Source organism: Colius striatus, chromosome 7 (genome assembly GCF_028858725.1).
Source record: "Colius striatus isolate bColStr4 chromosome 7, bColStr4.1.hap1, whole genome shotgun sequence".
Lineage (NCBI taxonomy): Eukaryota > Metazoa > Chordata > Aves > Coliiformes > Coliidae > Colius > Colius striatus.
This window is the reverse complement of record NC_084765.1, coordinates 23,984,466-24,210,112: the sequence shown is the minus strand read 5'-3', so window position 1 is coordinate 24,210,112 and position 225,647 is coordinate 23,984,466. Positions and strand designations below refer to the sequence as shown.

Here is a 225,647-nt window from a genome sequence, read left to right as displayed (position 1 = left end):
AATAAAGTCAACTCTCTCCTAACTGAAAAAATACATTTTTATATATATATATATATTTAAGAAACTTTAACCTATATTTTCTTTTTAAAAAAAAGTTTCACTGCAATAACAACAAATTATACTACCATAGTGTCAGTTATAACACGTCAGCAGCCAGTAGAATGGTCTGCATAAAACTGAGGGGTTACAGAAAACAAGTAGTATATGAAGATCTCTGACACTTCTTGTCTTTTCTCACTTTGAAGCCCCAGGAAGGAATTGTCATGTGCTTTATGGGAACTGCTAACCAAGACCTAAAAATCAATCAAGATATGTTTGCACAATAGAACTTAGATGTGTATAATAAGGATTTCATGGGCAACTAAATTTTTAAGCTTTTCAGTTCCACTTGTGAATTAAGTACTTGTTTTGCACAACTATTACAAAAAGTATTCTGAGCAAACTAAATGAAATTAATTCAAGACTGTGAGTTCATTCTGGCCTTTGCCATGGTTTATTCCTTGCTTTCCTTTGAAAATAACAAGCACTGTTTTGTATGACTTTCAAATCCCACAACCATCAATTGTCTTAAGTGAAGAAGCTTACAGCCTAATTGTGAGTCAGCCCAGAATACATAAGGTATTTGAAATCCTCAAATACTGAGGCTACAGTGATGAAAAAGGTTCAATCTTTGGCACTCATGCAAAGCCTACTCACCTTTACTGGCGCTTAAAACACTCACAGAGATGTGTTCTTATAGATTTGATGCTATACTGATAACTAAAGTTTTCAGTTAATACTGTTTTCTTTAAGAAGAGCTTTTCCTGGTTAGACAGTGTTTTGTGACTGTAGAGGGTGCTCTTAAAATACTGGTGATAGTAGTAATGTATGGCAATCAGTTTCTCTTTCTGTAAATCTTATCAACGTTAGGATGTTTATACTTAGCAAAGAAAGTTGCTGTACAGCTACTATGTTTTATTTTGGATATGGGCAAGAGTAACTATCCACATTTATATCCAAATACATCCCTGGAAACTTTTCTGAATTTAGTTTATTTTTGCAAATATGTTTCCTCCAAACAGTGATAGTATCTTCTGAAAAAACTATTGATGCTGTCTAAAACAAGTTGAAAGAAATACTAAATATAGTGTATTCCTAGTTGCAAGGTCACTCAGAGTTGGATAAGAGCTTATTGTTCCAAAGAAGTAATTTAAATATTCACAAAAATTCTTTAGTTACATGAAATCAATGCTCCCATGTTGTGGTATCTGGAATTCTGTTGGGAAGGGTTTAACTTTATTTTACTGTAGTTTGGTTAATTGCTCCACTGTGCTCCCAAGCTATTTAGTTATTTTACTTCTCTAACTGAACTAGCAACAGGGGAAAAATCCTAGATACAATAGACTAAATCAAACTTTGTCCTGCTGTATTTTTGCCTCAGCCATACAATACATATACATTTTTAAATATAAAATTTTATTCCCCTCAGTACAGCCAGGAAACAATTGAGTTAATTCTGTACGCTTGAGAAATGTTACCTCAGAACAGAGTCTACAAACCTCAGAAAATACAAGGATTTATTTTAGTAGTCAGAGCTGCAATAAGTGTGTTCTAGAATAGTGTGAGGAGAGTTAAAATTTCTGAAGTCAGGACCTCTGAAGTGAGATCATGAGTAAGCTACAGGCTTACTGCTCTGTCAGTCCTGGATGTGATAAGGTGTGATCTTTGACTGACATTACTGTGTCAAAAAAAAAAGCCTATGCCGTAACATATACTTACAACAGCACAACTACAGTCTCTCTTGAATAGGTTGTTGCACTGGGATGACATGAAACGTGTGCTGTAGAGGCACAGTTTTCCCTGAGCTAAACTTTTCTTAACTTTTCTGCTTCTTATGCTGGAATTGCATATTTATCCTGAGAAGGTACTCTTAGTCATGAAATATTAAGACTTTCACCAATGGTCCCTCATTTGAGATCCAGACATCATATAAGATTAACGCTGTTTCAGACCAGATCCACAAAAGATATTTCTTTAATATTTGAATGTCACAAAGACAGTGACTTTGCCCCACTTCTGTTACAGCTCTACTGTAGGCCTAGTTTAGAGTCATAGCAGTTTAGTGCAGCTTGTTTTGTCTGGGGAGCCCTCTGAGCTTTTTGGCTAGTTTCAGCAGCATCTATTCTAGCAAGACTTTGCCAAGACCACTACGTTAGAAAACCTTTTAAGTGTAGACCAAGCTTAACAGATGTTTGCTGGCTTCTAATGAGATGAACTCAAACTGTTCCAATCTCCAGTTTCTGCGTGAAATTCATCACTCTATCAACTTACAGGTTAGGGCATGTCCCTTAACGTGTTTGTACATTATATCATACAGAGGGGACTTTATGTTACCTAAGACTGTGACTGTAGGCTTGCCATGTGAATTATCAGATGAAATTCTGGTTTTGTGACAGAATTTTTTAACTATCCTCATGCATAAGGCAAGTCTCTGACAGAGGAAATTACACTCCTAAGGTCCACTGGTGGAAAACATTTCTGATGCAAGTCACATAACAGAGGAACACAATGATAGACTGAAGACAAGAAATTTGTCTCAGAGGGCTTTCCTTCCTCTGGATTTAGTATTAAGTAGTAATTTGAGCAAACAGAAACCTAGGCCTCCTCCAGCTTTGATGAATACACTAACTATTAAGATAAATTGTCATGCTTAATTAATTTTCTATCACAGTATTTCTGGTGGGCAGTATTTTCACTTCCATAGGAGAAACTAGTAGTGTCTTACCTAAACATTCCCTATACTGAGGTTCTTAAAATAAGAAGTTAGAAATACAAATCTAATACTCTCAGTAAGGGTCAAGACTTGAACACAGGTTTCCTCTGATTACTAATTCTCGATTCACTGAGCTGTTAGATAAAACTAATAATACTTTTCTTCCCATTTTCTAAGAAAATGCATAAATTTCTAAATCTAAGAGAGAATTCAGAAATGTATTTTAGAGATTTTCACATCTTTACAGCTCACATTAAAGGACTAGAATATTAGAAACAGATGGAACTCCAGACCCATCACCCTTTGTCAATCTTTAATAGTGGCCAATCTGGGTGTAACCTATCAAATTCAGTCATTTCTGTGGTAGACTCTCTTTCCCCTAAGTGTGTAAAGAGCCAATGCACTTTATTCTGGGTTGGAAATTCTGCTACACAGCAAAGCATTGCAGTACCAAAGCCTCTAACTTGTAGCCACTTACAAAAATTACCCAACACGTTCTAAACTGGATATGCCATTACTGATTCGCTCTTAAAAACCCACTCTACAAATTCTAGAAAATGCTAAAAGCTTAAGAAAAAAAAATATTGCATTGTATGCTACTTGCATTTTTCAAGCAGTGAAAGCTGTAAATGATGCACATGTTGGAATGACAATAAGACAAATGGAAGCTTTCATTGGGAAAATGCAAACCAGAAGACAGATAGCTTGTTTTGCTTTAGGCAAAGCATGAATGCAAACATTTAAACTAGAGAAACTCCCCTTTCCTTCTGTGGCCCCTGTGAGCCATTACATTAATTACTTGGAACTATTTACCTACTTCCCTTCATTTAGGCACCAGGTGCAGACACTTTGGATTCTGAAAATTATTTTCATTCTTTTCACTCTAGAGTGAAAAAACAATATATGGAAACACTCATCTTTTCCTTTCTGAAATCCAGGAATATGAGGCAAGACAGCATCCTAATATAGGTATTTTGTGCTTGCCTGTTTGTTAACACCTCATAACAAAACATGAGAGTGGGGGGAGTGTCAGTGATGTTTCTTTCAGAGTACAATGAAAATATTTGTTTTGTTTTGTTGCAATAGCAGGGGCAGCTGGCAGCATTTGCACTTATGTGTCTTCTAACACCTCACTGAAGAGATACTCTTAATCTTTGAAGAAAGACAAGTAATTCATTTGGCAAATGTGCTGACCTGTGCTTACGCAGTGGCTCCTCCAACAGCCTTCTTTTGTGATCAGAATGTTATCCTGTCTTTGAAATGTGTCCTTAAAGTCTGACCAGATTCAGGCATGCATTCTTCCATCTGTGAAGTTAAAGAATTAATAGAAGCATTCAATGTTTAGAAAATAGCAATAATAATAAAAAAAAAATCACAGCAGAAGATCAAAACCTGAATTTTTTTAATTAGCAGCAAAGAGGATAGAGAGGACTCTCAATATTTACACTTCTTTTCGACAACATGATTATGTCTCAAAGTTCTTGCTTAGAGTTTCATTTCCAATTTCCCTGTGAATGGAATGAAACCTTTTCTTGCACTTTTACTGAGAGGTTCTTCTGCTGTTGATTATTTTGGAATACAAACAACAGACTGTGGGACACTGGCTATACAGATAACTTTAAATAATGATTAACAAAATCTATGGCTGTTTTCACAAAATGTGTTCAACTACTCCCTTCCCAAGAAAGACTATGTCAATCCCAGGTCATCAAGAGGTGGCTACTGAGTCTGGCTCCCCCTGTCACAGCTGCCTGGCAGCCAGCCCACCCTCAGGAACAGCCAGCTGGCTCTGCTGTGCATTTCAGCGTCCTCCAAGTTTGCATGTGAACTTGTGGAGCAGCTGAGTTTATTTTACCCAATTGGCTTATTTCTTGTCAGTCCAAAGAGTTTTCCCATTGCCTTGACTGCTGATGATGCAGTCAGTCTGCACTTGGAGTTTTCAGCATAGCATCCCTGTTCTGTCATTTTTGCTAGTCTGCATCGTCTCTTCAAAAGACTAGATTTGTTTCACAGATTTTGTTAGTTTTCAAGTTTATTCATCCTTCTCTGTTCGGATCCTATTACTTGTTCAGGTGCACAAGTTTCTTTTCTTATCCTGATAGCTTCTGGCCCTTAGCAAACTCAAGACTAGGAGAAAGACAAATCCTTCCTGTACTTTCTCTTCTATTCCAGCTGCATTCCTATGAAACTATACAAGCTACTAGGGTGACCCTTCATTTAGATCCTGTTAGAGCATAAACACCTGTGTTCATCATTAATGATATATATCAAGTTTTAGTCAGAAATATAACTCTCTTAAAACTCTGACCAGTAACAATACAAATAAATCCAGTCTGTTCAATATTCATCTTCTGATGTCAAAAGAGGAGTAGAAGAAACATCTGCCATAGAAACAAAACTGAATCCTCCGGTGTAAATCCATGCTTTCAAGGATTGTCAGAAGCAAGCTTAAGAGAAACTCACTATTAAAAGTAGAAGAGTATCCTCAGAAGAAGCAGCTATTTCCTAGAACATTTGTCATTCTTTAAATTGAAAATATGATGTATGCCAAAAGTATGCAGAAACTTCCTTTCTATTCCCAACTAATAATCAAGTGATTTTTTTTCTGGAAGAGAAAGTTATTTGGCCTAGTGAATATAGACATAAGATATTGTAATTAATTTAACTATTTAGGCCGTATTTTAATATCTTCAGATTAATTCATATTCTGTTGCATTTAGTTACCTAGATGAAGGAAATAAATATTTTGTAAACCCCTATTTTATTATCTAATCTTTTTCTATTGTATGCTGTCTTCTTATTCAAGAGGACAGCACTAAAAACATCTATAGTGATATTCATTGCTTTACGTAACCGTGTGATCTTAGTTACTTACAGTTGCAGCTCAGTAGCACGAGTCTTCACAGATCTGTCGTATAAATTGTTTTCATATAAATTATTTTAATCACTCGTGACTGCTGGACTTTTTGTGTGATTGCAGTATCCTTACTGGGATGTGAATTTGAATGAAGGGAAATGGTCCATTCACAGACTTAAGTATCCAGGGGAGATGAATTTAAGACCTTAGTATGTGTCGGTGGTAGCCTCTCTAAGATGGGTTACTAGCAAGTGCAAGAGATCATTACTCCAGTTTCAGTCATTCATCTGAGACTTAAACAATGGTATTCACAGGCATAGAAAGAGACTGTCGGCTGCTTGAACAGCTATTTCTCTTCAATTCTGAAGAAAGAGTGTCAAAAGTGTCAAATCAGGTGCAGTCATGCCTACAGTCTAGTCATGTAACAACCCCGTAGTCACACAAGCTATGGCCATCATCACATCTTCACATTGCATTCTTCCTTCTAAAGGCACTAACAAGTTTCAATCTAATGTTTTTCTAAACCACACTAGTCAACAGAGTAGTCTTATTCAGTATGAACTATCTTGTATCCAGCTGGACTCAAATTCATCTGCTTTAAGAGGTTCTTTGCCACCTTCCCAAATCTTGTTGCAACTTGTGAGAAATTTCTTCTATGAGTATAGTCCACGTCAGCAGTTAGCACATGAAAGTTTGCTGGCAAGTAAATATATCATGTCTGAAGCCTAGTCACAATGGCATGTGAGCTCATGTCCAACTTCAGTGAGTGGGCAGAATCACTCATATATTTGAAGCTGCTGATACTAGTCTTGCATAAGTACCATCTTGAAATGGGGCCTCTATCACCTATAAGGATGAGCAGCTGAGTTGAAAAAAAAAAAATTAAACAAATTGTCTGCTACAAAAATCTGGTTTACATTCGTTACTCAGTGTCAATACTCAACTAATTCTACCCATACTGCATTTACACATCCAGTTCAAATTCCTGTTAAACATGGTGTTTAAAAACTCAGAATTAGTATGGAAGTGTATAGAGTCGATAAATCTGGGAAAGATAATGCATTTTAAATTGTAATATCGTGCTTGAGAGTTAGTGATTGCTTTAAGCGTGAAACCTGTGAAATTCATGATTGTTCCTGCTATTTATTATTTTTGCTTCAAATATAATTTGACTGATTTTGAAGAATGTTAACAGAATTCTTCTATTTTTTTAGAAAGGAAGTTGGGCTTTCTGAGGGATACAAAGTGTTATCACTGTCATAGAATTGGAGGGCAGGGTGCTAAAGAGACTCAGAGATGCTGATTTCACATAAATACAGCAGTTCACGCAGGAAGACTTGGGAAGGAAACAATTCTCTCTAATTAGGAAAGTAATTTTAAGCAGAAAAAGATGTAAAAGCTTAAGGACTGTTCTTGTCAGAGAGAGATATTTCTGAGAAGAATTAGGGCAATAGAGGATTATTGTTTTGTTAAGCCTTTGATTGAGATCTCAGACTTTCATCAGTTCTGTAGCAATGCAAGCAAGAGATCTAAGGCGCAAACACATCTCCAGAAAAGAGATCTTGGAGAAGTAAAATAAAAACCCTCAACCCAGACCAAGATTTAGCTTTCAGGTATTTATAGCTCCCAGTCGAGAGCCAAGGGGAAGTTTTTCTGTCATCACCCTGTTACTTTTCAAAATAGAGGGAAAAAAATTTTGCTTTTGGTTTCTCAAAAAATAGTATTAATTATTTGAAAAATTCCAGACCAGCACATGAAAGATCCTTTAGTGGAAAACTCCAGAGATGTTGTTTAGAGGCTGCCCTGAGTATAATCAAGATTAAAGCCTTTAATGAAGGCAAAGCTTACTTATCTGATCAGATCCTAGCATAATAGTCTAGCATGTGATATTTATTCTGTATTAGTTACATAACTTTTTTTTAAATTCATGTTTTAACTTCATCAGCACAAACATTTTTAACCTATGATCCTTGAGAAATGCAAGTAGATCCTTGAAAAAAAAAGAGAATATTTGTTAACAAAAGAAAATCAAACCTTTCTGTGACTTGCTCAAGATGAAAGCAAGACAGGAAACTAATAAAGAGGATCAGAGAACCTGGAAATAAATGCTGACAGGCTTGTGCACTGGCAGTTTAAAAAAAAATCACATACTATTAAGCATTAGCTTTCTGCTTAAGTGTTTGCCCACAAGATTGTCTTTCCCTAGTAAAGGCTAGAGATTAGCCCCAACTCATTTGTGTTTACAGGTTTTCTGTGAGTATGTGTGAGTATATCCTACCATTTATCAGCCACAATGCACTGAGGTCACAAGTCCCCTGCCTCATTAAAAGACAGTGAGCCAATTGAAAAACAACTCCCTTCTCCCTTGGCGCATCAGAACATATGGTGCAGGAGGAGCTTGCTTAATTTTGAAAGAGTCAGATGTGGTAAGAACCTAAGCAAAAAGTAAGTAATAAAACTTTGGATATACAGAGTCATATAGTTTTCCTGTTTTGACAACAGCGTTGGTGGACTACAGCTTCAGGCTTTATAGAGTTTTTCACATACTGAAAAATAAATATTAAGAGTTACAGTATTAAAAGCTTTAGTGGAATAATAAAAACGGAAGCATGACCCTCCTCCAGTGTGGAAATTTCTCAGAGGTTCAGAAAATCATCTACTGAATACAGAATGCTGGTGTACCCAGCACACCATGATGTAGAGGCATTGTATCATCAGGATGTTTGTTACTGTCAGAAGACATGACAGGTGGTTGCTTGACTCCTTATATATCTAAAATAATGTAATCTGTTACATTAAATAATTGTTTTTAGGTTCCTCAGTACAGGCTTGTTACAATTGCCATTCTGCTACTTGCAGACACAGTCTGTGCAGTGGTGTTGGTTGGTGTCACCTTTTGCACTGACATGAAAATACGGTGCCAATTCGTGCAGTTCAGTGTGCTTTTTGATAAGAGAAGGTTTTTTTTTTCAAACACATAGCTGCAAGAGTTAAACTTCTCACTAATCTGTGCATCCTTTTGCACAGGGAAGCTGATTCTGTACCCTGAGAAAACTACCATTTTGTACAGCCTTTTCCAGGCTAAGGAGCTGCTGATCTTTCATTCAGCTTTAAAAAGAAAACAGGCACTAAAAACTTTACACTTGAATGTAGACTTTAGGAGTTTTGTTCAAAATGGTCCCAGAGAACACAGTGAAAACAGTATCTCTTGAGACAGCAGTGGAGCAGCTTCCATCAGCATTAACAATGAAGGTATTCATTGCTTCTGCAGCCAAGTAAATCCTTGCTATTTTGGAGCCATATATTCAATTAAACTAAAATTACTTTTGATCTTCTTCATTCCCTCCCCCGCCCAACATGTCCCATTCCCTGCTGAATATTACAATGATTCTAGTTCACTGGAAAACAGTAAAGTTAGCCAGCATGGAATGAGACTTCATTGACAAATGAAAGGGTAGTCTTCTACCACATTATGACGTAGTCTCTGACTGATGTAAATAACACAGTAGAAAGGATAGCAGCAATTTTCTGTATGTTTAATGCTATGAGTTCAAGAGTTTTGTATCAGGAAAAGGCCAAAAGAATATGTTTAAGCAGTATTCCTTAAAACTAACCGTGTCAGATACATAAGTGGTTAGTTTTTTGTTACATTCTTAAGCTGGAAAGAGGCTTCAGAAAGCTCTTCCTCCCATATTTGCATGGTGAAAGCACAATACCTTACAAGGAAGTGATTCTGCAGCTGGAAGCCAGGAGAGGGAAAAAAAAATGATAACATTGAGGTAGAATAAGTGAAACAGGTCTTTTTCTCCCTGTTCACCACCAGTACAGAGTGCTGGAATGGAAAGTCGGTGCCACATTCAGTTATTCCCTTCCACAGCACACTAAGACACAGAGTAGCTGATTTTGTTGTCCAGCTCCAGAAACAGATGCGGTTTTAATTTCTATGCACATGGGCATGAGTGCATACACAGACATAGGCAGGTATATATGTGCCTTGCTTATTTCTAGCATCTGCAAGGAAGTTGGACTAGATGATCTCTAAAGGTCCCTTCCAATCCCTACCATTCTATGAATCTGTGATTGAGCATACCTACCTCTAATTTTTTTTTATCACCCACAGACTATAAACAGTTCAAGCACAACTCCAGAGCCAGGGTTGTGCTTTGTCACCGGGAAAATCATGCATGTGATAATGTATGTGATAGCACGTGATTAGTCCACATCCCTGAGAAGCAAGACAGCTGGGACTACTAAGCCTGGCATCACTGGTTTGTAGTGATCAAGTTGTGCACTGAAGTAGGGAGACACCTGGAAGCCATTTCCTGCTTGTGAACTGATCTCCCTCCCCCTTCCTCTCAAAGATAAGTCTATGCAATGTGGCTTTTGGCCGCATTGAGGTTTTTTTGGATTTGTAATGTCAAGAAGGTTTGCTTTAAAGGAAAAAAATCCAGATCTTTCCTTATATATAAAACTTCAAAAGACCCATTTTTACCCCTCTTTTTTTCCCCCCCCTATCTCTTCTGACTTCCGGTTTCTCCAACTTTGAAAAAGCATTTGTGATTTCATCTTGAAACTGGCAAATAAAGTTTAACAGACTAGAGACTGCGTAGGTACTGGCCTGAGCTTTCACACTGCCCATACCAAAGTCACTGATCGTTGCTTCCCAGCCATACCTCACTAACATACAACAGGTTAAGGTTTCCACACACTCCCACTCATAAGTACTTGAAGCTTCCTTGGCTGTGCAAAGTAAGCACATATTTTGTCCATGAGAATGCCTTTGAGCAGTATCTCTTTTGTCAGTTAGGTTTCTCTTGTGCATTGTAATTCTTGCCTGGAGACATCTCCTGATTCTTGTCTCTGGAAACATTTCATTTGGCAGAATGATCTCTCTGTTTTAGCAATTGGGTGAGGTATTGGTCCCCATGAAGTCAACAGGGACCACCAAATTCTCAGATGCCAGAAATTTTTCACCTCCTATCTTCAAAGCCACTGTTGACCAAAAGCATGAAATGCTTTGTCAGTTTGAAAATGTGCCAAGCTTTTCTTGATATTTACTATGGAACTGTTGGACTTAGAAAGACTAACAGCAGAGGTGAAACATTTATAAAGTTTATAAAAACCCTCCAAATAATAAATTCCTTTTGATAAAAGAAATCTCAATTTTCATAACTGAAGTCTAGAAAATTTTGAAAACAAATTCGAAAAAGCTATATCCAAATATTAGGAGGCCAATAAAAATGGTTTTGTGCAATCTAATACAAAGTGCCCCTCATAAACAATCTTCAAGGTTTTGAGAGATACTTTTTACCTAAAGATATTTGTTTTAATGTACAATTGATTAGTATTATGTTATCATACAGTTGCAGTAGCTGTAAGATTTTAAAAGCTAATTTTCCACTCTTAACCAGGGATCTATAACTGCAAAATCTAAGTGGAGGCTTAGCCTCCAAATCTTGCTGGGGAAGGTGGGACTTTGTAGGAAACTTACATTTTCACTCTTTTGAAATACAAACGGTAACATAAAGTATAAGTGAGGGCTCACCTTATGAGTGAGAAGAAGAAGGGCTCAGAGGAGGCAGCAGAGGTTACACAAAAGTCAAAATACCAGGCAAGTTTGCAGTGACAAAGCAGGTCCAACATCAAGGCAGGCATCTGTCAGTGAGGTGAGGGTCAGTCCAGGGACAGAGCTGAGAAGCAGCTGGAAAGTCAGCCCAGCTCATTAACTGATCAGCAGGGTCCATGACCAAGCATAGGTAGACCTAAAGCATAGCTCAGGGAGGGACTAAAGGCCCAGGACTGAGCTTAAATGAAGCCTCTGGGCAGGGTAAAGGTCCCAGGTGAGGCTAGTCAGGGCAATTGAAACCTATTGGTGCAGTCAGTTTCTCTGACATAAGTTAGTAGAACATCCAGTCTCATATATTTGTGCATAAATATATGTGCATAAGCAAGAAAGGGGGAGAATTATGATTGTGGTTTGACCTGTACTGCATTTTCTGACCCCTGAGTGCCTGATTTCTCAACCATGGTATTACAATAATGCTATGTCTTCCCATAGTTTATATAAACACAGAGTATGTTAAACAACTGACTTATGATGTGATACTTTTCTTTCCACTGTATTCTAGGCCATCTGTGTACTAAAAAATTTCTGGACCTGGAAAGATGATCTGATCCAGTTCTTTTACTAGGTAGTTACAGATGCTTCTGGAATATTCTTATGTATGTACTTTGACATTTATATTTCATTCTGTTTTTTCATTGCAGTTAAGCAACTGTTGGATACCAAGGCTTGGCTGATCCTGTACTTTTGAAATGTCACCTTTGCTCATCTCAAACCTTTAAAATTATCTATTTATGTGCTGTGCAAATTATGAAAATGAATACTTTTTTTTTTCCCCAAGGCAGAGTTTCAGATCACTTGATTTCTGAGAAACAAGTCTGGTCCATGTTTAATGATAAGCAATGTGGTTTATTTTTCATCTTTCCTGGCTGACCTAATACATACTGCTATCTCATATTCTGGGACACAGTGCAGGATGTCAGCACCATTGCAAGACACAACTATGACAGGCACTCTGTGCTTCTTGGAATATCTCCTGATCAGTGCATAGAGGATGCTTTATGCATCCCAGTTGGCCCTATAACTAACAAAACACACAACTCTCCTGTTGGCAGAGAAAAGATTCAAAGTATACCAACTTCTACTAAGCGCTCACTTGGGAAATTCAGGCTGAAAGGATTCATTTCAATGCCGCACATAAAGAAATTTGCTCCCAGCAGATTGCTTCACTAGTTACTGCAGCACAGGCATTTGCTTCCCTAGATCTGGCTGGCCATGACTAGAAGCAAAAGAGAAACAACGGGTTTTGGTTCAGATGAAAAGAGTAAATATAAAAGAAGTGAGAGCACCTGTGCTGGGTCAAACCAAAAGCCCACCTAGCACAGTATCCTGTTCTGAACAGGGTCAAGGATGGTTACCTTGCAAGAAGGAAATGCTTTTCAACTTGCAGAAAATGTTTCCTCTATGCCTCTTCTTCAGAGAATCACAGTGGGCAGAACAACTGCTTAAAAGCTAATAATTCGTATTTTATGCGAGATAAACGGAATCCATATCTTCCTGATATAAACAAACAGCATTGTGGCTTTAGTGCCACTTATCTCTGCAGAGGATACTACCTGAAAATTGAACACAGAAACAATGGTCCAAACTTAGACATTACTCCAGTAGCCATATCAGACCTCATCATCTGTCTACTTTTCTAGAAGATCCCAGCACTGCAGTGTTTCTAGTCTCCCACTTTGTTTTGGTTTTTATAACCTAATATGAATTAAAATAGCAGGTGCATAGCAACACCTTTTTAGAATGAGGAACATTTCATGCTAATAAGCATGTTTAGCCAAGACTTTATTGAGCCATGGCTTTCATCTCAGGCCATACATCAATTAACTCCTTAGCTTCTGGCTAAGGGATTGTGAAGAGCACATATAGAATATCAACACAAAAATTGTAAGTTGATGAAGTTATGGGACATCATTAGGAAAAGGGGAAAGATTCTGTGTGGTTACCTGAATAATATCACTGTACTCTGAATTTTTAATAATAATGTTATCAACACTGGAAAAGCTGAACATAGTCTGACAATATAGACTGATTCATCTGAAAGAAACCAAACACTACGGAGGAATCCTGACTAACATAAAAATGAAGGAAAAACGTTGGCATAGACATAAGCAAAATGCTGTTTGCATCTAGTCGAAAATTGAGGGCTCATTGAATGAAAGAGTTAAAGAGGGGATTACAAGAATGAACTCCAGGCAGCCAGTGGATTTAATTCCCCTAGATTGTTGGGACAATGCAAAAGCTGCATATTTTTTACTCTTGTAATTACTTTGTTCATTACCCTCCTAAATCACCAAAACAAACAACAAACAAGCCAAGCCCTCCGGAAAACACTCTTTGTCTATTTCTGTGCTCTTTAACATTTTATCCTCTTATCAGGTTGAAGGTCAACAGAACTCACAAAGAAAATATTGTAGTTTGTTTCGCTAGCAAACTAATACATTACTGGAGACACATCTTGCATCTGACTGTGATAGTGCAGGCTTCATATTTAACCCAAATCCAACTCAGAATTCTGAAGAGACAGCTCTACTGGACTTGATGATCTAAAGGGTCTTCCAATCTAAAAGATTCTAGGATTCTAGTATGGGTTTCTGCTGCAACAGGTTCAGTATATCATTTAGTTTCTCTTCCAGCTTTTGGGGTAAACCCTGTACACTCCCAATTTCTCTCATGTTATTATATAGTGCAGATCTTTTTGCATTCCTCTCCAGAAGATCTTCAGCACTTTTGCTTCTCCCAGGCCACCTGTTTAACTTTTTTTTCCCCTATTCCTGTTTTTTCCCTATTCTACTTTTTGTATGCATCCACCCATCAGTTCTAACCACCAGCCATTTCAGAGTTTAGTCACCAGAAGTGTATATTAATCTAGAAAGTTCAGATGCTCTGTATGCACATTTTACATGGGCAAACCTATGTATCTGAAGTCAGCAAGCTTAAACTGTGCAGCATAATTGGAGGAAGGAGCCTCAGGTTGCTTTGACAAAACATTCTGTAATTGCTGGATTTTAGGATTATTGGATTAGAAGATTAGATGGGATGCCTGGAAATCTTAAATTGGAATGTCTAGGAAAGTAAGGCTTCTCGTGAATCAGGGTTACAAATGTACCTACAAACCTCACAGTTTGTGTAAATTGCTATGGTAATTGTTCAAATATATTTTCACGCTAGGACAATAGATACTAACTATCTTTTCTTTGCCCTGCCTTCTTTTCTAATACATTTTTTAATTTTATGGAATTTCCCTTTTTTCCATGATAATTAATTGCCAACTTGCATCTAGTGATGGGTGCTATAGTCACTCTGAGCATGGTCTGTGAATCACTAAACTTCTTTTCTCATATGTCACTAAAGGAACCTGGACGTTGAGCAGGTATTGTATGGCATTCACCTTGCAGTGTATGTTTATTAATTCATTACAGTATGCTCAGTAAGCACAGATACGTTTTTTATGGCATTCTTACATGACATACTTTCTTCTGAAAGCATTTGGTTAAACAGTCTCTGAGTCTCAAAGAATATGGTGGACTACAGGCTCTCTCTTTTTTTCTCAATGCAATAGCAGATTCACTAGCAAGTGCCCTGTCTTCACACATGGCACACAGAAGGTTGCTCCATTGTTCTAGCTTTTCTCACTTCAAGAGGAGACTTAGTACTTCACTCCTAAAAGTTTCTGTGACAGAGATTTCTCCAGCTGCTGGTACTCTCCCTGCTTGGTCCAACACATCACATACCACACATATAGTTATGAAAACCACTAGAGAGACTGTCCACACATTGTATACATGCAAGTGTACAAGTAGAGAAGTAATGGCACAATGATAAATAGATTCCCAAATAAAGAGGGAGGCTTTGGGCCCCAGTTCAAATCCGTCTCAGGAAAAAGGCTATGAAGTTGCTCTTGTCAATATTGAGCAGAAATGTCTGGTAATTCTGCTGGGGGTTCTGAACCTATGGGTTTAGAGTCCAGATGTTTCAAATGAGATAGATATTTTAATAGTACTATGTTGCTCTTTCCTGAGATGGGTTTGTAAGTATTAGGGAGATTACTTTAAATTAGTATATTAAAGAGTTTCAAAAGTTAATACTCTGTCATCAAGTTTTGTGAAACATACAGAAGAGGGATTCTGTTCACAAGCAATATGGAGACAGCTGTGCTAGCCATATTCCCAAGTTGTTAACAGAGTAGTCATCAGCACTTCAAAGCACCATATTCCCATATCACTTAGTATTTGCACTGCTAAAATGACAGCATCCAAAATAAAAGCCAAAACACTGAAGTGTCCCAGTATGATGAAGATCGTGACTGTTGGAACAGAAGGATCAATATGGGAAGGTGTAAATCGTATTCTTATTTTCTGGGGTAAAATATCCCACACTTTGGTACAATTTTGGCATCTTTTAAAATCAACTGATATTTTTGTCACTGATTTCCACGAGGCTAGAAGTGTGCTTTTTGGGTCTGACAGTCTTAGCAGGGTTTAACATACCTGGATTGGTAGAATTATATGTAGTGATAGCTTTCATATTTTCAAAATGAAACTGTAGGAATAAAAAATATAACAGTTTATCACTTCCTCCTTTGGTGACAGAACTCTATAAAATGAATGTTTTCACTAAATTCACACTATTTCAAAAACTTCTATCTGAGGTAGCACAGAACTCTTCACCTTCCTTTAAAATAGTGATCAGTGTTTGTGTTTAACCCAGGGACTGATATAAAATGGTAATACTATTGGGTAGAAAAAAGGAAGGAAATGAATAGGTTAACAGATGTTCCATGGAATACTTTTTTTTTTTTTTCCTCTCTTGTGGGTACCTGCTCACTACTGTTGAACCAAAAAAAAAGCACCTGCAAAAGTCTCTTGCATGCCTAAACTGAAAAAGCAGCCTGACTAAATCTTGGCTAAGAGTCAAACAGGGACTCTATCACTGACAAAAAAGGGAGCTCTAATGTAGGGCAGGCCTTTTGCTAGCATGGCCTCTCAACCTGGTTGCAGGGATTGCAATCTTCCCACATTTTACACTAGTGTAACTATACTGTCTTCAAAGAATATTCAGCACATACACCAATTTAAGACTAATCGGACTACAGCCTTCTTTAACAATACATCCTCCTAAAGCACTTATTTCTGTGAAACATTGCAGCAAAACCCATGTACAAAAAAACACAGAGCCTGTAAGCAGGGGCAGAAGTGGATATAAATTGCTTCCCATCCCCAGCCTGTACCCTTAATTATAACTATAAACTCAAGTCCTTGAAATCAGGAGAAATCTCTGGCCAGTTCTGAATTACTCTCACAGGTAATATCTCAAAAGAGCATGATAGCAACCACATGTGATTTGGAGGTCAGTAGAACCACTGCTAAACTTTGTGTCAGTCCATCCTTTTTGTGTGCCACTGGCTCTAAATAGAGTTGCATAGACTAAGAGCCAGTTGGCTTTTTTGGCATGTTTGCCTCTTAAAAGATACACAAGGTACAATTCTAAAGATTTTTCTAGCCACAGAGATTTACAGAAAGAGAGAAAAGTGTAGAAGGTTATAGTATAAGTGTGTGAATCTCCCTTTTTAGATTATAGAAATATTTTTGTAATAAAAAATATCCTTGCCAGAAATGGTTTCAAGTTTCTTTGGTATTTATAAATCCTTTGCTAAACAAAGTAAAAATTAATTATAAACAAAACCAAGTTTCCTTTGAGCCTGATGTTCTTGCAGCTGCACTCCACTTTTAAGAGTAACCCATTAGCAATTAATTTAGAATGACACTGGCAAGCAGTCCCCAGGCTTTAATTAATATCTTTTTGACAAGCTCATAATCTTTCTAGTTAATAAAGTCTCCCTTAAATTAGTTTAACTCTGATTTTGCTTACCATTGTAAACAATCAGCATCAAATCTAGGGTTGTTTGCAGTACTTTCTCATTTAAAATGCCTTTAAGAAGAGAATTTACAGTTACATTTTACAGAGTAAAACCAGCATTTGATGAAGGTTACCCTCAATCCAGTGGCAGAGCTGGAAAGAAAATCTAGGTTCCTAATTGCTCTTCTGTTGTTTAATTGATTAAGCAATGGTGCTGCCTTCTGTCTCAGTATCTTGCAAGCAAAAGATTAAATTTTGATTCCAAGTTGCATAATTGATTGTTTTCCTTTATGCCAGTATCAAGATCTTAGAAAGTTATAGTACAGTATTATAATGATAATATAGTGAATTATTGTCTGTCAAATTTACTTAAATAGTAAGTGTCAGTATAGGATGACTTGGGGGTCCTTTAGATGTTGTGTTCTTAATATATGTGTTTACTTTTGAAAAAATTGCCCTTAAAATTCTGTGTTAGTTTTACCCATGAGTCTCAAATACAGAACCAATCTACATTATGCAGCCACATTGTTATGCCCTGTAGAATAGGAGATAATACTATGAACTGGAAAAGATGCTGAGATTAAAATCTCCTTTGACCTCTTGATAAGTCAACAACTTTTATATAAGCATTCTGAAACATACTATGTATTATGCCTTTTGCACACATGTATTATGAGGAAAAAAAATTCTTTAGTTACCTAAACCCATTTTATTATGTATATGCTGTAATGAGCGAAGTTTTGATCTGTGAGATGGCCTCCACCTTTCTGCTTTGCCTATAAAATAGACTAAGAAGTGCATAAGTTACTGTCAGGCTTTGAGTCTGATTACACATACAAAGAAAGGAGAACTTTTAGTTTTAAAGCTCATCAATGTTTTGTGTGTAACAGACAACTGCAAGAAATTGTATCAGTCTACTGTGAGATACTGCCAGGGGAGACTGAAGTAAGTTAATTTATGAGTGAGGATGTAACAGTTTGAATTCGGTGATTGAGAGAGATGGCTTGGTTTTATTTTCATGTAAGGTGAAGAATGAGGTGAAAATGGGGTATGAAAAAACCAAGATGTGCTTACTGCTGTCCTCCATCTGAAATAAATGTGAAAGCCTAATTTTAAAATCCATCTCATTAACAAAAACTAAGATAATCCAGATGTGTGAGAAGGGTCAGGGATGCTGTGCAACTTAATAGGGAACCTGAGACCAGAAGACATCTCAGACATTCTCTAGAAATTGTGAGCTGTGTGTGTGTGAACTCCAAAAGTATTTAGCTAGGCCACGTAACACTGAAAATAACACGTGCTAAACACCCTCTAGAACAGTTTTAGTCCCAACAGTTTGTACCATGACCATGACTAACTTTGCACAAGGAGTTATTTTAGGTTGCTTCTTTGGACTTTGTTTTTTTCCTTTTCTTAAGCCAACACTAGGAAAAAAATAAAGAGAGAGAGAGAGAGAGAGAGACAGCTATTACCTAGTGAGGAAATGTGCAAAAAATGGCTTTCATGGTAGGATATTGGTAGGATATTTAATGGTAGGATATTCCTCAGCTGAACAAATTCTCCCATTTCTCTTTAAGTGCTTGCTGCCCAGGTCAGTGTCAGCATGCTGACCCAGAGGCCTTATTGCAGTGGTAATTCCTGTGTTTCTGGGGCAATGATAATTCCGTTGTGTTCTTACAATGAAGCACCAAAGGAAACACAACATGATCTTCCTTCTTTCTCATGCGTGTTTACTGTAAAAAGTTTCTTTGTCCAGAATGTGGCTCTGATTACATTTCTCTATCCAAAAATAAACATGGTGCAAAAGAAAAAGATACAGGGAGAGGAGAAAGCCTGTCAATGGGCCACCCTCAGGAAAACCTCACAAGATCTACTGTCTATCTAAGCAAGCCATGGAAGAGCTAAGGAAGTGATCCCGGCTTGGTGGTCTTATTTTTAATTAAAACAAATGAGGCTCTTTCAGCTGCTCCAGATAAATATTTAATGAAAAGAGACAAAGACAGATGTCAAAAAACTGTAGTAAATAAAGGATAAGACCAGAAGAGGAAACGTTGCAACGTTTTCTATTAAAAAAAAAAAAAAAAACCACAAGAAAAAACCAACAAAACTTTACAGATTTCTGACAAATGTCCAATTTCACTAAGATAATTTCAAAAGTGGGAAGACTAATTTTTCATATTTGTTGTGGCAAAGTAGGGTGAAAATACAGATGCATATAGATTAAATGTTCAAGTCCACTGATTGCATGTTTTGCACTAAACAAAAGAGTTAGTTCTTTGGCCATTGATGAGACAGAAGACTTCAGAGTCATTTGTATACTTCCATGAGAGTATGTTGATTTTAAATTGACTAATAGAGTTTTGCTACAAAATATATCTTAAGGATGCAGTGAGAAGGTGACTAGCAAAATGTAATAGCAACATCCCTACCGCAATAATTTGTCATAACATTTGTAAATCATGTCCCTTATGAATGGTTCATTTGAAAAGGCAAACGTGGTACCATTCAACTTCTTCCTATAGTCACTGTTGTATAGTATGCTTGGATCTAACTGCAAACTTCACCTTGCTTTCTGTGGGGATATACACCAGACCACCTCCAAAGGTCCCTTCCCACTTCAATTATTCTAGGGCTTGATGGCACTGGGTCCAGGTTTGGTTTGCCCTTTAGAAAATTCATTTGTACCATTCTATGAAAAAACTGATCAAAGGGAGTTAACTGAAAAATAGCCCATTAAAAAAAAAGAGTCATGACATAGAGGAAAAATCTCAGTAGTTGTCTCTTTCAAGATTAACATCTTGAAAGAGGGGATGGACTACATGATCTCTAAAGGTCCCTTCCAACCGCTACCATTCTGTGATTCTACGATTCTGTGATCTTCATTGTTGGCCTTTCTATTAGCATTGCCTGCTAGCTTAAGATCTGATCTTGCCTCTCCTGACTAAAATGGTTATTTCCATTGAGTCCAATGTGAATTGTAGACCTGAGTGTGAAAGAACTGACTTTATAAGTAGGGTTTCCAAACTGTACAGTGTGAACTATAAGGATTTCACTGGAAATATTTAACATGACACTAACGTTTGAAAACAGCATGGTGATTCAGGGAACCAGGAGCTAGATAAATGGGTACAATCCACATTGTGAAAATATAAATATAGAGTTATTAGTGACTGGTGTTCTGAAATATAAGCTAACTCAGAAGACAGTTAAAGAAGAGAAAGTAAAACATTGACCAGCACTGTCTCCCATAACATCCTCATCAGAAAGCTCAGGCAGTGTGGCTTGGATGAGTGGACAGTGAGGTGGATCAAGAGCTGGCTGAATGACAGAGCCCAGAGGGTGGTGATCAATGGCACAGAGTCGAGTGGAGGCCTGTGGCCAGTGGAGTTCCACAGGGATCAATTCTGGGGCCAGTCTTGTTCAACACCTTCATCAATGACCTGGATGAGGGGACACAGTGTACCCTCAGCAAGTTCCCTGATGACACCAACCTGGGAGGACTGGCTGATTCCCCAGAAGATTCTGCTGCCATTCAGTGGGATCTCGAACGGCTTGAGACTTGGGCAGAGAGGAACCTCATGAGGTTCAACAAGGACAAGTGCAGAGTCCTGCATCTGGGAAGGAGCAACCCCATGCACCAGTACAGGCTGGGAGTCGAACTGCTGAAGAGCAGCTCTGCAGAGAGAGACCTGGGAATCCTGGTTGATAATAATCTAACCATGTGCCCTCGTGGCCAAGAAGGCCAATGGCATCCTGGGATGCATCAAGAAGAGTGTGGCCAGCAGGTCAAGGTAGGTTCTTCTGCCCCTCTACTCTGCCCTGGTGAGGCCTCATCTGGAGTACTGTGTCCAGTTCTGGGCTTCTCAGCTCAAGAGGGACAGGGAACTTCTGGAGAGAGTCCAGCACAGGGCCACCAGGATGATCAGGGGACTGGAACATCTTTCATATGAGGAAAGGCTTTGGGAACTGGGGCTGTTTAGTCTAGAAAACAGGAGACGGGGGAGGGGGGGATCTTATTCACATTTACAAATATCTAAAGGGTGGGTGTCAGGAGGTTGGGACATCCCTTTTTTCTATAGTAGCTACCAATAGGACAAGGGGTAATGGGATGAAGCTGGAACACAAAAAGTTCAATTTAAATCTAAGAAAAAACTATTTCACCGTTCAGGTGAGGGAGCAGTGGCACAGGCTGCCCAGAGGGGTTGTGGAGTCTCCTTCCTTGGAATTCTTCAAGACCCACCTGGACATGTTCCTATGTAACCTGATCTAGGTGAACCTGCTTCTGCAGGGGGGTTGGACTAGATGATCTCTAAAGGTCCTTTCCAATCCCTACCATTCTATGGTTCTATGACTGGCTGCAGTCTTTAAGGGTCTACATAGGGTTATTATTTACAGAGTCCAACAACAGGTACAGGTGAGGGCAGAGCAACATCTAGTCACATAAATCTAAAGTCAGACAAGTTCAGATGAGAGGCAAGGAACAAATTTTAAACTCTAAGGAAAAGTAAACTTGGATTGCAGTGAACTTTCCATAACTGGAGGTAATGAAACAAACCTAGGATTATAATGATTCTATATTGGTTAAAGTAAGAGGTGTGGAGCTCTATAAAACCTACAGGAGGTAATTTGTAGCTTGCAGAAGGTCAAAACAAATGATAACTGTGTCTTGGCCACAGCACCTGTGAATTTGTAGAGTTCAGCATAACATTGTATCCCAAGCTTCCTGAGGTTTTCGGAAGCTCAGACAGAACTCCAAATCCATGAGTCAAGCAAAATACCTGCCCTTTCCATTGTTGTGAATTTCAGACAAAACCAGTGATAGCCTCAAGTGCAAAGCAATCAGGCAGGTAAATTTTGAGAGCAAAACATAAAGAACGCAATAGCAACCTTCCTCGACACAACTTTACTTGTGATCTGACAGAACCAATGTGAACCCAACAAGCTCCCAGAGATAGCAGTTCGTCAATTTCCCATTTCCAAGGCAGCATGATAGTTGAAAGCTTCCAGATATATCACATGGAAATCAAACTTGCAGCAAACAGTAAACTTTCTGATAAAGGCCTAAGCCTAATTCCGTTGAAGTCAATGACAAACTGCAGCAGCTTTCAGTAGAAGTTGAGTAAAGCTCAAGGTGAAAAACAACTCTGAAAACAGTTACAATCAACTCAGTCTCCAGTTAAGACAGGAAAAAAAAAGTGAGAGGATTCTTTGTGAGTGGTGCCTGGTCTGAGCATCCACCAAAGAGTGAGTTGCAAAGATCTCTTACACTCAGCCCTTTAAGGGACCCCTGCAGAAGCTGACAGCGTTTGGCAAGGTCAGCATGTCTGCAGTTAGTGTGGCATTACCATGCCCAGCGGAGAACTTACATGGAACCTGACAGCATTACCCTCTTTATTTAGCCTCTACGGGCTATCAACACAAGCCACAGCCAAACTATTGTACCTGAATGTAAACAGAGCGTGGCTGATGAAACAATAAATACGATGAGTAGGTGGGGGTGTTTTCTAAACAAGTGTAAGGACTACAAAATGTACAATGCCAAATCTATGGCATGTCCAGCACAAGACATGAGAGGGTCAGGGAATTGATATATATGCTGCCTCTGTATGTCTTGCTGGCTGCAGCTAGAATGTGATTCGGCCTCAGATCATCAATGACTACACTGGATTCACATGCACCTGTTGCAGATGCTCAAAATACATTGGTTCTAGGCTACTGGAGCTCTGTTCAAGTAGCATTGTCATTTACACAGGAAGAAATTGAGCAACTTTTCTAAGGAACTTCCATTTTTCTGAGTGCAAAACAAATTGGTAGGAGACATTTGGTGTTCCTAATCATCAATGACATCTTTTATACAGAACCACTTCTGTAAAGATCTCTGTGATGGGTAAAATATAAACAGAGGAAAAAACCCAGTTTTTTCCCAATTCCTCATTAAAAAAAGAGAATAACATTTTTTTTTTAAATCACTCCTTTCTCTCCTTTACAGATGAGGTTAAGGCAGACAGAAATGAAAGAACTCAGCAAGGTTCTGCCACACAGTCAAGATTTAAACTCAGAACTTCAACCCCACTGCCTCAGCCATTCATTTCCTTCTCTGTATTGCCCCACAGTCTTAGGCCATGTGGCCACTATTGGTGAAATGAAAAACAGGTGCAGATCCATGAACAGTTGGAAGACAAGCCCTGGCTGATCTCTGGAGGATAATATAGGGCTGTTTTCCGGCAGAAGATTCCAAAGAACCACAGAGGCAGCGCCCTTGCCCTAAAACTGAAGCTGCTCTGCCTCACACTAAATGTTATCTCCGCCAGCTCATCAAGTGAGAGTTCTGAGGCATGGTCTGTTGTCTGTCAGCAAAGGACACTGCCTTACTGACCTCTCAGATTTGCAATATTGACATGTCTGTTTTTCAGGCATGCCTGTAAAGATTGTAGAAGACTAATTGCAATTCCATTCTCTGCAGTAACTGCAGCCAATGTTTCTATGTTGCTGAAACATGAAATTTCTTCCCTCAGTAGAAAACTTTGGAATGTCTAACCCTCAAAAAATGCCGTTAGTCATATGCAGAATGTTTCTCTGGGAAAACCACTGGTGGTATGGGACAAATCAGACAGGTAAGACAAGCAATATATTTGTTCTGAATCCCCAAGGATGGATCTACTTTTGATTTCCAGTTCATGGAGAGCTGATGGCTTACTTCACAATACGTGGTTACACAGAGAACCTGGACAGCTTGCTTGTGGGAGAGTGATAGTAGATAACTTCCAGGGCAATGGTACAGAGCACTAGGATACAAAGTGCTTCCCTGCCGTGTGTGACCCACAACCATAGTCCCTGCGTGGTACATGGCACTTTTTCCCTCAACATTTCCCACCTAACGCATTGGCCAGAAGTGTTGGAGAAGGCGCGGCAACGCTCTGTGCCACAGAGCACGTAGCAAACCCAAGGGGACAGCTAAGTTTCATAGAATCACAGAATACTTGGGTTTGGAAGGGACCTTTAAAAGACATCTAGTCTGACGTCCTGCATTCAGCAAGGACATCTCCAACTAGATCAGGTTGCTCAGAGCCCCATCCAACCTGTCCTTGAATGTAATTTCCAGGGATGGGGCACCTACTTCCTCTCTGGAGAACCTGTGCCAGTGTCTCACCACCCTCACTGAAAAAAAATCGTCCTTATATCTAGTCTAAATCTGCCCTCTTTTGGTTGAAAACCATTATCCCTTATCCTACCACAAGATGCCCTAGGAACATTTCATCCTGGATATTACTGGTTCCAGGCTTCTCATACATTTCTTTTGCTTCTTGCAAAAACACTCATACAATGCTGTGTCTAAGAGAGATTAGCTGTCTTTGCTAAAGGTGCTTTTACAGCATAAATGCAAGTCCTCTTGTGCTAAGAAACTCAAATAAGACTGTTTCCCTTTGCTAAAGGTGCTTTTACAGCATAAATGCAAGTCCTCTTGCGCTAAGAAACTCAAATAAGACCTGTTTCCTTAAACTATTTAAATTCGGGGGACAAAACCTTATTTGCAGCGGTAGACAAAAACCACAGTGCCAACATACATGTGTTCTGCTCATGTGAAAGAAATGAAATTGGTTGGCACAGTCTATCTTATCCCAGTTTTATTCAGCTTTTGAAGGAAAACATTCTCCACAGATAACACAAATAGAATATAACAGTAAAGACCACCCAGGACACTGGGAACCTCAGACTGCTTAGCCTCAGTTTCTCTTTTGTTCTCAGTTTCACGTGTGCTTTCTGAGAGACAAAAAGAACATTTCCTTCATTTTGAACTTGGATTTCAGCTGAACATTCGTGAAAGCAGCTGGTCCCAGAGGTTGAATGTTCCCAAGCTCCATTTGGAGCCAAATCCGTATGGAGTCAGTCGTGTTACCGTTTCATAGAGAACAGACAATGGGGTTTGGATCCCAGCAGTACCTTTGCTCCCTGCTTATAAGTTCCCTTCCCCCATTCTTTTGGTAACATCTCAGCCTGTATTGGAAACAGAGGATGTAATTTATTTTTATCGCCTTCCCTGTCAAACTTCCCTGACTGCCGCAGGGTTCTGCTTTCAGATGTAGCAAGAGGCAGGAGAATGACAATGAAGAGCCATTCATTTCAGTGGCTCCTCCTCTGTTTCCTTATCTTATTTTGAGGCTACCTACTGTGCTATCTTATCGTTCTTTCTAATCCTGCAAAACTTCTCTGCAACTTGACCCCACGGCAGAAAGAGCTGACCTGCTTAGACATCCCTGCTTCTCTCCTCCTGCTCCCTTCCTTGCAGAGCAAGTTGTTCTTTGTTACTTTAGAAGTCTTTTTTCACTGCCTATCTTACCCTCTCGCTCCTCCTCTTGCTAGCTCATTACATTGCATTACATTTACTCGCTGATTGTACATACAGCTATGTGGCCTCCTTGGGGTACGCTTAATTTCTCACTGTCCAGCCTGCCCTTTGATGTCTGCTGAAGAAGGATACATCTTCTGTTCCATCTCATCACATGTGCCTATTAATTACTCTCTTCAGAGAGACTGTTTACTGACTATCACTCTGTTTACAGTTGAATACAGCTAAACATTTGGTCTTCACAGCTCCCCCTCTTCTACACCACCCACCCAGTTTCTTCCCAATTGTTGCAAAATAGATGTCTCCACTTTATAAAGTCACAGATGAAACGTACTTACATTCCCACACCCAACCTCCTGCTCTCAAACACCGTTTTTGCTTCACTTACAGAGAAGTAGAAGAGACAGAAATTACTTTGGTATTTTTATCTCCAGTTCTCTAATAAAATAAAAAGAAGCTGTGAGGCTTAACCATTTGACCTTTCTGCTGCACATATCCCTACCTTGGGTATTGTAGAAAACCCAGAAAGATCTGTAAGCATCAGGCTTCTGACCTGTGAAGAAATGAGTTCAGAAGTACGCCCACTGAAATGAGAGGGACTATTCCATGCATAAACTCTGCATTTGTCTTTGTGGGATCAAGGGCCCTTGGGCAGAGGGGAATTTTAGTAGGCAAGGAGGGGGAGGAATAAAAATTACTCTAGCAAGTGTACAGAAGAGAAGAATTATATAGTTACAATGCAGCAATTCAGATCTAAGATGAAAATTCCTTCAGATGTTCTTCTCATTCCATATGGAGCTTAAAATATTGCAAAATAATACAAAATAAATGTAAAACAAATGTGTGCTAAATTATGTTTTTTTCCAGTGAACACATTATTGTCAATCTTTCACCTTAAAACAGTGTTTGGGAAAAGGAAGGAAGAAAGCAGTTACTTCAAAGAGTTCAGGAATTGATTTATGACAAGGTATATGAAGCTCACTGAGTGTGAGCATGAGCAGGAAAGTGAGAGGAAGACTGACAGTAAAGTCATGCACTTGGACAGATCAGCAGCGGAACAACCCCGGTACCCCAAACCACTTTGTTTCTGTTTTAGAATGGCATCCTTGTCTGCACAATTGGAGATGGTTACATTTCCCATGGCTAAGGTTGCCTGCTACTTTCCAATTTCAGCTCCTATTTTTAGTGCTTATTACTTCACAGCTTTTAACCGTGGGAACCAAGTTTTCCATCCTGAGAATTTCAGCTGAAACATTTTCAGATTTTTTCAGCAAAAACAATCCATCCTTTCCAATAATTTAAGAACTGCTGTTTTGTGCATGTTCCTTTTTTGTTAATATCACTGAGAAATTTTGCTGCCCATAAATTTACTGTTCACAAATTAGAAGGATAACAGACTGTGATATATGTTTATAGGTCCGTGTATCAAGAATGTTCCTTTTCATTGAAAATTACCTAAAAAAGATACTGTTTAATAAGCATATGTTTAGTATAGGCTTATTAGATTTGGGTTGAATGAGACTTCTTATGTAATTACTCCTTCCAGCCCCCAAAAGTGAATACAGTGCTGCATGCTAAAATGGAGAAGACTGACTTGCACTCTGTTCTCCTGTCCCTGCTGCTCTCTTCCACATGCTGAGAAGAAACAGTCAGCTGCTGCCTTACTGAGGGGGCCTGGAGGACAATGTGCAGCAGGTTGGAAGGGAAAAGAAGGAGCAGAGCTAGAGCTGGAAGCCTGAAGGGTCAAATCCTCAAGGGTGGGCCAGAGGCCAGCAAGAAGTGGCACGGGTAAAGGCAGGCAGAAATGTCCCTGACGCTCACTTGACTTAGCATTGCTGAATCTCACCATTGCTCTTCACCGTGGGGCACTAAACTCTAACCACACCAATCATTCCATTAGTTAATTAGCAGAGACATGTACCTGGAAATTAAAAATGTTAAGTTTGTTTATAACCAATACAGGTTAAAGATCAGATCTCATGCAGCAGCAACTAAGGGTGGTATGTGGCAAGTCAGGGAAGTCTGGGAGAACTTGTGGAAGCCCATACAGCCAGCTCAGTTTATGTAGCCTCCTTGTTGAAAAGGCAACGGTTACAGAAACTAAAATTAACAAGTGTGGCTGTGGTTATTTTTCATCAGTTACCCTGGCTATGCAAAGTAGCCACATCAGAAGAACAGACAACAAAGCTTAACAGACACATATCATTTTCGGTTTGATTCACACTGCTTTCCCTGATACTCCTGTAAATGCAGGATCTGTATTTATATCCAAAAATCTTTATAATGAGAGCATTGTTGATATATGTTATACTTCTGTATAAGAGGATAATGATGACCAGCTGGCTACAGGTAATGACAGGCACTAATTTATATTGGGTTACTACCTCCATATTCTGTAGGCTGTCACTTTTTTTCTCCCCATTTTTTTGCATTATTACATTTGCATTTTATGATGCTCACATTACTATTCTTACATGCTAGGAAAGGAATGAGCATTTAAAAGCTTGACTTTTAATTACACTTTCAGGTATTAATTAGTCACATAAACAAATTAAATGGGCATTTAATTAAATGTTACCCTTTCAAAAGTGTAAACTGGAAGCAGAGCTCATCGACTTAAAACCAGTATCGTGTGCATTTATCTTAATTAGTCGGGTAGTGTTAGAGAGTAATGTACTTTAGCTGTTACCTTCATAATCAGATAGATTAGCATTTATTTTATTGAGGCATACAGAAGATCAGTGAAGATGTGAGCTCTCTTCTGCCATGCACTCTACAGCCAGAACTTGAAGTGTACCTGCAAGACCTTCTTCCTTTGTGACTTTTAAAAGGAAAAAATGTGATGCCCTCTTCAGCTTTTGCAGGTGCGAACTGACCATTCTGACGACAGTGACAGTTCAAAACATGATCCAAACATTTCCTTTACCTTATCGTTTTATATTTATATGTAGGAAGTAGCTCTCCTATAGAGTAAGTCTTCAGTGGTCATATTTGAATATAAAAGACTAACCTACAATTCCACGAGGAGTATTTATTTTACCTTTTTGCATTCTGGATAGAGAGGATGTGCATTTAATATAACATCGTGTGTCAGCACTTCCCTGAGCATAAGGATTCATTTACTTCTCTTGTATATAAATGAGCAACCTAGCAAATGAGTAAATGAGTCTGTTCTGGCATTTCCAAGAGTCTCCCTTAGACTTTAAAATACAGTGAAGGGGGACAAAAAGCTTCAGCATAAAAATAAGCAAGCAGGGCCAAAGATCCACGTTACCAAGTTAGACACCGCTGCGTTCATTTTGTACAAGAGTTTAATGTCATGTCCATTTACTTTGAATAATTTCTACCTGTATTTTTTTTAAAAGAGCTGAATTGTTGAGGTTTCCAAAAGAAACATAACTGAGTATGCTACTGAGGGATTTGATCGAAAGAAATAGCCCCAGCTCTAGGATCTGAACAGGTTTCTCCTGCTTTTCCAAAGCCCAGGACCAGCAGAGGTCTATGTCTAACATAGACTGAATTTTGAGTTATATTGAAAATTACTGTCATCCGTTGAATCAGTTGGCAGCACTTCCTGTTCTGCCCGGCAGAGTTTCTGTGTAATTCCTTTTGTCTCTGTCCATTCCTTTTGTACTCTGTTAAAAAATCCAGTGGATCTCTCCTGAAAATGGAATGCCCCTGCTATTGTTTCTCTAGTTTACCTGAAATAACCGGAATTGCAAATACTTAGCTCAGCCACTGACTTTCTAACAGATCTGCCCTCCATCAATGTTTTGAGAGAGACTTTAATCCCACCTGGTATTTGGTACAATTTTTTAAAAGACTTTTTAAAAAACCCCAGCATTTTGTATTCAACAGATGCTGTTAATTGCATCAAAACATTTGGAAAGTCGGGATTAAGAGAGAATGGAAATGGATTTTGTTTACGGCCCAGACGATTTGCAATTTCAGAGCCCAAGGTCTGGTCTGTGCAGTTTATGACCAATGCAAAGGAAGGCCGGTGACTGCAATCACACACCTGAGCTGGCTGAAGCCTGAACACACACGTGCCGTTGCTTGTGTATCAGTTGAACAGGATATTCCTCTCCCAACCAGGAAAGAAACTCCCAGTATGTTGCAATGGCATTTAGGTTGACAGTGGATTAACTTCAGAAAAACAAATGATGGTTAAACAGTACAAAACTCTCCCCTGCAAATGGCTCCCGATTTATCTGCTCTTCGACAACATGGATCTGAAGGGGAGTGAAGAAAGAACGGTAGCAGCCCCCCCGTCAGCACCATTTTCCCGCTTGCTTTGAAACTTTTCCCTGTCTGCAGGGGGCGGGTGAGCCGCAGGAAGGGGGGCGCGGGACTGGGTCCCTCTGGACTGCAGCCCTCCTGCCCTCCCTCCCCGCCTTAGGGATTCCCTGACTACAACAGCTACGGCGAGGCTCTTGGCTCCGGCCACATCTTGTCTGCACGAAGGCAGGTCGCTGTCAGCTTGCTTATTCATCCCCGTTGGGCCTCCTTGAACCCAACTCTTGAAATGCTGCCAGACTTCAAAACTGGGACAAATTGTGTCTTCCTTTTATGGGACATTTTAGTACCCACAGACTAGGTGTATTACACAGCAGGATGGCTCAGTGTCACAAACAAGAAGTTTACCAGTGTCTGGGTCGCCTTTTACAGGTTGTTGCATTGTGATTTTTTTCATGGTTTCCAGATGCTAGCGGGGAAAGTGTTAATGCTGAATAATTATCGGAGAAATATTAACTCTGTATTTATATAAAGAATCCCGAATCGTCCTTTTAACAGCATCTACTCAGGGCTGGAGGGAAAAAGATTGGAGTTCGTTTTAAGCCTTTCCCAATGCTTTAGATTTACAGGAAAGCTTTCCCACAATATTCCAAATGGTCATTCTGGCAGAAAGGTATCCCAACGTGCACATCTTCCATGCCAAACAATCCCAAAACAACAAAATAAGAGCAAAGGGAGAAAAAAAAGTAAACATAAGGGGGAAAAAAGTGCATTTGTGATCAGAAAATACATACAGCACGTGCAACCAGGGCAGCAGAAGCATGGTAAGGATGAAGATGGGGATTTCCTCTCTCTGAATAAAGTGACAAACTTGTAGTAGGTCTCATTACAGAAAGAGGAGAGGAATGATGACAGATGCTCAAAGGCTGGATTTAGAATGACAACCAAGGTAAGTTTATTAGCATTGAGAACAGTGTGCTGGGGCAGGCACTGGGGCTTCTCTTTCACAGCTGCCACTGAAGACATTCTAAAAGCCAGATTTACATGGCTGCATCTTGCCTCTCTTACTTGGCCAGCCCGTTAGAGATTTGCCTATGGTACCACTGCTGGCCTCTTCGTCTGCCTATGCACGCTGCCAAGGCTTTTTACAGTGTAAACCAGGTCTCAACATAAGCACTGGCTTTTCTAAGGTTACAAAGGTCAGTATTGAGAGTTGGAATCTGCAGCAGACAGCAGCCATACTGATGTCCAGTGCATTCTGCTAACACCCTGACTTCATAGCACCCCTTTGCTTTTGTCTTTGCTGTGCTTTTCCCACAGATATTTATTTAGAATTGGAAAAACTCAAGCTTCTACAGATTTTACTTATTACTTAAGCTTTTTGGCTTCAACAGTTGTGGACTAGGAATTGCATGAAGATTTCACCACTGTACACTTGCAGAAAGAAAAAAACGTAGAAAATGTGAAAACGTCAATGTCAAGCTTAAGCTACAGAGTTTTCATTTCCCCCTTTTCTTCACAAAACCTACTTAGATGCATCCGTCAAATCAATTCAGAAGTAACTGGGCACTGTACCGTGGCACCAAAAAGGGCTTAGAAACTCTCCTTCAGGATAGGCAAAGCAAAGGAATGAGGCATAGCAGGAGGCACATGCCTGTGGGATCAGCTTCTGCTCCCAAGCTGCCATTTGCCTGCCTGATCCCCTCTCTGTGCAGTAGCAAGCCCAGGTGAGGGAGATGCTGCTCCTCCCCGGCTGCCCGGGATGTGCTGCGCAGACTTCCCAGGGTGCAGTGACAGCATCTGTGTGTGCAGCTGCTGCTGCCCGCCTTGGGAAGGTCCACTGGGGTTTATTGGGAGGAAGATGGATGTTTTTGCTGGTGTTCTTCAAGCAACACATTACCTATGAGGAGAGAGACATTTAAAAAACTCACAGATTTACCATGTTAAAAAAAGATGGCACATTTATTGCTACATAAATGTTATATACATAGTGTTTTCTGTTACATTGACAGAAATGTTTTTGAACTTCTTGCTGCTGGTTGGAAAGGTTTATCAGCAATACCTCAAAATTTGACACAGGGTACAAATCTGCAATAAACCAACAATGGAAACTGGAGAACAAGATGAGAAGCAATTCATCTCGGACAATTAGCTCTTACAATACTCCATAGGTACTACACGGTATGCTAGAACCCTACTATGGTCTTACAATGCTATTGTAAATTTCTGATATTAATGAACAGGTTATGGTAAATAACCCTACATTTTTACTACCTAATATAGTAAAATAAAGTAAGAAACTTTTTACTGAAAACTTTTTCGATTTCAAAAATCTAGAAAGAGTAATATTTAGAATTCAAGAAATTTTCTTACAAGATTATTGTATAAAAGACTAGCTACAGTGAAAAATAAGCCAAATGTTTTTTTCTTTCTATTTTATGAAGGAAAGCTTCTGGGCATACTGCAAAGTCTAATATAGCCAAAAAGACAACAAGCTTAGAAGGAAAAAGGCCAGGCAGTGGCACGTGATCACTTTCACACGTCATAAGCAACAAATTTGTTTAGCTGATAAACACTGAAATGAAGAACAAGGCCACAGATATAATCAGGTGTTATCTGATGATATATGCAAATCAAAGTAATAGAAATGAGTCCACTAATTCCACAAACTGTTTTGTTAGGAACCATCCAAAACATGAGCTTAAATTCATTCATTTACTTTAACAACCCATCTTTTGTTCTCTCAAATTAAATGTCTCGATAGAAATTACCGGTTTGTTCCTGTTTAGTGTGTGAACCAATTGCCAGTGATGAAAGATGCACTATACAAACAGCCACTCAGACAACCTTGGCTTCGGAAATTTCCTCCCATGGTCATTGCAGTGGAAGACAGTTTCCATGGAAGTTCAAAGGGATTTTAACCATTCCAACACATCTGTGACAAAGGAATACTTATGGACACTGTTCTGGTGGAGAAACGTTTAAAGGTTCGACGCCAATATGGCTTGGGAGGGGGTCATCTGTTTGCCTCGGATTCACACTGCTTTTTGCCTCCACTGACAAGCCATACGAAAGTGACAAGATAATCAATGTATACAGTAAGGAAAAATCGGTGACCATTGCTCTTATATTCCATTAGGTAAATAAGCCCACCTTCCTGGTGGCTATAGCATCACACTACCTGCCACGGTGAATTCAGGATTTCACTATTCACCAAAATTACAGCCTGAAAAAAAACAAAATCTCCTTTGTATTTTAATGCATTTTGTGCTTACGTACAGCTAACACTTTACAGGTACTATATGTAGTACTTACTGCTCGGAAAACAAAGCAACTCTAACAAAGTAGATTCTCCCCACCCAATTTACACTTCACGTTACAAGCTTTACTATGAAGCCTAGAAGCCTAAAAAGGTTTTGTTTATAATTAGAAAAAAAAAAAACCAACCAAAAAAGTCTGAGGAAAGTCTGAGGGAAAATAAAAATCACTTTTTAAATCCAAGAAATGTTATGGCCACAGTCCTGCTCCTGCTCGCAGCCTTCGCCAGGCCTCTTATTGGCTTGAAGCATGGAGCCCAGCGTGGAAGGGTAACTGGGACCATAACTGTTCAGATTACCAGAGACCAAAAAGAACATAAAAAAAAGCTATACCAAGGAATAATTTCCTATTGCATGGAAAAGACTAGTCATATGGCAAAAGGAGAGGAAAGGACAACAAAAGACTTTTCCCTTCCTTTTTTAAGACACTAATAGGTATGCTGGGAATGCTACGGGTCAGCCGGTTGTCACTGCTTTGTTCTCTGAATGTGAACAGCTTTAGTAAATGCTGGCATCCAGCTGAAGTTTTATCAGCTTTTAACATGTTAACTTTTCCCTTTATATGTAGACCTTTACAGTTCCATAACAATAAATAAAATTTGTAGTTACAATGCATTTGTCAATTCAGTTTAGGCACAAGGCAACTTCCACAATGAGTGGAGAGATCACAACAGTCTCTGATTGTGCAGAAGCGACACACTGCTTGCAACAGAATGATATGTTCAGAGGATTTCATGGGCTGAAATTCTATCTGAAGATCTTGGATCCTCACTCCTGATGCAGGTGTTGACCAGTAGCTTTGATCATAAGATTGCATTTGGGTTTCTTGCTTCAAGTGTTTTTCTCCTGTCAGGTTTGTGTCTTCATGTTAGTTGTCTGTGTCCTTGTGAAGAAAGGTCACCTTCTGTGTATCCTACCAATAATTCTGGAATTCTAGAAAGGAATTTTGGAGAGAAAAGAAGATTAGGGAAACAATCAGCAAGCAGCGTAACACCCATGCTAGAGAACTGATTTAAATTGTTATCTCGTGGCATTTTCACTCAGTTGAGTGCAAAAGAAAATCATGTTGAGAGACCTTGAACTCCTTCCCAGAGATGTCCACAGTGAATATGACATACTGAGCAGTTTAATCCCAGGAGCGTTCTATTTGGACCCTCTGAATATAGGAGAAAGAATAACGGGATAACGAATAATCTGCAAATCTCAGACCTTTGGTTTACGTTTGACTCAAAAATAAGCAGAATGCAATACCTAATTTAATCACTGCTGTTGAAGGAGCCTGGGGAGGCTGCACAGCCTTACCCGTCTACCCCATACTTCAGTCATCTTACAAAGTTACTGCTATTAAAAGCACAAAGATTCCATTTTTCAAAGTGGCTCACTCTATTAACAGAGCAAGAACGGACTATAAAGTTTGCTGTAAATCAAGAATTATCAGACAACTTAGAAGCAGCCTATTGCTCAGGTAGCAAAGAAAACAAATTCAAAGCACCTTGTTCTCCTAAAAAAACCCCTACCCTTATTTATGAAGAAAGAAGCTGCCTGGAATGAGGAAAAAGGTCCTGACTTGAATCGGGGTTGCTGTGACTGGCAGTTTGCTGCCTTCTAAGGAACATCAGGATACTACACTGCCACAGGATACATTTTGTTAAGATGCACACCTCTACCTTAGCTCAAATAGAAACCAACCAGACTAAATACCAACAAAAAACTCCTAAAACATAACATTTAATCAAGTTACAGGCTGAAATAAGGACATTGAACCCAATCTCTTACTCTTTTACCTTGGCAAAGCTGTAAACATTACTATTTAAACCTTAACTATCTTCCCTAATGCAGACTGTGACATAAGACAGGTAGCAATGGCTGCTGGACAAACGAGGTGAGTTAGAACGAATGGCCTTATGCCAGACGGCAAATCTCTTTGGGATGAGAAGTCTTCTCAAAGTTTGTCAGCACTGGAAAACAATAGATGGATTTCTAGATGAACTAATGTGATATTTAAGCCATTAAAGATGAATAATTCATCTCTATTATGCTTGGCTTATCTAGCAAGCTGTTAACTATTCCTCTGATGTCACGCCAAGCGGGCCACCTGAGCCAAGAGATGTAGCCATGGGCAACAACTCATGGAAATGAAGAGACTTTAACACTCATTTCTTGGGGTTTTGTTTGATTCTGAAACTAAACCACTCTGCATGCTTTTGCTTATGCTCAGAGATACGCAAGTGCTCAGCGACACCACAAAGCTGGGTGCTAGTGCAGCTCAGCAATTAAGAAGAAACATCTCTAGATTTCCCCAATTCTACCCAATAAAAAGCACCAGAGCCATTCCCTTCTAGACAAGTGACGTACCTGGCTGGTGTTCACATATGACCCATAGGGTTGGTAGTTTCACTCAGGCCAGGGTGGCTTCCTGGGTGTGGTGTTGGCGGCTCTGCCGATACGGCAGAAACTTTTTCTTCTTCCCTTCTCTTAAGGCAGGCTGCTTTAGGGTTTAGGTTTCGCTCTGTAACAGAAAAATGATTCTTAAACATCCCACATGCTGCTACCAAGGGGAATACTGAGACATTAACCACTACAGGAAAAACAGATGTGCAGCTTCCCTCTGCTGTTGGAATGTCAGTGCCTACAGCCTACAGGAACCACTGCAAATCCCACCAGGCATCTCCTATACTGGTATTTAAAAAAATAAAAAGCCCCAAGGAAACTTTACTAGCTGCCTACATACACCTTCAAAAAACTTTTAAAGAGTGCCTCCCTTGTCACCAGAAGTTGAGAAGGTGCAAAATAAGAACTGTCTGTAATTTGTATGTAATAAACCAACATAGCAACAAACCCCAGAAATCTCTGAAGTCATACCAACCTCACTGACATCACACAAGTTTTAGCCATGTTACTGCTTCTTCCTTCACCTTAAGTACTAGCCTGCTGTTAGAACCAGGAAGGTCATGTGTCCCAAGGCAATAGTTCTCCTTGTACCCTCAAGTCTGTGGAATTGTCTGGTGCCTAGAACACTGTGTCAATCGCACAGACCAGAAGGATTTTTTTTTCAAGCTGTTACCTCCTCTTGCATTCAAGCCAATACTCTGTAAGACCCTGCTGTGGACTAGCTAGCAACATACTTCCTTCAGGATGCTTCCACATCCTAAAGTAGCTTCAGTAGATGTAGAGTTGCATCTAGTTTTCAAATAATGACAGTTTCTAAATGTCCATTGTTTCTGATCTCCAAAACGGCCTTCCATTAAAAATACAAAAGATGTAAGCTGCAATGGCCAGAAAGACACACAAAAAGTGTGTATTGTCTTCTACTAGAGCATGCTGAATTTAATCAGCATTTTGAGGCATTTCTGTCAGTGAATTCTGTTCTGCAGCTTAAGATTGCAGACACAATTTTAGCTGTGAGAAGACTGCCAAAATTGAACTGAGAGCACAAGCACTTCTCTTGCACTGCACTGGCACCCTTGAGAACTGCAGTTTGCTGACCCCTAAGCATTTTACAAGGGGTAGAATCTAGTCAATCTGACAGATGGACTTGCTAATTCTGCTTTCAGCCAAGTCATTACCAACAGCCTCCTACCGCACTTCCTAAGGATGAGTGCTCCCAAACCACAACTGCTAACTTCTCTTAATCAGAGTTTTCTTGGTTTAAACACGGCTTGCCTTGAAGTTTTAAAGAAGATTTAATTATATGGAAACTTTGAAAGGAAGTTAATTTTCAGCGATTTAGGAAACATAAAAATGCTTGCCTACAGTTAGGGCTTAAAATCTGAAACGTTTCATTTTGAATAGCACCAATCACAGAATGAGAAGCTTCATTACCAGCAGAGAGGCAATTGTTCGTGCAATTCTACAAGGCACTGGTGAAAGCTCCTCCGGGCACCACACAAAGCTCCGGTCACTCACTTTCAGGAACAGGTGCAAAGGAAGACAAGTGAAACAAAATGTGGAACACAGACTCTCTGAGGAGAGACACGGAATGCCTGTGACAGGCTCCTCAAATGCATAGAGGGGATGTGGGGAGGTAGAAACGTGAATAAGGAAAAGCTTCGTGTTTACCCTGCCTGTAGGATAGGTACAATTTGGCTGTAAGAACAATTGGGAAAACGTCTCTCTACCAGAGACAGAAGGTTTGGAAGCAACCTCTGACCAAGGCAACAGTGAGTTAATTCATTTTCAGAGAGTTTTCTGTGGATTACAGAATCTGTGAGAGCAGAGAGATGGACCCGTGTCTTTTAAATATTAGCAACCACACTTGATTGATGTTACTCTGACTTCCTCATCATATTCAGTGTTACCTTCCAGATTAGGGCAAGCATTTTCAGGCCAAAACAATTCCCGAGATCAAAGACTCAGAGATGCTAAAACGGGGCTTTACCATGGCACTAGCTAGTGTTTCATCTGCAGAGTAACTAGATAGCCTTGTTAGAACCAACTGAAGGCAGTGTGCTGCTGCTTAAAAAAATAGGCCAGTAAAACTCTGCCTGAAAACACAGTATCTCACCCTTAGTACAAAGTGCATCGGCTTGCGTTAAGGGATTCACTTGGTCACTTCCAATAAGCAACTGCTTTGTTCTGTGCAAAATGCAAGAAACAAATTAGGAAATGGAAGTGAACAAAAGGTACACAAAAATAAAACATTGACGTAATTGAGTGACACCAGTTATTCAAAGCTGTAGCACATGAAGGAAACAGGACCACTGGCATCATCCTCATCTGAAAAATTTTTCCAGTCACTTGATGCACCTCCATCAGCGAGACACCAAGAAAGATATTATTCACTAGTCCAAAACTGCAAAACATGTGGCCCCCCACTCATTTAAGTGTCAGCTACATAGAATAAACCACACTACTTCTGCTGGAAGGGACCTACACCAATCACTGAACCAAACTGCCTGATTGCTTCAGAACTGACCAAAGGGAAAGCAAGGTGCCTCCCAACTTTAACATGCCTTTGTCACAAGTTTAAAGGGAGACTAAACAAATCAACTGTAGCTTCACCAAGACAAAACAACAGAACAGCTGAAGAACTAAACATGACTCCTAGAGCTGGCTTTCCTTAAGAGAGTGAACTGCACAGAGAATTCTTCCCTCTGCACCTACCAATTAGGTCTATTATTTCTTTCCTGGAAAAAATTAAAGGAAGCAGGGAAATAAAATACATACAAACCCAGCCCTGATTCAACTACAGTAGAAGCAGGTTTTCTCCCTCCTCCTCCCCAGTATACATTTAATGCAAACTTCTAAGTAAATGTAGTTAAATTCACTGCATTTTAATATTTCAATTTTGTAGGGTTCATCTTAAAATATGTATTTTTGCTAAATGCTTTTGTAGTACTAAATGAGTATTTGCTACAATTTAAAGCATGACATGTCAGCATTTGAATTAAACAACTTACTTTGAAAACACAGCTGAGGATGTAGCCAATTGCACAGAGGGGAAAAAGATGTATAACCGTCATACCCACCTTCTCCACATGCCCCCCCCCTTTTTTTAAAAAAAAGTAATTCTTTTTGCTTTTCCTAAAGAACTTCCCCATGGTTACAGCACAGCCAACACACTTGTAGCAACTCGTGCATCGAGCTGTGCAGCTTTCAGTGTGCCGCTGCCCCATGAACAAAGCTACCGCGCAAACTGCCACAGTGTCACAATGGGCTACTGACCTCTCACTTGCTGCTCTAGGCTGAGGATGACTGCCACAGCCTGGTGAAGAATAAGCAGTTTCGTTTGTGGTTTTTCGCTCTTCAGATGAAGCTGACACATACGGCCAAGTTCTTTAAATGCCTCATTAATATCTCGAACACGCAAACGTTCTCTAGCATTATTTGCCATTCTCCTCTCCTTTTCTCTTTCTATTTTCTGCTCTGGGTTTAAATCCTCATCTTCATTAGTACTGCTGCAAGAAAGTATAAATGAACACAGTTGAAATATCGCTGGTATTCAAACAAGTGATCCTGCTGCTGGTTCAAAACTTTCAGTGATGAAATTAAACTACTTCTCACTTAATCCCTTTCACATTGAAGTATAATGGTAAACATTTCCAGGGACAGTGGTGGCATCACACTGACCCTTGAAGCAAAAGACTTACCCAAACTACCACTTTATTACTGAAGAATGTTCAAACAGTTGAGAGAGACCTCACACATTTTGTCAGATGAAGAATAAATCCTTTTCAACAAATAGTTTTTGCTAGTTTCCAATATGTCTGTTCATGTCAAAAGACATTAAAATAATTTCCAACTCAATCTGCCTATTAAAAGTTGTACTTCTGTTCAAGGCTTTACTGGCTAATTTTAGAACCACTTTTTTTTCTAATATCTAGCATGGAGCTAAATAGCTATATTTAGAATTCTTGCCTTATTCTAAACGATTTTATTAGGTGGAACAGTCTTTTTTAAATATAGGACTGTCCAACTCAGCCTAAAACTGTGCAAAGCCTCTGCACTATTTAATTAATGCATCAAAACACCATTAGACACATGTGATGCTACAGACCCTGCTGCCTGGGGTTGCAAAATGATGATTGTTTACTGTTATCTCAAACCACAAGGCTTGTGTCAGGCCTCTGCTGTGTATCGGAGCATTTTACCCAATGTCAGCCCGTGGCTTTTTGTCGTGGAAGGGGATGTTTCCCTGTGGTAAACACCCCAGACTCCAGGTCCTCAGGGCTGATGTTAGACAAGGCCCCACCGTAAGAGAATGCACACTTCTCAGGTGATTTTCCCAGAAAATCCTGCTTTGTATTGAAGCAGATACAAATGGTGTAAGCTTTTTATCTGTTTCAGCTACCTATTAATATGTGCACTGAATTAACATAAAAGCCTCAGAACAATTTTATCAAACGTAAGGACAACATGCTATGAAGCATTAACAAGGCACCAATTCCCTGGGTCAGGTCAGCAACCAACCTTGTTCTGCCTCTAGATGAGACTTTGATATCCTTCTGGGAGGACTCGTCATCTGATTTCATATCATCCGATGAGGGGGGTTCATGTATATTTTCATCCTTCTCCTTATGTTCAGACTTGATTTCTGTTGGACCTATAGCCACCGACTGGCTCTGTAAGCCACCAGACAATGCTGCAAGCAACCAGAGATAAACGTGAGTATCACAGGAGGGAAGCATCTAAGAAAATCTCAGATATCATCAATGGGAGGCCAGAGCTGAGCAACACTCTGGGAAGACAACAGGAGAAACTATACTGACAACTGAAACAAGAGAAACCTCACTAACACTGCTGCACTGGGACACGTGTCATGGGTTGTAAAGGGATCGTAATTCATAGAGCAGCCTGATTAGTAACAGCTAAATCCAAGGAAAAACACTGTTAAAGACAAAAGGACATTTAGGGAAGTAAGGGTGTCTTGGGCTGCAAATTTAAGGGCAGCATGGCACGGACACGTAGGCTTGGCTTCGCCAAACGTGCAACACACACCACCCTAAATGGTGTGAGCACGCCAACGAGTAAGCTGACTTCTGTTTTCTATAGCTCGCTTCTTTAGGCTAAAAATTGGGGGAACCATAAACAGATGTGGAAGGACTTCCCTTTACTGGCTAAACTGAAATCTGGCCTCAGCTCACTCTGGCCAACACAGAAAGGGATGCAAAACTGCAGATGGCATTGTGGCTCCTTAACCTGGAACAATGTGGCTGTAACGCAGAGTCCTCTGTTGAAACTACACTGGGACACATCCGACGGTGGGACGCCCTCACAAAGTGTCGCTGGAATCCCTAACAGTGATGCTTTATAGGATTTGTAATGTATTCATCTTTCTCAACGTTATCTAAGTCCCTATTTCCTCTGTACATGCAAATTTACCAGGTCCTACAGCCTCATTAGCTCTCGACTACTGCGGCCCCTGCTTGGCATGTAATATTCCTGGAAAGTTACCTCTGTAGCTTTCTTGTGTTTTATGATTTAGTTCAGTGCTCTGAGCAGAAACTGTACTGGGAAGAACCGAATGGTTGCTGTTGAGGCTGACGCTTTCTTCCCGATGAGTCCCAACCTAAAACAAACCAAACCAAACATTTCTATTAGAGATGTGATACAAAACCAATTGTCTAAAAATAGATGTTTAAAAGAAAGTACTTGTTGGATTAGAGACCTAAGTTCTATCTCAGTGAAGGAAAGCTTCAGTTGAAAGACGCTGTTACACGGAAGCCCCTGGTCACAGCACCCCGGAGCCTGCAGTATTCCCGGCAGTGACCAACGTGTTTGGAACAACGCAGCTCTTTTTTTAAAGAAGTATTTTCCCACAGAACACTACAGAATTTTCTGCTCAGTTTATACCTGAGGGGTGTAAGATTTGATTAACCCTTGATTGCTTTACACTAATACAATTATCAACTCTTTAAAAAAAGGGTCCTCCTGCCACCAGTGGAAGGTGCAGTTCCTGCCCTGCAGTCACACCTTCACAGGCACACAGCACGGATAAAACCTAACTAACACCTCCTCACTTCTTGCTTGCTGAAACGGGATTAAGAAAGAACTGGATCTCATACCAAAATATCTTTATGTTCACTTCAGTAATTCTCGTTTTCCTCCCTTCCCAGCTAGATACATTTAGTTTAGTCCCATTAAAGAACCTTATCATACAAAAATAACCAAGGCATCTAACTATTCTTACCACCTCTCAGTATTTTCTAATCTGTTCCTTCACAATACATAATGATTAAATTTCTAAGCAGCAGGCATTAAGATGAAGAGTCTTTAAAAAAGAAAAATCTAATTTTGCATGAACTTGAATGAATGGTACTTCTCTAAGAGAAGTAAGAACAGCACACCTAGCCTAAAGAGGCGCCTCGGTTAAAAAACTGATGCTCAATACAGGAGCTTGTTATCAGTGCAAACCTCTACAGAAAAAGAATATTCTTTTGTTTGGAAAAGGAAGAGGTGAAGATACACTGCCTGTATTTAAATAATTTGGAACACAGAACACTGAAAGCTTTTGATTCCTACAAACACAAAAGTCCTTTAAATAATTTTAATACAACCAATATAATACAATTAAACAGCTAAAAAACTGAACAAAGATGAGGGATTCCACTATTATTTGTAATAGTTACAAAAATTGGCTACAGATGAAGCTTTTTATTGGAACAGTAGCAAACATGTCAACTAGAAGATTAAGTCTTTAATTAAATAGGTTTATTGCCTGGAGTTACACATGAGAACCACTGTTTTTCAATAAATCCTTCAATCCTAGTAAACTGCTGAGCTTTGAATCCCTCTTGAGTAATTAATGCAGCTTTTACCTTTCATGTCTTAGTACGGGTTTTACCCAGAGAGAGATAAATACCCTTATGCAAGTTTATCCTTTGTTTAATATACACTCATTCCTGTAATCTAATGCACAGGAACAAGAAAGGGAAGGGGGACACCCCCCTCCGCCCCAACTAATATCAGGTCATTCCGGGATGCTACTTGTACCTATTGTTCTGCAGAAAATCTCCTCTCATATACTGTGGAATATCTGTTGCTATTTAAAGTATATTTTATCTTTCTTTGTGTGCAATAGGCTTTGTTTGTGAGAAGTGCAGAACTTGGAGGATACAGACAGCTCAGCTCTTGTGAGTGTCGAGAATTCACTAGGAGCAAAGAGCAGAGCCCGGGGCCCTTCAGCCTGTGAGACAAAACTCTACACCAGGAATGTGAAACTCATTCTCAACACTGAACCTCCAAGAATATGTCTTTCTCTAATTCTGCCCTGCAGGTTGTATGGTTTATTTTACTCCTCTAGTCATGCTTAGTCCTAACACATGAGGGTGCTTTTATTCAAGCTACAGACTATTAATCACTTCAGGACCAGGTTTGTTCCAAAATCTATTTCTTAAAAAAGGCAAAAATCTCGTAAAGCTGTGTTCAAACATAGCAGCTGCCAGAACCCTTGGCAACATTCAAATCCAGAGCTAATCGAAAAGTGGCAAATTAGTGAATCAGTTCTGATAAAGGCAGAAAACAGACGAGAAATAAAACCTGAATTTGAGTCCGCATTCCAGTAACAGGCTCACAAATTCAAAGCATGCAATTTAGATGAACTAATTAATACTGAAATCTTAAGAGTTGAAGTGTTACAAAAACTGACCACACTCTCTCATCTATGATGTATGAGAACATCAAAACAGGCAAACAAAAAAAATCCCCAAACCCATAGACTTGCTGAAAGTCACTGTACAGTAAGGGTCAAGAGCTCTGTTTCCTATAAGCACAACTTATCAGTGGCTGCTTCTAGGTACCAAATTGAACGTTTAGTATCTTAAAACATCGACTTCAGAAAAAGATAGTTTGCTTTCCTTTCCCTTGACTAGACAGAAAGAGGCTCTCCTCATTTGCATTTCAATGGGGCACACAACCTTGGGCTTCCTTTACGCCTTCTGAGAGGCATTCTATACCTTCCGCTCCGAAGCCTTCGGAACTGACAAGCTTGCAACATGCTTTACGACTGCTATTTAGAAGTAATCCTCAGTCAAACGATCTCTCAGCACTAAGGGTGCCCGGGCCCAGGCGCAAAGACCTCGGGGCGGCTCCGCAGCACCTCCCGGCCGCCGAGGCACTCTCAGCCGTGAGCCGGCCGCAGCAGAGGCGCTGGAGGCGCCCGCCCGCCCCCGTGCCGGCAGCGGCGCTGCGGGGCGCCGGCGGAGCCTCGCTCCCGCTGCCGGCCGCGCCCCCCCGCGCGGGGTCCCGCGGCAGCTGCGCGGGGCGGGGCGGCGCGCGGCCGCATTAGCATACAGCTGGCGCCCCGCGCCCGCCTCCCCTCGGGCGGCTCCGCGCCGGCCTCTCGGCAGCGGGCGCGCCGTTAGGCTCTAGCAGGCCGCTCACAATGACTTGCAGGATCTCATTTTATAAGCAAACTAACTTGGAGTTAATTCATCCTTTCATGAGCTAATTTAGCCGTATTTTCACGATCCCTCTTAAGCAAACCCTAAACGCTCCTCAGGCACACAAAATGGACGACAAATGGGGGAAGGCTGGATCCACATCACACAGCGCAGAAACCGAAAGTTTTCGGTTGCTCGGGCTTTTAAAATGTTTTAGCAAGATCGGAGACACAATCAGCATAGACGCAGCATTTGTTTGAAACAGATTTAAATCACTCGCCTTTGCGTATTTTCTCTACACAATGACAGTACATGTTTAGGATTCTCAGCAGATCAAAGAAGTTAACAGCCTGGTAAAAACACAGTTTTAGAGAACCAACAGTGCTGCATGTAGGACTGGAAGTTGTCATTTACCAGGTGAACTATATTTATTTTTAGGCATTTCTAGAAAGACTTAAACATTCAGACTTGTCACTTAAAAAAAAAAAAGTGTAGAACTTATTTCAGCTGATTTAAGTGATAACATTTGGGATCCACAACCAGAAAACCAGTTAAGTACTTTTGGCAGCTAAATAAAAACTGGAGGAATCATGGCAACCGATGACACTCTACTGCACGGAGGAGAACTGAGTGACACATGGAGTAAGGACAACCTTTGTCTTGTAAACATCGGTGCTGCATCTCACACTTCAGATTGATTATATATTGATTATATATTCAATTTTGAACTCTTAGCAACAAAAGCTTTTGAGAACTGGAAAAACCTAAAGCCAGCCTTTGTTCATTATTTGTTACAGGTCTTGCCTAAGCATATTTCAAAATACATGCACTTCTCAAACCATATTAAGTGGTAGATTTGGCCATGGACATTAACATCACTTTTATTAAGGTAAGCATAGTTAAGACAACAGGAAAAGTTTTAGAAACAAGATTTTTTTATACTTCAGACAGCCCAGAATTACTCAGTGGGAACATAATCTCTGCAGAGAAGTACTAACACTGGAAGAGCTTTGAGCAAGAGCAGAGGCTGGAGTTGGCAAAGCAGCTTCACCTGCCCTTTCGTGCTTTTATACTAGAGAGCAGACCCAGGGTAGAAAAGGGGAGATCACCCATCTTCTTAGATTCCTGTTATTACCTGGAAAAAACCCTGTGACTTAAGGCTTGAGTTTCATCCTTAACTGAGTTTCCAGGCCTTTTATTTATTTATTTTTAATCAATTCAGGCTGTTCTTTTTCCATTGTATTATTACAACGACAAATAAAAAGCAGCTTGAATAAGAACAAAAAGAGTATTACTTCTCCACTTTTCAATATACATGAAATAAAATACGAATCAACCTCAAAGGCCACTTAGCAAATATTTGATGAGTTTGAGATATTAAAAATCTATTTGAACAAGTCTAATGGCCAGCCCAGCTAAAAAGAAAACAAGACCATTCAGAGTGAGCAGGAAATGAAGTCAACTAGAGTTTTAAAATAAATCTGGCTCAAAAATTAAGCAAATGTTAAAATAAAACCATGTCTGGTTGCACTAATTACATAAAAAGGAGTTAAATTACTCATTTCCTAGCTCCTTCTGCCAAGATCATCTGCTTCAAGGGAAATTAAATTTATTTAATTTTTCTATTTTTTTTTCCCAAAAGAACAAAAATGTTTTGTATAAAGGTCCCCTCTGTCGACAAGGAAGTTTCATTTAGTGCTGAACCCCAGTGACCGTTTCTGGACCAGAAGAGTCCCTATGATCACATCAAACAAAAAAAAAAAAGGCAAGCACACCTTTATCCATGTGATGTTTCTCATCCTGGCAGCCAATACTCATTGTTTTCTTAAAATTTACTGGAAGTCTTCTAAAGTAAAGTAGTATTTAATTCCTGAACAAATCTAGATCTTTTATAGTTCAGGTTTTGTATCAAATTCTCTGCTCTCCTACATTTACCATTTCACGAAAAACAAACAGTAAGCAAGCATGGCTTGAAATTAATGGATTGTTGAATTGGAGGAATTACACTTCATACTTGGGGGCCATCACTGAAATGCAGCCATTGTTAATAAACCACTCAGTTTCCACTAGAGCCAGGTGTGCCAATCTCCGCTCTGTACCTATTTGGGCACTCCATCCCAAGTCATGCTGAGTTCCTGCCATTGCAAATGATGTCAAAGGGTGCTTTTTGGGGACTGGGCAAAACCAGGATGCCTTCTGTTGGAGCTAATTATTCTGATGTAACAAAACGAAGGTTAATCCAAGAAATTCTTTAGCTGACTCACTTCTCAAGAAAAAATTGCTTGTCTCACCCAGTGAGAATGAAGTACACAAGGATTTTTATTTTTCTTCCATTTTCCTAATCTAAGTTTATTTCTAACAGACAGCATCCTTCAACCAAAATGGCAGATCAATCATTAGATGATAAATCAAGTCTACACTACATTGAAATTACACAGCTACATTAAACTGCAGCAGACTAAAGAACTTCTATTCATTTTGGAGAGTAGTTTTCCAGCATCACCTACTTTAATCAAAACTGAATTGATAAAATACTTATGATAGCTTAGCTTAAAAGAGAAACAGAGATTTCTATGTATGTCTGCACTATCTGCATGGGACTGTATCTGGCTCAGCAGTATTGGCAGGTTCTATAAGGCAGGTAGAGAACAACTTTGCCAATGCAATTTGAGTCTCTCACTTTACCCCACATCATCAAGACCAAGGGTTTTCTTTTGTATAGCTGAATTTCAGAATGCTGTAGAACTTTCCCTTTAACAGCATTCTTTAACTATTAAATATGAGGCAGTAAGAAGAAAAACATTCTAAAGTATTTACGTATCACTTCCTGCATTACTAAAAGTAACCGTGAACTTGTATATAAATACAGTTGGATGTGCAGTATCCCCCTGCCCAAAATCCCCAAACACACAGCTTATAGAAAGCAACTAGTTCCTTTTGATGTTTACTGCAGTGGTTCTGAAATTAATATAAATGGATGTGTGACGTGCAAATGGGAGAGCCTGGAACTAATTCTGTTTTATAGAATATGAACCCTTCAGCAATTGGGGTACCTAATTATTTTGATGGTAGGTGAAATTTTGCCTTGATCACACAGTACCCAGCTGCGAATCTGTTTTATAACAGAAAATTTCACAGCATGTAACTGGTCTTAAAAATTACGCTGTAAACATGCAAACACATGGCACCACTAAAATAAGCATGTTTTAAAAAGCTCTTTTTCCTTTAAGCATTTTTGAGAAGAGAGGAATGAAAAGGAAGAAAGAGGGAAGTGAGCAATGCTACAAATAGATTCAGTTTACTGCATAATGCTTTTAACATATTTCTGACCTATGAAAAGCTCGACTACAGGGTTTTTTTTCAGAACAGTTCACATTCTTCAAGAAACTAGAAGAGATGGATTGCATTATTTCTTAGGGATTAATCTGAATGTTGTTTCCTTTTCACTGTTACTTACACTACAGCTGTGCTCAAAACTCCTTTTCATTTAGGAAAAAAAGTTAAAATTTTGAGCCTGCACACACTATGGTTCCACATTCCAACAGCTTCCTCACAGTCCTCTGCCAGCATCTGCTATTGAAGACTAGTTCCAATTTACAATAAACAGCTTTTCCAGACCAGAACACTTGAAATTCAGTCCTCCTTGACTGCTTTTCCCATTCAATCTCCCTATTCACCATTTCAAGGAGAAAAACTGTTCTGCCAATTATTACACATCTGGAAAAAATGCATGTATAAGCTGAAATGCTCTCAGCAGAAAGTTTCAGCTTTCTGCATATGGTCACAGCAGGATTTTATGGGCCACTGACCAGGCCAAAGTCTAAGTTTTCCCATCTTTCTCCTCCCCCTCATTTCTGCGCACCCCCACCCCAACCATCTAATGGGAAAGCCATGGCAGGTGCAAGTCATCTGCCATCTTTCCCCCCACAAGAACCTTCCTGATAAGTATTAGTCTGACAGTCCAATTCTAACTCACGAGGGTCTCTCATAATTTAATTGCTTCAGTTATAATTGCTTTGCATAGACATATCCATGTTTAAAAACTGCATACCAGTGACGGTTGTCTGTTGGCTGTTACAAGGCCAGACGCTCCATAATTTGAGTTCAGGCTTCCAATTGGCCCATTGTGGGATGGTCCCAATAAACTATGTATATCTCCATGGCCACCTGATAGGCTTGTTGAAGGCCCCACAGCATGATTTCGTAGTACATGAATGGCATCATCAAGCCTGTCCAAGCGATCCTCCATTCGAGACTGCTGTTGGGATTTAAGAGGGATAGTAAGAGTCATTACTGGATGAACCTGAGGACTCGTTACACTGTAACAGTTTCTACCTTGGAGATTTTAAAGATAGAAGATGAAATGCAGTATCAAGAGACTTGGAAAGCACCTATCAGCACTACAAACAGGAAAAAGGAAAGATATCTGGAGATTTTGCTTGAGATAGCATTCATTCCACAAATAAGGTGGCAGCTTTTGAAGTGAAGCTTATTATAAGGTTAATGTTACTCAGCTGCTATTACATGGCATGAACAAGAAAAAAAGGAAGTGCTACAAAATAGCTAATACAGGATGAGAAAGAATCATCATAAAATCAGCCACACCATGCTGGTAACAATTAAGAGAGGCAGTGTTTTTTTTGAGAACCTGTATTACAGAAAAAAAGCCCTAGACAAAACTTTATCATTTTCTAAAATGGATTTTTAACGCAGATGAGAGATTTCAGAAATAAAAGCGAGGTTCTGTATAGTACTGCAGAAAAGGCTGTCTTCAAATTAATTTTCTTTCAAAAAAAGAAGACCACAAAAAAAAAATCCCAAAGCAAAACCAATTCTGACACTGCAGCTCTCTAGCAACTGAAATAGCAGAATGTTGGAATCAAAAGACGGGTAATACGCTACAGTAATTTAAGTTTTTAATGGGGAATCCAAAGGAAGCATTAATTGAAACACAAAAAGGCACCATCTAAAGTGAAATAGTACCTCACAGACATCCTTTAAGAAGGACATTGCATCTTGCAAATGCTCGTGAAGTTGCTGTTCAACTCGATTTTTCTGGCAAAGTCAAGACAGAACAGGAAGCAAAGCACAGGTTAAGATTAATTCAAAAAAGAGGTGAGGAAACAGCTGATGTGCACGTCAGCAATACATTGTTAGTCAAGTTAATGCAACAGAGATCTGATTGTATTAAGATAAGAAAAAGCTAATATTTAACACTGCAGTTATGTTAAGATTCTAAGATGTACATATCAATTACATTTAATTGCAAAAATATTGAAGAAAACTGATTTAGCCTATTTCTTGTTAGATAGAAAAAAAAAAAAAGAAAAATACATCTGTGGAACCCAGAAGTAATCAAAAGTAATCAAAATCCTCCCTCAGATTTTTCCCCTTTCCTTCCTGATGCTGTATCAGAAACTTAAGAAAAGTCAGTAACTTAAATATTCTGTTGAATCTTCAAAAGCTGAAAATTTACAATGCTGTAGATTATTTCCTGTGTGTTTTTCTGTAAAACGTTTCATTAATTAATAAATGAACATTCCCCAATAACAAGTAATAATTACAAATAAATTACATTAATACTTTAAAATGACAGGATAATGAAAACAAGCCCCAGAGACTACCACTGCAGGGAGAGAGGGGGAAGGAGACGTAAATGCGAAGGCATGAAGTCTTTATCTTTCTCTAGACTGAACTTTAGATAAGAATTAGCCATGGATTTGTGAAAAGGTACCAGAATCTCATAACAGCGCTTTAGCACCAGCTGTCCTCAGCACAGAAGCCTGATGCCCAAGGAACAGATGGTGGAAAGACACACCCTGCACGTCTTATATTGTTCAACTGAACAGGCCATTTGTTAGCAAGGAATTCATTTGTAATGCTATCCTACTGTTTCCTCTAATGATATGCAGGATTTATACAAAACCAAGCCTTCAACTCTTAAGTAAAAAGTACTATGTGGCTTTCAAAAATTCTTACCAAGGAGTGTAGAGAGTTTTCATAGTTTGGAGATGAGGGGGCTTGTCCTCCGCTTCTAGACCACTGACTGGCACCTGTCAAAATTGGCTAGGTTAACGCACAGATTGACGCGGCACGAGTGGGAAGCAGAGACTTCTCAACATAATTAAAATCAACATATTCTGCATAAAGGTAAGCTAACATATGGGCGTACAAAAGAGGAGAAATTCCTTCATTCTGCCTTATTAAGGGATAATTTTTATATCCTGGCATCTGTAGGGTTAGACACATAATCAATGACAAAGCAGTGACTCCTTCAAAGTACTTCGATGTGGAAAAAGTGGACTTAACACAAACACACTGTATCTGAAATACCTGCCTTCTGACAGTGCCATCATAAAAAGACTGTTGAATTCTTTTGTCTTCAGATTATGTGCAATATATGTGGGCATATCTTTAACAGCATTAAAATGAATGACAGAAAAAGTTCAGGAAATCAGACAGTGAACTAAGGATACCAGGAAATCCATTTTTGTAACACCTCTCTACTAAATAAGAAAACTTATAACTGGATCTGAGAGCCTTCTTTATCTTGTCTAGCTCTACACTCTACCATTTTAAATTAAAATGTATTTTAAGTTTAAAATAATAAAAATACACCTAAGTTACCCCCCTTTCATTATTTCAGATATATTTAAGGTAAATTGGCAGCTAAAGAATCACTGACCGTGCAACAAACCGACAATTATGTCCATATTACCTATAGACTGCAAATCCAAACATAGATCTATTCTCATCTGGCAGAAACATATCCAATTACCATGTAAAAGTTAAAAATAATTAGATGTGAAACACAAAAACTAATAAAGCAGCACTTTTAAAACAAAGCCTGAAGTAGTACAACATGCATTTTTCTCACCAACTAATAATGCATCTTTTATAAAGATACTACGAGAAATTCTATGGCCATTAGAGACAGCTTCCTTTCAGCCATACAAATGTAATAATAAAGCAATTACATTAATAAATTATGGACATACAATTCAAAGCCGCTCATTAAAGGAAGAGCCTGTGGGCTTGTTCTTTCAGTAACAGCCAGAACTGTACGTCTGGAAAACTGGGAAAAGGTTTAATAATATTACAGTTCCTTTGTTCAGAGAGCTGCAAGTAGTTACCTTTTAAAGAAGGGTTTTATTTAACAAAGAGTACAGTTTGCATAGCTATTAAAATACCTAAATATTTCCTTTCTAATTAAAAAAATAAATAAATAAACCATATCCAATTTCATAAACGCCCAGAGCTGCCGTAACTGTGCTGGAATTCTCTTTTAAGATACGACATCAGTGAGTAAAAGACGATAGTTACCAATTTTCACTTCACACAGCTACTCTGAGTCAGGATCTGTAGTCTTCCTCCACATTATTTTAATTCCTGAACTTGGGAATAGTGCTTGGAGTTCCACTTATTTTTGCATAGCATGAATGAAACAGCTTCAGAATATTTTAACTCAATTTAGCATTCAAATTTTTATCTGGTCAAAATTTTTAGAGTCAGGCTCCCAATTAAGTACAGAATGCAAAGAGATCAACGGCTGTGTATCTAATAGATGAGGTTTTACTGGTTTGGTTTTGCTTTTAGAATGGGAAAAGGCACCATTTCCTTCATTGAAGTCCAGAGAGAGGGACTCCTCACAAAGGAAATCAAAAGACAAGGTGGGAGGGAGTACCCAGCTCCTCTCAAACCTGCAACCCGACTGCAACCTGCAGTTTTTCATCACACCTCTAGTAATGCTAGTGCTCTTTCTGAGCAGTAGCATGCTCAGGCTCCACGTCTGCGCAGGTTGCCAGATGGCACCCATTTCCTGCTTGCCTCATTCTACTCCCCCTCCTAGAAGTTTGTGCATGAAATCCACCAATTATGCTAAAAAGCATCCTGGCACCACAAGCCCTGCAATTAACAACTGCAGCTTTTAGTGCAGCACCAACATAGTAGCCTGAAAAAACAAATAAGCAGGGCAAGTGTTAGGATTTACAGGGGTCATCTATAGTAATCACTGTCGTATTGTTCTTGCTCCCTGTCTCCCCACCACTAATCCTTTGGCTCCCCTTTCGAACACACATCCCCTCCGTTGGAGTGGGCAGAGGACTGGTTTTGCATCCTCAAAACCGACGAAACGCTTCTGAATACCTCTGATCCTGGGAGAAAGATTCTTCAAATACCGAAGCTCCCACTGCTCAGATCCGTATATAAACTTCACAGACATCTACACAATCACGGAAACCATGCAAGAAGCTATGCTCTGGGCATGTTTACGTAAAATTGGAAAACAAATGAGGGCAGGGAAGATGAGACACACACTACTTGGGGGGTTTTCATCATGGAGTTCTCAAAGCTTTCACTTAATAATAATTAAAAAATGTTGTTAGTCCTTAATTCAGCAATGTACCAGCCAAGCATGTTCCTATATACTGAAGTGTCTCATGAAGTTACTACCTCTGAATGCTTTAAATGGCAAAGAGAATGTTCCTACTGTAATTTACAATTGAAGTACAGGTAAATTATGACTCAGTCAAATTGATAATAAAAAGAATGCTAAATAAACAGAGAATTGTAAAAGAAGAAAATCACAATAAAAGTGAAAATGCTCCAAAATACATTATTTTAGTATGCATAAAACATTTGTTTTATCTGCAATAACTTTTTGGGTCAGGACAGAAAATGGCTACCAGGAGTATAAATAGCAATAAATATAGTAGTAATTACTTTACATTGTGCTTCGCTGTGTTCTTAGTGACTCATCTGGGAATAAAGATAAAAGTCCAGATTCATAAATGAAGGTAATTAACTACTGGAGCAATTTACCAAAGGCTTGATAAATTCTATATCACTGGAATTACAGGGGGTGGGGTGGAAGGGTATAATTGTAAAGCAGATGCTAAGTTTGTGCCTGAGAAGGATTTCAATATTATTTGCTTACATCTACTGCTGTCTTCAGCCATCGGAACCCAGAATGAGGAACATAAATCAAAATGCAAATTTTAGAGAGTTTTACACTTGATACCATTTCCAACAAAATGCATCAACAACAAAGGGAATTTTAGGGACCTTGAATTTGTATTCTAAACCCAGAAATTAGTTATAGCGCTTTCATTCATGCCAGCAAAATTCAGTGTGGTATCTAATCAGGGAGCTCCAATCAAGACTGTAAAAATATTAAATACTTAAGATATGTTGGAACTTCTTTCTTCCAGTCATAAAATATTTTCAATATTTACCTTGAGGTTAAGAAGAAATTAATAATTTTCTCATCTGATCTGCCCTTTCAGCACAAGGATACAGAAAATTGTTTGTTAACTGCAATTACTAATCAAAAACCCCATCAAGCCCATCATTACCCAGTTGAACATGGATTTTTAAGTTACAGGAAAAAAATATGCCCAAAGCAGCTGCTCAGGTATGCCATGTCAACAATCCTTTAAGTCCACAGAAAACCAGAACAGTGTCCATTAAACACGAGGGAAGTATGAATAATGAAAGCTGAGTGACACTGCACATATAGATATATATATTCACATAGATACGCGCATGAATGCATGTGACTTTACTAATTTCTTCATCTACGTGACAAAAGTGTTCAGCTAAGCTCACTCTGTGCACCTTTCACTATGAATTAAAATTACTTTTTTATAGAGAGCAAAACACTTACAAAAGTGATCAGCAGCCAAGAACCTGCAGGGATTTATTGATCAACAGAGAATGGGAAAACAGACTATTGTATAAACATGAAATAATTTAACAAATTGCACTATAGGAAAGAAGAGGGTTAAAGTTACATCATCTTGCTTGTAATTCTAGTTCTTTGTTAAACAACAAATTTAAGTCAATGGAGCTTTCACAGTCCTCTCTATATGGAGAACAGCTGTTCAACTTTTACTAGACAGCTGAGGCCACAGTGTCTGCAAAAGCTGCACTACCCACTAATAGCTGTAGGCAGCTGCCCACAGTTCATCCCCACACTGGAATGCTTCTTCCCACATTCACACTACAAACACACAAAGCACAGGTGACAGAGGTGGCTGCAATACAGAGCATTTATTTTGAAAAATGCCACAAATTCTTCTCCCACAGAATGCAAATATTCATGAAAGATACGAATGAAAAGCTATCCTATGTAAAAACTGGATAGTCTTGTAGCCTACTGTATCTTCACTAGGGGGAATGCACATCTGCTGTGTTTGTCATTGAAAGCTGATGCTTTAAAAAAAAAACAACAAACAACCATATCAGTCTTATTTCTCTTCAGTGGTACGGATATCTTCATAGCTGGGACAGTATATGGTCATTTAATGTTTTCAAAGATGATTATAATGAGCTAATTTTCAAGGCCAGTTGCCAAGATTTAAGTGTATGCTCATAACAAGATATTTAAGAATCTAGGTTTACAGATCTGGGTTTTGTACAATGGAAAATAAAAATAGAAGTACTTGTGCAAGGAAGCTACTGCCGATGTCACTGTGATTCTGAACAGAATGTTTTCAAAACAGCAGGCAAGTTATTGAAAAATGGCTAGTCTCTACCTGTCAGAGGTGATGGTGATCCAACTGGTGTTGATGGATTCGATGGAAAACTACTGCTGGTATGATCAGGAGAATAAATCTAGCAACAGACAAAAGAGACTGAATATCAATACATGTCATAATACACGGTAAAAAAAATAGCTATTAAGACTCCTTTTCATGCTTTTAATTGTCACTCTTGATACTAGATTGATTAAAAAAGCCCTAATTTCAGTTGTTAATCACAGCTCTGCTTTATTACACTCCAGGCTCTAAAAATGTCCAGAGAACTTTCATTTTCAAGTAGTTGTTAAAATCAGCACAGTCTGTATTTGATAGTGATACAAGTATATCTGATCTTCCTTCTACTTAAACAGCAGCAGAAACTGCAGCCTTTCAATTGCTGACAGGGAATGGCATACAAAACAGTTAACAGCACACTAATAATTGCAACAAACAAAACTTCAGGAAAATGCGGAACAATGACATCTGAAACCTTTCCTCTAAAGTCAGGGAAGTCAACACATGGTATCTTCTAAAAATTACCCTTCACAAGAAAACACCAAGAAAGCATTCAGCTGTAGTTACTGTTACTACCTACCCAAACAGAAACCATCTGAAATTTTGTTGCTCTTTCTATGTATTGGAGCACACATTATTTTTTCTCTCTTATTTCTATATGAGTTGCTGCCTCGAGATACTAAACCTCAAATTGCAACAAATCCTTCCCTGCTATTAGTGCAATTTAAAAGTCTTGATAAAAACAGAAGACATAATGCTCACAGCTTTAATTAAAACTTGAAATTTCAAGATTCCTGGAAAATTCATTTTGTGAAGGGAACTGAGTAGGTTTAGAGTCTGACTATGGATTTAAGAACATATTTTTATCCATCATCATCTGTTTTGCTTGAGCAGAGACCATAATTTGTTAGTCATCAGGTAGCAGTTTAAAAAATCTTCACCGCCACTGTGGCTGATGTCTCTTCACACAGAAAATACATGTCAGCATTTAGCTGACAACAAACTGAGACTTAAGTTGCATATTGTATTTTTTGAACGGACAAAACCAGGACCTGATAGATCACATGCTCCTTCCTGGTCTAGAATACTTTTTCCTTAGAACAGACCATCAGTTCCCTAAGGGAAATACCTTCTCTTTTTCATGCATGCTAGAAAGAAAAGAGCAAACTATCTCAAGACCATTGTAGGAAATTAATGCATTGTACATCAATATAAGAATAAATCTTGAGTGTCAGAACGGGAACTGCAGAGTTCCAGACATGTAAGACACAGAAATTCACAATGATCTCAGAAGAAAGGCCATGAAGTTTCCTTTGAAACTGGTAGTTTTCCACCGCTCTAACTTGCCAATTTTGTTATGCCGTTTTGTAAGAGGGAAAATCTACATTATACCAAAGCCACAACTAAAACATGAGGTCAGAATTCATTCTGCAGGCAGTCCCTTGCTGCTGTGCTGTTAAATGACCAATGATGAACAATCCTGACACCTTCTGCCAGGCTTAAACGGTAACATGACTCATTTTACTGCAACAAATGAGACTCCTCCTCCTATCAGTCATGGTCCATTCCAATCAGCGGGGTGCCAATATGCCAGAGTCTAATGAAAAGGCTCTTAGACAAAAGCTGCACAATTGAGAGCCTGCAGAGCCAAACCTCTGAGCTGTTAGTCCAATTTTTTAAACACTACAGTGTACATTTCAGTTAGGCTTTGTTATGTTAATGTTATTGAGTCTAAAGCAACAAAGAAACTTAATTCATGAATTACTTTTAGAAGTCAACTTCCCTACATTTTCTTTTCTTTTGTGAGGGGACCAGTGGCTATTTAACTACCCAGAGGGTACAAAGGCCTTTACCCTAGTTCTGAGGTAGGAATCAAAACATAAGTTATCACAAAGAGGTCTGATATAATCAACAAAGTTAAACAGTCCTCCTGTTTGATCTCTTCTAAATTAAAGACCAAGTGTTTTGATTTGGCATTAGGCAATGAAATAAACCAGATGTTTCTCCTGCCATATAACCCTCCATGGGCACAATCTTAAAGGGTTATTGTTTGGCAAATGTTCAGGGAAACACATTAGAAATGGCACGAATACCCAGATTTTCTTTTCTTTCTATCTATATACTAGTTCATTATCCAAACTAATGCATAATCCGCAGGGCTTTGAGAACTTTGTGTAAATACTTTCATGTACAATTCTCTTTCTTGCCTACCCTGAGATTAAGACCACAATTATCCAGGCTTAAACCTAAAATAAAAGAACCTTTGCAAATGTATTATCTGGTCTTACATGTTTAATCACATACTATTCTGTATGGTCTTTAATACCTAAACTGAAGAACAAATGTCGTATCCTCTGATGTTTCACACATGAAAGGCCTATTGTGAGATGTACACCAACAGAATTTTAGAACTAGAAATTCCTCTCAACAGTTGCAGCATTTCAAATCCTAACAGAAAGGCACACAGCGTTGTCTTAGGGAAAAAAAAAGTGTCACAACAATCGCAGTATTTAAGCAGAACTCTGTTCAAACAGAAAAAATATTCTTGGTTTACTAGCCATCAAAATTCCTGTGTGCCAGCTTCACCTGCAGAGACACCACCTCCCTCTCCTGCACACCCGCGAGCGGTGCTTCTCGCCAAGCGAGCGCAAGAAGTGTGCTGGGTGCGTGTGTGTTGCGGGGTGTGGGGGAAGCAGATGGATGAGGCGAGGGATTTGAAGTGTGCAGACTATGGCATGCACTGATAGAGCAGATGGAATGCATCACCATCAGCTATGACAGAAATGATTTATGGAATGACCTGGCTGCTCCTGCCAAGCAACAACACAGGATGACAGAAACAAGTTTCTATGACAACCAGAGCCCACCCACCAGTTAGATTAAACATTTCTGCCCTGACTGCCATTTGCAGTATATTTAGAGTTTCTCCTCAAAACATCAGCCTGGTTTTCTCAGCTAGTGACTTGAGCAAAAATACCTGAAAGGATGAGAAAATGATTTTTATAAAACGAGTGCAGTGGAAAACGTCAACAAGTCCTGTGTGCCCGGCCAGCCTGCACTGCCACAGGCCCAGCCAGCCCGCACTGCCGGAAGCCAGCACTGCCAGAGGTCCAGCTGGCCTGCACTGCCAGAGGCCAGCACTGCCAGAGGCCTGGTCAGCCCGCACAGGCCAGCGTGTCAGACTTGCAAGGGAAATTGTAGTCAGGCTGCAGAACAGCAGACATCTCAATACATCTGCAGAGTAAGGAAACATTGCTATTTCTAGAAGTTAAAACGATTCCCAGTTCTTTTCTGACAAGTCTCAGACAAAAAAAAGTGTTAACTGCCCTCTGGAATCTGAATTGCTATCGTCTAGTTGTTGAATCCCCAAAAGCAACAGGGACAATTATTTTTCTCCTCAAAGTCAGAGTTCTGGTCAGAATTCTCTTGCCCTATCTGGACATTACAGACATTATCAGATCTGGTAATCTTTTAACACATGACCCTCCGAGGGATGCAAGGGTAACAGGATCTGCACAAATATGCACATTTGCATTCACTGGTATGAGGTGAGAGATGCAGAGTCCAACCCAGGAATGGTCTTTAGGGGCTGCAAAGTAGTCACTTCTATCTTTTAAATCAGACAGCCTTCCCATTTGCTATGTACAAGAAATACAAAGTGTTCCCCCAGCCACTGCTCCTCACTCTGAAATTCCTGCTATACTGGATCAATGACTGTTTTATAAAAAGTACATCTGATTGTATCAATACAAAAATAATTGCTGTATGCATGCATATGCAAACAGAGGTTAGACTGGAGATATTTGCTACGCTTTACATTATCTACATTTTTCCAAAAAGAGTTAAGAGTATAAACTTTATGCATATACAGCATTTAAAGGTTGTTCCATAAATTATAGCTACACAACACTACATTCATAACCTCTCAGTTTTATAAAGCCACTGAGAAAACATTTTAAACTTTCAGGCAGGACCTGCTCTAAGAGGAACATGAAAAATAGTTGACTTGAACTAGACTATTACAGGAAAAACAGAAAAATCAAACCCTAAACCTGTTATGACTACCTTTCACTCTGTCTAAACAACTTTCTACTCCATCTGCCCTAATTTTTTCAATCACCTGAAATAAGAAAGGAAGTCAAAATGAGTCTTCTACAAATCAAAGCATTTTCCACTTGCTTTTTTATAGACTTTTGTCTAATACATGACATTCTGTCATAGCACGTTATTTTAACTTCATACATGAAAACTCCTGGTTTGATATTAGAAAATGAAATAACAAATGCAATGATCAAAATGAGTCTTTCACATGTGACTATTCTAACTGCTACTTACAGATGCCAGTGCCTTTCCAAGTGCATCGCCCGTCTGTGAGCTTCCAGCACCATTTCCTCTGTTTCCTGTAATGTGGAAACCAAACCCAACACTTATTTTTAAAGCTGAAATTTTATTTACTTTTATTATTTTATTCATCACGTACAGTTGAGTAACCACTTTTTAAATGGATATTCTAAGGAAGTCAGTGTCAACGGAATCAGTTCTCATTATACTTAAAAATTTAATTAAAACAATTAAATTTAGATGTTCTCCTCTTTGAAGTCAAACACAGTATCACTGTGATAATTTAAGGACCAACAAGTGAAAGTAGTTAGAAAAAAAAAATCACTGAAATTATTTTCCAGGATCACAGGCTAAATTTTGATGAAATGTGAAAAGAAAATAAAAATCAGAAAATTTTATTATTCCAGCTCATTTCTGAACTGTTACCACTGAAGTGTCACACATATTAACTTTTAAAGCCAAATTCACTGAATAGTTCCTCATGTGTCTCCTTATTCCCGTTGCTCTAATTCCCAGTGTTGTACTCTCATCTTTGTTTTAGGAAATCCTTGAAAAGCTCTTAGCCACCAAGCTTTCTGTTAACCCTGCTCTTAGTTGAACATCAGGAGCTTTGCATGCCCTTTTGCTCCACACACCATCAAGCTGAGAGGAGGTCTAAAGCCCTACCAACTGGAAGCACAGAAATGACTGAATCATCTGAAAGAGTTGCTTTACTCTAGAAGACAGACCCTTTAGAAGCAAATCTCCTTTCTCCAGTTATCAACTTCTCCCCCACAACGTATTTAACATGAATGTAAGCCATTCAGAAACCAGAAATCCGTATCATGCAACACTCAACATTTCAGGTTTGTTGCAAACTTGGATTTTCCAGACTGCATTTCCCATGTAGATTCATTAACTGGGTTCTGTTTAAAGACCTTGAGTGTATGTTCCCAAATCAAAGCCAACAGGTTCATTCTAAATTCCGCTTACTTAAAATTAAGCCAAGTGCAGATCACATCAAACTGACACAGGGCATCTAAAAGCATTTAATTTCTATGCCTGTATCTTGAGATGTGCAAATATGTGCAAGGAACAGATGATCACCTGGTATTTAATGTTTTCTACATTAGCATAGAAGACAGTAACCCAGCCACCATACTGGCTACTCAGTAATCTCCAAATCAGGTAAGAGGAATTTACGATGCAGTTTATTAAGTGACCCAAAGAAACAAGTCTTCTTGTCTTTCTCTGGCACAGCACTCTGGTGCTACAGCAGCTATGAAACTGCAACACCAGAATTACCCATATGGACATCTACATATACTAATCTATGGCAGGATAATTGCCATTAAGTTACATAGATGCAATCTCTGAACAAATGCTTGGCTGTGAAAGGAAATAAACCAGTAAGTCTTTAAGCTGACTGCAAAACAATTTGCCTCTTCAGTGATGAGGTATATCTGATCTACAAGCATCTCAATTTAAATCTTACCAACTTCATGCATCATGCAGCCCTAAATTTCAAGGTTTTTTTTAATAAGCAGGAAGGAGTTTATACCCAGAATATTATCTGATCCATTGACAGGTGGAGTGTGTGAGGCAGCTACGTAAGGTGAACTGCTGGTACTGCCACGGTGGAAGCTAGACATTGGAGGAAGACTGGCATTTATATCTGTAGGTGAGACTGAATGCGGGGGATAGCTCTAGAGAGAAGAGAAACAGACATAAGACATTAAGTAGTCTCTAAATAAACACTGGTATTTTAAGATACCAAATATACAACACCCAGCTCTTTACTAAAGAAATAGACTAATCCATCCTCTGAACAGCCCATTATACAGACAGAGATTTTTATTTATACAACAGATATAAATAAAAGGACATAAATTTAATACAGGAAGTTTGTGATTTCTGATAATTGGGTTTTTAACCGACATATACGAGCAGCAAACAAGAAATTAATTCAAGTCACATCTCCATATGCAAGTACAACTACATTAACCAGTGGCGTGCATCTTACCAAACGGTCATGTGTGTGCAGGCTGCCGTAACTGCCGGACTGGGACATGTGGGAGGAGGAGCCCCCCAGCATCCCACCATAGCCGGGCTGGCTCATGCCATTGGATGAACTCCAGAGGTCAGAAGAATTGTGGGTCCCATCTTTTTTTTTTTTTTAATTCAAAACAAACAAACAGGAAAAGTGTGTTTAATGAAGTACTGAGTTCTGCTTTCCTATATGATTTTTTTTGAAAGAATACAGAATTGAGGTGCTCCGACTTAACATCAGCAGGAATAGAATGACCAGTTTATACTGCATCTTCTATTTTCATGCCACCACACTGTTACTATATTTATTAAAAAAAACTCCCAAAAAACAACAGAGGCTTTATAGCTGAAATACAATCTGACCGCAGCTGAGAAAATAGCAAGTACTTCTGCTAATTACACAGACCTTCAGTAAGGCCAGATTTATATCAAGAAGGCTGATAAAAATTCCAGGCTGAAAGAAATAATAAAAAGGCAGTGGACAGGAGAGGAGTTTGGCTAAGCAAAGCTCATTATAAACACGGAGTGCAAAACATCTATTAATCTAAAATAAGGAAATTATAATCTAAAGTACCTTAGTACCATAAAAATATAAAACTATTTCATAGTAACAGATTTAAGTAACTGAAATGACATTATCTATGCCTTAAACTCATGTGTCAATGCAGTTTTCCTTCTGTAGCACAAGCTGAAGTGTTCTGTAAATTCCCATACTAAGAGACTGTGCTTTCAATATGCTCCAAAACCTCATCAGACTACAGTACAAGCTAATTGTATGACGTGAGGCCAAGGAAATTAATTCTGCTCTCGTTTTTTGCAATGCAACCGCCTTCTTTTTGGCATGCTGAATACACAAGCATTTGAGAACTTATGACTGTTAGCTGATATTGTACAGTCAAATTCCAGAACAGTTAAGAAGCCCTCACCTCATTTTTCACTATCACTCCAGCATGCTGCTCTGAAGCCCCTACAAATCAAAGGATGGGGGATTCTGTCCATCTGGCCTGGGGTATAATCCCCTTAAATTTCAGGCAGCAATTAATGTCATGAGAAAAACTTTAAATCAACAGACAGTTCCCTTCATCTTACTGCTTTAGAAGTATATAAAATTTAATCATAGGCTCTAGCACTGTTTGTTAACTTTTCACTTCCTCATTCATTCAGTACCAACAGTGGCTAACTGCAGATCTCTGCCTAAAGGACAAGTGTACCCGTGTATTTAAAGCCATTTCACCCACCTTGCATAAAGAAAGTGCTAGCAAACATACTGCTTGGTGGCTTAGGAGACGGGTAACTTGGAGATTCTCTGTTGAAATCATCAGAACTCGGGGATGGTGCATACACCTAAGTAATTGAAGACCAACAAAAGCAGATTAGTAATATTTGGGTGTCACATTTTAAAAACCCCGTAAGAAAATACAGGCACAGATAGAACGCACAAATAAAAAAAAGAACAGTGTAGCAAGCTGCAGCATTTGTTGCCCTTGTTTTATTTGCTTTTTAGCAAGTTGCCACAGTACAGAGGAACTACAGTAGAATGATCCTAACAACACACTTTCTGGTGTGCCAACTCAGCCAGGTGGCCTGATAAAAGCTTGAATGCTGATTTTGCTTTCTAAGTGCACAACTCGCACAGACTTGTTGCTCAAGATAAAAAAAGCAAGATAAAACAACTGGGCCCCAAACAAACTTTATTTTACAACAACTGTATGCCTGTTTGAATATTTAATTAGCTGGCACACCAACAATCGGAAAGAAAAAGAACATCCAATGGTAAATGGAAAGATTTTAATGCAACTATTGTATCATCCACTCAGAAACTTGCACATTTTTGTGTAGTCATCAAAAACATACATAAAGCAAGTCCTGAAGAATCTTCTTTAAACTGCAACATAAAGTAAATTATTTTTAAGCTGGCCTAGTATTAAAGGAAACCACCATTGTTCTTTTTTCAGTGTAATACCACATTGGAATGACCATTCTCAACTTGCAAATAATGAATTTTCTTAACAAGTTAAACACTATAAAAAGTCCAATACACAAAATTATTAGTAGCTCTTCAATTTCTCTAAGGAGAAATAAAAATAATATTCAGGAAAAAATTCAAATCAACAAAGAATTCAGACTCCAAGACTCCACCCATAAATGTTAGCGATTCCAAGTGATGCTATTTTTTCATACTAGTACTTTGGCCAATATACTGAAAACTACAATATGAGTTGTGTAAAAATCTTAGTTAAAAAAATGTAAATTAACAATTATGGCAGCAATGAACAATGAAACCAGAGCATCTTTTTTGCTACAAAGTAAAAAATGTGGTATTTGGGGGGTTTTTATCCTTCACCTTACTGGTAAATACATAAAGGCTTCAAAAAAACCTTAAATTAGGAATAATTTTAAAACTTCAAAGCTTACATAATGCAACTTACAAAGCAAACCGTGCCCTAAAATTCAAAGTTGAATATTTTTATCCCTTCTTATGCAAATCCAGGCACACGCATGTTTCTAGGACATTAACATCTCTCCCTTGTCTTCCTGGGATGCTGTTTATCAAGCCAGAGAAGGGCCGGGAAAAACGAGGCGGCCAACAAAACGTCTAAGTTCCCTAGAAGAGGGCCATTGTTCTCCCGAGGGCGACTGTGCAGAGACGGAGATGGAGAAAGTGAAGTGGGCAAGTCCCGCTCCATTTGCATACCAATACCCCTCCTCCCCTCTCCCAAACGCTTTCAGAGCCTGCTGTTGTCAGACCAAATGGCTGGGCATGGGCCTGCAGACGCACCCTTTGATATCAGAGGGACTCATTTACCACTCTTAGGACTTTTATTACAGAAACAGAACTTCAATAAAATCCATCGAACTACAGAATAACGGAACTAGGACAAGGGCACATGGCATTAAGTCAGGACATAGCTGTCGATAGGAGCCATGTGATGAAAACGGCAGCAGGTAAAACGGAGTCCAGTGGAAAACTTACAACTTTTAGTTGGATGCTCATTTTAATTCCCCCCACACTTTTTAATATATATATCTATATAAAGGAAATAAAGACTTTTGGGAAGCTTTTGTTCAGCTTACCAAAGCTGAGTGACAGAATGACAATACATTATAGGCAATATTAGCGGTACATATGTATTTACTATATATGATGAATGCATGGATATTCCATGCCTCAGACATTTTAACAGAAATGTCACTCTGTCAAAGTGTAAATACTCGCACTCATAAGACTGCAAACATATTAGGCAAAACTGGGCTTAATTTACAAGTTCTCTGTTGTGCAGAATAACACAGCATATGCTATAGCTGATGGATAATCTATCACTGTCACAGGACAGCAGTGGAAACAAAGCTTTATGACATTTAGCACTACCTTGGAGATGTACACTGATTAATGCAAAAATCACCTACACTGAAGAATTATACTTCTTTAAAAATGTTATCGATGAGATTTGTAAACACAAGATTCAGCCTGAAATTTTAACATAATTGAGTGACTTATAAATGATTAAACACTATCTGAAAAAAGAAATTAAACTGAAAATCTCCTATGAATGTATAATTTACAGATACATATGTACACGCCATTAAAATAATAAAAATGTTATGAATTATATGAATGTAAAAGAAGCCCTTCCAAACAGCTTACATGAAAGTCCTAGCACAGACACTTAAATTTATAGTTTTTGCTTGTTTTGGTATCTTAACTATAGCTTGCAAAAACATAGCTGCAACGTTATGAAGCTGCACTTGTGCCAGTCTAGATTTTTCAGATCAAAGGGTTCTTGCGGCAAAACACAACTGATGTGGTCTCAAAGACTTCATTAACTCCAGATGTGGGGAAATAGTCAGCCAATTCCACAAAAGGAGCAAGTCTCTTTTAGTTACAATCAGAACTACCCACAAATTAAAACCAGACCTCTGATGTCATCTGATCACCTGCAGATGAGCACCAGGTTTTTTCTGGTTAATGATCTAATCACAATTTTTATGTTGTGTTACTACAAACAAGATTCAAAAGCAAAGGAGAAAATGTACAAAGATTAATCTGAAGTCCATGAGATGCAAAACATAAAGCTTTTAAAGAGAAAAGTTGATTAAAGAAGATGAAATTTCATTTTAAAGTCAGAAGCGATGTGTCAGGGCGATTGCTTTATTCATTTTGAAAGCCCCATATGCACTAGGACCCCTCTCCAGCCAAAGGCAGCCTCTGAGGCTGCTGGCCGGCAGGGGCCTGGCGTTGTTGCACAGCTCCCCGCTCTGTGTCCTAGTTACAGGGCTTTCTCTTCTGCCACAGCTGAGTAAGGCAGTTATAAATATGACGTGGCTGCTCAAGATGGCCCCTTTTAGCTAATAAACCGGTAACAATGAAGCATCAAACCAATGTTTCCTGGCTGCCATTCCCAGTAAGACAAGGAATGCTGCTAAAAAGGTCAGCTTGTCTGCAGGGTCTCCTTGAAGAGCGTTGTCTCCAGCAGGTAGAAGAGGAGCCCACCTTCCAGTCCTCTCAAACGCACTGCTAACAGAACACTCTCCAGCTATCTATGGGGAATTCCCTCTCAATAAATGCATATCAAACCCAGCTATTTTACACAACTTATCACGTGCAGGCCTTGACTGTTTTTGGAACTGTTCTAGAATATACATCAATCCTAACACTGCAGTGCTTCTGAGGGGCAGATAGCCTCTGCAGAGAGAAGGCAGGACAAATGAGTTGCAAAGGACATCAGTACAGATCCATGATGGCCTCTTCCACACCCAGAAATGGTTAATGTTTATCCAGTCAGAAAGGCAGTATGACAAATAAGATTTTTGTTTTGTGGGGTAGTGGTGGGAACTGACTTCAGCAGACAGCTGAGGAGACATTATCTGTACTACATCAGGCTTAAGTAAAACAAGTGCATCACCCAGGTTTGAAGTCTGCCCTGGTGATTAACATACGTAATGAACACTATCATGAAAGTTGCATGGATCTAATCTGACTAAAACATATCAAAGGATTACACAGTGTGCTTCTGTTTACAGTGTAAGTGCCAAGAACACGAACATTAGCTTGAAGATCTGGGTTTACCAAATTTTATGCTAAGCAAAACTCCCAAATCTCATTCTACAAATGCATTTAATAAATTTAACACTTAAGAGTACTCCTATTGGCATACTTCCTTCTCAGGCAATTTTCCCATAATCTGCTTCAAATTCTTAAATATTTACCAATGTTTAATATTAATGTTAAAAGTAGATTAAAAAATAGCAACAAAACCATACTTCCAATGAGCTCATACTATCTCAAGACCAAGGCTCCTATCACACATACTGTTTAAAGAATTATGAATTACATTTTTAAGCCTTGTTATTAACAATTCTTGGAAGTTTAGGAAAATATTTATCAAGCTGCTGGAGACAGAACCAGTAGAGATAGATAACCTATTCTGTAGCTTTTACACTCTGCTAAGTAGCCTATCTACATTCCATCTGCATCAGTCATGCGCTAAGCAAGTGCACACTGATGAATGATTTGTACATGTGGCAAAATTTTACAGTGTATTATCTGTAGGTTTTGTGTCAAAAGCTAATTCTGCTGAAAGGCAGCTCAGGAAAAGGATTTCTCACAAAGTCATCTACTAAAACTTGGAATGTAGAAGTAGTTATAGCTTTCCACGCTCCTCTACAGCAAGGCAAAAGCTGACACAGGGGGAAAAAAAGAAGCCAACCCCAAAAAACCCACCTTAAATTCTTGTTTAGTTGATATTTGAGCAAAATGACGAGCCCTAATATACAAGATTAGCATACCATATCCTCAACCATACTTTTTGTTTCCAGCACTAGGTGTAAAGGGTTCACACATTTTTAACTCTTCTCATTGCCCAGAATGAAAATAAAACACTCCTTTAAAAGAACAGACCATGAATCTTGTCTGAAAATCCAACCGTAATTTTTAAGGATGGTGAAAAATTCAAACTCCAAGTAGTTAAACTGAATTCCACCTGAAAGAAATGTTTATGCAGTTTAGGCATGCTATACTTGCTTATTATGATATTTTTGAAATATTTTAATAATGATACATAGCTGTGATGATACATCGCTCAAACTCTTCCTAGCTTCTTCCTCAGCAAATGACAATTCTGAAGTCACGTTAAAAAGTGACAGACAAACCTACCAAAAATCCCAAATTGGTATATGGAAACCTTTTGGTTTTATTATCTTGATTTAATGTTTTAAAACTCTAATGTGAGACAGAATAAAGAGAAAAAAGAATGTAAGTCAGCAGTAACACCAGAAATAAACACACATATATACTGCTTGAACCTTCTTTTTTTATATTTTTGTTTGCTAAGCAAAATCTTTTCCCCACACTCTTCAAACCTCAGTTACTAAAGGATGAATATAACTAAATCTTCAGAAATTCCTGCTTAAATTCAGATTTTAAGGAAGCAAAAAATTAAGAAGTTGAAACTAATAATCCTGTTTCTTAACCTGTTCCCTTGTATTCAAGGGCTATTTGAGCCGTAGTGACCACAGGAGAATAGGGCAGTAGATATAATGTTGTCTTCTGTATTTAACTCTTCTCTGAACTCACTGCTAACTCTCAGTTTCTGTACCTCCGACACAGACAGTATTTCTACACGCAGGTTTCAATGTGCAAATGATAATGAAAGCAAACACATTGAGCGAACAAAGGTGCGTTACTCTTTAGTGCTTACATTTTGAGAGCTATAGATCCGTCCAATGCAGCACCTGATCCCTTCCCTAGCTGCTTGCATTTGCCCAAGGAAACGGACATAACCTTCACTTGAAAGCATCAATAAAGCTTGTTGCAGACAAGATACCCTTCTGGCAGGGGACCGCTGCTCAGTAGATTGGCAGTTCAACTCAATGGAGTGGAGCAGCGAAAACTCTCTTGGGCTGAGGCATTGTAACTCATCATTTTTTAGAGGGATGGGGAGGGTAAAGAGAAGGGTGAGGAACAACAACAAAAAAAAATCCAGCTGACCAGTGTTTACTACCTCTCTTTATTCAATGTCCACAGCCGTGTACCCCTAGAGATTTTCCAGATGATCTTATATTTGTCCTGACTTACAAATGTTAGCTTTGACCTTGTCTAAGTTGCTGAGGGCAGCATATGGTACAGAACAGCTTTAATTGTACTTTTCTCTCTGTATGCTAACTGGCCCAATACTAATAAAAGCAGAACTGAATCATTCCCTTTCGCACCTAATTGCTCAAAAATGAAAACATTTTACATTATGTTAAAAGACTTAGTATAATATTGTTGTGTTACAGTTAAAGAAAGGCACACTGTCCTGTGTGTAATATTACTACCATGTTTCTCTCCGCTCTGAAGAGTGATGGCTACAAGACAGGCATTTTCTCCACTAAAAAGTATCCAAACATACATCTATATACTCACACCTATGTGAACTAACTCCTCAATAGACACGTGCCTGTACATACACACATGTGCCTGCACACAACGGCAAACTGTCATAAATAGTATTTTACACTCTCCAAAATTTGGGAAAAAACCACTTTTCTCAATATAATTCAAATAAAAGGTAGTTTACCCCGACTCAACAAAAAAAAACCAATCATACAACATTACACATACGTAAAACAGAAAATATCTGCTGGGTTTTTTCCTACCTTTTATAACAGGCATTGTAGAAATCTACTGTAAAAGATGAAATATCTCTACCTTGGAAAAGGGCTCAATAAAATGTCAGCCTATGCTGAGAAAGACAAATATGTATTCAACAGTAAATATTTCTACATAGATTGCTATATCAAATTAACCTATACACCGTGCAAGATACAATAGTGTAATACATTCATGAACTTATTCTCCTGCAAAGTAGCAGTCATAGGTGATATAAAATAAAATGTAATCAATCTTGTTCCTTAAAATGATTTATTTTGGTGATAAGTGGCACTGTATTGCAATCTATATAAAAATAGTTCTACGGAGAATATAGAAAATTACCAAACTGTTTTTAAACTTGTAGGTGCATGGAAAGAAGTGAAAATCTTGAGTCTATATTTTATTCTTCTTGTACAAAGAAGATATAAAATTCCTAATACTTGAATCTTATTTTAGTGCTCTGCATTTTGTGAAATTTAAAGTCCTTAGCAAATGAATATTTCTTAATTATAATTTTGAAAAGTAATAAAAAAGTTTTTAAAGTATCATTTAAATCCTTGCTATTACTTCTACCCAAGCATTTTTACAGCTTTTTATTTTCCCAGGAGGGGTAGATGTTTGTATTTTTTGGAGCCTGTAGCATAGCTCTTCAATGAACAAGAAGAAAAGCTAAAATTTTCAAGGTAGATGCAATATTTCCCTACAATTTAAACTTCTTTTCCCCAACAGCTCTATATTAAAAATTTCAAGCCTTCCATAAATTGAGAATATTTTCTATATGTCAACAGGTGAAAGACAAAAACAAAAAAACCCCATACTAAATCTTCTAGTTCAAGTGCTTTATTTTATTAAAAAGATTAATGTATTTTTTACTTTTAGTTTGGGTGAGGATTGTTGAAATATATGGGCTTTATAAGATTATTGCACACAACAGTAAAATTTCACTCCTTAGCAAGGAATATGTATTAAAACACTGTTTTTCACTTTCATGTGTCCCTCCTAAAACATATCAAAGTTACAAAAATTTAACCTCTTCTGACAGTAAAAACCCTTGACAATTTTTAAGCATTTACTTATGTGCCAATGCACACATGACTGTCTATTGGGATGCTCAGATACTTGTTTAGCTTAAGAAAAAGCTTCTTTTGGCTTACAAATGTATGAGGTTGAAAAGAAGAAAACATATTTAATTATAAATTTAAAACACCTTTTTTCCCCATATAATTTCCCGCTTGCTTTATATGTAAATGAATCAGATCCTATATACATTAGCAGGTATCAAGAAATGTCAACATCCAAAAGATAATACAAAAATCAAGAAACACATTCAATGAGGTACATACCACCAACTTCTAATTGATCAAATAATACAGTTAAAATCAGTAAGATGTCAAAATTATGTTCTGTTATTTTCTCTGATTAGAAAAAGGATCAAAGATTGAGCCTAAACACCAAGATGTACGTTTAAAAACTGTAATGCAAAAACCAGCCCCCACCAACTTCATATATCCTTCTGTAAGTTTAAATCAGTTATTTAGACCAACTTGTAGAATTCCTAGGAGAAAAAATGCTAAAAGCTAAAGATGTTTTAAAAAGTTATTAAATAAAACATTGAGCAACATGATATAAGATCATCATATGATTTGTCATCTATTTACTAACTCTTCAAGCTTATAAAGGTCACCTCTGACCCATTAGAGGCACATGCTATCAATTTTCAAGCCATGCTCTCCTACAGTACCAGCACTTCCATCTACTACATGCCTGGAAATACTTAATAAGATCAAAGCCTTTTTTCCTGCTACAAGAACAAAGAGAAATGTTGTAATAGAGTGATCTGTGCTCTAGAAAGAATAAAATCAAAACTCCATGCAAGTTATACTCCCTTTGCTTCAGGGGTACTGTATAGTTAATTTTACTTAAGTCTTATATATATATATCTTCACATAAAACTTCAAACAGATTGTTTTAGCCTAGGAGCAGACATGAAAGAAAAATAATTTCATATTTTAAAGACAGCTGGCATTTATACCAAAGGAAATGAAAGAGGGACCAAGCAATTTTTCTCATTCCCCTGACTTCTCCAGTATCTTTTCTGTATTCATGAACTCATAGGCTGTGTCTTTAATGAATATAAAGATTCATAGTTTAATTATCACTGGATAAAAAGCTTGGCAAAAAGTTTGCTAATGAAGGGAAAGCTCACATAGGCCCACGAGAAGAGAAACGGCAGTGGAAAAAAAACCACAACACACACCCACAAAAAAAGATCAAAATCAGCATCTGCCTTTTTGCTATTTAAATGTTATTTTTATAATAGAAATCAAAACCACAAACAATATAAACAGACTGAAAAAAAATTACTGTGTTGAATTTGACACGGTATGCTAATTTTTTTAACAACAACAAAAAAAAGAACTGTCATCACATGAAGTTAAAACACGAAACGAAAATATTGCAATTTCCAGAAAGTTAAAATATAGGTTTTGTTTGGTCCCCTCCCCCCCCCCCCCCCCCCCAGAATGTGTTTGGATTTTTTCCCTCTCCCGCGTCCTCCAATAGTAGTACTTAAAACCCAAACAAGTGGCAGGACCAATGCTAGCCAAGGCAGGCCGCCACGCTGCCCCCATCGCAGGGCGCTGCCGCCGCCGCAGCCGGTCCCGAGCGGACACAGCCCGAGCGGCGCCGGCTCCAGCGCGTTCGAAGCGGCGGCAGACGCTTGGGAGAAACACAGGAGAAAAAAAGAAAAAAAACCCAATCCACAGCTGAACCAAAACACTCAAAACCCGCCAAACCCCACAGAGAAGTCGCGGGTGCACAGGACCAAACAACTTCACCGGGCGCTGCCGGCGCGAGCGGGGCCGGGCACGGGGCGGGCAGGGCGGGCGCGGCGGGAAGCGCGGCCCCGGGACCGGGCCGACTCTCGGGGAGCGCCGCCTGGCTGCCGGCGCCCGCGGAGCCGACCCCGCTGTTTCGGTAACCTAACGGAGGAGACGTCCATCGCCCGCCCGCTATACAAAGCGGCCCCCACACCCCGGTTGGGTCTATTAAAGATCACTCGCCGCTCCCCCCCACCGCGCTTGCTCAGGAAACAGGTTGCCTTCTGGAAGCACCCCCCCGCCCTCAGCAGAGTCGCGAATGGCGGGGGGGGACCCCGCGCTGTGAACTTGTATTTGCCCCACGACCAGCCAGCCCAGCGCGGCTGCCCAGCAGCTCCCGAACAAAGGCGGCCGCCCTTACCGTCTTCCCGTTGTAGTAGTACATGAGGGAGTTGCTGCCCACCCCAGGGACGGGGTACGCGCAGTACATGGTGAGGCTGGCGGCGGGCCGGGCTCGAGTGCACCGCCTCTCTCCACGACATCCACCCGCCCGGCCGCCCGCCCGCGCGCTGCTCCGCGCCGCCCGCGCACATGGAGCGCCTCAAAGGCGACTTATGCAAAGTAGGACTGAACCAACTCCGGCCGGGCGCGGGGGTCGCCCGGGCGCGGGCCCCGCCACCCGCCGCTCCTCCGCCCCTGCCCGCCGCGGCCCGCGCCCCGGCCCCGGCCCAGCCCGGCCGCGGGGGGAGGGGGCACGGCCGCGCGCTCCGGGACCACGCGCGGGCCCGCAGGCGCCGGGGGGCCGGCACGTGCATCTGAGAAAGTCGCGAGCAGCGAGGGAACGGCAAGTGGATACGTCCTGAGAGAGAGAAACGCATCTACTTTCTGTTTTAATTAAATTAGTGCACTTTGTGGCCGCTGAGACGCCGCTTGGTGCGCCTCCAGCCGCACGGCCGCCTGGCTCTGCGGAAAGTTACTTCCAACTTTGGCAACCGCCTCCCGGAGCCACGGGGAGCTGCTGGGAGCAGTCCCGCGGGGCAGCCGAGCACCCCGCACCCGCCACGAGGTTGCCTCTGACAGGGAAGGCGATGTGGTAATGCGATCTTAACACAAACACGACGCGTACACGCGATACTTGGCTTAAATAAAGTTTAAACACCATCAAGTGAATATTCCCAATTTATGGAATCGTCCAACCCCCATTTTAAGCTACGGTATACGAAGTATGATGGTTCTTCGGAAACATGAGCCCACGGCTTGATTTATATTGTACAACACATTTTTGTATCAAAAAAGCAGCTCTGTGGGCATATAAGAAAGAAGAGAATTGGGGGGAATCCCAACAACTTTGGCACATCACAAAAATGCAAATTATACAATACAGCAAACAGACTGCAACTTCCAGCACAAAAATGCCTCAGTATTTACACATTATCTATGCCTGGTGTTTCTGCCTTTTTTCACTGAACACCAGTACTAACATTGACTCTTAATGAGGTGCACATTTTATAATACTCTATGTATGAATGCAGATGGTTATTAACTGATCTCCCGAAAGATCAGATATTGAATTCAATGCAGGAACAAAAAAAGGCTGAAGCAAAATGACATTTTTCCACCTCTGCCTGTGTCAACTGCTAATGCTGTGAATTCCCCCTGTCTCCCACCTGACAAAAGCAGGAAAATACTCCAGGATAAGGAAAAAATGGGCAAAGTTAATTTCAGCAGCTTACAGGGAAAGAAAGCAAGAAGCAGAAATTAGGTTAATTATGCCAAGCACCACCTTGTGTGTTAGTAAAATCTCCTGAACTAAAATGATCCACAAGGGTGACATACTGACTACAGTAAAATACTATGGTCAGAAAAAAAATCATAGTGGATGTTCTGTATAATGTTCATTACCTAGGGATGTGACTACTTTAGCACCCCTAAATGTAAAGAATATACACATACTGACAGAAAATATTTACACCCCCAGCTTCAAATACTTTTTCAGTGAGCTCTTACAATCAATTAGGAGACTACTGTGCTCAGAGAATGCTGGCAAATTACATCCTGAAGTTCACATTACTTGAAGAACACTTCCATTTGTACTGAAAGTAAAACTACACTGCTTAACTATGCAGTAAAGCTAATGATATCTGAACTGAACTCTTCTCCAACACAAAAGGCATAGCAGCAGCAGCTGCAAAAAAGAACATCACTATATTTCAGACTATTAAACCGCCAAGCCCACAGAGTGTCTTGCAGCTTCCTTATTCCCCTAGGGACCACAAAGACCCATTTCAGTCCCCAGAGAGTCCATAAGCAGCTTTGATTTGCAGCTAACAACTCTATTCCTTAAAGCTTCTCACTAATGTTTAGGACTCTATAGATGAGATATGCTAAAAGATCTTCAGATCTTTGCATGTGATACTTATTCTAGTGAGCTAGATTAAAATAATGTACAACTTGGGGAAAAGAAACCCTAAACAATGGAAAGGGTGTTTCCAGCTTGCAAGAGTTGAAGAGGACTACTTTTTTTTTCTGAAAAAAGTGAAGCACACAAACTTTTAAATTGTTAAAAATGCTTCCAAGGTAAAGCAAGTTGATTCCTTGAAGCAGAAACTTATCAACATAGTTGTAACTGCTACTGTGCCTCCATGCACACACGCTCAATTTTCAAAATAAGTTGTATTTGACACAAAGAGCCTGAGCAAGCCCCCTTCCAAATAACAAGCATTATCCACCTATATTACAAGCATCTGGAAAAAATATCAAAACATGCAACAGAAAGAACTAACTTTATGAGGTAGCATTGGGAAGGAGGCTTCCCCGCTTTATAAGTGCCCTATACTTGTACAGAGCAACTGTAATGAGAGAAAAAAATGTATAGGAAAAATTAACTGGTAATATTTACTAACACAACTAACATCTATCAGTGCAAGGAAATCATAGATGTTGCTCAATGATTGTTGGGTAAGACGACAGCAACAATATGACCAATAAAACTGAGAAATACCACTGCAAATGCTGTCTGTTTGTAGACTAACTAGTTTAAAGACTGGTACCTCCACAATGAGTCAATACATTAATTTGCTCCTGCGTTACTCCTCCACAAATCAAAGGGATAACTATTTCATTTCACTGAAAAGAGAAATAGTTGTCCTACCTTCAGTCACATTAATAGGAATAAAATCTTGGTGTCCATTACATGATCCCTGTATCTGCTTCTACACTTACTATACCAAAACATGGCTTCTCACAGGACATTTGCTACATTGATTCACCTTACAAGATCAAACCATCATTCCATCAAGCATATCTAACTTGAACCCACAGAAGTTTTCTTTCACCAGAAGAGATGAAAAATAAACCTAAAATGGAAGCACTTGAAAGACAGCTCAAAAAATGGTGAAGTTGGTACCAATCACTCTGTATCTGGAGGAACTACTACCAGATAACTGTTCCAAAAGCTCCTGAAGTCCAAAGTAAGGTTTTGTTTTATGGTTGCAATTCTTATAATCCCCATTTAAGCCAAGCAACAGCTGCTCTGAAATTTGTTTTCTTAAGAGAATCATGTTACACTGAAATGAATCATAGCTGGATCAACAATACTGTACAGGGTACACTTGTTTACTCCATTTTTCCTTGGTGACAAGTCAAGGGTTAATCTTATGACTCAGCCTGACAAAACAAGTCAGCTGGAGACAGGGCCAATTTTTTAAACTTGATTTCAGACAGACATGCCGTCAGCAGAGGAACACTGAACTGACATGCACTTTGTAGCCCAAATTGTTTCCACTGATGATCCTGTACTATACGTCAAAAACAATAAACTGCCTGTTTAGAAAATATGTAAAGAGATTATTATGAAAGCTGATGCAGAGCAAAATACTAACCTAATAATAAACCAAGCTACCTGTAGAAGAATATTTTCAAATACTGTTTTACCACTAAAAAAATTTTGTGAATGAACTGTATGTCATCCCTGAAAACAAACTTTTATGTGAAATACATTTTTGTCCAACTTGTCAGAACCACAAAGCAAATACACAATAAAGTATATGCAACTCATAATTTGAATTTATGAAAAACAAACATAATTTCTCCACAGCACTGAAAATTATACCACATGAAAGATAATTGTGTAACTGTCTCAATGGACAAGAGCCAACCTCTGGTCAAATGTATTCTACAACATGACTGAAACATCAAAATACTTAAAAAAGGTTATTGCTTTTTATCACAGTTTAAAATAATAAAACAGGTCTATTCAAAACATAACAAGCAGCAAAAACTTTTACAGTTCACCAACAAAAGCAATAGTGACACCCGAGTATCACGAGTTTCCTTGCAGAGAGTTGCCTTGAATCTTGCTGAAAAAATAGCAATGTGGTAGGAGTACAAACCTGCTTTTGATGGACATACCAATTCTATTGTTCTTACTAAATTGCATTTAACTTCTTAGGGGCTTAGGTTAACCCACTATCTCTGTAAATAAGGCGGAGTCAACTGCACTAGAAGTCAAAGTCTCTCCTCCCTACTCTGCCCAAAGTCGGAACTTCTTATCAATTTCAACCACATTTGACAGAGGAACAGAAGTTTCACAAGAGATTAAGTTCTTGACAGTTCTAAGAAAACTGGAAACTGAACTGGAGAGACGGACCCCAACTGCAGCCCCACTGAAACAAATACAAGGAATGGGGAATAGAAGACACATCCATAGAAAATCAGTCCAATGCAGAACAACCTGTTGCTAATTAAAGTATAGATAGTAACTTTCAACTGCCTCTCAGAACAATTCAGAAAAGATATCCACCCCCATTCTAGGCATTTTAGGACTCCCAACATAACTTATTTTAAAAACGTTTACAATGATTGACTATAGCAAGGATAGAGCTAGGATAATTGATAAAGAATGCACTGAACATCATGCATTATACAGTTTTTAAAAGTAGACAAAATTTCAAGTATTAAGAAAAAAATCGGACTGTTTCAAAGGGAGAACACATTGCTTATACTGACCTCTATTTAATTCATCAATTAAATGAATGTTAATTTACAACCCTGGAAGGATAACCTTCTGTTGTTAGCCAATCACTAAGTATGCTCTTCAGCAGAGACAAAGTAGATGAATTGTACCGAAAACAATTTAAAATAACCCAGTGGACTAAATTTGACAGGCAAAAAGCCCCAAAAGATATTTAAAGAAAATTAATTTACTCATCCATACAAGAGCTAAAATTGCTTGATAGCTATTTTAAACTTCACACTTAACATTCATGTTAGTATAACCAGAGAAGAGGGAATGGTTTGAAAAGATTGAGAGAGAACAGACAAAAAAATACTAATGAAATTTATATTAATTGCTAGCCATTACTTTTACCCAGCAATATTATAAGTTTTGGGGGGAAACTGTTGTTAGGTTTCTTTTGCTGTCAGTTGAGGGTTTTTTTTCATTTTCAAAAAACTCCATTTACTGATGACAGATATAGATGGGTAGAATTATTTGAGGAGGTTTTAAAACTTGTTTCAAAATCTCTCAAATACAACTCTCATAGGATACTGCTCAAATTTGGGAAGTTTTATTGTTTTGCTGAAAATATTCAGCACCTGAGGCTTAAAAGCCTTTATATGAAGTTCTTAACTACCCATAACTCCATTCAAAAGCAAACAAACATGTTTACTATCCTGAGGCAATAAGTTATCCCATCAAAAGTCTGATACCCACAATCTCTGAAATGTGCTAAAAACCCACCCAGTCTAAAAACAGGTACAGACTTTACAAGATTTTTAAAACCTCAAAGGAATCAGGAAGGCTGCGTTACTGAAACTTGCAGAAGACTACCCGAATTTATTTTTAAATCAAGTCAATACAGCAAAAAAAATTTAGTTGAAAAATTAAAAAGTGATTAAGGGGTCCCTCTGCCGGCCCGGCGTCAGTCTCAGTGAGCCTCCTTCACTGAAGCACAGTGTATTTCTCACTTGCTCTCCTCACCACATCCACGCAGCTCCGCCCGCACTTGTGGGATCTCCCTGTAGGTGGCTCCAGAGGCAAAACCTGAGCCCAGCCTAACAGCCTTTGTGAATTCATTAAGTAATTCCACGGCAGAGGAGCTTTGGAAGACCTCATGTCAAAATACAGTGAGCCAATTGTGCCTCAACATCTATTTCCTTGCAGTTTTCCCATTCTTCTGTACTCCAGCTTGCTGCCTGGAAAATCATCTGCAGTTAGGAATCCACCATAGAAAGAAAAAACCCTTGACAAGTAACCCTAGCTACTCAGTGTAAATGGTACAGCATTCTGTATTTCCAAGACTGTGTAACTTGCTTTCTTGACATCACAAGAAAATAAACCAAGAAGTGATTTTTTTTGCTTTGGTGTGTAAAGACACATCTTGATCTGAAATTTCATTTAAAGACTATTTAAAGACTATGCAGCACTTTAATTTCAGTACCATTCTTTTGAAAAGGCAATCATTTTTGTACTCACCATCTCTGACAAATGGCACACGCAAAGCAACCTGCCTAACATTGGGGCTGAGCAAGCAACTGAAAGGAAATGTCACAGTCCAGTGGCATGTAAAAGTCCAGTAACACAACGCTGCTCACCAACTTCCTAGCTAACATAAGAGATTATAAAAGCCTTCCCACCAAACCACAAGTATTATCAAAGAAAAGATATTAAGAAATAGTCTTTAAAAAAATCTTTCAAAACATCACATTCATTTATGGTAATAGACACATTAATCTTTGAGGTAAAGCAGATGTTTCATCAGTTCCATGTAACTTCTCCCTAAATTACATAAACTGCAATTCAGTCGTTATTTTTTCAGATAACAGTTTTAGAAGTAAACACAGATATAAGGTTCTTTGATGCAGATCTACACTAATTTAAGAGTATCTATTAGGCTCATTTTAATACATTGTGAAAACTTCAAAAATAAAGTACCTCCAGTAAATCCAGACACAGGGAAATAATTTGACATCATTATATAGCCCACCTATGTACATGCAGGATTTTTAGAGATCTCTCAATTGAGCAACTTGACAATAATTCACCACTCAGATGAGAGAATAGTTTGGAAAAATTGTCTAATTGGAATTTTTAAAAATGCTATTAAGAAAGGGTTACTTAAGTAACTTCATCCTAATTTAGTAAGGACTACCATGCCCTGATCAGAACTCTCACAGTAGTACCCTGCAACAGACTGCTTAGTTGGTTACTGACAGCTAAATGTTCTCGTCCAGCAAATGGGATACTGTAATCTGAGGTTACTCCTATTTTCAGATTTCATATTATGCCACATTGAAAAAAAAAATACAATAATCTACCCAGAAAAAAACCGGTCTTAATAAATATCAAATCTCAAAGAAACACCTTTATCTGTTTTTTAATATAATTTAGGGTTTGGATGTTTTATATATTTTTTGTGATGTCAAGAAAGCAAGTTATACAGTCTTGGAAATACGGAATGCTGTACCATTTACACTGAGTAGCTAGGGTTAGTTGTCAAGGGTTTAAACTCACATGTAAACACAGAGCATAGAAAGGAGTACAGAGCAAGTCCCTAAAAGCTCTGTCCCTTGAACCAGGTGACCAAAGAACAAGCATGAAGTGGGAAGGATGGTCACTGAGCCACGAAGAAGTCGAAGAAGTCGTAGGTTCTGTGTTGCACTGTCCATAAGGATATCTTTGCTCAGTTTTGTTATTCAAAATTGCCTTCTGAAACACAGCACAGCATCAGAGGCAAAGGTCAGGCGAGTCACTGCTGTCTTGGAGAGTGTTAGATATGAAAGACAAGTGACAGTTGAATGTATCACTTGACTGCGCAAGGCAATTCAGAACAGCTCTGAACAAACTAAATGCTGCTTTTTGCATTTTGACACCGTTCCTGCCCAGTGGGAACAAACCCTACCAAAGGAAAAAAATAAAATCCACCACCACAAAAAGGTACCAAGAGAAAGTCAGTTAAACACATCACAGTCAGTTAAACATCACACATCTATCCAGGATGCCCCAATTCAGACAAAGACTTTGTACAAGTATTCCAAGGACGTTGCATTACACCAGGCTGCTTCAATAAATATTGAACTTGATAATACTGAGCATGACGCTCCAAAGGAAGTCCCTCAAACATGGTGAATAATATTTTTAATACAATGTAAACATTAAAGTGTCAAAAAGTAGGTTTCAGATGAATGTTAGAGGACTGAATCCTTGCCACTATACCATTTTAAATAATCTTCTTCTACCCTTTGGGAGCAGTGGAGGAACAAAGGAGTACAGAAAAGTACAAGATGTAGTATTTTTCTTCTGGTATCTTTGTATATCTTTGAGATACTTCTTGAAATATATTTCTCAAGCTCAGTCTTGAAAGACTAGCACGATACCAAAAAGAAAAGTACCTTAAATGTTTGAGAGATAGCTGCATGCAGAACAAGTTTTCTCTAGCATTGCTTCATAAAGAATTCTTGATATAGACTAACACCCACGGACTGTGTTCATACTATAAAGGGTGATATATGGCAACCCTTATAATCAAACCGTGAATTCTTTTAAATGTATTGAAAAACATAATGACTTAGAATTTAGAAAGAGATCTCTGGTACTACAAAAATATTAATTTTATGATTTGTTATTAAATGTCAATCTGAAGTTTCATATTAACTGATAGTCTCAGGTACTCTCAAAATTGTAAAATACTCAAAATACTCATTAGAAATGGCATTACACAGAAAACAAAAAAGATATTTGTGCCTGTGTGTCACAGATGATTTTCTGTAACAAATATCAACAGACATGATCTCTTTCATTTTTTCTCTGATATGAGACTAATTAAATGGCAAAAGAATTATTGTCGATATTGATGCAATTTTTCTTAGAATTATGACCTCACGATAGCTACTGATCATGGCATAAATCATAAAGATTAGCTTGAAATATTTTCTGATTGCACATGTAAACAGTATGTTTCTACCCACAGCCCATCCATAATTAGATGGCAATCTCCCTGTATATTTCCAAGTGAGCCTTACTTGTCTTCCTTCTCCCTCTGCCGATTGAACAGCTCGTTCAAAACCCTGACGCTCTGCTCTTCCTAACTCAACCCAGTCAAGTTGGTTTCAAGTCATGGGATGTCTCTTAGCTTAGTTAAGATAACTCCTACAATCAGAAAAATTCTCAGAAGTACAACACTGAATCTCTGAGGATAATGTAAGTCACTGAATGGTTCCCCCCCACGTTCCCTCCTACCCATTGTAATATAAATGGCACATGATAATCTTTCCATTGACTGAGCTTGAGCTAACAGTGAGAAAAAAATCAACCACTGATTTTTTAGTTCCTATCCTCCCCACAAGGCTTTAAATTTAATAGTAGTAGTTTAACATAAATGTTTGCAACATATAAAATGTTTTGGGCAATGACTCATCACTTAGTAACTTATAATGGAAAATTTAAAAAGGCATTTTCCCGGTGCATTTAGTTTTTACAGCTAAAGCATGAATTCTGACTGAGTTGCATTCCAAGAAGTAACTGCGCAATTCATTAACCCCTTTAGGTCCTGATAAGAACAAATTAAGAAAGATAAACCTCAAACCAAGTAACTTCAGAAAATACCATATGAATAAAAGACTAAAAGAAACAAACTAGAAAAATATTTTTTCCCCCTTTAAAAAACAAACAAACAAAATTTCTTAAAAAAAATTTAGTTAAACTACAGTTATCCAGTAAATAAAATTGCTGTTGACTATTGACATGAGAGCCCTACACTAACACAAAAACCACTGTTTTTTGCAATCTCCTGGAAACCATTTTTTAAAAAAAAATATAGATTTCTATCATTTATCACCTTTCTTGTGACTTTCAATATTATAATCAAACTTGCCATCACTACCTATTAGTTAAATAATTTTTTTATCTTTCCCACATGTTCTGACATCTTATCAAGGTACACTGACTATAAAGACAACACTTTAAAAATTATCTTCTTGCTTTAAATTTCCTACAATAATCAGTGGAATTTAGCTTTGGATCATCTTCCAAACACATAGTATCTCACATTACTTTTTTTTTTGGTATATGTCATTAAAATGACATAGGCTCTATTCCACACTGAAAGCACTGAAAACCAGAGAAACGGTACTTAAAAATTGTAGCACTGCAGTCACTGATTATTCACAGTAACTACACTTTATTGCAGATTGGTACCATTTTAACACAAATAAAATTCATTGTAATTTTCTTGTCTCACTGGAAAAAAAAAAACCTAAATAAAAATAATTTGAAAAGTTAAAGCCTGGTAAGAGAACTATGAGAATGTTTTAATTCTCTAAGATGGTATCTTTACCTGGCTGACACTACTAAATATTAAACATGTAACGTAAGCTTTATTACTTGCTTAGAATTACAGTAATAAATTACATGAAAATTGCACTGCTATGTGTTTTAGCTTCTCTGACATTTAAAACATATTTTTGTGAATCTAGCAGAAATCATCTGCTAGACTGTAAAGTCACCCCACATAACACGCCACTGTTAAAATGTAAATTGCCAAACTATTTTTAGCTGCTACTGAAGGGGGAAAAAAAAAAGGGTGGGGGCGGTAACAGGGTGGGAAGGAAGAAGAAGAATATTCCTGGCCTCGGGAATAATGATTTGAGGCATTGTGTTCATTTTGTTTATCAGGCAGCTATTCAGCCTCTAGTGGGGCCCAAGTGCTTATGCAAGCAAAAGCTTTTAAGAGTGCCTGCAGCTGCAATCCTGGCTTCCAGGTAGGCTGCAGGTTCAGAGCACAGCTGCCCCAGGCTGTCTACACTATCTCAGCTCCATCTGGAAGTACGGTTAAAATAGGATTTTAGATCCTGGTTTCTGTATTTATCACCGCGAGCAGAGGGAGGGAGATGGGAAAGACAGGGATGAGAGAACAGGGGAGATGCAATGGCTAGAAGACACCATCCGTACTTCAGACTCAATACAAAATAAAAAGATCAGACCCATTTTGCTCCCACTATATTACTGTTGCCTGCGCAGTATGTTCTATTCAGCCTATCCGGCTTTGAGTTATGACTCATCCAAGTGCACCTGCGTCCATGTGTTAAGTACTGCCAAATAAAAGCCCAACATCCATTTACACAACAAAGAGATGTACCCTGCAAGGCAGCGGAGCTTCCCCCTCCCCTCCTGTTTGTTCTGAGCAGGGGAAAAAATAATTCTGTCCTTCACTTCACTGGGGATTTTTCACTTCACGTGGATTTTTAAATGCAGATTCATTTATAAACAATTTTCTCCCTTTTAAGAATAAAGCATATTTAATACCACAAAACACCCCTATAGCATTAGATTATCACAGCCATTAATGATTTTTCCACCAAAACCCTTCCAACCTTTTTCATCAAAGCCCTTTATTCTCGAAGGATAAATTTTCAAGCAAAGAGGGATCAACAAACTAGTTGCTTGAAAGCTTTCCTGATGCTAGGCTGAAGTTAGGAAAGGCTTAATGAAGGCTTTAAAATCCACCAGGGCTTCACAATGAACATCTGACTCGGTGATTTATGCATATTAATAACCTCAGTCCTACTGAGGCAAGCTGAGCTGTACATGTCCTCCGAATCTTAATGTCTTCAGCTCCACTGGGATTATTACAAATGTAAATTTCTAAGATTCTCAGCTATTAATCTCTGTCTGTCCTCCTGTTCAGCAACATAATGACTAATTAAACATCAAAAGACCTGTACAGGAGATCTTCTTTGACAGCTCCTGGCCCAGCTCTCTTCCCAAGAGAGGAATTCAAATGACAGGGACAAGTGGGTAGGAGCATATGAGCAAGCTACAAATCACTGCTATGAAATCTAAAAATTCCACATCAAATGTGCATTTAGTCCACCAGAACCACTCCCAATTACCTAGCCTAGCTGTTCCCATCCAGCAGATAGCCTTCCTGATGCTAACGTTTAGTAAGTTGCATATGTGTCAGCTAAAGAGTACAATTTGAGCACAGTTTGTTTACTATAAGTAAAAAATGCAGTACTTACAGAAGAAGGCAAACCAGGGGGCACCTTTCTTACTTTCTTTGTCTGTAGAGGATCTGTACACAGAAAAACAAGGTTTCATCAAGTATCTATATTACAGCTGAAAAAACAATAAATCCCTACACTATACAGTTTTTGTCTCTCTACAATGGATTTCTTTTTTTCGGTATTATGCATTTTTTTATTCTGTGCCAATGAAATTTGACTTTCACATCAATTTAAGAACGTCACCTACTGTTTTTCTCTAAACCAAAATATTGCTAAATAATTACTTTCAATTCTTTCCATAAGCAAAGTTGTTATTCCTAACAAGACTAAAATGTACACTGATGCCCTTAAACACTTGCTATGAAACGAGATTTTGAGATAAGGGGGGACTGACGAGCCAGAGTCATGCTCTCCCCTTTCAGAATAAAGACAGAACTACCAAAATGCAATTTATGATACATTTAAGTACGATTTATACTCTAAAAATATTAACATGATGTAATTTTCTGTAACTTCTAGACTGAAGTTGTAAATAAACAGCAAATCCAATGACTTAAGTAATAAAGGCAATAAAACTAAAATCTGCTTGTAATATTGGTAGCATGATACCTGCTTCCTTCTATCAACAGTTATTTAACATAAAAAAGTACTCTAGCAATTCCATTAAATCAAGAATCTGAACCAGTTTAGTCTGCTGCTAATAAAATTAATCTGAAGAGTATGTACGCAAATTAGAAGTTAAGTGACGTTTTGAAAACAAGTATCTGGCAAAATTACCAGTTCTACAGTTGCCCGATTGAGTCTTAAACTAAAATATGAAATTCCAGCTTTTCTATTGTCATTCAGAACATTTAATTACAATTTTATTATATGGTATGACAAGTTAAAGGTGAGACCAGGTGAGAATACCAGCTGGATATCTTCACTCTGATCACTTCCCATAGTTAATGTTCAAAAGGCAAATGAAAGGACTTCTGAAAGAGATATTTACACTGCACTCAAAGGGTCACCTGGAAGGGAACATTGGTTGGTTTCAATGAAATTTAGCAGCAAATTTTAAGAGAGTTTCTTAAAATCTTGGTCAGGTAACTCCTTCTTGGGCATGAAACGGACATAATTTGACTTAGCTTTAAATTCTCAGGTAGCAGTTCTGTAACATTTACCTAGTTCATTAAAAAAAAAATCAGACATACTTTCTCAAGCCATTGGAAACAAGACTTGAGATAAACATGCACTTCCTTTTCCTGGTATTTCTGGAAAAAACATTTCCATCAATTTTTAACCACCACCTGCCATGTCCTGGGTTACTGTCTCCCAGATTCAGTCATGACAGGAAAAATATCATACTATTACTAGTTTGAACAGGTTACACCACTTCAGCTTATTTTTTAAATAAAATAATAAATAGTACTCCTCTGAAAGCATTACCTTAGTTTTGGTTTGTTTCATTTAATGAAATCTGGAACTTACCAAACTCTTTGCACAGGAAAGGAGCCTAATCATGTATTCAAGTATTTAACAGAAATGAGGCCATTTTATCTGCGCTCTCCCTCAATGACTGCATTGTATTGTAACCTTTCTGCCCACATCAGCGTCACACTCTGCCCAGCACCCAACATCATGCTCTAACAGCCTCCTTGATCCTCAAAACCATAGGAGGTTACTATTACAGTAGTTTCTCAGTAAAACCAATTCAATGGAGACTAACACATCATCATAAACATTATAAAATATAATTCTTCTATATTAAAGAGCGTTTTATATTCCGAGTGGCAAACAACTTCAAAGTCTCCTCAGACTGTTCCTCTTTTGAAACAGACCTGAAGAGCTGCTGCACTTGATTCTCATATTGAATACTTACAAAAATATTTTTGAAGAAAGATAAACCCAGACTAAATTACATTTGTCTTGATAACAGGTTGAAGTTACATAAAACTGGTATTTAAAAATATATACATACATGTACACACACACACATATATAGGCAAAGTTCCAAAGTAATTTTTTAGAGCAAAATATTTAAAAGCCAATTTCAAGCATGTTCAGGACTATTTTGACGCCCAAGCAGTTTGCAGTTCTAGATAATACTACAGTTACTTCAAGAAAGAATTTGCATTTGTGAAATCTTAACTTGGTAAGCTATGGTTTAAGTCATATGGTTCCAACACACAAGATTTTATTACAGAAGTGCTATAAAGAATGAGGGGCACTAAAACCCCAAACATACAACTAGAGCAATCATCATGACATAACATGCTAATGTTGAAACATGGTAACTTTTAAACTGGAGTATCAGGTTACAGTCTCTCTTTTAATACCAAACGTATTTTTTTCAAAACTTGCACACCCAATTATTCATGATAGTCTTATGGCAGAAATGATATAACAGCTGACTCATTTGTGATTCCCTCATTCCATAGAAAGTCTTCAGAGCTATGAAATACTACCACTGCTTATGATTGAGTACGAAAATTCCATTTATGTCTATGTATCTCCAGAATAAAATATTAATACTGTCACAGGATTGTAACAATTTTTATGCAAGTCTTTGCCTGCAAATTTGGCATGCTTGTTTGATTTTAGGATAAACTTCTAGTCTCCAATTGTAAGAACTTTAAAGGTATGTTGAACCAATTACAATGAACTCTATATTACCCTGAATAAAGTTGCTTTTAGCACATAAAAGCATAATTGTTTCCCCTTTGTGTCTTTGCCTGCTAAATAATGGTAATGACCTCAAGGTCAGGCATTTCCAGGAGTTAATGATGACACGGGTTAAGGGCACTCAGCTGGTCATCAGCTCCTATCCATCTGTCATTATTGCTTTTGCAATTAAGGGGTTTATTGGAGTTTCTTGTTTGTTTTATAACCAATACTGACCAGTGTTGAATCCAAAGTAGCATCTCAAAGAAAACTGTTATTCATTCCAGTTTATCTCTTATAAAGCAGTTTGTTGTAATTTGAATAGCTCAGTACAGAGCAACTGCCAATATATAAAATTAACTGTCAAAGTCCATAATAAAGGCTGCAGAAATGCAACACAATCAAAAAGTTCCGAAACTGTCCGTATTACTCACCGAGAGCTGGTGAATCATGAAGTGGTCTCCGGCGTTGATTTGTGCCAGAAAACGGGTAGTAAGGTGTTCCGGGTTTTCCCGAGGATGACAGCTGACCTGGACTTCCAAGCCCCATATCTGACCGAAGGAGACTAGACTAAAATATACAGGAAAAAGAAGTGAAATAAAACTCTACAATAACTCAGCCACTAACATACCAAGCTAACAAACTAATAACCACACATACTGCTACTGGCATTTGCAGGAATTTACTGGGCTTTCAGTGAAGGTCTAAAGAGTTACAAAAAAAGAAGCTGACGTTTTAAAATTACTATTCAGTATTAATATTCTACTATAGCATAACTCAGAAAAGCAGTGCAAGTTTAACTGTGAGCCTCAAAAAAAACCCCATAACCATTTCAGTATAAAACATCTGAAAGAGTCAATTCATACTTAAATTCTAAACAAAAATCATAATGCTTTTAGTTTGCAATATAACACCTTTTCTATTACACCATATAAACATAATTGATAAAAACTGCTAAGAGTTTATAGTGTGACATTACGTTTTAGCACATACTTAGAAATGTAGTCATATTACATTCACAAAAACATGGAATAATTGTAAAAAAAAATTAAATGCTGAAAAAACAGACAACATTAGATTGATGTGCACAGATAAAACATTACAACATTTTAAAAACCTCAAAGCAACAATGTAGTTGAACCCTACCCTTTTTGTTGTCTTTTCATGTAGTACTTGCAAAACCGTTCTAAATACTTAACAAGTGCATTATATATGTTTGGCCTCACATGATTTGGATGTCTTCTGTGATGCTGAAATGAAACTTGACAATTTATGAGAAGATAGTTTTTCCATGGTTGATACTATGCTTAGCCTTGCTTTAGTCCAAAAATCCCCAAGACCTGGAGTAAACCCCATAGCACTGTTTGTACAGAAAACATAATGCTACCAGGCAGTAAATATGCATTCATTGTCACTTCACTCCTGGCTACTGCACACACATTTCCTCACACAACAGCATCCATCCTGTGTTAAACACAAGTAAAGGCACTTGGCTTTTAGTATTTGAAAAAAAAAAAAATCAGACAGTGTTTTAAGGTCATCATGCAACCAGCAGCCTTCAGAAACAAGTGATTTGATTTCTTTATACTTGGTTATTACATAGTGCAGTCTTCCCAAGAGAAAATGAGTAAAAGCATGGCTATCAGATGGCAGGACAACAGTTATGTTTTGCCTACATTCAAACTGCACAAACACTTCAATTGTCAGATGAAGCAAGCTGAAGTCAGAAACTGCTGACTTGATTATTTTTTACACCAAAACAAACTTGAGGTGCCACTTCAAGATGTTCCTTCAGCCCCACTGTTCCCAAGACAACTTTCTTCTGCCTCTGAAAATGTTCTCAGCAAAGTCCAGGTGAACTCACATGTTACAGAAGCTGTCTAACAAGCGCACCTGCAGACTGGATCACAGCCGGAACCACTTCGGCTCTTGGCCTCCCGGGGCTGCAGTAGCCCATCAGAACACCTACACGTGCTATTGCTCCTGGCTCTTCTCACATTTCCTTCTAAAGCCTGAATACCCTCATTCATAAATAAACATATTTTTTTGCATTACCTTATATTGTTCAAGCTAATTCTTTTGGTGTGAGGACTTGTTAAGGGTGAGGTTAACTTACATCACTCAGGTACTAAATCCCTTCTAACTTGCAGTGCAGTACTATTACCAGAAAATCCAGAGTTCATATAAAATTATAGACTATACATAAAATGAGCAATAACTTGAAGTGTGCTTTTTCAGATGAATTGTTTTGCTTCACATCACTACTGAAATTCTCATATTTAGCTTCTCTGATAACTAGTTTGAGCATGAAAATCTTATATTTAAGATTATATTATATTAAAATAATTAAAATAATAGTAAAATAAAATAATAAATAATAAAATAATAAAATAAAATAATAAAATAATTAAAATAATATTAAAATAACGGGATGTGAGTCACTCCATTACAAACTAAAAGAGGGCTCAGAACTTACAAACCTATCATGTAGTTTGAAGACTAATAATGATTCTAAATGCTCTGGCATAAAAATAAAGTCTCCCCTCAATTTCTTCTTTTTTCTTCTTCCAACGAAACAATCCTGACGTCAGAATTGTTAGTATAAAACTCATACTGAAATGAGTGAGGTCATCTTTAAACAAAGTACACAAAAAAATACGGAATAAGGGGGAAATCTGCATGTTGACTGTTTCAAGATTTGGTCATCTTGCCTTGGACAAACAGCTAAGAGATTATTGTTTTGCAGACAACACTGTGATTATCAGAATATCTGGCTTTCACAGTATGAGCATAATTTAGCAAAGATGCTATAGTTTTAATGGTGAACACTGCAGGAAACATGGGCAACATTTTGTGAAAAGCAGTTCCTCTAAACCAACACTATCCAAAAGAAGAAATTAAACCAGTTCTGCACTTAGCCAAAGACTTGACCTTCAACCCAAGTATACCTAGGAGTGAAGGAAAACTTTTACAGGGGCTGTAGGGAAGGGAAGGAAGTACTGCGACAGCTGTTATTTCAAGTAGCTGAAGCAAGGTCCCACTCTCAGAATCCCACAACCGCTGGGGCTGGCAGGGGCCTCTGGAGGTCGTCTAGTCCAGCCCCTGCTAGCTCAGAGCAGCTGTCAAACATAATTAAGAACTATGTCCCATGCACATTAAAGACAACCCTCCTCACTCCCCCCAGGCATCTCCTCCTGATCACTGGCAGTGATTTTGAAAATGTAATGTGATCCATATAGACACCTCCAAAAAACAGGTGTGGGAAGGGTCTTAGTTCCTCTGTTCATTAAGGGTGCTGGTGGGTGGCGCAGATATTACCAAAAAAAAAAAAAAATCCGAATCAAACCCACCAACAACGATGAAAAAACCCCACCTCACTAAAACCAAACACCCCAGTAAAAACTCTCACAATTCACTTCTGCCAAGCCACTCCAAAAGGCATGTGTCTATATGTTTTCCAGACTTAACCTCCATCCTTTACCGCATGCTATTTGCCACTCTTGATTTTGTCCTAAGCATTCCAGTTCCTTACATTTTCATTGGACTAAGAATTTCAAAGCAGCATGGCTACTACAACAACATAAAGTGTGTAAGTAATGTAATACTATCTCCAGCTATGCAACATACTCTAAAGCAGTTTATTCATCTATGGCATTTGGCCAATTTTTTATTCTTAAAAGGTGAGGTGAAGACACCACCACCAAAAACACAACCCTCTTTTAACATTCCCACAATCAAATGACACATCTGTTTAAAATTTTATAATTGTTCCTCAGTCTTCCAAAAGAAAATAAAAATAAATGTCATTAGTTCAGCTTATTGATTTTTCTGCCCGTCTGAACCAATTGAGAAACAATATTGATTAGGACTGATCCTTTCCTAAGGGCATCTGATAAAGAAAGGAATACAAAAATACCACTGAGGATAGCAAAAAAGCTTTGTATTATCAGCACCAAGCTTCTCCTGACTAAATGCCCGAGGTCTCTGCACAGAGGCAGATCGCTTACATACATAGTTTGCAGCATTCTCCACAGAGAACACTCAAGCTCACTCCGAACCTCATCTGCCAAGCAGAGATCCAATTACTAAAGAATAATCAATGACTGGTTATTCTCCTGAACACTGTCGAGTCCTGTCTGTATTACCATTATAAATAAACAGGCATCACCCTTAAAAACTTGCTCTTTGGATTCTATAAGGCATATTTCCAGCTTCACAATAAACAAGAATTTATTTAAAGTATTATTTTCCCTAAGGAATGTGTGTTCAATAACCAGCATAAAAAAAAAAAGCAAAGAGAAGAAAATAAAATAGAGAGTGTTTTCATTACAATTTACTAAGAACATATCAATCCTGATTTCAAAGAGAACAGAGAAAAAGAGGTAAATATGACTGCTTCAGTTCGCAAATTTATGCCCTTCAGCAAAACCAAGAAACAGTTCTGACAGTCTTGAGGGAAATGGCATAGTCTGACCTAAAATTTAAAGAAAAATGCTTTAAAGGAGTCCTTTTCCTAAAAAGTATTTTCATAAGAATGAAACATGGGGCAGTCACCTACTTAATGCAAGGGTGAGTTGAGGGGAAAAGAATTATATCTACACTGGGAGATTGGGGTGTTCACGTGTCTGTATTTATGCACCTTTCTCATATAAAACAAGTAACTTTGTACTGTAGCTGCACATAAAGGTAGCTTACATTCAAACTAACAAGCTAATTAATCATATGTTATATCCAAATGTTATGATTGAGATTAAAAAAGCTCTTTTACTTGACATTTTTTAAAATTTTTGAAATGGATTCATTCAAACAATTCAAGTGTAAAAGTTAAAAAGAGTCTGACTGCTTTGGAAGTCTCTTTTCCCCAGTCCAACTCTATTCAAACTTTAGAATCCTGAAGTCACAATTTGACACCAAAATACTGCTCTGCCTTCAATGGACTTCTAGGACACCAGCCAGAATAACTCCAATATGTTGGTAAACACTTCTTTAATTTTCTTACTTAGATACAGAAAAAGAAATGTGTACAAGTAAAGGCCTACAGATGTCAATACATAGTATTCCTTGCAGCTCCCCAGCAGTTAGACTACATGTAAATGGAAAAACCAAGCTATCCTGCAAAATACAAACATCCTTAAGTAACACACTCCTTTTCAACAACATATTTGTTATAGGCAACCTTCTGCTTCTTGGTCTAAATCTTATTCATGTTTAATTTTTAAATGTAAATGTATCAGCAAACACTTTAAGAACTCAGATTTTCCTAGTGTAGCCATAGCCAAACTATGGAGGAGTTTCATCTAAATACAACTGTGTGCCTTTACATTATTCATTATTTTCTATCAAAAGAATAATATGGTTGAGAATAAAAGCATTATCCCATTATATGCAACTGATTATGACAGGGCTATTGTGCTGACATAATAAGGCAGACTGCTTTGGCAGTGAAATGAGAGCTACTAACCAACTGCAAACTTAAATCTTGAAACTATGTCATTGCCTGCTACTTCCCCCCAGTAAACTAGTCAAGTAGATTTTATTTCTTCCAGTTTTGGGTTATTTTTTATTAGCTTCCTTTTCAAAAAGTTTACACTTTTGAGTCTCAGTAGTCAAGCTGCCCCTATTTAAGTCAGGAACACTGTCTAAAGTTTAAAAGTTAAAGAGCACTTCAGTGTTAAGTTAAAAACTCGGAGCTTTGATAGATTATTTTGTACAAGCAATGCAACAGCACTCATCTCAATCAAATCCCTCTATTATCCCACCACATGAGTGTAGACAAACTCACCTGTCCTTTCTCTATTTTTCAGAATTCTGTAGACCAGATGGTAAGTGCATTCCTTGCCTCACTGTAAACTTGACATGCTGCACTAGGTAGAGCAAAAGTTTCACATACATGTCCTTTTATTAAGTCATTTTAAATGAATTAAAGAATGTATATAATGTGTTGTGATATTTCATACATCTTGCCTTATAGATAAGCCTGACAACTAGCATGAGCTAGTTGAAAAGAATGTAAAGAACTGGAGGCATCTAACTCTGCTAAACTTGCAAAAATCCCTCAGCTGTGTGTGTCATTACTGTGATTCCAAAGGAAAAACTTAGCACAAAGTTAAAATGTTAACAAATAATTGCTCTATGAGATACTAATGCAGAACAGAGGTTACTACAAAAAGAACCAAAAGTTCCAAGTCACACAGTTTAAGCCAAAAATTTAACCAAGATATAAAGAGTTGAATTTCACTTTAATGAACACGCACTCAAAAATAGGAGCCGAATTTGGAAAAACACTGACATATTATGTAAATTCATTTAAAATTTAAATTTTAGAGATATGTTTGCAATTATCAGCATGTTGTTAAAGAATCCCATTCTGAGAATATCATCAAATAGTAATGTGAAGTACAGTGTTACCATTTTGAGAACAAAAGGACCTTGAATGAGTAATCAATAGCAACTGGCAGAAAAGGAGGCATTAATTATGATCCTGTCTAGTGTTTTGTCTCAAAACAAGGTTTCATTAAATATATTGTGCTAACCTGTACATCTTCAAGCCATTACCAATAGATTTGATCAGATACATCTTTGGTCTGCTTCAGGAGGAGGAAAAGATCAGAATAAAAAACTAAAACAACATCTGAAGTTTCATATGGTGACTTGAGCATATTTTTCTTCATCAATTTAAAGGAAATCAGAGGTTGCTAATAAAACATCTCAAGAAAGAATCCTCTAACAACATGCTGATAATTGCAAACATATTCCTCATTCTAAAAAAATACTCCGATCTTATAATCTCAATGTAGTCTCTTGAAAATTTAATTATCATCTCCTATACCTAAAGTATCATGCAGGTTTGAGAAGATAATGACAGTCATCCATCAACTGCATCCTGCCAGTGTAATCAGGCTAATCTAGCTCACTGGAGTAAAAAACAGCTACCTAGGGTACTAAACACTGAAGTGATGCAAAATCATAAACAAAATAACAGACATTTACTTCACTGTCTTCCCAATTAACGTTAAAGCTGAAAAATATAAAGATATCAATATATTCTCTTTACACCAAAGTTTTTCCACATCACTATGAGCTTCTTATTCAACACATATACGTAAACAATCTGCTACGACAAATAATTTTGTTAGCATGTAAAGATAATGCGACTGAACACAGGGACAGTGGAGAAAAGGAAAAAGTTTTTTCAGCATTCCTTATATTCCCACTTTAAACTGAATTTCACCCCTTCTTAAGCAGTGGGAGGAGTAAAGATTAAATTGCAGAGGAAAGGCAACATTTTGTATTCTTCTGCATCTAAACGGCTTTAAAGTACCTGACATTTTGTTACAAATGTTTTGAATGAGTCCCTTCCTTCTCTTTTGCAACAGTGGCCTCGCTGCACTGATACTGCATATTGGCAAGACTACAAATTCTGTCTTAGGCTTCTAAAGCGGCACCCTGCTGATGTTGGTGTCCAATCCCCGAGGTTATGCTGGCTCAGCTTGTCTTCACTCATACCCCCGGGCAAGGTATTTTTGCATTGCTGACTGAATTCTAGGAAGGCATTACTAAGCATTGTGATTACAGGTCAGGCTCTCCTCCCTTTGCCTTTGAATCTTCTCGATATATTATGAAAACAGTAATTTGAACAGCTTCCTTACTGTGATTACACAAAAGCAGAAGGTTTGTGGAGAACTGCAAAATGTCAGAAGAGAAGCAGCTGAGGGGTTATTCATCTACTTCTTAATTTTTTAGTACCAGCCTTCCTGCTTTTCTCTATGATTACAAGACATGAGCATGAGGAGTCAACATTATAATGAAAGATTTTGTGCTGACTCTTATTTACAGAAGTCAGACTATAAAGGATATTATAAAGCTCAAACTATCCTTGCATCTGTTTCTCCCTCTGCATCTTCAGCAAAATGTTTTCAAAAGATTTCAGACCATTAGTAGAATGTTTCTTGTATATGGTATAGAAACTGAGCATTTCCTCTTCCATGCAACCAAGAGAAAAATCTCACTACTCTAAGCACTAAATCAGAAAATGCATAACATAGTGAGGGCTCAAAAACTGTAATTAATATAGCAACCAGATAATTGTTAGGACTTAACACAGAGGACCCATATATTTTCACATATAATCAAGTGAAATCCGAGTCCAATATTAGAGTGCTAGTAAGTGGACAGATAAGCCCATTAAATATCTCGGGCTACAATCCCCTCCCTTTAATATACATATTACTCTCTCCCTGCTCTTTAGAAACCTGCACCATCAGGAGCACTAAAATCTTGAAAAGCACTCCTACAACACAACAGAAACCAATGCGAATCAGATAATTCAGTTCCACATAAGAGGAATTGAAGTGACAAACCTGTCTTGTGCTTCTTTCCATCCACTATCTGCCCAACTTGCAGTCTTTCCAAGCCCATCCCAGACTGCAAGCGGTAAGTAACAGGTTGCTTACACTACTCATCTCCCCCTTCCCAACTCTACTCAAGAGCCTGTACTGATCTTGAGAGCAGTAATGTGTGCAGACGGAATGTTTGGTAAGTGACTTGATCTCCCTGCAAAGTATGAAAAGAAGGCAAATGGGAGCGCCACATACTGGAGTAGCTGGAGACAAAGGGAATAGCTACTTCAAGAAAATCTAAAAGGTGTGGCTGTGAGCATCCTCCAGTAACACCATATATTTGCAACTGAGAAGTGCCCAACTCTGTAGCAGTAAGAACAGTTGAACACAACTAGCAATTGGCCAAAGAAATTGTATCTGCACTCAATGGAAGTGCTTTTTACTTCTTCACACAGCAATGTGTAAGATACTATATACATAATGATTTACATTATGTTTATTACTTTAAATACAGCCAAACACAATGAAAAATTCAAAGGAGGAAAGAGTATTTGCCAACCCTAAATAGCGTGAGAAAGAGAAGGGCAAAGACAAGTAATAGTTTGTCTGCTTAAGACTTGAATACAATTCCTTGCACAACAGCTCCCCTTTATAAATAGCATCCTTCCCCAACTATAACTAACTGCTAACACCTGCTACCCACTTCATTCCAGGAGGATGTCTTTCCTGATTAACTTCAGGTGGTCACCTCCAGCTCTGCAAAAAGAAATCTATCATGTGTCCAGTACATTTTTACTTTCTAAAAAGGTTCTGCAGGCTCCTTATCTGCCGAGAGGAGAAATTTTCCCAACAGCACAATAAGTAATTCACTTCTAATAAATCATAATCAAAAGAAAGTTAATAATGCTTGATTGTACTTGAGAAGTAAAATGAAGCAAAATAAACTCAAGTTTGGACAGTTCATCTGCCCTTAAACTATACATCCCCCTCTTCATCACAGCCTTTAAAGATGGTATCAGCTGGCAGAATCCAGAGTCACTGCTTCTGTTAACATGGTGTCAGCCTTTCCTTTGGAAGCCACATATCTTAGAGATTGACAGCTCAGCTGTAAAAGTCTATTTGGAGAGACATCTGATATCAAAGGTGTCAGAGAAAAAAAAAAGGATTAAAAAGAGAATATTTAAAAAAACAATCCAGTTTGTTAGTCTTAAAAGTTATATTGGTATTAAAAATCCCACACATGCACAAGCTCTGACATTGTCAGTACTACTTGGACTTAAATACACATTATGCTCTCTTTACTGTTTCTAAAACTGGGTGAGTAAGAAAGAAAAACAACTAGCACCACTCCTTGCAGTCTTCTCTAAGGCCCCACTAATAAGAAAGGTCCAGAATTTTGTGCATTTTTCTGCCTCCTTGAAAAGAGCCATCTAAAGCATCTTCAAACACAGTGTCAACAGTGAGCAGAAAGTGCTTTCTTTTTAATAGACATATTAGTTTAACAACAAAAAACCCTTTTGTGGATCCATTGATGATACAATTTGACACCTTGTATTACTACTAAATTATTTTTTAAAAAGCCCCACAAAATGGTAGTCCCTCTATAGCACCTATACTTTTTTATAATGAGCATATTTCAAGTATGCACATTTTTCCTTTGTTGTACTCAATTACATTGATGTGTATATTCTACATATACATACTATTCTTCTTTAAAGATTTATATTAAAAATCTGGAAGTTAAAAACAAACAAATGACCAAAACATCTGAAGGGATCTGAGTTGTTAGCTACAAGGTTTAGTCTAACATTGTCCAGAGAGAAATATCCACTCTATTGCCCATTTTGCCTCAATATTACCACTTCTGTCTACCACACAGGTGTGATCAAAATATGTCTATTTGAAATAATTCCCGAGACAAACTATTTACATTTTTCTATTAAACTGTTTCATTAGTTCCTTTAAAAAAAAACCAAAACAACAAACCACAACATTTTCAATACTACTATAATATCATAAGAGCAGATGGCATATCCTCCACACACAATAACAGTCTAATTTCTCTCAAGGAAGGCAAACAGAGATAGAAGTCTTAAAGATTAAGGTTTCAGAATATAAACAGAATTCCTACAGGAAGACGTGAAAACTGCAAAACTCTACATATGCAAGTCCTCTTGCATACATTCAAACTTCAGACATACATCAAGTTACCCAAGAAATGATGAAATGTGCACTGGCTCTACAAAGAAACATCTAATACATTTGCTCTACACAGTTGTTGATTACTACTTTCACCTACTTGCAACACATGTAGTGCTCATTGTTCTCTCACATGCAATACCATGGTAATGCATGTTAGTAGCTGTCTAGGTACGAGTGCCTTTGGGTTGAAATAATTGTTACAAAACTAGATTTTCTCTAAAAGTCCCTTCCAATCCCTACCATTCTATGATCCTATGAAATTTAGCAAAACATCCTAGAAGCAACTGCAAAGACACACTACCATGCCACTATTCAGGGACTACATCTGCAGATCAAGACTTATTTGGAAGCTTTCATATACCTTTAAAACACCACCACCCTTTAAATTATGTGATGCTCTATAAATACCTTCTTCTTCGACTCAAATATTTTAAGTAACAACTCAGCTGTCAGATACCACTAAAACTCTTGACTATTCACAATCATGTTCTTTGCTTTTCCATTTTGTCAGTAAATCTCATTTCTGCTTCCCATATACATTTTCATTCATTCTTACCTCCTAAAATTCATTTTTGTCTGTATGTTTATTCTTCCAGCTGTTTAATGTTATCTGACACTTCACTATTCTTCTCCATTATGCTATATACACATCTTACAATTACACAGTCCATGAACATATTAAAAATACTTTTAAGTTGGTGCTATTGAGTTAGATCAATTCTTCTCTCTGCTGTTAAGTTGGTATCTACATCCTACTATGGATTATTTGTTTTCACTCTTTGCTTGCATATTCATCACCACTCCATCAGTAACATAAAAAAGTTGCCAACTTCATCTATGCATAACAAGAGTAAGCATCTATGTTCTTCCTAGACAACTCAAATTTTTGGAATTCTACTCTTAGTACACTTCTTCAACCTATGAAATAGTTGTTACAGACAGTGTTGCTCTGAGATACTACTTGTATCCCAAGCATTGCTGGATTGTTCTTTAGATTTGTAATCTGCTCAAATTGCTTTGAAATATTTTTAAATTTGAAAGAAGTAAATTACTGACTATGCAAAGGCCAAGTAACATACACTTGGAAACATTCATTTTGCCAAAGTGATCATCTGTTAAATTGCCCAATAAATTGGTGCTAAAGGCATTTTTTTAACGTTTTTTTCAAAAGTTCTTAAAGTGTATTTGCTAAGTGACTTGAATTTCTTTTTGCACAAAACTAAACCAGACTTTTTAGTTAGTGCAGGATACGAGTTAATACATACAGTTTTTCATGCTTGTAAATTCAATCTTTAATACAATGCTAAACGTGAAGACAACAAGATTAAAACCTTGGAAGTTCCACATTAAACTGTGAAGAAAGATGTTTTGAAGTCAACAAAGAAAGGCAACACATTTTTGCTCAAATGCTAAAAACATGAATTCCAGTTGCTCAATACCTAGACTGCATTCAACTCTGCAATATTTTTCGGCACAACTGAGTCAGGCATATACACATCTACATCTAAATTTCTCTGGCACCGAGGTGAGGAGAATATTCCTATGTTGAATCTTAGCAAAAATGGCATATCATAGAATTGTAGGGTTGGAAGGGACTTTTAGAGATCACCTAGTCCAACCCCCCTGCAGAAGCAGGTTCATCTAGATCAGGTCGCATAGGAACATGTCCAGGCGGGTCTTGATGAGTTTGTTCCAACTTACTTGAACAATCAGTGAGAAATAGCTAATTTTTTTTCTCCAGGGTACTACACAACTAACAGCATATATTTAAAGTAATTTCAAAACCACAAAACATGCTCTGGTGATGCACAAAGGCCACTCCATCTCTCTTAATATTCCTGTGAATAATTTTTTTTCTGATAAAGAAATTAGTAAATCCTGAAAAGTTGTCTAAAATTGTCTTAATACATTTACTTGAAGTATATTCCCATAGGGAGCACTAAGCATGGTGCTAACATGTATACATTTCTATCATACTGGAAAACTCAGACTAATTTAATAATGCCTGATGTGCCTTACATCATGTTTCAATGATACAATAATATGCTGCTAAATGAGTCACCTCACATTAGCTTCACAGCAATAGCAGAGTTGATGGCTATTGAAGGGAAAATGGTACAGCAATATTACTAGAAACATTGATGGATCAGCTTTCTATTGGATACTTTTTCTTCATCCAAAAAATAAAGACTCTGAATCAGCCTTATTTATTACCAGTATGTAAATATTAGTTAAAAAAATCCATCTGCCCATCTGTCACTGCTAAATATATAGAGAATATACAGTATCATATACATTTTTCATATACTCTCTATGTAGTACTATATATCATACTGCATGAGCTACCATGCACTACATTGAGTAATATATATTTTATGCAGTGTTATATTATTTTAAACAAAGTTACATGTATTTAGTAAATATGATCTGCAGCTCCTTGTAGCATTCATGTATTCTACAGATTTATCAATTAAATGTTTTTCTAAAGGGATTCTACAATATTTGAAGTGTCCCATCATCATATAGAACACATAGATTAGAGAGTTAGAAAAATGAAGTAAATTAAGATAGGTATTCTTCTAAAACGGTTACACTTTAAACAAAAACTGGTGAATGCCTCTTCATTTCTTGCCTAACATCCGTTACAGTCAATTTTTATCTCTTTTCTCACACATGGGATAATATGCAGACTTGAAATTATTATGAAGGGAGGGTAAATGTGTTATCTCCACATGTCAAAAACCCTATAATGTCTATTCTTCATGCATGATTGTTTAGAATTAAAACAGAATGTTAAGAGGATAGTCACAAATAATTTAATATCTTCAACCTAGTGATGCCAGTGAGGAGAAACACACTTTGCCAGGTATATGAGAACAGGCAATATTAGGCTAAAGGAGCGTTCCCTCCTCTCCGCTAATTAACCGGAGCACTTAAAAGCTCATGGGGATAAAGTTACCTTCTGTGAAGACTCACAGAAACAATTAGAAGAATTAGTCTAACAGCTACACATGCATTGCACATTTATCTCAATTTCACTTTAAAAATAGTGCAGATTCCTGACTTTCTTTTTCCTCAGACTTGTCAAGGCAATGTCAGTAACAGCTGGGTACCTTTTGGATGATATTGGAAATGGGAGTCATGAATTCAATGTCTGAAATCTAATCTCATTTCAGTTTTCAGTATTACTCAATTAAATTACACAAATGTAAAGAAAATCTTTTTATTACACGAAACTTTCTAAAAACTTAATGTATATCCAATTTAAGATTTGTGAAAAAAAGCAACTAAGACTGCAATTCCATAGCCAACAGAAATGGTAGAATTCCCTGCTCCCTCCTCCCCCAGTCACAACAAACCCCTCTCCTCCAACTCAAAAGCAAGACAAAAACAGAGGCATTGTATCAACCCATGTAGCATTGCATTTCATTCTGATAGCAAAATATAGTTTTTATATTTCTTCTAAAAGCTGTCAATTCTTTGTCCAAGTAAAAGTTTTAGACATTCATCTAAACCAGCTCTGCATAAGCCTTCATTTGTCATCTTACCCATCCACTTAGAGTTTATACACTTTATGAAACAAAGAGGAAGAAAAAGGCAGTATGAGTTGGAAAGGTGAAGAATATAGTGAAGACGTGTCAGAAGGAGTATGTGGTAAAGTACAAATACAGTCAAACATATAAGAGGTTTCAGCACCTGACTGCAAAGCACTGGACAAGCACAGGCTTTAACATAGCACACAAATAAACACCTGCAGCCTAATTAACGCTAAATCACACAAAACCCACAGCTTATGACAAATGCAACTACCTTATTCAGAGGTATTTGCACAAATGACCCCAGTGCAAAGTTATATACTCCAGGATCTTCCTTTTTGGCTTGCTTAAAATACCTCATGGAAATAAAACCTGAACTTCCTGTTCAGTAAAATATTTGTGAATTACCCATATTTCCATTTTTGGGACTAAATGTTATACCTGAATCACATCTCTTGACCAAAGTTGCTCAGATTTTTAAGCTACATTGAAACTCAATCACAGAAAAACTTCTGCAGTTTATATATAAAGCCTGTAGGTAGCTAACAGTCCATGTAAGCTACTGCTTAGATCATGTTCAGTAAAGGATAAGAAGTGATAGTAAGAGTCTTGAACATTTCCGTTTACAGCAGTCTCAAAAATTTTGATTCAAGCCCTTTGTAAACTTCACAGGAAGTACAAACTAAAACACACTGCACAACCACACCAGGTTATTAATGCCATTTACACCAATGACATATGTATGGTAAGAACTTTGATAAGAGAGTATTTGGAAACGTTGGTATTTTCAATTCAGCTGTACTTAAGAAAGATACTTTGACTCTTGTCATTCTTGCAATTTCAGAAAACTTAACCACTATATTGAACAAAAATCATGGACTAGAGGGAGTGCAGAGACTTAAAAAAAAAAAAATTGATTTTGTTTGTTTCAGGGAGGAGCAAAAGCAGTAGCCTGTATTTCCTCAACAATTTAAATTTGGTTTTTTGGAAGAACAGTAGAAGAAACAGACCACAAATAACAGAAGAAGAAGAAGTGGTAAGGATTGAACTGTAATAAACTATGTAAAACCAATCTCACTTCCTTCTCAGATACCATAAAAGGTGTTTTAATAAGGTTTTTACTACTTTCACATTTCACGGGTGAACTAAGGAATCAAGGATAACTAAAACTATTGCTGAAAATGGAACATAGCTTTTAAAAAAAACAGTAGCTAGGAGTTTATGATCAACACCAAGTGAATGTATTAACTTAGACTTTGCAGGCACCTGCTTTGGGCATCATTCCAACCCTTAATTAGTGACTTGGATGAAAAATGAAGACCATACTTACTAAATCCACAAAGCAAATAATCTAGAAGGCTCCACAAATGAAGTGCAAACCTGGAATTCAGAATTGCACTGATAAACGTAGAGGAGAATTGAAGCAATGTATTAAAAAGTAAATACATTTCTGCATATGGACCTTGTAAACTGAAAAATATAGGGTGAGGAATAACAACCTAGCCATCATAACAGTAAGTATCAGGAAATTTTAGACCATCACTGACCAAAAAAGCATCAAAGACTGGAGATTTGTTATAAAAAAGGTGACTACCATGCTGCAAAAAACTAACAGCCACATCAGAAAGACTCAGTAAAGTTCTTTTTGCCATAACGGTAAGGCTTCTTAAAAGAGGGACTTAACCTAGTTTAAAAAAACAGAATTCCCTAGGACTGTGTGAACCTGCTGGAGAATATCTAGAACAGAGCTACCAAGATCTCAAGAAGAGATAGATTAAAAATATACCTGCATTATATTCTGTGGTATACACACCAATGTAAAAAAATAACTGTCTTATCTTTTCTAAGGACTCCTTATTATCCTAATAATCTGTTGGTTTTCCAGCCTCTCTAGAGACTTAAGAGTATAGATTCTTTACTGTACCAGAAGGGTTAGATGCTTTAATTACAACAGTATTCAGATAAGGCATCAGGGAAGCCTTTTAAGAGTTAGTATGTTTAAGTAATAAAAACCAAAACACAGTGTGGTCATGCAGTCTCCTTCATTTCTAGAATGACATCATGTCTTAGGGACAACTGATTCCTCATTTAGTTTGTAGATATGACTTCTCACGATCACTTTTCACCTTACTCTCTAGCATAGCTTTCAAACATTGTACCTACAATGAGGGGTGTATTTCAGGCACTGTCATGCATGAGAAAACCAAAACTACACAAAGAAGACTCAGAAATCTCACCATGTTCCAAATTAGCAAATGATTTCACACACAGATTAACCAACAAAACCAAATCCAGTGCAAACTGTAATGTATCGCATAGACTTAAATAAAACTTAATTGCAAGTTAACTCTGAGCATTTTCTATTATCCTGAAAACAAAACCAAAGCATATTTACCTAAAATAAATTTTTTCCCATGGACTAAAGGTTTTGAAAAAGAAAGAGTGGGAGAGGAGATAGTAGAAAGCATATCAAAGGAATAAACAGAATAAGAAGTGATGTTCATAGAAAAAAAAACATGTAATGTTTTAGTTTTAGAATAGTTACACGTAAAAAATAAATATTAAGCGATGCTAGATATAAACAATTAGGAGAGAAAAAGCATTTTCTCAGCGAGAAGCCAAACAACAGCAATTACACTCATTACCAGAAAGTAAACCAGAATTTTATGTAAAGTTAACATAAACCCATTTTCGAATACAGAACATGAACTTAACTAAGAATAATGTGGAAATTAATTTGCTTCCAAACTAATAACAAGTTTAAGCTATTATATTCAAATACAGTACATAGAGTTATTTGAACAATAGTAGTAATAGCACAATAGAGTTTTACTATCTAGACTGGCAATAATGTGAAGCCCATAAATTGACCTTAAAGGAGTATATTGCATTTTCTGAGAACAGTACTGAAAGCTCACTCAAACAGTTACAAATGGGCCTTTGTTTTTAACATCTGTGTTGTAGAGTAGTAAAGGCTATGAGAATGAACCTTTCTTAAGTGCTGTTAGGACTGCATTGCCACATGGTGCTGCCCATTCACACTTCCCAAACTACTAGTTAAAAGACTCAAAACCAAGACTTTAAGCACACTAAGTGTGAGCCTCCAAAACAAAGATGTTTCTGAAAATTTCAATTCAAAGCAGAGTCCACTTACAATAAAATTAAAAAATATTCCTCTTTGAGAAAAAAAGCATAAATTTATTTCTTAGAACTACTCCCACAATATATTAGTTAGCTAAATATTTATCAACAAATACTCAGCATAATCAAATGTTAATTATACTTTTTAAACATTCAAGCTTTCTCCACTCTAAAACAAAGATTTAGATACATAAGAAACAAGTTCTCTCATTTAAAAAGCACATCATCAAAACCACAAAATAACAGAGTTACACAAGATAACCTAATTGTTAAAAATTTGAAGCCTAGTAACACTGTTTTCCTTAGGAAAAAAAAAAAAAAGCTCTATCTCCACTTGGAGTAAAAATTAACTAATGAACTATATTCAGCAATCACTGGCATGTTTTGACAAACTACACGTAAAAAATCTGAGTATCACACCCTAATTGTGATGTGCATTCAGTACTGGTCTGCAATTCTGTTTGTAGACTTGGAGAGAGAAATGAGTAACTGCAAAGGGTAAGAAAACTCATTTCAGCATTTGTAGGAAAGATGTGATACACACAACTGAAGCACATGGCTCAGTATAGTCAGCCTAGTCACAATCTCCCTTTTACTAAAAACATACAACATCATGCTCATGAGATACAGAAATGGTTCCACTTGCACATAGTAAAACTACCTCCTCTAAGTGGGTGTAAGTAAATGTAAGGCAATTTCACAACACAAAACTCAGAAAACATATTCTGTAAATTGTGTAACACATGCTTGTTTTTTGTTTGGTAGCCTGAACTAAATTTTAGATCATATTATTCCATTTGCTTTCAATCATCACTATACTTACTTGACAGCCTGGTAACCCCGAATCTCTACCATACAATGGAAATGGACCTCTATCTGAAGTTTTTCCTATAAAAGAAAGACATATGAAATTAGGTTCTTTTTAAAATCTATTAAATATCTACATGAGTTGTCCTTACATATGCAATTTAGAATATCTGATATCATCATAGCAAATTTACAAAAATTAAGTTGCAGGTTTTTACACATCTGCCTTCAACAGACTCAGAGCACTACTGTAATAGATGACATACTTAACTCCATTTCTTATGTTACCAATCAGTAAGAGAGAACTACTGCAATTTGTTATTATTATAAAATACTATTATTATACTATTTATTATTATAAAATTGGTATGTTTAACTGAAAAGGGCAAAGGTCCAACTTCACTTACATTACCACTGAGCAAAGAGAGAGACAAGTTTAGACACTTCTCCTTCCTGCATGAAACTAACACATACCTGGTATAATCATAGGTGATAATAGACTAAGCAGTAAAATAAAACCAACAAAACCACATGAAAAGTGAACAAAAACTTTATTTCAGAACAACAAGAAATCTCACACCAAACTTAAACCATGGCTGAATCTTCCAGAGCTCTTGACACTCATCCCTTAAATCCTTACAAATCCATTTACTTTCTGTACATTCCAGTCAAGTACTAAACTCAAGCAACACAACTGGTCAAGACAGCAAGAGAGACTCTTCTGCCATACATGGAATGTTTGCCTGTAGGCAGTAGTTACTTCCTTCTGCCTTGTGCAGAGTAGTTGCCCTCTCATGTCGCTATCTGAGGTCACAAGACACTAGCAATATATTTGTCAATTCCAGAGAAACTACTTAGTGCTGTATTTGTTGGTTATGCCACCAAACTGGCAAGTGTTTTATTAAGACTCAGTGTGAAGGTTCTCCATTAGGCCTCAGAAGTTTATCAATCAACACTCGTAGAAAGATCTGAATAGAAATGTCAAGAGTCAGACAGTCACCAAGTACGTGCACAACAGAAATGACCAAGTACATATACCTACCCTAGTCATGACACAGAACTAAGAACTAATCCTATGAACACCATTCAGTCTTATCCAAAGGTAAGCATTAATAAACCATGATACCTATATATTTGAAAATCAATGTCATCATATTCAACTAGGCATTTCCTTTTCTCATGTTCATCATTGAGCCCTCTTAAGAATGCCTTTAATACATACTCCCATTTCAGTGGTAAATAACTCCATACTATAATAATTGCTTTTTAATTTTTTCTCTCCTATTATCAAAAATCCCCAAAATCTCATTTCATAACAGGAAAAACTAAAGTATGCTTATTGTTAATTTTAAAAATTGCATATTGTGTAAGCAGAGAGGAAGAGGAAGTTTGAATCTCTTGGAAAGACAGTTCTGCAAGATTACCATCTTGATAACTACAGCTACTCTGGTCAACAATAGTTTGCTTGAAAAGTGGCTGCTCTGCTGTTAACAAAGGGAGGAAAAAGGTTAATTTCTGCTGAAGCAATTTGCCTCTAATAACTATCAGGAACAAAACAAATAAAATACCTAGCATGCAAAATTATACGAAGTAGGATGAATCATGCTGTTCATATTAAATCAGACTCAGCATTTTCTTTCCAGAAAATGAGTATCTTATACAATATAACCAACAACTTCGACTGCAGTATGCAGTATTCCAGGCAAGCTTTAAAACAAATATTTGTACAAGAGTCAATTATAGAGGCTAGAAAAATTACTATCCAAATTATGGATTGTGTAGCACAGTAAGAATTTGTTAGATAAGAATGCATAAAATCATGTAGTTTAAAAGTTATCACTTAAAAAGTTTGGCAGATTCATACTGAAAGAACACATTTGACTAGAATACCCCAATCTATGCTAAATTTTATTCTAAGAAAAGATCAAGAAAAGTCAAGGCTGCCTGATGCTGCACTGCCTAAAACTTCAAGAACTAGAGCTGGATCAAATTAATATTTAACCTATGTTCAAATGGCTAAAGTTTTCAAACAAAGGGTTTCAAAAATGACCTAGTATAAGACAGTGCCTTTGTCAGAGAGTTTCCCAAACAGATTCCCAGTGTAAGCACCTACATGTATCTTTCAAACCTACAAAGTGTCTCAGTGTTACAGGTACACATTTTTAAACAACAAAAATGAACTGGCACACACTGCAGCAACACAAGTTGAGCCCACGCCCCAGTCCTGTGCTCTCCTACTCCTGCTCTCTCCTACTGTGTAACTGTGCCCTGATGTCCCTTTCTCAGGACTGGAGCACTGTGCTAACAAGCTGATCTCATTTGCAGGGCAGAAGAATGGCAGAGCGGTGTACTGCCCCTAGCTGCACCTGCACACAAGTGCTGCACTGTTCAAGAGAGAAGGGAAAAGACTCCATCAACAGCCCCTGAAGATCACTGATACCACATAAAAAAGTTTCCCAGCACCAAGCTGTCTAGCAGTATTACAAGATGCCTTCACTATTAACACAATGAAGAAGTGAAAGAGCATTTACTACAAATTGCCTGCTGTCATCTCAATGCTGCTTCAATCCAAGGAGAATGCTATTCTCACTATTTAAAGCCCTGTAAGACAAGTCACAGGTAGCATCTACCTATCAACTGAAACGAGAAAATACTTTGCAACCACTCCAAACAGTGAGTCAAATACTTCAAAGGTGCGTAATGTAAAGTTTGATATGACACTTCCTCGTTGGTTTAACAGACAGGTAGGTCTCACATGTAGTGTCTGATCAATGAATGGCTGGTCTCTAGCACGCAACAAAGTTTAAACAACTAGCCAAAAATATAAAAACAGAAGCCCTTTTGTGGGTTTTACCTTATCAAGTACCTTTCTTCCTGATTCTGATTCTTGACAGATTGATGGAAGAGTATAAAAATGTAGAAGTTACTATAAAAACCAGTCTACTGGAGTACCAGCATTTATGACCATGCAAACCTTAAAAACAGAGCGACAGTGAAAGCCAACGCAGTCTGAAATGTCTTGCAGGTTTACCTCACAAGATTTGCTGTTGAGTATGTTATACCCTCTATTTAATGGTATCCTCTCTACCCTGTCTCAGACAGTGCTGACTACACAAATGGCAATAGTATCTTTTTTATTATAACTGGTAATTCAGCAACATTAAAGCTCAGCATTAAGAAAACATTAGAAAACTCACTACAGCACCTGACATGAATTGGAAGAAGGAGAGGCATACACAAAAACACTACTAAATGACAAATTCCTCATTGAATGTTTTTATTTGCACAGGTTTGTGTAAAAATGGCTATAAGGTAGTATGTAGACATACCAGCTGGGAAGTAAAGTAACAGCCAACTGAAATGTATTTCCTCTTCAGATCTTATTTTATTTTCACAAAACATTCATCACAAGTAGAGCAGTTTTGGCCAGTTTTCTCAACTCAAACACTGTAAATCATACCTATGCAGCAGGGCTTCCTACACAAGGCGACTGTGAATCACCAGCTCCTTCATCACCTTTATCACAGAGCTCCTAACTCACATGTAAACAAGTTACATGCTATCATTTTAGAATTACAATCAATGCAGCGCTTAAAAAGTAGCACGGTAAACTTTTCTTTTCGTTACATATTGGCAGCTCTATATCCGAGAGTTGTGTCTTCCAACTAGATCTGAACTAAAGCAATGTACACATAAACTCATTTAGTTATACACAGAAATCCTAAATCTGCACAGATGGGCTTAAAAGGTATTTGAATATTTTAATAATTTAGAATGAGTTTGGGGTTTATTATCTGTCTTTTTTTTTTTTTAAATTAAGTTAAATGTGTTTTCTTCAAGGAAAACTTCAATGGTTTAACTTGCTATCAGCCTTAAAGCCCAAGGACTATCAACCAACAAAATCCCAGTAAACATTTTGAACCATAAGGACTTGCTAACTTCATGAACTTAAAAACTTGACCACATTCTGTACCAGCTCAAACATTAAAAGGCATTCAGAAAATAATTATTTTTCTCTTGCAATCACAACTTAATATAGCTTTTGAATACCACACAAGGAATCATATTCCATAATAAATCTATCTGTATAACAGTTGTGCAGTCTAAACACTCTTAAGACAGAATGAACTGAAGCAGCAAGATGCAAAGTGATAGTGAGCTGAAAACAGCACTACATTAAACTCAGTTGAGGACTACTTTGGTGAATGTGCTATAAATGCCTGCCAGTAGTAAAACAGCCTTTTCCCACTGCTTCCAGATAATGCTTGGTTTATGAGGACGACAGAACATAACTTGGCAAAAAACTACTTCAATTCCCACAGAATTAACCCTTTACAGACTAAAGATCTTTCTATACAGTAGAATTTATTTGGTTGGCATACATGGAAAGCACAAAAAAAAATGTTGCTGAAGCTATGTTTATCACACAGTACAAATACCACAGTGACCACAGCTGGCAGCTGCACTATCAGACATGAAATATGTCTGCCCTACTTGTACAGAGAATCATGTTTCAGTCAATCTTGAAGCATGTTTTTACAGTTCCTAGACATCATTTCATCTTTGATAACACTATTAACTCGTCACAATTGGCAGTCTATTTATAAAGGATAGTCAGTTTATAGCAAATCATTGTTCATCATTTTGACGATTTTTTCTTAAAGTTGCTAAACTGGTGTTGGTAAATTTGGCTAGAAATCCATTTTTATACAGCTTTCTCCCCCTCCATATCCAGTAACAAAGTATCAAGCAACAAAGTATATGCTTTCATTACTCACAGAATCGATACATTCAAGTAATATTTCATATGCAGATCGAACGTAACAAGGAAGAAGCTGAAAAAACCTATGCTGACAGGAGCGTATGGAACAGTTCTCTTGTATCATTCACATGAAGTTTTTTCTACAGTTTATGATATCACTTTCTGACTTATGACAAAGTAGAAAGAAAGAACACAAAGTTGATGGAATAACATCATTGTTGCCTCCAGTATAGGTCCAGTCTTATTATTTATTTTTTTAAAATTTTGTTAGTGTTAAAGATTCCTGTTCAGAAAGTATTCGGTATGGTGGGGGAAAAAAAAAAATCATTTGATTAAAATGGAGAATCATCCCTGCTCCTAGGATTTGGTGTGCTGTCACCTTCTTAGAGGCAAGACTGACCTGTATATATGGTTAATATACGTAATAATATTACACACATTTTTCCTTATAATACTTGTGACCATAACTCATGGAAATGAATCTTGAAATAACACAATTTGAAGAAAGTTCTTAAAACAAATGACCTCCTATTCTCTTCACAACAATTTGTTTTAAGTATTATTGGTTAACATGTGCCAAGTATACTGCTGGCAACTGTGAGGATGTTTAACAAGAGAGTGCCAAGGAGTGCAGCTGCTGGACTTGCAGCACCCTCCTCCAGTTCATTCCAAGCCAAATTACTCACTCAGCTATGAACAATGAGGCAGCAACACAGGAAAATGACAAATGCAAGTGAGATTAGTGATAAAATACAGGATCCCTACAGAGGTCAGTGATTAGCAGGTCTCCAGTTGTAATCACTTCCCTAACCTAGCCTTTATCTCATGACGTGCTTCATCGTGGCTCAGTCTTCTGACAGCAAGCAGTTTCCCAATCAATAACCCTTGAAGTCTTGCAAACTCATCTACACTGTCTTATCTTTTAATAAAGCAGTCAAATCTACATAATACAAATTGTTTGCAAACTCCTAATACAAATTTTGAATCTTTAGATGAATAAATAACTCACACATAAAAAACATATTACTGGAAAATGTTGTAATATTGTAAGGAAGAAAAAATACAAACATATCTAACCAGGGATACCATGCTCAAGTGATGATCAACAATGCACACTATACAAGAATATTGACTTATGTGTTAAAGAATGGATAAGGAAATGGTATGTACAGATTGTGAGTAGTGGAAAAAACCCCCCACTGGAAAAAAAAATCCCACATTATTTTAGAATCTCCTTCCCACCACTGATCTTGTGACATCATCTAAAATAAACTTTCCCACATGGGAGAAGAAAAGCTGTAACAAAGGTTGGTTTTAATATTACAGATTTGTGCCCTACTCTTTGGCCAAAATTTTCTAAGACCAACTTAATAACCTGCAAAACGTAAAAGACTATGCTTTTGAGTGAGAATTAGAGCATCTAACTGTGCAGTCTCACTCAGGTCTTCCAGAAATCTCCTCACATCCTCCATGTCATAAACTCTTTATTTGTAAGATAGCAGCACAATTCTGCTACTCAGGCCTTTTTTGTCTTATTTGGAGCAGGAACTACTTTTCTTATCTAAACAATCTAAAACATGGACATTCTGAAGCTGAAATTAACCAGAATCGACTTACCATTATAATTGCAATTGAGGAACTAAGTTTAGACAGCAAATACTAAATTGTTGCTTTAGTTGATACTTGGATGGGATCATTTGTACAAAAAAAAAAAAAAACCACTTTTTTTTTTTTCCCTTTTCATTGTGCTTCCAAAATTTTACAAAAGTCAAGAAGCTCTTTTATACTTATGTGAATATTTGCAGATGCTTTTCACTGTAAGAATTGTACTCACTGAACTGTCCAAGCAAACCTCAGACTGGAGTTATTAATATGTTAAACACAAAAGACAAGGGATTTCTCAAAACTTCTTTAACACAATATTTTAAAAAGAAATAATGTCAGTGTGTGAAGTGGTATTAAAGAACCTGTTTCCCAAAGACATGCCTTTGACACTTTCATCCTATTGATTTGTAAGTATTTCCAAGAAAAGATGGAATATTTAGTCAGTTTGCAGAACAGTGCACAGATCTTGTGCTATAAAAACAATTTATTAATGCTCTTATGTACTTCAAACACACAGGAGGTAAGGGTCGACTATATTCCACATAATATTTGGATTGACCCTGTGAACTTGTAATTTATATGGTCATGTCAAACTGAGACTATTTCTATTCCATCAGGGGTTGATCCATGAAGGCTCCTTCCACAGTTACTATTTCTGTTCCTCCACTTACCAGGCTCCTATTGTACTGAATAATAGATCAAATGTTTGCAAAACTAAAAAAAAAAAAAAAAAAAAAAATCATCAGTCGGGAAGATGCACATAACTGAAAGCACAAACCTCTGAAATGAAGAAAGAACTTTGTTCTCCTCCCCCACGCATATGTGGGCAAGTATCTGGGAACCAAATAAATCTTGAATAGCTGTTTAACATACTTAGTTTCAATTCTCCACTATTGTGTCTATCCTAGGCTAAACTTACCACATATAATGTTATCACTCTATTAACCCATTAATGTGTACTATGTATAGACAGAACATCCAGTGGAAGACACACACTAAAAATCGCTACACTAGAAATACACTACAAATAAGGAAATCAGTGATGTACAATATCTGGAAGAAAATAACCAAATTCAGTGTGTGTATGAATATGCACACACTTCACATTGGTGACAAGAAGGTATTTTATCCCACGTATTTACCCAGGTCAACTATCCAGCCCATGTATTTCTAGAGTATGCAGTCTCTTCACTTTGTCTACTAAAACATTTCTCCCTTTGCCATCTTCCTTATCCCCAAGGGATTTAGATAAAATTTTTAAGCAATAAATGAAGTTGCTATCTACAACTAACTTGAAAAGCATCCCTTGCTCTCCTGGTGTGGAATTTGTCCCAGATTTAAGGACAACAAATATCCAGTTTCTATTGATGACTTTGAACATCAAGTACATTCTTAAGTCTAAAGTCAAGAGGATTTTATAATTGGAAATGAATAGAGAATCCACACTTAACAACAAAATGCTACACCTGTTTCTGATTAAAAGACTATTTTGGTGACACTACTCACTACAAATTGCTAAAGTACTTTATATATATATATATATATATATTAAATTATATAAAGATTTAAAAATAGATCCTCCTGTGGGTATCTACAGCTCCTCTAACCATCAAAGATTTATTAATTCTGATTAAATTGGGAAAAAACACCTTTATTAACAAAGAAAGATTCTTCTTCCACTCATTTTCCATACAAACACAGGTACAAACAAGGTATTTATAACCATAAGATAACTGGCCAACAATAGTACTATATTGTATTACTGTACAGTTGTTGATATGGATTTTTTGGATGCTTTGATAGTTTTTATTTGGATGACTTGGGTAACTTATTCAAGCTTCACCGTTCACAGCAACACAACTACCCTAATCGCACAGAGACACGAGTATATAAATTAGATATTCCCAAACTTGAGTCTTGAGACTAGACTGTTAGACCAAAACTATTTAAAAGTCCAAAACAAAAGGAAGAGCATTGAACTCCAAACACTCACTAGATGATAAAACAGATTTTAGAAGAAAACAAAACATGTGAAGTCTTTTCCCAATATTACTACTTCAAGAAAAAAATCTCTGCAGGTACCTCAAAGGAACTGAACTATCTGACAAAACAAGAGGGGAAATCCTCACAAGAGGGCCTGAAACAAGTCATCTCCTGTTTAGGGATTGAAAACTCCTATCTATCTATACACATGCACCATGTGCAAGCACACCAAGTCAAAAGAGAGTGAATCAAAAGCCCAATAAAGAATAGACGGTCTAAATTAATACAAAGCACCTAAAACCCTAAACAGCTTGAAATAGGTGCTCTTATTCCAGTACAAAACCACTACTTACAGTAAGGGATTCAAAACTGTCCAAAAATTGAAAGCAATACCCAAAACATTGAAGGTAGCTGCACAAAAGAACATCACTGTGTTGCAGAAAGGCAAATTAGTGTTGGAACTACACAGAGAAAGAACTTTTAACAATGCACTAAAAAACCCACTCAAAATGTATCCATTTAAGATATCTTCTCATCTGAGGCACCCTACATCTTCATATATTTATATCTTTATGAAAACACTGATATCTTATACTGCTAAGGCACCTGAAAAAACAGCATTTGTCCTTCAAGTCATATAAAAAAACCCAAATGACCCAACTAATCTCACAAAACCCTAAACCTACAAACAAACAAAAAACTTAAAAAACATAGCTGCAAAGGAAAACATGCATTCATGGTTTATTTTGGGAGGTGTGACAAGTGGCATTCTTGACTGAGGAAGACAAAAAACTCTTCATAAGAGATAATAACATCGGTGGGAATGGGATTGAAGAAACAGTAACAATAATACCCCAAGGTCTGGACATAGTCATAGTGAACGTAAGTTTCTGATTTTAAATCTCCAAGTAACACAACATGCTGCACAATAAACTGAAGAATAAAACTTCATATATCAACAAATACTGCCTCTCTGCTTAGCCACCCGTGCTTTCCAGAGGTATCACTGTGCTGCTCTAAATGACCTAAAGCAGATAAGAAAACATTTTTCCAGAGCATGTGAACAACAGAACAACTCATAGCAATATTGGTAATTATCTTATAGTAATGATAACATGAATAAGAACAATTATATATTTTCTATTTCACTAGCAAGGAAGATGTAAATGCAATTGCCGACATTCTGCATTTTTGCCTCAGCAGGTCAAGATAACTTGACTCCAAAAGGATTTAAAAAAGAATTTCGAGACAGATAAAACAAGGAGTTCTCTGAAATGTTAACAAGGTTTTTAATGTAGTCTTAGAATAGGAAGTGCAAGATCTCTGGAAGAAAGTTCACCTCGTACAATATTTTAAAAAGGCAAATAGGATTACCCTAATAATATATGCCTCCAATAGCAAATCATTCATAATGAAATTGCCAAAATGGAATTTTATTAATTAAGGATTAGGTAGGTTAATGATAATGCTAGTCAACCTGAATTTGTGGGAAATGCATCTTTCTACACTGTAAACTATCAGAGTACACTATGAATGTAGTTGATGTTTGTGAGGTGTATCCCTTGATACAATGAAATATTTTGAACCTACAAAAACGGATTACTTCTGAAAGAATAGTTTAAAGAAATAATCTAATTACATTTGAAAAAAATAATGCATTAAGTGAGCAAATGCCAGGCACCAGACAAGGTTTTAAAATGCAATTGTAAACAGAACATCATCATTGAATAGTTTCCAGAGACATCAACGTGATGCACCATCTTGCCCCCAGATTTAGCCTCTTTTTCTTTCTTCTTTTCTTTCTTTTTTTTAAATTAAAAAAAAAAAAATCACCAACTTGACAATCTAAATCTGTTACTGGAAATTCAGAGCTTGTTGATAGATTGAAACAACTGAAGACAGGTCACTGATCTGGAGGGATCTGAACTGTATGCAAGGAAGGAGGCTGCCTTTTTTTTTTTCAGCCAAGTGCAAAAAGATGCCTGCAGGACTAAGACACAGTCCTACAGCCTCCTGTTCTTTAACCATATTTATCCTGGGGAGGAGGGTGGTGGCTATGGAAACTTTCCATGGTCTACCATTATCCTAACCTTTCCTGTTGGCCAATCTCAATAGCTCTGCAAGAGGCACTGCAGCCTTTGCAAGTCCCACAGGATATCTTGCCAGGCATGGAATAGGAAAGCCCAATTGTCTACCTGAGGATTAAAACATGTGGTTAGGGTACCTTCAAGTGAAAATCTTCCTTCTAAGTCTAAATGGTATAAAGAGTGAAAGTAAAAGCCATGTGGGTTTTGTATCTTTTTATCTATTTCACCCACTCGTACCTCAATTCCCTGCACTACAGAATGGGATCTGTGGACCTTGCATATTATTGTAGAAGCCTTTCATACACAAACTAGGGTTAGTTTCAAAGACATTTTCCCATTTCATATCTAGCCCTTATCTCTGCAGTAAGCTCTCTACTACACATTACTCCTTGATATTAAACAGGCATAAACACTTATAAAAAAAGGCTCTTCTTGATCCTGCTCTCTCTTGAGTTACTCATCTAAGTCTCAGCAACTTCAGTATCTATTTTACTTCTCATGTAGTTGCTTTTCAATCTAACCTTATGTTTTTATCATTTCCTTGGATCTATAGTTTTGTCATTACCAACCGTATAGTGTATATGGACCCCGTCCTTCTTAATGTCTTTATAAGCAGCCTGGCAGAGAAGACTGAGTGCACCCTAAAGAAGCTGGAAAAAACCTCTATCTGGGAGATGCAGTTAGCATGTTTGAAGGCACGACTATCATTCAGAGGAATATACACAATCCAGAGGATTGGGCCAACAGGAACCTTACAAAACCCAACCATAACAGATGTAACTTCTTGCACGTGGGATGGGACTAACCCCTTGCAACAGTGCAGAGTGGGAATCAAACCTGCAGACAAGGGCAGGTGGTCCTGAAAGGCAAGCCACACCTGAGACAGCAGGTGGAGAGCAGTGATTATCCACCTCAGCACTCCTTACACAGTATCTGAAGTACCACACCCAATTTTGGATACCCCAGTTAAACAAAACAAACCAAAAACCTAACAAAGAACCCCAAACACACAAATCCCCACAACCACCACCACAAACAAAACCAACCAACCAACAAATAACTAAGCTAGAGAGCAATATGGTCAGTCAATAAGATTCCCACCACTTTCACTGCACATGGAAGGAGGTCTCACAGTGATGTATCCCTTCTTTCAATTGGTATCACATCCATCCCAGAATCCTGGATTCTGATATCCTGAAATTGGCAATTTTCTCTCCAACTTCCTATCACTTGGGTCAAATCACTCCTGCTCCTCTAACATCTTCTCTCAGCTTCCCTTTTTTTCCCCACAGCATGACTCTCTAATTCTGTATTGGCTTCTCTTTACCTGTTACACACTGATCTCATGCTCATTTTTACACGTTTAAGCTTTCCAATTCATCTGTACTAACTCAATTATTCTTTACATACGGGTTCTACAAAAATGCTTATGCATTTAAAAATGCACACTATCTATTCCATATCATCTTTCCATCTCTGCTTGTAAGAGTATTCTTTTGGATACCTGATCTCTCCAGTTAATTTCATGATTTTTTGCTATGCTGTATGAAACAATAAATGATACTGAATGATGACCAAAACTATTCTGCTTTGAGCAAACCATTTGAAGAGAGGTAATAAAAAAGATTAAGGCTGCTATCAAAACGTCTGGCACACTCCACTTTTAGATTAAAAAAAGCACAGAGTCATTGTAGAAGTTCCATGGTACAGTTGTATCTTAAAATTCTCACTACTTCTACATTAATTTAATTCACATGTATATTATAATAGAAAAACAAAGTACTACTGAAGTGATTTGAATTGTTGCACTTTTAGAGTTATATTCACAAATTCTATTTTAAGAACTGCTTTAGAAGCAACTGATGTTTTATGCAGTGAACTGCGATTTTCTCAGATGAATAGAATATCCATTCTTGGGCTCACAGTTTCCATGACACTAAAAACAAAACATTCATCGGCACCAACCCAGTGTTTGATGGTAAATGCAGCTGCAGCTCACAACAGCTCGCAGTGTACCTCAGCCTGCCTCAGCTCAACAGAGGCACTGTATTTCCCTAACGCAATTTCATTGTTTTACAGACAAGCCCTTTCTTGCCAAATTCAAACATTTCAAATCCTGCTGGTGTTCTCTCTTGAAATGAAAAGTTACTCAATTCTTCAAGTAATGATACTCATTTGGAGTCTTCCAAAGTACTGAACAAAGTTCTTAACCAGAAATAGAGCTTTGGTAACAGTAGCATTTGCATCCACAATTATGAAGACATTTTTGGCCAAAGAATTTCACACTTATCTCCCTGTTACAATCCCAACTCACTTGCTTGAAGTAGGCTGTTGAAGAAAATTATTACGGGGACCATTTTAGAATTGGTCAATGAAGAAAATCACGTGGCAACTCAGAGACAAGGAACAGCACTTGGCTGTCAGTGCTGCTTCTCCCCCCAAAAGGAGCATCAAAGCACACATCTCTCTTCAGAAGGAAAGATGTAAAAAGAGACAGCCTTCTGCTTTAGGGGAAAAGTGCAAGACACTTATTAGCCAGTAATTGAATCCTGTCCCATATTAGCTAGCTTTTCATCTGTTTGAGATTCAGTTTAAGTACATGATCACTTACCTTTTCACACTGGTCAGCACACTGCTGTTACATACATCTTGACTTAATCACATTAGTCTGATTCTAAAAGCCACATTGAAAACGAGACCCAAACAATACTCCACTTTTGTTGGAAGCACTTTTAGGCACCAATCCAGTAAAGCAACTAAACACATACATACTTACAAGTATACAAATTAACTAAATTCATCAGGGACTGCTCATATAATTTAACCTATACACTCAGAAGTACATTGCTGGACTGCAGACTGATTACAGAGAAATCTGACAAGATGGATGTGTCACCTCAGCTTTCTCTTTTAAGGCAGCTTTTTACGAAACTCAGTCAAAATTTCTGAAAACACTGAAAAATGTAAAATGTCAATACTAACCAATCTGTAGCTTAAAGGAAGTGGTACTTTAAGCTAGAAACTAATTTCTTTAAATTACGCAGACAGTAATAATTATTGGTTTTGCACCTTCTCCAAGCAAAGAAACAAAGTCTTGGCTCATAGCATGCAAGTGTCTAAGGACAAGAAAGTTGGCATACATATCCATATTTAACTACTGAAACATTACGGAAACAACTTTCCAAGAAGAGTCTGAAAGGGAGGGGAGATGGTGGCACGTTTTTCAGCCGTCTCAAGATACTCCTCTTACTCCGCAGCTATTGCAGCCTCTCCCTCCAGCCTCTGCGCTGCTCCCGGCTCTGCCCCGCTGCTGCTGTGCTGAGAGCTCCCCCTCCTGTTCTCATAAGCTCTAATCACGCTGAAGGTTCAGCTGCCCACATGCACAGACATCAAATATGTCTATAGCCTTGTAAGAAAAGTCTACATCCTTACAAAAATAATCAGATGGGAAATGAAACCTACAAGCGTTTCCTTACACCAAAATGGAAGACTCTCGTTCCTTTTAAAATTCCTTTAAAATACAGCTCAAAGAAAAACTTTAATACAAAGACTGCAGTAATATTTTAAAATAAATAATTAGTAAAACAGGGGGAAAAAATCGTTGCTCTTTATAGCCAAACCACTGATTTCACCTTGAGACTCAGCAGACCCTTCAGGATCAAAGAGTGTAACAGCAGCTTATTGTCAGCGGCCTGTGGAATTTGCTTTCAAGCATTACTCAATAAGTTTCCATTGATGGCCTTTCTACCAACAACCTACTGGACTTTTATAACATCCTTACATTAAGTCATTAACATGACTGGATCTTCGGTGCACTCCCCAGAGGCCACTACAAATTGTAAGATCAGAAAAAAAGGAGAAGCCTGCTTTTGCAGCTTTTCCAGGAGCTGAATAAAAACTACACACATAAAACCCCCAAAGCTTTCTTATTGCTGATGTAACATTTACAAATCGATAGAATACTATTAATTGGAGTGTAATCTATGTTGCAGGTAGCCATCACTGTAACCTAGGAAAGATATGTATGTTGTTTTTTGCAAGTATGGTCCTGCAGAAGTTCCTTGGTGGGTCAGTTGATACAAATGCTGTCCTCAAAATTTCAGCTTTACTGTTTGCTGAGATTTTTACTCTTATTTTCCTTCTGAAGCCAAAAAGGACACAAGAAGTCCAGAAGCTGGTAGTCAACTCCCCTTACAGTTCCTGGAAAGAATTTTCTTATCTACAGATTTAAATTCTTTGAGTTTATTGCAACACTGGTGCACATTTCTCTATCCTGGTGTTTCCCAAACAGTGGATGATAAATTAAAAGATCCATCAGCTGACTGGCATACTAGATACGTTGTTCTCCCCCTACTTTCAATACAGAGCAAGTTTTATTAAAAGTTTAAAGATAAATCATATGTTTTTCTGAGACTGTCTTTTCGCAACTGCAGTGATAGTAGCAAAGAAGGGACTCCATAGTAAGAATACAAGTAACAATGTCCTTAAGTCCATAGTAAATTGCCACCTGGCTATGATTATTATACATACAGCTTGGTATGCAGGGGGAAGATGAATGAAACCAGAGAAGCTTTATACAGTAGTATTTTCAGCATGAAAACCCGAAAGAAACCCCATATCTTAAGCCAATACAGATTCTTCATAGCTCAATAGCTACTGATCCTTTTTAGTATGCCCTTCTCAGCAGCAGATTCTTTCTAGTTGTTTACTTTCTGAAACTTTGGATAATGACTAAAGATGCTAAACTGGGATATTGACCTATGAATTCAGCAATGGGAGAGAGAGACAGGACAAACAGTATCTAGTAGAATCACAATCAGTATCCTTCTTCCCCAACCATGAATCATCCTCTAGGAGTTAAAATAAACAAATTCATATGATGTGATGGTGGTTCAAAGAAAAAGAAGTATTACAATTATGGCAGCTATTTTAGATAAGGAAGGTCAAAACTTCTAGTTTCAAAATACTAGTGGTTTAAATGCATGTCCAAAACTGCTACCTAAAAGATATCTCCTTCTCAAATAGCAAACCATCCATTTTTGTTAAGAGTATAACTCAATCACAAGTGCACAAGAATGCACAAGAATCTCATGTTACTCTATTTTAAATCCTAAATATCGATTTACTGCCCTGATCCTTCCAACAGCTACATACATGTGGTGAGATTACGTGTGCTTAAAATCTCTTAGATGTAGTATTTGTAAAACTAGGACTTACCTTGGGGACACAGATCATTCAGTAGGATGCAGTAGATTTATACTGACTTTTTTTACACTCTGGGACATTTGGACAATTCTCATTATATCAGGCAGGCACTGAAGTAAACAAACTGAACTATTTCAGTAGTATTTTACTTCTTTGTATTACAAAAGGCATATAAAGATTATTTTATTTTCCAGAAAGAACACAAGGTACCATTAGGGCATCAGAATGTGAATTAAGTAGTCACTTTGCTTATGATTTTAAAAAGTCATTGTAAGAAAAAAAAAAAATCAGATAATTGTTTCAAATAGCTTTCTTCATGCTATCCTAGAACATTATCTTTTTCTAGAACTGGAGCTATACTAAATTATTTTGGAAAGCCAAACCACTTCAGGTACTACTTGAAAAATCTTGTACATGTGTAGGTACATAAGCAACAACACTTCACCTCTGTTTCCATGTATCCAAAACAGTTGAGCCACTTACACAGACAGTTTCACTGAGATTTTTCTTCCCTGAATAAGACTCATTCTTTGTTTACTACACTTAATTCTTTTTTTAAAAGCCTTTTTTTTTTCCAATTACAGGCAGGAAATAAAAAGAAATGCAACTCTTTTATGTAAAGTAAATCCATCTGGATGTTTGCTGCATCCTATATTATAAACTTGTGATCGCCAACCAGAATGAGTTATAGTAAAGCTGCAGGCAAAATTGTCTCCATATACCACAATCCATTATCCCTGTCAAGTTAATGTTCCATGTTGAGCCATATGGCGTGGGTACACACTCAACAAAGGAAATTCCTTAAACTTGTTATAATCAGCACTTACAGTCATCCAAAAAAACTGACATAAACAGCTTTATTGTGTTTTGTGCATTTCAGCTGATATCCATGACAAAAAGAGGAAGCTTCAGGAAAAAAAAGAGAGGGAGGGAGGGAAGAGTAAAGTTGCAATAATAAAAAGGGAGGGAGATAGAGATTGTACATTTCATAATTACACAACATTTTCCTTAGCAAGTGATTTTCAATTACAATAAAGCTCAAGCCTCCTGATACTGATACACTGTGCCAGATCAACAAGAAAAAAAAAAGAAAAACCAAAAAAACCAAAAAACCTCTACATCAATACCTCATTTTCAATGCAAATAAGAAATCCTATAGTTTCAAAGTGCCTGGCTCACTTAAAGGATTCTCAATTAAAAAGAAGAAAAGCTGAATCATTTTTTGTTTTCCTGACTTAGGAGAGAAGATTTGCTTCCAGTTGTTGTATAATTACAAAGAATTTAGCAGTCCTTCATTAACAATACCGTAATTTAAGTAAAATATCTGTCTATGCATTACGTGTAGGTCATAGATGAATTAAGGACTCCCAGAAGCCTCTGCTACCTGGCACAACCCATCACATCAAGCCTAAGTCAAGGTACAAGTAGAGCAGAACTTCATTCCAGCCCCCGCAGTGACAACAATAAAATGCTGAGAAAACACACTATCAAATACTGAACTCAGCATCAATTTCTGTTAATTACAGCCTTGTCAGCAACGTGATTATTCAAACAGCTCATGCAAATGTTAATGAGTCCTTATTTGCATATTTATTTTTTCCTTTGTTGAAATGTCATTGATTATTACATTCTACAATGATGAATGCTGCTGATGATGTGCTCTGATATGTAATTAGTCATTAAGTGGAATGAATAGATCAATTATGAAAAAGGAGTGAGATTAAGAAATATCAAACAAGACCGCCCAATGTAACTATAGATTTTTTTTTAAAGGAACTAAAATAATTTCTTGGCATTTAAAGTGCAACATCAGTAGTTTTCAATAAATAAACTACTACTTTTCTGAGGTTAAATAAGATCTTCCACATGCACTGCCACTTGTGTAATCTAATTACAATAGCTGAGTGTTTTTGTAGAAACAGTAAGAAATCTGTAGAGTAACACACAGGTTTTGGGGTTTGGTGGTTGCATCCTGTCCCTCCCCCAGGTTTTTAAAAAAGATTATACATATCCCAAAGCTGCTCGTGAACACGCCACAGACTGTCTAATCTTGAAACAGAAATGAAAACAGTGCTCGAGGCAGCTCCACTTTGTTCTCAAGGCAAAGACTCATGCTGCCTTTTGCAACTGCCTGCTCTAACTACACAGCCAGTGCTCGCTATTTGCAGATGAAGGGGAAAGGGGAGAGAAGAGGAAGGAAGGGAAAAAAAAAAACCAAACCAACAAAAAACCCCCCACATTACTGCAGACCAGATGGGAACATTCCACATGACCAAACCAATCAATCACCTCGGTGGGGCGCAGGTGCAACACAGCCGTGTAGCAACACACCATTTCACAGTCTATCGGGCACAAACACATGGTCACCAATCAATGGCACCCCCAGGACCTGGGGGGGAGGCTCTCTCGAGTCTTACTGGTCCATGCCTGATGACTTCATAATCACACATCATTTCATTCACTGGAGGATACAAACCAGCATTCTAATAACCTTCCCCCAAAACCGGTCATGTTGTGCATATTAATAGAGTGCCGGGTAGAGCTGAACCACCGGCTCCACACTGCAATCTGAGCAGAGCCTGCACGAAGGAAACAACCTGAAGCTAAAAACTTCTGCTTGGGGAAGGATAGTCAGCTCAGACCCAGATCAATGGCAACATTATTCATTTTGCCAAAATAAACTGTGCACAGCGCTCACACCTTTTTCTAAGCAACCCTTGAACAATAGCAAGCAAGCAGAGATAAAGAACAAAGCATGATGAAAATGAATGAAAGAACATGCTTCTGTACTTGACAATATGTTACAGAAAATTCAGATCAAACAAGACCACTGGCAACAAAGAAAAAACAAAGTTAAAACTATTTTTAAAATTATCTATTTGCTTGCCAATGCTTTCAGTGAAAAAGAAATTACTTCTTTTAAAAGCAAATGTCACATATTACTTCGACAACAAGCAGATAAAAAAAAAAAAAACACACAGCATGATGTGATCTCGTCACACCAAGACTTGATTCAGAGCAAAAGCTACTTTTTACTACAGTTTGCAAAAAAGGCCAATCTCACACGTTAACTTACATTTGTGTTATTGATGACTTCGGAGTATAATAAACATTATGGACATAAGGATAAAGAAGATATTTTGGCAAGAGCTTATCACACTATACTATTACATATTTGCACTGTTATAAAGATACTCGTGAAACATATGTGACAAGGAGTGCATCTTCCCTTGAAATTACATTATGCCTTGGGGCTAAAAGTCAATGAGTTGCAAGTGAATTCTAAAAGACTAAAGACTATTAATATGCACTTTTCACACTTAGAATGCTGCAAGTGTCCAGGTAAGTAGGACTCCATCATTTCCTATTGAAGCTTCATTTCACTCCTGTTTTTATTGAAGTGCTAGTGTGAAGAGCAGATACTTCTGAATAATACAGTTAAATCAGGCAAGTCTAGTATCTACTGAACCACACCAGCTTTGCTTTCAGGCATAAACTGCTGAGAACTACTTGAAGAAATAACTATAGTAGGCATGGTAAGAGTATAGTTGTTAGATTACACTCCATAGCATTACACATGGCTTCAGTCAATGGCAATTCCTCCTTTTCTATCTCGGAGGCTACATAAAGGGACTACAGAACACATTTTAATTCACTAGTATGAGAGAAAAACTATCACCTCAGAAGTAGAAAGCAGATTTTTTCATAGTTATAACCTAGATCATTTGGCAATTTGTAGTGCTGCAGGCCCTTGTATCTTTTTTCCTTGGCTTCCTGCCTTTCTTGTCTTAAATATCTCACAAAAATGTACTAAAGCATTTGCATTTTGCTCTTAATTAAGAGTCTTGGTATGAGTACCTTTTCACAGGGCCAAACCTGAGTCCTGTAAAACAAAAACTCTGCATCATAAAAAGGTGGCAGACTTGGTGTCAGAGGAGCAAAGGACTAAAGAACAAACATGAGTAATAATCAAGGAATATTCACATCCTTTTGTGGAATTACGTTGGCCAGGAGCAGATGAAGAAATTTTCTCCCTCACTAGAATACAAAAATCATTAAACAATAAATCATTAAATTAAGAGCCTGATGACCAGTTCTATTCTGGGCATTTCCAGAATGTTAATTACTGTAGTATCTAGGGAACCTACAGTGTTAAAATCAGAACATGATCTTTAATAAGACCAGTTTTTTAGATTGGATTCATCTTCTTTTATTTTGAAAGCTCTTGAAAATAAGTGAAAAATGCTACAGAATGAACTAAGTACTAGTATTAGTCACAATTCATACACAACATGGAGCAATGTGCTGGCTATGTTATAGGCTTGACATCTCTTAAGAGGCAAAAATAGCTGGCGACACTGGCAATGGAAAGGGCTGGAAAGAATTTTATAATGAATCTCATCCAAAATCAAAACATTCAGAACGGGGAAGAAAAGTCCAGGCCAGTGTGAGCACCTTACCTGCCTTCCATGTGCTAAAAAATGCTACATGAGTGAAGATAAGGACACACATCTCTGGTAGGAGGCATGTGCCAGGCACCAGATCTCTTCTGGTCTCAGATAAAACTGAGTTTCTCTTCTCATTGACTAAGGAAGGAAAGGAGTAGAGTTTTGCTTGCTCATGACATAATTATACCTAAAAAACTCCTATGACATAGAAAGCAAGGGTTCGGCTAAACACATAGAAACAAAAGCACAAGTGGGTAAGATTTATCAGAGAAGTCTCAAAAGAAAGGGTATTCCAAGGTGGCAAAAGGTGGCACTGTTTGTGAGCAAAGGGATTTCTTCAAAGATAGCATGAAATGTACTAGTGACAAAACTTTGGCAACTTCTGAACGCAATTTTTAAAAGAAATGCATGGCAGAAGTATCAAGGATCCAATTGTTACACACATTACATTGGCTACAAAGACACCAAGAGAACGGTAACAGATTTAAATCATCTTGGTGAAAACACAGGAGTCCTGACAACAGTAACATGAATTTAGTGCAGAAACAGTACGTAACTCCCAAGACATTTCCTACAGTAAAGGACTTCAGTGAAGATTCACAAGAAGTTACACTTAAACATAAGAAAAGACTATTTCACTCTTCAGGTGAGGGAGCCCTGGCACAGGCTGCCCAGAGGGGTTGTGGAGTCTCCTTCCTTGGAGGTCTTGAAGACCCACCTGGACATGTTCCTATGCAACCTGATCTAGGTGAACCTGCTTCTGCAGGGGGTTGGACTAGATGATCTCTAAAGGTCCCTTCCAACCCCTACCATTCTATGATTCTAAGATGTGCTTATACTACAATTGCTAACCCTAAAAATTTATAGAAGCAAAGTTTATCAATAAAATATCATATTCACAAGAAAATAGCATATAAATTAGTAAAATCTACCTTGTAAGAAGTAACTTTGATTTATTCGCTCACTAAAAATTAGACAAGCACCACTGTTTGAAAGGAGGGAGCTACCAGTCAACGAACAAAACAGTTACAAAAAAAAAACCCCACAACTTCATCTTGTCAGTGCAAAGGTAACTGGTTAAAAGGCTAACCTGAAGTGAACTTCTGCAACAAGTACTCACAGTATCACAAACAGAGCAAAATTTCCATTTACAATAAAGAGAGATAAAAACATGTCAGAACTTACAAAAGCTGATATCTAAGCCTGAAACAGTTTTGTCATTTCTTGAGTAAAAATGGTTAAATGAGATGCAGTCAATGAAAATGTAATTCTAACAAGGAAAACATGAGCGTTCGCTCACTATTAAAAAAGCCTTACAAAACTCATTCAACAAACCAAAAACAGAGCTAAAATTAGGTATACGCTTCCCTTTGTAAATCCAATTCTTTTAAGCTTACAAATCCAACGAAAATCTGCGACACCAATAAGAATGTCCTTTAACTACTACAGAAATATACAAACTCAGCTAAATTGAATGCTTCAAAGTTATATACAAGCACTGCTTAACTAGTCCCTTTTCTCTATTCATCTATACCGAAGTTACTCAGCTTTATCCAGGGTCAACAAAAAACTATTCATTTTATGGTTTTGCCTAACTGGATTCCTTATGATCAGCTGTTAGCATCAAGCTGTCTGATTTCCATTCAGGCTTCACAGCTGGATTCCTTATAAAAAAGGAATATTAAACCTTGGGCAAGCATAACTGGTTTTAACTTCAATACAATTTTTTTTTTTTTTTAACTAATCATGCTACACTTTCAGGTATTAAATAACATTTTAATTTCTATACAGTTTTTTCAGTGTGACATCAACTGTATATATTTAAGAATTTCCAGTAGCTGTAAAGGTTACAAAAGTAGAAAAAGCTAACAAGCCCCAAAGTTGTCATGAGAAATAAAAGAAACAAACAGGAAGAGGACTAAGAATTTATCTTCTATCAGTAAAAGTCTAATTGCAAAGAAGAGTTGGAGTTACATTGAGGCTGAAGGTTTGGGATTATTTTATTTGTTTAAATAGGTATCAGAAATGGGGGTAGGGTGTATTTTTACAGGACTTTGTTCTTAAGGAGCTGATGTCTTCCACAATCTCTACAAAAACAGATTTTGAAAATATGACAGAAAGAATGTCTATGCTACTTACTAGCTGTATTATATTTTTATATATTTATTCTTACTACATACTATATTTTTTATATTACATATATATTTATTTTTCTGTATTATATTTAAAGGCTGATCTTGATAATGAAAATATTTTCTGCAAGATGGATAGTTTTTCTAAAAAAAAAGAAAAGCAAAAAGCAATATCCTCAGGCAAGAAAAAGAAATCTGTGGAATTTTTTTAAATTTAAATTTGCCTTCCAAACCAGAAAATAAATGAGCAGCTCTTCCAACAATGCTTATTTAAGCAAATATTTTAGAAGGGTCAAAAGGACAGAAAGGAGAAAAGCAGACTAAGAAAAGTTGGTTATGTGTACAAACGGAAAAGGTGAAATACAGTCATCCTGTAATTCACAGTTACATTTTGACCCCTTTTAAATCACTACAAAAGTCTGGTAGTGAAGAACAGGTGGATTTTCCTCAGAGGAAGGGAGTAGAAAAGGTGAGGAGCCATGTCAGGACAACAGATATTGAACAGGTTACAAAGGGAATTAGGGACTCCACTGATCGCATGGGAAGGGGAGAACACAGGAATACATATCGACAAAAGGACAGTCAAGGCAGAAAGGGTAAGAAAATAACCAAAAGGAAAAACAAAGCAAAACAAAACCAAAACAAAAGCTCCAAATAAAATTTACTTGCTGTAGTTTGTTACTTCCTTTTTTATTGTTGACATACTACTACAAATTTGCAAAAATGAGAATGATGTTATCCTGTCACAGTCGTATTGTTTTAGACCACTGAATTTGAAAACCGAACAGCTGGATATGAATTTAAGTTTCAGTGCTTCAAATTTATAACTTTCTAAAAAGCATGAAACACATTAAGTCCTAAAAAACATTAAGATGTACTTTTAGGATGTCCTTCATATGGTGCTCCTCCAGCCTCCCCATAGCCAATTTATAGACCCTTGAAAGGAGACCGTTGGCTGGCTATCTATTCAGCATCTTGAAACTTCAGGTTTTATTACTAGCTGCCACTAATCCTGTCATACAGGCCAACACAACCAAAGACTCTATTCAAACGGAGAGATAATCAGGAAAGCTACGAAACTCATTACAGACATTGGTTTATTAGCAATAAGGAAAAAAGATAGAAAAAACAAGGAAACACATTTTGGACAGTGTCCTGCAGTTACAGTCACTTGATATGATTCTTGTAACAAACTAAATGATTAAAAAAAAAAACCCCTTCAAACAACAAAAGATTTAAGTGATGGCCTTTTTAAAGCCAAGCTAGCTCTTTTTGTGCTTTATTTCCAGTTTTAGTCACCAGTGCCCTCTGCAAAAACATTTATATGATATGATCCCCTTCTGTTATTTACAAGGAGAAGCAAAATGTAAAAAAGTTTTGATTTAGTACTTTCTAAAACTGGTCATAGCAGAGTAAGCTCAGATGGCTAGTTGAACAGAACATCCTTGGGGAGACAGAACCACTCCAGAGGCTTTGTGGGTAGAAAATCTTTAGGCAAAGTGATTCATCATGTGTGGCAAGATGACTGTGACATCTAAAGATTCTTGCCTTGAGCAGCATGGTAGAAGCTACAAAGAATAAAGCATTTTGAACAGCATCCATGCACATCTCAGTAGTTTCAGTAAAAGGGATGTTCAGTAAAAAGGATGTGTTTTAAATAATGAAATACCGGACATTATGATGTGCTTGTGAATTTTCTTTTTGCAGTGGAAAACTATGAAGTTCCCCTTCAGAATGTCTAAACCCATGCTGTTGACCTAACATGGAAATAAGTAAATTTTAACTAATTTTGCATTCAAACTCTTTCTTTCAGAATCTAATTAAAGGATGTTTTAACATCTGGTTTATATTCCTTCCTCTAATGTAACTAAGCCATAGCCTTGCAGGTTTGTTTAGGAGTTGGCCATCAATAAATGCTTATTTTTCCACTTTAAAAAACACATTTTACTATAGTGGTTTTTGTCCATTCACCACAACTTCTAGCTCTTGCAAGAGGGAATCGGATAATGCATTACTAGATCTCCATCAGAAGCAGTTTTGATGTTCCAAATCGAGTGCTTAGTAATTCATCCTGTGACAGGGAATACTCAACTCTGCTACACAGAATTCCTGTTCAGAATCTACACTTAAAGACCAATTAGAAGATGCCAGCTTGTTTTACAAATATTTTACAAGCAGAGACCCACACTGGAACAGAAGAAGAACTCCTCTACCATGGTATCTCACCAGTAGCACTGGCCACTAACAAGTGCACAGGAACACATTATCACCCCACCCCCAAAAATCACATAAACAAACCCCCAGCCAATGTGAAGACAGCATGCTCTCAGTTTCAACAGTTAGGTGTTATATCAAGTACCATACCTTAAGTAACAACAGAGAATTATTAGATGTTAAATTTATTTTTATTTATATTTAAGATGAAGGAAACAAGAAAAAAATATATTTGAAGAGGAACATATCTGCACAAAACCACACACACACAGAAAAAAGTCCTTTCTTACAACAGTCAAAAAAGTCAACAGACCAAGGAAGACAGACAAGCCAGGTAAAGCCAGGAAAAAAAAAAATCCCTAAGTGCAGCTGAGTGCAAGTCTGATAGAAGTGCTCAGGTGGAACAGTGTACTGATCCAGATGGGTGCTTTCAAGGGACAAAACCACAAGTTCAACCACACAGTAAAACTACAGTAAAATATTACTCTATAGATTTGAGGACAGATGACTGTTGATGATTTTAGTGTAAATGAAAGTATATATTATTTTCTAATTCAGATGTTTTGGCATTTCTGAAGGCAAATAAATTGGACCAATGACACATAATTGCATCATATAAACAAAAAAGCAACATAAAAGTACCATCAAGAAAACAGAAGAGATCAGACAGAAAGGCACTGGCAACTTGAAATACACAGCTTTCAGTTCAATAGTGGTATTGAAATTGATTATTAAGGGAATAACGATGCTTTAGAGCTCAGGTTAAAAGAAAAAAAGAAGTTACTGGGGTCTGGATAACATTTGCTCTGAACAAATCACTGCCCGTCAGTTTGGTGTTTTATTTCACATTGGTTTACTGGCATTTCCATTAGGTTTGTATCATGAGACCAAGCTGTGTCTGTGCTGAAGGAAGAGGGGGAGACACACAAAACAGAAAACTCTGAGTACTATCAACAGCAAAGCTTGCCTCCTTCATATTGCAGTACTCAACCAACCACTAAATTGAATTCAAGACATTTGTACTTTTCTTATATGTAGGTATAATAAGTTAAATCAATACAGAAAATCCTCTACTGAAAATAATTGTTCTTTACTTAGTTCTAGCTATATTGCTGAAAATCCACTGTTTATTGTGTATACATAAGCAAACTATCCTACATGAAGTGGTTACCAACTGGAGAACCACATCGGCTTTTTTCTTCTGCTCACAAACCACATTCCTATTCATAGTTTTCAGCTGTGCCCCTGAACCAACAAAAGCCAGCAATATTTCTCTTCTGGCCACCGTTCCTTCACCTCTCACTCAGAAATACCGAAGGAACAGTTTTACACGCAGTTTAACAGCTTTACAAAGTTGTTGGATTTTTTAGCTCTGTACCTTTTGAATCACACTTTTAGGAAGATCCATTTCTAATGTCATAGAAAAAATAGAAATCAAAGAAAGATCATATACATACACTGGACAAAAATACTCATTGCAATTGTGCACAGGGCTTAGTGCCAAATAGCTGTCAAACAAGGGAACAAAATCATACAGTTGTTTGGCACACAAGGCTGAAATCATTGTGAAACATGCACTGTTTATAAATTGTCATTGATGAATAAAGGCAGTGAACAAAAAAAAAAAAAAAAAAAAGGAAATGGAGCCAAGCACCAGAAAGACAAGCCAATCATTGCTCCTCCTCCCACCACTCTCTGTAATCAAACAAGGCAAAATAACCCTCAAGCCCCCAGTATGCTGGGCAAGAACAACTTAGCAGTGCACGGTAAATGGAGCACTGCATGAATGAGTAACTTTAGACTGTGCTCTCATAGCTCAAACCAAAGTACTGAGAAAAGTGATAGATTCAGAAATCAGAAAAAGAAAAAAAGGCATGTGGATTTCCCAGTTTCGTAATTTATTAAGCAGTATTTCAAACACTAGTAATGCTAGTGACATTTATCTTAAGCTTAAAAATATCAATCCCAGAAGAAGGAAAGAAAAATTGTTTTGATGAAGGTAAAACATATTAGCAGATATTTCACCACAGAACATAACACTGCTAAAGAAAATATCACATCACCTATCATGCAGAAGAAAGATTTAATTCACATCAAGAGAAAGGATGACATTTCTCTAAGTACAAAGTAAGACAAAATTGCATCTTGGAAAAGACGCAACAGTTCAGTTTCTGATCTTGCATATCTGTATCAATTTCACTATCTTTCAATCCTGAAGCTGTATAATAATGCAAAAGATTTATACAGAAACAAATTAAAGAACTTATAAATATGCAAAAGAAATCTGATTTTTTTACTACTAAGGTGTGCCAAATGCTTTCTACAGTGTAACACACAGGCTTCTGCTAACTCAACTGAAGTTCGAGTGATGCAATCTGAAGATTCTCTATGATATTTCATAAGGCAATAGGATTTTAAACATAGGTAAGACATTTAAGAAACATGGTCCTTCATCGAATTAATTTTTTGCAAATTTCTATTCAAGCAAGGCAATCAGCCTCTAGTTCAAGTGACAAAACACCTCAAGATTCCAAATAAATACATAAATTCTATCGGACATCTTGTAATGGACTAATAATATGTGAAACAAATAAATGATATCACAAAAAAGATACTAATCCAGTCAGAAAGAGAGGTGTTATTTATCACAGCAAAATAGCAAAGCAAGCTTCACTTGGCTCCCACGGTGCTGAAAATGTACTTAAAACTGCAATACCCTGATAGTGTACAAGTACACTATTATCTCTGCAGAACTTCTTTTAAACACAATACAAATTTATTTATGATGCAGTCATGCACTTAGGTATTCAATGCAAACCTCAGGGATCAGCCACGAAGCTTACAAGGCTGTTAAGTCACACATTACTCTCAAGACTTCTGCTTTCTTTGTCCCATTGTATAAGAGGAAGAAATTACAAGACACTTTATTTGTACTGCATTTGTGCCTGAAGTACCAGGCTTTTTTTAGAGGTCACTATAACACTGGGAAGTAAACTAAAATTTCATTACAGTTATTGTGACAATAGTACTGGTTTTGCACATGGTCTGTATACACTCCCAATTGGAATTTACATATTTTATACTTACACGGCACTTAGTGTGCTTGGTTCTCAAATACCTTTAAGACTCATGTCCAGATCTCAGCAGTTTTAGGAAAAACTGTGAAATCAGCCTCAACTTCTTCCAGTAGTAATTGCTGTGCTTCTTCCCCATTCCCATTTCAATTAATCTTTTTAATTTCATCATTTAACTTACGGCTACTGCTTTCTTTAAGGGAACCAGTAGCAGTAATCCCAAATATTGAGTTTCTTTAATCCTGTATACAACATCACATAAGGTGACATATTGACTCTCTCTCTCCTGATTCACCTTCACATGGGGTACTCCTGTAACCATCTTCAAAAAAAAAAAACCAAAACCCGCCACCCAAAACCCCAAACATCACCCTCTCTCCACCAAATGCCATCCCGGTGAAGCTTCCACACATAAGAATAACAAGGTTTCTCCTTCTCAAAGTGACTCTCCATCTGGATGCCTAAGAAATATCTCTGCAGATTTTTCAGCTGACTTCCCAATATACATTTATGTATTAGAGTGACAGAAGCTGAACAACCCTCTGAAAGCCACAGTGCTATTAGCCTTCAGAAAAGCATGAAAAGACAGCAACCAAGAATGCCTCACAAATAAAGCAAGGTATCATCACATAACAGAATGAGTTGCAGTTTCTCTGGCCTTCTGCACATTTCTGTTAAATGAAAAATCTTTCACTTGCTTGGCAAAACCCAACATTTTGTGCAATATTGGGCTGAAGTGAAACTATTCAAACATTGGTTTCTAAATAAGAAAAATTTTATTTATTTTGATAATACTCGTTTCATTAATCCACCATATAGCTGAAGCATTACACACCTATAGCAGCTTACAACTCTAGGGAAAATGCAATGGCCACTCAAACAACTCTAAAAAATAGTACTATTAGAGGTCCAACACCTTCATGCACCTAAAAAATTACGTTACATCTCTTATAGGCTCATTTGTTCAATTTTATCTGTTTCCCCTCTGAGGTGTCTGTGTATCTAAACAAAGTCAGGTTTTCAGCAGCAACAAACATTTGACTCACTAAAACTCAGTCTCAAAAGAAAACTATTAACTTCAAATCGTATTAATGCAAATACTGTAATGCCCCAAATCACAAAAGCCACTTGTTTTGGCATGAGTAGTCTAGTTAGAACATTTCAGAATTTAATCACTGGATACAGGCTGCTGCATTTATTAAAAACTGGACTGCTAGCAAGTGACAGGCTATAGCCACATGCATGCAAGAATGGAAAAAAAAATTAACGGAATGAAATAGAGATTAAGTAAATGATTTTTATGCACCTGGTGATAAGCAAACATCTTTATTGCAAAACAAAGACAAGCAATGAAAAATTGCAAAATTATCTTTTAATCACTAGTGAGCTGTCTACAGTCTCCTATTTGAACAGAATAGTAGTTATTATGTAGATCCCCAAGCAACTGCCTCATGGGGAAGTTACACCACCAGTATGGAAAAGAATCATCCCCCTCCTCCCTTCTCCCTGGAAAGGGGCTTGGCATCCTCAAACAGACAGAAATTTGAAGTCCTACAGCTTCACCCAGCTGATCCCATCCACTGGAACACATCTACAAGTGCCCAGGGATGGTAGGAACCACAGGGGAGAAATATGCCCTTTCAGCATTTCATGCACTGATGAGCCTTGTAACAGATAAACATACCCTACAGCAGCTAAACTGACATGTTGTAACAAAGAGGAAATGCAAGACTTAAAAATTTCATCAGATTACTATTTATTCCCCTTCTCAGAGGCAGAGTACACTGTGAATAAATCAACACTCAAATATATCAGACTGCATTAACTAAAATCCAAGCCTTGCAGAACAAATTTTATCACAACTAAAATATTTCAAAATTTAAGCCAGACTTGCATGTTTCAATTCCTTGACTGGCAATTCAGAAGTACTTAGTGTGAACAAAAAATCTGGGTTTAAGTGCTGCGTTCTTAAAAAAGTCTCACATTTCATCTTCCTCCCACACAATTAACACTAGGTCCCATTTTTGATCTCATTAACACACTGTGGAAGCAACACTACTGCCTGCGAGTCCCTAGAACTGCAAGTTCAGCTTGTGGAACACAATGGATTTGCCAAGCCTCCCGAGAGTCCTGGAAAGGTACTTGTGGTTCTGCCGGTATCCAGTAAAAAGGTATTAGCAGGTCTGCCCAGTACCATGGTAAATCACATAGTTCGATGGATTTTCAAGTACCAATTTCTTCACTTTCTTACTTGAAAATAAGAAAACCTTTCTCTCTTTTTCACTGAGCCACAAAACAGCAGACTACTTCTCCAATATTGCTTTGGAGATTACAACCCGCCCTTGCTAAGGAGCAACTGTCTCAGCATTCTGGCCTACTGATACAGTGTGGGGCTCCTGGGCAGGGAGGAGGAAGGCCAACTGCTGTGCACCAGCTTGCCTCCTCTTCATTCCCCAGCACTGGGGGCTGCCCAGGGCCAGCAGCAGGGCACAGGGCCTCCTGCCAGCCACCAAGCCACAGTGAGCAGCTGTGGCCATGCTCCTACCTGACAGACTCACACCTGAGCACCACCTAAGGAGAGCTGTTAGGGCCCCTCCACCCCAGCTGCTACCTAGAAAGCAGATTAACCTCTCAAGGGAGAGAAAGCACAAGTGGACACCTGCTGCAGCATAACACTACAAAGGACACAAACCTTCCATTACATCTGTAGAAAGCCTTGAGCTATCACTGTATTTAAAGAAATGTTAGGAAAGCTATTTGATTGAAATATTATTGTAAACAGAAGAGAAAACTACACTTAACATACTCTCATGAGCAAAAACCCAAGGGTAAAAATGCCCTGTACTTAGCACTGTCACTAAATGACTGTGTAATTTAATTTCTCTGAAACGCGTTAGCTTTCACAAAAGAAAAATGAAGAGCAGATGAGAGCAATTCTTTGGTGTGAGTAGAATTTATTTAACATAATACCTGGGGGAAAAAAAAGGATGCATCTGAAACACTAGCAACTCTAGAAATCCTCAGCCTCATATTGGCAGCTCTGCACCAGCAATAACCAGCATGTCAAGTGCGAGACCTTACAGGTACGACTGACAAGTCTGTCTCTGCTCAACACGCCATGCCAGAGCCAGGACACAGCCAGATGCAGAAATATCCCTCAATTAAAGGATTGCTAGCATTTGGGCAGGGAGGGTGGCAGGAGGCATGGAAGACAGGGATGGATGGAACACAAAATTTAGGGAGCTTTTATATGTTCATATATGAAGCAGGTGATATGTATAATTACCTAGAAGAGTGGGGGATATGATGAAAATTCAACTTTGAACATTACTCAGGGTTTTACGTTTTCATTACAGAACCTGAAATACTACAGAATTCTCCTTAGGCTTTCAGGCAGTCTATAATATCACATAAAAACAGTATCAATCAAGTAATTAAGTACAGTGACACGTCCCAATGTTCTTAGAAAGACAGTTCGATGTTGATCTTCCATTCACCAAATTCATCATATGCAATGATTTGGGGGAAAAAAAACCCAACTTAAAAAAACCCCATAAGCCTATCTGAAGCAACAGAACATGAAGCTTTACTGGAGTGAAGTAATGGCAACACTTAGTTTGGCAAAAGTAGCTATAATATATTACATACAGATGAGTTGGCATCGTGATTATTTTTAGCTTTAATAATTAAAACAATATATGATTTGAGAAAATGTGAACATAATATTGTCAAACTGCATAATACCAGTTCCTGTCAGCTATTGAAATTCAAGTTTACAATCTATGGCTTGTGGCAGACCCGAGTACCCCCAAGTATTGTAACTGTGGATGATCTTATACTTGCATTTTCTTATGAGGAAAGGTCTTCTGAACTCTTAGCCTACAATAATCTTCAACAAATAATTATGCACTATGTGAAGCTTATTATCTATCCTTTCACAATTTTCCTCCAATTTACCACCCTGCTCCTTTAAAATGAGATTAACTGAAGCACTTGTCTTATTCTTTGTTGTGCCCCTATTTTGTCATTTTCTTCTTTTAACATTTTCCTCTTCTAATGAATTCTCCAAAGGATACAAAATATTCTATCCCCACCATTCTCAAGTTAATACCAATGTAACTGCATATAAATTATTTCAGATCAATCTTGTCATTACTTATGTCTCTGGAGAGCATTTCCATTCTGATGCCTGTTTTATTCTGTGTGTTCAATTAGTCATTACTACAGAAGGCAATTCAAGGAAATCTAACTATTATTTTGGACAAATACACAGTCTGCCAACTCACTACTTGTACCTAGCCTCTCCCTTCCTAAAAGGTAATTAAAACAAGATTTCTAGCAAAAACTGTAATGGCATCATTCTTAACATTTGCCATTTTAATAACTGTTTACCCTTGCTTGCTTCCTACTATTGCCTTCAACCATCATAAAGTCATTTGATAATTAAGTCTCTCTTTGATCCCAAGATACTTTTAGTGAAGAGCTACTGAGGAAGAAAACTAGCAGTTTCCTGAAGGTTGTTTAGATTCTTAACTGAGAAATAAGACTTATGCCTTCTTTAAATTTTCAAGTTCAAAAGCTTCTCCTTCTACTGAGAGTAACCTTTCCCAAATCAAGGTTTAAAAGGCTTACATCATCTGTTTAAAAAGAATATCAATACTAGAAAGCTTACAGAGGCTTCAAGTATTTACTACATTGCTTCAAAAAATGTCCTTAATGTCCATCCTTAAAAATACTTACAACTTGATACAAGCCAAGTGGAGTACTTAACTTAGAAGTGAAATAGATTTTTACAATAAAAATTAGACATAGTACTTTCACGATGCACTGGCACAAGTACAGCCATTCCTACAAACCTGCACCATCAGGAAATCAAGTCCATTAACTGAACAGTAAACTCTAAAAATCAGAAGGCATCCCAGCCCAGATATCAATCTCTTATTCATATGAAACTTTAGTTTCACAGTAATTCTGAAGTCTGCCTTTGAAAACTCAAAGAATTTGGCTTCAACCCATCCTGCACTTGTCATGGGTTTGTGTGGAACCACTTTTCGCTTGGTAACAGAGAGAGGAGGGAACTGCAGCGCTGGTCCCAGTAAGTAGTTCTCAAAACATCCTCTGGGTCTGAAGGTGCACCCACCTCTAGCCCAGTCAGGCCAATCTGGAGTCTCTGTTTAAGAAGGGAAATCTGAGTTGGAAGAGGATGTGGAAGAATGACACAAGATGGAGACAACCATGTGTACCCCACAGTCAGAGGAAGGAGGAAAAAAGAAGGAGCACCAGACCACTGACCCCTCTGCAGCCCACAGCAAGACTGTAGGCTGTGCCCCTGCAACCGATGAAAAACAATGGCAGGATTAACAGTCACCAACAGCTCTGGGTGAGTGCACCCAGAAGGGGAGGAGACTGGGTGAGGAGGGGCCATGGCGCAGGCCATTCTGGAGAGTCTGCGGGCTGCAGAGACCCACACAGGAGGCAGAGAGGCACTGCAGCCCTCAGGATGAACGCACATTGGAGCATGTGCACAGCTGCCCAGCATGTGAGAGATCCTGTGGTGGAGCTCTGTTCCTGCTGCCCTTCGCACTTCACACCACGGTTTCTACCCATCACATACCTATTAACCCTGTTTTGTGAAGCCTGATGACAAGCCACCTGAGTGACTCAACTGCATCAAGTATAGCTAACACTAAAAGAACTCATATTGTAAAAACAGGGAAATTTATTACTTTGCTTCCATTAGAGAGTACTATGTTTGGTTCTTTCACTTATTTATTTCAATCAGAACAAAAATCAGGCTTATCACTTATATTCACACTATAAATAGTTAAGAGTATAAGAACCTACATTTTTATTAAAAATCTGAATCATTTATAGCTCTAATTACTGTAACAATCTGCTACATCCTCTCTCATAAATACTGATATGTGTCTTGACTTCCTCACATTCTCAGGTCCTTCATACTCCTAATGTTAGCTATAAGATAATATCATGGCCATACCTAGCATGAAGCAGAAGTTAGTTTTCAGGAAAAGGAGCAAAATCACCACCTCACTAGGATCCCAACAGATGTGAGCATTACAATGTAAAAAGATGATACAAAAAGATCTAGCAACTACAAGTCTGTAGCGAGTTTACCAGAGTCAGCAAGTAGGTGAGGTTGAGAAAAAGGCACACTATCTAAAAACCTCCATTTCCATACATTTCTAGTTTCCAATTATGACAGTTTCCAGTTATTTTGGTTGACAGGTCTTCAAACCCTGTAGCTAGCTCAGGAACAACCAGCACTCAAAAATTTAATCCAGTTAAACTGTAAGGCAAGTAGTTTAAGAAATAATGAGAAAATGAAGAAGTACACTTGAAAGCAAACTTGGAAGAACTATCTCTACTGAAAGGGACTAATTTCAACATGGCAAGCCTGTATTCAACCACCCCCTTTTCACTCATTATTGACTAATTTTTTTAAACTACTATTTACCATATACAAGCTTGTGGAATGTTGTAGTACACAGACAATGAATATGGAGCACAGTTTTATCTTTATCCATTCTAGCTCTTGTGGAAAGACATACACACAAAATAAACAAAATAATTCACTTGAAAATTTCAAAACAGACAAAAAAAAAACCTCTTTAAACTATATTCAGAAACAATCCACTTCCTTTCTTCCTGGTAAGCAATAGAAAAGCTCAGCAGAATGAAGGAAAAGTACAACAGAAGATAAAATACCAAGCGCTTGAAGGGTCCTAGCAAAAACTGACCTCTATTTGCAAGTGCAGAGTACTAGAAGACAGCATAATTACAGAGGAAAGAATCTCATATCCTTGTGAGTTGTTTTCTAGAATGTAATTACAACAGAAAGTGTTGAATAATCAAAGATTATCAAATCTAAATGGAGGTACAATACCACCAATATATCTTAGCCTGATTTTCTGCAGATCTCTATGGATACTAACAGACTATACTGGTGCCAAGAGAATTCAGTGATTTTACTTGAAATACAAGCAATGGTCCTTTTTTTTAATACTAACAAATCAACAGGATAATTCTGGAATTCATTAGTGAAGAACACTAACCAATCCAACATAATGGCTTTACTTCCTCTGCAAAACACTTGAAAAATATCTAAATGAATATGGAAATGCATCTTTGTGGCAAATTGTTCATTATTGAATCATTATCAACTCTTGTTAGACAAAATTTCTCTCTTTTGCAATGTACAAGATCATTAAAATGTTTGAGAGCTCCATCATGAAAGACAGTGGCACTTTATAATCCCCTATCTCTTCAGGCAAATATGCTTACGGCTGAACATAATACACAAAATAACAACATCCCCTTGACACACAATTCTTTCTTTTAATGATGCTCTTAAGTGTTGACAGCAACGGTGAAATATGTTGTTGCTCTTTTTTTTTTTTTTAAATAGTTTTTAACTATTTCAAAGATTTATTTCAGTCATAATATGTCAGGAAGGGATGTGTTTCTTAGATTTTCAACATGGAACCCCAAACACTCCATCACTCCCTATTAGCCTAGTGAGATATTTCCTATAAGCTCATCAAGTTCACGTTCTTAGCCTCCATCTCCTTCTAACCTCTGAAGATCATAGAAATCAAGCAATGCATTAAAGATCATCTACCATAGCTAATAAAATGGGTGTTTTCATTCTATTTATAAGAACATGTTCACAATTTGATATTAACAAACTGTGTAACATATTTTGTCTAAAAAACTCACGAAGTAGTCTCATTTATCTTTTCAATAGTAGACAAAAAAAAAAAACCACACATAAACACAGATAATGGTACTACATAGAAAACTACGGCTCAGTGGTTTTATGTAGCTTCTATCATTGCTCTCTCCAAACTTTTAGCATCAACTTAAGACATACTGGATGTGAAAGTATGACTTAAAAAGCTGCATGCTGTTCTGTACCGTACTCGGTAGAATGTGTATAATTTTTTGTTATGACAAGCTAAAAACCACAGGTAGAAAACTTTTAAAAGCACACTTTCAGAGTTCTGAGGTGGACTACTTCTAGAGATAGACACTGAAACCTTTCTATGTTTCTTTGCTGCACATAGAAGGAAACAAAGTAGTGTTGCTCAAACAAAAAAAACCAAACAAAACCCCAAACAAAAAACCAATAAGGGTTAGCCATAAAGCATTATAAAACTATTTAAGTTCATGGTTGCTTTGGGTGACTGACACATCCACATCTTGCAGTTCATTAATTCTCCCTACAAAACTATCTCAATCGAGGCTTCTGCTCAAATCTGTATTAATTATGTAGTTCTGTTACACCTAATGCAATCACCTAGCCATCTCTTCAATAAAACTGGAAAACTATGAAGCTACAGTTGCACCAATTACTTTCTTAATGTATTCAAAGGCATATATTGTTTAGAAATCAGATGGTTCAAACAAAAGTACAAGCAAATAGTTTGTCTTTGGTAACACAAATTAGAAAAACAAAACCAAGAAAAAACAATGAACAACTCCGATGTATATTTTTGTAAAATAAAGTCAGCATCAGCTATGCAAAGCCTAGAGCCCTTCCCTAAGTGCTACTGGTCAAAATAGTGGAAAAGCAATTGAAACAACTTGTCTTTTTAGCCTTCTCTATTTAAAAAGAAAACATATTCAAATCAGTATTCAGAGGAAGCTCTACCCTGCTTTATCAAAATAACTAAAGAAAACTACATTATAGCTTTATTATCTTCAGATATAAGTATCACTGACTGATCAACATGTACTCTCTAGACAAAGACTATAGAGATGGCATATTTAAAAATTACATATTTCAGGTTCAAGTTTAAATGAAGTTCTGCTTTCAGTAATAGTTGTGCTTTGTCTTCCCCTGTTTCAGAGAAAATTATGGTAGTAAACAAAGACTGGGCAAAGAAGAAAGATTTCCAAAAGAAATTGCAGACCACCGGGATTTGGATTTAGGTAATCCACTTAGATTACCATGGCTATGTCTTAAAAGGACAATACTGAGATCACAAAATAGGTCATGTCTACTAGACACAGAATATATTAAGCAAAACAATGCTAAGTGTGCAAATTCAAAACAAACACTCAAGAGTCATGCCTAAGTATTATCAAACAATAAACATTTTGAAATCAATATTTCTATGCCCCAAACTGGAATAGAGAGAAGTTTGAAACAATGTCATCAATGAATTAACATGTTTCAAGTAACACAAAAGTGCAGGCAATGAAGAAAAAGCATTCAATATCTAAGCCCACAATATAATACACATTCTGCTTTCTTGTTCTTCCAGGCTCAAAAGCAGAAAATGCTGGACAACCACAGGCCTGGAAGCAGCAAAGACATGTGCCTAGCAAAACAGGAGCTTGCATCTATTTCTTGGAAGTGATTATGTTTCTAATACAACAAACACAAAAGAAATTATAAAATTTAAAAAAAGGCAAGTCCTCAAATTATTAACTAAAGAAAAGCCTAAGTGACATGGGTAGGTAGTTCAGGAATTTATAGTCTTAGAAAAAATAGTTTGTTTTTTTTAAATGCACAACAAGCTGTATATGTCCTCTCAACAGAAATAAGGAAAGTTTGGTTTTTTGGTTTGGTTTTTTTTTTACAAAAGAAATGTAAAAATCAAACCGAAACATATCAGCTTTCTAGATCAACTTGATAACATCTATGTGGTTGCTTCTAAGAAGTCTTGGACAATGGCCTTTTTGACAAATGTATCAAACACAAAAACATTTCAATAGGAAAGTCAGTGTTACTATGAGACACAGCAACTTCCAGATGCTTGATGTGTCAGGCCTAGACAAGGGAATGAAAAATGTCTCTTTCTGACCAAAGAGGCTTTGAGGGGATACTCGTAAAGAATTACCTACTTACCCATCAGATTTGAGTTCATGAAAGGTGTCGGGGACAATCCTTCATGGGGCCCTAATCGACTGTCATTCAAGTGATCACTGTAATGAGGACTGTCTGCAAAACCCTAGAGAAAAAAAAAGACCAGAGTATTAAACAGATTATTTGGCAGCCCAGCTAATTGAGTGTAATGACACTTTCCTAATTAAATGTGCAGTCACAATTGGTCATTAATCACAAAAGTTGGCTTTTAGGTCTATCTCTCAGAAATTACTTCCTGCCCATATTTTACTTTCTTTCCTCCATCAAAAGAAATCACATAATTTCTTAGTAAGCTGTGTCCTCATGGACAGTGCTTCTAAAAACTGAATAATACAGAGGTATTTTGATATTTGAATCCTCTTAGTGTTAAGTTGCTATAACCGCTCGGAGAGTAAAATTAGTCTGAAGAACAACTGTTTTTTTCTTTCCCCCAAGGTTTCTGTTTGCATTAATAAAACAATACAGTAAAGAGGTGAGCAAGAGTCACTGACTTGAAGAAAAAAAATGTTAGTGCAAATGAGAAGAAATTCCATTTCCCTTTGCAGCCTGCTATTAATGTTACATATTAATAGGCATTTTGACACGATCACATTACTAAACAGCATGGCTCATTGACAAAAGGTTTACTTCCAACCAGTGATTAAATAAACAACTTGATCACCCAATTTGCAAACAAACTCTCAAACTGAAATACTGTTTTGCACTTTTCTAGCATTAGTATAGTAAACTTAGGCTTGGAGTGACCCTTATACAGTCAGGAAATGCTGGCTTACCGAAAGTTTCTGCCAAAAGGTATAGAGACAGAAAACACAGAAATCCCTAGGATGCATATATTATTTAATTAACCAAATTACTTAAAATTCTCTTTTGTACACGTGAAAATGCCTCCAGCCTTCCATATAAAGGTATGAACATGGCATTTGTGGCTCTGACTGATCAGATGTGCACCAAATCACCTATTCTGTACCAATGCATGATAGAGCTGGCACTCAAAATTGCACCTCCTTTGTAGCTGAAGTTTTGAAAAACATTATTTTAAAATCTTATCTTACAATTCTCCCTTCTCCAAGTCTGGTGAGCAGAAACCTACAGCTCAAGCTTAATTAAAGGAGGGCAAGAAATTATTTGCAGCTATAAGAAACCACCCCAAGTGCCCTGGGACTATAAAATCAATCACTGAACATTTATCATTTTTTCAGACTGCAGGTTCGCATTCAAGACAACATTAATGGGGCTGAAACAGGCCTCACTATCTTCGCAGGCATGCTGTCAGTTCTACCAAAGGGCTAGTAACTGAGAACTAAATAACTGTCAAATCACTACTGCTGCTTATGGATGCATGTCACAACTCTTGCTGCTGTTCATCTTCAAAAGTAATCTTCTGGGAGTCCCAACTCCCAAATGAATCTTCAGCTGACTTTATCTACTTCAGAATCAGCGATACACATGTGATAGGCATTCAGAAACAATCTTAGTGACATTTACAACTTGGTTATGACCACAAGGGTGTCCTCTGGTAACCATGACCTAGCCCTGTCTGTCAGACACACAGCGTGTAGCAGCAGCTGCTGAGGAAACCAAGTGGCTGCTAGCTAAGGTCACCACATGTGGTTTATTTTTGTGCTAAAATTAAACAAGAAAGATATTAAATCTGCTGAATAAAGAAACAAAAACTTGCAAATAGAAGACAAAAAAAAAAAATGATCCTAAGTAGGTAGCTTCCTATTGTGTCCCAGCTTGTACTTATTACTGTGGGGGGAATAAAGACCTTTTCCCCCTCCAAGTCAATACTTCAACTACATTTTATTTTTAAAATAAAGAAACTAGGAGGGCCACTAGCAGTGATAAAAGAGAATTTGTATCTCAGATATGCATAAACTCGTGTCTAGATGAGCCCTGGAGACTGAAATCTTTAAAAAAAAAAAAATATCTTTATTTACAAAGTAAATAATAAAGCAACTAAAAATATAAACTGAGTAAGACTCATTTCATACATAGTTATGCAACACAATTTATGTAATGCACAGGATTAATAACACTTCTCGTCAAGTTAATATTACATATTGCGTGTCCACTTCCCCAACATAGAGGAATTGGAGTACTAGGTGGATAGTTTACATAGAAAGGAACTTTCCCCCTTCCACCACCAGTTCTTCAAATAATCATTTACATAATATTATTCTTATAAACCTCTCCACTTCCCAGAATGCACTAGCACCCAACTACCATGGCATCAAAGTTATATTTCTAAACCACCAGAAAAATCAACTGCTTTACCTGAAATATGCTCCAAGAAGTCCTTCATAACACTAAAGCCACAGCAAACAGAATACTTACTACACTAGAGGGGAGGAATGTACTAAAGCATATGCAAGCACTTTAAATCAAATTGTTTTTCCATACTTTAATCCAATTCCTAACTAAAATTGTGTCAGGCAATTCTCTCATGTATTTGAGAATTTACACTTGTGCGAAGCATAACCTCTCTCAGCGTTCATCTACAGTGGACCTACATAAAGAGGTCTTAACTTGGCTCCCATCCTTGACACCAGTTATTCAGAGTCTTAGTAATGAGTTGTGGATTATCAGCTCAAGCAGCAGAGTTTTGTTTGGGATTAGGAACCCTGGGCTGATTCCCACATATACAAAATAACCACAGCACATGCAGTTCTGATTTAACAAACTTCTTTTACACTTCACAAAAGCAAATTAAGTAAAATCAGAAGGGCTCTAAGAACAATTATTTAAATTACACAGAGTTATTTCAGAGCGTCCTTCACGTGAAATTGCATTCCTGATATAATTCCTTGGTTTTACATCTGTATTGTTAACTTACATAATAAATAACATAAAGTTCTACAGGGAAGAGCTGTAAGCTATCATAGATGAAAGCTTCAGAAGTTTCCAGTAGCTCCTGAAAAACCTACTGCAAGCTTCTAGTTGTACAATCAAGGCTTAAAAAAAAAGTATTTAACAAATACAATAACGTAAATTGACAAAATCTATTTACTGCTTAAAGAAGAATGCAGTCAAGAATCTTAATAAGTCTGTCTGTCTGTCACACCAATAAAGGACAGTGGTTTATTAAAAGGTAATCACACCTGCATGGCCGAGTAGCAGAAAACACTGTCTGCTGGCATTTGAATTAATCCCTCATGGCAAAAGCAACAGAAGGTGCGGGGTTATATATGTAAAAATTTCTATTCAAGCACCTTTTCAAATCTCTGTTTTCAAGAAGATGCCATAATATATACTGCCAAATTTCATTCATTCTTTCTGAGAAAGGAAGAAAATTTCAGTTCATGTCAATTTTAAAGACTACACTCTGAAAGGGAGCTCACTTGATTGTACCTAGATTGATATGGGCTTCAAGCAGAAACAGGAGCTAATTAGTTACACCCAAAGTTATTCTCCCTCTTGGAAAGAACTATTTAGTGATAAACACTCTAATCTGACACTACTGGAACAGGTTGGTGATGTCATTCTTTGGGCCACAGGTGGGCTTCTAAAGCCCTTTGTAGGATTGCTACCGACTGCTAACTTACAAGGCAAGTTTCACATTGAAAGGCTAGATGACACTCCATGCTGAGTACACATCCCGATTTCTGCCACCTTTGCTCCCCAGCAAAGGTACTAAAGGACTGGCATGTGGAGTGCACCATTAGGAGAATTTAGCAAATAACTGGAAAAATTCTGCAAAACAGGAGTTGCTGAACAAATTTTCTGAGTGTCATATTCTGCAGAGATGTGGATAGCTCAGGGCATTTTTCTGTTCACAGAAAGAAAACTAGTTTTGAATATTATTAACTGCCATAGCTGTAAATTCAAAACCATCTCATTTGTTCCAGCCTCTTACATAGCTACCACAAAAATCAAGCCTGAACCTTCGCAAAGGAAGACAAAACTTACTTCTTTTTTCTGTAATGCTGTAGCCCCAGTAAAGTCTAATAGAAGGTAATCGTTCCCTCCCAGCATTTTGTAATGTTGTCACTGTTCATTTTGCAACATGCTTCTCCCTGGATTTCAGTCTGACTGCATGTATGGGATCAGAAAGACAAAGTCACCTATGTCTACAAATAAAAGCAACAAGTGTTGTCTACTAGTAACACCTGTTATGAAATGCAGCTAAAAGACTACTACTAATTAGCACTGCAATTTTAACTTCTTTTAAAAAAGCCCAAATCGACAGTTTGCAACCGTTGTCATTTCTACCTCTTCTGGGTGAGATGTCCCAAGTGTCCACATGATTTAGACTTTATCAGGAGGATTCTCCATTCACAGCTATGCTACACAGCCAAATTAATTAAAAACTGAGACTATTTACAAAATCATAAATCATTACATACAGGACACTTGAAAATTACCTTATAAAATGTGTTACTCTAGAAGACCCAGAAGAGGAAATGGAGAAAAAGTAAAAATTTTTAAAAAAATAATTAAAAAAAAAAGAATCAGCAACAAAACACAAACAGAGAAAACACAGTGCTTATCTTACCAAACCATCCAGGCCCCATGTTACTGACCTCATAAAATTCCATCTCTTATGATGACCACTAAAGTTCTGACATCTTGGTTTAAGTCAAACACAGAACTCATCTACAATATAAAGTGAAAAAGCCTCTCTAGCTCACTGTTCCCAGCCCTTTTCATTGCACTGGTTCCAGGGCTTCTATAGGACTCATCATCCTTTTGCTTCAAACATATAAAACTATTACTTTACAGTAATTGTTTTCTGACACCAGGATTTGGCCATGCATAAGCAAAACTGTACTCATGACTAACTCAAGTTTAGGGTGTTTTCGTTTTAAATATACACAACATCCTATTTCCACTTCAGGGTAAAATATGAGAAATGAATAAGACACTGTAACTACATGGCATACCATTTTCCCATGTTTTTTTTTACTTCATGAAACAACTTCTACCTGAACAGTTAACTACTCCACAGCTTTTTTTTTTTTTTTGCTCAGGTCCACTAACTTGAGAAAACAGGCTTTTAAAAAACTTGTTTCCTCTCCATCTCCAAGCCTTTTCCTAGCACAAGTCCCTGGAAAGAGACCAAAATCATACCCAGCTGTGGCTCCTAACCATACTGCCAAATCAGTAAATGGGTATTTGCGTTTTAGCAAATTACAATATAGCTCAGCTATTGTCTTTAAACTTAAGACATTTAAAACTTCACTAAAATGAATGCCTGACTTGACAATTTGACATGGCTACAGACTGAAGGATTAAATTTAACAAATGCTCCTTCCAATTACTCGAGTACTATAGTTTACCTGACCTTAGTTAACAAACAAGAATTGTTTAAATCTCTGGAATACTGAGGTCCCTACCAAGCTAAATTTGGCTATGATCATATGAATCATGGAACAGTCATCTAAAAGCCTAATGTGTAAATGAACAACGGTCAATCTACTGCTGAAATCCACTTTATTTTGGATTATCTGTCTCTCCAAACTGATCTAAGCATTCTAAAGACAAGAGGGAAAAAAACATATAATTGTTGGGGGGAATGAGGAGCAAATGTACAATGCAGAGACAAGGAAAGACAGATGGACAGACCCAGAAAGACCTGGGAACACTGTGATGAGTCACTGACTAAAGATTAGACAAGAGACTCTGGACCTAATATGGATACTAGCTCAAGGTATCCTAACTAGTTTAGAAGATTATGGATTATGTAATCATGTATGTGTCCAGAAATAAAACCCGATTTTGTTTTGGAAAGAGTATTTTCATTTATTGAATCTATGTATTTGTCAACAGCTCCTAGATGAAATACCACAGAGACAAAACCTGGCTGCATCTATTGAACACACAGATCAGGAAAAACCTTCAAAAATGAAGCTAAACTAGAAATAAAACCGGAGAAGAGCACCTTTCCATTTTACTTTGAGGAACATCCACACCATATTAATTTATCTTAACACCATGAAACATCACATTGTCACAGGTCATGGTACATAAATCACTAACAGTCTTGCAGTAAAACCATTAGTCAGGAACAATGTTGTTGCCAAAGGGTGACCAAAATGATTTTGGGAAGTATTCACATGAGAAGAGCAGGGAACAACACAGCAAGACAGCAAAACACTGATGTTCCTAAATATACCTCTGACCACAAAAAAAGAAAAAAGTACTGAAGAAGCACAGAGATTCACAAGAATTCCATCACCTTAAAATAAAGTACTTCATACAATTTGAACAATTTTAAGTCTGAAAATACAGAACTTAAAATCAATTCTACAAGAACAAAACAAGTTAAGTCTGAAAACATATTTTTGAAGTTATTTATACATAGACTAGTAGTACAGATGTTGCAATTGCAGCTATGCTTGACCATATTTCAAATTCTAAAGACTGGAGACACATATACAGATACTGTTCAGTGAGGGAATGAGGAGGCTAATTCAGTTAATGGCTGAACAGAATTAATAAATAATATATAAACCTCCTATGCAACAACAACAAAAAAAATCCAACCAATTGCCATTTCTTCAATAACCAAAACTTTTCCAGTACTTTTCACACTACCAATACCCTCCATAAAGACAACACGCAGGTCTGTCACAGGTCAAACAGAAAATTACCTTAACTTTCTAAACACCGGTGGTGGGGTGGAGGTGGAGAACACGGAGTAGACAGATGATGATGGGAGACTCCCCATACTCCATAGACTACTATTAGTTGACTGCTACCAAAACCTAAGAGACCCATTTGATGTGGCAGGAAACAAACACCTTTCCCCTCCACAAGCCCCACGTGTCCTATCTTCCCAGTCCACTGAGAACAGGCAGTACTTCAACTCCATCGTGCTTTATTGTGTTAGAAACTTGTATAATAATAAATAACAGAGGAGGGGGGGGAGAAGCTGGAGGTAGGGAGAGCAGATATCACTACTCAGGATTTCAAGTACTAGTAGAAGTTAAGAGAGCTTTCACAGGTATCCTCCATGAGTCACCATAAGTTATGTGCTTTCTAACAGAGTTCTAAAAGTAATCTTTAGCTTGTATTAAGTTGAAATAGATGAAAGCTGTATGTGCAGGAATGGAACATGAGAACAACTGAAAACATGGTTTGTTTATTTTCAACCTGGTAGAGCTTTGGAATGGGGACATAACACACTGAATAAGGAATCTATCTTGAAATAATCACCATTTTCTCTATTCTAAATCCATTTCCAGGAAGTTAACTTAGTGAATGATGAACCTGGTTTTAAACAGCTAAACTCAAAGGCTGATTACATCTCTCTAAATCCTTAAGAGACAATTACCAAAATGATATGTAATGTGACAATTCCCTGGCCACACGGAAAACTAATTTATGAAGAGATTTCAATGTCAAATTCAATATGATAGATAGTTGCAGGGGGAAAAAAAAAAAAGAACCTAACAAAATCAAAAACCACTTCCTCAATATAACTCATGGCTGAAACCAGATTTTTCTAGCCCTTATCTAAGCTAGAAACTAGGAAATAAAATAATATACATATAACCAACATACTAACAATAAATGCTTAAAGACAATAACTGAAGACCTAACTACTGCATTCAGAACTTAAATATCAGAACTTGCTTTGAGAGGCACTGCCCATAAATCAAATTAGAAAGTAAGCTGCATTTGCAAAAGAATCTTTTGCATGGAGTATGGGATATTTAATTTTGGCTTTGATTTCACACTGAATCATCTACTTGCTTATACAAGACATCAGAAAAAGTAAATACCCAAAAGATGAACCACCAAACAACCTCCCTCCCCCGCAAAGAAAATCAATAGAGGACAAAAAGGACACAAATACAACAGACTTTAAAACACTTACTGTATTTCTGTGTCCCTCTTGTCTTGTTTTGCTATTTAACAGCTTCCTTTCTTGTTATGTACCTGAGATTAAGAGGTATAAAATACTATTTCAAAACCTGCTATTACTATTTTTTTACTTCTTTGCATATTAAAAATACTAATGGGAGAGAAATAATGGTTTGGGCATATAGTTTTCCAGGTTCCAATTAATGTATATGTATTTTACAAACAATAGAGGGCATAACTTCTTGACAATTTGTTGACTGATGCTACAAACTCATCTAAATCTTGCACTGGTATCTCAATCAGTTCAACTCTGGCACCAAGTAAATATATAGCAGAGTTATGTAAATGGAGAGTCAACTACATACTCAGCACTGAAGCTAGATACTAAGCTAAATCTGGTCAAAATGTACACTCATAGCTTTTAGTGCAATTTACATGATGGAAGATACTTAAAACATCCACAGTAGTTTATCACCTAAAAAAGTTATGACCATTTGTTGCTAGGTTATGAGTATAAATTACAACTCCCAAACAAAACAGTAAAGCTATAAAGTTTGGAAGCACCTGACGCGAGAGACAAAATCTTGACGTGCTGTAGGCCAACATATCATTGTGCAGCAAACATACTACTTGATTCAAGTACCTTTGAATTTGCTCTCAACAGCTCAGTAGTGGAAAAGTAGCTTTACAGCCTTCTGCAACATACACTAAGAGTCCACTACACTTCCAATGCAAGGGATTATGAACACATGCAAAAATATTTCTAGCTTTACATCACTCAGATAAGGGACTTGCATACATTAACCAGAAGATATTCACTGAAAGAACACCACTGTTGCACATATAGAAGTAAAAGCAAGATTGGAGAGTCAGAAGAAAAACAAGTACCACAAGAAATGGATAACTTTGACACAATATTGTGTTTGGACTTCAGTATAATTATTCAAGAGTAAGGGAAACCATCAGCACTCCATAGAATTCCACTGACTTGCTAATGATTGTTACTGAACTATTCCTCAAAAAACCCACAACTTCCTTACTCATTTCTTTTTTCCCCACCACAAGACATATATTTTAAAATTACTCATTTTTCTAACAAAACATCTGGCCTATGCAGAAAAGATTTTGCACACAGAAGTCACTAATGTAATGCATACCTTGTCACAAATGTGAGATCATCACAAAAAATTCTAATACAAATACTCACTGCTCTTTCAATATTAGAACACTACTTAGCACTATTAGGTCATGAAAAACAAGTGTCTTATATAAGTTTCTCTCAAACTTGCAGTGATTGAAAAGTGACGGAAAGCTGCAAGCCAGCTTTCAATGTTAGTTCAAAGCACTGTAAATAAAGTCAAAACACTCTAAATAAAGAGTATTTTAGCTTTTAATAAGGTACTACTAGAGACTCTTAAAATAAACTAAGTTGCTATGGAATACGAGAGAAGGATCTTTGATAAAGTGATCAAAAGATTAAAATATATAGACACCCCACCCAAGCACAGGCATATACAGCTACTTTTCATGGTCAAAGTAAGTTACCAATGTGTTTTCCCCACTTCCCCAAAAAATTATACTCAAACCAAATTCTTCAACAGTTCTACGAAAAAGCAAAACAAGTGAAAGAACAAAGTAAAGTTTACTGATAACAACAAAAAAATACTTGAAAATAATTCTAAATAAATGTTTATGCAGAGTTGCAAAGCAAGTTCTCCACAAAACTGGCAAGACAACAGCAGGTAAAATGTGGTATAAATAAATGCAAAATAAGTCCATGTCATAACATGTTAACTACTGTACCACATAAAAGAATCTTATTTTTCTACACAGCTTTCAAAACCGTATCACTTCAGAACTCCGCAAAAGTAAAAAAATGCAAGACCCAGCAATGAATAAGAAAGGAACAGAGAATTAAAGTATCAATAAGTCATGTAGAAATTGATGGTATATTCTCATCTCAACTAGTGCATGCACTTATAATCACCCTAACTCTTAAATTACACAGAACAAGCAGAAAGATTCAGAGAATGGGACCAAGAACTAGACAGAGGTTAGCAGAGACCAACAGATTACAAGTCTCTGGTATTGTTTAAAATTAGAAAAAGAAAGATATTTGGGGTAAAAAAGAAAAAGAATTACTTAGTATATCAGTAACAACCAATCATTACCATTCAGAACACAGGAACATTGTGGAAATCCGTTAAATCACTAACATGGTTAAGACAAAAATATCGATATTTTTGTCACAGACTGCTTGTTGTTGTTGCCAAAACTGTAATCCAAGTCAGAAAAATTCACAACCTGCCGACAACCACCAGTAGCTAGAAGAACCAAATCCAAAAGTTCATTTTTGTCCAGGAAGCCTCCCAAGCCCCTAAGCGCTGCATGGTGCCAGGAGGGTATGACAGTAAAGGTGGCAAAATATTTGCCCCATGCTTACGCTCTTTCTTTACACATCATGACTTGACACAATCATACCATCTATACTGACCTGAACAGACCTTTGGCAAGAGTGGGCAAAGGACAGAAAAGGAAGATCTCCTTCAGCCAGTCTTTTGATATCTTATTTCATTAGCCTTGAACAGATACATACTTAACAATCACTGAATTCCCATTCAATTTAATTGAAAAATCCGTATCTTTAAGTGCCTTTGGAAATTCCAGCCAATATTGAGACAACAATTTCATTTCTTATATAATTTGGTCACTGTGACCTTGCACAGAAAACCCCAGTCTTAGGTTGCATATAAATTTAATAAATAACTAATTTTTAAAATCCACCAAACCACCACACACAAGATAAAAATAATAGGTGGTACCTCTTGAGGTTTCAACTTCTCTATGTCTGTGGAGAGGTCTGAGCTTTTTCCATGAAGATTTCCATTTTCCTGTAAACAAGTAAGTAGTAAGAACAATTAGGACAAGAACAACATTCTATATTGAAATTATGGGGAAAAGTACTGGGTGGTGAAGTTAAAAGTTGAATATACAAGACACCTATGATTTATTTAAACTCTGTATATTAAGCCCCACGAGGAATAATCTAGGAAAGTAAAAGACAAAGTGTATCATTTGTTCTGTACCCTGACAAACTCTGATCTATACTGTTACAATTTGCACGCACATGCACACACACACACTCATTTTAGCTCTTCTTCCAAGTCATCTGATCTGGCAGCACATAAAAAAGAACTTAGCTTTATTCAAAATTCTGAAGCAGGACTGTAATTTGTCTCATTAATTCAAAGATAGTAAAAAAAAGATGACCATACATCTTACCCAAAATCTAGCCATGCAAACTTGATTTAGACTGGTAAATTAAGTCCAGTGCTTTTTCAATGACTTCAATGCAGATGAGAACTTATTGTGGTTTTTTTGTTTTGGGTTTTTTTGGGTTGTTTTTGTTTTTGTTTTTCCCCCCAGAAAATGACCATGGGATCAATTAATTTGTGGCTCTTAACCATTACCAATTACATATATGGCTACTATGTATTTCTTGTACTTATCATTTATTTTGGGAAAATATACGAGTGGAGTTTCCTGTAAAATGAATTACCTTTTCATTAAAAGAAAATTTGTAATTTAAATTACATCCCAGGCAACCATTCTTTATTGCTTCATACAGGCCTCTACAGAAAGTTAGGGAATTTTTTATCTCCCCCTATCAAAATTTTAGGTAAATTGAAGACTTGCACAAAGTTCTATATAAATTGTCTAAGCCCTCTGGATTCCTTTGCATAGTCACTTCACCTTGATTCTGTATAACATGTATCCCAACTCCCTGGGACAGGTCTTCCTTATTCTTCAATTTGTCAAGATGATAATCTATATAAAACCAAGGAAGTGTACATGTTTACTAATCTTCCCAAGCCTAGCACAAGAGGCTGACATCTCCTAAGACAACTCAAGCACACTAGGCTCTCAGGAAAAACTAAAGCTACCAGCATCCACATTCTGCACTATTATTAGACTTGCTTTTAATTTTACATCATTTATCAGGGTTTAAAAAAAAAAAGTTAATGTAGGAAGACATTTGTAATAATATTCAAGTTATAATAATCTTGTATTAAAATTTAAGACTATTGGGTTTTTCACATTCACACACACTCCCTTTGCTTTCTGCTGCTTTTAAACCAAAAAAAAAAAAAATCTCCAATCAAAGTAAAGAAACCTCAACACTAGAGGAAAAAATTATGAGGTTTTTTTTTAAAAAAAGACAAAACATACAAAAAATTGCTTTGGGAGACAAAAGAGACAGATCTGATTATTTTCTTTTTAGTTTACAAATCAAGAAAGTTTCTATGCAAGTATTTAGACTTCTGTTCTGAATTTTATACTGATGCACACAAAGCCATACTACAAAATCATTTACCTCAGTCATAAACACACATAAGTACATAAATCTACATGTCTATTTTCAAAGTCTCTAACTTACTGAAAAAAATCAGGTGTTAAATGCCAGTTCTCTAAAATTACGATACTTTAAAGTGTATGTACATTGAATAATGACCTATTAAAGCAGTATGCTCCAATTTAAACAAAAATTAACATTTTCATTCTAAAAAACCCACAAAACAATAAACAACATCACAAATTATAAATAATTGGTGCTTCAGAAGGAACTCTCTGTACCATTTTCAAATAAAATTAACATGCCAGAGAAAAACTCCACTACCCTTAGCCAGCAGAGGATGAAATACTTCAACAACATTCTGTAGATAAGATTCCATCAACTCTTAACATTATATTCAATTTGGCTAGAGTCCAATTTGCTTTAGCTGAAACTGTTGTAACGTAAATTATGATTCCACAAGAACTGTTTGCTAAGATGAATTAATTTTTTTCTCGTGTCTTTTTTTTTTTTAATATGAACTATTTTTACTCTAAGTTACAATTCCTGAGGGGAGAGGGACACCTGATATGTGTAAGAATTTAACATCTCTTTTTCCTGAAGTTTTCCATAGGACTCAAAACAAACCTGCATTTACATTTGCTTTTTCTTATGATACACCCAAATAGCACAAATTTCTTCCTACAATTCTAACTTCCGATATACCTCTGTTAGAGCATTAACATCTGCCATTGTTACCAATTTTAGGGTACAATGGGATAATTTGTGGATGGTTTGATTCTTGACCACTGTGTAAGTTTCACAGCTGTGATCTTCAGTTACAGAAAGAAAAAAAAAAAATCACAAACAAAAACCCACAACAAAATTTAAAAACAAAATAAAAAAACTCAAACAGCAACCAAAGCAACAACAACCAAAAAACCCCAGACATCCTGCCAATCTCAAACTCTAGTTAAGTCAGCTTAATTCGTGATTAAAATTGATCAGCAACATCATAAATCAAAACACTAAACACTTACAATAAGGATATAGTTACTTATAGCTGCATAAAAAGATTCCATTTCAGATGCAGAAGAGAGCATCTAAAGGCTGGTCTTCATGCCTCAAACTATGCAAGACATTTTAAAAGAATGTCTAATTTCTGTGTTGCACAGAAATACTTCTGCAATCCAAAAAGTTGTTTTTTCTTTTTATTTACCGAAGATCAATGGAAACAGATTAGGATTTCATGATAAATCTTTCTAGTGCTCTCTTCACACATCAGACAGTCTACTGAGCTGGACAAGACCTTGCAGTCTGTTTACTTCATTTCACAGCAAGAGAAAGCTGCAAAGGTGCAAGAGCTAGCACAACTTTCTAGCTCAAGAGTACTAAAATCAGAGCAGATTATTTAGACAAGGCCCATGAGTTATACAGTGTACTTCTAGTAATTTATTACATAGGTACTTAATCCATTGTCTTTTTAGGGAGTAGATATTCTAAAAAAACTTGAATAGATGAAAGGGAATGCAACTTACTAAGGCTAAAGCTTGCTCTTGATCACTGAGTTGGGTCTTTAAAAGGCAACGTTATTTTAGGATATTAGATACTGTCAAAAACCTTTAGCTCAATAAGCAGGAAGGATGAAACTGTGACAGGAACAGGAGGGAGGTATTTAAGAAAAGAATCCTCTCTCTCCAAATCATGAAACAGCACATACTATAGCTGAATAGTCTTAATGGCAAGGCAAGCCATTCCCTCCACTTTACCAATAAATCTGCTCCTGAATAAATAACTTCTATTTTAATTTTCTGACCATAAGGTAAAGAAAATGTACGCTCCTCATTGAAGGACGCAGTTATGTCCATTTTGGTTTCATAAATCTTAACCTCTATATTTTTCAGCCTTAGAAACCTGAATCATTATTGCAGCATATCAAAGTCATTAAACTCTCAAAAAGATGCTAATCTATATATTTTAAGAAGCTTACCCTTCAAAAGCATTGCCAAATTATCTGCTGATTTTCATTGTACATTCCCATAAACTTTCACTATGAATTATTATGCGTGAACCTTACCCTTGAAGATTCATATGAAGGACTTGGCTGACCGCTTGTTCCCCAGGATGCGGCACCTGTTCGCTCATCCATACCTAGTAATAAAAAGAAAAATACAGACCTATAAGACAAGACAGCACAAACATAATGTTCACTGATGCAACCTGAAAGCAAATTGATCCGCTTCTATGCACTTAAAGCAAATTCATCCACTTGCGTATACTCAAAGCAGTATTTCTGAAAACAAAACTTAAGATGAGCAGTTTTCTTGTTAATGAAGCTGGCTGCAAAGCAACCTACTCATTTGGACACCTGCAGCTGCTGAAAACAGGAGCATAAAAAGTCAAGAAGATTTGCCAGTCTGCAGTGTCTGCCCTACCCAATCCAGAAGAAATTAGCATGAGTAACAAAACAAGCACGACAACATTAGCTTGTCTTTTTGCACAGCCTGCTTTACCCTGCATCTTAAACACTGAATATTGCAGCACATACTGTGAAATGTATACTTGTTATCTACTCTTTGCTCTCATGTCTTGCCTCAATATTGTAAAATGTGCAAAATTATTTTCCCTGCTTGGTCTTTTCATGACGTGCAAGATATTTTAGCATAACGGGAGGAAAAGGCAAGACAGACTGGTTATATTTCAATGGCTTATAAAACCACCAAAACCCACAGAGGCTCATGTTGTCTGCCCTATTAAAACAGGAATTTTTAACTCTGTAACGGTTCTTTTAGAATCGGTTCCCTTTATGCAAATCCAGGTTACAGCTCAAAAGAGAAAGGGGAAGGAAAAAATAGGGAAATCTTTCAACTCAGTATGAGAATGTATATCCCATGTACTGTCTAGCCAATATTAGAAATATTGTTGCCACTTTTTCCAATTACTCTGTATTCCAAGTCAGTTGATCAAACCATCTTAAAAATCGCGTTACAAACCAGCTAATTGTAACAATACCTGAATTCCTATAGCCAATTCATTCACATAGGACAGGGTTCCTACTTGAGTTGTTATCAAGTTGCTGATTATATGTATCACATGATCTTTTTTCCTTTTTAAACAGGTGGAACACTTCTAAGTTGTAGATTTCTGTGTATTTTGGACTACAAAAGACAACTCACTTGTTTCCTGTCACCCAAACTTCTTTCATAAAGAGTTTTGATACAAAGTATGGTTTTTGTTTTTTGGGTTTTTTTTAAGGCATACCATAAACTACTTGGGAAACTCTGTAATGTCACAGTTTAGAAAACAGAATTAAGTATCACAATTTGTAAGTTAGAGCTGAGTACAAGTTACTCCATATGATCATCCCTCAGTCCTAACTTTACACTGCAACTATAAAATTTGCATGTATGTATCCGAGACTGGCCACACTACAAAATAAAATGCAGGGAAATACTATAACTATCTATGGAGTAATAGTATTCTAATCAATATTTCCTTAAGAAATATGGATTATGAAGCTACAAAATAACTGTTTTGACATAGACAACTTGCAGAAGACATGTTAAACAAAGTACAGTACAACCATCCCAATAAAAACTACAGTCACATTTTCTGTACCGCAGGAAAGATCATTAAGGCTGGAGAACATTCTCATAAGGCAAACCTACTACTATATTGCAACAGCAGTTTGTGGACTTTTGCCGCATTTTGCAGCTCACAGCATTGTTGTTGTCTCATTGTAACTAATCCAGAAGCTGAGTAAAAAGTCGTGGCTGGCACTGACAAAGGCAACAGTAATCTTTTGGCACAACTGACTCTTTTCTGCCATCAACAACAGCACCAGTAATCCAGTGATTATTGTAACACAAGTTTCATTGCTTTAGTTTCAAAAGAGACATATAGTAGGAAGATGGGAAAAAAAGAAAAATCTCACTGCAAGACGAAGTCTTTGGGAAAGTCTAAAATGCAGCACATTATATCAACCCATTTAGGAAATATGTCAGTAGATAATGGTTATGCAGAGTGTGTTTGGACGCATAACTCCTAATCAGTACAACATGTTACTCATTTAAAAATTTGAGTCAGTGGGACACAAGGACTTATATTAAGGTTCTACTAAATCAGACATATATAGCTAAAAATTCTCATATTTTAATTCTACCATGTGAATTATGCAAATAAATTGTTTTCAGAACACATTCTAAACCAACAGTTTAATTCAGGGAGGATAATTAATTTAAAAATACTTCTTGTTCAAGAATAGTTCTTGTCCAGAATTGTTTCCTCTTAAAAAAGCTCAGTACAGTCAGCTAATCAGGAGTATCAACACACTGCTTATCTTTCTGCCAGGTGTTGTCTTCTTCCATTTTATGCAGGATTTTTTCTTTCCTTACAAGCTCAGGCTTGCAACTAGACCTACTCTTTAATAACAACTTACATGAGGCACACACATTCACAGTTTAGAAGCTCCTTAAAGTCTACAAGGAAGAACTCCATACGCTGTATACAGAACACTGGCGCTCTGACTTAATGGCGCTTGATGTCTGGATTTGAATTGGAACAACATCTCTGCTTGCCCTCAGTCCCTATCAACACAACACATGCCAAATGAGCAGAGAATTGGCTAGCCAAGCAGTAAATCAGATCCCTGACTACAATGGTGCTTAAGGAATTTTTTCTAGTTTGTACATTGTTTTTTCCACTGATGAGAGATGAAAAACAACTAAATGCTGGAAGAGACAAAGGCTCTAGCAGGCTGGGCACAAACAAACAACACATACTTTAATATAGACAAAGGTAGCTCTTTGAGAATGTGCCAGGAGTATAAGATACTCCTTCCAGATGGGAGGAGAGCGTGAACTGAAGAACACATAGTAAGGAAAAACAGAGGAGTCATCCAAGGTAATAAATTCTGTAAATTCTCAAAGCAAAAGTGCCATCAAAAGGGTTCAAAGTAAAACAGAGTGGAGGCACTAGAGGGATTGCCTTCACATAACCTCTTCCCTTCCACGCAGAAACGTGGTGTCCAATTCCAGTATCAACTAATTCATGACAAATGTTACAGGGCACAGGAAAGCTGTGACAGTTAGCAGATCACTGAAAAACACGCTGCTCACGGAAAGGCTGTGGTATCTCAATCTGTTCAGGCAATGCAAAAAAGGGGAAATATAACAACTGCATATTATAAAGGTCTAATAACACAGATAAATGCAGTCAGGCAGATAGAAGTATAATGAGGTTTTACCTCCATTTCCTTTTTTCAGTAGGCATTGAGGATGGAAAGTAATCTAAATGATTCATGAGTTCATTTTTGAGTTCTCAAAATCAACTGCTTCTTCAGCAGATACTTCCTAGTTAAACTACAACATAACTAACTGAGTGTTTGCTCTTCCTTCAAGTAGATTCCATGGGCAGGCTGTGGTGGCTCTGGCTGCCACAGCACCTCCACTTTGCTCACTACTGCTGCCCCAGGGAGGGCTGGCAGGACACGGCCCCTGCCCTCAGTCAGCAGCACAGACCCAGCACAGCCCCAAACAGGACTCCAGCCAGGCTGCAGGGAAGACTGAGTGTTCCTCACTCACCTCCGCAAGATTGGGCCAAGTGGTCACGAGAACACTTTCTGGCTTTACATATGGAATTCTAAAAAAGGTTTGCTTAATGTCACTTTTAAGATGGCACTGTGTGCATTGTAAGCTCTTCTACGTGAAAAAGCTGAAGAAACCTGTTGCCTCGTTACTTCAATATATGTATTCGTTCTGAAGAAACAGGCCCAAAAATTCATCTAATAGAAAAATAGGATTTTACAATCCAACTGAAATAAAAGTTGTTCTTGCTGGTGTAAGACAAAGACAGCTATATTTAAAACTTATTTGAAGATACACAGGCGCTAATGTTTGTGTAAACAAGATAATATACTTTTTAAGGTTACCATCTGCTAGGATGTTGATCAAATAAATGATATGACCAAACAAAAAAAATCACATTGTAGATTGTTATACTAGGTACTCAAGGTATGAGTTTCTATCTTTCACAGTTTCTTTATCCAATTTTGTTCCAGAGTAATGATATTCCTTCAGATAAGATTCACAAACTGAAATCAATTGCAAAAAAAACCTAGCACACAAACCAGAATAGTATTGATTGTATTTTGCATCACAGACACTAACTAATCCATCTACCATTAGACTTTATACTGTTGAAGTGTATTGCAAAGTATGATACAAATTATTACCCAAATTATATTTTAGGTCTAGACTTTCTAGTAAGGGGATGCAAAGAGAAATATTTGATGGAGAAACATCTCAATTAAAAATTTAACATTTCAGAAGATTAAGACTTGTTCTCAGCCTCTTGTTATTTCCAGATAGAAAATGTTTCTCATCTTACTGTAAACTTAATATTTTTAGCAATGTAATAAAATCACCTATATCCTAACAAAGTACCTGAAATACACAAGTCAGCTAAACGAGTAAAGACAAGATGTAGTTCGAAACATTTAATATGGAGGTGGGGGCTGCAGGGCTGAGTAGTGTGGAAACACAGACAACGCTCAAAATCAAAAGCAGCTTTGACAATAGATGTCATGTGGTAGGCTTAAAATGCACAAAGCTAAGGGCATTAATCAAATTGAGAAGAGAAATGAAACCCAGACAACCTATCAACAGTCTAACCACTTCAGTGCCATTAAGATAAATTCAGACACAATATTATAAATTAAGTAAAAGACAAACCACTTTCATTTCAAACTACATAAACAGAGTTCTTTCCATCCACCCTCAAAGGAAGGCAAAGGGAAGTACTTCAGGCATTAAAAAAAAATCCAAATCTCAGTCTATTTTTTTCCTAGAAATGTGTCAATTGCCTTGTATGTATATGAAGTTCCCCCTAATCTTTCCAAGATAAAAAAGTAAAGTTCCTCCCCAGTAACAAAATTGCTTACTAGAGGCACCAGTGGGAATAACAGAGCAGTATTCCTTTTAGTATCTTTTCTGTCAGAGATTAACGGAAGTGCTATGGATATGTCACAAAAACTCAGGGTTGGCTGGTACAAACTCTGATCTCCCGAATTCCTTCAAGAAACTTTCTGAGATAATTTTATTCAGTTGCATGACGCTGCTTACTCTCCTCCCTGTACTGAATCACAGAGTTGCAGATTGAACCTTAATGAGTCTAAAAGGGAGCTCAACTGTTAGTTTAAATGTTCTCTCTCACCTGCCCAGTCAGGTTTATACCCATGACTACCAACCTCTAATGGCAGACATTTAAAAGCATAATGAAGTGCTGCAGGTATTGAAGCCACCCTGAGGCAGTGTCAGTTACCTTATTACTCATAGAACACTAACTTCCATGTGAATATTTGTCTTTACAGATATCAGTTCATAAGATCTGTTTGAAACATCAACAGTGATTATTAAGTGGTAAATAATTTGCATTTTTGAAACATTTGTTTATCCTGAAGAATCCCAGATCACAATTACCTGACATAGCAGAGAATACACATCCACTATGGCAGTTACTGTGGAACTTATTTCAAGAATATGTAATGAGATACGCTATACAATGTTAATTTCTATGCCTAGAACAAGCAATCACTATTAAAACTTCACTAGAACAAACATTCAAATGGGAGAAATGTGAAGCAAGTACAACTTGCCTCTGCAATAATCAAATCCTAGACAAAAAATAGCATTGTCAGGTGTCAAAATTTAGTTATAACCTAAAGTGTATTATGGAAAGCAGTTTAAAAACCTATACTTCCATATAGAAAGTTATTTGCAAGAAGAATATTTTCTCAGGTCAGAATACAACACCAAGGGTCACACTTGAACTTGTTCGAATACAACAAAATACTTACACTGTATAAAGAGGGAAAAAAATGAAAAAAAAAAAATCATACTGGCTCAGGAAAACTGATGAAAAGCTTTCATTTGTTTTAGCAGTGTCTACTAGGATCAGAAGTCAGTACCGGTAATACATTTCCTGTGTAACTATGAAGTATGTTTTAGATTTGTTTCCACTCATTACCTAAATACAATTTGCTGTAACAAAAAAAAGGCAATTACTACTTTTAACTTAATTTCACAAACAATCCTATTCATTTCTTGTAATAAGGCCTATGTATTCCCCAAGAACAACATTAGGCCATCAATTCCTGTAATGGCAGCACACTTACAGAAATATCAGAAGTTACCTGCTTCTCTTTCTTTGCATTTTCTCCTTCCTAGAATCTAAATCATCTCACTTAACACACCAAGTGACCTGGCCTGACCTGGACACTTTAAATAGAATACAACACAATGTGATCAAAATAAAATTGGAATTGTTGTTTCCCACCCAAAGAGTACTAAACCAGAAAACTGCACATTGCTATACCCATCTTGCCAGAAAAAGTACATCAAGTACAGTTCCAAGAGGAAAGCATATTTATGACACTGTATGTCATATGCAGCATGCAATGCATTTGTTGTGTATGTTTATTCAGTCAATTCAAGTGTAAGGCAATGACACAAACTATAAAAAAGTAGCACTTGTATTAGTTTAAAAAAAGAAAATTTAAAAAAATTATAATTTCCTTATAGAGTCAGGTGGTCAGAGAACTACACAGTAAAGCTCTTCTTTGCCCATGAAAAAACAAATCCATTAATTAATATACTCTTTAATATTATTCTTCCACCCAATGTAAAGTTAAAATTCTACAAGAAAAATTAAAATGCTAATTCTTTTTTATTATGTTCTGTATAGAAACAATATTCACATGTGTGCACACATACACATACTGTATTTTGAAATCTCCCTGGTTACAGACGTGAAAAAAGCAAACCAGCTTAGAGTTCAAGCCTTTAGCAGGGATACAGCCCAGAGCTTTTATTCACATGCAAACACATACACAGTTCAACTGCTATTAAATTGCACCATGTTGCTTATTCTCCTTTCTATACTGAACCATGAAGTAGCAGATTGAACAGCTCTAACCAGCCAGTCTGAGCCCTACAATTTTAGCTATCACACTAATCCATTCTTACTGGCAAATTTTTCTGTGGTTACTTCAGTTATGACTCAACAGCTTTATATAACCACACTCTTAAAAATATATGTATTTATATATATACACCAAATCAAGGCCAGTGTCACAAGACTGCACACATCAGGCCAAAAATTTTCAAATATAGCCCCACAGTCAATAGCTACTGTTACTAACTGTATTACAACAGTACAGAAACCTGCCAAGTCAGGCACCAGAACACAATACAACCCGAATTACTCAGTGTGCAACTGAAGCGCAATCATGAGCGAGATGTGCGGCAAACTTTGAAAAGAAACTCTAAGATCAACCTGAGGTCAGTATCCTTTCATGGTGTTGATGATTGCCATGCATCTTTACAAACATTCAACTAAAATTATCCAATTGTAGCAAATTAGAAGTATTTGTTTGATATTTATAAGACCATTAGTTCATTAATTAACACTCAAACCTTTTAAGGAAAGAGAGACCCTCTGACATACCAAGCAGTTAAAGAGCACAGCTAAAAAGAGCTGAAGAAATACATTTGCGAGAAACATCATGTATTTTGAAGTTCAGAGTTCATGTAGGTGAACCAGAGGAGAAATAAAGCATCAGACAAAAACTTTGCATCGTATCATGCTAGGATTTTGAGGTTTAAGTAAAATGGCAAATGTAGCCAAGGAAACGACAATACCATTCTAAGTTGACACTTCTATGACTGGAAACAAATATATTTACAGATAGACAATCAAGATCACAGAAGCCTCAGTTTGATCTTCAAAAGATCAAGAACAAGCTGCTTTCTAAAAGCACGTGGAAGAAAATTTATTCTTTGCTAAGGTACGTATTATCTCTGTATCAGATTTTTGGCTGCCTTTACTGAAATCTCAAGCCTATTAACAAAGGATGGCATCTCACATTAAAACAAAACCACAAAAACACCACACTAACATCTTCTGTTTTTCATTAAACAAAGCAGGTAGAATACAAAGAAGTTTGAAAGATTTTCAGCTTTACCTCTAGACAGGCATATCTTGAAAAAGATTTCTTACAATTACTTGTTCTGAAGAGCACACCGAAAAGACTCGTCCACAGGATTTATCTCGCATTGTTGAACAAAACAGAAGTTCTTCGTAAGAGAAGTCTGGGTCTTTCAATACAGCTGGGGAAAAGTGGCTATTACATGAAATAGTAAAATTAAATATCACCTTTTAACTCTAAAACCAAAGTTTATCTGTTCAGTATTTAAACATGGAAGAATGCTTAATGGATAAATGCAAGCACTGCACATCTGTTCATCTAAGGCAGAGATGTAGTAGGGTAGCTCTAAGTTACATGTGAAAAAAATAATAGAATCAATATAGAAAAATCATGACTTATGTAACTATTACAGCTTGGCTCACTTATCTCTCTCCTATCTCACCAAAATCAAGAAACTCTCCATACTTCATTTCAAAGAAATCCTACTTTCCTTAACGTTGAGGCATTTCTTCCCACTTATTACTAGTTTTGAGCCTTATTCTCACAGTAAGAAAACATGCCAATCTCTATCAAAAGAGAGAAATCTGTCTCTAAATTTCCCAGATATCATCATATCTGCCCAAATATTTGTTGAATCAAGCTCTTCCCTGCCTGGGCTGTTAGCTGCCTGCTGAGTCAGGCAGGCAGGCTTTGTGTTGACAGCATGAGTGGCAGTAAATGATGGTGTGCCCACAAAGCTGGAAAGCTGATATGATACAGTTCAGTCTCCTACACGAACAAACAAGGTGGAAGATGATTGCTGCCTGATGTTAACGGACCCTGCACTGAGACATAACAGTACAGCAGCAACTGCGATGTCAGAGGGAGCCTAGCTGGCCTTCAATCTAAAAAAACTTTTCTCTCTGCTCATTAGGTGTTTCCACTCTTTCCCTTTTTTAAAAAAAGGGGGAAAAAAAAAAAAAAGGCCATTCCTCCCATTGATACAAGATGTCTCACCCCAGGTCTCCGAAGCAGTAAGTTCCCTGACATTTGCATTGACTAACCACTTCATGATCAAAAGTTATTAGCTGACCTACTAATTTCTGCTGGACCTCAGTATCACCTGCATTTTAATATTCTTTCACTGACATATCCATTTTGTGACAGTTTATATATTTGGCAAGATTACCTTCCAACAATGAAATTACACTTTAAGGATCAGTAATACAAAAGCAACAACTCTAGAACTAGAGTCAAGACCACCTGTTCACCACTGTGGTATTTAAACGCTTAAGAATAATTGCAACGGTTTACTATTGCTAATTTAGCAGAAATATCCAATTACCCTGAACTTAAAGTAGTATCACACTAAAAATTAAATACATAAATAAATAAATCTTTTATAGAAAATAACTAAATCTGTCAGGATCTGGGTGTGGCATAAGTCCAGAAATATCTACATTTGCTAGCAAAGACGTTGAGATTTCTTCAACTTTGCTTAATCAAAAGTAAGTCTTTTTACCCTGTTTGAAGGCTTCACTGCTCTTCCTTCTACTTCTTCTCTGAGCTTTTCATCTAATACTCCATAGCCCGGCTGGACTGTGTAACACTTCTCCTTGGCCTAAATACTAAATATCACACTTTTTATAGAAACATGAGTTTTCAATGCTTTTCTTGTAAGAAGTGTTACATGAGCTAAAACACTCTTAATAAAATGCACTTAGAAACCATACACACTTCAGAAACAAAACTTTGAGGGAAAAGTTAGAACAGGAATTTATTTTCATGTAACCCCATTTAAAATAGCCTCCATTCTGCAACATTACAGCTCAAACTGACATACCTGTTGCTGTTAAAGTGCACACTTGCTTTTTTTTTTCCAAATGAGGACAAGTTGCACTTTGAATAAATAAAAAAAAAAAATGCTGCTGCTTCTCAAAGTATGCTGTTACAGCAGTTCTGTAGGTTACAGCTAAAAAATGCTGAAAGCCAATAAAATGTGGTAGACACTCTTTCTGCGGTAAAATGCACCCTTACGTGGTAATTAACCTTCCTACAGAATAATACGGTATTAAACCCTTCCAAATATTAACTTGAACAGTCTATAGTCAAAAAGCAAGAAGCAATCAATTACTTATTTTTTTAAAAATTCACCTTCCCAGGATATTTTAAAGGTCTCTCCATTTACAAAAGCATCAAATAGTCTCAACAAAACTTACACGTTAAAATTAAAACCAGATTTTTAGGGATATTGAAGGAGAATACAGAAACTAATGATTGTATACTAAAATTAGGATAAATACTGTAAGTGTAATATTACAGGTGAATAACAACAAGAACTGGAAGGATAATAAAAACCTTCAATTCCCTAGCACTGCAGAGAGCCCTGCCAGCACAGCATCCAGTAGACCCCTGAGTCCACGTGCAAGCTGCAGCAGTACATCACCTCCTCGTGCCAAGCATGCCTTCAAATAGGCAACCAACAATTACCAACTCCTCATAAGGGATTTTGATGCAGGAACCATTGCCAGACTACAGCTTATGAGTCAAGTTTTATGTATGTAAAAACAAGCCTATCTTACTAACAACCAAGGGCTGGCTGTCATACAAAGGAAGCCATCCTGCTTCCCTTCTGTCTACAGCCTGGCTTCTATGTCTTCCTACTTCATACTAGCATCAGTGGTTTGTAGAGTTCTGCAGTAAACCAGTTCAGGAACAAACTAGAAGAAAGTAGAAGCATGAAAAATCCCACATACCAAAAAGTCAAACATAGAAATAAAATCCCCATACAAAATCCACAAACAAAAAACAAACACCCCCCCCCCCCCCCAAAAAAAAAAAAAAGCCCAAACCACAAACCAAAAAGCCTTTTTTGTTTCTGGCCAGATTAGCTTACAGAAGTATTTCACAATCAGGCCAGCACACCACCAGTATTGACAGAAAGAAGGGGGAGAGCAGAAGAATCAGACAAGGCCAAAGGCAGGGTTGCACAGAGGGCCAGGGAAGCCAGCCCACCACTTTTCAAGCACTTGCTTAGATCTGGAACTGGTTGTATTTTAAAAACACAGTGAATTTTTGGGGGGTGAGGGAGGGGTGACCCATCCCAGAAGATATCAACGGGTAGCGATGCATGAAATCCTACAGTCTACCATTGATACTACGTCAGCGCCTGAGAAAAAATGTGCATTTATTCTATTGTTTAATCACATCAAACATCAACAAGCTTCATAAAATCTCTAAAATATCAAATCTACTCAGTGTTACGGTACAAACAGGTTATCAAGTCCAACACTGTCAAGAATACTCACACACATACTTTTATATCATTCACTTGCTAGAATTTTAGACAAAATTTAGAGAAAGAGAAAATTACTTCAAACTAAATGGCAACAAAATCCCCAAATTTTCCTTCTGTTTCCTCTGTAATGAAAAAGACAGAAAGGAAGAATCTTTATTTAAAATTTAAGTACATGTTGAATTTTAGCCAAAGCAAGTCTTTGGTTTCATTTGTGAAATAAGTTGGTTCTATAAATTACTATAGCCCACTTTCTCTTTTGTAGTTAAGAATTTTAAGCACTGCCAAACAAACCAATTTAAACATATTGCCTCTCTGGGTGGTGACTTTAAGTTTTCTTGGCCTTAAATGTTGCATTCCTTCTCTTTATGTTACTGCTTTTAGCTCTGGCAATAGCTTTCAGACTTAGCTTCACTATGCACTTTTTTTTCATACTTTAACACTCCAATACGATGAAATTTGTCTAAGTGCCCAGTCTTGCTCCATCACTAAAAATAAAATCCTTACAAACAGTAACATTAACAGAAGTGAGACTACCTGCACTTCCTGTTAAATACGTAAAATAACAAATATGAAAAAATTTTCTGCCCTCTTTGAAATGGTTAACCATTATTTGGTATTTGGCAAATAATTTCTTATATTCCAGTCAAAGAGTAGTATTATCCTTTAAGGTACTATCATTTCAGTATTTTGCAGATCACATTTTGTGAAAAGGTAACAAGGCATCAAATCCCAACTGATATGTAAAGGATTACTGATACAGAAGAATAACATCAACATTCCCTCCTAGATGTAAGCATTCTGATGACTCACACATGTAACCAAGCAATTGAGAACAAACAAATATCACATCCAGCCCCACAACACATATTCACATGGACTAAAAACACAAGGGTGTACTCCTTTAGAAAAGGCTGGCCCATATACTTTTAAAAGAAAATTAGAAATATTCATACATTGAAGTGAATTCTTAAGTAAACACTCCTCACCTGAATTCAAACAAACATGATATGCTCACATAACTGACAAGCTATACTAAACAACATTCCGGTCCTTTGGAGCCCATTCCACGGATACATATAGGATTTCCCAGACAGCCAAACCAACACAAGAATTTTCACAAGTGATGTGAAGCCTAGTGAATTAAACAAATATACATCAAAGCATCTGGCAGAAAGCATGTGGAAGAAAGGTACAAATTCAAGCACAAAGAGCTCCAGTGGCAATTCTCTTTACTGCATATATCTTAAGATGTAAAACTTGCATTTAAAAGGAAGAAAACATGCCCATCCCTCCAGTATATATATGCAATTTAGACTTGAAAAAAAAATTCTGTGTACATCATTGATTACAGTATCAACTTTACATTAGAGAATAAGGATTATCAATAGGATTTTATTCCTTGCTTGGTTTTTCTTTTTAAAAAAGCAAGAAATAAATCTGAAACCTGTTCCTTTAACATTTTCAAGTTAATTGTTAAATTTTTAAACATCAGGGGCATAATTTTCCTTGAGTAAGATATATATTCTTAACCAATTAGCAATAAACCATAACATTGTATACACTTGAGCCCCTAAGATCTCTTTAGCCCAGCTCTTTTTCCTAAAGGACTCTCAGTGTATCATTATCTTAATGCCGAATCTATCATTGGAGAAACAAGAGAAAACTAAAAAAAAAGCAAAACTGTTTAACACTACACTAGAAAGATAAAATAAGAGACAAAAAAAAAAACCAACCACGAAAAAACAGTCCATACCTACTTCTATTTAAAAAAGGTTTGCAGCGAACAAAAACTTTGCACATGGTACAAAGACCTATGAAGCCTCCAAGTCATCCAAGAGTACTAAGAAGTCTTTAAAAGCTAACACACCCTATTTGTTTAGATTTTCAATTGAATACAGGTTCTTAACTGTTTTACTGTAAAATGTTTAGTTGTTTACAAAAGATTCCAAAAATACAGATGAAGCTAAGTCATTTCATCTTATTTTCCATTTAGAACAAACTACATTTGAAGTCAAAATTCTATACTCGTTGCACTCAATTAAATCCAGAGTACTGTCATCCGTAAAGCTAGTTACAGACAAATAATAGAAGATTCTGATGTGGCATCTGTATCGATCTAGCATTGTACTTAAAGTTTTTCTGTTGAGAGTCAATTACATCTCCTTCACACCCACACTTCTCATTCTAACACAAGTTTTACAAGATTTTGTTCAGTCATAATAATAAATTTTCTGCTGAGCAGAAAATATAAAAATCATAGAAGAGAACATCTCTGTTTCAAATTGGTTTATCAGACTCAACATTTAGCCTAAGAAAAATACTGACTACTATTACAAGTGTCATCATTATGTGCATGCCATCTTTTACAAGAAAATTAACTTACAGACATTTTTACAACAGCTCCAGAATTAGAAGTCTATAACTGCTGCAAAGCTTCCAGACCAAAGCCAGTTCATAGCAGGGCTGATTAGCTCAGTCGCACCACCTTGTTAACAGCAGCCAAGTGCTCCAAACCAATTTTAAAACACAATGAGCAACTCAAAGTACCAAGGATACTAAAATAAAAAAGGATGGATAACCTACAGAAGTTCATGAGTTAACTAAACCTGAGATACATAATGTTTTTAAAGACAGCATGTATTTTAACAACAAAAAATACTTAGAACAAGTCTATAAACCAACTTCATGAATACTCTTAAACTATGGAATACTTTTAAGTTTAATGTTCTGTCTAAATTTAGTGATTGCAAATATAGTTATAGCACAAAAAGAAGTTTTGGGGGCCAGAAGGAAATAAGCTATTGCTGAGAGACGGAGGGGAAATAAGAACTCCCTGCTCTAGCTAAGCTTTTACTAGCTTTTTCTTTGTTCCTTGATGCTGTCAGCATCATTGGAAACAAACAAAAATCTCTTTATAGGATTTATTTTTACTTGTCAAATGAAATTTAACTTATTCAAGGCACCAGCACTCTAAAGAGGAAGAACGAACCACCTGTAGAGGTCAGTATTCTAAAAGCATATCAGTAAAAAAGTAAAGTCAAATTCCCTATTTAGGAGGAACATTATACTATGTGTGTCAAATAATAGCCTATATGGCAGAGTCTACTTCCCAATTTATATACAAAGTTCCCACATGAAATCAAATTGTAAAATTACTCCCAAGACCAGAATTTTCCTCAACCCACATCTCAAAATATATGTTATAATCAAAGGTCTTCCTGGAAGACCAAGAAACACATGCACAAACACAGTTGAAAGGCTTAAAACACATACTGTACAGCAATTAAAATTTCTTTTACTAGATCATGAAAATGAGTTAGAAAACAATACACATATTCTTAACGCACTATAAGGTGAAAAGGATCATGAGAATTCTGAACACTGTGTTTTTTCTCTGAAAGTGAAACACACATACCAGGCAAAACATCAAGTTTAATCTAAACATTCTATTGATTTCAATGCAGTAAACTAGCACCAAAAACACCTGCTACATATAATCTCCCATTTCTTTCTTTTGGTTACATGTAATTACTCTATGTTGACCCAGACCTTTCAGATGTAGCTACTCCTTGCATGAAGAAGAGAGAAGTAAATTAATTTGAAGCTATGAAATTGAACAGGAAAGGCCCATCGTTACTATAACTTTTCCCACAAAAAAAAATGTTAGTTGCAAAAAAAAAATTCAGTGAGCCTCCAGTAATAACATTAATGCCTAATTCACCTACAAAACTTCAGTTTGGAATTCCAGAGCTTTCAAAAAATAGTCAGTTGACATAAACACTATAGGTAGGAGAAAGTTACCATATGTATTTAGTAAGTAGGACATAGAAACCGAATTTTTTCATTTAAATGGATCAATAAAAACAAAGTAGGATTAAATAAAATTGCGTTTCACCTTGGAGTACTAACTCACTGTTTTTTAAATACTTTCACGCAATTATCTTATTTTTTTACCATTGTACTTGGTCTTTAGAACATGCTACAGAGGATTATTTCCTGATTGCCAATCCTTCTCTTAGGAAAATAGTTCTTTCTCCAGGGTCTCTCAAGTTTCTGTCTTCAATACACATCCAGTTACTTTACTTGGATCTGGCTATCAGTTACACCAACAATTCCATCTCCAGACAATCACTTATATGCTACAGGCAATGGTAAATAGGTTTATCTGACATAGCATTTCTTTAGGAACCTGCTTCTAACAAGTCAAAATCTTGGCTGTTTGAATTTTTTTGCATTAAAAACAAGGAATCCATCTACTAATCCAGAATAATCATGTTACCGAACTACGCAGATAAAACAAATCAACAGTTCTTTGGATAACACAACCTTTGTGAAATCCTACCAGCACAACTCCCTGTATCAAGGAGCTCTGCATTCTTCAGCCTGTTTAAGCAGCCAGAGTGTGAAAAAATTATGGGAGTGCGTGAATAAAATATTTAATCTCACACTGTTCAACGCACAGTGAAGCTATCAAATAACAGAGTAGCTACTTTAGAGCAAAACTTCTTTGCTAACAACTACCATCAGTATTGTAAATAACATTAGCATCCTCAGTTTCATGCCAGGCTGTATACTACTCTGAATTGCATACAGCAGTTTGGAAAAAACACTACTACAGCTGGCAAACTTGATCTTTCACTGTCACTGTCACAACTGCTGTATGCACTGACTCCCTACAACTTCAGCATTGCCTCATTTTAGGAAGCACTGAAGTACTCTGCCATTTCTGAGAGCTTTAAGTGGATTAACGTTTATTTTAAAAAAAAAAAAACCTTACTTGAAATCGCATCTCATAATGGAGGCCTTCTTTAAGTCTTCAACCAAAAAATACTTGCAGTCACTGTGCTAGAAATGACTACAAACCTCAGACAGAACATGCAATTTCCTTGTCAACAGATTTCCACCGCATTGCCACATCTCTAAAATGTGGTAGCAAAAGCAGACAAGAGAAAACATTGAAAGAAAATATGAAAGCCTGACATGGTTCCATGGTGCAGAAAACAAATATATATTTGTGTGTATATAAATATATATATTTATACATACAAATTATCATTCAAATAAATCGCTACTTCCTTCAGTCATTCCAGTTCAAGAATACAGGAAAAAAACAAAATACTTGAAACTCACAATTCATTTTAAAACTGTAGAAAGCAGCATTTTTCAATTGCAATCACACAGCAAAAATATTTGAAAAATAGAAGCTAAACAGAGAGAGTTTCAGGAAATTTCATGTCCCCAGTGACAAACTTGTAGAGTTAACCATTGAGAATCATCTCAATTTAAAGTCACTAATTTCTCTAAGAATACCCTAGATTCTAAGGAAGTACTAACAGGAAACTTCCAATGCTATGTCTATCTTAGCACTTAAAAAAAGTAAATCTGATTAAGTAGCTTCTTTACAGAAGTTAAACAGTTATACATTGATAAAAAAGGTAGATTTTGCAGGAATTTCTACAAATTGATGTATCCTTTTCTAGAAAAGGCTCTAAAAAAAAGTTCACTCTCTTACCAAGAATTTTTTATTAGCCTGCTTCCTCTCAAATTCCCAGATACATATAAAGAACTCAGTAAAAGATTTTCTGACTCAGCTGTAAACAAAAAACATCTGAAAGAAATCAAGAGTAAAACAATTTAATCTAGAGCACTAAGTGTAAAGAAGACCCAGAATCTTGGTAATGGTTTCAAATGGTCAATCTGTAATACAGAAGGAAAAATAAGAGAAGAAAAAATATCCCTGCAACACAGGATTTCTCTTCTCTAATGAGTGATTTGAGAATGCAAGATGGAGATCTTAATTCAAAAAACCCCAAACCAGTATTTATTTAGAATTAATCTCTGTGTATGTTAGAATACAGGCAACAGAAACAGCAGAACTGTTGTTCATAAAATGATTGTCCAGATAAATAAAGGTATCTTCAATTTATGACTAAAAAAGTTACAAATTTTCATGATCTGCTACAGCACTGTATTAGTGTTTAATTAAGAACAGCATTGCAAATGTTCCATTTATTATCATATGTACACCTGAAACACTATAGTACAATGTTCAAGAGGAGTAAGAATAAGGAGGCAAAAAAAAAGCACAAGATTACAGATTGTGTCTGTAATCACTCATACATAGAGGAATTTGAAATTTATTCAAGAATTTAATTTAAAACGGCACTACCACTTAAGATTCATCTGAAGATGCAAACTCATTAATTCTCTGTGCTGAACACTACACTTACTTGATTATCACAGGTAAGTACCTTCAGTTACAGTTGTTCCACAAGACTAAACGTTTTCTCAAGCACTGCATTTGATGTGCTCTACTGTCTGTATCAGAAAGGAAAAAAAAAAAATCAATCAAATGGATATGAGGACAGCCACCTTCTCCGGAAGCAGTCACTTGGAAAGCATTCGCTGCCATCATTCATGATGGGTTTTGGGGTTTGGTGTTTTATTTCCACCCCACGGCTTAATGAAGCAGCCAGCATTGGGTTGGGTCAATCTAGTGTTTCATTGCCAATAACCTCTTCTCCCCCAATCAACAGTATGAACTACTACATGTCTGGCAACCACAGTGAATTCAAGTTTAGCCATGTAGATATCTATCCTGAGTTTAGGTATTTGACATGTATATTTAAGGGACTCTGAAAAAAGTTCTGGCCCAAACTTCAATAAAGGTTCAAGGAAGAATCATTAGATACTAGAAAGGTTTTATATTTCTTCAAATATATTAAAAGTTCAACCACTTTCATATGCTATAGCCCGACATCACACCATCTGATTTCACTCTCTCATCTGTTAAACTTACCATATGAACTGCAGTTTCCTTCACATGTACTATACCATCACTACCCCATCTATTCAGAAGGTAAGTAAACTTGATGGAGATTCATATCTTCATTTAAAAGTTACAAAGTCCAAAACTGGGACTGCTTTTAACATGTAGACTTCCATTTCATTAGCTATTCCACTTTATTTAATCCAGGACCAATTACTCAGTTTCCTTTCATGCTTTTTTTTTACCCCTAGATGCCTGTGCTGTCTTCACTTGGCAGTTTTCTATGGCATTAATACATACACCATCAGTTGTCAAAACAGTAACACTATCAGCAGCAGCTTGACTTTTACTCTCCACTTTTCCTGTGTGGAAATTCAGACAGTCTAAACATTCAGCTTTTTTTTATTACTAAATTTCAGGTCAGTATAAGTTCTTCTAGTAGCCCCAGTAGTTTTTCTGACTTTAATACTCCATAGCAGCCTTTAGGAGCAGAAATAAGTAAGCAAAACAGAGTTAATTCCACATCCCATTTTAAAACAATCTTGAAATCTATAGCAAAGACTGACAGCTTTCAGTGCACACTAAGATGACCAAGTAGTGTCACAGAACTCTACAGATAGATCTCAGTGACCCAACTGTTGTGCACTTGAAAAGGTACAGAAATTATATTCAAGCCATCAATGCTAGACTTTGCTTCTTAGAGGTTAACATTTCAACTGCCTGAAAACCCAAAATGCAAGCACTATTCAAAAGCAAATAATTACAATCTTCCACAAGACCTACAACAGTGAACAGAAAAAAGCCCTATGGTTCCTTTAGGAAGATGGGTACTTTTCTACACTAGCAAATGAGTCCATCTGAGACAAGAACTCTCCTAATCAGTTACAGCCCAGTCTCAGAGAGACATTTAAGATCTGTACCCTTTGACTGAGACAGACATGCTAAGATTATCTCCATGTAGAGCTTTTTTCAAAGGACTAAGCCACTACATGCCTGTATATGGAATTTTTAGCATGGACTTATTATTGTGAATGGGTGCATACACAAATCGATACTATAATACCACTTTTTATATGATTTATCTTTCCCAATACATATGCTATGGTGAATACTTACTGAAATACGTAAAATCACAGTCAGTAAAGATCACTCTTGACTATTAACAATAGGTATGTTTACCTACAAACAAGGATCTATCTGTACCAAGGCTGTATTCTTGTAGTACTAACTTAAATATTACATTCAGTATTTGTGTGAAAAACATTTTCACCGATATATGAAATTTATAGTTCTCTTTTACATCTACTGCATCTGTGTCTGGAGGCAAAGATGGGACAAGTTAAGAATTACTTTACCAGATGTTTTTTGATATTAAAAAAAGTCCCAACTAAATTAAAAGGGAGAAAAGATCATTTTTTTTTTAATGACTGCAGGAAGAATAAAAAGAAGCAAAAAAAAAAAAAGTGACGGCTGCAAAACAAGGAAGAGGAGTTCTAACCACTGACAGTGAGATGGTTTGGGAAGGATAGTAAAGCAGTGAAGGACAAGGAAAAATAAGACAGATATAAGCAAGTGAAAATATTTGAAAAGCGCCAAAAGATAGTATTTTCTAATAATCGGCACGTGCAGGCACACACACTTCTCTGCCCTTCCTTCCTCCGCTTGATCATTTCAGTAACTGCTCCATAGTAACCTCTCAGAGGAACACCCTTCCTTCAAGATCGGAGGCATGCGGCCCACAAACAAATTCCAGTAGGCAAGGCTGTCTGCACACTCTGAGCCTTCGGCGTTGCCACCAGGTGAGAGCTACTGTTGGGCTTCCTCCTAGCTGTAGTATGGCAACGTCAACCCCTTCTTACCTAAGCAAGACCACTTTTTTGGGTGGCAAACAGGGAAGGCAATTGACATGACCACCTTGAACAGATTAGGCTTTAAAAATTAAAAAAGGCACACCCTCCACCCCCTTCCAATCTCTGCCTACATTTTCATCAAGAGCAGAAAGACAGTAAAATTAAAGCAGATATTACTTGGATAGACTCAAAGAAAAAGAACAATTTTCTTCAACAGCAAGCTCCATTTCATCATCTAGGTGACACAGTAATACCCATTTTCCAACTTAAAAGGAGCTGATCATGTTACAAAACATCAGATAACAGTAACAGGCAATATCAGACTATTAACGCACCAAACTCAGAGAATGAAAGAAGGTATTTAAGCACAATACTGACTTGGTATGATTTAAGATACCAGCACATATACAACAGCCCATCCTTTTTTAAGATATTAGCATATTGATATTAAATTGTTGGATTAATGGATTACAAAAAATAATACCATAAATTAGTTCTGATACATCTCAGCAGAGCTGCTGAAACAGAAAAAATAGAAAGAAAAAAAGAAGAGATCAGCATTCTAGAAGTATCCCTGGGGGAAAGCGGCAGCCGATCATGGCACACATTACCTCTGCCCCTTGTTCATCCATCTGCTGCACCCCAAGGAATGCCACAGGGAAAGCAAACATGTGGAGCACAGCTAATAACAGCAATTCTGTCCATATTAGAAACTAATTATCACCCTTTCCTATCAGGATCAGTGCTCCCAGAATTATAAGCAATTTACCCTACTAAATGCAGTCTAGAATTTAACACTCAATAGCTTTTTTTTTTTTTTCTAAACGATGTTTTGGACCTGTTTATAACAAAAATTGTATTTCCTGTCCTTTCTATACAACCTACTCTTGCATCTGAAGATTTTTTTTTAAGTGATGGGATGAAGAAAAAGGAATTCTGCTGAAACAGTCCCATTTCCAAACTGCACAATAGCTATGATTAAGTCTATGTAAATCTAACAAAAAAAGGCAAACATTGGTTTAGTATTGTATTAGCAATCTTCTGGAAATAACAGCACGAAATCTCATTGCTCCCTACCAAATATATTACTTTTCATTAGATACAAGGCCATAAAGCTACAAGATGAGATAAAAAGCTGTGAATAGCATTTTATATACTGACCTTGCAAATAGAAATCCGAGTTTTTCCCTGATCTGTTTTCGTTCTACCAAACTAAAAATTAAGAACTTTGAGAACTGCTGAGATCCCTACCCATTAGACTGCTCTACAAGAAAGTAATTATTTACTTCAAAATAATCAACTGAATCTTGTTTTAACTAACATCACCTATTTGAGGCACTACTTCTGCACACAAGTTATTCCAAATGTTTACAGAACAATCCAAAGAAACAAGAAACACAGAACACCAAGGAAAATCATGAGCAAGACCTGAATATAAAGAGCATCAGGTATGTATCAAAACAGTGATTCTCTCCCAAGGAATTAATTTCTATTTGTTTTCTATCCATTGACTCGTTGAGCCAAGTACTCCTTTAGCCCTCGCAACCCTAAGTTTCTTATCACAGTCCACCAAGACCAAAGTACCCTATTCCAAATTCCCTCAAAGCCCCCTGCAGCTAGCCAGCAGGTGCCATTTTTTTTTTCGAGAAAGACAAGGTCAACATCCCCCTAAGGATTTGAGCAAAACGTCTCCTCAAGCGAGCAGTCTGGGATTTGAACTTGGGTCTGCTCCCTTGAGACTGCACATGTTGACTGAATGCCTTGAGGTAGCAACGTCAAGAACTGTTACAGAAGGGTTTATAGAAAAGTCTCAAAGATGTATGTGAAAAGAATTCTAATGAAAATCACCCATCTACTTTGTACCTTTGAAGAACACACGTTGATGTTACCCTGCAAAACATTTTTAGATGTAAGTGAAATGTTCTCCAAAATAATTAATTCAAAAGCAGAATAACATTTAGAGTCAGGCACCAAAGAACTGTAAATACATAGCAGAGTACAATTTCTTGTACACAGTCAAATGTAATAGCAGTATGTATTCAAAATACATGCTACCTTTAAAAAAAAAAAAAAACAACAGAACAGTGAAGACTATATTTATGATAAACTATATCCTTTAGCATGAAGAGATACAAAGAACAAACCTCAGGCAAAAACACCAGCAACTTGGCTTAATAAGATTACAGTACATTAAAAGAGGCTCATAAGCATTTTCTATAAATGAAACGTAAAGCCTCATGACTATATACAATCCAGAAGAACCAATCTAAGCTCATAATGAAGGTATTGCGACAAAGCTTAGTACCTGAATCACCAACAGAATGGTGCATTTTTGCTGTAGTTGAAAATTCCATACCAATTAAAAAACAGCCAAGTTCAAGTGACTTGTTCTAGCATAGTAGTGTACTAGTTTTATGACTAACATATTGGTTACAAGGCAAATAATGTTAATTTTATGTAGTAAAGAATATTACTCATTCATGCAATTCTTTTCTCAAAATGACAGCATGTTTACTGTGTAATAGAACATGGCTGGAAAATTTAAGCCACACATCAAATACCCTTAAAGAAATCACCAATAATATATGCATATTTAAATCAGTACAAAACACTGTATTTTTCTTGAACAGAGTGTAAAAAAGGTAGTATGATCTTCTATGGGAAATAAACTGTCAGACTAAAGAAATAACCAAGAATTGCATTCATTAATTCATTAAGTAATGGCAGTAAAAAGAAGGTGAAAACTGGAACCCAACAGCGCTGCACTCCAATCACACATGCCCTCTACCAGTACACAGCACTAAAGACTATAGTGGACGTCTTCCTGTGTGACCTGATCTAGGTGGACCTGCTTTGGCAAGGGGGTTGGACTAGATGATCTCTAAAGGTCCCTTCCAACCCCTACCATTCTGTGATTCTATGGTTCTACAAATCAGTATCAGGCAAATTTGGTTTTGTTTTTCAGCTTTTCAATTTTTAGTCTGTTTAACTCCATGTCCACCACAAACACACAAGCCATTATATCATTAGCATCCCTCCAGAAAGCAGTCCTACAGAAGATAATCTAGACTAGCAATGACACTAATTTTCCAAAACAGTAACACCAGCAATAAGAAACAGTACATAGGCTCGTCTACCCACATCCTATTTACCACTCTTATTTAGATTCAATAACTAAATATACATTAAAGTAATTGTGCAACTATACTTCAGCATACAATAAATCCATGTTCCTTAATATGTCAGCATGAATCATACCCAGGCTTAGAGGGAAAAAAAATAAATTAAAAAAGTACTTAGGTGTCTGTCCAGTCAAACATCAATTAAGTCATCACTGGTCGAGGTCTTTATTCCTCTAAATGACATCTCAAACCATAAACAGATAACTTTCATTGTATTTATAAGAGTTACCAGGAGGTGATTGGCATGCACAATACATACAGCATGGTAAGGAAGAACTAAAATAAGGATATTCTTACACAATTTAGTCAACCATTCCTGCCATCATCTACTAAAATTAAAAACTAAGAAAAATCTCCTTCTGTAAACTGAATTACCTAAAAAGTTTTTCCTGTTTGTTCAATTAAAAGGAACATTTAATCCTGAAAAAAAAATATTTTAATTCAAATTTGAAGACAAACAAGTCTTTGAGGAGATTATTAACCTACAGCTAAGTGTCCATAATGAAAGCAGAGATTTAAGCAGAGCTCCCTCCTCTCTGAGAGGACATTTTTTTCTTAAACATTATCAGCGTGTCACAGGCCATAGAATAAAACCAAAGGGCAAGCTCTTTAATCAACCTGACACTCCTAAGGAGTGCAGATCTAACCACAGACAGTCAGATATTTACAGATGAATCATAAGCTGCACAAGGAAAATGGGGGGTTGCTGTTTTTTTACTAATGCACAGCAACTTACTACATGTAAGCACCTTCACAGTCAGCACTGGTAACATAAAAGGGAAGTCACATCCACGGAAATGTAGGCACATTCAGCAAGCTTCTGCTTTGCAGTATCTACACTTACCAAGACACCTCCTGCACTGCAGTGCACATGGTGTTACCATGACATTTACTTTTGAAGTCTTCCATTCCCAGCTCCAGCCACAATTTACAGAAAATATTTTTAAGGATATGCCATATTATTACATTTTATTTGAAACACATGAGGCCAAAAGCTTTCCTAGGACTACCATCACTAACTCCGGTGCTAACGAGCACTAAAGGAAATCATCAAGATCCCCAAATATAAAGTCAAAATAGAGAGGACGAAGACAAAAAGTGTTATATATCCAAGACAGGAGCACTTAAACAGTCATATTAAAACAGAGCTCAAACTTGCCACAGTATGTTAGAGGCACACTTCAACAACAGAATCACCTCTCTCCTCAGTACCACATACACAGGTGTCTGCAAGGCACTTCCACTATCAGCCACATGCATGTCCAAAAAGCAACAGAGAACAATTTACAGATTGTGAAAGTACATCTCTTTTGGACTTCTACTTCCCTACAAATAATCTTGTACAAGAGTGAATGACTACTAAACAAACACAAAAGGCAACAAATGCCAAACAACCAGCGTTGTCTCAAGCCATTAGAACAATTATGGACAGGCAGATGACAGTTTCTGAACCTAAATTTCCACACCCCAAAAAACCTTAGCATCCTGGTGAAGCTCTTTCCCTCCGAACAGCCAAATTCTAACAGCCACCTTCTCCTACCAAAACCAAGCTAGTCCTGAGAGCAGAACAATTTTGTTCACTGCAGAAAGTAAACCACAACCAAGTTCCACCATACATGCAGTTGTAGCTGTACAAGCGAATGGCTTTCAGCCAGCTTGACTCCTATCAGTTGCAGGCAAGAAGAAAACCAGACAGGTTAATTGAGCAAAGGCTTGCTCACTGTGGGACAGCAACAGAAGACTTATTTGCACTACTGGAGCCACTATGCCAATAACTTCTGATAGTAATACTAACACTTCACAGAAATCTACATGGTCACCTTTCCCCAAACAAAACAGTTACAGCGCAGAGATCATTAGAATACAGAGCAATAGTCTCAAATTGGTTGAAACCATATGGTTTAAGATACAAAGTGTGTAATAAGAAGAGTAAAACCTGCCAGCATGCAAGCAGCTTCAATACAGATATACTTCGAGATAGTTAACCCAGCATCTAAACCAAATTCTAACAGTAATATCCTGTCCTGTAAGGCAAATGCCACTGCTATAAGTATGTTCTATTAGGTATAAAATTCTTAAGTCTTGTAGGAATTTCACAACATCAATACTTCTTTTGCAGTCTATACGCAACTCAAATTAAACCAGATACATAAATAAGTGCTTGATTTTTAACCATATGGATAATATTACTGACATGTACACTGGTCCAAAGTTGCATAGCCTACTGAACTCAGATCAATGTAAATTAATCTGAAGAATAGGAAAACAAAGGAAATACTAACTAGACATACTCTATCAATTCATTTAGCATCAAGGGAAAAAAAAAAAAAGGGCTAAAAAGTCCAAAAAGTATATAAAAATAATGTTAGAAGACTACCAAAGTGAAAGTGACCAACAAGAAAAAAAGCAAGCTTCTATGGTGATTAACAATGTATTCTAAGAAGCTGTGATAAACTGGAATATATTTCTGTAGAAACAAAATACTAACACTAGAACATAGAAGACAAAAGCTGGAAAGTGATAGAATTGACAAAAATTATCCGATTAGAACTAAAATTCCACATGTATTTAGAGATAAGAATTAGAACACAAAAGACTATAAATGTTTTTAATAAAAGAAGAGATTTCTTTCCCTGAGAAATGAGATCACACCAGAATTCAAGAAGCAGCAACCTACATCACAACCTCAGCCTATTTGCATACCATGATCCAGCAGGATGAAGGAGGAAAAGGCAGTTGGTATTTCAGTGCTGACAGAAGCCAGACACCAGATATCTGCACCGCTTTTTCACTTCCAGTTCGTTCATTACTACTACTGTTACAGAACACAGTACGGTATTTCACAAGTGTTAGCATGCTTTACATTTTAAGCTTTTTTTAAAGGAAACAAAACAAAAAAGGCAGAGTCTTCACACAACAGACACAGATCACAAATTTTCGTTTCATCATAAAGGTGTCCACAATTTTCAAAGACATAGTATGGGACTGCTGAGAATTAAGTCATTCCCTATCTTGTTAAGATTTATCTGAGTAAGTTCAACAAACTTCCCAAGAAAAAAATAATATCATTCTCAATAGCATAATTCCAGATGCATGGGAAACAATTATGTATTTTGCATGTGTATTTAAAAAATAATTTCCAAAAGGTCTAGAAACAAGTAATTATTGGTGACCTGATCTAGGTGAACCTGCTTCTGCATGGGGGTTGGACTAGACGATCTCTAAAGGTCCCTTCCAATCCCTACCATTCTATGATTCTATGAATTGATTTTTTTTAACCAAAAAAACCCTGCCTGCATTTCAATTCAACCAATCATAAGGCTTCAGAGGAAAATGCAGGCTAAAAACATATGTAAAAGCCTACATTTCCAGAATATACCTGTGAGAAGAAACTAAGTGATTTTTTTTTAAAGGAAAAAAAAGGTATTTGAAACTGTTCTCACATGATTATGATAATCTTCATTTGAGGCTGTATTGTGAATACACATACAGTCAAAATGTATCAAAAAGTATCTCAGACTACACTCACTATTTTTAATGTTTATGTCCACAGCACTCCATGTATCATGTATTTTTTCTTGTAGACATGCAAAAGAAAAAAAAAATTCACTTCTGCAAGACACTACTGTATGAAAAAAAAAAAAAAAAAAAGGAAAAGAAGAAAATTTAAAACCACCCAAACATGGCACCACAAATAGCAATGAAAGAGAAAGTTATTGAATTGTCCCTGGGCATTTTGTCTATCAAGACATGTTAGAAAGACTAACCATAAGTGAAACACACCATGCAGAACACAGAGTTCAGGACTGGCATTCCTTTATTTCATGTTGTACGAATGCCTGGAGAAATCACATGCACCTTGAAGCAGTTAACTATACTAATGACATGGATGAAAACAAGTCCAGGACAATGCAAATGACCAAATAAAATTCTAAAATTAAACATCAGCTGAATATCCAGAGAAATTCAAATTACCCTGTGCAAGAAATCCATTGTTTTTATTGCTACCCAATTACAATTACATTATGAAAGTATTAGTTTTTACATTAATACTTACTAATACTGCTAACAACGTGTTACAAAACCCCAATCATTCTTTAACAGCTCATCTTTCTTTTAACTAGGAATTAGTAAGTTCATAGTAAAAAAAATGAATTCAGAACTTGAGAAGTACTCCACATCAAAGCCAGAACAAAGACATCCCAAACAATCAAAACAAGAAACAGAAACATGGTAGCAGACAGTAGTAAGCACACAGGAATGGATGTGGCCATGTGCATGAAAAATGCCAGGGGCAAAGTAATATAGTTCTTTATTTCCCAACTTCAGTTGAACATTACTCTTTATAAATGTTGATGCTGTTAAGCTTTGTTCTGAGTTTTGGGATAACATAATCCTGCCAAAAGAATTATAAAAGTTACTTTCACACTCTTGTTTCTTTACCATTTAAATCAGACAAATATACTTCAAGAACAAGTTGGAGATGTCCATCTACAGTAACAAAACAATGAAGGATCAAATGTATACCCTGCACATTAACAACAAATCAAGTGCTAAGATCCTCTCCAGTTTTTTGCATATCAGTCACATGGAAAAAGCAAATAACCTTCCTAGGGTAAGTTTCAATTGGATTTATCTTCAGGGTTCCCATGGAAGATACTTCTAACTTTCTACCCCCACAACTTTCAGTGTCTCTCCAAATACTAAGCTTCAGTATAAACACCCTACCTCTCATAAATGCTGCTATGAAATTTAAAAGTAACTACCTTAAATCACTTGAACTACAAAAAGATGAGAAAGTAAGTATGATTCTTAGAAAAAAAAGGAAAAGAGGCCTCATAACAAGTATCACCTTCATTCATCACATTCAAGTTGCTGAAATGTAACCTATACATTGGGGTGAACAGTTAATTCACCCTCCAAAAGGAATGTTTAACTCAAACTGGCTCACATTCTCTCCCCCTTCATACGTTCCTTACTGCTATATCAGAAATCCTATTGAAAGACAGAATAAAGTCATAGTTTTTGGAACACTTGTGTGAAAATTTCACCCCAACCTGGTTGATTTTGCTGAGGTTTACAGAACGTAAAGCTGTTGGTTTTGTTTTTTTCCCCTAAAAAATGGTACAAACAAAAAGCAAGTCATGACATGCCAGTTTAGCAAAACATACTAGCTTAATTTTGCATTACAAAGGATTTTTGGAGGGTTAAGACACTGTTTTTCTCTTGTGAGATATTTATGTACAGTGTCAGTAATTGAGAACAAAGCACAGTTAATAAAGTATTTGTTTTTAAAATATCAGTAGTGCTTGAAGTCTTCCCCTTTGACATGTATTTACTCTGAAACTGTATTTCAGAAAAGACTGTATTTAATGGTATACAACTACTTCTATGACAGAAGAAAAACAAGTTAAAATGCACTGCAGAGGAAAGAGAAATTAATGTGTTGAAACTAACTTCTTAATAATCATTAGGTTAGATCGCATTTGTTTCATAAGTTTAAAACACATACTGTAGTAGGAAAATTAGCTTTTCCATCTCCGTTAAAGCCCAAGTTCTGTCTACTACATCCCAAAGGGTATGTATTAAGTATTCAGGATACAGACACAGTAGCAAATGCAGTTACATTTAACACAGCCTCATTTCTTGTTCCAGTCAGAGTAGATTTTGTCAAAACACCCACTTGATTACTGAATCTTTTTAGACGACTTGTTACCATATCCATGATTATTAGATCATGGCCATAGGCTAGACACTGGTACATATATCCAGCTGTCAAAGTGAGTTTAGTCCATTAAATACAAATGATAGTTATGGACAGGGATGTTTTCTGTTTATGTATCAGGAAATCCTTTCAGACTAGTAATTTTCCTCCTTGAAGAAATTTAGGCAATTGTTTTTATCTTTGCTTTCTTATTTGGATTAGCTTCAAATAAAATTTACAGCAATGAGAAGCATATGTGATACATGAGGGTGTGCTGGAACAGTTTCTAGAATGTTGGTGAGTCACAGACTGCATTTCCACATTTTCAAATAACACATTTATAAAGGTGGATAGTACCTCCATTAAGAATTGAATTTAAAAAAAAACAAACCACCAAACAAAAACCTAAACAAAAAACCCAAAAGTATTCATCAATGTTAAAAAAGACTGAATTAAACAAGCAAAGGAAAAAAGAAAACAAAGCATAAGAACAGTTCCTCAAAGGGACACAGGAACTAGGCAGCAAGGTATAAACAGAAATTTTACCTCTCTGCTATGTCCTTTAAAACTCAAGATTATCCTCTCCTCATTATGCAATAACACAAACTTGGCAAAAGTTTTTGATTGAGATATTAATGCTTGATTTAGCTTAATTAAATTACAAAAATAACAGCACTAAGTATGGAGTAAGAAGAATTGCTCTTCCTAGTTGATTTTTAGATATGAATTTTCTTGAAGTCATTAAGATTTAAAAAGTCAGATTAAGAATTTGTTAACTTTTTCATGATGTGTTATTCCATATCCCCATAATTTAACATCTCCAATAAAATAGTAGCATATAGGGAACCAGAATATCTCGATAAGTATTTAATATCTCAAAATGGAAGCTTGTTACGTGAATTACATGAGTTGCTAATTTTGTTTTATAATTCAAGTTTAAATTGTTTCAGAATTACAATTTCAAAAGACAAATACTTAACTTCTCATATCAAATTCCATTAAATGCTACCTTTGCAAAGCTTGATGAAATTGGGCCACTATTAATACATACGTACATCTTGAGAACACAACGAGCTTAACTCAACATATTTCAGGGAACTTATTGCAATAATCCCCAAAATAGTGCCTACTTAATCAGTATTTATTGACCCAAAGGCTAAAAGGATACATAAAGAGAACTGTTGCTGGAGCTGTGACAGACCTTTTTTCCCCAATCATGACTTGAAACCAACTGGCACAGCAGTTACAGGAAACTTGGGTTATTAATGTGTTTGTTCTCAAGGATAGCTAGAGAGCTTCAGTGCATATGTCTGCTGATGCAGCATTAAATTTGCTTAAAAAGGGAAAACAACAACAAGCAGACACCTTGCAGAGACTAATCCCCTTGATTCACAGTGTAAGTGTAATCAATGCTGACCTCTCCTTGGCACAGGACCTGGTCACCATACCAAGGTCACCCCAACTTGTCTGTCCAGGTTAGACCAAAAAATGTAGAAACTGTAAGTAACAAGCCCTGTCTAAACTGCTTAGAGCAGCAGCTCACTAACACTTCCCAAGGCCAAGTCAACCTGAAGCTATACTTCTTTCTTACTCTGAGAAAGAGGCAAAAGGAGGCAAGGACTGAAAAACAAAACCCAAGCTAAAGACCACTGGCATGATACATGCAGGCATCTGCTACAGCAGGGAGAAAGTTCTTTTCGAGTACAAATTATTAATTACTTCATTCACCCTTAATTTCACTTGGAAGGAGAAAAAACAAGAGCAAAATGTTTGTTTCATTCTCATCTATATCTACTTTTTCAGAGAAAGTTGTAAAACTAAAGACTATATTAAATGAAAAGCTGCAAAGGATAGAGTAGGCTATATGGGTAAATTCAGAATCCTTCTCTTCTAGAGGTTCTTTCAGTAACAAATAACCACTTAAACATGGAAATCCCAGTCCACATGAAAGAAGATGCTGTAAAGTGTTAATCACATTGTCTTCTCACTTAGGAATACAAAGAATTAGTACGAACTTCTCTAACTTTTAAAAAGATCCAACATTTTTTAATAAGGAAGAAATTAATCAACTCTATCCTCACAGCACATATAGAAAAGGATGTTACTGCTGTCTACAGTACCTGCACTATACAAGTTGTCTCTGAACTCCTACATTTCATCTTGAGGAAAAAAAAACCTGACTTAGAAAATATATATATCTGATGGGACACATGACATTGTTAATTTGGTAAAAAAAAAAACATACTCTGGGGAGGAAATACTTATTCACAAATATCTAGTCATGACTGTTGAAAAAAAAAAACCAGGATCCTAGCTAAGATATGTTTTCTAAATAAATACAGAACAATATTTCTCCCCAAGTGATTCTCCCCTATTAGTGTTAAAATACACGGCAGCAAGACAACTATTTTACCTAGAAAGAAAGAAAACATCAAGCTGAAAAGCACCATGAATAAAACAGTGTATTTTCACAACTGTTTTGCAGTAACCACAATCATGGAGGAAACTCTATTTTTCCAGGTACTGCAAGAAATAAGTATTATAGAAAACTATGAAAGCCACGCCATGATACTTTTGCAATCAACACTACTTAGATATTATAACAGCTCAATCCATACACACATTCAAGCTAAATATGAAATATAAGAACTGTTCACAGCAGAAGACTTCAAAAAGCTGTAGCTTTATGACTTGGGGATTCAATAGCAATTAGCTGTGTGGGGAAAAAAAAAAGCGCATCACATATTTTAAAGAAATCTATACCTCCTGCTCTTTTTACTACAGCTATGTACTAATACTGACAAGGTACTTGCAGATCAATGCACCAAACGCTTCAAGAGATGCAACAGCTCTGCCAAGAATCCTGCCTTCAAAACGACTTGCATTGCTATGGCAACAGCATGTTCTCCAGTATCCAGTTCAGAGACAACCTATGACACATGCATGAGAGATGGCCAAACTCTGACTGATTTTTCATTGCAGCACAAGTCACATTGCAAGTGAAAACCAGTGTATATATAACAGAAAATATACGGTACAAAGCAAGTGGTTTTCATGACAGTTCACAGGGTACTTGGGTATAAACAGCTCCTTCTAGGAAAAAAAAAAAGCCATTTACAAAATGAATACAGACTACTCAAAGGCCAAAAGGAATGAACCATTAGCATATATAAAAATTGCATTACACAGCATCTCCCATATTCAGGCATTTACCCCTCCTCTGATCCCAGTTTCCCCTAACAGCATTGCGTAAAAAGGAAGTCAGTGTCAGAATATAGTACATAACCAGATGATTGAAACCGTTATTCAAGATTCAACAAGTATCTTCAAAATAAAGTGGGTTTAATAAGTAAAATAGACAAGTATAACTATAAACTTCAGTTTTACTACATCCCTCAAAAAAACCAAAAAAGTCATCTCTTAGAATGCTTCATGTTCAACCTAGAGGTGTATTTACAAATGTGGTCTTTGACATGTCTTGAAATTTCTTCACCTAACATGAAGAGTTTTAAGCACCTGTGCCATATATATACACCACTCCTGCATTTTTAAGAGTTTGTATACTATCATATAGTGACCATTTAGTAATTCAAGTCTCTAGAAAGGATAAGAAGCAAATTTTAGTTAGTCACCATTTCTGCACTTGCATTACCTAACAGTTTTCAAAATGTAAACAATACCAGCCTGTTGCTGCTCACCCAAGTTCATTCACCCCTGATGAACCCATACATCTTTCCTGTAACACAATGAGAAATGTAACAACATGGTTGTGTTCTTTATGTTCCTACCAACCCTCGAAGAGTTCAGCAACCTTTAAGATTGCTGTACAGTACAGGCAGAAGCACTCAAACACTGAAGACTAAACACAGAATTTGTAAAGAATCACAATCTTCCTCAAATCTTGGTAGAAGAAAAAAAAAAAGATTACATTAACTTTTATAGAAGTTGACTAGTTCCAACTTTAAAGAGGTTGGCTTACAAAGAGAGAAAAATAAAAGGCCCTTTTGCTGATTCAGGGCCTCAAAGGCTGTTGGGAGACTATGTTCTGGAGAGGATATGGTCTGCCATCCTTTAAAGCCTCTCTCTGCTTCTTTTTGTATTATCAGGCCTTATCTAGCTAGCTTTGCAAGTAGTAACATTACAGGTCATTTTTAAACTATGCCAAACAAACTAATGATGTGAACAACAGAAAGGTCTTGATTTGCTGGGTTTTTATTTGGGCTTGCAGTTTTGAGAGGGTTTTTTGTATAGGGCTGGGTGGGAGGTTAATTTTTTTGGTTTAGGATTCTTAGGATTCTAAGTTTTAAAATTTATCATCTTACAAATACTTGCAAGAAAAAGATCTAATTCAGATGTTCCTGTCATAAGTAATATTGACAATGTCCATTTTTTTGTGTGCTTACTACTGTCCTCTGGCAAGGGAATACAATAGCAAAGATATTTTCAAGGTTATCAAAATAAAGTCTTTACACAGCACAGAGAAAACATCACACATTACATGCATTTACACACATAAAGTGGCAGAGATAATTCTTATAAAAATCAAACTAAGGAAAAGGCTTTTTATTTACCATACCATTCAATCACCTGGCATCTAAGCATCACAAGCACAAATTTTCCAAAGACACACTACAGAATACAGCCATTTGAACACTGCAGTAATAAGCACCACACATCATTTTTAGAAATATAGAAAAGCTTTTCATTACTCCAAAACTCGGTCATCTTCATTAAATCACCATCTCTTCATAAAAGCCTTGACTTCATTTAGTGTTCAAGAAGATGAAAGAGCAGCTACCCTCCTTATGGATTACTTCTCTATTATAAGAGAATGTTTTGCACGTCAAAAAGCAAACATTAGAGGATTAAATGATATTGTAATTTCTGCTCTTGTTTATTTGCAGTGGGCAGTGAACAGAATTGCAAAGAAACAATCAGTGATTATTTTAAGCTGTGTTCTTCTGCAAGGATTATGACTCATGAAGTTGCTGCATAAAAAAAAATGGAACAGGATAGGTGTCGCATTGAAAATGGTCGAAACATCACAATATAAGAAATGTTTGTCCTACAAGCAAAGCTGTCTGGTTTAATCACTTCACAGAGTAGCCACAATAGCTCTTGGAATAACACCATGACACTAGTATCTTGCATTCAAATCAACAAAAAATTTAAATGAACACTGAAATTCATTCTGCTACAGAAGACTAAAAATACTTAAAGATTTTTTGAAATATATTTATCTCCACATCATCCTACCAACATCAATGCACCACAGTAGAAAACTCAAAGAGATACTTGGTTACAAGCAATCCCTGCAGCATGCAAAATGCTAAGTTTGATGACTTTATCATGGGTTTATCTACATCTTTTAGGCTTTAAATACATTGTCCAATAGAACTAGAGAAACAAAATTTGCAAAGTAATGTTACTTTAAACTGATCTCTTTTGACTTTCGTCACTTTATATTCTAATAGGTATGAAACATGGTAAGTTCTAGGTTTCACTAGATCCTCTGTCTGATTCCCTTCATACCGCCTTATTCAAGTAAATTAACAGTTCATTCTGAACCTTTATATAGACTTGAAAAATGCAGAAAGTACACACAAAAACCAGTAAGATGGACTCAGTTTTTATTTTAGGTCAGTCTTGGAACCACTCAATACACTAAATATTTTGTCTGTAAAACCTGAACATGGAAGAAGCAGACTAAAAACTAATTCACTCTCAAAAAACTATGGTATACATGTTAAAATTAGCAATATTTCGGTTATACTCTAAACAGAACAGATACAGACACCATGTAATGCTACAGATAAATTTCTTGTTTATATTCAACTAAATGTAAACTTAAATTCATTTAACACATAGAACATTCAGTCTGATATTCATCTGATATATTTGACCAAATCTGCATTCTGTTTTAACTAGGTATGTTTTCCTAACAATTAGTTCTCCCTATTCATCTGTATATTTAAAAAAGGAAAAAACCCACACCATCTAAAATGTAATTTTCACTCAGAATACACTTCTATATAGAACTGTAACCCAGTCTAACTTAAGTTTCTCCATGTTACCACTGCTTCATCTTAGTCCAAGACAAACTCTTTCACAGACAAGGCACAAACAAAATGTTAATGCGAAGTGAAGCAGAACATAAAAAGAAAGTGGTTCAACTTATTACTAGAACTCCATATAACAGAGACACAAAGATGCTGCTGTTTCTGCAGCTACAACTAGTACAGATAAAAAAGGTTGCAAAACAACAACAAAAAAGCAGACTTGAAAAGTGTAACATAAATCACTCATGCTTACAAAAAAAACCAAGATAAGCAATCTCTGTAGAAGATCTGGAGTTAGAAATCAAGTCCACTGCAATAAGTAAGATTTACTTCAGAAAAAAAAGAGTTCAAAACTGTCAGTTGTATGTAAAAAATATCTATCTTTTACTAACCAATAAAGAGAAATTGTGTTTAATACCAACAATTTACACTTTTTACCTTCTTTTTAAAATACAATTCTACAGCATGAGTATTTTCTGAAGTTTTCCACAACATTAACATGGAAGTGTAAAATTTTCCTGTTCAAGACGGACCTTTCTTGCTTTTGTTCTCAGGTTTTACTGTCATTCCTAGAGAGCCTCACTCCACTAATAAGGCTGTAAAGTAAACCCTTTTTATCAAGTCTCTTCCTCTTCCATGCCCAATTCCAAGTACTTCTTCAGAACACCAGCAATGATTGTTTTATTGTGATAAGTGAGATTATTCTGTGTTACATTGCTTTAGGTCAAGTAAACTACACGTTCTTCCCAATTTCAACTCCTTTTTTTTTTTTTTTTAAATCCCATCCTTAGCATACAAGAAGAATCTAACAAAGTCCTAAGGATTGACTGGGTACATTTTAGCCTGATTATCCTCTGAAGACAGTGAGATATTATTAAATATAACAAAAGCTGCTCTTTCTGAACATTCTTGGTATTCAGTTAACATCTTCACCAAAAAAAAAATATGTCCTTTATATATTTGAATGTTGTGTTTACAAACACAGCTTTGTTTCACAAATGAAAAAAAAACAAGGCATTCATTCAAGACATCAAAAAAATTATCATTATCTCATCTTGGACTCATAATGCAAAAAAAAAGAAAAAAACCACACCAAAACCTTGTCTCTATGACCCCTAGTAAATAACAGATTGTAGTATTTAAAAGGTCCAGAAATACTTCTAAATCATCAGGTTCAGCTACACAATAGAACTAGGAACTTACGGGCTTTCACATTAATTAAAAAGGCCAACAAATAAAAGGAGTAGCCATCATTATTTCAGACAGAACAAAACATTTGAAATACACTTCCCATTCTTAGATTGATAATTATGCACTGAAATAATATCTTCTCCCCTTTCCTCACAAAGCTTAATACCAGAAAAAGTGATTAGCTGTATACACAATTTAAAACTAGTGATGACTACTCAATAAACAATCTCCATTAAATAGTTCACATGGCAAAAGAAAATAATGTCTTCTCTTATTTCTTTATTTACTAATTAAATTCTGTGACTTTCTGACCGGAGCAGATACAAAACTAATTCATTAGTAACTTAAGAGAGTTTGCCAAGTTCATAGTACATTATATAGTACATTAACAGAATTTTGTGTAACAGTATCTATAGACTTCATCTATAGATGAAGTAGAATTAGCTGAGAAAAACAGCTGTCATACCAAGTTGACAGCAAAATGACTGAGTTTAAGTTCTCTGTGTGCGACAGCTGGAGCAAAGTGCAGCGAAGGGAAACTCTAGCACATATGTATGAATGACCAGCTTTTAACATGAAATCCCCTTCCCAAGAACAAAAAAGAAATAAAAAAATAAACTGTAAATATCTCAAGTCTTAGTAAATGCTAATGAAATAATACAGGTTCTACAGGAATTAAGAGACTGAATACAAGTTCAGGTACAATCAAAGCATACACAAGTAAGTAATAACCTCATTTGCACTACTCTAAAGAAAAAGACTTGCGCAGATAACAAGCAACTTCTCACTCTCTCTTCAGGATTCTTCTTCCACTTCACTCAAGCTCTTGTTCTTGTGTTTACATTTATATTGTCACTGTTCTCTGTGTAAATTGAAATATACAGCAACAGGCAATTCCAAATGATTTTCCTTCCTACATCCCATTAAGACCACTCTCCAAAGCATCTGAATACCCTTCATCACTTACAGCACATGAGAAAAGTTTGACAGATCAAGGAGCTACTGGCTGGGGTGGAGGGTGATGGCTGGAGATTCCCTATCCTGGTAGTTCCACATCAGGAAAGGACAAAGCACTACTGCAACCCCAGAGCTTCTGAAGCCACCCGGAAATAACATTGCAAAGATCTTCCTTGCTTTGTCAGGCAGTAACATTACATAGGGATTGGAAGTTAGATGCTGTGCTTGTAAACACTATAATCACATCACTGCTCTTACCCAGCGAAAACTAACTGCTGGAAATATGAGATACACTTTTTGAAAGCACACCAATACAGCACAAGTTACAGTTTCCCTTAACAGCATAAGGTCTATCTCTAAAAAGAAGACAATTGACGTGAAGTTTACACCATCATCTTAAGTTATAACAGTCGTTTGAAAACCATGGCCAATGACAATAAATTTTAGATGAATATCATTTTATGTGCTATGAATAAACTTATACGCTCACCAAGCTAGATTCCGAACATATAGCAATTCCAGTAACTTTTCCTTTTCTCTAAAAAAAAGCAAACAACAAAAAACCACAAAATTGAAAACAACTGAGTATCCACAAGACCACAACCACCTTGCAAAAGAATGTCTGCTTGAAGATTGGGTTATCAGTTCCCTTGATTCGTCCAACATTTATTTTCCTCTCCTCTTTCTCCAACAGGAATATGGAAGCAGTCACATAGTTCTTTTACAAGTTATACTTTTAAAGACTGTTCATACAGTAAATATCTGATAATTTATCTTTGTAAAGCTGAAGGGAAAAGAGAACCAATAGTGAGACAGAGGCTGCCAACAGGCAAGCTGCAGTCACGTATTTACTAGCACTGCATCACCCTCCTAGGTTTCTCAACACAATAGGTGAGGGATCCAGACCAAAATATTCATCTAATGTTTGGCTCGTCTGAAGGGTAATAAATCAGTCTCTCCTACAAACAACTAGAGGGGAGAGAAGCTATGGATATCTGTCTGCTTTAAAGTACAAGGCTTCTCCAACTTCCCAGACTCTTCTGAAGGAGAGAGAATTTAGCATCCCTCAGATCCACAATGAAATAAGAAGTTATTAAGCCTGATGGTTCACTTTTAACAGAAACAGATGATAAATTAGATTTTAAATATAAAAATAAGAGAGCCACATAGCTTTAGGATCTAATGTTTATTTTAACAGGCCACCCTAGATTTCTGGCATTTAACACACAATAAGCTTCTTTTGAATAACAGACAAGAACACACAGGATTATGACACACTTCGGACAACAAAGCCAGAAATACAGATCAAATTCCTGAAATATAGGCCTTCCACCTTTTGGGGTTAGCTTTTTTTTTTTAGTTTAAAAGACTCTGTCATGACTGAACACATTGTATGACCAGACTCCGTGACTACATGAGACTTCTTATCTACTCCTTAAATTCAAGGACTAGGAAGGGGCACTAGGAATTTCCTATGCCTCAGTACAACACTGTACCAAAAACACACACACAATGATATCAGAGAACAGACTCTTCATAGGAATCAGAGTTCTGTTTTTTTTAAAAAAGGTATTTTGAAAGGTTAGGAGAAGTAACTTGCTTATGTAAAAAAGTTTCATCCTCCTGCAGTTTTCTCCAAGGCTGTCAGAATTAGTGCCTTCTCTCCAACTTTTATTGGAGATTAACCAATGCAGTATTTAAAACATTGCCCATCCAGGTACCTCTCCCAGGGTTTTTTGTTGGGCCTTGTTTTATAAAGAATTGCTGATGCAAAACCAGAAAAGAAATTAAGAGTTTCTGGGATTAGCAAACAGTAATCAAGTCAGGTTTTGCTAATTTGGGAAACACTGTTTGGTAACTTAACAGACCTGCTAAAGAATTGCCATTGTGCCCAGACTCAAGACACATGGCCGTACTTTAGGGACACTCAAGTTAATGGCATGCCATCAACTTAAATGGTCTTTGCATCAAGTCCCTAATTAGTGGCCTATGCCAATCCATTCCTTACAAACTCAGTACATTAGTAGAGAGAAAAGGAAAGGTCGGCCTCTAGAATGTCCATAAAAGGTGACCAAACTGACACAAGCAGACATTTAACCAGACAAATTCATAATTATTTCTTCATGTAGATCTAGTATGAGGAAGGATCTTGTGTGTCATGGGGCACACAAGATTTGCTACCCCTTTGTTTTGTGTCAGACATCCACATGGCCTTACTTCAGCCTTTTCAACTGACACTTCACATATACACATGCACAGACCCATGCAAAAATAATCCTATTGGTATAAGATGGCTACAAAAATTGAAGACAGCAGGCCACATAGAAAATACTGTCTAGATACAGTCTACATATCTAAGAAGATCTTTGCAAAAACGGGGGGAAAAAAAGCACCTTTAATTTAAGGTTCCACCCCTGAGACTAAAAAAATTTCAATTACAGGAAGAATTTAAATTGAGATCAAATCTACTGGGAACTATAGGAAAACTTCACTATTGTTGCCTATGGCAGACATCCGAATATTGTGACTGGATTTCAGTGGAGCTACCATGAGCCTAGGATGAAAACAGTACCTACCCAGGTTTGTATTGGCATACATTTTGCAGTTTTGACAAAAGCAAAACAAAGCAAAATTTCACTGCATATCATACTGTTCTTTACCACCATCTAAAAAAAACGCTGATTAGAAAGTTTGACCTTTGCCCTCTCCTTCTACAACGTCTAAGATAGACGTGCCTTAATCTTCACAAGTTGGTTTTGGAGGAGTAAGGAATGGCAAGTTCTGTTTTAAACAACAAGTATGGCATGGACTATTTTGTGGCCTAACTCACAGACTTACATATGAGGTTACTTTTCCAGTATGTTTATTTTCACCAGTAGTCTGGCCAAGTTATTTGACTTTATCAGCAGCTTACACGACTTACCGTCATAAGATACTATGATATATCAGATCACTTATTTCATCTGTAGCTTTCATTCATAATGCATGGATCAGTAGAAATCTGCTCCAACACTAGACTTCAGCTATCATTTCATCAAAACACAATGTTCATTTGTTAATCCATGATACTGTTTTCTTACAAATTACAGGTATGTCATACTAGCTGTTTTATTTATGTACCCCAATTATGCATATATTTCCACAGCATAATCAACAGAAATACTGCAGAACTATACCAGATCAAGCTGGTTGTATCAGAATTAATAACATACACCCTAGTATTTTCAATACTTCACAAAGCCACACCTGAAAAACAAACCGAATTTAACTATCCATGAACAGCAACTAATTTGTCCTTTTAAACTGGGGGCCTGGAGGATGGTAAGAAAAATGCATCATGAGCATTCCCTCCTTCCAAATCAAATTTCCCAGAAATATACAGTCTTAAGAACCATGCAGACATGCAATTGATTTTCAATTACTTAATGGCTGCCATTAAGCTGCATCCCAAATCACTAATAGGTTGAGGGGAAGCAGTGAAGGTGTTTTCACATTTGTTTATTTGAAGCTGTGACATGATCTAGGCAGACCTGCTTCAGCAGGGTGGCTGGACTACATGATCTCTAAAAGTCCCTTCCAAGCCCTACAATTCTATGATTCTAAGAAAATGAGAAAAGGGGGTTTTATAATAACAAACAATAAACACTTTCCTTTAGTATGCTTGAAAAGATATCAGAAAAAAATAAAACAACTGAGTTTAATGGGAAAGGTACTGAAGCAAACTTCACTGTAATTGCCATCAAAATTACAGAAAGTCTGTGTCAGAGGTAGCAGTATTCTGTATTCAAAGAAAAAAATTTAGGCATCTGTGCATGGAGTACTTTTCAGTACCAGATAGCTGAAAGAAATAACTACCCCCTCCTATCACATTTCTTTTTAAAAAGTAGCCTCTAGCAGGAAAAAAAAAAAACAAAAACAAAAACAAAACTAAAGGTTTTCAAACATTGTTTGTCATAGAAGTTACAGAACGCTTGAAATTAAAGCAAGGTCACAATTAAATTTGAGTACTGGAAACTCAACGCCTATGCTTCACCAGCGATCTTAACATAGTCTTTCTGCAACACTTAACATTGGCTCAGAACACAACTAATATGGAAGTTTGTCACCTCTCACTCCTGCAGGGCAATCCCCTAGGTCAAGGCTTAGGCCACAACATTACAAGAATTAGGGCATACAATGCCACTAACCAGTAAATCTCTACAACTAGAAATGTTTTGAAATAAAACCCTCAACTATATACTATTATCCTTCCCCACATAATTCGGTTGAGGCTGCAGCTTGTTTGACGGCTGTAGGGTACTGCTCACAATCAGTATCTACATGATGATATATCATAGTGGTAAAGAAATTCAAGGAGTCAATAACATTGTTTCTCCCAAACAACTAAATAATCTGACATATTCTATTTTTATGAGCCATCCAAGGAAAGAAGAGGAAACACAATCTACATATAAGGCAAGGCATATTACCTAACAGTAATCAAAAACCTAAACTAAAAATTTAAGCTTTATTATTCAACAGAAAAATGTTCTCCTTTTCCATGAAAAAAAGGGGAAAGGGGAACATAGTTCTTAGGTTATACTCCCCACAGTGAGGTTTACCTGCCTGAATATATTTTTAAACAAGCTTTTAAGAAGTAACTATCTTGACTATGGGTTGGGATTCTTTTCCAGAAAAAAAATAAAACCCAATTAACAACATGTTATATATGCAGTTTTGCTATCTTATTAGTGACAATAATTTAAATACAAAGACAAAAACACGTATCTGTTTTAGGAAACAAAAAAGTAAAATGCTTCATTTACAACATTTGCTATGTATTTTCACAAAATCAAATGTGGCAAACAGTGTCTGAAGAGTTTGCAAAAGTATACAATTCAGAAGTTTTAAGATGCTTTTAAAACCAAAAATTCTAAAGTGTCACTAACACGCAAGGTGTCATTTGGACTTAAAGGAACAGCTCTTACAATATAAGAGGCAAACAGGAGATGTCACTGCACAACTTCGAGCAACTGCTTCACTCCTCTACTAGCTTTCTAAAAATTTACTTTCACTAACTTTACTAAAAAAAAAAAAAAACCCACACAACAAACATCACTTTGTTGTGTTCACTTAAAAAAAAAAAAAATCACTTCAGTTTCTCTCTTGTAAGTAGTTATAAACATACCCTTTAAAGAATGAGACAAAATATCTGTTGAAAAATTCCACTTACTTTCTATTCCAGGCTTAGCTTAAAAGTCACTGAAAACAGGCATTAAGTGACCTCAATAAAGTCACATGCATAAACCTAGTTACTTGTTTTCCAGATGCACTGATAAAAGTTTGATGCGAGAGGATTCTATTCATCAAGACTTTGAGAACTACATAGTACTAGAAAAATTATATTTGCCTTACATTGTGTTTAAAAACTGCATTTTAAAATGCATACTTGAGTCAGGAGTGTTTTACTATTTGGCATTTAACTTAAGTGTTTTTCCCTTTCATGCAGGGGCTAGAAAGTACTTCAATTGAACAGGTAGGTTTGATTTTATCAAACAAACAAAAACAGAGAAGCCATTCATTTTAAACATAACAGATAAACAGACCAGTTGCATGTGAAGATGACTAGAAATACTTCATACTTTACTGGGACAGTAGTCTAAGGCATATAGAGGAAAAACGTAGTTACAAGTTAACAATATATTAAAAAGCCAGATCAAAACACCACACCTCTAATTAATCTTAATACCTTATGAGAACATGCACAAATGAAAGATTACCATACTTTGAGTACATAAAGACTAAGCTAAATCAACAAGACCTAGTTGTATCAACTTTCTGTATTTCGGATGCATCCTACCTGATCCACTGAACTGGCTGCTTCCCAGTGTAGTTGGTCTGGTTTTCCCACTATTAACAGGTGGGGAAAACATCTGCAAAACAAAAAAAAAAAAAAAATCATTTAATTTGGCTTTGAAACTCTGTGCTATATAATCCCTGTAAGCTTTTGAGGAAACAATTATTTTATTCGTGAAACTAAACAGAATGTATGTTTAGACTCATGAAATCAATAAGCGAAAACACTCTTTACAACTTGTTTAATACCACCAAAGTATCTTTTCTACATTAACACAAACAATTTGAAAAAAAATTAAAAAGGAGATCTACTAGTACTATGACAACTGAAAAGAGTTATATATCTTAAATTCTGCTAATCAACATGCATTTCTTCCTGATCCATGAGTTTAGAATCACTGGATAAAAACAGCATTCGAGAGGCAGTGATTTTCTATCACGTTGATAAATCAAGAAATCTGTTAAACGTATCACACAAAAAATACTTATAATTTTGTAAGCAAAACTATCAATAAACAACCTCCATTATTTATAGGCATCAAAATTTATTTTGGTTTGAAGAAAAAAAAAAAACCCAAAACCAAAATACCATTGCCACATGCCAGCTTAACAAACATAATTATTAGATTATGGCATCACTGGGTGAGCCTGATTTTAACCAGTTAAACCAATTGACCCAGCTGGTATTACGGTATTAAATCTGGAAGTCTAGACATTACATCAAAGTTCAGGTGTCCAACTTGGCTGAGACAGAGCCAGCCAAGACCTGCACGCTGCTGCCCCTACTCCTCAGTGAGTTTTACCAAGCAGAAGTAATGAGAAGACCTCGAAGAATATCCTACCGCACTGAAGTCCAGCAAGTCGCTCAGTTCCTTGTCGGTTTCTATAGCAGCCATCCTCTGCTGCTGGGAATTCATCTTCCTCCGCTCCTCCGATCACCTTCTGAGGCACAAGGAGAGAAAGGCACAGGCAGGACCTCAGAACGTGGCTGGGGCCGATCCTCAACACGTGGAAATTGGTCCTTAGCGAAGAAGGGCCTCTACTACCCGTATCCCTGAGGCGGGGTGGGGGAATCCCAAGGGAGCGTCGCTTCGCCGGGCGGGGCAGTAGCTTCCCCAAACTAATCAACTCTCCTTAAGTTTCCCCAAGCTCCCTCATCTCACTTCTCCTCCACTCCAAGCAAAGTACAGACACATCGCGTAGGGGCCGCCGCCCGAAATTAAGTTTCTCCCCCCCACCACCAGAAGCAAGCGAAAGCAAATAAACAGACGCGGCCCCAGTGAAGTCCGGAGAATTAGCGAGATTAACTGATTCACTATCTCCGCAACAATGGGGCTGACAAGCGGGGCCGGCCGTGCCTCAGCACAGCTCTCTCTGGCCTAACATTGTTGCCGATTGCCTTGCCCGGCGGTGGCGGCTCTCCCCACCCGCGGGCCGCGACCGCCGCTCCGCGCTCGGGACCGCGGCGGGCCGGGAACCGCCCCCGCGCACCGCACGCCCACACGCGGGGCCGGGCGCGCGCGCCGCCAGCGGGCGGGAGGAGGGGAGGCGGGGGGGGGGGGGGGGAGTGGAATGCGCGTGCGGCGCGGCGATATGTGTGCGCGCGCACGGCAGGAGACGCGAGCGGGGGGGTGGAAAAGGAGGGGCGGCGGGGTCCGCGCTTTCCCTTGTGCTCGGCGGGCGCCGTAGGGGAGCGGCGGGGGCGCTGCCGCAGCCCCCGCTCCCTTCCAAGTTTCGGAGCCGCCCGGCGCGCCGAGGCCGGGCTGCGGCCGCCACGATCCCTTTATGAGCGGTGAGAACCGCACAGCGCGTAACGCGCGCCCCGAGCGCCGCCCGCGGGGACTCGCTCCTGCCCGGGGCCGAGCGCCGCAGTTCGCCCGGGGTCCGCGGCCCGCCCCACCGCCGGCGGAGACCTCGGCTCGCCGCACGCACGCCCCGCCACCCGGGCGATCGGCCGGCCCCGGCAGCCGCCCCTCGGACTCCCCAGTGGCGCCTCTTCCTTCTCCGCGGCCTCCCCGCCGCCCCCGCGGCGGGCCCCGGGCAGCCCCGCTCCCGCCTGGCCACGGTCCCCTGCCGCCGTCTCTGCCCCTGCGAGCGCCCGGTGCCGCTTCCCTCCCCCCACTGCTCTTTTTCAACTTCTCCCAGTCCCTCGCCGCCCGCACTTACCTGCTGCCCCCCGTACGCTCCGCTGACCAGGGCCGGGCCGGCGGCGGCGGGCGGGCCGCGGGCTGGGTGGGAGGCGACGAGCCGAGCGCTCCCCCCCCCCCCCGCTGGAAGGAACTTGTGGGTTTCCCTCAGGCAGACATTTTTTTGCTTACAGGGCCTTAGCACCACGTTCACAGCTCCAGCTCCGTATCCCTCCGCGCCGAGCGCCGCCACGGCCTTAACCCTTAATGCACCGCGCCGCTACCGAACGCCGACCCGGGGCCGGCGCACCGCGCCGCCGCGCTGGCGACAGCCCCACGGGCCCTCCTCGGAGCCGCCCCTGCGCCAGCCTCAGTCCCCGGCGCAGCGCCGAGACGGCCCAACGGCGGGGCCAGCCTCCGCGCGTGGGCCGCCCGCACCGCAGGAGCTTGGCGGGCGGGTGTCGGCGGCGCGGCGAGAAGCGGAACGCGTCGGCCTCTGGCCCGCTGAAGGATACAGACATGGGCACCCCCACAAACTAGCACCAGGGAACAAGAGCCCTTCCCACCACTTCCCAGCTCAGGCGAACGGCCCGCACGACTCTAGCATTGAGAGAAATGCACGTGCCCCAAAATACCCAACACACGTTATCACCCTGAGTCCACATACCTTACAAGATTACTAAATACTTTTATTCTATCAACGTACGGTCTTACTTCGCCAAACAAATTTGCGTATGAAGTACTTCAAACATTAACAGCTTCCTCTTAAATACATACAATTAAAACCAGAACATGTCAAAGCATAAAAATACGTTTGTTAACGCAAGAACATATATTCAAAAAATCTCTGCAGCTCTCCGAAACGGGGGATGATGAAGGTGGACCAGCCCAAGGGCTTCCGGGCAGGGACGGGAACTCGTGTGCGAAGAAGTCTGCGACTTCGTTTGAGTCCTGCCACTGCTACAGCCAGATGACTCTTCTGAGCTCGGTGCCCTTCCCCCGGAGCGGCGCTACCCGCACGTCCAGCGGGGAGCTGCTCGGACCCACGGAGTGAGCGGTGCCCGCGCAGCGCGTGGGTCCCCGGGCCTGCAGGGCCCCCCGGTGGCACCAGCCTGCCACCGCCTGGGCACCGCCAACTCTAACGACCCTAGCGACCGAGGGCTGCCCACCCTTCCCTGAGGACGTAGGAGCTGAAAAATAACCATCTCTGCAGCTACTGGCATGATACTCTTTTGCAATGAAGGGACTTGCAAAACACAGGGGCGATGAAAAAAACACAGAACCTAAAACGCTGCAGGGAGCTAGTAAGCACAGTGAGGACAGGCAGGCTGGGTGGAGGAGCATTCGTCCCTCCCAGGACGCTGCTTGGCAGTCCCCCAGGCTTGGAAAGCAGCAGGCAACACAGACACCTCCAACTCGAAGACTATCCCTTCCAACTCAACTATTCCCACCCCTAGATCCCGATCGTGACACCTTCCGGAGGAAGGGGAGGGTGATAACAAACTTACCACCCCCAGGCAAAGGCAAACGGGAGATCCTGAAGCCTCGATAATGTTCTCCTCCGTCTTCCTCCCGTATATACCGTGTGAAGGATGATCATCTGGCCTTGTGATTCTATGAATATTCATATATTTACCACTTAGAGAAATGCAGGAAGTAATTTGTATTAAAACACCAACACAATGACTTCCATTCTCTGTGCCCCCAAGAGACATAAATATGTACTTTTGACTCTATAAATAATACTTCACTTTGGAAAAAAAACACCCAATGAAAGAGATCACTATACATTCCATAAGGAATGTCCCTGAACATATTTTACCTGTAAGGAAGACCCCGTGTTTACATATAGTTAAAATATTGTTGTTTCTCTGGAAGCATTACTTTTTAACCAGTACTGGTACTCTGCACTAGTTCACACAGCTGCAACCCTGATAAGCAGTGATTAGAAAACTGACTAAAGAAAGTGAAAGCAATAACAATTATTTGTACTGATTTGTAATTGTATTAAAAATTAAATTCAAATACAATACTTGTTACTTGCCTCTGACTTAAGGCTTTACAGTCCACATTCGTAGGCTTTTATTTGCAGCTAAAAACTCTTGAGTGGAAGAGGATATATCTAGATAATCCATGATATAGGGTTTAAAGATACACAAAATACTGTAAGATATTCCATTTGGTCCACAATGACATGTCATTTTTTTATGCAGGTGCTGGCAGTAAACATACTCATTACCAAAATTCACATCCCAGCAGCCATTCTTCTGTGCTGACTGCCCTCTTTGGAAAACTTAATTTCCAGGCTCCCATACAAAAAGGGCCAGAACACAAAGTTTCCACAAATTATGCCAGACAACTGAACACATACCCTAAGTTTTAAGGAAAGGTATGCTTTGCCCATAAATATACCATAAGCCCAACCTGAAGATGCAAAATTGGAATGAGTTGGCCAATTCAGAAACTTCAGAAGCTCATGCAGGTAGCTTGACTAGAACTATTGTGAAAAGTCAGTAATTATCATATCCTGTATTACAATAAAATTACACAAAAAGATTTAACCTAATGCTTCCTGGGTACTGAACATCATCCATCCCATTGGTAAGATCTGGAATCTTGAACCTATTCAATTTTTAATCCCTCTTCATGTAACACTGATCAGAACTAACTTGAACACCCAAGACATTGGGACACAATGGTCTATGTGTGTGCAGTATTGTCTTTCAGCTATTAGAATCTCCCAAGACATTGGGACACAATGTTCTATGTGTGTGCAGTATTGTCTTTCAGCTATTAGAATCTCCAACCCTTTTCTCAAGCTGATTTTTAGTATTCCTTCACCTCTGTCACTCTCTATACGTTCTTCCTGTTTGCTGCAAATAGTTTAAAAAATGCATTGCATATCCTTATCCTGTCCTAGACAGCCACAAAAACTGAAACAGTTCCATGTTAAAAAACAAAACCAAACAAACAAAAGAAACACTCCAAAACAAACAAGTTATCTGCTTTTAGATATTTGGAGATCTTTATGATAAAATATGACCAAGTAAGACTTCATACACATTTTAAAACATTTGAAGAAATAGATATCTGAAACCTGGTTCAGACAATTACAACTGGTTTCCATTTCCAAGGAAAAAAAAAAGTACTTCCACTTTCATTCCCACTTTGATCCCTAGTTACAGTTCCTTCCTCACGTGGAAATTAGGCAAAAATACTATACAATTCATACAGAAATTAAATCTTCCAGCTTTGCTGTGATAATGTTGTACATTACATGGAAGTCTGGAATGCAGCTGTCTTCTGCAACAAATCAGTCAGCTAGCACAGAAATACAGGAACAATCATAAACATCAATCATATTGCTAGTGATTTCTTAAGTAAGGACTCCAGCAATCAGCGATGAATTCCCAAAAATGCCTTCCACATCATATCATATGATTTTTCTATCGAGATAAATTAATTTCTTAGTCTTATAAATAAATATCCTCTCTTTAGAGAAGTCTTAGGTCTGTCATGGAATAGCGCAAGTAACAGGGAGGTGAATGCCCGCACACAGGATCATCAGTGAACTCCAGACTCTGACAGAGCATACAAGACAACTGTAAATCTTTATGGTAACAGCCCTGACAGCTGACCTACCAACATCAATATGGTCAGCTACCAACCAGAGCAATCAGGGAATTGCTAGTTGCCAGATGGTGATAGCAACATTCTTCCACATGCTTCAGCATGACCATGAAAATGAAGAATTACATACAAGACATAAAAAAATTAAGAGGAACATAAAACCCAAATCACTGGAGCACAACCTCCTGAAAATAATCACACTCATATGCTGTTTCCAGAGCCTTCATTAATTGCTTTCCACCCACTCCTTAAAGGAAAAATATTTGATACAGCAGACAGCTGTTGTGCATTCAGGGATGTTAGAAAATGTATTCCGTATTACTATTTAATGTATCGTGCCTGTGTGAATAAAGTCATTAAGATTGTACATCTCCTTCTGGTTTATTTATTCATAAATTTACACACAATTAATTCCCCACCCCCACCCAAACTGTATGAGCTCCTAGAGTGTTCCCTGACAGAGCATTTGACCCAGGACAGTTTTCACCAGAATGACTCCTTTAAATCAACAAGTATGTGCTCAGCCTGCATGCACAGCTAGCAATTTATCCATGATAAATGCTATTGTTTAGCAAATCCATTGCCCTAGAGAAAAGTCATCTTCCTTTTTGGAGCTTTTTTTTTTTTCCCCCAAAACAACAAATTCCCACCTCATCTAAACCTTTCTAGCTACTGAATCCTTTCTACTGCTTCCAGTACACTTTCTAGGTACCAACAGCAATGCTCATTTGCAACCAGCACAATGAGAACACAACTTTGTTCACTACAGCTAGCACAGACAAAACAATTACATTTTCTCACTGACTTGTTCCTGAGGTCACTTAGAATCCGACTCAAGCCAATAAAAATGAATTCAAATATTTTTGTTGTCATGCACCAAACTTTTGGATGGAGCTCGTGAGCAGGCATTACGTTCTCCCTACCACTCTTCCTTCCAAAGCAGACTTTGGAAAAGCAACCTACAAATGTGCTTACAGTTACATTCCAATGACCAAGCCACATGATTGTGCAGTGTTTGCTGTTATCAGTACAGCTCATCTTACAGATAACTGAATTTGCTGCCTCGTTGCCGGCTATATTTACCTCATGGTAATTAAAATTATATAACATATGTATTATGTAACATCTTCTACAACAGGAAAGAGTTAGAACGTTTGCAGGAAGCTGTAATGGTTAGAGCTCACACCAAACGGTATTATACTTCTGAGAGGACAAGCAAGAGTGTGCACGTTGACTACTGCAAAACAAAAACCTGTTTCTGTCGGGGCACTGACAGCTACACTTAAATTTGTTAACTGCTGCTGACAAAACCCTCGCCGACAAGTACTTCTGGCTAAACAGGAATGGGATAAAAGTTTTACGTTGCTGTAAGGGACGACTTTTACAGGAGAAATTATTATAAAAACAGAAAAGTGACTGGGGGGAACGGAGAGGAGAAAAAAGTTACTAAAAGGAAAAATCGCGACGCGAAGACCCTCCGGGAGGTGGCCTCTCTCATCCTCACTCCCAGAAGCAGGACTGGACCCTGCACAGCGGAACCTCCCGCCGCCTGTGAGCGCAGCCAGGGACCCCAGCACTACCAAGCTCGGCACACCGACGCCAGCGTCGGGGCACGGGCCACCAAGCTCGGCGGAAAGCCGCAGCCGCACGACCGCCACCCCCGCACCGCCCTGGCCCGGCCCTACCACGGAGCGCCGCGAGCAATGCGGCACCGCCTCGAACCGCGCAGAGCCCGGCCCACCCCCAGCACCGCCCCGGACGCGCCGAGCCTCGCGTCCCCGGGGCTGGCCTCCGTGGGAAGGGCGAGAATGGGGGCCGAAGTTGGCCGTGCGCGGCCGTCCGTCTGCCCCGCTCAGCTCCACGGCCCCGCGCGCACCGTGCCTGCAGCGGGGCCGCCCCTCCGCCAGTCCGCTCAGGACGGCCCCGCTCGCCGCCGCAGCAGCAGCACAAAGTTGCTCAGAGCCGAACAATGCGGTGTGGACTATTTGTCCTTCCGCCGGCCGTGACGGGAGGGGGAGGGGAGCGGCAGCGGAGGGGGTGGTACGGCCCTTTACTGAGCGGGCCGGAGGGGCCCGGGGGCCGCTCTCGTCTCAGGCTCCCGAAGCGGGGACGCTGACCACTCGCCGGAGCTGGTTATGAAAGCTGAGGGAGCACGGCCCCATCCTGCTGAGGCCTGAAGGGAGACTGAAAGCGATCGTCCCGTCACGGGGAGTGTCGCGGGTCCTTACGAGAACCGCCTCCGGCGCGGAGCTGCTCCGCGTCCCGTCCCGTCCCGCACTGCCGCCCTGCGTCTGCGCTCCCTCGGTGGGGCTGGCAGGGCGGCAGCAGGCCAAAAGTCTAATTTCCTGCACTGTCCGCTGCCGTCGCTGCCAGAAGCAAGCCTTGCTCCTGGCCCAGGTGCTGTAGAGCTCCTCGTCTGGCTCTTCACTCTCAGCTAGGAGATAAACACCAACATAATACGGTCTCCAGACTCGCGCGGGGCGGTACGGCTCGTGGGCCATGTGCGTCCTTCACAACTGCTGGTACTCCTGCTTGTAGTTGAAGAAGTGAACCTGAACGTCATCGGTGGCAAAGTAAACATTCAGTTTAAAACTAAAACTGACTAAATTCACACAGGAGGTAGTTGTACTTCTTTAAGCCAGCTTTGTTTAGATTAACTAAAACCAATAAGATTAAGCTGAAAGCAACATATTTTCCTGATTTTATAGTTACCTTGCTACCTAAAGAAAAAAGTAGTTACAGGAGATTTACACTGGCTTAATAAAAGTAATCTAGATTTACACTATCTTCAGAGGGGACTTAAAAAAATCAGTACATTATAAAGTTTCATTTAAATACACAACTAAAAACTTTCCTAAGTAAAGCATTATTTAAATCAAAAGCAGATTGATATCCTCGGAGAAAGCTCCCCCCTCCAATGTACTTCCATCTAGGCAGAGGAGCTCCTGGCATGTGATGAGGCGTGGGGGCAGAGCTGGGACAGCACAGCTGGTGGCTCTAAGGACAGAGGCCCCTGTGAGGTACTTCATTTTAAGAAAACTCATTTATCAACTCAGAAAACAAAGATTACAAGAAAGAGTCATGTAACTGCAATTATAAAAGGTAGCTGTTTTCACCGGGGAAGTTCATATAAAGATTGAACTTTCCCATCTAGCCTATATGCTGTCCTTAACTAAAATTTTTACAATTAATTGCATCATGCAGCTCAATGTGAACAGTTTGGAAGTATCTCTGGAATAAGCATTACTGCTCAATACAATTGGGGCAAATCATCTTACACCAGGAATGCATCTCACACAGGGATGTTGGCTAGATAGTCAGAATGGATTTAGTTTGCAGAGAGGATGAAGCATCAGCATTTGTAGGCTGGTTTCCTAGGGAAATCACTTGCAGAGAACCACAATGTGTTCATGTGGATGGGTGCATCTCCTTAATAAATCATAAACTTACTTGCTAATTTCAACCAAAGAAAATGAGATCACATTTGCCAATTGATGGAACCAGGAATTAATGCAGAAAAAAAATTAAAATGGAGACTCTGTTGATTCACCTACAGAAGAAAACACTAAAGTTGAGGTTGGTCCTTATCAGTGACCAAAGAACCCAGATAAGGGATGCAAAGCCAGGAGAACGTAACTTTAGGGAGCTGCTTTTCTGGCAGAACAACTGATATTTTGCCTGCCACTGGGAGCTGCAAGCAGCCATCTGTTTTACACAGACCATTTCCCCATCTTCAAAGTTTCACAGGAGCCAGGAAATAATTGCTTTAATGTAATTGAAAGCCATATAACCCACAGATAGTGTTTTGTATTCTAAAATTGCTTGAAAGACTGTAACTGAAGTCTGACTACAGCCATTCATCAGCTAGTCCCCGACGGGCCTCTCAGACATGAGAGTTCCACTGAATACTCATTCCCTCCTTGGCACTGAAGGGAACAGGTTCCATCCCTCACAACTCAGTCTGACAAATGATGTGTTCTCGGGAGCTAAGGGATGACAGAGAAGACCAAATTTGCAGAGGAACATCACAGCTTTGAAGAACAGTAGGAACTCTTTATACCGAGCACATAGGGAAATACACTTTCAATTACAGTGAAAAAAGTTTAATTTCTTAAATGATTGGATAGATAGTATATTGTGGTTAGTATTATTTTCTCGCATTCATTTGTTTGGGGTTTTTTTAATGCTTTAGGAAGAAAAAAATCTTTAAGTTTTATTGTGAAGACTGCTGCAGCCTCATCTTAGGTGGACTCTTATATGAAGAAAACAGAATATTCAAGTATTTCCCTCCTCATCAACTATCATGATTATTTTGTCCAACAATATCTGCAGAGCACATCAGATTAGTTTTCATTTGGGAATACAATTGTGGGTAGTCTCCTTGTTGTATGTATTTATAGTTTCACTCTAATTAATAGAAACATTTCTGTTAGAAATAAGGGACAGTCTTGCAAGTGCTCTGTTCATAAAACTAGTGACTGACAACATTTAATGTTCTTTTTACGTTAATCATATAGGATTGAGCTCCAGAAAAATACATCTCGCCCACCCAGTTTGCCTTTATGAGGCTCTTAACATAGTAAAATCTGGGGACCTGACTCAATTATTGACATTATTTGATTATCCAAGATCTAGAAAATCCTAGTTATTTGCCTCAGAGTGGAAAAAATTAGTTTCAGAAATAACAATGTGACATTGTCACATGCAGGTACTTAACTACAACTACAGTTTCCAGATGCTACAGAAGAGTACATCATCCTATTCAAGAATGTATCCAACAGGGATTTTAAGAGTTTGCACTCAAACTGGAAACATAGAAACTTGTGCAAGTTATACCATATAGGAGATAGTTCCAGATGAGTCTGAAGTCTAGAGCTGAAGTACACTTCACATAAAGTGATTTTTTTAGGTTTTAGTTTTACCTTTCTTTTTTTGAGGGGTTTACTTTCTAAGCAGCATATTTATTATTTCAGTTCTTCTATGCTTATATGGCACTAGTTATAACTTCCAGAGCTATTTTAAATCACAGGTAATCCTACCCTAACTGCAAGTCCCAGAGAGCTAGAATGTGTCAAACAGAGGCTTCCAATTGAAATACGACCTTTAATCAAGTTTCAACAGCTTCTAAGAACAGAGCACTGAAGAAAGCCCACGCTGCTCAGACGAAAGGTCTACCTAATCCAGTAGCCTAGAATAAGAGCCCAATACAATGTCTATTCTTTTTGGTTTAATCACTCATACCTTCTCAGTGTAGTGACTATTCCGTGGAATTCTGGAGCGTGGAGATGTGTTTGGCTCTGTGCCCATTCCTAGTACTGCATTTTTTCCAGAGTAATGATAAAGAACATTCATTAGCCAGTACAGGATGCTCAGGGAAGTATGTAAGAACCAGATATGAGTTGTCATCCTGTATCTGATATATTCCCCATTCTGACAATAATTCAGAATTTCTTTAGCAAGAAGTTGCATTTGATTATTGTTCTTAATGGCTATTAGGGTTTATCCTTTATGAAGGGGTTTTCCTTTATTAATTTCTTTGGTTCATATTCCTCTATTTTAACTACTCAGCAGCTGTACGTGCAGAGATCATGAGAAAAGAGTCAGCAAGTAATGAAACCTTTTAATACTGTCAATGGGGCAAACATATTCCATGACAGCAACTCTTCAAAAAACAGTTAAGGAGATCCATGTCCTGAGGAGGAAGACTTGTATTTGTTCTCTATCCAATACAAGATAAATATATTGCCATTGTAAGCTGTAATGGATAAGACTGATTTCTGGTGAAATCTGAGGTTTTAGTCAGACATTTTACATTCCCTACAGCACCTCATCTCTAGTTGTAAAATTAAGGTTTTTAAATACAGAACACACTGTGATTAGCTACTCTGTGCAAGCTACTGCCTCTTGGTTGCTGGGCAGACCAAGCAGAACGGTTAAAGGTCAGTTTCTCTCTGCATTTGCCTTGGTAGGACTCTGGATCATGTACCCAAATTCTTATTTTCATGAAACTTGTAGGGATTTACCATCTTTGAGTCCAGTATTCCCTGTTAAAATGGATTAAAATTAGAAAATACATTTAAAAGTTATTGGAAAGACAGACAAACCAATGATCTGGGAGTGCAATCGCATGAACATGTCTTCCATAGATCAAAATCAGAATAGAAGCAGTTCTAAAAGGCACTTACTCTAATATTGTCCTGATTGAAATTGATGGATATGAAGCTATTGGCTTCAAAGGAGGACATCTAGTCCATCTAGTGTCCCCTCAGTAATATTTCCAACACAAATGTCACAGTCTGTCAAAATAATTCATATTACATGTGGAAATTTTTCATTAAGTTCTATCAGAAAAAAATTTCTTTCAAAGTCAAGAGATTTTTCTTTCTAAGGTTGTTTTGTATGAATCCTCTCTTCTTAAACTGCACAAAAAAATCCAATTATCTGTATATCTTAAGGCAATTCTGAAGTTTACATTCATTGTTGATAGTGATTGAAGTGATGGTTATTAGAGACCTGAGCAGCTGCATTGCCATCAGGGTCCTGGCTCAGAACTGAAAATTGAGGAGTTGCTAAGCCCAAGCTGAAGTTCAGAACATATTTTTATCTCTGGGAGGCAAGAATTCTGGTACCGTTTGCATTTTTTTTTTTAAATGTCAAACTCGGTGTAAGGTTTTTGAAAGGCTGCCTTCCACTTCATAGCTTTCAATTACAATCCCTGTTCTTAGTCTTAATGTTAAGCAAAATCTTTTAGCAGGCCAAATAGAAGACTTGAAGCAGAATCTTGCCATCCTGAACCATCTCAAATTTTTAGGTTTCTTTTCAGTGGAGCTATAATGTTCTCTCTGGGATTTCAACTCTGTCAATAATTGGGTAACTTTGTATAGGTCAGTTTAATTTTCATTATCTCAGTTGCCTCACATGTAAAGGTAGAGTGGACAATAACCTCCTAAAGATTGCCAAGAAGAAATAAACTATAAGATCTTCAAATGAAACAGATAGTAAAACAAGGTTTTAAGTAATTTAACATTTAAAACTAGAAGTGGGTAATATTCTGCATACCTATATGACTGTATTGTAAGTTTGGATTGTAGGATAGATAAACACAGAAAAAAACCTTAGGTAATTTATACAAGTTACTACTAGGGATATACTACCTTCATTTTAAAAAACTAATAATGTTCATCTAAAAAAACCCTCATTCTTGATATTTCATACACAAAGATTTAAAGAAACACTGTCCTAAAGTTTCTTTAAATATCTTTCAAATTTTATGAGAAATGTGTTTTAAAATTACTGCCTGTAGAAGTATCACTAGAATATACACATATGACTTGCATTTCCTAACAGCTGTATGATACCAAAAAATATCTTAAGATTCTACTACCAGTGAAAGCAAGGATTTTCTGTTTTTTTCTGCATGCAGAGACCATAAATTTAACTTTCTTCTTCTAGGTAAAATTCCACTCACTGAATTTCTCTACATCTCTGATCATGTTTTAAAATGTGTATTAGTAGGAAACAGTTTCTATGGTTACACCTTCTACCTGATATTATAAAAACAGTGTAAAATGTATGTTGCAACTCAATATCAATACAGCCTTTAAACTCTCCTTAAATCCTAGAATATCAGTTAAGCGAGACCTGCTTGTTGGCAAAAGGTGTCGTTTGTGGCTGTTTATTTGTATATTGCACTTACAATGGTTAAACTGGAATGGTAAAATAGCATGAGGTATCTGTATCTAAAACTAAAAATGTTTTACTCCTTAGCCTGTGAGACAAGGCCACTTCTTGGACAACTCCAAAACAGAAGAAAAATTTCTTCATAGTAAATTTTACAGATATTTGGGCTTATGCAGCTTATAAATAAAACAAACCAAAACATTATAGATTCAATTCTTGGAAGAAGGCCATACAATAGCTAAAGCTTAACTTTGAAAAAGAGATCTCCAGCTTTCATTTTCCATAGAAGAGGCCCTATTTTGATTGAAAAAAAAAAGGTTTTAAGAAGCCTCTAAGCGCTCTCTTGAGACAAGAGAAGTTTCCTGGGGCATTGTTTTTCATACTGCCAGTTAATGATGAACAGTCATAAGAGTTGCTTACAAAACAAATTAACTGCTATGACCCAGGAGAATATCAGAATATTACTTTTATATCATGATATTCATGATACTGGTTTTGTGGCCTGTTCAGTGCCTTCTTGGTCTGACTTACCTCTACTGTACTTAGGACAACTGGTCATCCCCAGATATAATTTGTTTCATTCACCTTCTGAGGTCCCTTCCAACATGAATTATCCTATGATCCCATGATTGTAAGAGTCTTCATATTAGCTAGTTTAACATTTCTTTTAAGCTCCCACACTAGCAGAGAAATCGTATGTGAAAAACTGTTATAGGTACATAGAACTTTCTCACAGAGTGTGGAATGGTGATGTCTCTGACCACCATTCAGCCTTTTGAAAGGTTACCAATGAAATACCATAGTCTCCCAAATGTATAAAAAAAATCAAAACCATTTCTTAGGCATGATGTAAAGCCAAATTAAAAGTAGGACAGAAAGCTTTTGAGGGAATAGACACATGCTAAATAAAAGTGGCTGCTGCCACTGCCACCCTGCAGGGCCCTACAAGATATCATGGAATATGTCAATGTGATTTATTTTAATGAATTTTTCCTATGGGCATTATGTATGTATTCTGTGAATATTAAAAGGACTTCTTTCTTTAGAAACAGCTAAAGTACTACACTAAGAATCACCATAATGTTATAGTTAAATTTTGTAAAATAAAAGGTCCCACTCACTGAACATAAATCAGTATAATAGAATAGATATTGTATACAAATTCCACCACAGAACAATTCACAAGGCTGAATACATTTTTCAAAGAAACTAAGCAGATGAGGCAATGAGAAAAATATTTGCCAATTTTGAAGCAATATACTCAGACACATATTTCCTGTGTTACAGGATTTAGGTTTTTTAATTACATGTTAGCCCTTCAAGAATTTACAAAGTGACTCCCACTGTTGCCCACTTTTTCAAAAGGTTACCTGTCTGTCAATTGCCTGTAGAGGCAGCAGTTTCAGCAGAATCTGTAACTTCAACCCATATGGAGCAAGACTACAATAACCTCAAAAACTTCCACTGAGTTCTGCGTCATCCTAATAATCCATACTGAAGGTCATGCTATACTTGAAATAGGACTACTATGTGAGTTTCTGTAAAAATTAATCACAATAGAATATTTTTCTGTGCGGTGCAGAAGCTTCAGGAAGTGCACAGCCAGTTTGAGCATCAGAAAACATTCATGACTAGCCTCTAGAGCCTGCACTGATTACCTTTTTGGTTATGAATGTAGTTACAAAGTTTCCAGCAGAGCACATGTATTTCTAACAGCTGCTGATTTTGATGTAGATAGTACTCCCTACACTTTAAGTCATTGCTGCCCGGAAAAACTGTGCAGGAAGACTATCAGAATTCCATTTTGCTAAAACCGTCTAGAACTAGCTTGGCTGTTGACTATGGCGGATACGGTGAAGGGCTCAACTCTGAACTGTGCTGACTTGTGTATATGTAGGTAACTATTGTCATCTTTTCATACACCTATATTCCTTTTTTCCTTCCCATCTCAATAGTGTGTTGTGATTAGAGTAGATCCTTGGTTCTTGGAATTGTTTTGTCTTGATCATCAAATGTGATTTTTTTTGTGGCATTTCACTTCTGCACGAGAATGCAACTGCATTTGTGCATTAGTTATATACATATATATCTACACACATATACATACGAACATTAACTGTAGCACAAGATACTTTAAAAAAATATAATGTAATTGTCAAAAATGTTTATTAAATCAAAATTCATTTTCTAAGTATGTCCCAGGTACTTACCTGAACATTGAGTCTTGTTAATATGCATTTAGTTCTAGCTAAATGAGTTTTCTAAAAACATTCATGACACAAAAGCAAAAGAAATCAGGAAAATTGATTCTGTCACACTCCGGAGACAACTATAAAGCAATTTAACGCTTACGAAGGGTCTTCACAATCTCAAAAGCATTTGAGGCACCATGTATCAGAAAAGAAACCAAGGTCATAAATGACTCACCAAATGTTACAGGAAAAAGAAAATGATCCTAGCTATGTTATAGAATGGTGATATATGTCCAAAGGCTATTCCAGAGTAACAAATGGGAAATGGAAAGCATAAGTAAACAATCTCCTGTTTTCTCTACAAATATAGTCTCTTTATGTTACTACCAATAAAAAGACAATGCCTTAGAAACTATGTAATAAAATTTGCATGTTCTATATCAGGACCCTGAGTGTAATAGTATCTCTCAATAATTGCTCTAACCAACCTCACCTGAGGTCTCCACCCCTACCTTTGACTCTATTTAAGCTGTGTTTTGGGGTGTCTAGTGTTGATTTATTTTCTGAAGTGCTGTAACAGGCTCCTTTATGCAAGCTTGGATCTTGTTTTGCCTGATAATTGCTGAACCACTGATTGGATCTGCTACTGTTGCCATTCTGCTCTGCTTGTCTCTGGTGCTGTGGAACTTCATCCTGTTGGTGAGGTCCTTATGTAGTCTGCATTGTGGTCACCCTTTAGCTCATCTCTTGGCTTCCCTTAGACAGCAATCTGCTGCAAGAGATTGCAAGCAATCTTGCAGCAATCTGCAAGAGCAATCTGCTCTTGTTGTTCCCTGACTTATACTTAAATTCCATTTCTAAAGAGAGACACCATTTCTACAGTGTTAGAGTTGTGGAAAGCTTGTCATTAGTAACTGAAGTTTTCACTCCTCTTGTGATGGAAGGGCTGATGGGCCCTTTCTGGGCTTGCAGTTTGTATTCGCCTCCTCAGGAACTCACATAGATTTGGAGTCCATGTAGTAGGTGATACCACTCAGGTAGTTACTGTTGTAATAAATAGTAACCTATTTCAAGTGACTTTTATCTAAGACAGCTGTTATAATAAACACACCTCTGTCTTTTATAATGTATTAGAATAGAAGCAATGGGACAATTTATGGAAAAAAATTGCTACAAGAAACATGGTTTAAGACTGAGATACATTTTGGCCATTAACCTTGACCCTTACATTCCCATTTTGTTGTGAGAGAACAGAGCAAACGCTGTCCCTTTTTTAAAAACACAAAACTCTCTGTACCACCTTTCAGAGATTTTTAAGCAGAATGGCATCTTACTTTGTCCATCCATTGCTCCATTTTTACTTCTGAAACATGTTTTAAAGAGTTAAGTACTAATAAAAATTTTTGCATCCATGTAGTCAGTCTTACTGAGTCATTTATCAGTGAAGTGGTAGAAATGAGTCATAATTTTATGAGGTGCTATTTTTCTGTAGTGTATTAAATGCAAGAGCATGTCAAACATATTGCCACTAAGGTTTATTGTTAAATCTATTGAAAGCATTTTGTTTAAAACAATGTTTGCTGTATTGCATGTAGCTTGAAGTCTAAATTAAATGAGGTGCTTTGATGCAGTCAAAAGGAGATGACAATTATTTCCCTGCCTCAACTCTTTGCTATGAACACCAGTGGTGTTGGCACTCAACTACACTACAAATATTAGTAGTGTGAATTTGCAAATATGCCTGGAGCACCTGTGAAGTTCCTTTACCACTATACCTTTATTTATACTCTGCAAGATGGTTGAATTATAATGCTACAGAGTTGACTCTTCTGCAGTGGTCCCAGTCTCAGTCTAATGAACCTTAAAATCATAAGGGGCTAAGAGACTTAGATGTTTACCTGAATTTGTAGTTTATTCCAGATACATACACTTTGTATTAGGTAAGTGAGTGCTGTATCTTAACACATGCATGATTGTGTACAGAATTAGTCACTTACTGAAGTGTTAGTGGGGAAAAAAATCTTGGAAGCTAACATGGATGTGAAAATATGACTAATCTGTGTTGGCTTTCAGTTACATTAATCCAAAAGACTCTGTGAGACTGTGTATATCATTAAGATGTTATTGTATAATTTCAACTCTTTCATCTAGAGAACAACCTAAATAAGCAGTGCAAGACCATATGGAGCTTCTAATTTATCTAAGTGGTGATAATAACATAAGTTATTCCTTTAGTTTTGACCTTCATGCTCTGAAGTATGCAGGGTTTATAAAAGTGGTGATACAACCTTTACTTTTTAAGGGTTAATTCAAAATTACATGCTGCCAAGGTCACATCAAAAGATCATGAGCGTCTGTGTGTGAATATTATTGACAACTAAAGACCAGCTGCAGTCTTTTCCTGTATGCTTCTGCAGTCCAACCCAATTATGATGCATGAGAATCAACTTGTACTAAGTTGTGCCTTCTAGAGAAGCGGACTTGAGGACTTGATTCTAAATGTGGTATATATTTATCTAAACCATACAAATACTATGAAAGGAGAGGCCCAAGGCTAAAATAGCAGGTGTTTTTCAAGCTAGAATTGAAACCAATTGGAGGCACTGCATTGGGGAAGATTGCACGGTAGCTTCTTAAACTCTGACTTAAGCAAGTGTTTGCAATCCTTATTTTCATGAAGTTAAGATCACCTATCATTTGTTTCTCCAGTAACTTATTAAAAAAAAAAAAATCACAGAACCATAGAATGGTAGGGGTTGGAAGTGACCTTTAGAGATCATCTAGTCCAACCCCCATGCAGAAGCAGGTTCACCTAGATCAGGTTGCATAGGAACATGTCCAGGCGGGTCTTGAAGACCTCTAAGGAAGGAGACTCCACAACCCCTCTGGGCAGCCTGTGCCAGGGCTCCCTCACCTGAACAGTGAAATAGTTTTTTCTTATGTTTAAGTGGAACTTTTTGTGTTCCAACTTCATCCCATTACCCCTTGTCCTGTTACTAGCTACTATAGAAAAAAGGGATGTCCCAACCACCTGACACCCACTCTTTAGATATTTATAAATGTTAATAAGATCTCCCCTCAATCTTCTCTTCCCCAGACTAAACAGCCCCAGTTCCGCAGCTTTTCCTTGTATGAGGAAATAATAAGGCATAATAATAAGGCATTTTCATGTTTAAAAAAAAAAAAAAAGTGGGTTTCCTGACAGAAAAATCTGATAATTCCTTGGATACAAAGAATCTAAAATTGCAGTTATTTTCTGAGTGTTTTGAGGAATGGCTTTATGATTGCTAAGTCTGTTGTGTTTTTTAATATCTCAAGATTTCAGTATTGTAACTATGGGTGGCATGAGGTGTCTATGTTTTGCCCCATTTAAACCTGGCAGCTGTTTAATTTAGCTTTTTTGCACAATAAAACCTTCTTGGAATAAAAAGGGAAATTTTCAGTTAAGACTACTCAAAGCAAGATCACTAGATGCCACTTCAGCTACATTACCATTGTTCTTCATGGCATTTCAGTAAGTATGGGTAACAATTTCAAAGGGATAGATTCTCTAGGTTTTTGGATTCTTTTTCTCCTTAGCCAGTAAGGAAAACAGAAACAGGGCTGGCAGAAAGCATAAAATAAGTGAAACAGGATGCAACAGATTGCTACCTGAAACTGCCAGTCTTCGCAGGTGAAGTGACTACAGCACCTTAGTGTATGGTGGTGAGGGTAATCCTAGTCTTATAGGTCACTTCTAAGTAGGAAGAATTGGAACATTCCCCAGCTTGTTGACATCTATTATAGCCAAGGCATAACTACAACAGCAGATAATTTGTAGTACCCTTTCGATTCCTCTTACCTCCCTACCTGGCAAAAATTTGCTACAGCTAAGAATTATGTACCCCTTTTTACAAGATTTCTTGCCATTCTTGTGCTAAGGACTGCCTTTGTCCTGGACACAAGGAAGGTTACTGTCTAGGCTGATTGCTGTTTGTCATGCTACTCTTAATCGATTGTTGATTTACTACAGGCACTGCTAAGCTGTGCTCGGGATAATCAGCATAATGGTTCTTCCTGTGATCAGGACTGCATGTTTACCTCATTGTTTTATGCATGTTTATGCCATTTTGGAGGTGGATTTTATTTCCAGATCGTACAAAACAATTACATTTCTAAAGAATCAGAGGGCCAGATCCCTCTGTGGTGTACAGTGACAGGATAATACGCATTAAACAGTTTAAAATTCAGCTTCCTTACACTTTATTTTCTCCCCCTAAATGTTACAGCTTAATTGTCATTGAGATGCGTTGGAATATTTTCCCCCTTTTCAAAAGCTAGCTGTACAGAAATGTTTGCCTTCCATTCAAATGGAACAGTATAAAAAGAAGAAAACTGGTGAATGCAGAGGTTAGCAACAGCTGTACTTTAAAATGACTGGGGATTGTGTTAATACTGGTGAAAATGGAACAATAGGTAGAGCAGTGAGGCCATGAAAATGAGGTTTGCACTATGACTGGTTGGACTTGTGAAATGCAATTATTAGCAATAAAACTTGCGTAGATCACGGAGTTAAACGTACTTGCATGGAGTGGCCTCAGCCATTCTGGTTTGGAGGGGCACACTTCTTTAACAAAGAATTTGCAAACAAAACAGGTCACTTAAAACGTAGTTGTAGAAAAATGCAGATTTTGATTTTGAACAGAATATAATTTTTTAAAAAGCTTCAATATGTTTTTCACACTTCTTTCATTGGGTAGCAGTTCTAAAAAAGCAAACACTTTTTAGGCAAATAATTGATCAGTAATTTGTAATGTTATTCCTATGACATAGGAACTAATTGTATTACCTATTTCAAACGTTAGTCCTTAACAAAAACTGAGTATCAATTTAACTACCCTGTTGGTATAAAGTTACATGAAGATTTAATACAGCAAGACCCCCTGTTCTGTACACCACCAGAGAAATGATCCCTGTTCTTATATTTCCAATATAGCAAACTCTTTTACAAGCTGCTTTTGTTACTATTCCCCTTCTTGAGTCTTGACAGCTGACTCAAGTTGACGGCCACACTTCCACTGACTGCTGTACATTAACTGCCAAACCTGTTTCTTATTGTAAAACTGGTGCTATCTGTAACTTCTCATTTCTGAATTTGCTTCTAATATGTATATAATTTCATTATGTATTTGCTATTGTGCAAATGATGCATATGTAAAGTGTGGAGAGGAAAAAGAGACTTTTCTTTTTTGTTCTTTCGCTGAAATTGTTAAGTCTTTACCAGTTCATGCACAACTCAACTCCTTTGCACAGCATGAGCAAAGCAGGTGAAAAGTAATATGTTTTAAAAGCGAACTTTTCTACTACAAAAAAGGAGGGGAAAATGAGTTGAGGATGCTAATCAGACAGTAGAACAAGTGTTGAATGTATGACACAGGCCAGTTTTTGACTGAAGAAAGAATGGTTGTATTAGTTAAAACACACAAGGTGTGTGCCCAGAAGCAGAGATGATCGGCAATAGTTACTGTGTTTTGCAGACAACAGGAAGCAGGGTTTTGACTGGCCATCTGGTCTGCACTCTATGGCTACAGCTGTGTTAGCTAGCTCAGAGGAGGAGCTGCAGCTGTGTAATTAATATACTGTGTAGGAGGGTGTGATATTTATGGCAAAGATAAGAGTTGATGAAAAAGTAGGACTGGACATGCTTTAGGTTTAAGATGTCTTTTCAAATCCTATTGTCTACGAGTCAATGCTGGATATTTCCTTTAACATTCAGAGACCTAAAATAAGACATTTGATTCAGAACATTCTAGTGTGCATAAATACAAGTTCTAGGAATTAGTATACAGCTGCTCAGGTCCAATTGTTCTAAGCATAGCTATACAAGCACAGATGTTTTTCTGCTAAAGAGAATGATCAGAAGTCTTTGGTTTGATAGCTTAGTATCTAAGAATTAGGAATTTCTTTTAGATGGCTCACAATTGTGAATGTCTTGAGCACCATCCATGTCATATTATTCATGCATATAAATCAGACTCGGATGGGATGGTCTAGGTGTCTGGGTAGAACAACAAATTGTCATTGCAAGACATCTTCACTGATGTAACTTGTTGGTATGTAGTAGATTTTTTTTTTTATCTTTACATAAATACATATCCAGCATATGTTTAACACATTCTAATTACTGCCCCTTCTATAGAGATGGTGAATCAATAATTTGAATGCAACTGTGTTGAGATATATCTTTACCTAGAGGACATTATTTAGCTGCCACAGGTAAAGCTATTTGCAACGGCTCACACACTGGTAGAGAAATACTAATGTGCTCACCAATTACTGTCAGATAGGAGCTAAAATGCAGTTGCCACAGCACTCAGTTGCCAGTAAGAAGTTATTCTGTAACTCAATGGAAAAAGAATTGCCAGCAAGATTTCCTTAGTTTTTGTCTTGTAAAAAGAAATTAACCTTGGATAGTAGGTATTGCCTTGGAAAAAAAAATCAGATAGAAACCCTTGAATAGTCACATTCCTGGTTGCTTCTCCTGTGCTCTGGAGAGTTTGTGACAAGCAGAGACAAGTGTGAAAAGCTTTGATAATAAATCTAGAGATAACATTCATCTGAATATCTGGTGTCTCTGGAGCATGAAGGAACGTTATCCTCTAGTATTCCTTAAAACACCCAAAGCAAATGGGTATTATTCTGCCCATGAAGATATTATATGAAATCTAATTCTATTAAGTGCTACTGTCATATAAAATACTGGAAGAGAGTTAACACTGTGTGTTGAAGATGCATTTGTTCTCAGTGAAAAAAAAAAAGGCCACTGTAAATCCTTAGTTATGAGGGTGGACATAAGTAGCCAGCATTTGTTTCTAATTTGTGTATATCTTATTTCATTGCAAGTTGTAATTCATGTCTTCCAAATGAATATGGAACATTTCATTTGCTGATATTTTGCATTAATGTGGTCAATATAACTGGAGCTGAAGTGAGCTGTTTGCCAGACTTTCTAACTGCTGCCAAGAAAAACTTGGGTGTCATTTTAGAAAAATCCATGGGTGGAGGAGGAGGAGATCATGACCATCTGTCTATGCATCAAAGGCTAAATCATTGTAGGGGGAAAAAAAAAACTTTTCTCTGTTTGCCAGCCACATTCCTCTTTAAAGTAAGATCAGTCAGTAACTTTTGAAGATAAACATTTTCAAAATTGTCCTGTTGGCTCAAACATTTCTCGGAAGGAAGTTGAGGAAAACTTTAAAGGACAAAACTGCACAATTTGGAAGTGAATGAGATAGCAGGAGTATAACATTAGAGGAAAAGTATACTCTAAAAAGTATATATCTCTGTTCGGAATCTTCCCAAACACTTCCTGTAGTATCCCTTTCAGTTTCAGGATCTAGTAAGTAAGTAGAGAAGGAAACACATAGTCTCTTACTTGTGCTGCAGACAAATTGCACACATTCCATGCCCCATAGCATTCACAGACTTCTTGACTTGACATTTAACAAAGGGACAACTGACCAACAACATTTGACAGATGTGACAGTAAATATGCACCTGGACCTACTTGAGACTTAGAACTTCTGTTGTCACTCAGGATAGTAGTCTGAAAAATAAACATTTTGAAAAAAAAAAAGCATAGAGAAGAGGGGCATTATCTGTAGTACAAATAATACTTTGCTCATTTTATTTGGTTGTGTGTTTTATCTAATGAGCTACAATATTACAATCTTGGCAGCATGCTGAAATCCATCATAAGGAGCTAAACCATGAATGTCTCTGAAAAGCCATCAGTCCTTCAAGCCAGGAGTCACTGTTGCAGGAGTGCTGTGTGCTCCTTCATCAGTAGTCACTGTGACATAAAGGTCCCTATGATGAGAGAGAAATTACAACAAACTGAAAGAGTCAGTAACCATGGGAATTCTGTTTAGACTGCCACTTCCAGCATTGCTACTCTTCTAGTTGAGTCTGCTATAGTAACTGCTTTACCTCCCATAAATTCTCCCTTCCAGCATACTCTCTCATCAAAATGTTTGCATTTTGTAAGGTATGACATCTAAGTCCGGACATTGTTACTTAGAAAATATTGCTCTGGCTTCTCTGAGCTGGAATCTTTCATAGTGTCAGTCTTCAAAGGAAAGATTTACAGTTCTTATCGGGAATATGGGTTTTTTCTTTCTATTGAGATGCTGAATTCTCTCCTCCTTTGAAGATAAGAAACCCCTGCTATCACAGACTTTATCTGAATGTGAATGGGTCCCTGGATTTGATAAACTGTTTAGGACTATTAGGATCAAATCCTAAATATGTGCACATTGAGAGTTCAAAAGGTGAATTAACTTCACCTTTGTATGCCTAGTCGTCTCAATTTCTATCTTTCCTGACAACAAGCAGCAACATTTAAAAACATTTACAAAAATTCTGGCTTTTTGGAGTTATACTTCATGTTCTGCTCCAACACTTAAAAAAAAAATCAAGACGTGACTTTTGGAAAAATAGTTTATTTCTCATTTTTAATAAATGCAAAACCAGACATAGGGTTTTTTTTTTTTTTCTTTTTTGTTATCTTTTTTTCTCCTCCCATCTCACTGAGGCCTTCATCATTCTAAGGAGGGTGGGGGTAGATGAGGGGCAGTGAGCAAGAGACTGGCTTGCCAAAACCTCATCAGTGGTATGTTCTGAACAGAGCCACAGCGTTCTATTACATCTGGAATCTTTGAGGAGATATATATATATAAAACACAATTTTATTTTTAACATGAACTACAAAATGTTACCTCAAAGTCAGGTAATAAAATATCAGCATGAAGATAAATAAAAACTATAAGTGCCTAAGATTTTTAAGAGGCATTCAGACAAATTATCTTTTTACACTATTGAAGGTGATTATCTTGAAAAAAACTCTAATTCTGCAAGTTCTCTATAAAATCAAATTTTTTTCACTGCAATAATATGGCTGAGTTTGCTAAAATATTTGTTTGCTTGAGGGTTATTGCTTGAATTGTATATCAATCATCTTTCCGAGTCTTTAGTCTTTAGCAGTGCAATATGATGTATGTATTTTAAAAAAATAAAAATCAAGGGTTAAAAGCGTAAAACTTAGCAATTAAGTGCTCTGGTAACACTTGCAGAAGCCTGGTGGTGAGAAATTAATTGGTTTCATTTTAATGAAAAGTGTGTGTGTGTATATGCACTGCTTCAGAACAGTCTCCTAAGTTCTGTAAAAAAAGCCCAGGAGTAGATACCTTTCTCCCCCACTATTGTGTCACAAATAGTTGACCATGAATAGTAAAATTCACTGTCTGAGATGAATAATAGGATATCCTGTAAAGGAGAACTGTTAGAAATCTGCATGGAGAATAAAGTTGGAAAATATCCAGAAGTTCAAGGGCCACATCTATTTTGCATAAAATGGAGCAGATGGTAGCTGACTTAATCTTTGATACCATGGTACAGTCCACAGAGATTGTAAATCCCAGCATGAAACACTCTGTTTCTTTCTTGCATTAAGCAGGTGATAGAGGAAGATACAATGTATCTGATGTAATGTACTTGAAATGCCTACTTTGAAAACAGGCTTTATGGTGCTTTGTTGTTTCTCATCTAGATTTTTCTAGAGAGAGTTGTTTTTAGCAGATAAAATTAATATCATACAGTTGGTGAGTAACTTCAACTAATTCACAGTTTCTCAGCTGTATTACTGGAGCTTTGCCTATGCTGGCCAAGAGACGTACCGTTTCTTAGGAAGTCTTTGTTATGTTACACAAGAATTGAGAAATCTTCCATCATTATGTCTGAACTATCTGACATCATATTTACAGGCATAACTAACAGATCAACCAAAAGATCAAATGCTGAGAGTCACTATTTGAAATTCTAACATGACTGAAAAAGCTTGTGAGATGCTGACATATTGTTTAAGAGAGGATGTCTGGGATTGTCTCTAAGGACCACTGCCTAATAGGTATTTAACATCCTATGAGTATCTTAAGACTATCAGCTTTTTTGGCTGAGAATGTAAGATATTTAGAGTTTAACTCAGCAAGTCTTAAATCTTAAAATATTTAATCTCATATTAAGCAAAGCAAGTAAACCTATTTAAAAATACTCTATATTGAATAGAAACCTTAATGTGTACCTCAAAATTCCAGGAAGCCTATACCATTTGCATATGCTGACTAAGGAAGAATATGATAGAAAAGTGTATTATGGGTAGTATTGAACCTTGTCACTACTTGTGGACATCTCTGAGCTGCACCATATCAAATTAACACTGGATATGATTTGTATTTCATATGAAGAATCTTTACCGCTTTTAGTTATATTACCACACTTCATATACCAAACAGTAATCTGAAAATACTGGTATTCCAGACTGAAAAAGGCAAAAAGACAACTTGTTCATACAGTGTAAAATGCATTGGATATCTGATAATAAAAATTGTGTGTGTTGGTCTTTTGAGAATACTTGAGCATTTCCTGTCATTAGATTTAAAATGTAGATGAGGAATATTCCTAAACTTCTGGATTATCCAACTACTTCACTATATTGGGTGGCATTTTACTCTCAGGTGCTTTGCAGATCTGTACAAAGGCATATATGGGCTATGTCATGTTTTTGATGCAAATAATTTGTAAGAAAATTCAAACTACAATACTGGTAACTGACAGTAGAAAGATGACCAAGAAAGTAGTTATTTGTACAACATGTAATTGCTAGTGCTTCTATAACCTTCAAAATGGAAAATGGACGACATTATGTCATCTAAAGTTATAATCGTAATATTGAACACTTGTGAAGACCAGCTTTACTCTGACTGCTTTGCTCTGATCTGACTGTACAGAACACACAGAAATCTGGATGGCTTAACTGTTGGAGAATTCCCTGGCATTCCCACGTGTCTTTCAGATTCTGCTCCCCTTCTCCTATATAGCTGCTGCTGAACAATGGACATAGCTTTGTAGCTCTGTATTGCTTTTCAGGATCTCTGGCTAAACATTTTTAAACTGTCTTGAAAGCTGAGGGAAACTCAACTATGGTCTTTGTTGAAGCCTGTAGCTCTCACTTTTCATACTACTCAATTTGTCATGGAGAGTTCTAATCTAATGATGTGCTAATGGCTACAGAGCCTGAGAGTTGCTACAACTGGAAGAGCATTAGAGCTGCTATTATTGGCACTGGAGTCTGACTCACTGTAAACGGAGGGGCATGCTAAAGTTTACTTGCTTCTGATGAGAACTACCCTTAGCCTATAAAAGCAGTAATATTTGAATTTCATATATGAGAGGTATAATTTATTTCAATATTACAGACACTTTAGCATTCAAGAATTTCTGCTCTTATCCTAATACTGCAATAGGAAAATAAAAAAAATCAAGGGGAAAAACATTCAGAAATTATTGCAACTGTACTCTACATTTGATGATTTTGCTTTCAAGCAATGGCTTCCTCTCACAGCTTTTAATACTTAGTTTTCATCAGCATGGAGTTGTTCTAACTTGTTACTTCTATGTTCTGATTACAAAATATGACAGAATTTTGAATATGTAAGGGGAATATGATTACTAGCACTATGCCCTTGCTGTACACTGCATTGTTGTTGTCTTCATTGTTGTTGTATATTTCATAAAATATATAATGTTCCTATAGCAAACAGACCTCCTTAATAGAGTATGCAGATGGATTTCAATTCCTAAAGCACTCAATAGGTTTGCAAGTGTTTTTCTCAAGGTTTCAATACAGTATTTTTATATTATTATGAATCAGTGAAAATATATGAACATCCATGAAAAAAATGTTTTCATCTCCTTTTTAACACAGTAAGACCACATATTATTCAAAAATATAC

The 225,647-nt window shown here is 37.4% G+C and overlaps 1 protein-coding gene across 8 annotated transcripts; it reads right to left on the bottom strand.

The window, feature by feature from the left end:
* Positions 1 to 31,617: 31,617 nt before the first annotated feature.
* On the bottom strand, positions 31,618 to 200,648 carry TCF12 (transcription factor 12). Of its 8 annotated transcripts, none has more exons than XM_061999259.1 (22): positions 200,358 to 200,648; positions 199,034 to 199,133; positions 198,196 to 198,268; positions 155,460 to 155,533; positions 151,872 to 151,940; positions 141,223 to 141,325; positions 103,855 to 103,919; positions 86,248 to 86,383; positions 83,186 to 83,238; positions 61,954 to 62,059; positions 60,690 to 60,829; positions 60,228 to 60,372; positions 58,682 to 58,746; positions 54,347 to 54,425; positions 49,791 to 49,864; positions 48,795 to 48,866; positions 47,863 to 48,069; positions 40,885 to 40,999; positions 39,901 to 40,072; positions 38,656 to 38,888; positions 35,347 to 35,500; positions 31,618 to 33,924 (listed from the first exon to the last, which is right to left on the bottom strand). In XM_061999259.1, exons 2-21 carry the CDS (start codon positions 199,106 to 199,108, stop codon positions 35,358 to 35,360), a joined length of 2,199 nt encoding a protein of 732 aa, XP_061855243.1. In that variant the 5' UTR covers positions 199,109 to 199,133; positions 200,358 to 200,648; the 3' UTR covers positions 31,618 to 33,924; positions 35,347 to 35,357. The 8 variants fall into 8 exon arrangements, with proteins under 8 accessions (XP_061855243.1, XP_061855244.1, XP_061855247.1 ...); XM_061999260.1 differs by having other exon boundaries at positions 47,863 to 48,066; XM_061999263.1 differs by lacking the exon at positions 48,795 to 48,866 and having other exon boundaries at positions 47,863 to 48,066; positions 200,358 to 200,647.
* Positions 200,649 to 225,647: the final 24,999 nt, after the last annotated feature.

Excerpts from the sequence above, each read along its gene's own strand:
- TCF12 (XM_061999259.1), bottom strand. The coding sequence starts at position 199,108 with ATGAATTCCCAGCAGCAGAGGATGGCTGCTATAGAAACCGACAAGGAA. Across the intron at positions 60,830-61,953 it reads TAGCACTTTCTTTATGCAAG|ATGGGACCCACAATTCTTCT; the intron begins GTGGGTGAAATG and ends AAAAAAAAAAAG. Across the intron at positions 54,426-58,681 it reads TTGGAAAGGCACTGGCATCT|ATTTATTCTCCTGATCATAC; the intron begins GTAAGTAGCAGT and ends GTCTGTTGCTAG.